Source organism: Cynocephalus volans, chromosome 2, assembly GCF_027409185.1.
Source record: "Cynocephalus volans isolate mCynVol1 chromosome 2, mCynVol1.pri, whole genome shotgun sequence".
Lineage (NCBI taxonomy): Eukaryota > Metazoa > Chordata > Mammalia > Dermoptera > Cynocephalidae > Cynocephalus > Cynocephalus volans.
In genome coordinates, this window is record NC_084461.1 from 116,886,413 (window position 1) to 117,141,912 (window position 255,500).

Here is a 255,500-nt window from a genome sequence, read left to right on the forward strand (position 1 = left end):
ATAAAAGAATAAATAATTCTATTATAACTTATTTTACTACAAAATGAACACAATTTTTATTTTTTGAGGAATGTGGTCTAACTGAATTAATCAATAGAAGAAATTCAAGGAAGAATATTTTCTTTATATAAAATATGAAGTAAAATAAAACAAAGTGTTTTAAAGGCAATGGATTAAAAGATATTTTTCTTGCTGAAGCTGCATTTTTCTGGAAAATGGAGACTCTTCTCATCTGGGAGATACAGAGTAATTTCCACCAAAATTTGGAACTCAGACAAAGGAAAGCATCCATAAGTCATATTTCAAAGTGAATTTTTTAAAATACACATACAGGCAAAGTTAAGTGACCAGTACTTAGCTTCTTCATTTTCTGAAACTGTGGCTCCTTTATATTTAGGTACAATTCAATATTTCAAGAGAACACAAAACCAAAAAAGAAATGTATGTTTGATTTGAACTTAAAATGGCAAAAAAAGGTCAGGAGAGGTCCAGATGAAATACATTTTCAACATTTTTTTTTAAACATATACTTGCAAAGATTGACTGCTGAATTATAAAATTTTCTACAGAAGATCAATAAGATCAGTCACCTCATACTTAAAATGCAATCAGTGTTAGTTTAAAAACAGAACATATTTAAACAGGCTTGGCAGGTTACTGTTAGGATGGAGTCATTTCTTAGATGTGCAGCCCAAACATTCATACATAACAGCACAACATAGGATATTTTGATCTGCACTTTCCATGTGCAAAACATGACATACTTTTTTTTCTCTTTTGAAATTTTGGTTCTCTAAATATACAGTAGTTGGGTAAATAGCTAACAGATTTACATATATATCTAAACCTTAACTCTCTATAGTATAAACTGCTCCTCCAATTTCCCTGCACAGTATAATTGTAGTATGACAATTTGAACAATCACCAGTTGTACAATTTTAATGTTATATTAACTTAATATCTACAGACTAAACGTTATTAGGCAAATTACTATTTCCAATCTTACTTCATCATTTACAGCTTCCATTATTTGCAATTACACAGAAGTCTTCAGTGTTTTAATTAAAAATTTTTTCCAGGCAGGAGAATATCACTAATTTTTATTATGACTGTAAGTCTGTAACATTATTGAAGTAAAGAGTCAATTACAGTTTCAGGCTTTGCAGAACGCTTTCTGTTTGGAGAAGAGAAAAAGAAAGCATGAATGCTTTCCTAAAAGACTAAAATGTAAACACTTTACATTATGTAGTAGAAAATACAAGGTGGCCATGGAGTCTGGAAACATGCCAATATTCAACATTTTTGACCATGTTAAGTAATCAATTAATGCCGACCTTTTCAGGCTAGGAGAAGGTCACCTAGAGTAGGTACACTATCCCACTATGCTAGAGTAGTGAGGGATTGGGTGGTTGATAATTTCCAAAACTGGACCAGACAATGTGGTCAGGCCAAGTGGGCTGCATGCTTGCTGGATCTGAAACCCTTGATGATCTCTTTTGGGGTATGCTAATGGTGCAGGTGAATTCAGTGAAAATCAGAGACACAAATCATTTGAGGCAACATCTCACAGATGCATGTGTAGGGGGACTGATGGAAATACTACATTAATGTACCATGTTTACTGCAATTTTGCCCAGCACATCGAACTATGTGTTTCTAATGAGGAACATCACGTTAAACATAACATGCAACGCAACATATTAATGAACCATTTTTTCTGTGTATTTGCTGATATTTATGACTATCATTTTCTTAGGGTTTTCATTATATGGCAGGCTAACTCTGGTATACAGATATGCTGGGTTTGGCTTTCATAATGTTGGCCCACACATATTATTTTTTGGTTAAACTAAAAAAAAGTACATATTTTAAAATGAGCATTCTGGAAACTGTATCCAAATATCAAATTATTTGTTTGTTTTAAGTCCACAAAGCAAAACAAAAGTAACTAAAAATTCAGAGAGCTCACGTAAATAATCCAGATTTCTGGCTTCTCCTTAGAAAAGAGAATATCCAGAAACAATGAGCCCTCTATTCCCATAACCAAAGAGGAACAGAATAAAAGCTATCTCATGTTAGAGAGAACTGCTCTCTAGTTCGCCCCAGTCCCCACCACTACCTGTTTTTCTCCCACACTGAGGTCAGCTGTCTTATCATTTATTATCATACTTGCATTGTCATTTTTCTTACTAACTGCAGAATTAAGAGAAAAATATCCCTATTAAAAGTGAAAAAGTAAAAGATCTAAAAGGAACTCATGTTTCTTAGAACTGATTTCCTTCATTCATTAATAATATTATATGCATGGCTTCTGTTCACATATGAAAGTTTTTAACCCTTTGCCTAAATGCTAAGAATGTAAAAATTTATACACTTTCAATATGCAACTGATACTTTCCACCCCAAGTTCAACTATTGTAAATTTATAAGTGTTAGGTTATATCTATGAGATTATGTAACACAAAAATATTAAAACCGTACAACTTCACCCTACATGTAACTCAAAAGCCCATTCACTTAAAATAAGGGAAAAAGAAGCCTATGATTTTCTATCATTTCATGAGCCCCAAAGTCTTACTGTCAGCTTAAATGTAGTGTAGGGAGAGAAGAAATAAATTCCAGCCCAGGGCTCCCACATCCCGATTTCCCTGAGCTTATGTGATGATTATATGTAGACTACCCAACAGTCAAAACCAGCACACAAAGGAGAGGGAAAGACGGCCAGAGAATTTTTCCTTAACTGGTGACTGTGAGGAAATGAATATTCTTGGGGTGATGTTTATGACAGAAAAACTAATCAGCTGAATACAGTAGCTTGGGAGTCTGACCAGGCAAATTAATTAGCATCTCACTGGAAAAATTAGTGCAAGAATTAAGGAATTAACAGCTGGCCAGTTAGCTCAGTTAGTTAGAGCATGGTGCTGATAACACCAAGGTTCAGGGTTCAATCCCTGCACCGGCCAGCCACAAAAAAAAAAAAAAAAAAAAAAGAACACAGTGAATTAAAAATATTCTTTTATAAAGAGAGCTACAGAAGTTGGAAGACCTTAATCCTTTTTTTATTCACTCAAATCATTACATAAGAAATTTGATTTTTAATATATCAGCTAAAATATTTATCATGTTAACTAAATAAATTTTAACTTCCTTTAAATGTATCTAATCAGAATATCTCAATGCCTTCATTACATGAGATTCAAGGACAGTCCTTACCTTCTCCCTGTCTTCGGCCTTGCTTTTCCCTTTGAAGTCCGTGGCCTTTCTAATTTCATCAAAGACTGACGCAGACTCTCCTCAGTATAGGCGAGATACACATGGGAAAGGTCTACTTCAAAGGGCTAAGTAAAAGAAACAAACATAAGGCACTCTTTTAGGAAAGAGTTAAACCAGATTTGGAGGAAGACTAAATATACTAAATAAACTAGAAAAAAGCCACAAACCAAATAAATCTCTAAAGACATCTTCTTCTAATCCCAATATCTAAAATGTATTCAACTAAAGGTTGGTGAATAAGGAGCCCTGACATTATAAATTTCCACAGACATAGAAAAAAAAAAAAAAACTGTTGCTGTTTTCCCTAAAGCTGCTTCCTTTTCTTGTTGACCTAGGACTAGAACTAGCTTTGAAAAGGAAGACGGACACATCCTATTCTCTAACCATATCCCCATATAAGAGAGATGGTAAAAACAGGACTCCAAATAGTGACTCCATGCCACTTCTGTGGTAATGATAAGCCTGCCATCACAACTGACAGTGAGCAGAGCTGTCCTAATAATCACCCTATCCTAGAGCCTTTATTCCCAAAAGATTAGCCCATTTTTCAGCAGAGCTGATCAAGAGATACCAGGTTGATAACACAATTTAAGAACCCACATTCCTATAAAAAAAAAAAAAAGAAAGAAAGTACTCTTACATCTTTCTCCTTTTTATCAGGTACTGGGGTTTGCTTCCTCATGTTATTTCCTGTGTAGGCAACACATTTCTCAAAAAAGGAAAAGGGAAAAGAAGAGAAATGTCTTAATTATTAATTAATACTGTAAATTAAGCAAATTCCTGTGAGATATCCTGATACTACACAAGTAAAACATGATTTGAATGCTGGAGCAGAAAGGAACCCAGAGGTCATTCATTCCTATGTAGGCTCTGACCTAGCCCATTTCCACCACATGATCTGTGTTATACAGTTAATTAGAAAAACATCTTATTTGCCCTACTGGATTCTCATCATTCACCATCTGGAACACCTACGTCCCCATGGTAGCCAGCACAATTTCTAGTCCATAGGAAGTACTCCATAAGTATTTTGTAAGAGGATGAAGGTAATACTCACTAGCTGCCATTCTCCTATATCTTCATTCCAATGGACATAGTTTTCAATCATTTCCTTTTAAAAGAATCAAAGATAGTCTATTTTAAATATTTAACAACATTTAAAATATTGAAAAATATTCACAGAACTAAAATCTTTATAATGTTAAGTGAGAAAAGTTGTCTCAAAACATTATATACTACATGATACCCTTTTTATAAATTTGAAAATACACATTTCTTAGGAATACATGTAGATGCAATTAAACTATATAAAAATAAAAAGCAAGAGAATGAGGAACACAGGAATCAGAATAATGGTTACCTTGGGTTGGAAGAGGCAAAGGGATAAAATAGGGGAGGGGAAAACCATTCAGTTAGAAGTAGGTTACTGTCAAAGTCCTAGAGCTTTTGTTTGGGGTGATGAGTTGACTACAAAATTACTAACTAAATAAAAGCAGGTCATCTATGGACAATAAGGAAAATGTACCATAAATACAGGATTAATTCTGCATACCTGAGGTCCAAGGGAAAAAAAATACTAAGGCCTATTTATACAAACTTCTTAAAGCTATATTGAGATTCAAAATAGATTTTTAAGAAAATCAATATGTTTAAGTTTACTAAAATCCAGGGTAAAAAAATAAAGGCTGAGATTTTTAAATTATACTAGTATTAAGAATTGGTATGCATCTGGAGATGGATAGTGGTGATGGTTGCACAACAATGTGAATGTTGCTAAACTGCACACTCAAAAATGGCTAAAATGGTAAATTTCATGTTGTATATATTTCACCACACACACACAAAGAATTAGCATCCATAAGCAGAGAGGAAAAAGTTAGCACAGGTGTTCTGTTTATTCTACTTACATGATAAAGGATGTTGAATAAATGAACAGAACCTATACCTTGATTCTAATTGCATTTACATGAATCTGAGTTCCTCTAAAGGGCTGAGAAATTCTTATTTAGATATTTAGTTACAGAATTATGTATTAAGAAAAGTTAACTGAAGTGAAATGTGATAACATTTGTTCAAGAAAACTTGATAGTAGATAACTGAAATGTAAATAATTAGAAAGTATATTTCCTTGTTCCTTAACTCGTCAAGTGACCTAATATCTAGGTCAGAGAACTTTTCACGTACTTGATAGTCTTGAGGTATGAAGTTATCAATAATAAGCATCTGAAGTCGAAGCTCCCGGCTAAGTTGCCGAATGTTCTCCAGTAGGCCTTCAATTTCCCTCTGATGTTCTTGTTGGAGATCAGCCATCTACCAGAAAATCCATTAAAATATTATGAACAAACAAGATTTTAAACACAAAGCAGCTCCACCATCTGACACAGGGCACTGGTCTAAGAGGCCTTGAAAGAGTGGACCGAGTGACACTACCACTATCTATATTCCATGTTGGAAGTTAAGGTTGGAAAGAAATAATTTAGCTTAATAGTTAAAATTAAAAATTGCAAATAAAGGAGAAAGATTTTATTTCTTTAAAAATGTAAGCAAACATGATTATTTATGGATTTTTAATCAATCTTAATCAATGGAACTTCTTTTTTAAAAATTCAGAACTATATGATTAGGTAATTTCTAAGAGACCAACCTCTGACTTTGCAGCCATCAGCATAGTCCAAACTTTCTTTAATTTCTTGGTCTTTCCCTGTGCTTCCTCTTGCAAACTGGTATATTTTTCTTCAATATCCAAGCGTTCTTGCTATGACAAAAATTGGTAAACTTCAGAATAACTTTCTTCATTAAAGCACAAATTTAATTATTTAATAAATGATATAAATGTTTAGCAACTATTATCTTCAAAGCAATCTATAAATCTGCTTTAAAATTTCATTAAGACTGTAAATAGAAAAGTTAAACATCTTAGGCAAAGTAGTAAACTAAACACAAAAAGTCAACCTACCTCTTTTTCTTCAAGTTCTTTGCGAAGTTGCTCTGCTCTTTTCCTCCTTTCTTCCAGTTCCATATTAGATTCTTCAAGAAGTTTTTCTTGTTCCTCAGCTTTGGCCAACAAATCAACACCACCAACAATTACCTTCTTTTCCAGTGCAGATAATTTTTCCAGCAAAGACTGATGCTCTTGTCTGTTGATTAAAACAAGAATAGTTTATACTCACTAATCATCTACTATTCTACTAATATCATTTCCCAAAATTTAACAAGAATTTGAATGTACAAATTCAAAATAGAAATATAATTATGTAACATCTCTATCAAATTATACCACTATGTAGTATTAATTAATTTATGATTTAATCAATAACTAATTCAAATTCACTGATATTTTTTCCTCCCAGAGATAAATAATCAAAACAGATCTAACATTTAGAAACACACCATATACAATGGGACCTTCTATCCAAAAACAGCTACACTGGAGATAAAAATCAAGCTTTAATTACTATTCAATTTTCCTGCTTACACAGGAATATTTTCCTATGAAAAATATTAGAAATTTAAATCATAAATTCATCTCAATTCAGTAATACTCACTGGGCTTTAAGAAGATCTTTTTCCCGTTTCTCTAATTCAGCTCTAGCCTTGTTTCTTTCTTCTTCTTCCATGTCAAGCTTTGTTTCAAGTGCTTTTCTCTCCTCATCGATTTTTGCTTGCATTTCAACCATCTTATCTGGGGAAACTTTCTTTTTACCTGTTTGAGTCATTTAATTGCAACAGTCACTAAAATGAGTCGTTTCAGGCTTATATAAATTATGTTAAATATAGAACTGTCTATACTCCTCAATAATACAACATCAAATATCAACAGTTTAAGGAATTCAAACCAATAATATCCTTCATTTCTACTTATTGTGTTCCTAGAAGAACTTTTAACTCTTTGCTAAATTCAAACAGTTGTCCAATTGTGCAGTGATAACTAAGAACAAAAGTTAAATGAAAGAGAAGCAAAACAGATGAGCATATAGGGAAGAAAAGATTAAGAGGAAAGCCAAATAAAAAAGCAAAGATTTTGTGTCCCCAAATAACATATGTAGGTTTAAAAAAGCAAAATGATTCTTCAGTTACTTCTTCCTGATAACCAAGTACAAAACCAAGTGGCTTTTCAAAATACTTTCCCCCAAATCACATAAAATAAATGCATAAATAAAAGTCACATATAGGTACAAGATACACAGACAAAAATATTAGGCAGAATTATATCAATTAGTTTTTAATATACTTTCAGAGTTTTTCTAAAATTTTTGTTTAATAAAATTACTTAAAAGTATTTTATTTCATAGTATTACATACTTAAAGGAAGAAATTCTAAACTAATTATATAACTGGCATGTCACAGTTGCTGACTGTCATAATATATCATCATTCCCTAAATGAGCAACTAAAATAGCTCATTATTATGTCAAATTCAGGATCCTAAATCTCTCGAAGTCTGATTAAACATGCCAAATATAAGTAGAAATACTGCCAAATAATAAAGTTTGAATGTAGCTTCTAATTGATCATTTTGATTATAATGGCTAGTAGAGTGTTTTATATATATATATACACACACACACAATAGGTGCCCAATGAAAATTTATTGATGAATTTCAAAATCATGAAAAATCAAAAAGAGAAAATGAAAACTAGCTTATTAAACTGGGTCAAAGACAATTCATTTCTGGTAATACAACTTCTTAGAAACATACATTCCTTCAGAAAACCAATCAAACTTTTCATAGAATTGGTTGGTCTGAGGCTCTCCTGAAAGCTTTCTGTCATTCTTAACTTCCTTCCCAAAGGACCACAGAAGAGGGTAAACCAAAAGAGTTTATAAATTGTTAATGTTTCCACCCAAAAGCTAAACCCTCCTACTAACAAGGAAAAAGAACTGAAAAATAAGTATGATGGAGATACACATCAGAATATATTCTTTCAGGAACCAGGAGATGAAGAATCATTCATAGGCTTTAACTCTTTAAGACGAAATTATATTAAAAACTCAAGAGTTTAAAATATAACACTCTTCATTCTATAGACCAAAGCAAACCTAAGCCACAAAACAAATAAAAGAGTAAATAAAAGCACTGATCCAAATATATGTTTTGGTGTGGTGTGATTCATTGCATTCCAAAAATCAGAATGTAGACCTAATTCTGGTGGCTTGTTTGACACAATCACCGGTTTTGAACCTTCTAAATTACACTGTTAAAAAACGTTTAAAAGTAATTTAACTCCTATTCCCAATGGATTCCTAGAAAAGATTACCCATCAGTAATAACTACTTCTTAGAAATTTGAGGGAGAAAAGTATAAGTTCAAGTATATAGTAAGTATATGCATTAAAAAAAAATCTTACTTCCTTTCTAACTCAATTACAAATATTTAAAGAAAAAAATGGCAAATACATTAAGACAAAAATAATATATGTATGAAGACATGAATACTAATGGTATAGAGGAAATAATCTGATCAACATATGATCATTAGAGTTTTTAGACTTCTAGGATTCTGTTTTATTAACAGTTGAAAACTTAGTTTCAAAACCCATTAAGAGGCAATAAAGTAAAAAGATTTTATATGTAGAAATACAAAAACACATGCCTACTGATGAATTAATACTATGCCTGAATTACATTAGTAATTCAAAACCATTCAGGTAATTTTTTCAAACTGATGCTTTAGCAGCAAAAATCTTATTGTGCTCTTGTAACATTTTCATGAAGATGACCATGCATACATAGCTAGGATTAGTTTCAAAAGTCTAATATTTAAGTAACATATTACTCCAGTCAGAATCACTCTGACAAATCATTATATTTCTTCCCAAATAATATTTTAAGCTAAATGTGAATATGTACCCACTCTCCTAACCAGTCTTTAAAAATGTAACATCACTAAAAAATCACTTTTTTATATATATACACACACACACACACACACACATATATATATATATATTTATTTTATTTTATTTTATTTTATTTTATTTTTTGACCGGTAAGGGGAGTGCAACCCTCGGTACGGTGTAGTCCGCACCACGCTCAGCCAGTGAGTGCACCAGCCATCCCTATATAGGATCTGAACCCACGGCCTCGGCGCTACCAGTGCCGCACTCTCCCGAGTGAGCCACAGGGCTGGCCCTAAAAGCTAAAACAAACAAAAAAACTTATCAACCAAACCATTCAAACAAAAAAAACCTTTCTTTTTCTAATACTGCATGATAAAATTTAGCATAAAATTTAAAGTAAATAAATCTTTAAAAAATGTTAGTGTCATAAAGGGTACTAAATTAAGCCAAATAGAAGTAGTAACATTTTAAATTGCCCTTTGCCATGTTCTCTAACCAAAGCTGTAAAGCTGAACTGGCAAGAGAAACTTGGAAGAGAAGAACTTCCGAGAAGTGCTAATTGAATTAATTTCATTTTTGTTACATGAGCACCCACGGGCATAGGTAACCAGGAATTTGATTGATTCTTGGCTTTAAAAAAAGAAAAAAAAATGTTTGAATGTAAAATCATTTACATTCGTATTTCCAAAATTTGGCTTAATGGGTCTTTAAGAATTTAAGAAAAAAGGAAGGTTTTTTAAAATACAAAAATGGATACTTACCCCATAAAAATGATTAAATTAAAAAAATCAATGTATTTAAATAACAAAGTTCTTTATAGGATAAATAATTGTACCACGTGGAGTGCAAATCAATCACACCAACCTGCTTGATCTTGCAATAAGAAGTAGTAAGCAAATCGTAGACAGGAAGCATATGCACAGAGATGAGGAGGAAAAAAGGAAAACATTATTTCTTTTGTAAAACATAGAAAAATGTATAATAGCATTCATTTATACTATAATTTTAGAAATAAATCAAATCATTATCAAAACTGAAATAGAGCTATGTGAAAAGAAAGCATATTCAACACAATGAGAAATGTAATTTAAATAAGGATATTAAGATTAATTTAGTCTAAGAGTACAGCTCAAACCAATCATGAGAGCGCACACTGATTCCCAAACTTCTGAAAATCTAACAGTTCAGCACCACGTGATTATGGTAATGGTAGACACAGAATTGGGAACCTGCTAAGACCTAGGAATTAATCTAAAACAGCAAAACAGAAAATTAAGCCAACTTAAAAAAATTACTATTCTAAAAGTAAAAAAATTCATATTGTTCATTTCTAAAATTTCCCAATTCAGTGTTTCTTCTAGTATAAGGATCCATTACAGGTGTGCCCCACTTTAAGAAAATCCAACACAAAATCCTGAACTAAATAGACAAATTAGATTACAGTAATTTGCACTGATTATTTGAATTAATGAAGAATTTTTAAAGACAGCAAGTTCTCCTAATACATTTGATTTTCCAACTTGATTATAAGCAATTTTTTTCAGAAAAAAACATTACATAAAGTGAAGTACACTTGTATAGTAATAAACTTACATTCAGTCTATTAGATGGTTGAGGGTAATTATAACAATGACTCTATAGAAGTGAGTGCAAATTAATGATTCAGGCAAGAGACACCTAAAGAAAGACTATTCATATTTTTAAAAGAAAAGGTACATATAAGCTACACACAGCAACACATGCTGGGACAACCATCCCTCCACTTCACCAACACACCCACATTACAGCAAAAAAAGTTATGTGTTAGGTGTAAAAATAGCAATTAAAACTTCTTGAATTGAACAAAGTACAACTAATTCCATAACATACTTTCATATAACTACTCTTTAAGAATTATGGTAAATTTTAAAACAGAAAATTAAATTACAATGCTTCCCACTCAGATATTTTCTCATATTTCACAGTTTATAATACAAAATAATACCTCTATATGATTTCTAAAGCAATTTCATGTATTTTTACAAATTATACTCTGAAATTAATTATTTTGGTAACTTGCTTAAGAACTATCAATAGAAAACTAAATTTCTAATATTCTTGGAGTTCATCCTCTAGAAAGATAAAAGCATAAGAATGAGCAATTATTTTTGTTATTAGTTTTGGAAAGGGTAAGTATATAGATAATGCTTTAAAAGACAGTAAGCTGCAAGCTGGTACAAGAAAGGATCACCTCCCTTTTCTTCTGAAAATAAAACATAAATAGATAAAATTAAACAAACTTTTCAACTTAATTAAACTAAGGTGTAAGAAAAAGCCTTTAAGTTTGAAATAAGTCTAGACAGATCCTATATAAACTACTTCTTGTGATTCTGAACTCTGTAACTCTACCTTAGAAAATTTCTTAAAATCTAACAGGTAATTTAGAAATAGGGATAAATTCCCATTTGAAATAAAATACTATTTAATTTCTCTTTACTTGCTTCAAACCATACATTTGTCTTTGTTTGGGAGCCTTCAATCTTAAGCTACTGCTACAAAAACACAAAGTGTAAATGTTTATAACTGTACAACACATTCTAATAGTCACTAGTGTAATTCTAAATATAATTCATACTTTTAGAAATTCAGGACTTGTTATTACATGTTCCTTATACTGACCAGGATTAGAAATTTATCATGAAACATAAAAAAGAACCATAAGAATTATTATTTTATACAGCTTACTAGCTCTCTTTACATTATCTCAATTGCAAAAGCATGAATCTCTCTTCCATTGTCCCAAACATAAGCTAAAGCATATGTTTTAACAATTATTAACGGGAAGCAATGAAGTGGGTGGGAGAAGTCATCACATGCTTTGTTCCACTAAGTCCAACATGTATTCTTCAAGTAATGACAAGGAGCAGTGCAGCATTTCTCAAATGAAGCCCATGGGTTATGGAAAAGCCAAAGCTCTGTTAAAGAATTTAAGAGCTACCACTCACTAGGCAAGAACTTATCCAGAGGTTTCTCTATGACAGAACATGTGGAGTCTGAACTACTGCTGCTGCTACTGCCTGGAAGACAAAGAAATGAGCCCAACGGGAACCAAAGAAAGAGGAAACAAGAAAATGAACACATACACAGAGAAAAATTTAGTTCTAGACAAAGAACTTTAAAGGACAATCAAGCTTTGTATTAAAGAATCCAAACTTACTTTTCCTTAAAACCAGTCTTGATAGTCTATTCAATATTCTCTACTTTACAAAACCATACAGGGGAATTAGAAATTGTATAATTTTAAGCATCTACTGTGGACAAATCCCATTAATCATTTAAAACAATAATTCAGAGGGTTAAAATGGCAAGAATAAAAAAATAAGTCATTTGGTGACATCTAAGTCTATTTAAACTATTTAGGTTAAGGGAGTGGAGTTCGATTTATTTATTTTTTTAATGTGTGGAAGAAGTTTATTATAATGTAAGCATGTTATTTGTTGGATTCTGAAGTATTCCATAGGTGTTTTGTTACACACTTGTTTGGGGTTAGCAGTGTATTTTCTGGTTAAACATCACATGGGGATTCGTACATTTCTCTTCTCACCAAAACAGTCTCTCCTCTAGTGGTATGTAAATAATGAATGACCTGCCTGCTTTTTATCTTAAGCAAATGTGATACTTCTTGTTTCACTCATTTGCTTTCTAGTAGCCTCCCCAGGTAAGTCTTGCCACATGGTGAGTCTTCTGTTTGTTAGGTTTTATAAATCCTAAAAGTTATAGTCAGAAACAGCTCTAATAAACTAAGCATGGATAATTTCATTCATTTCTTCTGAGGTTGTAGAATTTGCATCCATTTTTCAGCAGCTGTCACAACTGTTGCAAAAAAAAAAATATGGAACACTTCACAAATTTGTGTGTCATCCTTGTACAGGGGCCACGCTAATTTTCTCTGTATCATTCCAATTTTAGTATATGTACTGCAGATCGAGCACAGGGGAATGGAGTTTTAAAACTTAAAGTCATACACAATATTATAGAAATGATAAATTATCCTTCATTATAGACAGATTGGTCTGTCTCTCTCTAATATTGTTCTCTCCCCTCCAAAACATCAAACTATCAAATATAATTATTTATGTTTAAGGTTTCACAGCAAAACTTTGAAAAGGCTCACTTAAATTTTTAAATTTCTAAGCCTGGAAAGAAGGCATATTACTATTAAATACTTTAACATATTAAGCAGTGGCATTTTTTCTATTTAAAATTTTATTTTTAATAAATCTATTATTTGCTTTAGCTTTCAAAAGAATAATTTACTCTGTGAAAAACTAGGTATAAACAAAAAACCATTTCTTTAAACCAGGGGTTGGCAAACATTTTCTGCAAAAGGACAGAAAATAAGTGTTTTAGACTATGTAGGCCATACAGTTTTATTTGAAAACAGCCATAGACAATATGTAAACAAATGAGCACAGCTGTTTTAATAAATTTTATTTACAAAAACAGGTGGTGGGCTGGATTTGGCCAACAGATTATATTTTGCCAACTCTTGATCTAAATCATGCTTTTCCTGTCTTTTATGAAATAGTATCTTTATAATTTTTAAATTTTAGGCTCCCAATCAAGCAGTGATGGGTTTATTTTCAGCAAAATCATTTTAATAAGACAAGCAAAATATGCACCAGCTTGAAAACAATGATCCACATTAATGGAAGAGAGTTCTGAAGTAAATAAATATTTAGTATAAAAAGGTTTGAAAAGTAGGCCATAATAATGTGTCTCTTTTGCATGTTATCTGTATGTTTATCACAACAAACACAGTTTTAATTCACACTTGACAACAAATGCCTCAAAACAGGGTAAGAATAAGAGCTTTCATTTTATAAAGAAAAAGAATTAAATTAAAAATAGAATCCTCATACAAATTTATTTAAAAATTCAATGACTCCTAAAAACCAATCTTGCTTAAGGAAAAACTCCACATTATCCTAATTTTCTAAAAAATTTAGGTCCCTAACACAGATGAAAGTCCCTATATAAAATTAAAACACTACATGAAATTTTAAAATGGTATATACACTATCACAGTTTTATAATTCTAAATAAACAGAACATATGGCATTCTGAGTCAGCTATAAACAGGAAAATTAGTACAGGAGGAAAAAAAAAAAAACATAAAGTTAACCAGGTATATGGCATACACTGTTCTAATTACTACCATAACTAAAAATGGCAAAATAAAAAGCATTCACTCTACTACTGCCTCAGGAACGTGAAACAATTGAACACCAAACAGAACTTACCCCTTCGTTTTTTCCTTTTCTCTCCATCTTCTCCAACCTCACCTTCTTCATCGTCATCCTCCTCTGACCCACTGATATCAGAACCTGATATTTCTTCCCCTTGGACAGAAATTTAATACAATGATTTTTTTTCTGTATCAGTTCACTGGCTATTTAGGAAATACCTACATCGACTTTTCTTCATTAAATTTTTGTTGGCCCGCACAACAAATTTATATGCTATTTAAATAATCCTGGACAGTTTATCAGATGTGCTAATCTCAGAAATACATAGGACGTACACAGAGACTTTATTTGTTTATTTATTTGGCAGCTGGCTGGTATGGGAATCCAAACCCTTGACCTAATAACACCATGTTCTACCCAATTGAGCCAACAAGCCAGCCAGCTCAGAGACTTCATTTTTAAAGTCCCTAAAGAGATATTAAAATCTACTCATTTAAACTTTCAAATCATTAGTTTAAGCACAGTTCTGAATATATATAAAAATTACATGTTAGATTTATTAATTTGGTCTTTTGAAAATGTGACCCCTTTTGCAGAGTATCTTCTCAGTTTCTGTTTAAGATTTCAAATAATCATTCAATCTGTATTTCTTTTAAGAGCCATAAAACTGTCATCTAAGAGAATGATTCCACTTTTAGGACTATACCACAAGAAATATTTCAAAAAAAGAAGGGCTTATTTGTACAAATATAATGTTAACTACGTATTAACTTAAAGGCAAAAAAAAAAATCCAGTAAAAGGGAATGACTAAACTGGTTCTAATACAATCAGCACTATATTACCTGAATTAGTTATTTAAAAATACCACTGTCCATATATGAAATATCTAAGAAAACAAAGGTAATTGGGGGGGAGGTTAAATATGCGCTAATTACAACCAAGTAATAACTGTACCTGTAAATAAAAGATGGAAAGAGAACACACAGTCTTGGGAGAAGAAAGTTATTAAAAACATTTTGTCCTTTAGGCCTAGAATCAGTGGCACCTTAGTAACAACGAACACACCTAGCACCCAAATCTTGATTTTTAAATACCATTCACCAACAAAAGAAACCAGCAAGAAATGGATGATTCTAAGGTTGGGGCTGGGAAGATAAAAGATGAGTCTAAAACATATTGTAGTGCCAGAAAGTAAGAAAGTACTCAAAAAAACTGATGGGAGTGTGCTGAAAGGATATAGAAATTATCCTAAAGGAGCTCCTAATAGCCGAAGCTGGAACAATTTGAACAACAAAATAAATAACAATAATACTGGATTATAATCCAATGGCTAAATAAAATAAATACTTGAATAAATAACTAGGGGAGAAAGAAATGTTCCTCCTTACAACAAAATTCCAAACACTAAACAGACAGAATGAAGAAAATAGAAAATCAGCATCGAGCAAATGCCACAGAATTGTTGTTGCAGGCAAGAACCACTGATGGACGCTAACATTAGTAGAAAAACAATTACATTGTATAATGATGAATACACTACTTATCCTGATTTGAGTATCACATATTGCACACAGGTATTGCTATTCAACTCTGTACCCCACAGATATGCACAATCAACTATGTTTCAATTAAGAAATATATATATTAGTGGGAGAAAGTATGATGAGAAATAGGACCTTTGCAGAGTCTCAAAGTCTCTCTCCATAAAATACATAGTATATTAATTACAAACGAAAAAATAAAATAATAGATTTACAGTGAAGAAACCTTGCAGAGTAATTATGAAAGAACTGTAGACAAACCTCACTTAAGAAACATTTTACAATATATATGATCAGTACTCTTTGGAAGTGTCAAAATCATGAAAGAAAAGGCTGAGGAACTGTATAACAGACTGGAGAAGATTAAGACATGACAAATAAATGTTGTGTGTGATCCTGGATTGGCTCCTGAACCAAAAAAAAAGGGGGGCATTGGAAAGAAAACACGGAATTTAAATAAGGTCTATAGATTAGTTAATAAGATTCTATCAATGTCACTTTCCTGGTTTCAATAATTGTACTATGATCACGTAAGATGTTAACTTTAGGGAAAGCCGGTGAAGGGTAGATATGACCTTTCTGTACTATTTTCTCAAGTTTTCCATAGGTCTAAAATCTTTATTTTTTTTATTTTTTATTTTCAAAGATGAGCAGTAAGGGGATCTTAACCTTGACTTGGTGTTGTCAGCACCACACTCTCCAAAGTGAGCAAACCGGCCATCCCTATATAGGGATCCGAACCCGTGGCCTTGGGTGTTATTAGCACCACACAATCCCAAGTGAGTCACAGGCCGGCCCTAAAATCTTTTTAAAATAAAAAGTTTTAAAAATTATTCTTTTAATGCTTTTGCCTACTTTTTAATGGTTTATATGATTAATTCTGTTAACTGGATTATAAAAACAAATGTCATAAGAGCACAAATAAAATGTTTTTTATTTTTATCTTTTTAAAATTTTCTTCACTTAATGAGATGGCACATAAATTTAATCAGGAGGTAAGAATCAATATACTTAAATTTAAGGAAGTCTTTTATTTTTAAGTCATATATATATTTTAATTTATTTATTGAATCGAAATTGATTATACATATTTTGGGGGTTCAACATTGAGATATGCTGATCAAATCAATATTACTAGCATATATATTGTTACAAATCGTAATTATTCTTTATGCCCCTGTCCAATCTTTCCCCATCCCCCTCTCCCTCCCCCCTCTAATTACCCTAGATTTCTTCTCTTCTTCTGAAAGAATAATGGTTACTCTGCTGATTTGTTGCCTAGATGATCTGTCCAATGCTGAGAGGTGTGATCAGGTCTCTTAATATTATCGTAGAGCAGATGCTTCTTCTGTCACTCTGAAATGGGCTTTGTAGAGAGGCATCCTCTTCTTTTCTTTATCTCTGCTGGTGACTCTCCTTGTGTGAATGCACTCCAATGGTTGGCAGACCATCTGCGTGGTGGTTGTAGCGTCTAGCTGCTTTGGTGGCAGCCATGGTTATTGTGGCAGCTGTGGTGGGCCACCCACACGGAGGTGATGCTTTTGGCATGCTCCGTGGCACTGGCAGTGTGCCTGGTTGTGGGGTGTGTCTAGTCCCCGGATCCATGCCTTGGGTCCCTGGGTGGGCCCCAAGGCACTGGCGCAGTGTGCCTGGTTGTGGGAAGGGGGTCCAGTCCCAGGCTCCATACCTTGGATCACCGGGTGGGCCCCAATGTGCTGGCGTGGTGTGCCTGGGTGTGGGAAGGGGTCCGGTCCCCTTCTCCATGATTTGGGTGCCCGGGCAGGTTCTAAGGCACTGGCACGGAGTGCCTGGTTGTGGGAGGGGGCTCCGGTCTCCTTCTCCATGCCTCGGGTCCTGGGTGGGCTCTGAGGCACTGGCTCAGTGTGCTTGGTTGTGGGAGAAGGGTCTGGTGCCCTTCTCCATGCCTTGGGTCACCGGGAGGGCCCCATGGCACTGGCACAGTGTTCCTGGATGTGGGAGTGGGGTCTGGTCCCTGGCTCCAAGCCTCTGGTTCCCAGGCAGGCCCCAAGGTGGTGGCAGTGTGCCTGGGCCAGAACTAATTTTTTGTCCTTTGCTTACTTCTAAAATGGGGAAACTTCCTGTGGGAACCAGTACTTGAGCTGTGTGGTTGAGCTGCTTTGCTGTTGTTTCCCTAGGGAAGGCTTTTTGTGCAGCTCAGGGTTTAATGGTTTACCTTATAGGTACTTCTGGCTCTCCAGAGACCTGGTGGATCTGGGTTGTGTAGAAACTCTGATCTGGGCCTGAGTTTTTCCATCAAACTGCACCCCATGCAATTCTGCATTCCTGACCAATCTCCTCTGAGTGGTCCTGCACTGACTGGGAGGAGGGTCGGCTGTCCTTGCTGTGTCCTAGTGTTCTCCCAGTGGGCCCATCTCCCCCACTGCCCCTGCTCCAAACACTTCCCATGGGACGGGCCCTGTGCCTGTCTCTTGTGATGACTCACCAAGCCTCTGAATGGCTCCCTTTTTTCAGTTGTTCTGGCTCCTCGGTCCTGTGTGGGTCCATGGGAACCCTATTAGTGGTCTTGCTGTCCTGGAGACTGCCAAGGCCCTCTTCTCCCTTGCCACCTCCAAGCTACTCCATCTGAAGGGCACAGTTGTGGCTTCTGCCAGCTCCTGCTCCATGCACTCATTAGCTTCAGCCTTAAAGCGGTCGCGGCCCAAAATGCTGAGCAGTTTTTTCTTTCTCACATCATGGTTTCTCCCACCTTCATGAACTCCATAGGTCTCTCCTCCTCTTCCCCTGAGCTCCAGTATCCCCAGCTTGGCTGATGTTACATTTTTATAGTTGTAAATTTGTTGATCTGTGGGAGAGAGTGACGCTGGGAACCATCTATTCCACCATCTTGACCGGAACTCCGAAATGTGTTTTTTTAAAAAGTCAGTATTACCATATGATCCAGCATTTCCACTTCTGGGTATATACACAAAAGAATTTAAAGCAAGGACTCAAACAAGTATTAGTACACCCATGTTTATAGCAGCATTATTCTCAATAGCCAAGAGGTGAAAGCAACCCAAATGTCCAGTGATGGATGAATGGACAAACAAAATATAGTATATACATACAATGGACTATTATGCAGCCTTAAAAAGGAAATAAATCCTGACACATGCTACAACATGGATGAACCTTGAAGGAACTAAGTCACAAAAGGATAAATACTGTATGATTCCACTTATATGAGATACTTGGAATAATCAAATTCATAGACACAAAGTAGAGTGGTGGTTGCCAGGGACTGGGGTAGGAATGGAATGGGGAGTTAGTGTTTAATAGGTACAGAGTTTCAGTTTTGCAAGATGAAAAAGTTCTAGAGATGAATAGTTGCAGAAAAATGTGAAAATCCTAATGCCACAGAGCTGCAAACTTAAAAATGATTAAAATGGTAAAATTTATATTATGTATATTTTACCACAATTTTTTTAAAAAAGAATGAAATTCTGATATAAGGTACAACATGGATGAACCTTGAAGACATTATGCTAAGTGAAATAAGCCAGATACAAAAGGACAAATATTGTACGATTTTACTTTTATGAGATACCTAAAATAGTCAAATTCACAGAGACAGAAAGTAGAATAGTGGTTACCAGGGACTAGGGGACAAAGGGAATGAGGAATAAGTATTTAATGGGTACACAGTTTCTGTTCAGAATGATGAAAAAGTTCTAGAGATGGATAATGGTGATAGTTGCACAATGTGAATATACTTAATGCCACTGAACTGTATACTTAAAAATGGTTAAAATGGTAAATTTTATTTTATGTATATTTTACCATATAAAAAATAAAGTCTGCAAAATAAAGGTATGCACTCAACATTAACATAACTAAGAAATCAAAAAATCTTTAAAAACATACTGGCTATAAATACCACCTAGTGGTCACATTTAAAACACCAAATTTCATTGTTGAAGAGACAGCTCACTTATTACTTTTTTTCAATAATCTTACTCGTTTATTGAATCAACACCTTCTCCAAACATTTGATACTGGTATCTCTAGATTTTACTTCTGATCTAACCAGGTTCCCCACAGACTGCAAAGGTACAGTTTCAAAGCCCCCTGTTTACTTGGTATGCAAAGGAGCTCTATGCCAATCAGAAAGGATCTGTTCCTAACATGAAGGTGCAAGAAGTCACAGAAGAATTAATGATGACTAGGAAGTTTCTCACTCTCATGAGAAACTTCAAACTTTCTAACCTTCTAGCATTATCTTATCAGGATAGAATTTCCAAAATAAAATCTTGTTCAAATTTAAGTACGAATGCGTATTTTTAAAGACATGCAATGAATTTTTACTTATAGCAAACTTGGTTTACCCATGACTATATGATATCTTTCTTTACTTCAAACAATAGTGAACTGATATTGATCATAAATCCAGAACTCTGTTCTAAACACAGATATAGTAGAATTTGCTCTTATAAAGAGACAATAAAAATTCATTATTTAACAAGCAGTCATTTGAAATCTACAGTCATGGGGATAAAAACGGCAGCTTAAGTTAATTTTTAAAAAAAACATATACACGAACATTATGTAATTTTCTCTAAGCTTAATATGAAAATGATAAAGTACATAAGTACCAAGTTACTTACCTAATATAACTTTCCAAGTTATACTCCAGAAATATTCTTTTAAATATCAATGCTAGAAGCTCAAAAAACATTTAATACATGATTTTTGTTTAAAAAACTTAGTAGTTAACCAACATATTTTTAGCCAATGTCAAGATTAATATTTTGAGAAAAAGTTACCTTCTTCAAGTTTTTTTTTCAGTTCTTCTATTTCTTTCTGGAATTGACGAAGCAAAGCATCCTTTGGATCTTCATTAATTCTAGCTTTATTTTTAATATTCTTAGCACGGTTAGCATACCGTAATGTACTGATAGTTTCATCATAATTGTAATCTGCTGGCCCAATATTTGCACACTGTTGAATTAGAAAAACAAATCATTTTATACTTTGCAGAGTTGAAATCAATACTAACATTACAAATATATAAAAAAAAATTCTTTGAAGCACATATGCATTCTTGAAAAAGACAGCATCACCTACATGGGTTTCCAAACACTACTACGGGGCTAATACACGTGGTGTATTACAGAAAAGACAATCACAAATTGAAAAAAGTAAAATCATCAATAGCTTTTAAAACATTATACATATCAATTATTGGCATAAATTAGAATCTTAAATTTGGCTGATGTTAACTATACCACCATGTAAGTCTTACCATCATGGTTTTTGAATTTCCTCCTAAGGAATCCTGAAGAAGACGAGTCAATTTAGAGTTACGATAAGGCACGTGAGTGCTTTTTCCATCAACCAAGGCAGAAATTACATTACCAAGGGTGGAAAGTGAAAGATTGATTTTTGTAGCTTCCTTTAGGCGCTGTCCAGTAGCTCCAGTTTTTGCTTGTCTTTCTGAACCCTAGCAATAAACAGAGACAAAATTAAAGCTAAAATTAAAAAATACAGAATATTCTTCCCAAGGTTTTTTTAAAAAGTAATTTAACAGCAAAAAAATCTGATATGATGTCTGGAATTCACTTCAGAATAATACAGGAAGGGAAGAAGTAGGTAAGGGTAGATGAAACAAGATTTTCCATGAGCTGATAATTGTTGAAGATGGGTGATGAGTACATGCAGGATCATTATACAATTCTGTCTACTTTTGCATACATTTGAAATATTCCATAATAAGTTAAACAGACACAATAACAACTTAAAAATCATATGTAAACCACACCTTTTCACTTTAATTTTTATTCATTTATAAAATAAATGAATCACAAATAAATGAATACTTAAGTAATATCTTATTACTTACAGCAAGATCTACAAGATGGAGTTTTCCCATCCTAACATGCATGTTACCATCAACGCCTTTTTCACTGCATTCTATAGTAATTGTAAAGATGGCGTGGGAACGGGAACTATGTTCATTCATATTAGTTGCACCAACAGAACCTTTGGTAAAGGAAGGAAACTCTTTATAAGTGTAATAGAGTGCCTTTAACAATAATTAAATATCTAGAATAGTTTTAAATACTTAATTTCATCACAGTCAAAAAGCCAGAGGGCATGGCTAAATCATAAAAGCAGAGGTGTATGTTTAGGCACTATATGAAATTTCTCTTACAATTTATGTTGATAACAAAAAGAATTTGTAATATTTCTCATATTAAAGACTTAATTTTAGCACAAAATACTTAATTTCGATCCCAAGTATTACTACCTAAAAAAATAACTAATTTACACCAAAAAAAACCTCCCCCCCCCAAAAAAAAACCCACATAAAAAATCAGCAATAATTGGAAAAATTACTGTTGATTCATCTATTTCTAATGAGAATTATGTTCTGGGAATCTAAAGGACAGAAATACACATATGCATTAGATATGCTAGATATTATATACACTCATATTAGATAATATATTAGATATTGCACATACCTAAACAGAAATACTTGTGGATAATACAAGAATATTCAGAGCAGCACTGTTTGCAATAGTGAAAGACCAGAAACAACCAACAGAATAATAATCAATCAATTATAGAATAGTCATAATATGGATTACTAGGCAGTCATTTAAAAAAATAAAGTTGATCTGTATTTAAGAAATGACATGGAAAGATGTGCATATCACATAAATTTTTTTAAAAAAAAGGAAAGAAAGAGGAATACATAGTATGATTCCATTTCTGTAAACTAAAACAAAACATCCAAAATATACTAAGATTTGTTTGTATATAAATATTTTATATGGATATATTGTGTAAACAAAGAAAAACTTGTTTTGCTTTCTACAATAGGCATGTATTAGTTTTTTCCTTAAATTCCAAAGCATTTTAAAAGCATTGTTAATTTTACCCAATGCCAAAATTATCTTCCTACTATATATACATGCAGAACTCTCTATGCAAGCTTTGATTTTAGAAGTTAAACATTAAAAGGGTATTCTTTATTAGCATATGACTATATTAGAAGTCAGATAACTAGACTGAAAATTGCAGAGAAATAAAAGTAAAGCCCAATGAAAGAAGGTAAGTGAAAAATTAATGAAATAAAACACAAGGATTTGTGATTCCATACTATATTTTTCTATTTTCTTTAAAATCAAATTAGGATTTTTTTCCAAAAATATAAAGAACTATTAAATTTAACACCACTTCAAATCAACATGTTTCCACAAAGTATTAGGTCTTATTTTATCTTGTTTTTTTTTCCCACTTAACATTATCTCCTATGTGTATTTCCATGTTAAAACAATTTGAAAGTTTTACTAAAACTGATTTTGCTATTCTCTTACTGTGAGACATTTGGGAGTGTTTCCTATTTTAGGTGCTCATAATTGATACTTATGGAAGCATGTTTTAATAGATTCTTTTTTTCCTCTTTAGGGTTATTTCCATGGAATATATGTTCCAAATTGGAATTACCAGGTCAAAGGGTTAGAAATAGTTTTATAGCTATGTGATTATCAAATCACACTGTAGCTGAGTTTTTCAATTGGGGTGGGAGAGAACCTACAGTTTGAAAAATCATTTTAAACATTTTAATACTTATTGTTGTGGTAATATAAGCAAAGCATGTTATTTTTAATTGTGATTTTTCTGTATTTCTAGTTACAAAAATGAAGCAATGCAAGAGATATGTTGTTAAAAGTGACCTACACTGAACTTTACAGTCCCTAGAAGAGAACAGCTTATAGCAATCAAGTAAACTCAATACACCAACCTACTGACACATCACATAATAGAAATAAAAACAAAACAAAAAACACTTCCACTGCTTTACTTTTTGGCACAATGTTTATTTTGAAATAAGAAAGAGATTAAATTTTTATGTTTTTCAGGAGGGTATGGAAAACTTTATCCTATAAATATGCCTGCATATGTATAAACTCATATATATATACAAGAATATTTATCACAGTACTGCTCAAAATAGCAAGATTGAAAACAACTCAAAAGTCCACCAGTAAAAGATTGGGTAAATAAATTATGGTACATCTATCCAATGAAATACTATACAGTCATTTTTAATGTCTATATATGTAGTAATGTGTCCATGTGAAGTGATCTCCAAAATAATATTAAGTGAACAAAGTATGCTATTATTTGACTAAAAAAGAAAGAAGACAAGCACTCTCTAAAAACACACACACAAACATGCATACACAGATTATATCAAGAGAAACTAATAGAGGCTGCCACTACTGATGGGATTTGGGAGACTGAGAGATAAGGGTAGGAGACAGACTTGTTTTTCAATGTAGTTTTGTGCCTTTTGAATTCTACACTATGTGTATGAATTACATATTCAAAAGATAATTTCTGAAAAAAGGATTATGTAGAAATATTAACCAATTTATAATAATTCCCACAATGTAAATGTACCTGACTAGCTTATTTTTTTTTTTTTTTTTTTTTTTTTTGTGATCGGCATTCAGCCAGTGAGTGCACTGGTCAGTCTTATATAGGATCCGAACCCGCGGCGGGAGCGTCGCCGCGCTGCCAGCGCAGCACTCTACCAAGTGCGCCACGGGCTCGGCCCTGTACCTGACTAGCTTAAATTTGTATTTTAGTTGCTAGGCAGGCTGTATATTTGTCCATGAGATGACTGACTTATTTTCTTATGCATAAAATTAACTATTTCTGTACTACAATCTGTACAAAATGGGTACTAATCTTATATTTGTATCAATTTTTCAAGTTTAGGGTAGCAGCTTTTTTTGTCACATCTTCGCTTCTGCTATTTTCCTCTTGATAGTTATATTTCAATATGATAACACTTATATTTTTATGTTTGAACTCTCCTACCTGGAAATTTGCACTAAATGTTTAATTCTTGAACTTGATATATTTATTAAATCACAGTATTTTTATCTCTGCTATTTTAGATCTTCAAATCCCTTATTTTTTTTTCATTTTATTTCTCTCAAAATTTTTAGTCTTTCTTGAACAAATCTCACATACTAACTTAAATTCTCAGGTAGTTCATGGAAGATTTTGGACACCACTGTGAATGAAATCTTATGTCAAAAAAATTTTTTTAATTAAGTAAGCAATACATCAACATATTTCTGGTATTACAAAATTCAAAAATAAAGACATAAGAAAGCATAAAGTGAAAGCTTACAACATCTCTTTTCTCCAATCTATTTCACCTTCCCTAAAGGTAACCATTATTACCTCTGTCCTTTCATTTTGTATTTTACATACATACAAATAGACATGGAGACACACACATACATACACACACTCTCTCTGCCCAAATATATGGTTTAATAATTTATTTTTTAAATATATGTATATAAATGGGATGATGCAGTACATACTGTTCTGTAATTTGTTTTTCACTTAATGATATATCTTGAAAATTTTCCAGGTCTTTACGTGTAGATTTAACTCATTGTTTTTAACAGCTTTCATTATAGTTCATAGTATTTTTGTATCACAATTTATATAACCAGTGTTCTATTGATGGTTATTTAGATTGATTACATCTAAAAATATTTTTCTAGAATATATTTCTAGAATTAGAAACAATGGGTTAAAAGGAATATATTTTAAAAATGTCAACAGATACTGTTAACATTGCTCTTCAGTGCATTTTTTTTTTTTTTTTGTGACCAGTAAGGTGCCTGCACCGCGGTCAGCCAGCACACTGGCCACCCCTATGTAGGATCCGAACCTGCGGCCTCGGCGCTCCCAGCGCCACACTCTCCCGAGTGAGCCACGGGGTCAGCCCCAACATTGCTCTTCAAAAAGGCTTCATCAATTTACATTCTCATCCTCAGTGCCCATTTCTTCAAAGTCTCACCAGTCTGAATATCCTTCATCCACTTTGATGGATGAAATGTTCCTTGCTGTTGTTTTAATTTGCATTTTCCTCATTACTTATGAAGGTAAACATTCTTTCATATGCTTATCACTGTATATAATTCTTCTGTGAATAACATATTCATACGTATCTTTTGCTCATTTTTCTGTTAAAATTTGGTCTTTTTCTTTCTACTATTTGGTTTATAAGAAAGCAATTGATTTGCTATAATTTTTGTTTAGCACTATCACTAGTACTAGGCCTGGGGCATCTGTATATTAAATATTACTTTAGTTTCTTATTCTTTAGATTAAAAACTTGAAACAATTATTAAGAAGAATGCAATTATTTAAAATTTAATTTTGTTTTGCTTTTCTTGTCAACAAAAGGGAGGCAGTATAGTGCCTGGATAATGCAGACTAATGGCCTAGGTTCAAATACACAGTCTGTCATTTAGTAATTACATTACCTCGGACACATTACTTAAACTAAGTCTCGGTTTCCTCATTTATAAAGTAGAAATGTTAAAACCTTCATAGTCTATTGTGAGGATTAAAATAAGTCATCCTTACAAAGCACTTAGCACAAGCACTTCCCTCTTAGTAAGTGCTCAATAAATGTTACCAATACTATTATAGCTAACAAGAGATGGCTACATGAAAGTCTCAAAGATTAGCACTATTAAAAAGAAAAAAATTTTTGGTTAGCATGGCATGGAAAATGATGTGATATCTTTCATTCATATATACTCTACAATGAGGGAGGGTTTTCAAGAAACCTAAAAATTTAGTCTCTATGAGGCAAAGTGCCATACCAGCTTTGCTTCTAAACCTGTCTAGTCCACCCACAGATGTTTAATCACAATTATGCACTATACTTACGATTTTTGTGGCCTAGTGTCATAATTCTATCCATATCATCAGCATTATTTACCACGTAAGCTGATAAATCTTTGATATAAACTCCCACATCAGGTCTTTCTTTAACCTAAAAAAAATATATATATGACTTTCCATTAATATCAATAATTCTTCCACAATTATTTATTGAGCATCTACTATGTGTCAGACACTCTACTACATAGTGGGAAACAAGACAGACAAGTCACTACACTTGAGATGATACTCTAAAGGGAGAACATGCGAACAGATAATCACACCAAAAATTATTTTATTTCAATCATGATAATGCCATGAGGAAAAAATACAGGAATATATTGCAGAGATACTAAGCTAGTGAAGGGGATAAGTATTCCCAAGATGATGTTTAAGCTAAAACTTGAAAAGAAATAGGAGGTAGACAATCTGAATTAAGATAGGAGGAGAAGCATACGTGCAAGAATCCTGAAATGGGAAAAACTAGGCACTTGCAAAAAATAAAGAACCAAATAAAAAAGACAGTTTCAAGTATTCTAAGGGACAGAAAACAGACTAATACAATAACTGGTTAGATATGAAAGATGAAGAAATAAAACATGATTTCACATTTGTGAAAGTTAAAAAAAATTAAGTAGTAATGCTGCCAAAGAACTTTTGCCATAAAAAAATAGGAATTTAGATCCCCAGCCCTGCTGAGTGCGCACCAATCAGAGAGGTGCCAAGATCTGCGGGGACTACGTGCCCTGTGGTGCCGGCGCATGACCCAGCAGGTAGGCCTCACTGCCGCCACCCGACTCCATCCCCAGACGTGCCGAGTGCGCACTGATTAGAGAGTCGCCCAGCTGGAGAAGCCCAAGATCTGCGGAGACCATGAGCCCTGCGGTGCCAGCGTACGACCCAGCAGGTAGGTCTCACCACCACCACCCAATTCCATCCTTAGCCCTGCCGAGTGTGTGCTGATCAGAAAGGTGCCCAGCCAGAGAGGTGCATGATCCTCAGAGACTACCTGCCTAGTGGTTCCAGCGTGCAACCCAGCAGGTAGGCCTTGCCATCACCACCTGTCTCCATCCCCAGCCCGGCTGAGTGCTTGCTGACCAGAGAGGCACCTCCCCAGAGAGGCCCAAGATCTGAGGAGACCATGCACCTGAGGCACTAGTGGGCAACCGAGCAGATACTGAGGAAGCCATACGAAATTGGCAGCCCCAGCAGCATCCTAGCCAGGCAATAGTGTCAAACCAGTGGACTGTGAAATCCCCTGCCACAATGACTAAACATCAAAGGAAAGATACCAGAAATATGAAAAATTAAGAAAGTACATCACCAAAGGGTAATAACTCTTAAGATCTAGATCCTATAGAACAAGAAGCCCTGGAAATGTCTGACAAGGAATTTCGAGTGACAATTCTAAAGAAACTAAATGAGATACAAGAAAACTTAGCTAGACAACACGATGAAATGAGGAAAAGTATACAGGACCTGAAAGAAGAAATGTACAAGGAAATCAATGCCCTTAAAAAGAATGTAGTAGAGCTTGCTGAGCTGAAGAATTCATTCAACCAAATAAAAAACACAACAGAGAGTTTAACCAGCAGGCTTGCAGAAGCAGAAGAGAGTACTTCTGACCTTGAAGATGGGCCGTTTGAAATAACACAGGCAGACAAAAAAAAGAAAGAAAAGAAAAAAGAATTAAAAACATTGAAGAAAATCTAAGAGAGATATCAGACAACCTTAAGCACTCAAATATCCTAGTCATGGGTATTCCAGAAGGGGAGGAAAAAGGATATTGCATTGAAAACATATTAAACATATTCAAAAAAAACATATTCAACAAAATACCTGGCTAGTTTTCTGGTGGCAGAAAACTACCCAGGTATAGGAAAAGACACACATCTTCAGATTCAGGAAGCTCAAAGATCCTCAAATGTATTCAACCCAAAATGGTCTTCTACAGGACATGTTATAGTCAAATTGGCAAAACTCAAAGACAAAGAGAGAATCTTAAAAGCTGCAAGAGAGAAGCATCAAATCACATATAAGGGAGCCCCAATCAGACTAATATCAGACTTTTCATCACAAATCCTAAAAGCCAGAAAGAAATGGGATGATATATTCAAAATACTAAAAGACAGAGATTGCCAGTCAAGAATACTCTACCCTGCAAGACTATCCCTCCGAAATGAAGGGAAAATAGTATATTTCTCAGACAAACAAAAACTGTGGGAGTTCACTACCACAAGACCACCCTTACAGGAAATTCTCAAGGGAGTACTGGGTTTGGTACCTGAAAAATAACTACCACTGCTATAAAAATTCAAGAAAAATCAAAATTAACTAGTAAAATAAAAATGGCAACAATGAAGAGAAAAAAAAAGTTTATCTACAACCCAAGGAACCAACAAATACAGAAAACAAACAGTAAATCAGAAAGAAAGGAACAAAAGACACTTAAGACATCCAAACAAAAATCAATAAAATGCTAGGAGTAAATCAACACTTTTCAATAACAACTCTTAATGTAAAAGGATTAAATTTCCCAATCAAAAGACACAGACTGGCTGACTGGATTAAAAAGGAGGAACCAACCATATGCTGCCTTCAAGAGACCCACCTCATCTATAAAGCCTCACATAGACTAAGAGTGAAAGGATGGAAAAAGATTTAATATGCAAACAGAAATGAAAAATGAGCTGGAGTAGCTATTCTTATATCTGATAAAATAGACTTTAAACTAAAAACAATAAAAAGATAATGAGGGCTACTACATAATGATAAAAAAATTGATCCTTCAAGAAGACATAACAATCATAAATATATACGCACCCAATGTCAGAGCAGCCAGATTTATAAAACAAACTCTGTTAGACCTAAAGGAGGAAATACACTAATACCATAATAGCAGGGGATCTGAACACCCCACTATCAATATTGGACAGATTATCTAGGCGAAGAGTCAGCAGAGAAACACAAGATCTAAACAATACTCTAAACCAATTGGACTTGGCAGATATCTACAGAACATTCCATCCAACAACCTCAGAATAGTCATTCTTCTCATCAGCACATGGATCATTGTCCAGGATAGATCACATGTTAGGTCACAAATCAAGTCTCAACAATTTCAAAAAAATTGGAATTATGCCATGTATTTTTTCAGACCACAATGATTAAAATTAGAAATCAATAACAAATGAAATTCTGGAAACTATACCAACACATGGAAATTAAACAGCATTCTACTTAATGACATATGGGTCCAAGAAGAAATCTAACAGGAAATCAAAAAAATTATTGAAACTAATGAAAACAATGATACATCATACCAAAACCTATGGGATACTGCAAAAGCAGTACTAAGGGGGAAATTTATCACATTAAATGCTTACATCAGAAGAATGGAAAGATGGCAAGTGAACAACCTAACACTTCACCTTAAAGAACTAGAAAAACAAGAACAATCCAAACCCAGAGTTAGCAGATGAAAAGAAATCATTAAGATCAGAGCAGAACTTGAAACCGAAAAAACAATACAAAAAGATCAATGAATCAAAAAGTTGGATTTTTGAAAAGATAAATAAAATTGACAAACCATTAACATGGCTAACTAAAAAAAGAAGAGAGGAGATCCAAATAACAAAAATTAGAAATGAAAAAGGCAATATTACAACTGATACGTCTGAAATACAAGGAATCATTTGATACTACTATAAACAATTATATGCAAACGAATTTGAAAATATGGAGGAAATGGATAAATTTCTGGACACACACAAGCAACCAAAAATGAGCCAAGAAGATGTAGAAAATCTGAACAGACCAAAAACAATAAAAGAGATTGAAGGTGTTATCAGAAGGCTCCCAATAAAGAAAAGCCCAGGACCAGATGGATTCACAGCAGAATTTTACCAAACATTCAAAGAGGAATTGACACCAATTCTCTACAAACTACTCCAAAAGATTGAAACAGAGGCAAAACTCCCAAACTCATTCTATGAAGCAAACAGCACCCTGATACCAAAACCAGGTAAAGATACAACTAAAAAAGGAAACTACAGGCCAATATCCTTGATGAAGATAGATGCAAAAATCTTCAATAAAATAATAGCTAATAGAATACAGCAACACATATGCAAAATTATACAACATGATCAAGTGGGATTCATCCCAGGGATGCAAGGTTGGTTCAACATATGCAAATCAATAAATGTGATACACCATATCAATAAAATCAAACAACAGGACCATATGATTATCTCTATAGATGCTGAAAAAGCATTTGATAAAATTCAACACTCATTCAAGATAAAGACTCTCTACAAGTTAGGTGTAGATGGAAAGTATCTCAACATAATTAAAGCCATATATGATAAACCCACCGCCAATATCATCTTGAATGGGGAAAACCTGAAAGCTTTTCCTTTAAGAACAGGAACTAGACAAGGATGCCCACTCTCACCACTTCTATTCAACATAGTGTTGGAAGTACTAGCCAGAGCAATCAGAGAAGAGAAGGAAATAAAGGGCATCCAGATTGGAAAAGATGAAATCAAACTGTCCCTCTTTGCAGATGACATGATCCTATACGTCAAACAGCCTAAAGCCTCTACAAAAAAACTCTTGGAATTGATAAATGATTTCAGCAAAGTATCAGCATACAAAATCAACACACAAAAATCAGTAGTATTTCTATTCTCCAATAGTGAACATGCAGAACGAGAAATCAAGAAAGCCTGCCCATTTACAATAGCCACCAAAAAAATAAAATACTTAGGAATTGAGTTAACAAAGGATATGAAAAATCTGTATAATGAGTACTACGAACCACTGCTGAGAGAAATTAGAGAGGATACAAGAAGACGGAAAGATATCCCATGCTCTTGGATTGGAAGAATCAACACTGTGAAAATGTCCATACTACCCAAAGTGATCTACAAATTCAATGCAATCCCCATCAAAATTCCAAAGACATTTTTCTCAGAAATGGAAAGAACTATCCAGACATTTATATGGAATAACAAAAGACCACACATAGCCAAAGCAATTCTGAGCAAAAAAAATAAAGCTGGAGGCAAAACACTACCAGACTTTAAACTATACTACAAAGCTATAATAACCAAAACAGCATGGTACTGGCATAAAAACAGACACACTGATCAATGGAATAGAATAGAGAATCCAGAAATCAACCCACCCACCTACAGCTCTGATCTTTGACAAAGGCACCAAGCCTATACACTGGGGAAGAGACTGCCTCTTCAGCAAATGATGCTGGGACAACTGGATTTCAATATGCAGGAGAAAGAAACTAGACCCATACCTCTCACCATATACTAAAATCAACTCAAAATGGATTAAAGGATTAAATATACACCCTGAAACAATAAAAGTACTCCAAGAAAACATAGGAGAAACACTTCAGGAAGTAGGACTTGGCACAGATTTAATGAATATCTACACAATGGAATACTACTCTGCTATAAAAAAGAATGAAATACTGCCATTTGCAACAACATGGATGGACCTAGAGAGAATTATATTAAGTGAAACTAGTCAGGCACAAAAAGAGAAATATCACATGTTCTCACATATTTGTGGGAACTAAAAATAAATAAATAAATACACAAACAACCTGGGGGTGGGAGGAAAGAAGACACAACAATTACTATTCCTTGAAGTTGATACAACAAGCAAAAAGAAAGGACATTGTTGGGAGGGAGGGGGGAGAGGGAGGAGGGAGGGAGGTTTCAGTAATTGGCCACAATAATCAACCACATTGTATACTGACAAAAAAAAAAAAAAAAAAAAGTTGGAATTTAATTTCTATAACAAATACAGTTTATAACACTGAAACAATGGATTTCAATGAGAGCAGTTACTCCTCCATTCCAGCATGTTTTAGAAATGTGTGGGATAGTTTCTGTTTCACCTGAGGACATTATCAATATTTATAGGCAGAAACCAAGGATGTTAAACATCCTGAAATGGGTGAGATGGTCTCACCCAATGAAGAATTGTCCTACAAAATTCTGAATGTCCTGCCAGATATTCATGTGGGTGAAAAAATTATTATAATACATTTTCCTAGACTCAGATAATTAATTATATCTGGATCTATATATGTAACATTAATTTGCAGATAAAGAAAGTGCTTTTCCATGGTAATTGTAACAACAACAATAATATAGGAATACAGGAAAACTGAGGAAAGGATTGTACTTCATTTTGCTCAGAACGCTACCAAGAGCAAGTCACTATTTTAAAAGACCGTGTCACTGACAATAACACCAATCAGGGTGTTTATAATACCAACACAACACTCTGCATTTGTAGGTATTCCAGTCTTGGTGATTCTATATGCTTCAAACTATGTCATCATGTCATTGAAATGTGGTCATTATCTAAGTACTTACATACTGAAATACTAGTATTTTATTTTTAAATTACTTTTATTCTCCTTTACATTACAATAGGGCAGTACACTGATTTTTTTAATTATGTGTGTAGGTGGATTTTATCATTTATGAATTTTATTTCAGGATAGTCAAATGAGCATTACAAAATATATTATTAAAAAGGGGTACTGGGTCTAATAGTGTTGAGAACCATTAACAAAAATGTTCCTGAGAATAAATGAGGTCTATAATTACTGGTACAAAAATGGAAATGTTCTTTCCAAATTACTTTTTGCCTAAAAATGTGCATGATAAATTGATAAACTTTTAAGAGGTAAAAAGCATAGAATTAACAAAGTATCCATAAAAACTAAAAATGACAACCTGCAACAAAGAATTGTGTTTCTACATCTGCTGTATACATGTTATCATTATAGAATAAGTTTTCATTAAGGTCCAACAAGTACCAACAATACCTAACATTGTATTGTTCTAAAAAGTCAGTTTATATAATAAACTTAAAAAGAAAAACGCTAACATTTGCTGATTATTATGTATCAGGCACTGATTTAAACACTTTGTTCTAATTTGTTAATGTTGACAATAATCCTATGAAGTAGATGCTATTATTATTTCCATTTTCATATGACAAAACTAAAGCTCATAGAGGTTAAGTAACTTGCTCAAGATCACAGAGTCAGAATCCAAGCTAAGATGGTAGGACCCCAGAAACCACCCTAAATCCTAACTTGCTATATGACCTTAATCAAGTCATGAAACCCTCCTAAATTTCAGTTTCTACATCAGTGAAATTAAACCGCTGGGAAGATTAAATAAAGTATGCACTATTACCACCAACTACTATTCACTGCACTGAATGCCTACACCACATTGTAAGGGCTCAGTAATGGTGGCTGTTGCTGTAAAATGTTGCATCATTTTACAATGGTGACTACTCTTATTCTACATACATTGTTTTCCTCTAATTATTTTACTGACAATGCAATTCTAATCAAAATTCCAATATAAGTATTTTAAAGGCTAATCTTTTCTTGTCTCATATTAAAATATTTGGCAATATCTATCAAATATACCAATACTTTACCACTTGACTCAGCAGTCCTGCTTCAGTAATTTACCCTTGGATATGTCTGCACATGTATGAAATCATATATACAAGGTTATTTAAAATATAAAAAGTACCTTTTGAACAAAAAGGACCATAATTTAGTAAATGATTCTATTGCTTTGGAAAGTACCCCAATTTCAATTATCCTTACCTCTAACCTCTGTGTTTGATCCTTGCCCAAAAGGTCACGAACTTCTTCATTATATATTTCCAAATAAGACACTCGAACCAAAAATCTATAAATAAACATAATTTTTTAAAACATAAAAGACAATGTAATATTTATAAGAACAGTTTTTAAACATGTTTATAAAACTTATACCTAAGTGCTTTCCTATGTTCTCAATATTACAAAATAATTCTCTTTTACCTTGTATCACCCTCTGCTTTTGCAATATGACCAAATATGTGAGCAAATGAATTGGGAATGATTCCTCTAAGTTCAGGAACAGCTCGAACGCCTTCCATAGTAAAAGTTTTGCCTGTTCCAGTTTGCCCATATGCAAAAATAGTCCCTGAAAATAATGAATAGAATCAGTCACTTTTTAATCTAATGTTACATACAGAAAAATAGCTCTTAAAATTAATTCCTTTGACATTATGATGAAATTTCTTCCCTGATTCAAGATTTACCCTAGTATAAATTTCACATTTATTATCAACAATTACAATATGTACTCTGTGCCTTATGAACAAAGCACTGCTAAAGCATTAGAGTCAATGAGATATTTCTTTTTTTCCTTTGGCTTTTTGTGACCAGTAAGGGGATCGGAACCCTTGGCTTGGTGTCGCCCGCACCGCACTCAGCTAATGAGTGCACCAACCATCCCTATATAGGATCCGAACCCGTGGCAGGAGCACCGCTGCGCTCCCAGCGCGGCACTCTCCCGAGTGAGCCACGGGGTCAGCCCCGGGATATTTCTAATTATTAATCAAAAATATCCCAAGGCCTAAATGCAAAACTCTTATATATAGCTACTTATAAAAAATTTACTATAATACATATATTAATTATTTATTGTAGACATTAAATTGGAGAAGGTAGCAGAAGTACAGGAAAGGAACACAGGCTCTAGAGTAAAAGACCTTAGTCTGAATTCGCATCTGCCACTTTTTAGCCACATGACCTAGGACAAGTTATCTACCCAGAGATTGTCTCCTCAATGGTAAAATGGGGATATAACTATCCTACATTGACAGTAAGAACCAAATGAAACAATTTATTTCATGGCCAGCACCATGCTTGGTAGAAAGCACCAGTAAATGGTAGCTTTTTTTCTTAATCCTAAAATAATTAAGCTATAAGAAATAGGGGGAATTAACAAAAAAGATGACCCATTATGACAATTAGTACAGGAAATTACAGATACAATTTATACTTTCTAAATACCTAAATTCATTCATTCAACAAATATTTACCTCACACCTGAGTCTGGCATTGTGCTAGGTACCAGGGACAGAGTGACAAGCAAGACAAACACAATCCTTAATCTTATGGTGTGTATAATCTTGGGGAGGAAATATTGGTGGAACAATTATAAGCATAATTAGTATTTAAGATTGAGAAATGCATAGTTCTAGATGGGAGTAAGGGACATAAACTAAGCAGGAGAACTGCTATGGGAAGAAGGGGGAGGAGGTCAGGGAAGGCTTTCCAGAAGAGATGAAGTTTAAGATACGATCTGAAATACAAACAAGAATCAAATAGGAGCAGTGGATAGCAAGAGGCAAGAAAGAGCATGGAGATTTTGAGGAACTGAAATGAAACAAGAGTGGAAGAAACAGAGCTGGAAAAGGAAGGTGGATGCAGACAGAGCTAGAGAAACTGGCAGGGTCCTAATCACACAGGGTCACAAAGACCATATTAAAGTTTTTAAACCTTATTTTAAAAGCAAAGTGAAACCACAGAATGATTTTAGTCAGAGAGTGACATCATGATCACTATGACTATACTGTGAAGAAAGAATTGGAAGAAAGCTAGAGTAGCTGTCGAGGAGACAGTGTAATATGAGAAGATATCCTAGGATGTGACAATATAAAGGAAATATGTTCCTCAACTAATACTATTCGATTCAGTTAACCTCAAATGGCATCATCATTTTCAGACTTTTTTGTGAAGATACATTAATCATATCAGAAGCCAGTTTTTACACATGGGAATAAAAGTCTTAATTTTTTCTTTTCTTTTTCTTTTTTGGGCAGCTGGTCAGGACAGGGATTGAACCCTGGATCTTGGTATTATCAGTACCACACTCTAACCAGGTAAGGTAACTGGCAGCCCTTTTTACTTTTTTTTTTGGCAGCTGGTTGGTACAGGGATCTGAACCCTTGACCTTGGTATTAAATAACACCATGCTCTAACCAACTGAACTAACAAGCCAGCCCCTCAATTTTTTCAAAGTGACAAAATATTTCAAACTCTGCCTTAGGAATAAAACTTAGTGCATTCAAAGGAGCTGAAAATGTCACGAACTCATAGACTGCATTTTATATGACATATTGAATTATTAAGTAAATTACACGTTATAAGGACAACAGCTAACATCACTTATCATTTGCTATGTGCTAGGCCACGTACTTTAATTTACATGCATTTTTATTTTATTTTCACCCCAATCCTAAGAGATAGGCAATATTTGTAATCCCATAGGTTGTTTAGGGAAACAGAAGCTTAGAGAAGTAACTTGTTCAATGTCATGTATATTAGGCTGCTTGAAATTGTCTCACACCTCATTGATGATCTGTTCTGGTTTTTTGTTTGTTTTCTATTTTCTCTGTGGCATGTTTCTATTGGTATGTTTTCAAGTTTACTCTTTTTTCATGAAGATCCATATTTCCATTTAATATCATTTTCCTTCTGCCTGAAAAACTTCCTTTAACTTTTCTTATAGTGCAGGTCTACTGGGGTGAATTCTTTCTGCTACTGTAATCTAAAAAACCATTTATTTTACCTTTGTTTTTGAAAGGTATTTTCACTGGTATAGGATTCTATTTTGATGGTTCCTTCTTTCAATACTTAAAAGATATGAGGGGTCCTCCAAAAGTTCATGGAAAGATTCATATTATCTTTCAATTCTACTTTTCCACAAACTTTTGAAGTACCCTCATATTGTGCTACTTTCTTCTCACTTGCATTGTTTCTGACCAGAAATCTGCTTTCATTTTTGTCTTTGTTCTTCTATATATAACATGTCTTTCTTTCTCTGGTTGCTTTTCTCTTCTTTATCACTGGTTTTGTATAATTTGATTTTGATGTGCCTTGGTGTATTTTTCTTCATGTTTCTTGTGTTTGTGGTTCATCAAGCTTCTTGGATTTATAGTTTGTAGTCTTCATCAAATTTGGAAAAATATCAGCCATTATTTCTTCAAGTATTTTTGTCCCCAAAGTCGGTTTCAGAAGAAAGAATATTACTGGAGTTAAAGAGGGCAATTTCATAACGAAAAAGAGGTCAATTCATCAAGAAGACAAAAATCTTAAGCATTTATGCACCTACTCACAATTCCAAAATAAATGAAGCAAAAACTGATAGAACTAAAAGGAATAGGCAAATCTGAAAATATAGTCAGAGAACTCAATATTCCCTCTCAATAACTGATAGACTAAGTAGACTGACAATAGTAACTACATAGAAGATTTGAACAGTATCAAACAAATTGTCCTAATGAACATTTATAGAACACTCCATCCAACAAGAGCAGAATACATGTCCTTTTCGAGTACACACAAAACATTTCATAAAACTAAACTACATTCTGGGCCATAAAAAAAGTCTCAATAAATATTAATTTAAAAGATTCAAGTCATACAAAGTATGTTCTCTGACCAAAATGGAATTAAATTAGAAATCAATAACAGAAAGATCTCTGGAAAATCTCAAAATATCTAGAAACTAAATAACACATTTCTAAATAACCCAGGGATCAAAGAAGAAATGAATAGGTAAAATAGAAAGTATTTCGAACTGCATAAAAATGAAAACATAGTATGTCAAAATTTGTGGGATGCTGCTAAAACAGTACTTGGGGAATAATTTACAGAATTAAACCCCTATATTAAAAGGAAGAAAGATCTCAAAACCATGACCTCAGCTTCTACCTTTTAAGAAATAGAAAAAGAAGAGCAAATTTAACCCAAAGTAAGAAGAAAAGAAACAATAAAGATAAGAGCAGAAACTGAAACAGAAAACATAAAATATAGGAAAATGACTAAAACCCAAAGCTGGTTGCTATAGTTTGGATATGATTTGCCACCACCAAAACTGATGTTGAAATCTGATCCCCATTGTGGCAGTGTTGGGAGATGAGGCCTGGTGGGAGGTGTTTGGGTTATGGAGGTATACACCTCACGAATAGATTAATGTCCTCCCTGGGTAGTGAGCCAACTCTGAAGAGAATGAATTAGTTCCTGCAAAAACTGGTTGTTATAAAGGCCTGGCACCACCCCCCTCTCTCGAGCTTTCTGCCAGAGTGGAAGCAGCCTGAGGCCCTAGTCAGATGCAGTTGCCCAATCACGGACTTTCCAGCCTACAGAATCATGAACCAAGTAAACCTGTTTTCTTTATAAATTACCCAGTCTCAGGTATTTTTATGGCAACACTAAAAACGACTAAGACGCTGGTTCTGTGAGAAGATCAATAAAAGTGATAAAGCTCTAGCCAGAGGAAAAAAAGACAAGACACAAATTACCAATATCAGGAATGAGAAAGGTTATATCACTACATTCTGATATACTAAAAGAATCATAAGGGAACAGTATAAACAGCATTTTTCCAATAAGTTTGACAATTTAGATGAAACAGACAAATTCCATGGAAGACAAACTACCAGAACTCACTCAAGAAAAAATAGATAACCCAAACAGCCCTACATCTATTAATCAAATCTGTAGTTTAAAACCTTCCCACAAAGAAAACTCTAAGCCCAGATGGCTTCACTGACTAATTCTACAAAACATTTAAAGAAAAATACTAATTCTAGACAAATTCTTCTAGAAAATTGAAAAGGAGGAAATACTTCCCAACTCACTGTATGAAATTTAGCTTCTACTGATGCCCAAACCAGATAAAGACATTACAAGAAAACTATATATTTATATCCTTCATGAACACAGATGCAAAAAAAATTTTAAAAATTTTAACATATCAAATCTAACAATATACAAAAGGATAATACATCATGACCAAGTGGCAAAGCTGGCTTCACATTCAAAATTCAATCAATGTAACTGTCCATGTTAACAAACTTAAAGGGGAGAAAAAAGATGACATCAATAGGTGAAGGAAAAATTGCATTTGCCAAAATCCAATACACATTCCTGAAAAGAAAACTCTCAGAGATCTAAGAACATAAGGGAACTTATTCAATCTGATAAAGGATATCTATGAAAAAATCCATAGATAACATCATACTTACTGGTGAAAGGATAAATGCCTTTTCCCTAAGATCAGGAACAAGACAAAATGTCTACTCTCACCACTTTTATTTAACATTTACTGGAGGTTCTAGCCAGTGCAATCAGGCAACAAAAAGAAATTAAAAGCATAAAATTGGAAAGACAGAAGAAAAACTGTGTTTATTTATAGTCAACGCAATCTTGTATGCAGAAAATCCTAAGTAATTTACACACACACACACACACGCGCGCGCACACACACCCCCAAAAATGAAACAAAAACCAAAAATCTACTAGAATTAATAAGCAAGTTTAGCAAGGTTGCAGGATACAAGGTCAATATACAAAAATCAATTGCAAACCACAATGAGATACCGCTTTACACCCACTAGTATGGCTATAATCAAAAAGACAATAGAAGTTGTGGCAAGGACATGGAGTAACTGGAAACCTCACACACTCCTGAGAGGAATGTAAAATGGTACAGCCACTGTGGAAAACAGTTTGACGCTTCTCAAAAGGTTAAAAATAGTTACCATATGATCCAGTAATTTCACTCCTAGGTATGGGGGTACTTCAAAAAGTTCATGGAAATATTCATTTTATCTTTTAATTCTATTTTTCCACAAACTTTTTGAAGTACCCTTGTGCATACTCAGGAGAATTAAAAACATATGTTCACACACAAAACTTGTACAAAAATGTCCAAAGCAACATTATTCATAATAATTAAAAAGTAGAAACAACCCAAATGTTCACCAACGGATGAATGGACAAACAAAATATGGTATAGCTATACAATGGAATATTATTTGGCCATAAAAAGGAATGTAGTACTGATACATGCTGCAACATGGATAAACATTGAAAACATTATGCTAAGTGAAAGAAGCCACCTACAAAAGGGCACATAGTGTATGATTCTATTTACATGAAATGTCCAGTCTAGAACAGGTAAACTCATAGACAGAGAAAGCAGATTAGTGGCCCATAGATATGTATAATCAATTATGTTTCAATTAAAAAAAAAAAAAGAAAGTAGAGTAATGGTTGCTTGGCAGGGGGTCTGGGGGGGTAGTGGCAGCAGGCAGAGGGTATTGAGAGTGACTGTTAATGGGTACAGGGTTTCTTTTTGGGGTGATGGGAATGTTTTGGAAACAATAGTGGTGACAGATGCACAACATCGTCAATGTTTACTAAAAACTTATGAATGGTACACTGTAAAATGGTTAAAATAGTGAATTTATGTTATTTGAATTTTACCTAAAAAAAACCCACCTAAATAAATAAAGTGCATTTCTATATATTAGTAATGTACAATCCAAAAAATGAAATTATAAAAACAATTCTTTTCACAATATCATCAAAAAATACTTAGAAATAAATTTATCAAAAGAAATGCAAGAAATGTATGCTAAAAACTACAACATATTGATGAAAGAAATTAACCAAGACATGTTGAGGTCTATCCCGATGGGGCTTTTCCTGTAGCCACACATCACTGGAAACACCTCATAGAGTAAGTCTGTGGTTCTGCTTTACTCGTAGGACTACTTGTCAGATCTGTGGAAAGAAACTACAAGACAGTTGAAAAAGAAAAAAAAAAAAAAGAAAGAAAAATTAAACAAGATATGAATAAATGGAGAGATATATCATGTCTATGTATTGGAAGACTCAATACTGTCAGAATAACAATTCAACACAATCATTATCAAAATTCCAGAAGTTATTTTGTGGAAATTGATAAGGTGATTCTAAAATTTATATGAAAATGCAAAGGACCTAGAAAAGGCAAAACAATTTTGAAAAATAACAAAGTTAGAGACCATATACTACCTAATTTTAAAATATATAATAAAGCTACAGTAATCAAGACAGGATAGACATGAATAGACAGTCCAGAAATAAGCCCACACATTTGTCATCAATTGATTTTTGACAAAAGTGCCAAATTAATTCAATAGGGAAAGAACAGTCTTTTCAACAAATGATGCTGGACAACTGGAAATCCATAGGGAAGAAGAAAAAATAAAGGAAGTAAAGAGAGAAAGAAAAAGAATGAAGACCCTTACCTCACACCATATATAAAAATTAACTCAAAAGGATCACAGGGGCCGAGCCTGTGGCGCACTCGGGAGGGTGCTGCGTTGGGAGCGCGGCAACGCTCCCAGCGGCCGCGGGTTCAGATCCTATATAGGAATGGCCGGTGCACTCACTGGCTGAGTGCCGGTCACGAAAAAAGAAAAAAAAAAAAAAAAAATGGATCACAGACCTAAATGTAAGACCTAAAACTATACAACTTCTAGATAAAAACACAAGAGAAAATCTTTGTGGCCTTGGGTTTGGCAAAAATTTCTTAGCTATATCACCAAAAGTATGATCTAGAATAAAAAAATTGATAAACTGGACTTAATCATTATCCTAAAGTTTTTGTCTTCAAAAACACCATTAAGAAATGAAAAGACAAGCCACAGACTGGGAGAAAATATTTGCAAATCATGTATCTGATCAAGTATTTCATCTAGAATATATAAAGAATAAAAAGACAGCCAACCTAATTTTTAAATGGGCAAAATATTTTAAGAGACATTTACCAATGAAGATATACAAGTGGCTAATAAGTACATAAATGGATGCTCTACGTCATTAGGGAAACACAAGTTAAAATATAGGATACCACTATAGATCCTCTAGAATGGCTGTAATTTAAAAGACTAGCAATCCAAGTGTTGGCAAAAACGTGAAGAAACTGGAACCCTCATACCATACTGGTGAGGAAAAAAAAAAGTATAGTCACCACTTTGGAAAATGGTTTGGCAGTTTCTCGAAAAGATAAACTTATATTTACCACATGACCACACAATTCCACTCCTAGGTATCTATTTAAGAGAAATTAAAAAAATATGTCAGCATAAGGCTGGCCAGTTAGGTCAGTTGTTAGAGTGTGGTGTTATAACACCAAGGTCAAGGGTTCAGGTCCCCATACCAGCCAGCTGCAGAGAAAAAAAAAAAAAAGTCTGCATAAAGATATATAAATGAACATTCATAGCAGCATTGTTTATAATAGCCCCCAAACTGGACACAATCCAGATTTCCATCAGCTGATGAATGGATAAACAAAAGGTGGTATATTCATACAATGGAATGCAATTCAGCAATAAGAAGGCATAAACTACTGACATATGCAAAAGATGGATTAACTTCAAAAACATTACGCTAAGTGAAATAAAATAGTTAAGAAAGATGACATATTGTATGATGTGATTTATATGAAATCTCAAGAAAAGGGCAAAACTATAGTGAGAGAGCATATCAATGGTTGCCTGGGGATGTGACTGCAAATGGGCATAAAGGAACTTTTCGGGATGATGGAAGTGTTCCAAAACTGGATTGTGGTTATGGTTTCACAACTGTATATATATCTACTACAATTTATCAAACTGTACAGTTACAATAGGTAAACTTATGGGGCATTAATTATGCCTTGATAAACTTGTTTTTAAAAAATTTAGGGTACTCACCATTGTAGCCTTCAAGGACAGAATCAATAATAGGTCTTGCAGTTAAGTTGTAAACATCAAGTTGTTTACTCTCTGGTCCAAAAACAGTATCAAAAGTAAATGTCTTCGGAGGTTCATTGGAAGAATCAGTCTTATGTACAGTGATAGTTCCCCTCATCTCATCCACACTGACAGCCTGTTTGTAGCACATTGATTTCTCTCTCTCATTGAGGGGCCGGCACCTAACAACGACCTTCACATTATCACAGCTTTCTGGCTTCTCTGATTTATTGATCTGGTGGAGACAATATTCACAAATAATGAAAGAACATTTACTTTTACCCTCAACAGATTAAATTTTGATTTGAAAAAGGCTACTTTGCCATCTCAGTTCCTTACACATATTAAAGATTTCATAAATATTTGTTAAATGCAATTAAAGATCTTATGTATATAGAAAACCTTATTAAAATATATGAAGAGGAAAATAGTTACTTTTACAATACAAAAAAAGGAGGAGAGAAAATCTAATTCACATTTGTAGTAAATGCTGTACAAGCAGAAAATGAACCAGTATATTATAGATTGCCTTTCTGTATAAAAGTCCCTGACATCTTCTCTTAGCTTCCTGTATGTAGGAAAACACAGTGAACAACAGATTAACAACATTAATTCAAGAATATAGTAGGTCCTTTGTACCCCTCAGACTACAGTTTTATTTTCTGTAATGCATTAGTAAAATGTTTTTTTTAGCATATAATATATCCATATATGGTTTATCTTCTCTACAGAAGACAACAATAAATTAAAGCCAGAAAAGAAAGTCCAATGGTAGGCAGAGAAAAATGGTTAGTATGACCTAACTTTATGAACATTTGAATATAATTTCAATTTTTGAAATTTTATATGATTAATAATCTATATTAAAATACAATCCTATTATTGAAGTGAAGAAGTTCAACAGAATCGTTGAAAAGATACTTGTTAAATTCCTACTGTTTCAGATACTGTTCTAAGCATTAAAGAGAAACAAATATAAGCCATAATCATTGACTTTGACATTGTCATTGACAAATAACAGAATATATCAATACAATACACTTCTCTCCATTTCTACCTTCATCACCCTAGTGTAGGTTACCATCATCTTGGCCCTGGATTATAGCCTCCTAACTGTACTCTTGCATCTAATTAGATCACCCTACTGTCTGTTCTGAACACAGCAGTCAGTGTCAACACAAATCTAATCATGTCATTCCACTACTTAAAATTCTTCAATAGTTTCCCACAGCTCTTAGGACAGAAATCAAAATCTTTAAGGTGGTCTGTAAGATCTGGCTCTTGCCCATGTGTACTCCTCTGGGCTTATTTCGTAAGACACTCTGCTTGGTTCTTTCAGCCATAGCCACACTGGGCTTCTTGGCCTTTTCTAGTCACCTAGCTCTTTTGCACCACTGGCCTTTTCATGTTTTGTTCCTTCTGCCTAGAACATTCCTCACTCTGCTCTTCACTTAGTTAACATCGACTTATCCTTCAGATCTCAGCTCAATAGCCACTTCATCTGGAAAGATTTCCCTGACTAGGTCAAATACTTTCATAGGCTCTGAGAACATCCTGCTCTCCCCTTGATGGACACAATTTTACCTCTGTTTGTTCCTTATTTGATTAACGTCTGTCTTTGCCTCCACAAGAGGTTGCAAACAGGTAGTAAAAGGGCTGAATTCAACTCACAAATTTCTTTTGTTTGGCTCATGGTATTTAAAAATCTTTTGAGTTAGTTGTTAAAATTGAGAAATCTCACAAAAATAACAATTCTAAAGACTTTTAGGAAAAAAATCAGAGGATCTGATATCTGTAGGCTAGCTTTCTCACATGGCAACACTTTCCAATTCACCAATTTCTACTTCTATCTATTGTACTTCAATTGCCAATTTCTACTTCTATCGTACGCCATCTAGCTGCTCCATTCATTAACGTTGTCATCTCTGTAAAGGTGTATGGGTTTCACCCATGCCCAAGAAGGCACTCTTCTCTCTTTCCAAGTTCAAGATCCTGGCTGGTTTTGCTCAATATTGTATCTCCAGTGCCTAGCATGTGGGTAGTGCCCAATATTTATTGAATGCATCAATAACTTGAAAGCAATGCACAGAAACAAATACAGAACATCTAACGCTAAATGTCAAGCATTGTCCTTCAAGTCTCCTGTGCATTATCTTATTTCACCCTGATAACAACCCCATGAAGAAAAGTTTAATTATGTGGGAACTACGGGCCCAGACAGATTAAATAATTGTCCGAGGCCTCGCAACCAGTAAATAACCCGCATGGCTCAAGTTTTCCCCATGACCCTTTACTGGACTTACAACTCCCCCTTATTAAATGCACAATAACAATGTGAAATCCTAGAACCTACCACCCCCACCCACACAAAGACAACTACGGGTTACATTCTGCACCGTAAGCTAAAGAGCCGCGAGACGCATGACAGCTAGAGCTTAGGAGAGTCTGAGTCCGAGGCCTGTAATACGGGCTTGGCTCGGCGGCTCAGAGGCCCCACGAGGTGCACGGCATCCAAATAGACCCTCCGTGACCGCCCCCAGCGAGCAGGGCTGGGAGCCAGAACGCATCCTCCCGCACAGCGCCTTTATATCAAGCAGCGCAGGCCCCACGGATGCAGCAGCGACGACGACGCCAAGGCCTGCCCCCGTACCCCTCCCAAGGCCGGCTGGATGCCCACGAGCCCCGGGCCGAGCCGCCAGGGTCCCTCACCGTCGAGGCCTGTCTGGCCCGGCCCTGCCCCGCCTCACCCGGGCCGCCCGCCCGCTCCGCGCCTCCATGGCAACGGCCGCGCCCCCGAGCCAGGCCGCGGGGATGAGGAGGAACCCCAGCGGCTGAGCGACTCTCCTCACCGGCATCGTGTCCCCCTCCCGTGCCCGGCGGACGTCCCCGCCCGGGGTGCAGCCCAACCACACCGGGTCCGCGGGAGAGGCTGGCCAGAGTCTACCGAAACACCGCCTCGGTGCTCTCGAGACTGCGGTTCCTCAGGCGAGAGCGCGCAGTGCGCAGGCGCATTCCGGGCTCGACCCGCCCCAACCGTTGGTCTCAGGCTCCTGCGGCCTCCCGAATTACGCCTGCGCCGAGGCTTTTCGAGTCCATCTCCTAGGACGCCAGACTGAGGCCGCGCCTGCGCAAAGCTGCCATTCCGCGGCACTAGAAATCTGTCCCGCACTGATTTGGAAACACCAGGCAAACCCCGGGCTGGGAGGAGGAATGGTTTCCTAGACTGCAAGGCCGTGTTCTGGTGCTTGCAATACCCCGAATGTTAGAAACAAGGATAGCAGTTGTACGTTGTGTCCCATCTGGAGAGCTAAAGACCTTACATACGTTACCTCTCTTGATTGCTAACTTGTTTATGACCTGTCTTCCCATTAGAAGGTGAGCTCGTGGGGAGCTTTTCGGTATTCTCACACGTATCTCCGAGCCCAGAATGGAACCTAGCACAGAGTAGGATTTCAATAAATATTTGCGAAAGAACCAGTCACACCAATCACCCATCCTTTTTCCAGTACAAACCCTCCCCCGGAGCATCAGTCCACTTGGACGTGTAGCAAGCATTTCAAGCTTATCATGTCCATTTTGCTTTGTTTTCTACATGACATGTCTTTTTTGTTTTTCTCTTTTACTGCTCTCTTTTTCATTAAGTGAATATTTTCTAGTTTAACATTTGAATTTCTTTAATGATTGTTTTTACTTTTTTGTCGTTGTTGTTATTTTCTTAGTGGTTGCCATAAGGCATATAATATACATTTTAACGTATCAGAATCTATTTTGGATTTATACTAATTTAATTCCAGTGAGATATATAAATATAACTCCAATAATGCTCTATTCCCTCCTCCCCTTTTTGTCATGTATTATTGTTATATATGACATCTATATATGCTATAAACCCAACAGTGTATTTTAATAACTTTTACAATATATAATTTTATGTCTTTTAAATCTTCTAAGGAAGCTGAGAGAAGAAAGGAGAGCCAGGTTTATATCTACAGAGTTTCTTATATTAACCTTCTTATTTACCATTTCTGGTTCTCTTCATTTTTTCCTGTGGATTCAAGTTACCATTGCTGTTATTAACATTTTATATGATTCCATTATCTCTCCTTTCTTACTATACGAATTATAACACCTTTTTTAATTCCTGTTTTTGATGGCTGCCCTAGAATTTGTAATATACATTATAACTAACGCAAGTCTACTTTCAAATAACATTATACTGCTTCACAGATAGTGCAAGTACCTTAAAACAAATTATTCCTAATTCTTCTCTCCCGTGCCTTGTCTCATGGCTGTCATTCATTTCACTTATCCATAACCTATAATCACCAAACACGTTGTTATTATTATTTTGAATAAACTGTTATTAGATCAGTTAAGGAAAAGAGAAACAAAAGTTTTATTTTACCTTCACTTATTCCTTCTTAAAGTTCTTCCTTTCTTTATGTAGATCTGAATTTATGACCTATATCATTTCTTTATCTCTGAAAACTTATTTTAACATTTCTTGCAAGGCAGATCTACTGGTGACAAATACCCTCAATTTTTGATTGTCTGAGAAAGTCTTTATTTCTCTTTCACCTTTGAAGAGTAATTTCATTGGATACAGAATTCTAGGTTGGTGGGGTTTTTCTCTCAACACTTTAAATATTTCCCTCATCTCTCTTCTCGCTTGCATGATTTCTGAAGACAAGTCCAAAGTGATTCTTGTCCTTGCTTCTCTGTAGGTAAAGTTTTTTTCCCCATCTGGCTTCTTTCAAGATTTTTTTTTTCTTTTTCTTTGATTTTCTGCGGTTTTAATGTGAATACTAGGTGTAGTTTATTGGCATTTATCCTGCTTAGTGTTCTCTGAGCTTCCTAGATCTGCAGTTTGTTATCTGATATTAATTTGGGAATATTCCCAGTCATTATTGCTTCAAATATTTCTTCCATTCCTCTCTTTCTGGTATTCCCATATATTTTTAACGTAAATTTAATCTAATAAAATTTTTAACAAAATATATCTTACGTAAGGAAAAGTGTACAAGTCGTAAGTGTACACCTTCATCAATTTTCACAAGGTGAACACACCTGTGTAATAAGCATCTAGATAAAGAAACAGAATGTTACAAGTTGCCCTACAAGCTCCTTGTGTTCCTTTCCAGTAATTATCCACCCACTCCCAGGGGTAACCACTATCTTGACTCTAACATTATATATTAGTTTTCCTTTTTAAACACTTTATGTAAATAGAATCATACAGTATAAACTCTTTTGTATCTGTTCTCTTAATCATTATGTTTGGGAGATTTTTCCATGTTGTTAGTTATAGCTGTAGTTCATTCTTTTTCAATGGGCGTAGTATTCCATTGTGTGAGTATGCTACAATTTGCTTTTCACATTCAACTGTTGATGGACATTTGAATTGTATCCAGTTTGGGGTTATTACAAATAGTGTTGCTCTGAACATTATGTGGGTGTCTTTTGGTGCACACATATGCATTTCTGTTGGACATATGCATTTCTGTTGGCACATACCTAGGAGTAGAATTGCTGGGATTTCCATATATTCTACTCATGTTTATTGTCTGTCTCTCCTAACTAGAATGTAAGTTCTATGTCTATTTTGTTCACTGTTATGTCCCAGCACCCAACACATAGTAGGCCTTCAATAAATGACGGCTGAATGAATAAATGCATACATAAATGAACTACCTTGTAGGGGAAGTATTATCCTTTTTTTTTTTTTTTTTTTACAGAAGTGGTAACCAAGACTCTGAGAAGTCAGAACACTGCAGGAGGTCACAGAGCGAGTTTGCAATTTCATCTCAAGCCTGTCAGACTGAGGAACGTGCTCTTGCTGCTCCTCTACCTGGTCTTGTGTCCCCAAATCTATACTGTGAGATGAGATGCGGGGTCTGTGGTCGGGCGTCCTTGCCCGAGGCGGATGTGGTCACCAGCCACCCCAGCCCGGGCTGGGGACTGCGCAAGAGGTGTGGACCTCAGGTGGAGAAGAGGAGTGCAGCAGGCGGCAGTGGGGTTGGCAGGAAGGGGAGGAGGAGCCCGTGCCTCACCTGTGCGTGCTCTGTCCCGCCAAGTCCTAGATGCGCGCCGCTCACCCCCGGGGCGAGGGCGAGGGCCGAGGGTGGGGCCCGCCGAGCATCTCCCCGCCCCCCGACCCATGTCGGCCCCCACCGCAGCCTCTGGCCTCGGGAGCAAGAGCCGTCCGGTGTCCGGACGAAGCGGCTCTTTGCCTTCTGCCGCCACCGCCGCCGCAGAAAGCCCTTCTGTCGGCGCGGACCTGGGGCAGGTGCCCGGGGCCCCCCGCTCGGAGCGGCTTCCCTGCCCGCGCCAGCCGCGAGAGGGCCCCGGTGCAGGACGGGCTCCGTAGCGTCCCTCCCAGCCGGAACGGCGGCCCCTGCGGTGCGACCGCGGTGGCCTCCTGGACAAGCGCCAGCGCTCGCCCACCTGAAACTGGCCCTGGGCCGCCACGCGCGACTGAGCCGGGGCACAAACCCCAGGCACGGCGCCCGCAGCGGGGCCCTCCTCCCCGGGCGCGGGAGGCGGACGGGCCCTTCCCCAGGTGTGTCCCCGCACTAGGCATATGGCGGCATGGGCTTGCTTTTCTCACTGGGGAGTGTCTTGGTAGGTGCTTCGGAAGAGCGCCTGTTTGAGCTGGGGAACTCTGCTTAGGACGAAAAAGGGGCGCGGGACGGGGTAGGAGTCGTGAACCGCTGGGCGACAGAGAGGCACTTAAGCTCACCGGGATTGAAGGTAAGGGCTTCTCACAAACCCTCTGGTCACCTTAAGCAGGCGGCTCCCGCCATTGGTGGACCGGGACTGGTCACCAACGACCTGCTCTGCCCACTCCTACCCCTTTTTCCAGCAGGTTGAGATTCGTGACGCATTCCAGGGAGTCGTGTTGTGGTTCTTGAGGCTGAAGAACGTCTTTGACTTCTCTCGGGCCACTTGTAACCTAGTTCTCACCATCTTCAGCCACCTCCTGGTTTCTGAAGGTAAGGAGGCCTCTGAGGGATGGTGACAGATGGTGGGAGAAGAAACTAACCTCTGCTCCCCATTGCTGCCTGAAAGGTGAGCAATGTCAGATGCTCAAACCAAGGCAAATTAAGTAACTCACTCCAGGTGGTAGAGCTGCGATTAGAACCTCTCCACATCCTTACCTCAGTTTCTGTCTGGTTCAGTGTCCTGTGGTTGTAAGGGTTGGACTTGGGGAGCATGAGAGCACCTGGATGTGCTCATCTGGACCTGTTCCCCACTGCTTGAGGCCAGAATAGGACTGTGTTCCCTGAGAAGGTGCCATATTTCCCACCTCCAGTCAATCTCCTAACAAACACTGACAGTCATCTGTGGTTCTGAAATCAGCATCTTCATTGGTCACATCTAAAAATGGCACTAACTTTCTGTCTTGTGGGGAAATACAGTCATTTAAAAAAAAAAGTTGGGGTTGGAGGGGAAGCTTATTTTCTTAAAGAAAAAACAAAAAGCAAAAAAACCTCAGAGATGCTTTTCACTTTGTTTCTGGAATCCATATTTTGCTCCAGTGTTTGTTTCATACTGCAGATAAAAGGAGGTGATTCCAATTGCATCACAATTACTTCCTTGAGACTGGCTGTAAAAGTTAATGAAGAAGAGGATGTATGCATCCCTGGAAGTCCATGCTGGGTTGCATTTGAGGTATAGGGGTGTAACTCAAGTTTCCTGAAAGGAAACTCAGGTGCTCAAGGACGGGGCACTCAAGTTTCCTGAAAGGTCTGTGCCCTTGGGAATAGTGGGCATTTTGGAAAAGTCACTAAGTTCCCAGGACCTCTGCTGCCCCTTCTTCAGGTTGTCAGGCTCTGAAGCCTCACAAATGGGGAATTAGAGCAGCTGAACTGACTGGCGCAGCAAGCCCAGAGGACTGACCTCCTGGCAGGTACATCTTGCTTCATTGATTGATGCCAGATGCCATTTCCCACTAAGGCATCTGCTGTTGAGCTAGGAAAAAGGCCTCTCAAACCATGTGGCTTAACGTCCACCCCCAGAAACTCTGTCTAAGAAAGCCACCTGAATCTTAGGACTTGGCTGTGTCAGTGAAACTGGTCCTCATGGATTCTGGGCCGCTTCTCTGAGAGAGGCAGGAGGGCCATGTACTGGGGGTAGAATAGAAGCCCCCATAAGGGCTTCAGGCTTGCTTGCTTCTGAGTTTCACTGTGGCTTCTGTCCATGAGGACAGATACTCTTGTCTCCTGAGACTCTTTCCAGACCTTCCCACCTCCCTCTGCCCTCTCCTACTTTAGAGATGGTGAAACCACTGCCATTTCCACAGAGTCTTCCTTGGTTGATCTCTGGGTCTGGCCTAAGGAGGCAGAAAAAAGTTGCTTGTGTGTCCAGTTCCAAACTCTTAGTAAAAATGTTTTGACTCTGTTTACTAGAATATAATTGGTGCCCCCCACAGGTCACTTTCGTCCAAATAAAAATCAAGAAGATAACCCTTAAAAGAAGTATTTCTGGAAGCTATAGTAATACTTTGTTTATGTGAAAAAGTAGGACCAAGTCTTTAATGCCTTGGTACTTGGATGTTCATAGACAACCCTTAATCCCTCTGGGGGAAAGTCATAGTTTTTCCAGAACTGAACCACATTCAATCAAGGTTGAAGGGAATGTGTTTGCAGTTTGTGATGCTGCAAAAACCATAGGAGGTTTTATCAATAGGCCTGTCTGGTACAGACCAGGAGCAAGAACCTTCGGGTTTGAGCTGGCAAGCTGGTGTGTAGTTGGGCATCAAGACTTGTTTGCAGAGGGTGACTAATTGACATTCACTACAGAACTACTAGGGACTTGACAGATAGCCAAGATCTGGTTTAGTTTTTCTTTCAGAAACATTTTCTGTGGCAGGCCCCTGGAAGACAACTCTGCTAAGGTCATGGATGCCCAGTCCCCATGGATAAGAAAACAAAAGCTACTGTGACATGATGTAGGGCTTTGGCCTCTTTATTTTCTTTTTACAGTTAATTCCACGCATAAAAGACTTCATAAAGCACTATGGCTCTGGCTATACCCCAAATGAGCTGCTGAGGATGGAGTTGGCTATTCTGGACAGACTGCACTGGGACCTCTGTATCAGGACACCGCTGGACTTCTTGACTATAGTGAGTATGAGGAGTTTGCAGAGTCTACCCGAGACTCATTTGTGCCTTTGGAACAGTTGTTCACAACATCGGACGGCAAAGCACAGGCGTGCGCACGTCCTTGCACATGCACCACGGTGAGGTGACCCACAAGGCTCACGACATACAGAAGTGTGAAAATGTATCTTAAATCCAACACAGTTCCACCAGACTCCCACTTCTAAACGACATTAAATTAACTTTACAAAGATTTTTAGATGGCACTATTATGGTGAGTTTCTCTTTTAAATACACACTGCAAAAATATTTAACTTTCCATTCTATGAATATTGTACATAAATAGCTGTCTGCTTTTGCTACACTTTACACACATTCACTTAGCTGTCTTTATTTACCTACACACAATCCTTATTGAGGCTTTAGACCGTATTGATCTGGCACTTAAAAAAATATCATACATTAGTTTGTATTTGTTTTAGTAAGGGGAATGATGGTCATCCTTCAGAATATGATTCTGTTAGTAAGGCAAAATTATGCAATGGAAAATGTCATGGGATTTTGGTCTGTTATGAAGCATGAAGATTAAATCACTAAGGGCTTTTTCATTATGAAAACTGGCCACTGTTGCCAAGTTGCAGAGTTTCTTCTCATGTCAAGCAGATACAAGTAACTTTTCTGCTACCTTGATCTCGAATAGTATGTTTCTATTTTTCAGAACTGAAACATTGTCATCTAGATACTTTAGGCTCATAATGATCATATCACACAGCAGACTGTCTTTTCTCTCCAGGGTTGAAACAGCTTGACCACAGAATGGGCATTAAGCCTCAAGCCCCTTGTGGAGCTGTGGATGGGAATGAAAAGGGTTGGGCAACATTTGATACTCCCTGCTTCCTGATGGAAATTTAAATTGTTTGCACTTTTGGTCATTGATATATGAAAAGTATGGGGTTTTCTGTTCTAACATTAAAATCATAGTTTCCAGTTCCACGCCCTGGTGGTCCTGAGCTGGCCCCATGTGGTGGAGCTGCTGCCTCAGAGGAATCCTTCCCTCCACGTCGCATCCCTGACCAGGCAGCTGCAGCACTGTATGGCGGGCCACCAGCTGCTGCAGTTCAAGGGCTCCACACTGGCCTTGGTCATCATCACCTTAGAGTTGGAGAGGCTCATGCCCGACTGGTGTACTCCTATATCTGATCTGCTAAAGAAAGCACAGGTAGACATCAACTTTGCCCCAGACTGAGCTCTGAGTTTTACCTCTTTAGCTTACACACTCTGCCCCCAAATGGTACCCATGACCTTTCTTGGCCCTTGTGGGCTCCGAAAGGTGCTCTGGCCATGACAACTCTGTGATGAGCCTTCGTGAGGGCTAGGCTTTCCACAGTTGGCCATGCTCTTTGAAGTCGAGTATGGGACATGTGTTCTCTTCACTGGACTATTGCTCTGACAGTGAAAGAAACTTTATCTCAATGGCAGCCCTTGTAGCCAAGAGGATGGCAGGTGGGTGGGTGGGGGGGACAGAAGGGGAGATGGACATATTCAACTCAGGAGGAAACGGCCCTGAGCTTAATATTGGGGAGTATAAATTCGAGGCCCCTCACCCTCTGTATGAGTGTATGGTGCCTGGCACTGAGGTACCATGAGTCATGTGTGGGGAGACACAATCTCTCAGGACAGATAGGTTAGGATGAAATGCTTAGTTAGACTAATGATCGTTTTACTGATGTTGGACATGGCTGTCCCTCAGATGGTAGAGTTAATACTGCTAAGTTGGGTGGTTAGACCTTCCTGAAGTTGCTTTGTGTTAACATTATGACACTCAACTGCCTATTTCTTAAAATGTAAGATAGTTCTGCTTCAGGGATGGCCATTCACTTTTAATACAGGTTAGCACTGAGTAGTACAACTGCTGCAAGGAACCTGTAAAGCAGCAGCTGAGAAGTTTTTAGTCATCCTCCCACACTGACAATTTTCAGTTTCATCTGCCAACCAGCCTCTCTACCCCTACCCCAGTGCCTTCAGAGCATGGGAACCCTTCTTGCTTGGACTCCTATGAATTCTTTGGTTTTATGACTCCCGTAACAAGAAGGGAAGAAGGCCCTGGAAGAGCAACTGAGAAAAAGTTCTTGACAGTCCTTAGAAGTGGGGGAGAGGGGAGGCAGGTCGGGGTCTGTAGATGTTAAGAGTGGTTGGACAGACCATGACCCTGCCTTTGCTCCCTCTTCCGTGGGCCTGAAACCAGGAGGAATGAATGAATGCTCAAACTACAGCTCGTTTTTCCTTCCTTCTCCAGCAAGGGTTGGTACTGGCCTCTAAGAGAGCTGGAATATGAGGCCAGAAGGTGAGCATTGCTCAGGGATGAAGGGCCAGAGCTGGCCAGATCCTTTCAACTTCCTAGGCTTATCCCAAACACATGTGCAGTCTTTCAAGTCAGCTACCCTGCCTGCCACTCCAAAAATGGGACAGTCTCTACAGCTACATTTATCCTGACATGGCCATGACATATGCCTTCTCTTCACAAGGACTAAATTATAAAGTATGCTTTGTTTAATGTACAGTAACTTGAGCAAGGTTTAAGCATACTTTTCCTTTATTAATCTTAAATGAAGTAGTTTAAATTATTAGTTTAACTAGAGAAATTTTACGCTAATCCATGGGTATTACAGGTTAACACCTATGACGAGGAGGTGAAGCTCTGAGAAAGTTTTGAGATGAGCAGGTTCTGAGGCCGAGCCTGTTCCAGCCACTGTGCTGCCAGGAAGAGGAGGGGGTTACTAGCATGGCTGTGAGGGAGAAGCCAGCTGTCTCTCTGAAGCTGTGATACTATAGAGCCATTCTCTAAGCAGTGGAGTCCAGCTGACAATGATGCCAGCTGGAGCTGTGTAAGTAGTGTTGGGGATGTGAGTGACTGAGCCACTCATTTAAGGGTGGTTTGTGAAGTCTTTCCTCTGTGAACAGTTTTTTTGTAAATGTGCTAAGCCATGGGGGATGGGGGATATGATCTATTACTAGGTGCAAAGTGGTCAAGGACCAGAGGTACTATAATTGTCTATACTACAGAATCAGTGTACATTTCTATCTTTTCTTGACACACACTTCCTTGTTGGAGCTTTTGCAAAAATAAACTTTAATTGCTTTCAATGCTATCTGAATCTTATTTTGCATTTATGGGATGCTGTGCGTTTAGATTTGCTAGAGTCAAATGTACTTAGAACACTATCTCCTAGGTCTCCTAACAAAACGGTCCTCTAGTCCAGCACCCATTTGACAGATAGAGATGCTGAAGGACAGCATGCTGCTCATGGCCACAGCTTCCAGTGGTGGCCATGACTGCCTCTTCCTTCTCCTTCCAGTGCGAGTGGGCAGTGGGTGGGGCAGGAGCTCATCCTGAGGGCCCACACCAGCTCTGGCTGTCTCAGGCTTTGGGGAACTGCTGGGAGGCATCCAGACCTCTTAACCAGGTGGCTCTGGATATAAGCTGAGTCCCCAGAGCTGATCCAACTTCCAATCTCTTGGAGAAAGTAGAAAGTAGACCTGTGAGCCCCAGTACTGGGATAAGGGACAGCACTGTTGCTGTACCTGTCTGTAAATGTAAACTCTTCTCTGGGGAAGTTAACTTTTGTACTGCCAAAGTGCCACTTGTGAGTCGTTTTTTTTTTAAGTCGAGTGCTGTTCAAACTTGCCTTGGGACCCCAGGTCCCATCCTACTCCCCTCTAACACTTTTTTCTCTGATATGAGGTACTCATATTCCACCACAGCTAAGAGACTGGGAATCACTGTTGGAGGAGAAATATGGACACAATCCATCTTCTTTTTATCCTCACCCACCGAAGGCAGGGATTGGCAAAGAAATGAGACTGCAGAAAGTGGAGATGGGAGAAAACTCAGAGACAGATGCTATGGCAATGGGAAAGGCAGCTGGGCTAAGGGAGGCAGAGTAGGGGAGCATCATGGACCTTTCTTAAAGTTGTCCAAATAGTACTTCCCCCAAACGGGTGAGCTGAGTTACGCAATGTTGTTTCCTCCACCGGGAGGCCCTTCTCCCCCTGGTTCCCTGGAGAGTCTCTGTCCTTCAAAGCTTGGTGAAGACTTTGCCTCCCATAGGTAGAGCTGAGCTACACCTTCATTAGGCATGTCTGCATACCAGTCTCCCTGCCAGGCTCCCCAACCTCAGTCCTCGTTTTCTCATTTTGTCTTCCCAGAATCTACCTAGTGCCCAATGGAGAAAGCTCCTCAACAAATGAACCCAGATGCTTGTTATCATTTCCTTCTACCACCAGTCTGCCTTTCCTCAGCCAGACCTTGGCCTGTGCCTCAGAGCTTCCCATCCCTACAGAACCATATTGGGTCCACCAGCCCACACTGTCAGACGGTCCACTTTAACACCGGCCACATTTCCATTGTTCTCTCATCATCCCATTTGGATGCCAAGGAGCAGGTATAGCTCAGCAATTAAGAGTACAGACTACCAATATTCAAATCCCAGCTCCTCCTGGAAATTGCTTTGTGACCTTGGGTAATTACTTACTGTCTCTGTGTCTCACCTATAAAATGGAGAGAATGAGGGTACCTAATCATGGGATTAGGATGAAGATTAGAGAAGTTAATGCATGTAATGCACTTCAGAGCAATCCTGGCACACAATAAGCACTCAAATGTTAGTTGTCCCATGATAAGCCTCCTTGGTAAGGATGTAAGCTCCTTGAGGACAGTGTGTGCCTTCTCCCATGCCCTTCTCCCATGCCCAATAAAGATCCACAGGCCACAGGCGGCATATTCCCTTTCCTAATTGTGACTTTTTCCTCAATCCCACACCCACCCAAGAGCCTTTCATAGATGCCCATAGCAGGATTCACTATCAAAACATAATTACCATGGAAGTAGATTGACCTTTACAAAGTTCATAGAAAAGACAAGCTGTGTTTTACCACAACTGTAGCAGATTAATAGGCTCAGAAAATATGTTATATCAGAAAAAGCAAATGCCCAAAAAAGACACCACAAAAACTCAAAATAAATGCAAAATTTAATGAAAAAAAAAAAGAATACAAAGTGAATGGAAAGGAACAAAAACAGTCAATGAATGACAGAGTAAATGAATTAACAAGTGAAGCAGTTTTAGAAAAGCATGTTAACATAACACACTAGCAAGCCACACTTCCCTCAGGCCTGATAGCCAGTAATATGAGCCCCACTTAACAGAGGACCCACACATAGACATATACAAACATATGCAGTCAGTCTGCACAATGTCTAGACTCAGCTTACCCATAACTAGGGAGATCATACATCCTGGTTTGCCTGGAACAGTTTTGGTTTATGCCTGTTGACCTGGCATAATTATTAACAGCATCCCCTTTCTCTCTCAAAAGTCCTAGTTTGGATAATAAGTTGTATGGTGATTCTACCCAAAACAACTTGATTCATGAAAAACAAGATAGTAAATGCCAACATGATCCTATATGACAGTCATAATAATGCTAACAAATGACAATGAAAAAGAAGAAGAGGGGTAAATCAGATCCTGCTGACAAGGGTCACATTCCAGGAGGACTAACTTGTTAAATAATGGCAAGTTTTAAACTCACCTTGTGTACCAAGGATTGATTTGGTCTCAGCTAAAGATGACAAAATCCCAAACACAAACAGCAGGGGGAGAGGTGGAGTGAGGCTTGCTAAAGCTGACGGGACCTGTGGAGGCAGCTCAGACCCCAGAAAATGTAAGTCTGTCAGGGCTCCCCAGAGATGCTGGGAAGGTCTTGCAGTATACCTGGGGCACCGCCTGCAGGCTGCAGTGGACGGGAGGCAGAATCTGCCCACTCTAGAGTCTCTGTGTTGGCCCTAGAATCAGGAGTCCTCATTTCTTATGTAACCAGTGAACCTGCTGGGTCACTGAGCCTCGTTTTCAGAAATATATTAGCTGAGAGAGACTATCATAAAGGTCATGCTTTGACCTAACTGAATATATATTCAGACATATAAATTACCCTAAGATGCACTACTCACAGCCCACATTTGCCTTAGATATGCTTATTTACCTTTTTAGATACCCATACTGAAGCATCAGTTTTCAGTCACAACCAGAGGTGGGTTTTTTGTGAAGCTAATGAAGCTCAATCTTCAGGACACTTTCCCAAGGCCCTATATTTAATTTTATATCATATTCTTTTTCTTAAATAAGTCTCCTAAATAGTTCAAGCTTTCAGCCCCACAAATCTGGATCCACCTGTGGTCATGGCATAACACTTGGAGATTTTTCACTTTGAACATCAATAAAACCTGCTCTACTCCTGGCATGTGGAGCCCCTCACATGTAAAGTCTGCCTCTGTCTGCCGTGCCTCATTGGACGCATGCAGTTCACCCTTCTGCCCCACTCTGAATGGAACATCATCCCAGAAGGGCAGGAGGAAGCCAGGACATGGTCCTAGAAATCAATAAAGCAGGCCAGGCAGGAAAGGGGAAACAGAAATGGGAAGGAAGATAAGGGCATGAAAAGCAAACTGTCAATTCAGCAATAAACGAGCACCACTTCCTAAGGCTTCTTCCAGCTAAGGGGTGCGCTAGACTGTGAGCTCCTCGAGGGGAGCACTGAGCGTTCCTCTGGGTAGCCCCAGTGCCCAGCACAGTGCTTCACCAACATTAAAGGACATCCTTCCTTTCATCTAATCATTTTTCATCTCTCATTTAGCCAGGTCATATTCTCAACTCTGATATTCCTGGTAGCTTGAAAACCAAGAGGAGCATAGAAGAATGGATGCTGCTAGTATGTTCTTAAAATGTTCCCCTTTAGAGTACAGCTGAAAGGGAAAAACTCCTTTGCTGCTAGTTTTCTCTTAAATTGTCTACATATGTCAGACACCTTCATGTCTTTGCCCTGTGACTCAGCCAGGAAAGAAGAAACAATGACCTCGAGGTAACAACTTTTTTCCCCACTGAGCACTCTGCATTTGCAATGTGCAGGATTGGTTTGGGAGTCTTAATTGGAGTCAAACACTTAGCACACACACATAGAGTTGGTCCTGGTTTATAGGTAGCACCTCTGGGACACAGAGACAACGGCTTTGGGCTGCTGTTCCATTTACATTCACAGTAAAAACACTGGACATGGTCTTGTTCATGTTCCATTTTCATTGTAAAGAAATTCCAAACACTGTCAGTACAGGATGTTTATTACCCACCTCTCCCTGTATATTATAGGGGTGCTTTATACATAAGAAAGGTTTAGAGATACTTTTAGTTTTAAAAAACCAGGGAATCTGTGTTACTTATGAAAATAATGGGAGAGGATATTATTTGTCTTTACGCTGGTGCCAAAATAAAAATTTAGAAGTGTTTTAAAGTTATTGAAATTAAGCTCTAGGTTAGAAAAATTAATTAAAATGAAGGGGAATCGGGTGAATTTTGCAGCATGTATACCAGACCACGTGGCTGCACCTAGGGCACCGCGTGAGTTGCCATCTTGACGCTGAACAATTAGGCCTAGCATCGCCAGCTGGGGCCTTCACTAGAGCGGCACATATAACTGCTCCGTCAAGGGATAGTGACACTGTAAATGGAAGACCAGCCACTGGCTCTGAAAAAAATAAACCTTGTAAGTTTTGGATTCCAGCATTCATGGCTTTAACATGTTTGCATAGAAAGGAGTGGCCCACCAGGCCCAGGGCAGCCTGGGGCCAGGTTGGGGGCAGGGGTGCAAAGCAGGCTGTAAACACTGGAGTCTGTACCGGCTCCCAGTCCATCCTCGCACCATGTTTTGGGAGAAGGACCACAAGGTGTAACTCAAGCAACTTAACACATGAAAGTCTAAGTCCACTCTTGACATGTAAGTCTGTGCGTGCATTAACTGAAAAATAAAAATAAAACAAACAAAACAAAAACACATACATTAACAGGTACGCAGACCAAATCAAACAGAAGCAAAAGACCACAAGATGGACACTGGGAAAGGGCAGTCAGTTTGGCATTTTTGGATGAACAAAGTAGAGAATTCACTTCAGTTTGTGGCGTCCCAGGCTGAGGGTCAAGATCTGATTGGGAAGTAATTTTTCAAAAATGGATTAAAATTTGAATAGTAAATGCAATCAATCAAAGCCAATCAACTAAATGGTCATAAAAAGTATGCCCCCACCCCCACCCCCCAAAATCCACTCCCAACTCACCCTATTCCTGTGAGCAGCGTGAGAGAAAGGGGTGCGCCCAGCCACCCTACCTACCCCACTCATGGCCTCTGCAAGGCCAGCATGGGAAGAGAGTTCTCTTCCACAGGCCAAACTGACTGAAGCTTTCTGGCATGTCCAGCAAACAGAAAAGACCTGTTTTCCAGGCCCAGGCCTGGAGAACATACCAAGGAGTCCAGGCCACATGGGAAATGCAGGGAGACCAGACGCCAGTGACAAGCCCCCACCCTGAGAGCTGTGTTGGTGGCCCAGAAGCCAGCCTGCACCCCACCCCCACTATCCCCAGACCCTGACCTGGCCACAAGTTCTTGTCTTCAATTTCTGAGTGGTTTCTCCATAGCTTACTTCCTGGGGGCCCTGCCTACCTTTTCTTTAACAAGACAGCCTGGGCCAAGTAAAACCAGATTTCTGAGCTGCCAGCTTGAAACCCACAAAACCCCCATGCTTCACCAAGCCAAGTGCTGGACATGGGACCATGGATGGAAGCAAATGCAAAGCAGAGGGGAAAATCATACGGCTGAGGGGACTGTGGCGCTAGGGGCCTCCCTGGGGACAGGCAGGGGCTCACCTGTCCCAGCACTGCCAGCAATGGGATAGGACCACCAGACATGGGGATGGGGGAGACTACAAAAAGGAGAGTCTGTCTCAAAGCAGAGGATAGGCCTTAGGAATGAGAATTGGCATCTAATTCGTAAATGCCTGGTTCTGTGCCCTTGGCCTTCCCCAGGGAGAAGCCTTTTAGTTTCTTTTCCTTAACACGTGTCCTTGTCTCTTTGAATGTATATACTGTGTGCTTTGGTAGATAAGTGTCTGAGTCTCTGCACAGGATGGGGCAGGAGAGAAAGTGTGATGGTTTGTGTGCATGCCTGTGTGCACATGTGCTGTGTGGGTTAGGGGATATAATACTGTGGGTGGGGCAGGGGGAGTGCTAAAAGCCAGCAACAGCATCCCAGGGCCACAGCTAACTATGCACTTCATGGCCCAAACCACTACACTCCATTGCCACCAAGGAAGGAGGGGCCATGGTACACACATCCCCAAACATTTCAGGAGGAAATGGAGCCAAGATTGAGGGCCAGGTGGATACACCTCCTTAGTTCCAGGGTTGGCAAGAGAAAGGATGGTACCTAATACAGGCCAGTGGCAGGGAGAAGCAGGGATGGCCAGATCCCACAGGGGTGGCGTGGGACTCTGAATGAAGTGGGGTGGAAGAGGGAGATCCCTGGTAGCCAGGACATCCGTACTCCAGCTAAGGGTGTGAAAATAGACTATGGAAACCACCAAGGAGAAGTTACTCAGAGCTGCCCCCACCTGGCCAAGAAGTTGGTTGCAGTCCTGGAGGTTGGGGAAGCCTCCCTGCTGTCCTGTCTTTCTCTGACCTCTCAGAAGGAACAACTCCAGCCTCTACTCCAGGGGTAGCATCCTCCATAGCAGAACCCACAGAGCCCCTAAAGGGAGCTGCTGTCCTTTCTTCAGCTCCACGTGCCCTTCAAAATAGGTGTGATCATAGTGTCCAGGGGGTCAGTGCTGGCTGGGCTTGAGTCCCTGCTATTCTCCGTCACCACCTACCAGACAGTATGGGTCCCACACCCACTGCCTCAAAGACTGATGAGGGACGTGCCATGACTGTCCAAGCAGAAACCACAGGAGCTTTTGGAACCTGGCTGGAAATGCTGATATTCCCAGGCCGTCCATCACTTGTTCCGAAAGACCTTCCCTGAGACCCCTACAGCTACACCCTCTCAGCCGCTCCTGCCTGTGGCCCAGCCTTCACCACATTGCAGCATAGTCCCCAGCTGCTGCAGGAGAACAAAGGAGGGAGAAAGAGAGAGCAAGAGGGAGGGGGAGAAAGGGAGGAGGACTGGGAGAAAGAGAGAGCCTGAGGGGAGGGGCGGGAGAAGAGGGATAAGGGAAGAGGAGAGGCAGCGCTGGAGCACAGACCACTCGTGCAAGAGAGAGAATGCTCACATGTAAGAGACCCAGACCATGAGGTATCAAGATCCCTAGTAAAGAAAAATTAAAAGAAAAGTAAGCAAGAAAGAGGTGGGAGAGCAAGTGGAAATGAGTGAGCAAAACAGAAAAGGGGCAAGGGAGAGCAAGCAGGAGGGAGAGCAAGCAGGAGGGCGAGCCAGCGGGAGGAGCCAGAAACAAGTGGAAGCGAAGCCGGGAGCAGGAGAGAGGAGCCAGCATGGGGAGGGCCTGCCACCTACTTCTTCTTGTCCTTGTCCTTCCTCAGGGGCTGCTGTGAGGTGGCGTGCAAGGCCTGAGACTGCAGGGCCTCAACCGCGGCCTTCCTGCGGTTGAAGGCGCTGGTCTCCTCCTCCAGCTCCCGGCGCTTCTCCTCCACCTTGCGCTTCTCTTCTTGGTGGACCCGCTTCAGATGCTCAAACTTCTCGTGGAGCTGGAGCAGAAGGGGGTGCAGAAGGTAGGGGGAACAGAAGATGGGGGGAACTTCGGCATGGGCAGGGAAGGCACCCAGGCCCTCCCCCCACCACCCTCACTGTGCGCACCACAACCCCCAAGCCCGGCACACACCTCTCTTTCCTTCTCCTTCAGCTCCAGCTCTGTCTCCTTCACTTTGTTGACGAACATCTGCCTCATCTCTTCCTCTTTCCTCTGCAGTTCACTCAGGAACTCCTTCCTCTTGGCCTCGTACGTCTCTTGTAGGCTGTGGAGACCCAGAGAAGAGAGGCCAAGAGTGAAATTATGGTGGAATGGGGTATGGCAGAGCCAGAGATGTAGAATCACGTGGGTGCAAGGGGTAAGAGGCTGCTGGGGTCACAAAGCCCCTGCCTGGCTCAGAAGACCCTGGAGGACAGATGCCAGTGAGGCAAGTCTGGCTGTGGCCATGAAGATAGGCTCACTCCCCATGCAGGCTGTCACCTGAAGGGCTGGCTGTCACCATCACTGTCCTGGAAGCCCATCTCCTCCAACTTGCAGCGCCGGTAGAGCTCGTAGTGCCGACTGTGGGTCTGCTCACGGAGGTCCTCCATGTTCACCCGGATCAACATCTCCCGGAGCTTCACAAAGTCGCAGTGATTCTCATTCTCCACTGGAAGCAGAAGGCATGTGGGGCATCAGGAAGGCACACAGGTGGGCACAGGAGGACACAGGACAGAACAGGTCAGGGTGCTACAGGCAGAGTGCACAGAGTCAGGGCAGGCACACAGGTGGGCACAGGAGGACACAGGATAGGTGCAACAGGCAGCAGGTGGGACAGGGGGCTAAGTTCAGGTCCCCAGCTGGGGATGTCTTTCCCCCACACACTCACCCTGCACCACTCCCCAAGGGTACTGCCGTGCTCGGACCAGCTTGTTCCCCACCTTCACCTCCTCGGTGCTGCCCACCACGGCAAAGGGCAGGTGTGCCTGAAAAGGGGCCCGAGTGTGCGTGAGTATTGAGCTGACTCAGGTTAATGGACAGACTCTCACTCACTGCCTTGGGGTTGCCAGATCTGATCAAAGGCCCTGGGGCCAGAAGCTCGTTTCCTGACTCTCTTCTGGAGAAGGATCCTAGAACCTCCAAACAAGGGAGTGGGCTGAAGCCTAACCACCCTCCCCAGTGTTCCCAACTCTCTGGGGTGTTCATTCAGCCCTGGGGCTTCCCAGGAGCTGTTAGGGCTCCCTGAAACCACCTGTGGGCCTGGCTCCCTTCCAAGTTCTTAAGTCCTGGCCTCGTGCCCGCTTACTCCTACAGGTTTCATGTTCCCACCCTGAGTCCAGATCTAGTGACACTCAAACCTGGGGAGCCCCAGTGCAGGCCCAAAGCAGATCCCACTTGTCCCCTGCCCATGGGACACAGGACTGGCCAGCTCCAGATGCTCACCCATCTGTCCTGGACAAACTAAGGCTGGAGTCCTGGGGAATAAGAGTGTCCTGAGCTGTGTCTGAGATCTGTGCTGGCTCTGAGCCCTCTGGCTTCAGAGCCCTGAGGCCCTTGCCCAGTACTCACATTCATGACTGCATTAATCTCTGCAACAGCCTCGTCATCAGTGGGAAACTGGTAGATCTGGACCCCATTGCTGACCAGCTCACCCATGATCTTGATCTTGAACTTGTGGAGCTCGCTTTTGGAGATGGTGTCAGCTTTGGCAATGATGGGAATTATGTTCACCTGCAGGATCCGGGGAAAAGATAGTAGGTCAGTTGGCTATTTTGAGCAATGGCTCCCTGACTGTGGATCAGAAGCCAGAGAGATGGAGCTGCTGCCATGGGTAGTCCTGGCCCAAACCCAGCCACCTGTGGCCATTCTGATGGGTTGTAACAATCGGCTGCAGTGCTTCTTACAGCCCTGGGTCCCACAAACCACCATCCAGCTCCAAAATTGGCCCCTCAGAGCATACCCAGCTTTGACTCACAGTGTTCTGAATGTCTTAACCAGCCTGAGTCCTGACAGAAGCAGCAGTAGGGGGGCTGAGCTCCCACTAAGCTGGTAAGATGACCCAGTAGCAGTAGCCATAGGAAGATCTCAAAATCTCCCAAGCCAAGATTATCCCATTTTTCACAATGAAAATGAACTCCTGAGATAGGAGGGCAGTCATATGAGAGCTGACAGATGACTATGGGGTCACACACCCTCCAGGACCCCCTACCCTTCCTGTCGTCCCCATGAAGCTTCCTTCTCCTCTCTGCCCTCACAATACCCACTTCTTATTCACATCCCAATTCTGGGGCTTAACTCCCCTTTCCCTAGCAGGCTCAGAAGGAACTCAGGGGAAATCCATGCCAGGGAGGAAAGAGGAAGTGAAGGGAGGAGCTAGATATTAGGAATTAAGAGAGAAATGAGCCCCAAGAAGAAGCTGAGATGGGAAGGGGGATGCTCTGGGGAGGGTCAGAGGGAGGTAGAGGTAACTCTAGGAGCGGGGGAGGAGTCAGCAGGGCTGAGAATGAGACTAGCTGGAAGGAGGGGCTCAGGGCCAGACCCAGGGGACAGGGCTCTGGAGAAAGAGCCCAGAGCAATATGGGCCCTCTGGAGCAGTAGAAATAGATGCAAGATAAAATATGGAGAGGACCAAGCCAGTGGGGCTGCCTGCAAGCCCCAACCAGTTCCCTGTGGACCACAATGGACAGTCAAGCTGCAGCCACCACATCCCATCCCACTGGAAGGCCAGGAACCCAGGGAAACAGTGGGGCACTTACCTTGCTGTCTAGTTTCTTCATGGTCACCAGATCCAGGGACTTCAGGGAGTGCCCTGTGGGTGTGATGAAGTAGAGGCAAACATGGATCCTTGTGTCATGGTAGTCAAAGAGTGAGCGGCGGATCTTCAGCTCCTCCTGCAGATAGTTTTCAAACTGCGCATCGATGTAGTCGACTATGGGCCTGTAACTACAGACAGCTCCATCACCCAGGAGACAGGCAGCTGTGCCATGCAGTGTGAGGGGCTCAGAGCCAAGCCAAGCTATGCACCGGCCTTTTCTTCCTGGGAACAAATAGCTTCTGCCTGGGGATCCCTGTCTGGGTACAGGTGGTTGGCCCCTTCTCCTGATTCCTCCCCTCACCCCCAAGGAGTACCTGGTCAGTTAGTGACCACAGGACCCCAGATATTCCTGAGGGGCTCCCCTGGCCCCCTGGAGTGTGGGGCTGGACAATTCGTATGGGGGCAGCATAGAGTGGAGTGCTTGGGCAGAGTTTAGAACCCTGGCTGCGTGGGTGGGCTGGGATGAGGCCCGCCTCTTGCCTCTCATCCTTATTGATCTGATCCCCAAAGCCGACAGCGTCCACGATGGTCAGCTTGAGCTGCACATTGCTCTCTTGGAGGTCGTAGGTCTGGGGCCGCAGGCGCACACACGCCTCATGGTGGCTGGCTTCCTCAGTCTCGAAGGTTGTGTTGAAGAGCGTGTTCATAAGCATGGACTTGCCGATACCAGTCTCACCTGGGGAGTGGGGACAGAAGGGGGAGAAGTGGATGTCTGAGGCTGGAACCAGGCTGTCCCTGGCTGGTGGCTAGGCCAGGTGGGGCTCAGATACCCTTAGCACCCTTAGCCCCATACAAGAGAGAATGGCAGGCCTCCCACTCCATCCTTCACTGTCCCCACTGCCCAGGAACTATCCCTTCCTCAGTGGCCTCAGAAATAATGTGTTAAAGAAAGAGCCAAAAGGCGGGCTTGGATACAATGTGTAACCTCAGGGAATGGGGAAGAGGCAGAGCCAGGCAGCTGTGGACACACCACTGGACACCAGCCTCCACTGGTCTCAGTGGGACCCAAGGTCCTAATGCACAGCCTGCTCTGCGTGCTACCCCCACCCCCCCCAGGCTCAGGATGGTCATGGGGCCAGCAGGGCTGGGGTCTGAAGCCACCAATGGCTTGACCTGCATGCCCTGGGCAACCCCAGTTTCATGTAGCTTTAACTAGGAAGGGTTCAAAACAATCTACTTCCCAAGGGGGACTTGCAGAGTGTCTGGCAGAGCCCTTTGTGCCCTTCTGGGAGTCCCAGGCTTTGATTCACATGGAGCCTCCCTGTATAGGCTTGTATTTGCTCATATGTGTGCTGGGGCTTTTACTACATAATATTATGATGAAAGGCAGGGTCTTTTTTTACTGTAGTGTCCTTGATATATAGTAGGAATGACTAAATGTTTTTTAACAAATAAAAAAATGAATAAATGAATCTAAACCTCTGTAATAAACACCCACAGTTTAAAAAGCACTTTCATGTACCTAATCCTGTTTACTCTTCATGACAACTCTGTGTCAGGCCAGGGCTCCAACTCCATCCTTGACCCTGGCAGAGACACCAACTAAGCCCTTCTCCTGCCCCCCCCAAAGTTTCTCTCTCTGGGAAGCCCCCTTGCAGCTAACAGGTAGCTAGGGCAGCAGCGCCCCTTCTCCCAGAAGGTTATCATCCATCCTCTGTCTCAGGCTGCCCCCTGACCAGGCCATGACACTCACCCACACAGAGTATGTTGAAGCTGAAGCCCTGAGTGACCGACTTGCTGACCAGTTGGTCGGGGAGGCTGTCAAAGCCCACATGGCCGCCCAGGGCAAGGCTCCGGGGCTCCGGCTCTGTATTCTGCCAAGAGAGAAATAAAGCAAGGCAGTGAGCCCACCATGAAAGAAAGGCCAAGCTGGGGGAGGCTAAGCCTGAGTTAAACCTGCCTGACCCCTCTCGTCTGAATCTCAGCAAATTTCAGGACATACCTTGAGAGCACCAAAACGCCAACTCCAGGCCAAATTTCCACAGAGGGAGCCCAACGACCCTCAGGGCACATGAATCCCACTTCGGAAAAGGCCCTTTTGCCCCATGGTTCTGCTCTACTTGGGATGGCCAGTAGGAGGCTCCAGATGGCCCCTAGATCTTAAAGACTACCAAAGGCCCAGACTGGAGAGTGTGTATGTTCCTGTAGCCAGCTCTGAAGAGAGGGGCAATGTTGCTGCCCTATCCCAGACCTCACAGACCCTCTGTTGAAGCAGGGATCAAGCTGAGGCAGGTGTGGCCAGACCCCTTCACACTCCACCAGAGGGGCCTCCCCAGCTTGTGTCCTCCATGTTCACCCCTGCTCCTCTCTCACCCAAGTGTGGAATACACACGTGGGCCCTGCTGAATGGGTCGGTCCTCACTGGGACGGACCACAGCCCACCACTGGGGCTCAGAGGCAGACTCTAAAGGGATCATGACTCTGAGGCCTCCTCCCCCTGGCCGCAGTGGTATTCTCTAGAGACTCCCAAGCTCTGACTCCTGCTTCCCTCCCAGCTCTGGTTGTTTAGACAGAGGGTTTCAGATGAGCATGTGAGGGCCTGGCCTTATCAGAAAGGCAGGCAGCAGGCCCCAAGTGAGCCAGGGCTACTGGAGCTGGCCCACAGCACTATAAAAAGAAACCATGAGGACCCAAAGCAGAAGGTCATGGTCAGACTCCAATTTGTGTGGAAGATTTCTCTGGCTTCCCAAGGAATGGGGGTAAAATGCTGCCCTCTGAGGGAAGGTTCCCAGGCTCAGTCCCTCTCGAGGGCAGGCCCCAGACAGCTCCATGATGGGCAGAAACATGCCTCCTCCATTCCTGAGCTCCTCTGCCCTGACTGCCAGCTAGAAAGGGCAAAAACAGGAAAGGGCAGCAGGTTCAGTCTCACCTGCCTACCCTGCCCACAGCTCCAGAGTGGAGAAAGCAGGCCCAGCTGAAGACAGCACAGGAGCTACTCATCAGAGCAGTGACAGCCCTTATGTAAATGTGGGTACAGGCACAGTGGGAAGAGGGGCTCAGGACTGGACAGGACGGCACTGGCCGCAGAGGGATCTCTTCAGTACCTGAGCATCTAACCTCTCTGCAGCTGCAGCCTGTTGCCTCGGCCTGAACTCCTCTGCCATTCTTTCCTTCCAACCAGAGCTCTCTGGCACTCAAACTCAACCTCCCCTTCTCCATTACATATGCCCACCTCCCCACTACAGCTGCACATCGATGACTCCCATGTGGCCCCTCTGGGCTTCAAACAAGTCAGGGTCACCCCTAAACCTGCTCTCTCCAATGACTCTCAACAGAACCTCTGTTCTTACAGCTGATACTTTCTCCCTATGGCCTATTCCCAGGGCATCACACCTTACTCTCCTCCCCCAAACCCAGGTCCCCTTAGGGCTACAAACATAACCTGACAAGGAAGTCCCAAAGACAGCTTCCACTCACTGGTTCCCACATCAAAAACAATAAATGGAGGCTGGCCAGTAGCTTATTTGGTTACAGCGCAGCCTTGTAACACCAAGGTTAAGTGTTCAGATCCCCATGCTGGCCAGCCACACACACACACACACACACACACACACACACACACAAAGACAGTAAATGGAGACTGGGATGCCAGGTCAGACCCAAACCCTTTAGCCTGGCATTCCAGGCCTTCCTCACAGGCTCAGTTCCAGCCAGCTGGCTAACTCTGAATTCACTTTTCAAACTCTGCCCCTTTCCTGGGCTCTAGAGTTCATTCTACCTTCTCCCTGGCACCTGCTCTTACCTGGCCCCTAAGTGCTTACATTCCAGACCCCTCACTTGGCAGTGACCCATTTCCTTGCACTTTTGGTTATCCTTTTTTATGCATCTTGGTTCTCCACCTGTTCCTTAAGCTTCTCGAAGTTGGCTGCAGGCTGGGGGTGATCAAGTCTTCCTTTGTTCCTCCCCTCCCCTCCCTATGCCCAGGCTAGACAACACTGCTGTTTATATGTTACTGACCATCGTCCTGAACTGCTACTGCATTGGGCCGGCTGCCCACCTTACACAGGACTTCATTATTTAATCTCTGCTCCACCTGCTCATGGCAGCTTGAGGATCAAATGGAGGGCAGAACAGTCAGTCCAGGGCTTTTTTCTTTTCAGGCGAAACTGAAAATCTTCAAAATTTAAGGCGTGCTGTGCTTGCAGAGAAGGCTATGTGTTTATTCATCCTCTTCTTCCAAGGGTGACACAATCAGGATGCAATCCAACATCCTGGAGTCTGTCGCCAAAACCCACCAAGTCAGCTGTGTCTGGAAACCACACACACACACACACACACACACACACACACACACACACACACACACACACACACACACTCACTCACTCACTCACTGTCTCTCTCTCTGCTGTAGAGTACTTGCAGAGAAACAGAAGCCATTCTATTCCTGAGTTTTCTGCACTTTCTTATAGTCCTAGGTTCCAGAGGCTAAGAGCAGCAATGGGAGGTCTCAACATAAGCCCACCTACCCAGGATCAGCAGCCTCTGCCTGCCCTTCCCTCACAAAATTCAGCTCTCTCTGTGCAAGGGTGTGGAGTACAGGGAGGTCATCATTCCCAAGTTGTCACCCAAGCAGTACTCTGTCATTCCAGGGGCCACAGACCCGGAGCAATGTCTGCTCAAGAGCCTCAGGGAGCAGTGGGCATGTCAGTCTACGGAGCACAAGTGCACACACACATGCACACACACATGCACACACACAGAAGAATGGCCGCTGGCCCTGATGGAGACAGTGCTGCTCCCTGGTCTTAGGAGACCAATCTGACATCCTGGCTTTACTGAGGGGTGACTCTCACTAATGCCAACCTTCTTGGTCACATATTTGGCATCAACATGTGATTCAAGGTGCATCACCCACTCCAGGGTACCTGCCCAGGTGTCTCTGCTAACCTGAGTGGGGAGCTAGCAGCCTCTCAAGCATCTCCTGCATGGCCCTGCTACCATAACTCAGAAATAGTCGGGTCTCCCACTGGCTCCCAGCCCTGCAATTTGGTGGATAAGACCACAGATCCAACTCCAGGGGTGGGAGCCAGTCAGCACGATCTCATGGTTGATTCAGATACAGGCAAGTGACCCAGGCTGAGCCTTTATGACCATCTTGTGACTATTAACAGAGCTAGCCTAAGGCTGAAGTCCACTCAGAGGACGGCAGAGCCAAGAAAGTCACAGAGAAGAGAGACAGCCAGTGTCTCCCCTACCCCTGAGCTTTTTCACTTTATCCTTGGCCATAGATCCCCTTAACTACTTTATTAGTTGAGTGGAGTTATCAATTACTTGCAACTGAAAGCGTCTGGACTGCTACAGTCTCCAAAGTGAAACTCTTTGGATGCAAAGGAACAGGGAGAAAGCAAGGAGAGGGAGGGAAGGTGCGGAAGGTAAAACATCTCAGTGTTCACAACCAAAGGAAGGAATGGGTATCAGAGATGACACCAACATCTTGCTGAGGATCACCATGTGTGAACTAAGCCAAGTGATCTACACAGTCTCTCACTTAGTCCTTTCTCATACTGTGTGGCAGACACCATTATTATCCCCATCTTACAGGCGAGGAAACTGAGGTACACAGAAGCTAGGGGATGAATCAGGGCAGAGCACAGATTTGAAAGCAAGCCAAGCCCTTACCCCAAACCACTCTCTCCCCAACTCATTCATTCAGTCACTCAACACATACTCACTGGACACACCTGCTGTGTGCCAGGCGCTGGGATGGCTGTCAAATGAGAAGATGAGGACAGCAGATCCTTGCCTTCTGGGGCCCAGTCCAAACTCAGATGCCTATAGAGGCCAGGCAGGTGAAATAAATGGATGAAGGGGGGCAGTACAGTAATAATGATGGCAAAGATGACAACAGTAGCAAACATCTATCAAGTGCTTGCTCTGTGCAACTCTAATTCAATCTCATTTAATCCACACATCAGCCCTATGAAGCGGGCTGTAATATCATCTCCATTGTACAGATAAGGCAATTGGGGCACCAAGAGTTTAAGTAATTTGCCCAAGACCACACTGCTCAGGAGGGTGAAGCCAGGATCTGACTGGAGACAGTAAGACTGTGAAACCCACACTTCTAGCCACATTGCTCTGCTGCCTGCTGGATGAACGACAGCCGCTGACTTGGCTGAGTGTGGGGTCCCTCAGGGAGAAGTGGAAATGGGGAGGTATGACAGAGCCGATGCTCACGCTCTGTTCATGGTGGCCACGGTTCCACAACTCTAGTCAACTGTGGGAATGCAGGAATGGTGTTGCCAAGTCTTCCAATTTTTCAAGAGAATCCAGAAATTCACATTTTTTATGTGAAATCCCTTAATTTTTAAAGGTTGGCAACCAATACAAATTGAGAATAACATCAGGACCCAAGACAACATTTCAGGGGCTGGTGCAAAGGCCAGACAGTCTGCAACCTAGGTCGGTAAGAGAGTGAGCTGGAAGGACGATGAACCCCTCTCTCCATTTTTGGGTCATGAAGACCCACAGTAGATTGTTCCAGCAGGAGAAGCCTTAAGGGTGAGGGGACACTTAACTTGAGACCCTGGTGAGAGGCCACCCTGCAACTTCTGGCCCTTTGCATATACCCAGCGCCCTGGAGTGCTTACTCAGGGGGCTCTAAGTGTCTTCAAAGCCCCAGGACAGAGAGAGTTGGCAGCTCTGAGCTCTACACACACAATGACAAACTCCATGGGGCCATTATCCCCTCTCTAATCACTAACAAGCTTTTGGCTCCTGAGCCAGGACCCAGGCTTCTGTGTCATCATTTCTTTGGCACATCAAAGACAACAACCAAAATAATAACTGCTCAGGCCAGCCGCGTCCTCCATGCCTGGCTGTCCAGAACAAAGTGGAGAACAGCATTTTGTTATGTAGCCCAGTGGATAACTAGGACGTCCTTTTCCTGATCAGGAAATGCTCTGTCTGAGCCTTCTGGAACAGCCCTAATCGCTAGCCAAGAGGGGCTGACCCTTTTACCAAGAAGAGAGGTGAGATTTGGAGAGAAACTACATATCACGGCTTGCCCACACACAAAAACAGGCTTTTATCCATAAGGAACTGGAAATCTGCTAAATGTCTAACCAGCAGAGCCAGAGAAGCTGTAGATGAATAAAAACCACTGAGATCAAATTTCCCAAACTAGGTTAGTTGTTGGGGTGGGAGTAAAGACAATACCCCACCATAGGTATATGTGAGTCCTGAATCCTGGACAAAGAAACAGCCCCTGACTCATGGCTTCCACAGAGTTCCATAGCACTTTGGACTTTGGACTCTTTCTTTCCCCCTAGGTTCCCATGCCTAGCACCTACTTGCCTGTGCATCCAGCCATGCAGACAGGAAGCCCACTCCCCAGGAGAGTTCCAGCCCTGGGGGAGGTCCTATTAAGTTGTTGAGCAAAGGACCCAGAAATCATTGCACCACGGGGAGCCTTCTCCACCCATGTTGCTGCCACAAAGCACCCTACCCCTAGCTCCAGCTACTCCCAGCAGTCTGGGCCTTAAATAGCCAGAGCAGAGGCCTCTGGCCAGAACCCATGGTGGTAAGCACAACTGTCCTTGAGCCCAAGAGGAATCTGAGGAATTTTCCCAGGAAAGGCTTAGGCTCTGGTCCCAGGATTCCACAGCAAGCCTCTAAGCCCAGGTCAGAGGTTACGGGAAATAACCAAAGGGATATATGTGGGAGGGTAGAAGTGGGGATGCTGCTACCCTAGGCTAGGAGAGAAGAATAGAGGTAGGATATGCCTGTCCCAAATCAAGAGGACACCTGGGAACCAGAGTATCTCCTATGGTGGCAACAGAAAACTTGATGGAAAACACAAGCAGGGATGAACCTTCACGGTGTCAGCATGGTGGCAGTCAAGGTAAGAATGGCAAGATGGCAGCTGGGCCACCAGCCATTCTCACACGACCAGTCATGCCCTGCCCAACCCTGGGAAAAGAAAGAACTTCAGGAGGGAAACAACCTCCAGGAGCCCAAGGCCGCCCCTCCCTGATCCGGAGAGATTCACCATTCTTTCTGCTTCTCTGTCTCACTAACAGGCACTTTCTTCCCTCTTTCTGCACACAACCAGCCAGGCTGAAGCTTATTATTTGGGGAGGCCAAGAGCACAATTACTCCATGCTCACCACCTCCACCCCCCAGGCCTAGGACACAGACACATTCTTGGGTTGTGTTGTGCTGCCTGAGAGGAAGTGGCCCATCCCACCACGGAGCAGATGGGAAGATGCTCTGAGCTGCAGAAGGTGCTGGAACCCCAGGCATTCATATTTCCTCATGTAGCTCAGGGACTTTGGGGGCAGCCATGACTGCCTTGTAACAGGGAAAGCTGCAAGTGGTCTGGACATCACTGGAAGGAGAAGTCAGATTTTGTCCCACAGCCAATGAAACTGCACCCTTGGAAGGGGGAACATGGGCAGCAAAGGTGCCCCTGCCTTCCTCCAGCCCCAGGATGAATACTGGTGCTGGGAAGGGGCGGAGCAAGGCACAGGCACCAGCACAGGCCAGCAGAGGCTCAGGTGGCCTTGCTATGAGTCTCTGTTGTTTGCCCCATTTGCCCAGCACCAGGCAGAGCATCAGCCTTGCACCCAGTTCCCACAGCCAGGTCTGGAGAGTGGCCTTGGGTCCATACCCTCAGCCCCTCCTGAACTCCCATCCCCAGGTAGCCCAAGCCCAGACGGCCCTTCAGAGAACCATCAGCCACCCATAATCTGAAATGGGGCCCTACTCCATCCTCTTCTGGTTCTGTCTCTCTAAGTCAGCCTCTAGGATAGGGGCCAAGAACCACCTAGAAGACATGTATTACGAGGAGGAAATATATAATTTGCCCAAGAGCACCTAGGGCACCAGTAACTAGAGCCAAGATGCCCCCACCCTGTCCTCTGCTGCCTCTTCCCAGCCACAGTTCTTCACACAAGCCCTGAGGATGTAAACGGCTCCTGAAAAAGCCAGCAAAGAGCACCCCAGTTCCACCACGTGGGCATGCTGAGCTTCCCCAGGCAGATGTGCTTTCCTTCTGCCTACACAACTCCACATCTGGCTGTCTGGCAAAGCTTGTGCCTCGGGCCATGCCTGGGCATCCCGAGACCCAAGCAGGCAGCATAGAGGCAGGAAAGCTGGAAAGGCTGCAAGGGGCACACAGGGGTTGGCTGGCCCTCACACCCTTTGCTCTGTCATCTGCAGCTGCTCACCTCCAGTGGCTGGACTCGAGCCACAGAGACAGTCGTGGTAGTTACACATGCCTCCACCTAGCCTATCCTAGGACTCAAAACACAGAGGGCTTCTACCCTCTCTGTCATCTTAAGGGGTACTTAGGGGCTGGAATTTGGGGTCTTGGGTCTACCCTTTATTGGCCAGTGACCAAAGTCTGCATCCTAGTTCAACAACAAGATGATGGGTAGAAAGCACCCAGTGCCCTCTTCACCACCCAAAGCTTTTGACAAAAGTCAGACTCTGGATTCCCAGCCTCCATCCATTTTCAGTCTCCTTCTTGCCACCCTCTCTGTTCCTATCCTGGTCCGTCCCTTATCATGTGCTGCCTTGGATCACCAATGTCTTCCCACCAGCCTCACAGCTCTGACCATTCCAATCAAGATCCCAGGCAGAACTTCCTAAGGTGAACACCCATAGCATGGCCCGATGCCCATGAGGGAGACAGACCCACCTCCCGGGGGGAGGGGGCAGAGCTGCAGCTTTGCATGTGGTGCTCACGTGTGACACTTCAACACCACCAGGCACTGAGAGCTGGTGCCTGTACAGATGTCTCTTGCTCAGTTCTCAGCTCTCCTTCAGAACAGCTTACCAAGGAGGTTCCTGGCCATTTTTATAGGATGGAGGTCTTGAGGCCCACTTGGTTGAGAGGGCTACATCCCATATCCCTTCCCACCAGCTCTTGCTTCAGGACAGAATAGGCACTCCCTGGATAGCCTGCTTCTTGGGGAACTGTCAAGATTACAGGGGTGACAACAGAAGTGACAGATGGTGCTGGGGATAAAGCGGAGATGGGGGGAGGTTAGTAACTGGCTGGGAAGGATGCCAGGTGTGAGGCTGCCATGCTGCACGTTTCTTCCCTCTCCCCTTCACATCTTCACTTTCCCCAGGTCCTAAAGGGGCCCTCCTCATGGAGTGCAAACACTGCCCCATAAGACTGTGATAGGAGAAACACAGGGGCTGGCTCCAGGGGCAGGTGAGGTGAGCCTCAGAGCCAGGGCCCCAGTTAGAGGAGGGGCAGAGCAAGAGTGGACAGGAGTCTGACTGCCCAAGGAGGACAGGAGGCAAAACTCCCCAGGGACTGTCCCACACACGTACACACAAGAGACGTCGCCCTAACCCCAAGGCTAGTCTAGGGTTGAGCAGGGCCGGCTCAGGATGTCAAGCCTGTTGGGCCTGTGGTGTGTACACCATGCTACAGGAGGAAACAGGAACCCAGCACATCTCAGTCTCACAGTAGAACTCTGTTTGTTTGTCTAAGCTCCAGTTCAGGATAGTTCCCAGGTCCTCCAGGCCTGGGCTAACCATCAAGCGAGCCAGAGGGACAATGTAGACCAGCTGTAGCTCCATCAGACCCTGTGGCTGGCAAGACACCTAAGCATATCCCCAAACATGCCATAGATTGCAATGAACCGTCCAGGAACTCTTTGAAGAGTCAGTATGGTTGTGCCCATTTTATAGCAAGATAAAGAAAGAAATAATTTTCTCGAGATGACAAGCCAGGAGGAGAGAGCGGAGTCTAGACTCCTAAATTCAGGCCAAACTCCACCCAAGGTCTCCACCCAAATTCAGTGCTGTCCAAGTCCTCCCAGGAGGCTGACGGCCCAGAGCATGGAGGGTGTGGAACGGCGTCCTTCCCTCTAGCTTAAGCCAGCACAGAAACCAAGGCCCCTGAGCTCGGGCTCTATATCCTTACCTGAGTCAGTCCCTTCTCTGTGGCTCAGCCTACCATGGGGATAATCCCCAAACTCCTCACAGAAATGGTCCAAGAGCAAACATGGGGAGCTGAGGGGAAGGCCTTTCCAGCCCATAGCCTGGCAGTGCAGGTGGGCCTCTCAGTAACCTTCTGAGGACCCTCTCTGGACATGCAGTGGTGGAGCCCTTATGGACAGTGCCATGCAATGGGGCAAACATCTTCTCTGCTGTGTGCTTACACACAGGGCCAGTCTTCCTGTCCATAAAGAAGCTACCTACCGTGTGTCATCTATTGAGTCCTTACCATGTGCCAGACGCTGCTCTAAGTCCCTCACCTGGATTCTCTCATTGAATCCTCACAATAACCCTATGAGGTAGGTAACATTTTTACCCCATTACACAGGTGAGAACACTGAGGGGTTAGGTAACTTGCCCAAGGTTATGTGGCCGACAAGTAGCATCTAGGATTCCTATAAGGCAGCCTGATTCTGGTTACTTTACATACTATTACTGCCTGCAAGATCAACTGTTAGAGCAATCTCTGGCCACAGACAAGACCCAGACATAACTTTCTGGTCAGCTGAGCACAGAAAATGCACATAGAGACACACAGAGACGCTTAAGCACTCACAGGTCTCTTGGCCTCCAGCCAATCAGCAGGTCTGTTAGGATTCAGGCACAGCCCTCCTCTGATACATAAATTCCAATTTACAGCACAGGGGTGAAGTGAATCTCTGATGCACCCACCCTCTGAATCTGCTCCTCATGTATTTAAACATACTTAATTGACATATAGCTCCCCTCTTCAATGGGAATAAAACACCCATTCTAGGAATTCTGAAACCAAGAGTGCCTGCTTTAGTTATGCATATTTCCAAAGTAGAATGACAAATGTATTTTCAGATTAAAGGGAAAATTTACATATATAAGTTCGGATGATAGTATTTATAGCATTCATTACATAAGTCCTAGCTCCCTTATTTAGCCCCAGAACCAATTCGTTATCGGTCACATATTCAGAATTCTCCCTCCCCCTCCTCCCCCTTCCAGCCGACCAGGGCCTCACATGCTGGCAAGAGGACACAGCTTCCTTCACTGTCACAGCCTAGCCTCCCAGACACACCCAGATCCAGCCTTAGACACCAGGGGACGTGCAGACACAGCCCTCAAAAGGCCTCCCTCCCCCGGGTGAATTATAAAAACCTTTAGGAAGTTGGCTATGGGCGGCTCAGGTCCAGAGAGACCCCTGCAGGGATCACCAGGGCCGGCAGCTCTGCAGAAGGCAGACCTGGACTGGGGCCCAAACAATCGCCCACTAGGCTGAATCTGGAATCGCTCCAGTTCCCGGGGAATGGCTGCCGCAGACCCGGCCACAGAGGCCTGACCTGCCTGGAGTCGCACCCAGGATCCGCGCGCGGGGAAGGGGAGGAGGAGAGGAGGGCAAGAGGAGGAAAGGAAAGCAGGTCCAGAGTCTTCAGGACCCAAGTCTGCAACTGCCCTGGGCTCATCCCTCGGATTCCTAGGGCTTCATCTTCCCCGGTTGTGCCCATCCAACGGCACCTGCGCGGCTAGGTATCTTCCCAGATGTGCAGAAAGAAACATCCCGGATCCTCCCCTCCAGCCCCCAGGGCCCCAGTCCGTCTTCGCACCTGCCCGGAGCTAGGTGGGTCTTTGCTGCTTCCCGCGGAAGGGGCTTTCCTCGCCTGCGCCCGCGCCCAGAAGGGGCGACCCCGGCCAGCCGCCCGGCAAGGCGCCCCCGCCCGACGCTCTGGGACCCCGGGCCAGCACCGCCGAGAGCCCGCTCCGCTGTTCCCGAGACGGCCCGGCGCCGAGGCCCGGCCGCGCGGGGCTGACAGCCCGCCTGGCGTCCCCGGCCAGCTGCAGGGCGGTCCCCTCCCGCGCCCCGCGCCTCCCGCGCGCGCCGTGGCCCAGCAGGGCCCTCACCGAGAAGCGTTCCAGGTCAGTGGCCGCCATGGCGAGCTCCGCGCCGGGCGGGCGGGCCGGGCGAGCGCCGGGGCCGTGACGGGGACAAGCCGGCTGCGGGACGCGATCTGCCCGGGCGGCTGCGGCTGAATGGATCCAATATGGCCACTTCCTGGAAACTCCCCTTGGCGGCGGCGGCGGGAGAAGCCGCGGAGCCGCCCCCGCCCCCGCCCGCGGGACCGGCCTCCCCGCCCGGCCCGGCCACGAGCGCCGCCGGAGCCCAGCCGCTTGGACGGCCGGGGGTCTCCTCTGCAAGGCGGGAGGTGCCAGCTGCGGGGACTGCTGGGACTTGTAGTCCGCGAGTTGGGGGTCCGGGACGACAGTGTCTGGGGGGCCGGGGAACGGTGCTCGGTGGCCTGCCGCGGGTCCTTGAGAGCCTCAGGCCGAGCCGGGATGGGGGATGTCCTGGGCCTGCGCGCTAGGAAGCCCGTTCCGTGGGGAGGGAGTGGGGCGCTGCGTGCTCCCTGGGGTCTCCCCCACCAAGCTGCCTCCACCCGCCGGAGCCTGCAAATGCACTGGGACCACCAGCCAGAGGACGACCTGAGGGCGGCCCGTCGGGTCCCGGAGAGGCCGCCTCAGCCTCGTCTGCCCGTGCCATAGGCCCCACCTGATGCTCTGACCAGAGTTAGGGAGGGAACCCGGGCGGGACCCGCGCGTCCGGCCGAGCGGCCATCCCGGGCTAGGGACCAGCTTCTTGCGCAACCAATGCGAAGGATGAGCAGTTCAGACCCGGATTCGTGCAACAGAAAAGCGGAGCTCGACGGCCAAGGCTTCAGATTGCAAGTGACCACCACCCTGCCCGCCGCAAGGGCTTGGGACGACGTCTTAATGGAATCCAGGCACTGTGCAAAGAGGACCATGGCTCCCAATGCATGCACATTCTCTCTGCTAATCTCACTACTCGAAAGGGGCACAAAACTCAGAAAAGTAACACCTGCGTCCAAGCCGGAGGCCTCAGAGGGATGTGTGTACTTCTCACTGACTATCCATACAAAATCCAGCTTCCCATCCTCTGAAACCCTCCTTTTCTTTCCATTCCCTCTGCCTTCCTCTGCTCTCTCTTTGGGGATATGGCAAGGTTTGCCCCCTACCCTTCCACTGACCTTGTCCCAGGTCGGTCCACCCTCCCCACATACATCCCACCCCCAATATCTTCCTAAGAAACGACCTGGCCTGTCGTGCCTACTCAGAAACTTGTGCTGGTTGGAGGTGCCTGAAGACCACATCTGGACTGGAACACCTGGCTTTAAGAGGCGCCCCTTTCTTGCCCCTACCATGGCTACAGCACCATTGACCTTACCGTGAAGTGGCTTCTCCCTCCTTTCTCTCCCGGGGAAACTAGCTTGACACCACGGTGAACTGACATCCCGCTGGACATTCCTGACAACGTTTTCACTTTGTTCCTCACTTTGTCATGCTGTTTTGGATGCTGTATTATAGTTATCTACAAGAAATAGGGCAGAGCAGTGGTTAGAGGAGCTGGATCTATGACAAATCTTCCTGGTTGGAATTCTGCTAGCTTTTTAACCTTTCTTAGGTAAGTTGCTTAACTGTGCCTCTCTTTCTTCATCCTCAAGATCAGAATAATTGTAGCACCTATGTCACAGGATTAAATGAGATAAAACAAGTAAAGGGCTTTACACTGTACTTGAAATATAGTGTTTAATAAAATCTCCCTCTGTAGACTGCAAGGGCCTTAATGTCCAAAGAGCCCAAAGAGAGAGTGTGAGAGTGTAAGAGCCTTAGAGCCCAAAGAGAGAATGTGTGGTCCATCCATGTTGAAGTAATCATCCTGGACCATATCTGCTTTCCCTTCCCTATAACTGACGAGAAATTACTCCCAACTGCCATTTTCTGCATCACAACTCTCTGGGATCTTCCCTAAATTATCTATAAAATGGTCTTTTATCCCTAGTTGTGCATAATTCAAAAGAACTACTTCTAGCAGTCCCAGCCAGTAGCTATGAGAAGGAAAAGCCTAGATTACAAGCCTAGAGACTTCCTTCTCTTGGGATATGTTCACTCTACTAGGAGAATTTATTTATTCCCCCAACCCCCCAAATTATTATCATTATTATTACTCTTTTCATGCTGATGCTGGTCAGAACTTCTAAAGGACTGAGAATTACCTATGGAGACTCAAATGGTGAATACAGTATCCTTGGGGTATACATTCCAAGACCCACAGTGGATGCCTGAAACCGTGGATAGTATCAAATCTCATGTATAAGACCTCAGAAGGTACTTCAAAAAGTCTGTGGAAAAATAGAATTAAAAGATAATACGAATCTTTCCATGAACCTTTTGAAGTATGCTCAGTTTATAAGTTAGGCACAGTAAGAGATTAACAACAACAACAATAAAACAATTATAACAATATACTGTAATAAAAGTTATGTGGATGTGGTCTCTCTTTTTCTCTCTCAAGGTATCTTATTGTACTGTACCGTAGGTGACTGAAACCACAGAAAGCAAAACCTTGGATAAGGGCAGACTACTTATAACAACCATTTCTCACATGGTAAAGTGTTATTTCTTATTGGCAGCGTTTCCAGGTGTTCTTTATGCACCCAGAGGAAGTTCGTACATGTTACAACAGTAGAAATTTGGTCCCATAGTTGAGTAACTGTGAGGAATGCTGAGTTTTGTACAGGAAAAAGGTTTCTGTAGAAGTCCTCAGAGGCTTTAGTGAGCTGATAGGCATCGTCAGTGTGAGGATGAAAATGGAATGTGCAGCTCTCCCCAAACTCAGTTGACCACTCCCCATCCCCACCCCACATGTACACCCAGCACCACACCAAACTTGAACATGATGGAGCTCACTCCAGGAAATGCTGCCCTCCATGCCTCTTGCTTTTCTTTTACTTTTGTTTATAATTTCTTTTGTCATATGGAAGTTTAAAATTTTGACATTTTCAAGTTTACCTCTTATTTTCTTTATAGTTTTCACTTTTACTTCTAAGAAAAAACAATCTTTCCTTATTTCAAGTTCGTACAGATGTTCTCTGTATTTTCTTATAAAACTTTTTAAGAATTTTATCACATTTAGGTGATTTGTTCATGGGTATGCCAAGCCATTTGTTTTATCTTTCCCCACTATTTGTACAATGCAAATAGTGTCACAGACTAAATTTCTGGATTTGTGTGTGTAGGTCATATAGAAAAGATCAGTTTCTTCGTTTTGGTGTCCAGGTAGTTAGTCTAGGGCTTATGGGACTCTCTATACACACCTTCCATCTTGTTACTTGGCTTTGAATGGCCTTGCCCTCATGGACCAATATGGTGATATCTGCATTCCAGGCAGCAAGAGGGAATGATGGTAATACAGAGAAAATGACCAAACACCTTCAAATGATTCCAGAAGCTGCCACATGGTGCTTAGCTTACATCCCATTGGCCAGAGCTGGGAAATGGGGTCTTTATTCTGGCCATCATGTGTACTGCTAAAAATTCCATAAACGTTAAAGGAGAAGAGCAGATGTTGGGAGACAGCAGCAGTCTCTGCCAAGTCTGTTTCTGGGCTATTCTATTCCACTGAGATGTTTAAAAAAATTTTTTCCCCAATGTTTTAAATGATTGATTTATTTATTGGGAAATTAAAATGTAAAAAATGACAAGCAAGAAAATAATCAGCCATACCCCACCATTCAGAATCAACCACAGATAATTTCTTAGCCTATCCACCCCTTTTTAATTTTATTTTTATTTTTTATTTTTTACTTATTTTTTTATTTTAACTTCTCAATATGCATTGTAGTCGATTTTCATGACCCTTTACCCTTCCTCTTCCCCCCTCCCGCTACATCATACCTGTTCATTTGTCTTAGAAAGTTCAAGGAATTGTGATTGTTGTGTCTTCTTCCCCTCCAACCTTTGTTTGTTTGTGTGTTTATTTATTTATTTTTAGCTCCCACAAATAGGTGAGAACGTGTGGTATTTCTCTTTCTGTGCCTGACTTGTTTCACTTAATATAATTTTCTCTAAGTCCATCCATGTTGTTGCGATCCACCTCTTTTTTTAAAAAATTGCATGGCTTTATAAAAATAATATTTGTATGCTTTAGATAATTCAAACAATAAAGAAAAGTTTAAATGATCCCAATCCCACCACCCAGAAATGATCATCATGAACATTATGTTTACCTCATTCCAGAAAGATTTCTACGCAAATTTATAGATAGGATGAAGGGTAATACAGATAGTTTACAAGAATTTGGGCCATAATACAGATGCTATTTAAATACCAAGTAATATATTTAATTTTACTTGAATTTAAATGAAGAAACAAGTTGAAGCCAAAATAAAGGAAGAATTGAACTTCAAAGAATATTTCCTGACCACAAGGGATATTATTTCCTAAAAGACACATCTGAAGTTAAATAAAAATTAAGAAAAATATTAAAAGGTTAGTTATTTTCTTAAATTAGTCATTTCAATTGGTAAAGGGACATGAAAATCAACTACATTGTACATTGATAAAAAAAAGAAATTTTAAAAATAAACAATGAACTATTGATAAACAGCAATATGAATAAATCTAAAAAAAATGTTGAATGAAAGTAAACAGAAAAAAATAAATTACTCATTTCAATTGTTTGTGAGTGTGTGTGCATTTATGTGTTTATTGCTTTGAAAAATTAACTGACATGATTCTTTCCATCTCCCCTGACCCTGCCTCCTGACTTTTGTTACTTACTGTTCCATTGTCCAGGTGTATAACAAACATATTCTGTCTGTAAACATAATTCCATCCTTACTTAGTATACATTCTAAATTTAAATGCATTCAGTGCTCATCCCTGATTCTTTTACCAAAGCTTCTCCATTTGCAAGTTCATTATTTCAATTTATCTTTTAGTGGACTCAATTTTATTGTTAGACTGTTTTTCTAAGAAGGATTTCAGATATTTAAGAATGACTGTTGCCTCTACACTGGAACTATATTCTGGCTGGGTATAATATTCTTGGGTCTCACCTTTCCCACAGAATGTGGTAGGCTTTGCTCCTTTTTCTTCTAGGAAGAAGTCTAAGTCTGAATTTTCCCTTCATAGGTGAATTTTTTCTGCTTGGATGTCTAAAGAAGTCACTCTTCATCATTTTATTTTTTATTTTAAAAACTGAACCAAGACATCTTAGTATTAAACATCCCAACAAGCTTTTCTGGAACATAGTATGTTCTTGCAATCTGCAGTTTTAGTTTTTTTAGTTTTTTAGTTTTGGGGGTTTTTGTTTGTTTTTTGTTTTTTGGTTTTTTGCATTAGAGTAATTCTCTTTTGGTTCTGTTTCTGGTTTTGGGTTTCTCTTCTTCAGGGATATCAATTAATCCTTAAACTAGATCATCTTTGTCTGTCTTCCATTTCTATTAATCCTAATTGCTTTAATCTCTTTGCCTAGTTTACCTGCCCTAATTCAGTAATTTGAGTTTCAGTGGGATTCATTCTCTTTCTTGTTAGTTCTAATTTATTTGTTTGTTATATAATGATGTTGTTTTGTCTTCAGTTTGTTTCCTTTCCATCTCCTCTTGTTTTATCATTTCATCTTTGAGCCCCCACTTTATTAAATTCATGTTCTTATTGAGTCATATTATAATGTGAAACAGTTATAAGGAATTCCCTCTACTAAGATTTTTTTTGGGGGGGAGCCCTCATCTTTTGCCCTCTGTTTCCCCCTTATTTATCATTAATATTTTGCTGCCATGTGTTTGCATCCATTGCTTTTCATCTTGGTTTGGTGGCTCTCTGTCCACACTTTCTTTATGCTGCTGTAACAAGGCAGTGGGGCAGAAGAGCTTACTGACTGTGTCCTCACTGTTTGAGACCAGTCTGTTTTTCCTTCTAAGTGCAAGGCTTGGCATTTGGGGTCTCTACACGTTTTGGTAGAATGAAGGGAAGGAGGGAGAAGGGAAGCGCTCAGCTGAAGCAGAGTGAAGTCTTTGCTGGAACACCTGGGCGTGCTCCTGAACTGAGGTTCTATTGAATGTCTTGTACAAGGCTCATGCCACTTGATTGGGACTGGGTAGGACGACACTATACACCTCTTCCGACAAAGGGGGATAACCCAGGCCTTGGATCTATTTCCCCATTTGGAGTATTGTTCTGGAGCCCTTATTTCCATTGGCAGAGTCAGCTCAGTCCATAATACTGTCTGCTCTCCCTCATTTCTCCAGCACACTTTTTAATACTGTTCCTTCAGAAGAGGAAGAAGATAAAGGCATGACTTACATCTGCTTCCTTTCAGAATCAGGAAGAGTCAGAAGAATGTTCAGGATTATGTCAATTTCTGGGCATTGAGAACAGGGTAAGGAGCAGGGGTATGCTGTGCCACTCCTTCTCACTCCAGAATCTTCTCTTTCCTTGGATGCCAAATCGGAGGTTTACTGTATTGGTTGAAAATAATGAATTTCCCCCTTGGTTTTATCTACTTTCTTTTCTTTTGTTATAAATTAAGAAAGAGAAATTCTGTGGGGAAGACTGAATCCACTATCTGTATCTAGAAGTGTCCCTACACAGAGATAGCGTTTGCTTTCTCTGGCTTTCAGGCCTGACTTGTATCAACAGCTGCTGAAATGATACAGAGTAAAAGCACACCCAAAGAGCCTACTGGGTCCTAAGCACTGGGTTCACAAGTCCTGAGATGTCCCAACCAGGCAGGCAAACTCTCCCATTTTGCAAAACATGATTCTTAAGAACCAGATTTAGGAATTATAGTCAAATGGCAGTACTGCTTGACTGAGGCCTAGACCAGGAGTCCTGGCTTGATAGAAAAGCCGGCCTGTAGAGAAAGAATCCTATTCTAACTCCTTCTGCCAGGAAGATTGGCCAGAGTTTGCACGAAGGCTAGGCGCAGGAGCCACATGTCACAGAGGGGAATAACAAGCAGGAAGCAGCCCTTCCCTGGCCATGTGGGTTTCTGGCTGACCTGTACCTCAGAAGTCCACAGTGGACACGCATGCTGCTGATGGGGACAGAATGCCTCTCTGCCTTGCACCAGAGCATTTGGCATGGACTCCCTGGAGACTGAATACCAGGGATGCCTTGGAAAGCCCCGGAGATGAGAATCGCTGCCCTTTCTGGGTCCCCTGAAAGATTCCTGAGTTCAAGGTTCCCAGGGATGCATCCATGTTTTGTGGAGCCTGAAGCTTATATAATTTGGAAAGCTTTCTTTAAGAAAAAAATACATAGTTATAAAGACAAAATTAGATATGGAAGTAATTACTTACTTAACATGAGAAAAGAATAGGACTTGGAAGGGACCCATGCACATGAGAGGCCTAGAAATGTAAGCTGCATGGGTTTCTTTAGGTCCAGGGTGCCCACAGTAATTGGGCCACAGAGAGACCCACAGGTCCCCAGTCCTTGAGTCACAGGGCACCCTGAAGGAACCCCATGGTCCAGAGCTGCCTGCTGGGGAGGAAACTGCACTCCAAGCCTGGCCTGCTTGGAGGGCTGGGGAACAGGGAATTGACACCAATTTCACAAAGGGCTCCACATAACTTGTCAAAAGATTCTGCCCATAGGCTTGTCCTCTTGTCCCCTCACCCCCAGCACACTAGAATCTAGGCCCCCCAAGGTGGAAGCATTCTGTTCTTTCAAGGTAGTTGTGACCAAAAAGAGTTCTCTGGAAAAACATATGTCTACTGCCCAGTGACCAAGAGCTACAATGTTTACAAGTAGAGGACTTTAAGATGCTCATGATACAGAGAGGCTACCCCACCCATTTCAGCATGGTCTCCATCCTACAGCCATGAACAGGTGGGATACAGGCAGCTGAGAGGAAGCTCTGCATGGTGACACTGCTAGGCAGAGATGAGGAAGTTAAAACATTTTGCTTTTGGGGGGGGGAAATGTGACCTTCAAACAGCATGAGGGAAGTGGAAAGAAAAAGAACGCTTCTGCTGTGCAAGGCGCTAAAGGAAGCCATCAGGAACAGAGACTAAGGAGAGGCAAATTGGCAGGGCAAGATTTGAAATGGGAGGGAGCTACAGAGTGACAGTTTTCAAACTGGGCCCAGGAGGGCCATGGGGTCTGAAGAAAAGAGGCCCAGCTGGTGGGGGTCTGCCTGCTCTTCAAACAGCTCTGTTCCATCTGCTTTATATATTGGGCTTTCATTTCAACAAAGGGTTCTACTGCAGCTAAAAATAAGTCTGAAAACCACGTCTCTGGAGGGAATTTATTCAGGCAGACAAAAAGAGTCTGGAGAAGGATGCCACAGTGAGAAATCCAGGGAAAACACTGAGTGCAAGTTAAGATAGCTGAGAGGGAGAGTTTTACCTGGAACCAAGAGGTTGGCCAAGAGGACTGGAAGAAAGAATTCAAGGGAGCAGACAGAAATTACTCTAACATGAATTAGGAGTAGAAATAAAAGTAAATTAGCCATAAAGAAAACACACACACAAGGATGGGGCCAGCTGACCGGGGAATGAAAATAGAGAAAGCTAACGACCTGACTAATGTGCAGAACCCAATCTAGATGAACTGGTGAGCAACAGGCCAGCGCCCCCTAACTGACCTGTTCCTTACCTGCTGGGGTGCGTAGAGGGCTTTTGAGGGAAGGGTAGCAAGGCAGAAGACATTGGGAAAGTGGGAGATGGTTTGGGGGAACACTCATCCATTACTTGATGTGTGGCAGAGCTTCTCCTGCAGGATTTGGGGCTTATTGGTCCAGGACCTGGTGTGATATGGGTTATAGAACCTTACAGGCGGGGTGGTGTGTAGTCAGAATAATGGCCCCCCAAAGATGTCCATGTCCTAATCCCCAGAACTTGTGAATATGTTACCTCACAAGGCAAAGGGGATTTTGCAAATGTGATTAAGTTAAGGATCTTGAGATGAGAAGCTAGCCTGGATTATCCAGGTGGGCTCAATGTAATCATAAGGGTCCTTATAAGAGGGAAGCAGGACAGAGAAAGAGACGTGATGACAGAAGCAGAGATCAGAGTGATACGGCCATAAGCCAAGGAATTTGGGAAGCCTCTAAAACTGAAAAAGCAAGGAAATGGATTCTATCCTATAGGCCCAGAAGGAGCACAGCCCTGCCAACACCTTGATTTTAGCCTAGTAAGACTATGTTGGACTGCTGACCTCCAGAACTGTAAGATAACAAATTTATGTTGTTTTAAGCTGCAGAGTTTGTGGTAATTTGTTACAGCTACAGTAGGAAACTAATTCAGATGGCATTGTCTGTGTGTGCTGTCTGAATTCAAGTTATTTGGATTCTAATTCCAGGGCTACCACTTGCCAGCTGACTGACCTCAGGTAAGTTACCCTACATTCTGTGTCTCAGTTTCCTCATGTGCAAAATGAGATAATAATAATTTTCACCTCATGTGGTTATTGTATGGTTATTGACGTGCTTAGAACCATTTCTGACATAGAATAAGCTTGTTTTTCTTTTTTCTTTTCTTTCTTTTTTTTTTTGGTGGCTGGCCAGTATAGAGAGTAGGCTTTTTAAATAAATGTTAGCTGTTGTTAATATCAGTATTATTAGGAAATTATCATCACAAGATTTGTTTTCACCACCCTGCTTTCACCTTCCCAACTCCGGACTCAGAAATGAAGCTGGACTGGAAGAGGAAATCCACTGGAAGCTGGATTTCAGTGTCACAGATGTTAAGACTGGGTGCCAGCACTATTCATTCACTCATTCAACAAGATATTTGCTGAACGTCTATTATGTGCCAGACACTGTTTCAGAAGATGAAGACACAGAAAGGGAAAAAGGGGACATAGGGCTTCTTCCTTGCATTGCTTTTGCCCTTTATCAAGGAAGAAAATCTTTCCCAGATGCCCCCCTAAAAACTCCACCTGGAGTCTCACTGACCACAACTGAGTCACATGACCACACAGCAGTTTCAGGATTGCCAAATGTTGGCTTAGACTATTGTAATGTTAATCAGTCATATGACTGAGAGTATTTAAATCTGCTGTAGAAGGTAAGAGAAACAAAAAACAGTAGGCAAAATTCATAAAATGTGTAAAGTATAGATAGTAAGTTGGTGCCTTTTGAGACATGCTAGACATAGAATAAATGAAACATATACGTATTAAACACAGATTGAAAGGACAGAACACATGAGAGTGTTACTTGTAGATAGAAAGGGATTGAAAACCCAAGTTACAAGATAAGGATCTTGCTAATTCCATATTGACAGCCGTCATCCATATCGGTCCTTTTAGAGACCCCCATTATGATTTCATTCTGTCCCCTTATGTACTCTTCCTGAGCTGCTTGGCAAGTAACTGGCATGCTGCAGTTATAGCCAGGTGTACCTGCCCTACGTTTCTTTGAGAGAGTGAGTGTTAACTCTAGGCCCCTTCTGTTTGCTGCACCCCTTTTGTTCAACATCCACTCTTGTTCTTATAACCATACTGTCAGTGGGGATGGATGATGAGAGAGAAAAAGATAGAGAAAGAGGCGGGATTCGGGGGATAAAGAGAGAGGGGTAGCACATGAACACTGTGGAGCACAGGACTCAGGCAGTGCGCCCCTTCCACATGTTTACACCTTACTCTAACTGGGTCAAAATCTACCCCATCTCTTCCCCTTTGCTTCTCACTACAAGCTTTAAATTGAATCAATGAGCTGGGTGATTTGAGCACCTTACATTGGCCTATGAGTCTTCCTGGTCATGACCTCCAGATGGCTTGCCTGATGAATACTTGGAAGCTACACTGTATCAAGATAGTTTCCCACATGACAGACAATAGTGGTTTGTCAGTTAGGGCTGGGCACGTTGCTATCTGAACAAAAGTGGAGTCCTGTTAAAAAGGAAGAAGAGAGAATGGCTGTTGGGTAGGTGCCTTAAAGCATATAAGTTCACTTAGTCTTATCTCCGACTCCAGGACGGGTGCACTGAGTTTATTCTAGATAAAGGAAACAGTTCATTTTTCTGATAAATTATGGGTCTGTGAAGTCCCTCTTGGAGGAGAGGGGAAGGACTGGCTCACTTCTCAGGATACTTCTGGCCTAGGCTATTATGACTATAGAAGTTCCTTGACTAACACTAAGGTCATTTGGTCATTTACACAACAAAGATTTACTGAGCACTTACTGTGTCCCATGGGCATCAGAATGAATAAGACATGGTTACTGCCTGCCAGAGTTCAGAGTTCAAAAAGAGAACAAACATAGAATTATTAATTATAATAATATACAGCCCAACTTGGCCACCTCTTTAAGAATCTGCCTTCAGCAAAGTTGGGATTCAGATAAAAGGGCACAAACACCAGCATTATTAAGCCCAAATCCTGAGCCACCTTGCGCCAGCAGCCCGCCCCAGTCTCTCCCTGCCAACCTTTACCTTGTTCTCCCTTATGTCTGTCTCACTTACTTTGCCTGCTTGGTGTGACGTTGCTTTTTAGATTTGTGTTGGCCTCCAGAACTCTGTGTCCTAGCTAAGGCCAACATTCCTGCTCTCCTTGGCTTGGCAATCCTACTGAAGGCCTGTTGGTGGACACCTGAAGGCTCAGCGTGGCTCCTGCCCTCCCAGTGTTTTCTTCTCTGGCAAATATTGCACCCCAGTCCAGGCTGTCCTGGTGGGACCCAAACAAACACAAATCGGGAAGTGCACTGGCATGGTGCCCCTGCCAGGGACCCAGCGGAGGATGAGAGGAGGGAGAGGAAGAAGTCTTCCCTGCTGATGGCATTTGGGCTGAGGCTTACACACTAATTTGCTCTGGTCGGCAGCAGCTTCAAACGCAAAAGACGAGTCTACCGAAGGAAAAAGCACTCTCCAGGAATGAAGCCAGGGCCTTGGAGAGCTACATTAACTCTCCCAGGCCACCACTGAGAGAATGACAGTAGGTCACCTCACATTACAAAAAACCCATCTGCTTTCTCAGCATGCTCCTGAGCTGCCCAGAGTTGCATGAGAAAAAAAAGTATCATAAAGCCTGCTGCCTGACAGCACTACAGTCTGATGGTTGCGTGCTCAGCAGACCTCCCAGAGTGGCTTGGAAATCCTGCACATGTCCCTCGTCACCACCCTGTCCCATTCCCCATGACAGCTGCCCCAAATATTAATTGCTCTTCTCCACTCCATCCCACATCACATTCAACTGATGTTTTGACCTCGTTTTTTTTTTTTTTTTACAAAGAAAATCCATTCAGTCAGTCAACAAACATTAACTAAAGGCCTACTGTGTGCTAGAGCCATGGGGATAAATCGGGTGAGGTTCTTGCCCTCCCAGTATAGTGCAGAGTCAGAAAAGTACAGATGAGCATGATATACAGGGGCAAGCAGGCTACACTGCAACCAAAGCTGCAGGCATGGGCCAGCCACTAAAGCCCAAGCCCAACCCCACCCTCCACCACTCAGCAGCCCGGGACTTGGTCTGACAGTGTGGCCTGGACTCCAAGAAAAAGGTGCCCCAACTCTTCCCTGGAGTATTCCCTTTTATGGTCTCAGTTCTTCTCGAGGCCACCCATCCAGTGTCTTCCTTTCAATTCTGATCCAACTCCACTTGCACTGTGTTGGCTGCCATTACTTTCTCTGCAGTACCATGTATACTCATTGAGAAAAAGAGCCAAATACCAAATATGTCAGAAGTACTTAAAAAGGAAAAAGTGGGAAACCCCTGCCCCAGACTCCCACTTAATTCCCTAGGTTGACACATATCTCACCAGACATTTGTCCATGCATAAGCAAAGGTAGAATTCATACACATTTAGAGTTTAGTTTTTTTTTTTTAAACAAACATGAATAAGTGTACATCTCATTCTACAAGCTCCATCCCAGCACCTAATTTCCCACAGTGGGCCTGGCTCTAGTTTCCCATCTTCTGAGGAGCAGTTTTAGCCGTAGGCACCTCACAAGAGCCAAATGCCTGAATATCTCCCCGCATCTGGACTCCAGACCCATCAGGCCTGTGGCCTGAGTCTCTGGGCTTATATTCTGTTTTTGGTACATGGAAAGGTTTATCTTGCTTGAGTGTGCCTCCAACTTCTGAATTTTCTTCTTCTACACTATCTATTATTACTGTGGGGCAAAAAAAAAAAAACACCAAAAACAAAAACACGAGCTTTCAATGCTAGTGCTCTTGTTCAGTAAGTGATTCTGTTCAAGCATAAATCCTATCACTACCAAACTCATGAATCTTCAATGGCTCTCATCTTCCTCACAGTAAAAGCCAAAGTCCTTATTATGGCCTGCAAGGTTGTATATGATATGAGCTCTCCTGTTACTTCTCTGACCTCTGGCTCTGTCTGCTCCAGTCACACTGGACTCTTTGCTGTCCTTTGAACAGTCCTAGCTTATTACTTTTCCTACCTGGTATGCTCCTCCCCCAGATATCCATATGGCTCACCTTCTCATTCTTTGCATCTTTTCTCAAAAGTCACCTCATTGAGGCCTTCCTTGGCCGCCGTATGTGAAATCTCAATCCTCCCTACATTCCATATCCTTCTACCCTGCTATTTTTTTTTTCCTCCTTAGTACTTGACACCTTCTTAGTGGCATATCGTACATGCCAATATTGTGACACACAACTTGACATATTGTGCATTTCCCTTATTTATCTTATTTGTCATCCACCTTCCCTATTATGCTGTGAGCTCTACAAGGACAGGAATTTTTGGCTGTTTTGCTCACTAATGAATCCCCAGGGCTTAGAACAGTGCCTGGCACTTAGTAGGTCCTTCATAAATATTGGTTAAATGGGTAAAGTTTCTGGGTACATTTAGCAGATATCATGCATGGACTTTGCTCCTTGTCCATGCATATAGCCCTTCCTCATTCATGTTCCAAGGGGACGGCCATGCCATAATTTAGCCATTTCCCTATGTCCTTCTTTCTTGAACTCTTCCCTCCCTTGGCTTTCCTGACTCCTCTTGCCTCTATCCGTTCCTTCCTCTTCCCCTCCATGGGTTTTTTTCAACTGCCCTTTCAGGACTGAGGTTCCCCAGGGCTCTACTTTTCCTTCCTGCTCTTGCTGCACCTTCTCCCTAGATGGCCTGACAGATGCCATCACACCATTCACCATCTAGAAGCTCAGGACTCTCACATCCCCAGCCCGATGCTACCCTGATCTCCAGATCTTCATGTGCAGCTTCCTCCTAGGTGACCCACAAATGCCTCTTACCTGAAAAACTTAACTTGTCCAAATTCAACTTGCACCTTCCCCTTCTTTTTATTTTTCCTGTCTCAGCAAACAGCAACACTGTTTTCCTCTTCTCATAAGATAGAAATTATGGAGTCACCTTTGAATACCCATTTTCCCTCATTTCTCCATGAAGTGTCATCAATCCTGATTGCGCCCGCAGAAACCTCCTCAAGCAGACCCTCTCCTCTGTCCACCCTTCCTAGCACTGCCCTACTGCATGGCTTTTTCATCTCCTAAGTGGTCTCCCTGACACGGATTGCTCCAACTCATCACCCACACTGCTACCAGGTAGCTTCCTACAAGCCGAGTTAGCCATGCATTGGCTCCTGGATGACCACAGAGAACTTCTCTGAAGCAGAAGTATAACCCTGAACAAGACAGGCAAGATCCTGACTTCAAGGGGCTCAGAGTCTGAAGATAGGCACTAAACAAGTAATTGTAATAGCTGGAGACACATGGTGATGCAGAAAGTATAGAATGTGATGGGAGCACAGATAAGGGGGCCTGGATCTAGTGGAAAATCAGAGGGGACCATCTTAAGGGTGGGGCACAGACTGGAAGATGAGCAGGAGTTAAGCCCAAAGTCTGTGTGGGGGAGGTGGGGCAGGAGAAATATCCCAGGATGGAGGAACAGACTCTGAGAAGGCCCCAAAGTAAGAGAAAGCTGAGGGTCAGGGGAACTGAGAAGAGCTGAGGGTCAGGGGAAGAGTGCTGAGAGACAAGGCTGGAGCCTCCCAGCTCATATTTATCTCCTCTTTCCGAGATCCCATTACAATAATTATAAGAAAAAAAAAAGTCAAGTACATTCCTTTCCGCTACACTGTAGAGGAGAGGAGAAGATGATATCTGCAGATAAAAGATTTCAAAAAATTTCTAGGAGACAGAAAGTGGAAGGATGGGTATTCAGGAATGCAGCAGAGCAGGTGAAGCCCTCAGTCCTCACAGAGGAGGGCTGCATCCCCCTGCTCAGACACCCACTGAGGCTCTGGACTCAGAAACCATGGAGGACAGCCATCAGAAGAGGAGCTAAAAACCAGAGGCTAATTGACCACTTGCATATCTAATATTTCCTATCATCCATCTCCCCAACTAAGTGTGGATCAGGGCAATTTTAAAAGACCCACACTAGGCATGTCATGGTTAGATTTCAGAACTGCAGGGATAAGTATAAGATCCAAAAAACTCCCTCAAATGAAAGAAAGAAAGAAAGAAAAGCAGCAGGGCACATACAAGAAAAGCAAAATTCAGAATGGCATTAGACTTCTCATTAGCAACAATGGTTGCTTATAAGAAGATGGAGCAATGCCTTCAAAGTTCTCAGGGAAAACTGTTTTCAATCCAGAATTCTATGCCAAGACAAGCTGTCAATTCATCATAAGACGGAATAAAGAAGTGTTCAGACATTTAAAAAGGTATAAAGCTTATTACATGTTGGGTGTGGGAGAAAGGAGAAATAAGATCCACAAGGTTAAGTAAAAATCCTTAGCTTTCAGTTTGATTTAGAAGTTTTAGCATAAATTAATGATGTATCCTGTCTTTAAAGAAATGTACTTCTAGCTCAATCCACTGAAAACACCTAGAAAAATGACCAACCCAGCAAAAATGAGAAATAGTTTATTCCAGGTCTAGGGTTTGAAATATAAAAGATAAAACTGAAACATCCTATCATTTCAGATATCAAGGAAGAGTCAAGGCAAGAAGTTTGGAGCCAACTGAAAGACGTTTCCACTGGCAAAAGAAGGAATAACGCAAGCATCATTAAGGTTATAAACAATGAATTGAAACACCTCAAATATGTTTAAATTCATGAGAAAAATTTTTAAAAACCACGCATATTGCCTTTGGAAGATAATAGGGACTTATTATTTTGAAAAATGATAAATAAGGGAAAGAGTCAAGAATTTATCCTACCTTTTCCATAGGAACCTCAGGGTAACTAAAGAGTAGATGAGGGAAATTTCCCTCTAACACAGAAATCTTCCAGCTGATAAATGAGGGATGATAAAATTAGAATATCACCTAATAAAATAATGGATCTATGCAAGGATCATCAGTGGCTGCTCACATCATAAAAGAGAGAAAAGTAGACATGACGTGCCTTTTGGAAGCACACAATACCACCCATGATGATACCTCCAAAATAATCCAACCTGAATCTGATCAATACTCTAGATTTAATTACTAAGTCACAGGAACTACAGGGCATAAAGAACTATGTCAAATGTGACAACAGGCATTCAATCAGCAAAATTTAGACACTGGGAAACTTTGCAAGACAACCAACTAACCAAAAAATGGTTTTCCAATAAATAAATTCAAGGAAAAAAAGAAGTGGGGAACCATAGATTAAAAGAAACTCAAGAGACATACCAACGACTGGGTCCAATTTGAACAAGCAAACATTTATGTAAGGGAAATTTGAACAATGATCAGTTATTTGAGGACATTAAGAAATTATTGCCAATTTTTTAGATGTGTTAATGGTATAGTGATTATGTTTTTGAAAAGAGCCCTTATCTTTTTGAGATATATGTTTAAATATTTTCTGGTGATATATCTGGAATTTGCTTCAAAATAACCTGGAAGTGGTGAGTAGTGGCTAAGAGTGTAAGTGAAATAAGGTGGACCAAGAGTTGATAATTATTGGAGCTGGTTGGTGGATATATGAGAGTTCATTATATTATTTTCTTTCCTTTTATATATTTTTGAAGTTTTCCATAACAAAAAGGTAAGAAAAAATTACCCCTTAAGCACCTTTTCTTAGGAAGTTACTTGATAACACACTTCAAAAGTTACCAAGGAAAAAGAGAAAGATACAGCATTCAGAAACAGTGCATCTGACCCAGGAGAGCAGTTAAGAGAAGTCCCAGCATGAGAGCTGAGAGCTGAGAGTCATGCAGGAAGCCAGGGCAGCAACCAGGCCAGACTGTCCTGAGGGCTCTTGGAGAGAGGTGGGAGTTGGGGCAGAGTACTCAATAGAATAGATAGTACAGATGTCAGCTTAGGAAACTCATAGAACGCAAAAAAAGGAGAAAGGCAACATGCCCAGAAAAACAAAAAAATAGACAGGAAAAGTTGGACCCAAATGGGAAGCAAACTGAAACAGCACAGAGGTGGCTACAGTGAACACTGTTTTTCATGGTTATTATAAAGTCAACTTTTTCTTTTTTTGCCTTTTAGAATCAACTTAGAAAGAACTTATGGAAGATTCCACTATGGTTAAATGGAATATAAATGTTACCAAACTGCATAATGTATGTCACGGTATAGGCAGGGAATGGTTGGGCGTGGAGGGTGGATAGTGGTGGGAGCTCTAATGTTCCCATCTTCCAAAGCAGTAAGTCAAAAGTACTGTTTGAGATTGATGAAGCAAGACTTTAAGATTTAGGTATGTTTTTTGATGTTTGAGAACAGACCTCAGTAGAAACTAGGAAGTCTGTAGACAGAGAAGGGAGACAAAAATAGAAGGCAATGAAACCTTTATTTATTATACTAGGATATCCAAGGTTGATAAATCAAGAAACTTTGATATAGGCATCATATCTGGGAATATGGAGATAACCACCAGAAGTACTAAAACCCAGAACTGGCCAAAAGAGGCACTGTGGGGACAAAGCCTGGGGATGGGGAACACTGCATCAGGGCACTCTGCTTTCCATTGCAAGATCTTCTGGGCATGTATTGTTTTGATCAGAAGCTATATCACAAGTCTATTCATGGCCTTGTGAGCCATGTAGAACAGTTTTTGGAATTTTACACAGAAGCCCAATGATACAGTTAGATCTGTTTTCTAAACGAAATGCTCTGGCTGCAGGTACAGAACTGAGGGGAGACAAGCCAGACTGGGAGCAAGGAGATTGGGTGCGAGGTGCTGAAGGGAGCGGGGACCATTGCAGGGGTCCAGGCTGGAGGTGATGAGGGCCTGGCAGAGGAATGGAGAGAGCAGGAGGGATTCCAGAGGTACTAAGAAGATGAGGAAGAATCGCACCAGGTTCCAGGTCTCTGCCCCTCTGGTGGGTGATGGTCCCTTTTATGAGCTGGTGAACCCTGGGGGAAGGGCAGGAGGGTTAGAGAAGAAGATAACCAGTTTGGTTTGGACATGTTCTGTTTGAGTCATCGAGGATGAATGAAGCCCTTAATGGTCTGGCATCAACCACCCTCTCCAACCTGTTTCTGTGCTCACTCACCCCCATCCTCACCCCTGTTCTCTATCATCCTGAACTTCTTGCTGTTCCACAAACACACTAGACGCCTTTGCTTACACTGACGCTTCTGCCAGGAATGTTTTCTTCTCCTTTCACAGCCTGCAGAGTTCCTGGCCATTACTCAGCTCAAAGGTCATATCTTCTCTGAATGCTTTGAGACTCTCCCAAGGAAAAGTGCTCCCTCCTCTGGATGCACCAGCCTGCTAACAGATTGCTGTCTAGTCCTGAACAAACCCTCCCATAGATCTGTATTTATATGTCTATTTTCCCCATCAGGCGATTGTTTTACAGAAGATAGGAATTGTCACTTATCATCCTTTGTATTTTTATTTCAAACTAGATGTATGAAGATACTTCATCGTGTTTGTCCACTCTAACAGCTTGGTGACAAGTACCTGGAATGCCACACTGTGGGTGATTCCAGAGAGATGCAGGCGGTGCAGGGTGGCGGTGGGGTGCTGGCAAAGTGAAAGCATGTCATGAGTGGAGGAGACAGGGACCAGGAGTTCAGCAAATGAACTAACAAGAAACACCTATTCCAAGGGCTGTAAAAAGCCACTGTTGGCCTGCCATCTCATCACATAAAATACCTCAGAATGAGGAACCTTCCTTGGGGTCTGGATATCTTTATACTGTAGGGGATTATTTTGTTCCCAAAACTTGATCCGCACATCAGGACTTTCCAACACATGGCCAAAGCCATGGCTTTGAGTTGGGGCATGTCTGGGCTGGATCTCTTCACAGCCTTGGTTTATCTGAGTCCTAGGGGCCTGAGGAATGCCACACATATTTCAGGATGAAATCTCTCATTCCAGCAAGATTTGGATAAACCCACCATTTCCTTCTAACCTTCTGAATTACTTTTCTGTAGCTGCCATAACAAATTACCAAACTGGGCAGTTTAAAACAACAGAAATTTATTCTCGTACAGTTCTGGAGACCAGAAGTCCACAACCAAGCTGTCATCAGGGTCTTGCTCGCTGGAAGGCTCTAGGGGAGAATCCTTCCTTGCCTCTTCCAGCTTGGTTGGCTCCAGGCATTCCCTGGCTTCCTGGGCAGCTACCACTCCAGTCTCTGTCTCCGTCTTCATATGGCCTTCTCCTTTTCTCCCACTGTGTCTTCTTGTCTTCTGTATCTCATAAGGACACTTGTCATTGGATTTAGAGCCCACCTGGATAATCCAGAGTGTTCTCATCTTGAGATCCTTAATTTAATTATATTGGCAAAGAACCTTTTTACAAATAAGGCCATATTCAGAGACTTTGGGACGTAGACATATCTTTTGGGGGCCCGCATTTAACTCACTACACCTTCCGAATGGAAAATGACAAATAGGACTTAGGATTTGTTGACTTTGAGAGATAAACAATTTCTCTTAATGGAAACATAAACAATGTTCACAAAAATTTAAACTGAATAGTGAAAAACTACCACAAAAAAGCAGCAGCAAAAAAGCCCAATCCTATTGAACATTAACGTGATTGTTTTTGTCCCCACTGTCACAGCCACACAGAAGGCTCTGTGCACACTGTGGTCTTATTGTCTCTCCCCTGGAAAGTTTCTAAGGCCTAGTATGCTGAGCTCTTAGGACACTAGAACATTGTGACATTTTGCCAAAATTTTCCAGTTAAGAAAGAAAGGATTATTTTGCTCAGGAAATTCTATCATCATTTGCTAATGAAAAGAAAGATTGGAGAAGGAAGAAGAGAGGAAGAAATACAGTGGCACGCATGAGTAACCAAGCCACAGCCTCCAGCCTCTTTCCACCAAGAGAAAAACACTCAAGAACTTGTATTTTAGAGACTGGATGGGGAAAGCAGAGCTTTTCCTCTTGCTGAGCGAGGGCCCCCAGCACCATATGTATTACTTTATTCCTTGCTCCAGCCATTCTACCTTGAATGGAAGCCCTTCAGGGTTCGTGTGGATGTTTGTGCTGCTAACATGCTGTGCTCTTCTCCATTCAATCAAGATCTGAGAAGATGACCAGAAGTTTACATTCAGAAAAGTTCCAGAAAAGCGTCCCTCTTCGTGGCTCCACCCCAGCTCCTGAAATTAAGGGACTTGAATGACTTTAACCTGTTGTAACATATCCAAGGTGTTTGCTGACTCTCGCCCCAGGATGAGAGTCAGGTATGTAGACAGGCATGTAGACGGCCCATTCTGTAAAGGAAAAATCGAAGTGATGACAGTCACTGTTAAATGACAAACTGTTGGTATTTCATCATTATCAATATTTATTGAATATTTAGAGCTATATACTCCAACTGATAATGTAGAATCTTACTTCTGGGAGCTTAAGCTATCTTGGAAATGTGGCTGAAAAGAGACCTGTATTCACCCTTGTTTCCTTTTTGCACTGCTAGTATTTCATTGGTGCTTAGTTAGACAAGTAAAACCAGTACTATTAATGACTTCTTCCCCAGACCACAAGCCTCAGAGTTAGAGCTGACCTTGCTCATTATTCAGTGTCACAAATGATTACTCTGAGTGCTGTTAATAAAACTGTTCAATACTTGCTTAGCTGATAGTCTGAACGTGGCAAGCAAGGAAGTCTTCCGAGGACCTGGAACGAGAACTTCGGCTGCCTGCCCATCCACCACCCACCTCACGTCCTGCCCCCTCCACCACACAAACCTCAGCTTGACCCTTCCCCAAACACATCCTCTCTAGAAAGGAGAGTCTCAATCAATACCTAACCTTCAGTCCATTATTACAACTTATTTCAAATTATTTTATTTTGAGCTCTTTATTAGTGACCTCTTAAAATCATTGAATAGGAAGCTGGATAAACTGATGTCTAAGGATTCTTTCTACTTTTGTCCAAATTGCTAAATGGAGGGCAAGTTAAGCATGGTTTACTAGTCCAACAAAAGTTTAAGGAAGAATTGAGCTATTTCTACCTGTCCATCTTTAAAGCCAGGACAAGGTTTCTAGGTTGAATGCTGTCAGTGGGTTTTACACTTCCAAACATTGGGTGCCATCTTAAAGGGTAGTCATAATAGAATGGAAGTCTGGCCTCTGAGTTGCTGATTCATCCACTCTAACCATGCAGGGACTCCACAATGAAGGAAGTGGTTAAAATAATACTTTGCAGGCCCCTCAAATTGGGCCCTTCCTAACTCAAACACTGATCCATGTGAAAGAGAAACTGAGCCCAAAATGTCCCTGGGAAAGGGGGTGGGGGGCATGTAGAATATTTTAAACCAAAACACATGTGTAAGAATAAAACAGGCTGAGAAGAATAACTAAAGAAGTATAGCAAAGTGTAGCAATTACTCAAGATTCACCTAGCCAGGACACAGTTTTCCAAGTCTCCGTAGACTAGGTCTCCTGGTTCCCTACCTAGCAACCAAACAATGGTCTGAGAATCAGAGAGGCAGCCTAAAAAATAAACCACAGATACAAAAACTCAGTTTACAACAGAGGCATATAATCAGAAATTTGACACTTAGAAATAAAGTCCCTTTGACCTCAGAGAGGACTGGGCTTAACAAACAGCAGGCACGAGAAAGAAGAGGCCCCGGGCTGGTAAGCAAGAACAAAACATGATTTGTTTGGGAAGTTGTGACTGCAAAAGCTTGATATCTGGGCAAAGTCCCTTTATAGCCACTGCTGGGCAGCCCATCCCCCTGAAGTCCCTGGAGCTCCTGCCTACTGGGGCCTAAGACACTCCTCTTCTTTACTGATGATGCATGGGTGCAACACCAGGGGGCAGAGGTGGCAGACTGTGATGGACCAGGATCAAAGGAAGGGGATGGTTTGCACTGCCATGACAGGCACGACAGTCGCACACATAAAGCATCCACTATGGCTCTCAGTGGAGCCTAGCATGGGGTTCAGAGTGCAGCGTGTGTTGGAACAGGCAATATAATATAACATAATGTAATACGATTATGGAAAATTTTTTATTTTATATTTATTTAATAATGCGGCTTTTAAAACTACAGGTTTTCTACCCTGACCTTCTTCAAATTTAAGATACTGAGATAAGAACAAAGAGCCTTCCTATTGCATTCTCTATGTTCAAGACACATTATGGAATTTTACCCTAGCTATAAATACACATTTTATATTCGATTTTCCTAATGTTTATAGACAAACTGCTGGGTCACTGGAAGAATTGATTCAACAGCCTCACTGGCATCAGGGCACCAAAATTAAAAAGCAGCCTGGGGAACAGGATGTCATTGGCAGCCTTGCCCTCATGTTTGCTCAAGCTATAGACTAATCAATCAAAATATTAAAGCAAAGTGTGTTCAGATACACAAGTATAAAGGTTTAAGCCAACTTTTTTATGAGGAGTTTTTCCCTACTTTATTTATTAAACATTCAGAACATCAATTTTAAATAATTGGTGTTCTAACTTTGCATGGTAAATAAGCACAAGCAGGTACTCTGGAATTTGTGGGGTCTCAACTCATTATTAACTGTGCCTTGGGCAACTTTCTTTGTGTAGCTCAGAGCCTGAAGCCTGTTAAGCACTGTCAATAAACTTTGCTTGTACCAGCAATTCCTGTTCAACCAGTGTTCAACTCCTTGTCTGTTCTCAGTGATCACAGGCAAAATGAGTTCAAATTATATAAATCAATAATGATCTATAACAAGGGAGTCCTCCTCTTCCTCCCCTTGGAGAGAGGGGGCAGTAACAAAAGTCCAAGTTGATTAAGGCTCCACTACCAATGAGATCATAGAAATGATTTTTCAAGGGACCCAGCAATTTGCCCTGAAAAAGCTAAGAAAAAATATACGTAAATAGTTGCTACTGATATGAAAATCACAACAAAGGAATGTGACTTTAAAGATTAAAACAAGACAATATAATGCAAGTTCTGCTTCTGAAATCTCTTTGGTACCCATCCCACTGCCCCAGCTCAATGACCCTCACTATATTCCACAGGGACCCTGCCATCACCTCCCCAGGGCCTCCCCCCACAACCACCACCATTCACCACACCAGCATTGGTTACAGCAGTCAGAGAAGAAGTATGGGTTATAAAACAATGTGTGGTCTAATCCCATCTGTATAGAATGGTGTATATGGTTGCGTATACTTGTATATCTATGGATGTATAGAGAAAAAGTCCTCACAGTATAAACTGAAAAATACTAACAGTGGCTGTCTAACATGTGATCTGTTCTTTTTTATATTTTGGAAACTATTGAGAATTGAGAAAACATCATTATTAATTTTATAATCAGAAAATAAAACTACATTTTAACAAGAAAAAAGAAAGTAAGTTTTTGATGGCATTCTACGCAAAAAGGATAAAATCCAAACTAGCATTTAAAGTCCTCCACCCATGACCGCAGATTACTTTTCCAACATTATCTTCTTCTGTATCCCTAACACACACCCTAAACTGCAAATGGGCTAGACACTGTTTGCCCTGTCTGAATTCAGCTTTCACAGTCCCACTACCAGGCCTTTGTCTATCCTGTTCTCACTGCCTGCCTCTTGAAGACTTCCCAGCTTCCCCCACAACCCCTTAGAATCAACACTCTGGTAAGCACCTGGAGCATTCATTTCATTTGGCTATGTAACATAATTAATTGTACATTCTTCTCTCCTCCACTAGACAGTAAACGCTTCAAAGGCAGGTGTGTCTTCTTCCCAGATGACCTGGTCACTACCTTGCACCTGAAGATATTCGATAGATGTTTGCTGAAATAAATTATAGAAGGGCAGAACATGATACACTAGGGGGCAGTTGCAGAAGGCTTTACAGAGGTGGGACTGGAGGTGGATTTAAAGGGTAATATTTAGACAAAAATGATGGCTGATTACAGTATCATCGTATGTTAAAAATACAAGGGCTTCTTCCAAGGGCACTGTTATCATTCTGGTGTAGATTGCTTAATACTACAGGGTATATTGATCCTAAAAGTTCTCCTTTAAATGTGAGGCATACTTCTTATTTCGCACTTATATTCTTAAGCTAAAAGGATACAATATTTACAATTAAAAACTAGTTGTCTAAAAATGAGAGTGTCATCAGAAAACAAAAGTAAAAGACAGACAAAAACTGGAAAATATTTATAACACATATAACAAAGGGTTAATAACTACATACCAACAAGAAAAATATTAATAAATGGGTAAAAGGGGAAAATGCAATTCACAAAAGAACAAATCCAAATAGAAAATAAATAAGAGGGAAAAGTTTAACTTTAATAAAACAAACACAAATTAAAGTGAGATATGACTTTCTGTGTTTCAAATTGACAAACTAAAAGATACTACTTGGGCCGGCCGGTTAGCTCGGTTGGTTAGAGTGTAGTGCTGTTAACACCAAGGTCCAGGGTTCAATCCCTGTACTGGCCAGCTGCCCCCCCAAAATAAATAAATTAATTAATTAATTAAAAGATACTACTCAATACCAGTGAGGGAAAAACAGGGCACTTTCCTGGGGCTGTAACTCAATTTAGTAATAAAGTTTCAAGAGTCTTAAAATAATTCCCTTTGACCTAGTAGGATTCTATCCTAAGGAGTTAATCAAAGAGGTGCACAAAGTTTTATATAAAGCAGCACCATTTATAAGAATTAAAAACTAGAAACAATACAGACCATCAAGAATAAGAAAACAATGTATAATACTACATTTATTTGGTGCTATCATCAAAAATTATATCTTTTTGAAGAATAATTACTGTCATTGGGGAAATGCTCACAATATACTGTAACATAAAGTGAGGGAGGAAAAAATTTAACTGGTATGTATCCTGGAGACAGGGCTGGAGACAGAAATTGCCTCTGGGGATTGGGATTGGGGAAAGGGGACCCATTACATTTTACTGTTCTCTTTTTCTTTTCAGTGAGTAATAGTAATAGTATCGGCTATACTAATAATAATTTGATTATTGTGTGCCAAGCTTTGTTCTAAGTTTCTTGTTTCTTTTCTCACTTAATCCTCACAACAACCTGATGAGGTAAGTACTATTTCCAAACCCCCTTTACAGATAAGAAAACTGATGCAAAGAGAGGTCAGGCAATTTGCTCAAGACCGAGCCAGGATTCAGGTATGGAATTTTGATACCAGAGCCTTGTTCTTTTAACTACTGTAATACACTGCCTCTTGTTATATATTTGTAGTATTGCATTTGTAAATTAAGAAACTGATCCCACGTTTGTCCTGGTGGTTCCCTCTGCTGGGCAGACTTTTATCCATCTGCATAACTCTCTGATCTCCTTAAAGTCCTGGCTTAATTGTCACCTTCACAATGAATCCTACCTGGACGGCCCGATTCAAAATTGCAACCTGTTCCTACTCAGTTTTACCCTCCTCTATTTTTTCCATAGTATTTCTCTAGCATATTATACAGTTTTCAGATTCATCATATTACTTTTGCTCCCCCCTCACCCCAATACACGAGTTCCACTAGGTCAGGGGTTTTTATTTGTTTTGCTAACTGGTGTATCACAGCCTGAAAAGGTCCTGGCACTAACCAGGTGCTCGATAAATATCTGTAGAGTAAATGAGGTGTAGAAAACATAGAAATTCCACCTTTCATTTTAAAGCATGTATACATATGCTTGGGGATGATAGGAAGAAAATATTTCAAAATGTTAATGGTGAATTCGGGTGTTATTTTTCCTTCTTTATGTTTTCCTGTGGTTTTATTCTCAAAGTTCTACGTGAAAATGTATTATTTTATCACGAGAAAACTGATTTTTAAAACGTCTCTTCTGAACCTCGAGTAACGTACACTGCCAGGAACAGCGGATTGTTTTACTGTAAACTGCACGAAGCCTTTTTCCTGCATGAAACGCAGTCGAAAATTGGAGAGGTATTGCGAGTCTTTTTAAAAAATCATTCCTTTTAAGTCATCACCCGGTATTCTGGGGTGGTTAAACATTTCTTAAAGAAATAAAAATCCACGCCTCTCCAGCCGACCGCGGCATCGCTGGGGAACACACCCACCTAGCAACCGGGAGCGGAGCAGCATCGCGGCGCTGCGCCTTTAATTCCGGGGTCGGCGCGGAGGAGCGGTGGACAATTTCCGTTCCCCTAGTCCCTCCACGGCGCCGGTGGCAGCTGTCACCTGGAAGACGAGCACCGCGCTCGGGGGATGGAGCCCGTCGCCCACTGGCCGGAATATAAAGGCAGAAACCCACCCCCCGCAGGCTCTTGGCCAGGAGACACCCCGGCCCGGCGGCGCGGGCATGACCAAAGTCCAGCTTCGGGTCCACGCCCGTCCTGCCGCGGTGAACACGATCAGGTGAGAGCGGCCGGCCGAGGCGGACGTGACTCCGGCACCCCCGCTCCCGCGAGTCCCAGCGGCTGACGCGGCGTCCACCTGCCCCAGCAGCCGGGAAGCGAGCGGCGGAGGGGGCGGGGAAGGGGTTCCGGCCCCCCTCCGCGGCGGGGCCCCACCATGGCGCTGGCTGCCGCCGCGGCCGCCGCGGCCGCCGGGGTGAGCCAGGCGGCAGTGCTGGGCTTCCTGCAGGAGCGCGGCGGGAAGGTGCCCAGCTCGGAGCTGCTGAGCCGCTTCAAGCCGCTGCTGGATGCCGGCGACCCGCGCGGCCGCGCCGCCCGCAGGGACCGCTTCAAGCAGTTCGTTAACGACGTGGCGGTGGTGAAGGAGCTCGACGGCGTCAAGTTTGTGGTGCTGAGGAAGAAGTCACGGCCCCGGGAAGGTCCCGAGCCCCTGCCCGCCTGCACCCCCGGGACGCCCGCCCCGCCGTCGAAGCCCACTTCCCTCTCCCCAGAGGAAGATACTGTCCCGGGAGCTCCATCCCGGGCCTGGGCGCAGCAGTCGGTGGGACCACCAGAGGACCCGGCTCCGCCATCAGAGCCACAGGACACCGCCGTGGCTCTGGCCCCTGAGTCTACTCAGCCGACTGGGGAGCTGTCGTTAGGCTCGGCCCAGCAGCCAGGGAGGCCCGCCGACCCCCAGGTTCCAGGTTTTGAGCTTGCCCTGCCCTGCGAAGGACTCTCCGCAGACGTGGCCCCAGCGCCTGGGGCGTCGTCGGAGGCGGCCTCGTCCCGCGCAGAGCCGCAAGACCCAGAACGCGGGCCTGGGTCACCGAAAGGGCCGCCACCACCCCCTCCGCGCGCGCCGTCGCAGAAGCCCTGCATGCTGCCGGTGCGCTGCGTCCCGGGCCCCACCGCGCTCCGAATCCGGGCAGAGGAACAAGGCCTGCGCCGGCAGCTGTCGGAGGAGCCGAGCCCGCGGAGCTCCCCGCTGCTGCTGAGGCGGCTCTCCGTGGAGGAGTCCGGCCTGGGCCTCGGCCTGGGCCCGGGCCGCTCTCCGCACCTGAGGCGCTTGACGCGCGCCGGCCCGCGACTGCTGAGCCCCGACACCGAGGAGGTGGCCGCCGCGCCGCCACCGTCCGCCGTGCCCCTGGAGCCGGCCGAGCACGAGTGGCTAGTGCGGGCGGCCGGTGGACGCTGGACCCACCAGCTGCACGGGCTGCTGCTGCGCGATAGCGGCCTGGCGGCCAAGCGCGACTTCATGTCTGGCTTCACGGCCCTGCATTGGGCCGCCAAGAGCGGCGACCGCGAGATGGCGCTGCAGCTGGTAGAGGTCGCGCGGCGTGGGGGAGTGCCCGTCGATGTGAACGCGCGCTCACACGGCGGCTACACGCCACTGCACCTGGCCGCTCTGCACGGCCACGAGGACGCCGCCGTGCTGCTCGTGGTGCGCCTGGGTGCGCATGTGCACGTGCGTGACCACAGCGGGCGTCGCGCTTACCAATACCTGAGGCCTGGCTCCTCCTATGCTCTGCGCCGCCTACTAGGAGACCCAGGCTTGGGAGGTGCAACGGAGCCAGATGCGACTGGTGGCGGAAGTGGCAGTCTTGCAGCCCGGCGCCCCGTGCAAGTGGCTGCCACCATCCTCAGCTCCACCACCAGTGCGTTTCTGGGTGTCCTGGCAGACGACTTGATGCTCCAGGACCTGGCCCGTGGGCTAAAGAAATCGAGCTCATTCAGCAAGTTCTTGGGTGCCTCGCCCATGGTTCCACGTAAAAAGACAAAGATCCGTGGTGGCCTGCCAGCCTTCTCTGAAATCTCTCATCGACCTACTCCGGGGCCTTTAGCTGGTCTAGTGCCTAGTCTGCCCCCAGCAACCTGACAGTCCTTGGGCCTACAGCCTGGTTGATCTTCAGCTGCCTGCCTCCTACAGTATAAGCCTGCCCAAGGCTGGGGCCCTGCACCTGCAGCCCCATTCTGTTTCCAACTTTGTCCACTCCAGCCTGTTTGACCCAGACAGGCCAGCGCCTCCAGCTTCAGTCTGAAGCTTGACCTGTCTCCAGAGATGGGATTCGAAATCTCAGCGAGAGCCTCCTATGAAGAATTTCAGCAGTCAGGCCTGAACTCTGGAGGAGACTTGAAATTTAGGGTCAAAGGTTAAGGGGTAGCAGCTGGTCTGGCCCCTGAATGTGTTAATCTGGTGCCTCTGCATCTACCCAGTCCCGCACCAGAACTAGAGCAAGGGTCTCTTTAGATGTTGGAAGATGTTGGGTTGTTTGTCGGCTTTAAGATATGTAGTGGTTTTGTAATTTGATGCTTTTATTGTTTTTAAATTGAAATGAGGTAAAGCAACTTTCATAATGACCTTTTGAAATTATATTTTTCCATTTATAGGCAAAGAGCTCAGACATTTTCAATCTTTTGCTAAATATTTTGGAATTCTATTAAGCAAATAGGAGATCAAGATCTAAAAGAAATTAGTCCCAACCAACAAACTTTTAAAAGTTTATCTACCTCATTATAGGAAATCAAGATTCTGAAGGGTCTTGGACACAGAATAACCATTGTAACCCTTATGAATGTAATTAATTTCAGTTGTACTGTTAATGCTAAGTGTTTGGAAACAAGTACATCTTGGGAATAAAGGTGATATAACAAGGAGAGAAAAGAGACATTTTGGCAAATATTTTAAATTTGTGGTTGTCTTTATAATAAAATATAAACGTGTTTGGCACTGGTTGGTGGCTATTTTGATTTGGCATGAATACTTAATTTTTAAAAAATTTGTTATTTGTGAATTGCACCTTTGTGCCCTGTTTCTGAATCTGTGGTTTTCAAATCTGCTGAGCAACGCAATAGGTGAATATTCAAAGAAAAAAAGTCATAGCATTACACCACAAAAATAACTGATGGAATAGTAATGGAAACAATCAAGGAACAAATATTTTATATGAAAGTTTTGTACAGACAAAAAGTATGTGATATCCATTTTTAAAAAACACTTGAAAGCAGACAATTTATTCCAGAATAGCAGATGCAGACTCTCTTTGCTCAGTGAATGTGGACAAGTGGCTTAATTTCTTTGGACATTTGTTCCTATCTGTAAATTGTGAAGGTTTGTAAATATTGCCAAGATTTCCCAGGTTCAACACAGTGTATGATTATAAGGGCACTTTTTCTGTTTTAAAGATATGGAATCTATTTGTTTAACCAGTCTTTTTTATATCATATTGTGATAATGTTCTGCTTTTGCAAATTGTGTTTGCATGTCATTAGTTATATCAAATAGTTTTGTGGCACTGAGTAGTGGGGCTCCATATGTATGGGGCTCCCCATATATATCAGTGAGGCCTTTGAAGGTATTTAAGGCAGCCCTTCATGGAATGTTTTGATTTAAGCAATGAAATAAACAGTCCTCCATTTTGTTCCTGCTTGAGTGGTGATGTACTTCCCTTAAACAGTCTACAGCTTTTACTACTGTATTTTTCTTTTTGTTTTATCTACTTAATTTCTTCCTTTTTCCTTCATTCTTCACATGCTTCTTTCAAGCATCGTATTATTGAAAGAGTTTGGATTGCTCTGCAAAGTAAAAGACTCAACCACCCACAGATATGGTAGCCAAGAACTGTTGATAAATGTAGCCCCGATCTGACCTTTCCCCGTTTCCCTGATCGGAACTCTAGTTAATCTGCATAAATTTATTTTAAAATGCAAATTAAATCTTCTTTCTCTGCAGAAGAATTGTAGGAGGCAATAATTATAGCAATCTGAGTAGATGAAGTCTAGAAGACAGAATAAAATATTAGAGATTTTCTGTGGTAAGAGAAGCCTGACTGAGACAGAGTAGCAAAGGTCACAGACACGGGTATGACCTGCCTTGAGAAAGACAAAATCTAAACCAGCAAGGGGTAGTAACAATAATGTTTATTGCAAACTTAAATCAGAGGAAGGTTATTTGAACTGCCAGAAGAATCTTTGTGTTTCTGAAAGTTACGCTGCAAGCTTTTCAAGTAATTTCAAATGTTTTCAAGTCAAACATTTGGCAAGAATTTAGGATCAATACACTTAAAGGTCAAGTATTAGAAACCACTGCTTTTTCCTTGCAAGCCAAAACTTTCTGAAACTTTAAGTTAAGTCAGTAGGAAATTATTGTTTGATATGCATATGGAAAGTCTGTAAGAACCATATATTGCTTAGCAGGAGGCACATCTGTAGAAGGATGATTTCCAACAACTGACAAAAAATAACTATTAAACCAATTTAGCTGGTAAGAATTGTCACAGGGAGGGGAATCACTCCTTTTATTGGGGAAGAAGTTAATTGTTGATGTAGATGTGTATGAGTCATATCCACAGCAAGCTTTTAAATAAAGTTTTACATTTCCTTTAATGGAGATTGGAGACTATCATCATCATTATTATTATTATTATTTTGGTAGCTGGCCAGTTTGGGGATCTGAACCTGTGACCTTGGTATTACAATGCTCTGCTCTAACCAACTTAGCTAACCAGCCAGCCCGAGGAGACTATTCTTGAGCATGTCTCATTTACCTCATGGAGATCCAGAGTAGTGCATATATAACCTGTATTAAGTGCCAGACACAGTTCTAAACATTTGCAGGTATTAAGCACAACTTTATAAGGTGTACTCCTGGTGTCTTGATTTTAAAGTGAGGAAACTGAAGAGCCTAGAGAAGTTGTAAGTAACTTGTTCAGGCTTCACAGCTAGTAAGTGGCAGAGTTGGAACAGAATGCTGGTGCTCTTTTCCATTACGCTGTACTGCTACAGGAAGCAGGATGATCTCGTCTCAGCCCTTCACTTACTGAGTGACCTTGGGCAAGTCACTCAATTCCCCAAGCTTCATTTCCCTCCTCTATGGGACATAAGACTGGCGGTACCTATCCTACAGGCGGTGCGGAGGGAGGAACATATGCAATAAGCAGGTCGAACTCTTTGTGAACTGCAATACCAACCTGAGGTATTACCCGGGGTTCTGAGTTGGTTCCATGGGGATATCTACTTTGCAAAACCAAATAGCTCTGATTTGTGTACTTGCTTTACATGATCACCATTCTTTTACCATGTTAGTATTTGTATACATAGGTAACAATCAATTCTCCTAGGAAAAATGTATTCCCACAAGAGGGAAATTATCCCATGTTCTGTATGTGATATTACTTTAAGTTAAAACAGAAATAACCATGTCTTTCTTAATTCACACTCCTCTAGCATCCCTACCCCCACCTTTGGGATCTAAACTGCTGCCATCCAGCCAGCCGGGCTGAAAGCACCTCTCAACCCACAGTTATAAAACTAGGCCCACCCAGGACCCGTAGTCTCCACCCCTCTCCCCTTTTTCGGCCTTTTCCTGGAAGAAATTATTTGACCATCTAAAATGGATTATCTACTGCTCTCCAGATAGGCTTTTGTCTTGAACTGGCCTCACCAGTCTGGAACTGCCACACCTCTGGACTTCAACCTGTGAAGCTGGGGTGGCTTCGGGTGTGCCTGCAGGGACGAAGGAGGAAGGGAGAGACAGAGAGATCCAGAACTCTCCCCCATGGGGGAAAAATCCTCCTAGTGGGAAGTGGGTGCGGAGGTCCTTGAGAGGATTGCTTTATAGCAATTGCCGCCCCCTAATTCTCCTGTCACCTCTTTCTCTCTGTGATCCTCAACCACATTTGAGCACAATTTCCTCTTAAACTTCTGATTTACATGTGAATGAACAGCAGGGCAATTTGTTCCAGCGAGAATCCCTGAGGCTTACGCCAGCCGCTCGCCAAGGTACGTTTTGTGCCGAGCAGGATGTTCGAGACAGATTGAGCGCCGGTTTGGGGCACCGCGGAACACTGCTTCCCTATTCCATTTCCAATTTACGATCTGAAGGTATAAAGTACACTAATTAAATCCATATTAGGAGAAGGAGCGGGGGCGGGATGAGGCGAACTGGGGAGGCGGCCGCGGAGCTGCCTGTTGCCCAGCAACCCCAGCTGAAGTCTGCCCTCCCCGAAAGCCCGAGGGCACCGCCGCAGGCAGCCAGGGGGTGAGGGGCAGAAACTCTCTTAGGGACCCATGTAATGCATGCAACCACCCTGGGAAATCACGCCAGGCCCTTGGTCATACTGATGCTCGAGATCAACAGCCCCGGTTTCCCTTCCCCAACTTCTCGCCAACAACTTTCCAACCCTAATGGCAAAGGAAAACAAGCCAGCCCTTCCCTGTCTGGCTGGTCAGAATTTCTTTCCTACAGAAGCAAAAGACTCAGCTCCAGCTTTCAGACCCAGCAGGCACAGCAATGTCCTGTGGCTAGCCCAGCGGGCCTGGAAGCTGGGGAGGCTGCTGGTGGCAGTGTAGGAAGATTTCACGCAAGGAGGACAGTGCCCTCTGCTGGCAGTGTCATGGACAGTCAATTCACCGGGCTTCTGGTCTCCCCAAGGTCTTGAAGTCGATGGTGCCAATACAGGGCATCTGTGGGGAGCTCATTCTTTCTCTCTGAAGGAATAACGGTATGGAAGAGAGAAAAACTGGGGCAGGAAGTAGAGAGAGGCAAGGCGGAAGGAAGGACCAGCGAAAGAGGTGTGCCCCTACTCTTGGAGCTCTCCGGATCTGTCAGGGACAAGCACAGTATTCTCATATTTCCCCTTGGAAAAACCAAGCACAGAACCAAAAGTCCAGTTTAACTGGGAGATGGCAGAGGCTCCCCCACGCCCCTGCCCAACCTGGACTCCGAGTGTTTTGTCTAATACACAATTCCCACTGGCTTAATGGACATTAGATGTGTTTCTAAGAATATCATAATGGGAGAATGCAATGGAGACTGCACAAGGAAAAAGGCAGAAATTAAGTAGCTTTCAACCAGAATGCTTCTCTGAGAGAGCTTGTTCGGCTGAGGTCCTTGGAGCGGAGGCTCCGCCCACAGTGTTCAAAGGAGAGAAGCAAAGCATAATGTTAGAACTCGCAATGGCCTCAGCAGGAGCCCCATATGTTTTTTATAAAAAGGCATAATGTGAGCATTGTTCTGTGCTCAATAGCACGACTGTTACAACTAATGCTTTTGGTATGAATACGACCATTTAAAATCCCCAACCAGTTGCACTTAGTGACAATATGCATCAGAAAACAAGCCCAGAAGCAGAGATTTCTCACTTTGAGGCCAGTTGGCTTTAAATACACATACAATTGGGAGGGGACAAAGGGTACAAAGGTAATTTCTGGTATGGGTATGCCCCCAGTATGAATCTGGCCCTCACATCATGGGCAGGAGGGGGGGACAATTATCTTTGTATCTCATGAATGTTCTTAATAAATAAATAATTTAAAATAAATAAATAAACAAACAAATAAATTTTTCTTAGTACAAGTAAAAAAATAAATAATTAATTAAATAAATAAATACACACACATGACTTTTAATGTGCCCAACTTCCAAAAATACACTGAACTTTTGCAGAACAATGTTCTTGTTCCTGGCATTTGCAGCTACAAATATTGAGACAGATTTTCTCACGTATATCTAAGAAACTGGCTTTGATTTTATGTATACAGGGCTGACGCACAAAGCAGGGGAGCTTGTCCTATTTCATACCACCTCAGCCCACCCCCAGGTCAGCCTCTCTGGCACACAACCGCAGCTGCCTCTCCAGGTCCTCAGCCCCCACAAGGAAGGTCTTCAGGCCCCACCACTCACCTTCGGCTCCCACCCTCAACTGCCCTCCTCAGATCTGGCTGACCCAGTGGGGTCTCTGAAAAAAAAAGTGGATAAACTCAGTTTTGATAACTGAAAGAAAGTGAGCCGAAATGCCGGGTACTGATCAAGCTTTATTAAAGGAAAAGAATCTGCCAGGCTGCACTCAAAATGGAGGGCAGCACCAGGCGTCAGGCTGGGAGGGCTTGTATAGGCTGTAGGGAAGGCTGATGTAACAGGGAGGGGTTTGGTGCTGGTGTGGAAGACAAGGCTGGCTGATGAATCAGGTGGAAGTTTGCACCCACGCGGAAGTGGAGGAGTTTCTATATCCCAGAAACTGAGGTTTCTCCTAAGGGAAAGGCTGATGGCCATTTTGTGCCCAGTGTCCGTAAAAATGGCACTGGTCACGTCCAAGATGGCACCAGTCATGTCCAAGATTCATCAATAACATAATTTGAAGAGGAAGAAAGTTCTTTCTGAGTCTTGGAATGAATGTCCTGGAATGTCCTGACATTTGTCGGGGTTTTTAGGCAGCAAAGCATCTGAACCCATTTTCAATTTGGGGGAATTCCTTATCCCTTGAGTCTTGAAGGGAGGCAGTACTTCTCAGTAGTGGAAGTAGGATTTTCGCTAAAAAACAGCTAGAGACCTGGACTCAGCCAGTCAGACCTAGGTTTTTGTAGTAGTGATGGAGTCACCAGGACAATTAGAGATTATGGGTAGCAAACTGGTGGAGTTGAGGGCCAGTGTCCACCTGGTCCCTCTTGTTTTCAAGCCTGGTTCTCCAGTCTTCCCAGACATTGCCTGATCTGACTGATGTTCTGCCTCTAGTCAGCCAGGGCTGATGCCTGTAGTTTGTAAACAAGACGCCTCTCCCTCCCTCCCCCAGCTGTGCTGCAGGGGACACACACGCTTTTCATACCAATTTTTATTGAGAAAAAAAGCTGTTTTGCATCTTAAGTTGAAGTGCTTCTCTGAGTTGTCTCCTCTCCCTCCAATATACCCTAACACAGTCCCTTTCTCATCACAAAAAAGGGGAAATACTGCAGTGTTTAAGATCCATAAGTTAAATTACCAAATAACCCATAAGACTTGGGTAAGGCCATATTAAAACACTTGGAAGGAGTATTCTGGGAAGGCCTGGTCTGGGTCCTCCCCACCCCCTCAAGGGAAACGCACTGAGCAAACCAGCATCACCCCACTTATGCAGGTGAGAGGCAAGGGTGGTGCTCTCCACTCCTGTAACTAGATAAGGGGAGGAAGGAAGGGCGCTTCATCCCGACAGGTCCCCGGGGGCCAGACTGGCCTGGGAGACAAGGGACGATGGCCAAGGTTGCTCCTGACGGCGTCCAGTTGGTCCTGAAGGAGCCGGACACGGTCATCCAGGCTGCGCTGCTGGGCCAGGACGGCGGCCTTGCCGGCTAGCAGGGCACAATAAGAGCGCAGCTCCTCTGCCGGCAGTGCCCGTGACAGCACCTCGCGCAGAGCCCGCTCGCGACGCGCCACATGCTCCTTCAGCTCCTTGGCATCCTCCTGCTGACGCTGCAAGAGCCCGAGCCGCTGCAGCAGAGAGGCCTGGAGCCACAGGGAGAGGGCATCTTCAGCAGGACGAAGGCGCCGCCTCTCCCGGTATGGTTCCAGCCGGAGACGGCAGGCCCCTCATCGCCCTGCTCTCCCCCAGCCTGAACCCCTTTTACCCGCTCGTCTGGGTCGCCATCCGAGCCTGCCCGGGCCAGGGCGCAGCGCACGCGGGCCAGGCGGCTGCCAAGCAGCAGAAGCAGGCCAAGCACGCGCTCTAGGTCGGCCATGAACCGGCTGAACTGCTCCAGCTCCCGGGGTGTACAGGCCTGGCCCACTGCAGCTTCCAGGGCTGCCCTGCGCCTAGCCCACGCTTGGGCCGCCCCCCGCAGCCGCTCCTGCTCGCCCTGAAGGTCCTGCAGCATCTTTTGGAGGAGGCCGGCTAGCTCCACCTGCAGGGAGGGCGTGGGTATTCAAGACTGGGTCCAAGCCCTTGACTTCTCAGCCCAGACTCTGAGCCCTTGCCTCACCCAGCCTCCACCAGCCCCTCCACACTCACTTTCTTGGACTGGATGCTGTTGTTTGGTGCAGGGAGCCCCTGGCCACATGACGGGTCAGGCACAGGGTGGGTGGCAGGGTTTTCAAGTCTTGTTTCCTCCTGAGAAGTTGGCAGGAGCTGGATGGAGCTGGATTGGTAGGACCTGGGGACAAAACCAGATTCCCTGGGTTGTTTTGCCCCAGACTGCAGGGGCTTAGCATCCTAAGTTTCTGGTGCCCTTCACTCACCCCGGCTCAGAAATACCAGCAGCCTCTTCTCCAGCCTCCCCACAGGCTGGCCTCATTGCAGCCCAGACCTCAGCTAAAGGAATCAGCCCATCCAGCAGGCCCACAGGTGGCTCTGGGCTGAGGTGGGAGGCAAGAGTGTCACTCAGACAGGGATCCAGTCTGGCCAGCTCCTGAACCAGCTCCTCAAGGTGCTGAGTGGGCCATGTTGGCCTGGAACCAGGCTGGCCAGTGCCCCAGGCCAGGACAGTGTGGTGAGGGGCCCTTCGGGTATTGTTGCCTGAAGGTCCCAGGGCATCAGCTGGGAGAGGTTTGAGGGGGTCACTCTCTGCAGCTGTGGGAGGGTCTGTTGTCAGCAGTCCAGTGGGGTCAATAGTAGAGATGTCACCATTTGCAGTCCTAGGGGGGCTACAGTGTGTGGGCTTGGAGACACCCACAGAACCGTTCACCTCCTGCCAGCAATCATCTGCCCCTGCGGTCCCTGGGCACTCATAGAGGGTGTGTTCTTGGGGAACTGTAGACTGGCTAGCCCCTTGGTCCAAGCCAGTTTCATATTGCTGGTCAGAGGCATGGACACTGGAAGCAGAAGAGACACTGAATCAGGAAAAGCGCTGGCCACAGACAAGTGGTGTCCTCCAAGGGTCACCTGCCCCCATCCCCACCACCTGGGCTCCCAGGCTCCAGCTAGGAGAGGGTTCTCTGCTCCTCTAGCATTTTGTAGATGTGTGTGTAAAGGTGGTGTCTCACTCTGCTTGGAAACAAGGGAATTCACCTGGTTGGGAGTCGCCGTGGGGCACAGGAGTCTGGAGATGATCCCATTCTGACCATCAGGGATTCTTCCAGGAACACTTCATCATCAGGAAGGGAGGGGAGCCGGGCAGACACAATGTGGGTCTCTGAGACACTCTGCTCACAGTCGGCAGGGCTGCTGTGGGGGACCTCTGCAGTACACATTGCTGCAGTCTCCTTCTGAGTCAAGAACCGGGAGGCAGGGACCCCACACTGACCACAGTGACCAGGAAGGATGTTCTTGGTGCTGCACCAGGAAGACAGCAGGGTGTGCAGTTTGCAAAAGACAGGGTCAGAAGACACCTACTGAGGGTAGGTAGGGGACTCTTTCCTTTTTTGGGAAAGAGCTTTTGTAGAAAGCTGCCTCCTCCCAACTTGGTCCACTGAGTGGCCTATCTCTCTCACCTGGAAAGTCTGGTCTGAAACAACTGTCTGGGGTTTTCTGCTCCTTGGGGAACAGCCTGGAAAGGTGAACAGTCTATCAGTCTCAGATGGTTCCCTCCACCCCCACCAATCAGCATCCCCTATCTTCCATACCTGGATAATGGACACAGCTCCTCCTGGACCTCTCCAGGGACCCAAGACTTCACCTGAAGCGCTCGGACTCCCACTGGCAGGCCTGTAGTCATCGCCGAGCTTCAAGGACCCGAAGTTCAGGTCTGCTGTGGTTTGGGGATCAGGCAGCCATCCTATCTGGTGACCTTGGGAGTCAGCCAGCACCCGATGCTGCAACTCCTGGGGCTCGCGCCTGGCGAGGCTAGAGCTGGAGGAGTTCTCATCCGAGCCTTCCCCCGCCGGCCCACCGCCCCGACCCACGCGATCCAACTCTCCTGGCTCCGAGAAGCACCACTTCCGCTGCTGGTTGGCGAGGCGTCCCCGGCCGGCGGTTCCAGGCGCGGGAGCCTGAGAGCGCTCCGGCCGCACCTCCCCGCCCGGGTGGCTAAGCGAGGCGGAGCGCGGGTGCGCCGTGGGGGGCCGCAGGCGGGCGGGCAGGCTCATGCGGAGCTCCTTGCGCTGGAAGGACGTCTCCCGGAGCACTCGCCGCTGCGCGCCCTGCAGCCGCCGGCGGTAGGCAGCCCGCGAGGCTGGCGGGCTGGGCGGCTCGGCGGCCCGCGCCGTGGCCTCAGCCTCGGCCGCCAGCGCGTACAGCAGCGGGGTGGTCTGTCTGCTGAGTGACCCCGGCGTCCCCTGGCTCTCTCGGGGCTGCAGCCCAGTACGTGCAGCGACCGCGGGCCGGGGCCGCGGGGATGTTCGAGGCACAGAGTCTGGCCGGGCGGGGGCCGGGCCACCCCAAACCACGCGCACGTAGGCCCAGTCAAGGTAAGGAAGGAGGTCGGTCCCAGGCGACCGCGTGCGCGGCTCAGGGCCACTGGAGGCCGCGGAGAAAGAACTGTAGGCCGAGTCGGTGCGCGTGGACAGCCGCCTCTGGTCCAGGTTGCGAGTGGAAGAGGCCGGGGAGACGCGGTCGCCTCCAGGACCCAAGGCCTCCATGGCTGCACAAATGGGGGCTAAGGCTGGCTGGCTCCGTAGGTCCTGCAAAAACATAGATGGCCTGGTGGGTAAGGAGCTCCTGGTAAGGCTTAGGACAACCTGCTGGCCTTCCCACCACGCAGAACCAGGAGCTTACAGGCCCCCTCCCTGCCCTGCTCACACCGTCCTTAGCGCTGGCATTCTCTGCCCCGCCCATTTTGGCAGAGTCAACTTGGGGTCAGGGATGGCATGGGCAGCAGGACCAGTCCCAGGAAGTAACTCTGGAAGTTGAGGACCTCAGCTCAGGGGAAGGAATTGGCATCTAGCCCAGCAGGCGGCCTCTACCTTGGTACCTCCTGGAGCGCTGAGAATGTACCCACGTTCCTTCCCTCCCCAACCCTGTCACACCCAGGCTGTTTCCTGGCTGCTCTGTGAGCTTCTCCCTGTGATCTTTCCCTGATAAACAATGGTCAAGAATGCTCTGCGAGCACAGGGGAACCAGGAAAGAAGGTGGGGAGACCCAGGTCAGGGGGCAGGGGCAGCTTCACAGTCTTCCTCCCTCCCTCCATGCCTGTTATGTTCCAGATGCTTATAAATATTTATCTTGATCCTCACAACTGCTGTCTGCATTTTACAGATGAGGACACTGAAGTTCTGAGGAGGAAATAATTTGCCCAGGGGTGAACAGCTGGTAAGTGGCAGAGCTCTGCCTGGAATCTGGGCCTGCTTCCAAGCTCACTGCAGCCAGAATCAATTTCCTAGAAGCAAACCCTGCAAAAAGCCAGTTTACCATGACCCCACCCCCCAACTGCCTGGCTCCTCCAACAAGGCCCAAATTCCACTGTGGGAAACAGTCACTCCTCCTCTCCACAAAATATTGGCAGATTCCACAATAACCTGGTCCCTGCTTCTGGATGCTGCCTTTTGTCTAGGAATGACCAACTCAGCCCCCTTCTTTGCCGTGATATTCTTGCTTTTCCTATAGGACTCAGCTTAGGGGTCTCCTGACCTTTGGGGATTCTTACAGTGCCCTGAGCTTCCCCCATCACAGCACTCATCACACTGCACTGTAATTGTCTGCTTGCATGTGATTTCCTCCTCTTCCTACCCCTGAGCTTCCTGAGGATAAGCCCTGCTCTTATTCACCACTGTACCTTCAGTGCCCAGCACAGTTTCTGGCATGTTATCAGTGTTAAGTGAATACCTGTTGAACGGCAAGGGAAGAAACAGACTTGCAGGAGGTAGATGTAGGGGTGGCCTTGGTAGAGAAGGAAGAGGGCTCCTTAGCTTCTGCCCACCTTTTTCCCTTCCTTATTAGCCTTTTCTGGGGAAGGGGACAGAAAAGTTGAAGCACTTGTCGCCATGGATACTGACCAAGTTACTCATGCATTATCAGGAACAAACAGAGCAAGTACAGCTTGGAGCAGAACTGGTGGAAAATATACACTTCCCAGGTGCCGGGAGGGAGAGCAAGGGGGAAAGTTAGGTGGTGTACCTGGGTCAGAGTGACAGCAGCTTTGAGGTTTGGGAACCTGGGGCTTCCTGTGAACTGTAGAAACTTGGAGGCAAGGGGCTTGCCTTCTCTGAGCTGCTTGGTGGGGAATGCCAAGTAGGGTGGCATGCAGCTGGGGTGGGGACTAAAAAGCAGCTCACATGAGCCTTCAAGACACTATTTGGAGCTCAGAGTCTCCCTCTACCCACTTCCCTAAGCCCAGAATGCTACAGATGGCTGGTCAGAGCAGGTAGAGGGGTTAGTGTTGGAAGGATATGGCATTTCCTAAACGGGAGAGGCAGTATGTGCAACACTTTGAGGAGGGGCTGTCAGCAGACCTGAGACCAGAACATCTTAACATCACCCATCTCGGGGCATCTTCATGACACTAAGCCCAGCCCTGCAGTTTGGTCCTCACATTCAGGCTTGGGGACCTCTTTTCCAAAGTGTTTCTATTCTCTAGACTTCAGGAGGACTCTCAGTAGCAGCTCCTGGGAGGATAGTCACCTCCTCTAGGAAGTCCACCTTGGCTGCTCAGACACAAGCCCTCTCTCTTCCTAGTCCTTCTGAGCCCAGTTTGGGAGCACTGTTTACCCTGGGTAAGGCATTACCCATGCCTGCCCATGTTGGCTTGCTGCATCTACAGTCAGGTGTGACAAAGATGTTTCCTCAAATCTATCTTAAAATAGATTTTCAATCTATCTTGAAAATCTTCTTTGTGAATTATTGTGTTAACCAAGGATTTTGAATACCCCAAATAAAAACTGCTTGAATGGACAATACAAATGTGTATAAAGTACTGTTTTCTTATTGACCCTAACTTGTCTCAAGGATGCTTTTCCATTGGTGGCTCCAGCATCTTATGTCCACGCAGCATGCTCACATTGTACCCTTTGCAGAACCTGCTATGCCAGGAAGGCCCAGCTGCTTCAGTAAGTGTTTTGGGGCCACAGCAAAGAGAACGGGTTTTCACACTTGTCTGGTGGCACGGAGCCTCTTGCAGTCCAGCCAGCCCTTGTGGCTGGGGGTAGCCATGTCCTAGGGTCCCCAGCCTCAGCACCAGTGTCAGCTGTGGGCTGTGCTGCAGAACTTGTGCCTCCTGCTGCTGAACGGAAGAAGTCCAGAGACTGGAGCTCAAAGAGCTCTGCAGGCATTTTGTCAAGCCTCACCAGAGTAGAGTCCCCCCTCCCCCACACCAGACTAGGGTCTTGGGGGAGGGGGGAACATTCAATATACTTATCACCTGAATGAAGGAACAAGAGAGGAAGAGGAGACAAAGATGAATTCAGCGTTCAGAGTTAGGGGTCTGGGAGGTGGAGCCACCAGTCCAGAGGATGGGACTGGGGACTGGACAGAGTCCATTGCTCATTCAGTCTGGGGCCTGTGGGCTTGTGGTGTCTGTGGGTCTGGAGCTTGGCAGAGAAGGTGGACCAGGCAAACAGGCTGATCTAGGTTTTTAGTTAAGGGCTGTTGGGGAAATAGACGAACAGTTGCCAGTGGATAAAATCACACTGAGACAACGGGAGCAGATCCAGGTAAGGTGACTGGAGAGGCACAGGAGAATGGGTAGCCTCAAATGCAGCAAATGATCAGGAATTAAATCGTACCTCTCTTAAAGGCCGCCTCACATCTGCCCTCTCTGTGGAGGGAGTGTCCGTGCCACCCCTCCCAGCTGGTTTTCCCTCAGTACTGGGCTCACTCGTGGGAGCATTGTCTGCACAGAGGATTTCCTGCCAGACTGAGTTCCTGGGTCCCAGCACCCCAAGCTAGTTCTGGCGGGGCGGGCGTTCTGGAAAGTTCCACGGCTCTCCCTGTCCGCAGCATCCCCTCACTCTCCTGGCTTGTACTAGCCAACAGCGCATTCCACACAGCATCCACGCTGCAAGTGAGCGCTGGTTTACGGGGCTCGCCGGCCACTGCAGCCCAGATGCAGAGTCTCCAGAGACTACAGCTTGGTGCGGTGCGCAGGAAACGCAGGATGCTGAGGGCACCTGCGGGCAGGCGACTGCGGGCGTGGACGGATCACCTACCTGGGGCTTCAAGCTCTGGGAGCCAAGGTGCTCAAGGGAGGAGAAAAGCTCAGGCCCTAGTGACCAAAGGGGGCGGCAGAGTCATACGGTGCTGCGGGAAAGCGGGGCCCCGGGAATGCCCGGGAGAGCGGATGGCCTCTGGCCGGCGCATTTCTCGCCTTTCCTGTTGGGTTCACTGTCGGGGATGGAGGGCTCAGATCGCGTGCAGGGGGACAGCGCGATCCCGGGCGGGAGGACCCCGATTCTACAGCTGCTCGGCAACCAAAGGGCAGGAAGTGGGGGGCGGAGGGGTGTCGTGAAGGAAGACCCCACTATATGAGCTTTGAACAGACGAAGAGCCCCCCAGCAGTTCTGCTAGCTGTGTGGGTCTCTCTCCTCCCCACACCACTGCAAAGAGAAAAGGCGCACAGAGACCCAACTCGACCTGCGCAACCAGACAGAATGACGCACAGACCACCCCACCCCCACCCCGCCTCCTGGCCACCGCACTCGCTCTGCTTTGCTAGCCACCGCATCACCCCCACCCCGGCCTCCTCTGGGGGAGCGTGTCTGCGGATCCTGCCGCCCGCCCCACGCTCCCGGTCCCTGAGGCTCCAGCCGGCGACGCGCATACCTGAGACTCCAGCCAGAAACGCGCTCCTGGGCGCCCGCAGCCGCACGGTGACATCAGAGTCCCGGACTCCGGCTCCAACCCCACCTCCAGGCTCCGGCCGCTGCAGGGGAGGCGCCACGTCCGGCCATGGGGGTGGGGGCAGTGCTGTCCCAGGAGCCGCCACCCCTTCCTAGTGTCTGGTCTAGAGCCTAGTTCCAGGCCCGGGGGGGGGGGGGAGGGTGGTGGTGGACAATTTTTTCCCCTGCAGGTCACAGGCCTCTTGCCCCAGGCCGGAGAAACGACAGCATAGGGGAAGGGAAGGCAACCAAGGCGACAGCCCTCCTGTCTCCAGCGGGACCTGTCCAGGCGCATCCTCAGCGCCTGTTCTGGGCGGCCCGGGTTCCTGGGGGTCCCCCTCTCCGTGGGGAGGTCCAGGACGGGCCCTCAGAACGCCAGATGGCCACTCCCTTTCCTCTCAAGCTCTGCCAAGAAAACAGGCCCACCTGGGGCTTGTGCCTCAATCCTGTCCCTTTGAGTTACATGCCCCTTGACCAGCTTTCCCTCCAGAACCCCCATTTCCAACATTCTTCCAGTTCTTGTCTCCTTTCATCTAGTCTAGGCCCTCCTGGCCTGCTACCTGGGGTGGGGGTGCTGTGGACTTGTATGTTCACCCCAGCTGTCTTAAGTGGGTCCTTTGAGTGCTAGACATATACATACCCCCTAGGGCTGGAGTCTGGCTCTCAAGGGCTTTATCTTTGCAGACCTCCATGCTCCAAAGAATGCTCTGCTTGCATCTGTCCTCGTGCTTTCCTCCTTGCTGTGCCCTCAGGCTCCCCTGCCCCCACTTTCTAAAACTCTATCCTGTGAATACCAACTCTGCCCAGAAATGCTCCATTCCTGGAAGGAGGCCTTTTACTGAGCCCATCCAGCTCTGAGGTCTCTCTGCTATTGTCCTCAGCTGCCTTCACTCTCCCACAGGATCAGCATGCCTCTGGGCAGGGACTGTGTCCTCCCATCATGGCATCCCTAGTTGTTATTGGTAATAACTGGGACGCAGAACTCTGGTGGAGGGTCAAGGCTGCCACTTCCTGGGGGCATTGGGAGCCTGAGGAACTCTGTCTTCTTGGGTTCTCTTCGAGGGTGGAGGCAGCAGGCACCTGAGCCTGGCTTCTAAGAGGGGTGTCCTCCTGGCCCTCCTCCTCCTTCAAACACCGTCCAGACTCAGTTATCAGCTCCACCTGGAGCTGGAGCTCTGGGCCCTAAGACAGCGGCTCAGAACCTCTTGGCTTTTAAAGCCAGCCTTTTCAAGACCCTGATCCACATGGCCTCAGAGCAGTATCACAATAGAAGGAACACAGCTCAGCAATCAAAAAGCCACTTAAAAACTGCTCAAGTTTTTTTTAATGTATATTTCTTGAAAACCATGAAGGGGACACAGTGTCCATAGCAATTCTTATTAACCTACACTACCCTCCTGCCCCCTTACTTCTCTTAGGCAGAGACTACAGCACTCTCTGCTTAAGTACCCAGAAGACTGAAATCCTGCCAGCCCTGCTTCTCTCTTAGCTGCTGTTTCTCTTCCTGACATGTGGAAGTTGATCTGGTACTACCAGCTAGATCTTGGTGCTGCTAGGAGCTGACCTGACATTCACAGCAAGGTCTTCATGTTGTCTTGTTGAACATAAACCATTTCAAAAGATATCAGCACGAGACAAGGCCATTCTGTAACCATGCTAAATCAAGACAAAAATAAGAGCACTCTGCAATCACTTCTGACACAGACAAAAACAACATTTTCCAAGTCACAAAAATGATCAAACATCTTCCTGTCCTGACTAATGTGAGTGAATGCTGCTTCTTAACCAATTGCGGTTTTAGCCTAACTCTAGGTGTTCCTGTTTCTAGATAAGATTAATATACCCAATCATATAATTACTCTTGCTTTCTGACGGCATCCAACACAGAGAAGTCCTGCTTCTTCAAACCTCAAAAACCACTAACCCGAGCCCAAATTCTATAAGGCCCTTCTAACACCCTCTTCCTGAGATGCCCCATGATTCCCCATGCTGTGTGTTCTCCCTTACTACAACAAGCAATGAACGCAACTTTTTCAACTACAGGTATGTTCCTCGTGGTGTTTGCCTGGAGGGCATTGACACTTCCTATCTATTACAAAAGCCCAAAGAATCTTGGATGGGGAGAGGGGGAAGAGACTGCTGCAAAGCTGGAGTCTCCCTTAGTTATGGTGGTTGTGTGTGTGGAGGTGGGGGTGGAAAGAATGGATGGAGAGGATGGAAACTTTCATATATTTTTCTACTACATAAAAAGATGTCTGTGCCCTTTAGTATGCAGTACTTTCTCAAGCCTGGGAGAGCCCCCTAGGTCTTTGGGCTTAGCCAGGGTTAGAGCCACAGACTGTGCTATTCCTGGCCAGGCCCTGTATCAAGGAGCTGATGGGTGGGAGGTGGTGGCCTCCATTCCATGTGGTTTTGCACTTGTAACTGAACTGATGACACCATACCAAAGCAACTCCTCACCTCACAAGTCTCTGTAGTTTCTTGCTGTTGGATTTGGTTGATGTGAGGTGACAATGGGTAGGATACCGAACACCACTTCTTTGGTAACAGTCAATGTGCTAAGTGCTCTACTTATTTTTAACCCTGTTATTCCTGAGAAGTATGTATCATCGTTACAATCCCATTTTGTAAGTGAGAAAGCTAAGACTTAAATATCTTGTCAAGGTCAGGTAGCTTGTAAGCAGCAGGGGCAAAATTTAACCCCATAATATCTGGTTCCAAAGGCCACACTCTGATGTGAATATGACCAGTGAAAAGAACTGCAAGACATGGATGTCCATGCAGCCCTCCTAGGATAGCAGGATTTGGACTTCAGATTGAGAACTAGGAAGTGAGGGGGAAAATGAGAAGTGAGCAGCAGCAAGACCCCAGCCGGGACTTCCTCCTCCTGTGTGTTCTCAACAGGACAACATGTGGGCTAAGTTTCATATATGGTTTGAGAAGTTTCTTGTAAGGGGCTTGTAGAAACCTTTCTTTCCATATGTATCTTATGAAGGTGCTCTGTGACTTTATTTTTTATTCGAAGGTATATCTTGGAGCTCATTCAATATCAGTGCATAGAGCTGTTTTTTTGGTTTTGTTTTCTGTTTTGTTTTTTAGCAGGCATGGGCACGAATAAATTGGGCTATTTAACACAATCTCCTGTTGATAGACATTTAGGTTAATCTAGTCTTTTGCAATTACATATTTAGTAATGAATATCCTTTGTTATGTATTTTTACTCACATTTGTAAGTCTACTTATAGGATAAATTCCTAAATGATGAATTGATGGCTCAAATTGTAGGTAGTAGGTTGTACTCTCTAAAGATAATCACAAAAACATCTACTGAATATGCTTCTCTGCAGTGTGTCTTTGCCACTACTCCACTAACAAGAGGTGGGGTCTGTATCTCCATCCCTCTGGATATGAGGTTATGGGCAACAGTAACTGCTTTGACCATTAAAATATAGCAGAAGTTATGTTGAACCATTTCTGGGCATAAACTTTAACTGGCCTGGTAGCTTCTACTTCCTGCCTCTTGGCAGTAAAACTATTGAGAACACTATACAATGAGAAATACAAGCCATATGGAGAGGCCCAAGAGTATGACATAGCATGTGGAGAGGAGGAAGAGAGGCCAAGAAGCACCGAGGTATCAGAGGTATAAGCAAGCAAGCCACCTTGGAAATGGATCTTCTAGTTTGTGCCACCCCCACTGACACCATATGGACCAGAGAAGAACTGCCGAACCTAGACTTTCCTGAACTCTTGACCCTCAAAAACATGAACAAAATCATTATAAAAGTGTAAGCCACTAAGTTTTGGGGTAGTTTGTTACATGACAATAGATAACTGTAACAGGGTATGTAAACTTTCAATTTTGATTGATATTATCAAATCACTTACAAAGAGGTTATACCAATTTACATTCCCATCAAAAACGTATATCAGTAGCCATGTTCCTACATCCTCACTGAGACTGCATAATCAAACCTTCTGATCTCTGGAATTTTAAATGTGAAAGTAATATCTGTTTTAATTTACATTTATTCTATTATAAATGAGATTACACATCACTTTATACATTTAAAAGCTATTTATATTAACTTTTGTGATCTGCTCATTTCCTTTGCTCATTTTTCTATTAGGTTATTGGTCTTATTGATTTGTAAGACCTCTACATATTAAGGGAATTAACACTTTTTCCTGTGTGTGGCACATATTTTCACAAGTTTGTACCTTTTGACTTTGTGGTAGCAATGAATCTACAGTCCATAGTAGAAGCAAAAGATGTGTCTTTCTTTTAGGCAGCACCTACACAGCTGGCTCAATTTAGAGGTGGTAACGTACTGATTAAAGTACGTTAGAGGCCAGAAATCTTTCGACAAAGTGATATTGTCTATTTTTGGAAATCCAACAAAACATGAGTCATTGCTTGTACACAAATGTCTACTTAAATTCTTAAATTGTAAATACTCTTTTGGGGCAAGTTTGTTTGCTTTTTAATTATGCACTGAATCACTACACTTGTCCAAAGATAGAGCTTTATAGGAAGGTAGTCACAAGAAGAAAGTGCAGAGGCTGGTCGGTTAGCCCAGTTGATAGAACACAGTGCTGCTGACAATACCAGGTCAAGGGTCTGGATTGCCAAACTGGCCAGCCACCAAAAAAAAGAGAGAGAGAGAGAGAGAGAGAGACAGAGAAACTACTTGGAGAATGGAGCTTATCTTCTCCTGTGGGGGCTTCTGACAGGCAAGGCTTCTGGGTGAGGCTGGGTGGGAGGCTGGGTGAAGGCTGGCTGTGCCAGGGATTGAACTAGCATTCCCTTTCAGATCAGCAGTTCCTGGGAAGGAATGCTGGGCTTTTGCGTTCCCTATCGAGTATACGTATACCACTTTTCCCCCTAAAGACATGGGTGACACCCCAGTCTGTTTGCTTTGGTCATAATAATTCAACTTTTCTCCTCCAGGCCAGCCCCAAGTCTCCAAGCCCTGAGACCATTCCATTCTCTTGGTCTGCCTTCATTCAGATATTACCCACACATCCTTGGACAAAAGAGGATAGATGGTTATGGGCTTCTCTCCTTTTCTGCCAACTACAGTGGACCCAGGACAGGTAAATAGTGGCCGAATGACCTTTTCTACTTTGCTCTTCAGATCTCCTGCGACCAAAATGAAAAGTGTCCCCTAATGTTCATTTTGGTTCTCAAGAATAGAAACGAACTCAGGCTCTGAACTAGACACCATCAGCATTGCCCATAGAGAGCCACAGTCTCCCTGGCCTAGGGATGGCCAGACTGTACCTTTTGTGTTTAGACCCTAAACAGGGATGAAGTAGTCTCCAAAAAGCCCCTCTCCTAAAAGTGCTCTCTTGTTTGAGCTGAACCTTTCAGATCTCTGCTTGCTGAGGAGTCACCTGGCCAGCATTTTCAATGGAAGAATAATCCAATTCTAGAGCTCTAGGCCCAGGGCTGCACACACAAGCTGCATGCAAGACTTGCTGCAGAATTGGGTCACAGCATGCTATGTCAATATGGAAAGAATTTTGGCTGTTGGCTCTGGACAGATACACGGAGGAGACTAAGTTCTAAAACCTGGGGGTGTGTATGTCTGGCATTCATTGTGGCTCATGCATTATATTTTTAGGACCTTGCCAGGGGTGAATGTGACCACACACACCCACAGAGTCTAGTTAGCAGTTCCTCAAGGGAAGCATCAAGGGATGTAAAAAACAAAACAAAACAAACAAAAAAAGTAGCAAGTTTCTTTGGACTTGCATAGCAAATAATGTAGCAAGATGAAGGGGGAATGTATCTGTTAACTGGGTGGCACCAAAGGAATTCTCAGGCAAACAGCAACTCACAGCAACTTCCTGGAAGTGGCAGAGATGAATTCACAGAGAGGCTCATTGCACAAACTGATTTCTCACGATGGAACAGGGACAGAGTTGCTCTCCAATTTGGTAAGAGAGAAAGAGAGTAAGAAAGCAAAAGTTCCAAAGTCTGGCAGACCTAAATTTGAATGCCAGTAACTTTATGACCCTGGAGATATCCCAACTTTCCTGAACCTCTATTTCCTCATCTGTAAGACAGGGACACTACTACATACCTACCAGGTAAAGATTAAATGAGATTTGATCATGTATAATCAGCACCAGGCTCATGGTAGCCTATCAGTAAATGGCGGCAGTTATTCCTCACTTGAGTTTCTACTGAGGGATACAATCTCAGCTAAATCCCAGCCTCAATTTTATCTCTGAGGATTGTTTTATACACCAGGGGTCCTCCATGGGTGTTGCTCATGCTATTGATAGCTCCTCTCCTAAACTTTGCTCACCACTCCCCCAACACGGCTGCAGGGGACATCTGAACACTTTTGGGGGGAATCCCATATTATGTAGGTCTTGGGGTCGCAGAGCCCCTCCTCTCACTTTAAAGCCAGGCCAGCCACAGTGCAGGCCTAAGACGTGGACTTCAGCAATCTGATGCTCCTGCCAGAGACTGGGACTCTTACGTGAGTGACATAGAGATGCAGGGACAGGTGAGAAACTATTCAGAGTCTGGGGGTGCAATAACAGCAGTAATACTAGCCTGTCTCCTGCTTTTGCTGCACAGCTTCCTTTGGTTCTTGTCTATTTTCATAGCCTGTTCTCTGGCCTTCTAGTCAATTCTGTAAACCACCAGATTTCCTTACAATATGAGAGTATTTCAAAAAGTTCATAGAAAAATAGAACTGAAAGGTAATACAGTTCTTTCCACGAACTTTTTAAAGTGCCCTTGTACATTCCTTTTATGAATGAGTCAAGCAAAGCTAATAGCTATTGTTTAATTGAAGTTTCAAATACAGAGCCAAGACACTTTTTAATAGGGATGCCACTGTTAGGCAGGAGGAAAGTCTAGCCAGATTTGGGTGTTCAGAGCTGCTCTATCTCTTGGAAAAGCAACCACCAGGCAAGAGGGCAAGAGAGATCTCTCACAGATGCCCTGAGTTCAGGGGAGGCACTCTTTGCCCTTCGTTGTGGCTTTAAACGCTCTACCAAGTCTTAACACAATCTCAAAACTAGCAACTTAGGAAACAGGATAAAGCAGCACAGGAGAAACACAAGGCAGGCAAGTTCCTGGTTCAAAGTCATAAACACTTGCTATAAAAATGAAAATAAGACTTCCCTTGATAAACATAAAATCAAAGGCAAGAAAATTTGGAGACTGGTCGCTTTTTCCTATTTTTGTACTAAAGGGGATTGACCTAGACTCCACCCACGTTTTCTTTTCACACTAGCATGGGCCAAAAGACAAAGCTGACATCAGGCCAGGGTAGGCCTGTCTGGAGACACAGAGTCATAGGCTTCCATCTTATCGTTGCTCCCCACAGGGAGCATGTTCTGAAGTTTCCATTCTTCTTACCTCCCCCACTAGCAAATGTCCCTGGTAAGGATCCATTATGATGCTGACTTATACAACCTCCGAGCCAAGCATACCTCCTTAGTGAGGCCTTCCTTGATATATCCGGTTAGAGTTCCTTGTTACCTGTTCTACCTAATACTGTGGTGTAGAATATGCAGCCATTTAGTTATCTGTCTGCCCCATTAGATAGTGAGCACTTTGAAGGAGAGGACCGTGCCTGCCAGTACCAGGCTCAGAGGTAATATCAGTGCTTGTTGAATGAATGCATGTGGGAGACCGGACCCCAGGTGAACAGCTGTGTCATTCCTCCATTCTGTGAGTTCTATTGATAGCAATGTCCCAAGGATAACCTTGGTCTCCAGGACCTAGTGCACAGGCATGCAGGTATGGGTGTGCATGTGTGGGTGTGTTATGGAGAGGTGTCAGAGAGAGTGCATATAAACAGCATTTTAGGCACCAAGTGGCCCTCCTATGGAAATGATTGAATTGAATAAAAGGTCTTGTTTAATCAACAACTATTGAGTGCCTGTGTACCAACCAGCCCATACTTAAGGTGAGAGGCAGAGGACACATGTACTAGGAGACAGAAAGGAAGTCAGCATATTCATTCTTCAACCAAGAGCCATTGCTGGTAACCCCTCTTTACCCTGGCACTGGCCACCCTTGGAGGGCCTGATGGCTCTGCCCATGGGCAGACTCATTGTCAACCCTTCCTGGGGGAACAAACTTTAAAAAGCAACATTAGATCCTGGACTGGTCATTTCCTTCAGGTCTCCACAATTTCTGTTTCACTTTCTCCTTTTGGTGGTTTTAACGAAAAGCTGTGACTTACCATACCTGAAGAGGCTTTCATTTCAGAGCAGATTGCTTCAGTCACTCACTTAGGCACAGCAATGAGAGGTCTAGGAAGCCACCACCATGAATGGAAGCAAGGGTTTTCAAAAGAGTTCATTTGGATTTCCAAATCCTCTTCACTGGTTTTTGAGATTGGATTAATAAGCTTTATTAACGATGGCAGTAGGTCCTACTTTACAGCTATTCTATGAACAAGGGTTCTTTTCAAAAACTTTATAAGTGCCTGAAAAGGATTAAAAACAAACCCAAACTGTAATCCTCTGGTCTTCCTGGAGCAGTGAATGCTTTACCTAAACTAGATTTACCTTAATATGCTTAACAGCTTACAATTCAACAATAAAAAGACAAATAATCAATTTTAAAAGTTAGACTAAGGATTTGAATAGGGAGAAATGGAATTTCTCCCAAGAAGATACACAAATGGCCAATAAGTACAAGAAAAGATGCTTGATGTCAAATGTAAATCAAAACCACAATGAGATAACCACTTCATACCCACTAGAATGGCCATAATCAAAAAGTCAGATAAGTGTTGAAGAGATATGAAGATACTGGAACCCTCATGCACTGCTGATGGGAATGTAATATGGTGCAACTGATTTGGAGAACAGTTTGTCAGTTCAAATGATTAAATATAGTTACCACATGACCTAGCAATTCCACTCCTAGGTACATACCCAAGAAAATTGAAAACATGTCACATCAAAACTTGTACACACAATATCCAAGAAGTGGAAACAACCTAAGTGGCCATCAAAAGATGAATGGATAATCAAAATTTGGTGTATCCATACAATGGAATATTATTCAGTCATAAAAAGAAATGAAGTGCTGACACTTGCTACAACATGTATGAATCTTGAAAACATTATGCTAAGAAAACAGACAAAAAGACCACATATTGTATTATTCTATTTATATGAAATGTCCAGGATAGGCAAATCCATAGAGACAGAAAGTAGATTAACAGTTGCCAGGGGTTGGGAAGAGGAAGGGATGAAGAGCGACTCCTAATTGGTGTGAGGTTTCTTTTCAGGATAGAAATGTTCTGGAATTAGGTAGTGGTGATAATTGACTGTATAAGCTTATGACTATACTAAAAAAATAACTGAATTATACACTTTAAAATGGTGAATTTTATGGTATGTGAATTTCTGAGTATGTATATATACACTCATATACACATATACTTAATGTCAGTTACACTGACAACGGCCCATTCTTGCTCAAGGTGTGCATACATAAAGTGAGATGGCTGCCAAGGCCTCTAACCACTCTGACATTTTTAAATGTATCTATAAATGCAGAAAGAAAGTTCACATATTCTTCCACTAAGGTACCCACTATGAGCACCATCTGCCCATAGACCTAAAAACATCTTCCAAGGCAGATGATCTCAGGTTGATTCGTGGACCATATGTTCAGATATTCATATACACGCAGATCACAAGACTTTTAAAAACTTACCATTGAGGGCAAATTAAAGTCTACTGATTATTAAAAAAATCAAGAGTCTTTAGCAGTAATACAAAAAGAGTCTGTTCAAGAGTATCTAGCTTAGTGCTACCTGTTAACCAATTTTGATCTGACTTAATCAAATCATAAAGAGAATACCTAAATTATTCTCAGGACCTATCAAGATAAGGTATATCTCAATCCTGACACCATAAATATATCTACATGGTAGTTCTCAGCTTCATGTTAGCAGTTTCAAGAAAGTAAAAGAACTTTGGCAGAACTAGATCCAGGGTCTTCTTGATGGGCAGAATATCTCCTTGTGTCCTATCAATTCCTTTGACTTGGATAGGGCAGATATTCAGACAGCCCTACAGACTACAGTCTGAAGGTAGCTGCAGGAAATTTAAAATGTTTCACATATGTCTCAGTGTGTGCCTCTCTCCTAGAACTGAATGTTTTTACCAGTGAGAGGTATAATTCATCTTATACCATCAGTAATTCCACTGAATGCTTGGGCGGTTCAGTAATGGGAAAGAAGTACATTTGGGTATTGTTACTCAAAAGTGAGAGCTATGCATAGGAGGATAGCAATGTATTAGATACAGTAATATATAATGTGTGTACTTCAGAAGTGTCACGAGCTCTACCTTGGGGCAGAATCAGTAGAGTTTATAGTAAAATTATGAGGAAGGGACTGTTGTGTTGTCTGATAGAAACATGTGATCCAAAAAAAAAATGTGATCCATATATTTTCAAATTATCTAATGGCCACATTAAAAATGTGAAAAGAGATGAAATTAATTTTTATGTTTTCAATATATATTTAATATATCCAACATATTAAAATATTATCACTTTGACATTTAATCAATATGAGATAATTTACATTCTTTTCTTCATAAGTCTTCAAAAGTCTTTGTCTTTGAAAAAGACTTCATAAGTCTTTGAAATCTGGTATGTGTTTTGTAGCTCACCTCAATTTTGACTATCCACATTTTAAATGTTCAATAGCTACATGTGGCTAGTGACTACTAATTGGACAGCATAGCTTCAGAGCATCTTATAGTAATAATAAAAGCAGCACTTAGAATCTATTTGGTAAGGCATTATTCTAAGCTCTTTACATGTATTAATTCACTTAATTCTCATAATAAACCTATGAAATAGGTATATATTATCCCATTATACAGAGGAGGAAACTGAGTTCCAGAGAGGTTAACTCATTTGCCCAAACTTATAGCCAGCATGGTTCCAGAGCATATGCTGTTAACTACTCTACTGTACTCCCTGCGGCTGCCTACCATCTCTCTCACTGGTATGATCTTGATAAGTGGTAACAAACTAAGTGCTACTCTGTTGGAAATACTTTTTACTTCGTTTGCATATAGTTTTGTTGAGAAGTATCTGATAAGATGGAGTCATGAACTCTTCAGGTCCAGGAAGTGCTCAATGTGGGACATGAACTGAGTAAATCTCAAATTTCTTAATCTCTATGACACTCCTTCAGCCCTTTACAAATATTTCACCAAGTGGCAGTGGTCAAGGGTGTGCACACAATGAAAACTTGTGATGTTGATCATTTTCTTCTTCAACCATGCGATGGTTTGCGAAGTTCACAACACAAATTTTCCTGGAGAATAATGCAATGGAATCTGGGCATAATAAACTTTTCTTTTGATTTTAATAAATGGTTAAACCTGATTGTCCCTTTTCTAAAGGCACAAATGAACTCAGTCTTTCTACATTTAGACAAAACTCCAGATTACTTATTAGCAAGTGGTTTAGTCTAGATAGTTGATATTACCTAAGGAGGTACTTTTTAATGTTAAATATGGTATACAGTTCAAATATTGGATGTTCTCCTACTTTAGAAATATTCCTACTTTCCTTATCCAAAACTGACTGGACAAGGGATAAGATGGAGAAGTTTAAGGACGCTATCAGATAAAGAACATGAAGCAAATTATTTGCAGGTCACAAAGGAACTGCAATTTACTATAGACTTTCCTTATCCATTTTCTCTAAGCAGAGGTTTAGCCAAGGAATTTACATAATGTGTAAAGAAGTACCTCTTTTTGACTGGGAGAATTGAGCACATGCATTTATCTCTATTCCCTCCCACTAATATTATAGCAAATTAATACTATATATACCCGTGAGGGCAAAGAATAGGTGAGGAGAGAACAGCGGATGAGTGTGAACAAAGTTTTGGAACTAGATATGGGCTGCAAGAGTGAGAAGAGTTAGGAAAAATGAACAGAGAAAGAAGCCATGAAAATAAAGTCCAAGTTTTTTCACTTCTCCGCATCTGCCATAGGCCAAACCAGCATCATCTCACCTGAACCCTGACAACAGTCCCCCAGAAGGTCTCCCTGCTTCAGGCTAGTCCCTACCAAACAATACTACATAAAACATCTAGAATGACCTTTAAAAAAAATGAATCCAGGGCCGAGCCCGTGGCGCACTTGGTAGAGTGCTGCGCTGGGAGCGCGGCGACGCTCCCACCGCGGGTTCGGATCCTATATAGGACTGACCGGTGCACTCACTGGCTGAGTGCCGGTCACGAAAAAACGACAAAAAAAAAAAAAAAAATGAATCCAGTGATTTCAGGCCCGTGATTAAACATTCTCAATGGTTAATTATCGAACTCGGCATACAAATCCAATCCCCTTGTGGTGGCCAACAAGGTGTTGTATCATTGGGTCTGTTTGCTTCTTCAACCTTCTCTCCCAATCCATTTGACATTCCACCCATTCCTTTCCTCGCCCACATGCCAGTCACATCCACCTTTTTCTGCTCCTAGAACACAAGTTCATTCTCACCTCAGGCCTCTGCCTAGAGGTTCCTGTATAGGACTGCTCATTTTGTTTATCGTCCATCTCCCTACGCTGTAACATAAGCTCCGTGAGAGCAAGTACCATGTCTATCTTATTTGCCACCACTATACCATCTATAAGAGTACCTGACACATAGTATGTGCCCAATAAATATTTATTGAATAAATAAAACTGTAGTACAAAAGTTTTAAAATTTCAAAAGTAGAGGTGAAACCGTATAAGACAAAAAAATATTGAACCGTTAAGTAAATGCCATCAAGGGGTATAAAAACTATTGATGTTAGGATCAACGTTTCCCTTGGCCCAAGTAGGTTTCACTGTCAATTCTATTTTATCAGTGTCAATATCCTGATTATATGATGCTATAGTTTTGCAAGATGCTATCACTGAGGAAACTAGATAAAAGATACACAAGACCTCACTATTATTTCTTCCAGTTGCATGCAAATCAACAATTGTCTCAAAATAAAAAGTTTAACTTAAATTCTAAAGGTAAAAAAATTAGTTATGTAGTATCACACCAAAGTGTATTCCTCCACAGAAAATTCTGGGGTGGCAAACATTCACTGATGAAACTTAACGTAATAAAGGAAGTCTCCATTTCTGGTAGGTGATATATATATTTTTTTGGAGAGATAAACAGACTCTGTTCTTAACCACACAGTGCCTGGCCAGTGGTCAGTGTTCAATAAATATTTACTCAGTGAGCTATTTCTGAGAAAGCCAAAATGACATCCGGGCACAGGCTGTAAACTCTTCTAACACTGCCTGTCACAGCATTCCAACATGGAAAGACACCAGCACCAAAGATAGGTCTATAAATGACTCTAAACTGATCACAAATCACTTATTCTTAAAGCAATAAGATGCTCAAAATGTATACATAGTTGACCCTTACCCACATGTCTAATTATTTAATTATTTGATACAAATTTCACTACATACTAAGGTAGGACAAAGAAATACTGACAGGCCATCTATCAAGTCCTGTTTTTTAAACAGATGCTGAAGTAGTCCTGGTCTTATTAAGTAAAGGCCCTTTCTAAAAATTGACCAGTAAATATGTGGTTTGGGAAGGATAGTTGTATCAGGAAGCAACCAGTCACATGAAGAGACCCCATCTGACCTGTTGACTCCGATAAAGGATGAAGTGTCTGCATCCCCTGGTTGTGTTTATTTTCTCCTTCTATTCAGAGAACAGTTAGTGAGGAAAGCAGCATATTTTTCTGTCGTATCAATCCATTCAGCCAATCTATATACCTAAGAAATGTTTTAGGGACTGACATCCTTCTAAAAGAATATTTTAATTTCACTTCATTTATAATTTTGTAAGTTATAAAATAAACTAAGTTCTGCTGAGTATTTTTATTTTTTCTCTTTATATAAACATGAATATTTACCCTATGAAAAAGCAATTTTGTTTTTCCCCACAGACTGTCTAAACTGAGCTCTAAACCAAGTTGAGTGGCTGCTGCCCTTGAAGCTGATCAGTAAAATACAAAGTATTCAACGTAACACAGAAGTTGATTTAAACCGATAAAGAGCGGAAATTCAGAGCAGAAGGTAAAACCAGCTCCTGACATGCCCCATTGTTTCTTGCCATGCTAAGGCAGTCATCACATTAAGTGACCTCATATCTCATCTGGACTAAATACCAAAGCTGAATGCTTCTATTTAAGGCAGATGTAGCTTCATCCTTGAATTTCCAGATCTAAATCACTGTTGTCCTTTCTCATTTATTTTCTAAAGTGGCTGCTTTTATAAGAGTAACTGAAGGAAATTAGGTTTCATATGGGGGAGGGAGTTGGGAAACTAGTATACCCTCCTTGATTGCATATAAGAGAATCTTTGAAGTTTAAATTATTAGCAGCTATATCAACTCTGAATATTAACTGTCCTATAAGTGAAACTAGATTTACAAATAAAGTAAAAAAAAATTTTTTAATGCCAAGCTTATAGTTCTTAGAGCTGTCATTACTCAGCTGTAGCATCAAAACACTGTGCCAAAAAGTTTAAATTTTAAAACTTACCTATACGAACGACAATTATTTTCTGCTCCTAAGTTTTGGCATTGACACTAATACTTAACTTCCATCAAAACTATGCCTTCATTCTCTTCTTTCTGAAACCTTCAAATTTCATACCACAGTCCATAATCAGCCACAGACCTAGACCATGCAAAAAATAAAAGCATACAAACAACAAAACAAATCCACCTGTTCTGGATGGGGAGGAGAATATATATCTATTTTTAAAATCACACATATATATCAGTTATATATCACATATATCAGTTTAGAGTAGTTGGGAAACTATGAGGAATATTTTAAGTCAGTATATACTTCATATGGTTCATTTGAAAGCAGCCATATTTAAAGGCTATGATATTACCATCAAATAATTCAATTGTACATTACCACCATCACTTATTCCCTTATATTTTTTTACTCTTAAGAATGGCATTAGCTGGCTGGTTAGTTCACTTGGTTAGAGTGTGGTACTGATAACACCAAGGTCAAGGATTCAAATCCCTGTAAAGGCCAGCTGCCAAAAAAAAAAAAAAAGACAGTATTTAAAAAATGACATGAGATGATACAAAACCTTTGAAACACCATTTCTCTCAGACTTTCAACTTCATTTAGAAAAGAGTTATGTAAGATTATACAATGGCGAAGTTATTTGGAATGTGGGCCACCTAAAACTTTTCCCTGTGTCTTGGCTCCATTTCTGAAAAAAATTTCAGTAGAAAAAATCATGAGCAGATAACAGCATTTATATTAGTATGTGCAGGTTTGTAATGTGTACACAAGATAACCCCAGAAAACAATCCAAAAATGAAATTAAGAAAACAATCTCATACACAGTAGCATCAACAAGAATAAAATACTTAAGAACTTTAACCAAAAAAGTGTAAAAACTACTCTGAAAACTAAAAAATATTGCTGAAATAAATCAAAGATGATCTATCAGTACCAGGCTCTAGCCAATTAAAGAAAATTTTTTCTTTTTTTTTTTTTGGCAGCTGGCAGGTACAGAGATTGAACCCTGGACCTTGGTGTTATCAGCATCATGCTCTAACCAACCAAGCTAACCAGCCAGCCTTAAAGATGATCTAAATAAATGGAAAACATCCCATGTTCATGGATTAGAAGACTTAACATTGTTAAATGGCAATACTAGAATAGCAAAAACAATCCTAGAAAACAAAAACAAAAAACTTTGATTTTACAACTTACTACAGAACAGTAATCAAGACAGTGTGGTATGGATCCACATACAGACCAGCCATCAAAAACAGAAAACAAAAAAAAGTAAGAAAAAAGACAATGTGGTACTGGAATGAGGACAGATGTAGAGATCAATGAAATAGAATTGAGAATCCAGAAATAAACTCATATACCTATGCTGAATTGATTTTCAACAAGAGTGCCAAATGGGAAAAAAATAGTCATCTTAAATGGTACTGGGACAACTACATATCCATATTCAAGAGAGTGAAGTTGGACATCTACCTCATACCATATACAAAAATTAACTCAAAATGGATTAGAGACCCGGATGTAAAATGTAAAACTGTACAACTCTTAGAATATAGGGGAGAATCTTGACATTAGATTTAGCAATGATTTCTTGGATATGACACCAAAAGCACAGGGAACAAAAGAAAAAATAGAAAAATTGGACTTCAAACTTGAAAACTTTTGCCAGATCAGAAGAAGACAGGAAGCACACCTGGGGACCTCAACTGCCACGGGCAGCCCCTCTGACTGCTGCAGACACTGCTGCCACGTGGGTGTTACACCACAACCAACATCACAGCCACTTCTGCCACAAAGGTGGCTTGCTGCTACAGCAGCAGCCACCACCACGCAGTTGGCCCACAGCAGAACGCTCAACTGCACTGACAAAGGAGAGTCAACGGTGGAGCCCAGGGAAAGAGATGAGTGCAGAACCATGACCCAGTGGCCCAACCCATAGGGGGAATTATGCTGCTACCCACAGTAGCACACCTGGGTGTAGGAGGTATGTGCACAGCCTACATGACTGCCTTAACCCGGGAAGAGATACACGCAGAAACCCCTTAGAGTACAGAAACCAGAATACCTAAATAGAGTAAGAAAATTCCAAATCATCACCAACTATAAAACTTATAAAACTATAGTGGTAACGGTTGGACAACAACGTGAATGTATTTAATGTCTCTGAACCGTACACTTAAAAAAGGTTAAAATGGTAAATTTTTATGTATATTTTACTTCAATAAAAAAAGTAAAAAGACAGCCCACAGAACGCGAGAAAACATTTGGAAATCATATCTGATAAGCGACTTGTATCAGAATAAAGAATTCTTACAATAATAAAAACACAAATAACCCAAGTAGAAAATGGACAAGGGATCTTAGTGGGCATTTTTTCAAAGATACATAAATGGCTAATAAACACATGAAAAGATGCTCAATATTAGTTATCAGGGAAAAGCAAATAAAAACCACAAAGAGATACCATTTCACACCTATCTGGATGACTAGAATCAACAAGTCAGATAAGTTTTGAAGAGGATGTGGAGAAATCCAAACCCTCATGCACTGCTAGTGGGAATGTAAAATGGTGCAGATGATTTGGAAAACAATCTAGTAGTTCCTCAAATGACTACATATAGAGTTAACATATAACCCAGCAAGTCCACTCCTAGGTATATATCCAAGAGAAATGAAACACAAATTTGTACCTGACTTTTAAATCAGCATTATTCGTACGAGCCAGAAAATGGAAACAACCCAAATGTTCAATGGGCAAACAGATAAAATTTGTTACAGCCATACAATGGAATATTATTCAGCCATTGGAAAGAACTAAGTACTGATATATGTTACAAGACATATGAACCTTGAAAACATGCTATATAAAAGGAACCAGTCACAAAAGACCACATATTGTAAGTTTCCATCCATATAAAACACTAAAGAAATCTATAGAGGCAGGTTAATGGTTGCTTAGAGTTGGGAGTTGGGGGCAGGACAGGGGACAGGAGTGATAGCTAAAGGGTACAGGTTTTCTTTTTGAGGTTATGAAAATGTTCTAAAACTGACAATGGTGATGGTATCCCATGTTTATGCATATATTGTACCACAAACCATTAAAATGTCTACTCAAAATGGGTAAGTGAATGGTATAAGAATTATATCTAATAAAGCTAAAAATAGTACCAAGAAAAGACCACTGACAATGAAAAGTATTTATTGAATCTAGAAGATGCTTCTGGTTTGTAGATTAGGGTTTTAGAAACTCTGAACCACAGATCACTGCATCTGCCCTAACTCTGTGCCCCCAGGGCTCTCTCAAGGTAGAAGATATATTGAAACCCACATAAAAGCCCTCATTCACATAAGGCACGTTCAGTAATATAATCCAGTCACTGCCAGTTTTAGTGGAAGCAGTCCTAAATCCACCTGGAAAAAAATCTTTGAGGGTGGACTGAAGGGAGCTAGCTATACAGGAAGTCAGCAAAATCAAAAACTCCTTGACTCCCTTCCGTAAGGTCTGAGGCTTTAAATATATAAAGGAGAAAATACATTTTAAAAATCTTGAATACAGATTTTCTTAGAAAAACCTTCAAGGCAATTTCCTTTAAATGAATAAGACAAGTGTTATATTGTTTATGTGAATCAATTGACTTATACAAACCAGTTAATGAGTAGAACTAGTATAGTGTATACCAATCACACTAAGAACAGAAACGGGATGTACTGCATACTTCCTAGTCCTAGTGAATCTCACTTCATCAGGATTTAGGTAGAGAAGTTAGCCTTCCTTTTACTGTGAAGAAAAAAATCAAAAGTTGAGCCAAGGCCAGCTTTGACACTTTACCTCCCAAATGATCATTTAAAAGCAATCTTTATCTGATAACACAAATACAACACACAACTTATGCCATCAACAGAAATTTATTCTTCTCTTAAATGAAACTATGGCACTCTGAATGATCTATTTATAGCTGCAATTCTTTCCAAGTTCTTTTTTCCCCCCATCAAAAATAAGACTCCTAAGAAAAAAAAATTCCTCAAGGAAAAATTAAAGCTTTCCAAAATAATAATTTCACTTAAATTTGGAAATTAAAAAAGGCTCAGTAGCCAACTGATATTATCTCTCTACACTGAAAGATGCCACAGAATGTGCTAATCTACACAGGCTCCTCCTTATGTAACATTCACTGTATTATATTTAGAGATTTAACACATGAAGCTTTCTCCTGAAGGCAGAGATAGGCACAGCATTTACCTTGCCAAACAGGCTCAAGGTTTTAGTTTAGAGGACCATATGTTAGCGACAGGTGCACTTAGTAGCTATCATATCTTCATATTCTTTATAAGCAATTGAGCCATCGGGCTCAATGGTCAGAACACTCAAGGGGCTGTATTTGGCAGGTACACATGATGGTCTTGGCACTGAGGAGTCAAGCTTCTCATAGATGATGTTCTGCACCATCGTGTGAACTGGAGAGCCATACCGATGCCCAACCGCCCTTGGACAGTCCCCTTTACAGTATCGAGGGTTGTATCTGTATGGAGCCACAATCCAGTTGTCCCACTTTAGTTGACTAAAGCTAAGTCTAAAGTCATGGAGCTCACACTCATTTTGGGGAAAAAGAAACTGTTTGAAGTATTCGGTCAGATTGAAGGAAGCTGGAACTAGGGGCTTCTTCAATTCAGAGCTGACAGTTTCCTGACCTCTCCGGTGACGGGAAGATCTTCCACCCTCAGCAGGCCTTTCTCCCATGGGATAGACAGACAGACTTCTCTTCTGGTCAGCACGCTGTGAAGACTTCCTTTTATAGTGAAGGGAATACCGCCTGTGATAAGCCTGAGCACTTGTGTCGTTCAGATATAAGATCAGTGAGGGGGGCACCAGAAGACTCATGTTAAACGGACCATCCTGTGCTGAAGGATGCTGCAGCTGGTCTTTCATGCATGTAAAATTTACAGACATGTGAATACTTCTCTTGTTGGAGGCCACTAGTGGCTGTAGGAGGGTGGTTACATCAATCTCAATCCATTTGTGCTTCTTTCTATATTCGAACTGTGAGTTAAAGGTAAATGGGTATGGAGCTCTAGAGAGAGTCTTGCTAGAAGACTTTGGCTCCTTTATCACCAGGTTGCACACACATTTAACAGCAGAGGAAAAAGAAACTGTGTCGTTGAGAGTGTATAGCAAGACTGACTTCAGTAAATGTTCAACGGCAGTAACACGATCCAGGTTAAACAGCAGGTCCACTGATGGAAGGATTCCTGAGAAGGAAAACAATCAACCAGTACTGCTTGAATACAAATCAAACATAATAGGAAGACAAGTCAAGGAATTCGTACTTTGTAACATGCTTTCTCCCTTTTCTTTCCCTTTACTTCCTCAAGCCTCAAAAAAAAAAAAAAAGAAAAGAAAAGAAAAAGGTGGGATGGGGGAGGATTAATATAGAAAATGAAGGTAATTGGTACCATAACTAATTCCCAGCAACCACAACTGGACATTTTATCTTCAGAAAGTCAGAACAGCTTTGGTGGTGAATTAAAGCAACAGGAAGTCATTACATTCTGAAGTTTTAGTCTTAATTTGCTCTAAACATATAGGAAGCTAATAAGGAAAGTAGTAGTATCTCTTGGAGATTCTCTAGAGGGAAAACCATAATAAAAAGAAAACACTTGGCAGGCTTGTTAAGAAGTCATTCTAAACCCTAGTGAACAAAGTCAATTTAAAAAAACTTAATTCTCCAAGGTAATTTAGAACACTTGAGACTGAAAACAAATGGAAGTTCTAAAACCCATAACAAAGCATGTTATCACAGAAGGAGGGTTTTAAACAGCCACAACTGCGCTTTTGGTTTACAATGGACATAAGTCATGAGCTACTGAATATAGTTTTTAAAGCACTGCTCCATTCACACACATAAGACACCAAGCTACTGACTCAAATTGACTGACACTTTTGCTTCTCACAGAAAGCAACAAACAGGAGAATAATATCCTGTTTAACAGGGCACACCAATAGCTCTAAGAAATGTTTTAGGATCATTTCCTGACCAACAGCTTAGAAGAACGGAAAGAGATGCTAACCTTCTCCAGCAGCACTTTCCTCAGCTTTTTTTTTTTTTTTTTTGCACTGGCTGGTAAAGGGATCTGAACCCTTGACCTTAGTGTTATAACACTGTGTTCTAACCAGCTAAGCTAATCAGGCAGGCCTTTGCCTCAGCTTTTAAAGCCAGTGAGTCTCTTTTAGTTCTAAAATTCTGTATTAGCTCACCTTAACCATTGAGGGAATTAGGAAGAAATAAGATCAAGTACCAGTTTTGTTTCAATCAGATATTGAGTATCATGCAAAATAAAATGCAGTTCAAGGAGCAAGGCCTAGCTCCTTTCTGTAATTGAAATGCAGCAGCTTTTATCATCTTCCCTTCACCCAGTTAACCAATCTGCACTTACACACCTGTCACCTGGTCTCCAGGAGCCTGCTTGTGCTGGGCACTAGACGTGAAGAACCGAACAGTGTTGTAGAGGTGACTTCTGTTGGATTTAGGAATCCCCTCCTTGGTAGCATATGCCCTATAGAGCTTCTTCATGTAGTGCAAAGCTCTGGAGTCTGGCTGCAGCCTAGGGGTCCCACCTTGACCATCAGACAGAACCTTGAAGAGAGGGGGAAGGAAGCCAGATCTGTCTCTCCCATCTACAGACTGCAGCAAGGACCAAGGATCAACCTCAGATTCCAACTCAGCACTAGCTGCAATCTGAGCTTGTCCCCTAAAAGCCAGAGAACCAAGGCTAATAGGAGAACACAGCCAGGTAAAGTAGAAAAACCAAAGGAAGAATTTGGTGGGAAGTGCCATGGCTTGCAAGAACTTGAAAGAAACACATTTCCCCATACCAGCCTTCTTCCTAAAAGCCAGGAAAATCCTGGCTTGGTCTCTTAAATAAATTTTAGGTGTGTGGGTGGAGTATAGCATCACTTCTATAATCAGGCCTCAAGGATGCCTAGCTGAAGATAATTTTTATCGTGTCTATATCAAACAGCTGGTAACACTCTATTTGGCCGATTTGTCATCATTAGATACAGATTTCTTTGATTATTTAGCTTTCCTCTCCCTGATTCCCTGGCATTTACTTAAAACCAGCCAGGCCAGGTCCTAGTTTAACAGACTAGCTGTGCAGCTGAAAGTCTAAGAGAAATTGAGGACTGATCTTAAAATAAAACCTCTCATTTTTTTAGAAAAATTAGGATTCTCAAAATGTTCCTTAGGTGCTTGCTGACACTTCCACGGCATGTAGAAAAGCTAACTATTCATGATGATACCCAGATCTGTTGGCATGCAATTTATGTTATTGGGTTTACTCTTCCTCTCTATTCATCTACACCAACGCTCCCACTTCCAGGTGCCTAGAACAAGTAGTTATTTATTACATTTTGATTTGGAGGGTGTAAGTCACAATTGGAATAGAAATTCCAGAGAGCAGAGAACTATTAAGTTGCCCAGTCCTCTGGGGGTGGCTTGGTATAGAATATGTACTTGAAATATTACAATTGTACTTACAATGTGCTTAAAAGAGTGGGATATTGCCTTTAACCTTGACTAATTTTTAAATGTAATATCTTGATGTCCTTCGGTCTGCACATATGTCTACATATTTTGGATGAAAGGTTTTGAGATGTTTGCAGGTGCTATAAAATAAGTGAGTGTTTTGTTATTAATCACCCAAATAGTGGTCCTTAACTGTTGCAAGTACATGTTCTTGCCTTGGAGCTGAGACCAGGCTAGATATTATGTTTCACAAAAATGAGGCAAAGGTGTTCCATGAAAAGCTGAAATGAAGGGATATACAGTGCAACCTGGAAGACTATTTGCTGGAAGAAAATCAACCCACACTCATAGAACAAGATACAAAACCAGTCTGTGCAGTATCTAGATGGATAAAACTGAGGCATGTTTACAAAATTTAAGTTCACTGCCTGCCAGGCCTCCCTGGTCTGTGGCTAGTAAGCGATGTTACAAAATACTCTCCAACTGCTGAATGAGAGCTTAGTTCCACATTACTTGTGGCCAGCAATCTCATTAACAAAACATTTACAAACACTCTGCAACGAGTAGAAAAGTCAGTCAGCTGTACAGGACAGCAGCATCATTAAGCAGAATGCACTTTCGGGAAAACCGTAACGCCTCACACGGAAGTTCCCTTGCTTCTCACCCTGGGGAGTGGAAAAGTGAATTTGGTCATCGTGGTTCTCCCCCTTCCTCCCCAGACTAAACCAACTGGGGAGGAATCTGGCTGCGGTTGCGGTGGCCTCTTTTTTCCCTCCTACCACCACTAACAGCGTTAATCAATGGCGTGACAACTATTTGATGACTTGTGTGGCTGAATTCGAGGAAACGTTTGCATTATACCTTGGGAAGTCTACAGGCTGCCAGTGGACTGACTCTAAGGCAGATTACCAAGAGAAGCCCTAGATGTGCCCCTGGTTTGGTAGCTGATGATCTGAAAATAACCGAGTCCACTTTCAGCTCCCGGACAGGACCACACGAAACCTGGCATTCCGCAGTCGTGGGGCGGCCCCGCCTGAGGGGCGCTCTCCACAGCTGGGCCGACTCGCAGGCCCTAAGCTTGCGGCCAGCGCGGCACCGGGTCAGCGGGCCCCTTCGTCTTCACCTCCTCTCCCCTTCGGGCATCTGGCCGCTTCCCGCCTGGGGCGCTACAGAAACGCGGGAGGCTAACGAGAGCTGCGAGCGCCTCTGCATCGCCACCCGAAGCCCACTCAACCCACCCCGCGGCCCAGGCAGGCCCCCAGCCCGGGCAGGCCCCCAGCCGGCCCTCGGGTCAACAGGCCAGGCCACTTCTCTCTAGGACGGGGAGCAACAGTAGCTTCCCCTGGAGAGAACAGAAGAATGGTATTTCCCGGAAGTGGCTTCACGGCCTCCGCGAACTGCTTCCGATCCTGCCGGAGGTGACGACCGGAGGCGTGTGGATCGGCGACCGTAGAGGGCGAGGTGACCCTGGTGCGGGAGTGGGGTCGGTTCGTGCAGTCTTGGTGGTCCCGGGGCGGGGAGGTGGGGCGTGCTCTCGGGCTGGGAAAGGATGGGTACCGGGCGGGCATTTGGGGTCGGGGGACCCCGCGCGGGCCGCAGCGCATCCCGAGACTGACCCCGCGCCTGCCCGCCTTGGTCCTGCAGGACCGCCGCGACCATGGGCCTAGAGTTTGGGAATCTGACGCGGATGCGGCATGTGATCACCTACAGCTTGTCGCCCTTCGAGCAGCGCGCCTTCCCGCACTACTTCAGCAAGGGCATCCCCAACATGCTGCGCCGCATTAGGGCGTCCTTCTTTCGCTCGGTGCCGCGTGAGTGCCGCGGGCAGGGCGAGGGCCGGGCGCCCGGGCTCCCCATCGACTGTAGTAGTAACTGCGGCTCCCTCAGTGGGCGCTCGCTGTCGGCGGGCACTGTGTCACTAGCCGTACACACCTTGAGCTGGTCATATCATTCTCCCCATCCTACAAGGGGTCACAAAGAACTGAAATGACTGGCTTAAGGTCACTTGGGTGACTCCAGCGTCTACCGTTGAGGTCATCTTTACTCACTTATTTCCTATCAGGGATTAAATGTTTTGTGTTAAATGCGCAGCAGCTAGTGATGATAGTTGCACGACATTGTGAATATGCTAAGAATCACTGACTTGTACACTGTAAAGTGAAATTTATGTAAATTTTTATTTCAATTCATTTATAAACAGCAGGGGAGAGATGGGAAAAATTTGCTGACAGATTTTCCTGGGTGGACCTCTTCCTTTTGGTCACCTGTAAAATTGGGTGTGTAATGTAACGTTTCTTGATCCTCTTGTTTAAAAGTGGTTTTTGGAAACGAGGGAGCGATAGGAGGGCAGAATCTGCTTAAGTCAGAAAAGAAGACTGTTGTTAAAATTGCGACTGTTGTGTCTTATATGTGCTCACTGCTTCCTCTCACTTTTGTTTTTTAAAGCATTTGTAGGGTTTTATCTTGTCTACACATGGGGGAACCAGGAGTTTGAGAAATCCAAAAGGAAGAATCCAGATGTCTATGAAAATGACAAGTGAGCAACTCATTTGGATGACGGTTTCCTGTCTCTGAAACACTTCTCTGAGTCTGCATTATAGTGTCTTGAAGACACAATAAACTTCTTATGGACTGCACTGTTGTGATTTTACATTTTTGTGAACAGAATCCTGCATGTGACTGCTAATATATAAGCATGAAACTCCCCTTCTCAGCATGAGTCTAAGCAGTTTTGCTAGTCTGGGGTTTTGGGAAGGAGCAGAGCTCACCCTTTATTCTATACTCTACAAGAAAGTAGCTGCACCTGACCAGTTGTGGGTGGCATGGGCTGTGGGGAGTTGTGTACAGGAGCTGTTGGTTCTTGGCCCTCTGCTCTCATAATAACAACATTTAGGGCCTATCCCGTGGCGCACTCGGGAGAGTGCGGCGCTGGGAGCGCAGCAGTGCTCTTGCCGTGGGTTCGGATCCTATATAAGGATGGCCGGTGCACTCACTGGCTGAGCGCGGTACGGCTGGTCACAAAAAGACAACAACAACAAAAAGTAACAACATTTAGTTACTATATCGTTAACTACTGTGTGTTAGGTACTCTTCTTAGCCACACAAGTGAACTCTGTTAAACCTCACAAGAACCTTGAAAATATTACTACCTTCATTTTGCAGGTGAGGAAACAGGCACAGAGAGGTTAAGTAATTTTCCCAAGATTATACAGCAGTAAATGGTAAGAGTCATGCATTAAGTGTATGCTCTTAAAGCTATGCTCTACTTCCTTTCCTTCTACGGCAGGCCTGCCCTTAGCATGAGTCAGCTATAAAAGGAGGGGATGGGGTGGTCTCTTTGCCTCTATTGCAGGCATAAGTGAACTATGGATGTTTTTGTACTGGGGAGCCAACAATGGTTTTTAACCACATGTGGTTCATAAAGTTTAAAATATTTATTCTGGCCTTTTATGGAAAAAGTTTACTCCTGTTGTAAAGCCTTTGACTTATCTTTTTAGTAGAAAAGTTACCATTTTCCCTTCTCCAGGACAGGGGTATAGGCGTGGCTGGCAGTTTTATGCTTCTGGTTCCCTGCTCGGTTTTCAGAAACTTTCTCTTTTTTAAGGACACTTCTGGTCAGAAGCAACTTTCAGTCTGGCTGGAGCGATATCTTTCCTTCTTATTCTAAGGAATGCTGTTTTCCTTTTAAGGACCAAAGTTAATTCAGATCCCGGTACAGGCCAGCCAGCAAAAAAAACCAAAAAAAAAAAAAATTTATAGGATAAATTGCATTGGATGTGAGGCAGGATGTGGGGGAGAAGGCCGAGTATAATAATCATGGACCCATACTCTTATTTATATATTTTTGAATTTTTAAGTTTTATCATTATACAATGTAAACATTTTTTGTGGTCCTTTACCAATTTTTCCCCAACTCTTCTTCCTGCTCCCGCTCTCCCACCCCTGGAGGCCTCAGTTCTGTTCTCTCCTTTTGAAAGTTTAAGGGATTATTGTGATTTTTATATCTTTCTTTTTTTGTTTTGTTTTGTTTCTTTGTTTTTTAGCTCCCACTTAAGATTGAAGACATGCAATACTTCTCTTTCTGTACCTGGCTTATTTCACTTTACATAATTTTTTCTGAGTTCATCCATGTTGCTATGAATGGCAGAATTTCATTCCTTTTTATGGCAGAGTAGTATTCCATTGTGTTTACCACATTTTCCTTATCCAGTTGATGGATATTTAGGTTGGTTCCAACTCTAAGCTCTCTAAATAGAGCTGTGATAAACATTGGAGTGCAGGTATCCCTTTGAAGTGATTTCCATTCGTTTGGGTATATACTCAGTAGTGGGATTGCTGGATCATATGGCAGTTCTATCTGTAAGTGTTTGAGGAAATTCCATTGTGGAGGATATTGACTAAGAAGTTATCAATGAGAGAGAAATAAAACACATGTATTTCTCAGGACCAAAGTTGTTAGTGTAGAAGGCCAAAGCCTGTAGTTTAGGAGGCCAAAGCCCAACCCTTTAGGAAATCATGTAGAAATGTTAAGACTAAGAAAGGCCAGAAAACTTTCACAGGACTAAAGCCTTTGGTGTAGGTAAGAGAACTGAAGTACAGCAAAAAGTGATTGCTCTGGGGGCAGATGCCCTTGGTGCAACTAAACCTAAATGATGGGAAAGTGTAAGCTAAAATCTTAAAGGATATTCTGCTAGTTAGTGCTTGGGGGATGGTCCGCATTCTGCCCTAAGTTGTTTCTTTGAGTTTCTTGGGGAGTTAAGCACTTCGGTGACTATCTCATTTCTTTTTGTACATCATATAGCTTACTCCTTTTGATGGTAAATTGCTTGAACTATTTTAAGTTATACATGCTTTAATGAAGGTTGTTATGTAGCAGCCAGGTTATGTTTTCACTATGATTGATTAACCATCTGTTTTTCTTCTGTAACTTTCTTGTCTTTACAATAAAAACTGAAGCAAAAACTGACTTGGGGCAGTGCCCGGGCTCTCCTCTATGGAAGACGTTTTCCTCGGTGCAGTCTCTGGGCTTCTTATTGCTTTGAATACATGGGTTCTGAATAATCTTTTGCGTTTCCTTCACTCTGTGAGAGGTGACACTCCATACTGTTTTCTATAACAGATGCACTAATTTATGGTCCCACCAACAGTGTAGAAGTGTTCCCCTTTCCCAGCATCCTTGCCAGCATTTGTTACTCTCTTTGATAATGGCCAGTCTAACTGTGGTGAGATGATATCTCAATGTGGTTTTGATTTGCATTTCCCTGATGCTTAGTGGTTTTGAGCATTTTTTCATGTGTCTGTTGGCCATTTGTATACCTTCCTTTGAGAAATGCCTGTTTGGCTCCTTTGCCCATTTTTAATTGTTACTTGTTTTCTTACAATTAAATTATTTGATTTCCTTGTATATTCTGGATATTAATCCCTTGTCAGAGGTATACTTTGCAAATATTTTCTCCCATTCTGTAGGTTGTCTTCGCTGTTAACTTTCTTTTGCTGTGCAGAATCTCTTCAGTTTGATATAATTCCATTTGTTTATTTTTTTTGTTGCCTGTGCTTTTGGTGTCTTGTTCATAAAGTCTTTGCCCAGACCTAATTCCTGAAGTGTTTACCCTATGTTTTCTTTTAGTAGTTTTATATATTTCAGGTCTTATATGTAAGTCTTTAATACATTTTGAGTTATTTTGGTATATGGCGAGTTTCATCCTTCTACATATGGATATCCAGTTTTCCCAGCACTAGTTATTGAAGAGGCTGTCCTTTCCCGATTATATGCTCCTATTGCCCTTGTCAAATATCAGTTGGCTGTAAGTATATGGGTTGATTTCTGGGTTCTCTATTCATTCCATTGGTCTGAGTATCTGTTTTTATGCCAATTCCATGCTGTTTGGGTTACTATAGCTTTGTAGTATAATTTGAAGTCAGGTAGTGCAATGCCTCTGGCCTTATTTTTTTGTTGTTCAGGATTGCTTTGGCTATTCAGAGTCTTTTGTTGTTCCATATGAACGTTGGGATTGTATTTTCTATTTCTTTGAAGAGTGTCATTGGTATTTTGATGGGGATTGTGTTGAATCTGTAGATTGCTTTGGGTAGTATGGTCATTTTCACAATGTTAATTCTTCCAATCCAAGAGCATGGAATGTCTTTCCGTCTTTGTGTGTACTCTTTTCTCTCAGCAGTGATTTGTATTTCTCATTGTAGAGATCTTTCACCTCTTTGGTTAACTTATTCTGAGGTGTTTTATTTTTATGGTGACTGTTGTAAATGCACTTGCTTTCTTGATTTCTTTTTCTGCTAGTTCATTATTGGAGTATAAAAATGCTACTGATTTTTGTGTGTTGATTTTGTATCCTACAACTTTACTGAAATTGCTTATCAGTTCTAAGAGGTTTTTTTGGTAGAGTCTTTAGGTTTTTCTATATACAGGATCATGTCATCTGCAAACAGGGAGAGTTTGACTTTGTCTTTTCTAATGTGGATGCCCTTTATTTTTTTCTCTTCCCTGATTGCTCTGGCTAGTACTTCTAATATGTTAAATAGTAGTGGTAAGAGTGGGCATCCTTGTTTCTTAAGATCATTCAGAATGATATTGGCAGTGGTTTTGTCGTATATGGCTTTTATTGTGTTGAGATACTTTTCTTCTATACCTAATTTGCTGAGAGCCTTTATCATGAAGGGATGTTGAATTTTGTCAAATGCTTTTTCTGTGCTGTTGAGATAATCATATGATTTTTGTCCTTGATTTTGTTGATGTGGTGTATCCTGTTTATTGACTTGCATATGTTGAACCATCCTTGCCTCCCTGGGATGAATCACACTTGATCATGGTGTATAATTTTTTTGATGTGTTGGTGTATTCTGATTGCTAATATTTTATTGAGGATTATTGTGTCTATGCTCATGAGAGATACTAGCTTTAGTTTTCTTTTTTGTTGTATTTTTGTCTGGCTTTGGTATCAGGGTGATGCTGGTGTCATAAAATTAATTTGGGAGAATGGCCTCTGTTTCAATTTTTTGGAATAGTTTGAGGAGAATTGGTATTAATTCTTCTTTAAAATTTCGTAAAATTCAGCAGTAAAGACATCTGATCCTAAGCTTTTCTTTATTGGGAGACTGCTGATTACTGCTTAAATCTCATTGCTTGCTCAGGTTTTTTATTTCTTCTTGGTTCAGTCTTGGTAGTTTGTATGTGTTCAGCAATTTCTTTCCATCTACTATTTTTTTCTTTCTTTCTTTCCATCTACTACTTTTGGGATTGGATTGTTCTTATTTTTCTAGTTCTTTGAGATGTAATGTTAGGTTGTTTATTTGAAGTTTTTCTACTGATGTAAGCATTTATTGCAATAAAGATCCCTCTTAGTACTGCTTTTGTAGTATCCCACAAGGTTTGGCATGATGTATCTTTAGTTTTGTTAGTTTCAAGACATTTTTTGATTTCCTGTTTAATTTCTTGGACCCATAGGTCATTCAGGAGCCTGTTGTTTAATTTCCATGTGTTTGTATAGTTTTCAGAGTTCCATTTGTTTATTAATTTCCAGTTTTAAACTATCATGGTCTGAAAAGATACTTGAAATAATTTTGATTTTTTTACATCTGCTAAGACTTGACTTTTGACCTAATGTGGTCTATCCTGGTGAACGTTCCATGTGCTGATGAGAAGAATATATATTCTGTGGTTGTTGGATGAAATGTTCTGTAGATATCTGCCAGGTCCAATTGGTCTAAAGTGTGGTTTAAATCCTGAGTTTATCTGTTGATTTGTTGCTTGGATGATCTGTCCAGTGTCAGGAGAGGGGTTTTCAGTTCCCCTATTATTATCATATTGGTGTCTATCTCTTTCATTAGGCCTAATAGTGTTTGCTTTATATATCTGGGTGCTCTGTTGTTGGGTGCATATATATTTATGACTGTTATGTCTTCTAGCTGGCTAGATCCCTTTATCATTATATAGTGGCCTTCTCAGTTTCTTTTTACTGTTTTTGGTTTAAAATCTACTTTATCCTATGTAAGAATGTCTATTCCTGCTCATTTTTGGTTTTCATTTGTGTGGTATATCTTTTTCCATGCCTTCACTATTAGTCTGTGTGTGTCTTTACAGGTGAGATGAGTCTCCTGAGGACATCATATAGTTGGGTCTAACTTTTTAATTCAGTCAGTCTGTGTCTTTTGAGAGGGGAGTTTAAACAATTTACATTAGGGCTTTTATTGGAAAGTACTGTTTCACTCCTGGCATTTTATCAATTTTCATTTGGATGTTTTAAATATCTTTTATTCTTTTCTTGTGGAATATACTAAAAAGCATATGTACTTCACAGGGACTGGTTTTCCAAAGTCTTGCAGTTTCAAATATTGACCTTGCAAGGACAGGAAATTTTCCTCAGGCTATAAGTCTCTGGTGTGAGATAAAGATTTGTGGCACAGCAAGGTTGCTGGCTCAAGGACAGACTAGTTACTGATTGTTATGTAAAGATACTGAGAAATTGCTGTAAGAAGGAATGTTTGCTAAGATCAAGCTTTTGTTGATAGCCTTACTGGAATGTTGTCTGGCTTGTTTCACGGAAAGTTACCAGCCTATATTGTGAAACTATAACCCCACCTATGTCTCTTCCTCTAACTTCCTGGTCTGAAAAATAAATGCAGGAAGAGAACCCCAATTCAGGGTTAATTTCCCGAGGAAGGGTTGCCTCTCGCTGGAGGGTCCCAGGGAAGTTAACCACTTTGGGCCTCTCACTACTCAGAAGAGATGGGCTTTGAGTAATCCTTTGCATCTCCATCACCCAGGGGAAGAGGGGTGACAAATCTGTGGGGGGCAAAGCAACATTTTCATACCCTTGTATTGTTTGTCTTTGATGTTTATTGGTTTTTTGCGGTGGTAAGATTTACTTTTGTTCTCTTTCTCACTTGCATTTTTGTTCTACCAGTGGGTTATGTTCTTATTTGTGTATTCATGGTAGTGATTATCATTTTTTGGATTCCAGATGCAGGACTCCTTTGAGGATTTCTTGCAAGGTCAGTTTGTGGTGATGAACCCCATAGTTTTTGTTTGTTTGGAAAATACACTATTTCTCCCTCATTTCTGATGGGTAGCCTTGGTGGGTATAGTATTCTTGGCTGGCAATTTTTTTCTTTTAGTATTTTGAATATATCATCCCATTCTCTTCTGGCCTGTGTAGTTTCTGTTGAGAAGTCTGCTGTTAGTGTGATAGGGGCTCTCTTATAGGTGACTTGATGCTTTTCTCTTGCTGTTTTTAGGATTCTCTCTTTGTCTTTGAGCTTTGCCAGTTTGAAGAAGATGTGTGTTGAAGAGGATCTTTTTGGAATGAATCTGTTTGGGGATCTTTGAGCTTCCTAGATCTGAAGGTCCATGTCTCTCCTTATACCTGGGACGTTTTCTGTTATTATTTCATTGAATAGGTTTACAATGCCTTTTCCTTTTTCTTCTCCTTCTGTAACACCCATGATTTGAATGTGCATTTAAGGCTGTCTGCTAGCTCTCTTAGATTTTCTTCTTTTTTTTTTTTTTGTCCACCTGGGTTATTTTGAAAAGACTATCTTTGAGATTAGATATTCTTTCTTCTGCTTACTCTAGCTTGGCGCTTAAGTTCTCAGTTGTTTTTTATTTTGTTGAATGAATCTTTCAGTTCCATGAGTTCCACATTCTTTATTAAGGTATTAATCTCTTTCTAAATTTCCTCCTGCATATCCTGGATTTTTTTCTTGTTTCATTATGTTGTTTAACTGAGTCTTCTTGTAGCTCATTGAGTTTCCTTAGGATTGTTGCTTGGAATTCCTTTTCAGTCATTTTAAGGGTTCCCTGCTCTATAGGATCTAGTATTTGAGAATTACTGTATTCTTTTGGTGTTGCCATATTTTCTTATTTTCATATTTCTAGTATCTCTATGTTGATGTCTGATCATCTGGTAGAGCAGTTGCTTCTATGTGGGCTTTGAGGAGAGAGACTTCCTCTTCTTTTTCTGATCTCTGCTGGTGCCTCCTTGTGTCAATGCAGTTGAGTGGGTGGCAGGCTACCTGCACAGTGGCTATGGCTGCTACTGTGGCAGTGAGCTGTCCTTGTGGCAGCAGTAACAGTGGTTGTGGTGTACCACCCATGGGAAGTGCTGTTTTCTGCATGTTCCTGCCTTCTGCCAGGCAGGGGGTGCTGCCTACAGCTGCCTAGGACCTGTATGTGCTCCTGCCTTCTTCTGGACAGTGGGGCTTGCCTGTGGCTCTTACCAAGGACCCCATGCATGCCCCTGCCTTCTGGCTGGGTGGTGGGGGCTGCCTGCGTCTCCTCCATATTCTTAAACTGTCATTATGTTATTGTGTGATATGGGCAAGAAACCCGCATTAAGCTCCTCACCCATAAAATAGAAATGTTAATATGAAGTCTTTGGGTTGTGATGATGAGACGAATGATATGTGTCTGCCAAGGTGGAACAGGATTAACAGAGGGCAGCTATCTGAGGAAAACTCTCCCTGCCTCCATCTGCCAACATTGTCCAATTTTCCTTTTTGGCTGTCTGTCCAGATTTATTCCCAGGTCTTGCAACATATTTGTGTCATGGACTCATTTGAGAATCTGATGAAAACCATGGACCTGAAAAAGGTGCATGCACCACTCTTACTTTTAATGCATAGTTTTGAAAGGCTCACAAGCCAGGGGAGGACCACTGCCTTGACAGGCTGTGATGTCTTTCTTATACTCTCTTTTTTAGCACAAGTAAATCCTTACTCGTGATCTTTTTCCCTCTGATTATTTCCCGAAGCTCACTAGGGTAGATAGCTACTCTCTTTCATCTTCCTGGCTTTGTTTTACCCTTAAAGTATTTCTCCCTGGTTCTTGACTTTTTGGAGATAGCAGTTCAAAAGAACACCCTTTCTCACCCCAGACCAGGCATTGAGCCTGTTGGTCTGAACCTTTTTTATCCCAGGAGTGTTATACTGAGATGACTGTTGTAAGCCCTTAAAGAGCTTCTGCTTTAGCTAAAGTTGTTAAAGGCTACTTTATAAGTCTGTCTCTCATTAAGGGGCATCCCTCTCTAAGTTTGCCTGTGTGGCAGGGGTGCTTTATTTTTCTTTTTTTTCTGTGGCTGGCCGGTATGAGAATCTGAACCCTGGACCTTGGTGTTATCAGCACCACGCTCTAACCATGTGAACTAACCTGTCAACCCTGCAGTGGGTGTATGCAATGTGGGGAGTTGTCATAGCTCAGTACTCAGGTATATGATCTGGGATCATTTTAGGGGCCATTCGATTTGTACAAATCCACAAAGGAGAACTTGAGTAAAGCCTTTTTTTTTTCTTTATTGTTTTGTTGAAATGTTTAATTCAAGTCTTAGTGTGCTGGTTTTCTAAAGGAAGAAAGACAGCTGCTGTGGTCCTCAAAGCCTACACCTGGGTGTGGCTCCTTTACCTGCTGCTATGTCACAAACATTTGCTCCATTTAACCGTTCTTTTCCCAAATGCTCCTCCTCCCACAAGGGCTTTTATATATGGGCTGCAGAGTCTGGTGAAGGGAGCTCACTTCAGTATGCTAACATACATTCAGTTTGTCCCCAAGATGCAGGCCTCCCTAGTGTACAACCAGAAATCTGTGCCAGTTCCAGCCAGCAAAAAAGCAAATACATTTTTGATCCTTTGTTGAAATTTTATGTGGAAAGGTTTTTGCATTTCAGAATCTTTCATCTTTTATTATAGGCAACTCCTGCTCAGATAGCAAAAAAGTTTCCAATTACTGCCAATTCCTAATGATCTCCTTTCCATCTGGAATGTGTTTTCAAACAGCTGCTCATTTAACTACACCCTCTCCCATTACATCCCAGGCACCTACCTTAGGAGTAGAAAATCCCTGGAGTTATATCCAGAGTTACCATCCTCTTAGCTATCAAACCTGCTTTAGTCTGTCTTCTTGTAAATTAATCTTTTGAACCCCCAAATGTCAGTGCCTGAGAGTCCTGGGATCTACTCCCATCTCACTGACATAACAGGAGACTAAAGCCCGAAGAGGGGAAGGGGTGGCCTGTGGTCAGTTGCACTACATAGACCCCAGGTTCCTGCATCCCAGCCAAGAATTCCTTCTCCTTATGGCTGAAATTGTTAAAGGCTACTGGAGGAAGGAGCATGTAGTTATATGTTTATTAATTCAGCAAAATACTTAATTGTAGAGAGCCCATGAGTTTGTTTTTGTTCTTTTTTAAAAAATTTCAGGACCAGGCCTTAACAGTTTAAGGGGTATGGGATGGCTGTGGACAACTGCTGTCAGTTCATCTAAGTGTGGTCTGGGTACTGCTTTGCTTCTAAAAGTTTGATTTTTACTCCATATTTAATTTAAAAAAAAAACAAACTAGAATTCATGTAGACATACGTTTAAATGCTTTCCCTAACAGTGGTTCGTTCCGCAGACAATAACTAATGGATCTTTTTGAGAGATTGTAGGAGGGGTGCCATACAAGATGGAGGGTTGAATCACAAAGGCTTCTGCAGTGTTATCACACCCATGAGGATGAATGGTCCTTTTTTCCCTACACACAAGGGACCCAGGGCTTCATGCTCTTTCTTGGACTATGGTTTGGTTTTACAAATTAACACAAAAGTCTACTTTGATTTTGCTTGGAGTACAGAAAGGCAGAAATGGAGGATTAGAACAAGTACCCATCTTTTGGATGAGCAGTTTCCAAATCCCAGTTGGTGTGTCACTGCAGGCTGGTTACAGGGAGGCTGGCAATGAGTCCACAGACATGACTGGCTCTAGGACAGCACGTTGTTCAGTCTTTTGCTTACCTAATCAGATTTGTGTTCTTACCCAATGTTCACTAGGTTACCACACAGCCTCTCCCCCACCCCACCCAAGTTCCAGTATCCAAGCTCAGAGGTAAAGGGAGGGAGCAGCTAACTAGGATCTACCTTACAGGATTGGTTAGTCGGGTTTGGTATGTAGGTCTGCTTCTCAATGTCTCTAAAGTATAGGCACTGGTATCCCCATCCAGCCTACTCCATGGTCCTAAGGGTAATGGAACTGTGGAGTCACATTCCACCCAATCCCAGTGCTGAGGTCTATCATACCACTCTCTTCTCCCTTGGAAAGAAGCTCACTCTATTTGCCTAGCAGCAGGATTGGTGACCATCCTGTTCTACCTTCAGCTGTGCTGCATCTCCTTATTTCCTTGGGGGTAAGGGAAGCAGCAGGCTGTTACCTAAACATCCAGACTGTGAAAATGAGAAGATTCTTGGGAAGAGGTATCACCCAAGTTTTTGGTGAGAAACCCGGCAGATTAAGAAAATTTTGTTGCATTTGTCCTCGCTTATCCTTCCAGGTCATAGGAATATCTGAAGTCCTATTAATCTCCTTACTCAGAGTTCACAACTTTCCCGCCAAATTTATTAAAATGCCCATTTCATTTAATTAGTACCCATAACTACTCATGGTTTAGACACGTGTTCTCTCTTGGCCTAGGAAGCTGCAGTAATTCCTACTTGAGCTAATGAATGTTTCTGGCTTTGGGGAGATCTGAGGCCTATGCCTGCTGCCCTGTGGCCATAGTCTACTATTGGGAAAAAAGTACATAATTCAAGGCTTGCAATGTTGTCACTACACAAAATCTCCCACTAATTTAGGAGATCCTGCTACCCCCTCATTCACATGTTTTTAAAAACAAGACAAAAACCAAAACCAACCTATAATCATTCATTCAATTCCCTCATGATTCAAGTAAGTCCCACATCAGTCCTGACTGCCCTTCTCCTGAAAGAGAAAAGGCCAGGCAGTTTTCCACAGATGGGTCTTCATTCTACTATGACAATAAATCAGTACGGATAATTAGGGTGGTAGTCCATCTATGCACATGGAGGATTTGAGGCACTGTAAACCATGTTTGTTGAAGCAACCTCCCATAGAAGGGAGATAAGGGCCTTATCCAATGCCTGTTCATGTAGATCAGTGCTTCTTTCCTAGACAAGGCTGAAAGGGTCAACATTATTTCTGAAGATTTCATTATTAGAATTCTATTTTGATTATAGTGATCTCACTGAGCTATTTTGGAATAGAAATATGTCCAGGTCCCTGTCCTGTCTCAATGGTTTCACATGGCTTTCAAAGGGAAGGAGGGACAGGGCTGACTTGGTAAAATGGGTGAAAGGATCCAGGCCAGTCACACCATCATTCAAAGTCCAGATGAGGGATCAGTAAATACAACATGCCTGAAAGGCAGCCTTTGAGCACATTCCTCTGGTAGACATTAACTTATTAAATCAATCCGGATTACAAATATAAACTTTGCCCCCATCTTACCTGGCAACTATGAAAGAGGCAGATGTCAGTCTATAAAAGTGAGAACTACCCTTGGCGTTTAGGCTTCAACATCCTCCATCAGGATGTGGCACCTCAAACTCTTTGCAGTGCTCATGATCTGCCTGCTGCTGTTGGCCGAGGTAAGGAAGGCAGGCTATGCGCGTTCATGTGTGGAGATGGTCATGGTGGTGGAACTGTGAGTGGAACTTGAGAGCCACTCAGTCCTGAGAAATGGTTCCTCTATTTTGAGTCCATAGCATTCAGGGAATGATCATTCTTCCAAGGTGTGCAGTAGGATGTTAACTCTTTCATATCTGAGGTGAATTTGTCTTCGCCCTACAGCTAGATGGCTCCCCAACACCAGAACTCAGTTCAGCAAAGAGAAGGCCACGGAGAATGACCCCATTTTGGAGAGGGGTTTCCCTCAGGCCCATCGGAGCCTCCTGCCGGGACGAGTCTGAGTGTATCACACGGCTATGCAGGTACTCCACAAATTTGGGACCAGGGCTGGGCCAGACAGCCCTAGGAAGTTGGGCAGAAATCAGGAAACACACAGACCTAACAATAAAGCTGGGAGGGATGAGTTCCTGGGCTGAGGCTGGGAGCTCCATGGAGGAGAAACCCTCAAGAGTTAAGAACCAAGAACAGGTCTACAAGGGTACATGAGAGTGAATCCTTCCCTTTCTTCAGTTTCCCGAGACTGAATAGATCAAGCAAAGAGGAAGATGCAGCAGAGGTGGCCCTTGTCACTCTTAGACCCAGAGTCTTAAAAACCACCTTCTCTTTCCCTCTAGAAAAAGACGCTGTTCCCTAAGTGTGGCCCAGGAATGATGTACATACCAGGGGAAGAAAGAACAGCGGTCACCTCCAACAATGCTCCGTTCTATGGAATATTGACTAACTGCATTTTGGCTGGAGACACATAAGTGAAGCAATCTTGAGTTTTTAATATTTAAAGACAGATGTATGCTTTAAACTGGTCTCCATTTCTTCTTAGAATGTTATTTGGATAAGCATAACTAAACGTCAATTTAGAGTTTATTTTTCTATGGATACTATTAAATGTCTTGAATTGAAATTTTGACAGTCTGGAATTCAAGCTCTTGAGGACTTACTTTGTATACTATAGGAAAAAACAGCATTGCCTAATAGTTGTGTTAACTTCTCAATCTGGAAAGTGTGGTAAGAGTCAACACTTTTTCAAGAATCTTTAAAGAACAGTATGGCAGATTAAAGGCAAAAGTTTAGCAATAGCTATGTAATCAATCTCGGCAGGTTCATAAGTTGTGGCCCTGGATCCTCACCCCTCACTCCATGTTAAGAACTTTGCAGTGACGTGTCAGAGATGGGTAAGGTTGGCACTAGCCACCTGAAAACGCACCCAAATTTGTCTTTGACTGTCTGAACATAGGGCAGAACTGGAAGAAAAATCTAGTTTAATAAAACAACAAAAACGTAAGCCACCAAGAATACCAAAAAGGATTTGAGATTTCTGTTGAGACAGGGCAAATTATGATCTATGCTCAAGGACCCAGGGCCAGCAAATTCAGAATTTTCAGAATCAGAAAATGAGATGTGGGCTGGTGGGACTAGACTTTTAAGGAAAAGTAGTACTGGTCCCTAAAATACAAAACAGGAATTGCACGAAAAGGGCAAAGTAAGAGTTGAAGAAGTGTAAAGAGCACAGTGTTTATAAACTTTAATACAGAAAATCTATTTGATATTTATTAAACTTAGTTTCTCCAGCTATGGTTTGGCATTATACAAAGCATCTTAATGACACAGTAGAGTTAAAAAGATCTTTACAAATTGAAATGTGATACCCTTGTCTCCAAATATTTTAATTGCCATAAATTTGTTTAAAAATACACATTAAACGCATGTTTGACACTCTAAACTTTCTATAATCTCAATACCACAAAATACATATAATATACTATACAGATGTGGAAAAATCTAGTTAGTATATAATACTTTGCTCACCATTAACAGCTTTATTATGTGAAATGCACATACTGACTTAGAAATCCTAGCTTTTGAGCCCCAAAGTACCTCTGAAATTTTAATGTATTGCAACAAATCAAAATCACAGTATATAATCAAAATTTTGGTTGAAAATGTCAGATGCCTAAATATTCTGGATAAAAGAAATGTAAAACAAAGATTTGGATCATGTACAAAACGAAGGCATCCTATCAGTCACTGACAGTACCTTTCTGCAGAATCAACAGGCATGTTAAGTTTATCAGTGGCGTTACCTCCCCTCCAAAACCCTCCCCAAATATCAAACCATTATTTACCAAATAACTTTAATTTCAAATAAGATAAAAGGATTTTCAATAAATATATAAGCATTTCCATCCTCCATATACAAAATTTCTTAAAACCATTCAAAACGGAGGCTAGATAGAAATTTTCACAACTGTGCTTACCAACCCCACATCCGGCCCTGAAGAAGGTGCCTTTTCAGGCACTGCCAATTGGGCCAGCTCTGTTGGTGAGCTCCCATTCCCCCAATCCCAGTACTGCTGATGCTCATGTCAATGATATGACAGGTGTGCGCACAAAGTTGTAAAATGGGGACACTTTTTGTACAGCAACAACAAACTCAACAGTCTGGATAATCATGGCATTGTTTTGAAAGGCAGCATTTCCAAATAGATATTTTCTAGGTATAAAATCCCAATGGTTAAAAGCCGAAAAGAAACCTCACATGGAAGCAGTAAGAGGTCAAGACTGAATGTTACTGGAGTTTCAGGGTGGGAGCTTTTCTGTGCTCATTTTAGAGAGCTTCATTTGTTTTTGTTTTAAGAACGGCAGTTTATATTTAGCTGAGCAGTGGTAGCAAGGAGAGGTCAATGCTGACATTCCTGAAGGTCAACTTCTTTACCTGAAGACCACCTAGGCTGCCATTTTAAGATGCTTAAATATATATATGACTTAGTTGACTTAACCCAAATACCATATTCTGTGACCAAATTCCATTAAAAGAAGAGACTTAGCTATTATTTCCATTCTCTTTTCTGGACACAGCAAGTTCTTTTTAATTAACCATAGTGTTCATGTGACTAGAACCTCAGTAAGACTAGCATCCACTTTATCAACTATTAATAATTTACTTCCTATCACTTGCTAGCTTGGTTTTAGGGTCTAGTGGTCTAGATGGAATTTCTCCATTAGTGAGTATGTGAAAGATATGCTCACAAACATCACTAATTTGGCCTCTTTTCACTACCTATTCCAAGCCATTCAAAAATGATCTATTGATTTTACTGAATAGCAACCTTAGAGGTGCAATATTATTATTGGAAAAATCTGCCTCTCCAACACATTGATGCATGAAGTTGAAATGAAATCCATGTTCCATGTAATTAGGGAATATGAGTTATAGAAGTCTATATGGGTTAGAAATACTCCGGCTCCCCCAGTTACTTAGGTTTTTTTTTTTCTCTAAACATCATCACAATCTGCCTACAACAGGTGTCCCCAGTAGATGTTTCTGGGACCCAGACACAAACTCCTATAAACCAAAACACATAATGAGGCCATTTTGTTCAATTAGCAACTGGAAAATTAAAATCCTTCCCACCCTGCAAGAGCCCTATTACACTACAGAAAGGCTCAAATATATTTTAAAAGTTAATTTACTACAAATCATAGTAATTAAGCTTTAACAATCTAAAGGAATACACATTGCACTCTTGAACATTAATATTCAAGGTGTCAACAAGAAAGTGTCTTAGATCAATTTAATAAATAATGTGGAAATAGTTACACTAAGCTAAAATACTAAACACACACATTTTTTGACAAACTAATTTCATGTTTTCATACATACATACATATATATATAAGGTGTGTATGTGTACATAATTTTAAGATCCAAAGTTGCATACCCTCACACCTGGAAGAGTGCACAGTGTGCTCCTCCTCCTCTATACAACTAGGCATTGCTGATTGGAACGATCACTGGCTGCTCTGAAACTCCACAGAATACTGGCCTCCAGAGCCAGAACTTTCATTTACAACAAATGCCTTTTGTAGGTTCTTCACAATGCAAGCTCATTCATTAGAATTTAATGTACCAAAGTTTCTGTCATTAAATACAAGATGATGCTGTCTGATCTAGCTGATTAAACCTTTAAGGAAAAGAAATGAATTTAAAAAATGAAACAAAAAACAAAAAACAGTGAATCTAATAAAGCCACAAGTGTGCCACTCAAAGTGCAGCCCAGATGCCTATGGATCCACCAGTGCAGGAGCTCCCCAGAAACACAGGTATTTATGGGCACGTGCATATATTACTCTAATTGCTTTTACATTGGAGAATTAAATCAGTGGTGATCAACCTTCTCCACACTATAGCAGCTATAGCTATAAATTTATCTGAAGTACTCACTGCTTATAAAGTCATTTCCTGGCTACTTGCCCAGAAAACGGTGGCACCAAGGCAAGGAAGCAGATGCTCTCCAGCCAGACTGGAGCCTAGGCTGGGCTGTGGAAGGCTGAATCATCTGGAGGGGAGTGCTCTCCCCAGCCCAGTGCAGCCAAGCCCAAACAACACTACTGTGATAACTTCATCCACTACAATTGGTTTGTTGGTTGCCGTAAGGAGTTCAGTGGTGTAGGCTGCTGCCTCCTGGCATACGAGTTTGGTTGTAAAGAGCAGTCAACAGAATAACTGTTAAAATAGTTTCTATTTCTATAATTAATTATATATTAAATACAAGTTTCAAACTAAGTAAGTTTTTAGCCATTTGTCAAATTCAGTTTTAAATGGTTAGAAACACTGAGGACACCTACTGAGGAGGGAGGAATGGTCACCAAGTGAAGGAGTCCTAAATATGTGCTGGAGCAGATGATGACACAGACAGAACATCTGAGAAGGCAGACACAAGAGAGGGAGTGGTATTTCCACACTCTATGACATTGAAAATTCAGTTATTTAGGATAGGATTTTGATCCATTGCCCATTACCACCTTGTGGAAAAAACCCTCCACAATGAAAAGCTTGAAAAATTCATTTTCCAAGAATTAACAGTTTTAAAGAGAAAATATCTCAGAGCAGCACCATAAAGCATGCAGGAAACTCTGCTTTAACAAAATATCTGTGTGACCCCAGAAACACTCCTGCTGCCTTTCTGGACACACAAGAGACTACAACACTCTCAAACTTAGAGGTGCCCCACTGGCTGTTGTTGCTGAAAGTTTAAAAACCCAGAGGATACTTTTCCATTTCTAAGACATCACTGCAAATTAAGGAATCGGAGTCAGAGAAATCAGAGAAGGACAGGACACACATGTACTTGATTAACAATTTCTTACTAAATAAGTATAATGATCACTGAGAAGCTGTCCTTTTAAGGAAAACTGTTCCTAGAACACACTAAGATTAAGTTAGAAAGATATCAGAAGCAATTTCTCCAAGGGAAAAAATTAAATTCAACACAATTTGTAGATCTTAAATTTCAGTGACACGTGAAAACAAGGTACAAAACAGTTAAGAAGCTTTATAAATATGAAGCCATAGGACAATGAAAGTTCACTAGCTTCAGAAATAATTGTAAAAGAGACTCAAACACAGAGGATTCACTGCACCATTGGACTTGGAGATTTTCTATCTCTTCTTTCCCCTTTCCCATTTCAAGTTTAGCAATCATTTACAAAAAGTAGGGCAATCTTTTTTTCTGATTGAATGGATTCACTTCTGGAATGGGGAAAAGGATAAACTATTTTTCGAAGCAGCATTACCCAATTGGTTAAATTAAGTTATGTACCAAAGCATTAGCTTTTCTGAAAGAATTAATCTTTATGTTACCCTAAAGGACGATTTAAAAGAAAAGAGAATTTGACATTATTACTGTAGAAGACCCACCATGAATGGACGATCGGTCCTAGTGTAAAACTTCATCTGTAAACAATCCAGAGTCTTCATTTAAAGGTAAGATTTAAGGCACACCAGACATGATAGGGGCACTAAAAACAAAGTATAGAGGGTACATTTCTCACCTTTGACTCCTATATGCACCTTGTAGGGAAAGGTACTTTGATATACAACTCTTACAGAGCTGGCTTCTTAAGCTCTACCCTGGCTCTCCTCCCCTTCCCAAGAGAGCTCACATTGAACCAAGTTAGGTACTTTTCTAGTGTCAATTTCCTGATCCCATCAGAAACATACATCATTGATGAGGGCCTTCATAATACAAAGGGAGTAAATACAAGATAAGTTTAAAAAGGAGAAATTCACCATCTCTACATCAGGCATTAGAACTGTCAGTTGTATAGCAAAAGCACACACTCCAAAGCTCCAGCCCATTTCTACATCAGTCACTGCATGCTCGTATTAGAGCATCATAATCTAGTATGAGTAAAAAAAATCTGAGAAGAGATTTTAACCTTCGGACACTGTTAACTAAAGAAACATAGGCAGCAACTCTCAGGAATTGTATCATCCTTTTTACAACAGTAACTTATTTTGTTTCAATCAAGTGTCAGATGATTACCAACAAAAAGGAACACATGGTTTTAATAAAATCCATAAAGTTCAAGATTGTCTATGAAACCCTTCAACAAGATATGCCTCTCCTATAAAGTTTGCCTGCCTTCTTTCATAATGCATTAAATGCAAGTTATAGTCACCTTGTGATTGCTATAGTGTTATTAACACATTCACAGTTTTTGAAATAATGCATACCAAATTAGACATATTTCGAAATATTTTACATCCACGTAGAATGCCATCTTCTCATACTTTAAGTAGTTTTTCATGTGTAGAAGAATATCCTTAATACTAATCATAAATTCTACAATAATAAAATTGTAGTTAAGATGTGAAATATCAGGTAGTAGGTGTAGAAAGAATATGTCCATATTTTAGATGAACCAATTCTTACTCTTAGAAGAGCTACCACAAAAAAGACATCATAGGTAACAAAGCTCCCAAAGTATATAAATACATATACCTACATCAAATTTATGTTAAATATTCAACAGAGTAAATTTGTAGGCAGAAATAACTAAATTTTAAACTAGCCCAATCTGGGAACTTAAAAAAATTAAAATAAGTAGAAATACAATTGATTAGTTAAAAATTGCAGCTGGAATTTCAATCTTACGACACATCACTGACACCATCTTATCAATGTGCTGCAGATCTAAAAGCATTTAAATAATTTTTCACGTTGGGAATATTGAAGGGGTCAATTGACATGAAGGCTTTGGGTTATAAAAAACAACAACACGTGAACAAAGGAGAAAAACCGTTCCTCATTCTTAGTGTCTTCTAGGTGATGTGTTATGGCAGTTTTCCTTTGTGATGTGACACAGTGTTGTGGAAAAAATCAGAGGCAACGAGAATGTGTTCAGTTCAAGATATCAACTTGGCATCCTGGCGAAGCCAGTGCAGTCCCTGCCGGGTATAACGAACTAGATCTGTCATGATGCTTGCATTAAAGATGAGAGGGCCCATTACTTTATCCAGTTCAGCGAAGAATTCTAGAAAACCAAAAACATTCATTAAATGATGCACACTCTTTTGAATCAATCCTTTAAAATTTTGAGTCTAGACTGTAAAATAGCATTTACGTGGAGTCAAAAAACACTCCCTCACACACTAAAATAATTGCTGCCCATGCTTTAGAACAAATCATCCCATAGTCTCTCAAGTTATATTTGTTCCCTAAATTGTGCAGCATTTAAAACAGAATGTATGGTCAGGAATTAAGTGTTATACATACAAGCAAAATTCCACTGATGGAAATTATAAATTATTATGCAGTAAGCGTCATTAAAACAGACTGCTAGTGCTACATATTCTATTTGATTACTCAAAAAATTCTCTGGGTACTGTTTTTGTATAAGAAGCAAGTGGTACAAAAAGGAAGATGTTCTTTGCATGTTTCCCACAATAGCTCCTGTGTGGTTAGATACTTATGACATCTTTTCTGCTATAATCATATGCCATGCACCATTGATAGATTAAATCCTATGTTTTTAGACAGTAGTTTAAAAATTTAAGGGATGGAAATAAAAGGATTCTTTCTGTGTAAACAAATACAGGCTGGTGTGCATGTGTAGGGTTGGGGGTGGGGGCGCGAGGATAGACAGGAGGAGAGGATGATAGTATTCTAAAATTTGATTCCCAGTGTAATTTTGGGAGCAGATAGAGGAACACAGGCTCAGATATGAAGAAGAGGGATTTTAGATGTTCAGAGAAAAAGGGCCAATTCTCATGATAAAGATCTCATATTATTCAAACGAGACAAGAAGTAACCAAACACTTGAAAGTTCTCCTTTACAGAATTCCAGCTAATAGATGCCAAAATGTCAGAATAGAAAATTCCTGATAAGTTCTCTATTTCCTAATAGAATAAAAGATCCAGACAATAATCATCAATGAATGCTAAAAGCATAAGTTGAAGTTTAATAGGGAATCTTACATCAAACTGATCAGCTTGACACCACCTAAATGAATCTACTGACCAAACTTAATGTCACTAAGAAGGGATAACCATTACATGTCTCCCAACATGATGCAGTAGGAAATTGAGAGAACCACCCCTGAAACATTATTATCTAAAATACTGAACTAGAATCTAATACAGTCTCAAGATATAACTACCAGTATACAGGAAATAAGGAGGACAAAAGAACAAGTTAAGTGACATCATTAAGTAATCAGTCAAATCCAGAATATGACAATTCTATGGTGTGGGTTCTCATCAACATGAATGGCTTGGCCAAAAGAAAAAGAAGCGAAGGAGGAGGAGATACTTAAGAGACTTAGTGAAACACAATGTGCAGCCTTGCTTGGATCCTGTTTGAAATAAACCCAACTGTTTAAAAAAAAAAAAAAAAAAAAGGCACATGTGAGACAATATGGGAAATTTGACGGTAGACTGAGTATTAGATGACATAAAAGAGTTTTTGTTAACATTGGTAGCTGCAATAAAGGCATGGTGATCATGTTTTGAAAGTCTTTATCATTTACATTTGCATACCAAAGTATTTTCAAGTGAAATGTCAAGATATCTGGTACTTCCTTTAAAATACTCTGGAAGGTAAGAAAAGTATGAGGGAGACAGAGAGAGAAAGAGATGGAACAAGACTGGAAAAATGTTGTGCTGTTGAAGCTAAAGTTGAATGAAAGGTATGTGAGGGGGGGTTCATTATACCATTATCTTTCCTTTAGTCAGTATTTGAAATTTTCCATTCAAAAAGTAAGAAAAGAAAGAAAATGAAGGGGAAAAAAGAAGCTGAAAACTACCATCAGAGAGAAGAATGGAAAGTAGGGGTGAATTATAGGAATTTCGGCTCTGTAACCTTTCATCTGCAGTACTGACAATATTTAAAATTTTAGGAACAAATTGTGTTTTTATGAACACAATTTTATGTTAAATGTTGGGGCTCCTCATCTACCTTTCGCTCATCATTACCCCTCTGTAGTACAGAAATCTTTCATTTTCATTTGATTACCTGTTCATACTACAAAGTATTTAAATGTACTCTGTGACAAAAGGACACGGTTGACTGACTTTAGTATTTCGCTGCAAAAGAGATAACCTGAGTAGATGCCACTCACACGTATTTGCTAACAACATCTACTAAGATAAAGTGGTGTTTATACAGTACTTTTTCCTAAGATCTTTAAATACTTCAATTTTCAACGTCCTTAGTTTGGGAGATAATAAACTTTCAAGACGCAAAGCCTCAAACAACCTAATTTTAAAGATTGCTAAGAAATCTATTCATTCGGGCCGACCCCGTGGTGCACTCGGGAGAGTGCGGCGCAGGGAGCGCAGCGGTGCTCCCGCCGCGGGTTCGGATCCTATATGGGGATGGCCGGTGCGCTCACTGGCTCGATTCGCTCACTGGCTCGATGCGCTCACTGGCTCAGTGCAGTATGGCCGGTCACAAAAAGACAAAAAAAAAAAAAAAAAAAAAAAAATCTATTCATTCATAGTCTCTTTTATTAGGTAAGTTTCCTCTAGTTTACCCATAAATCCAGGGTGAATGTGCTTTCTTATATATTAAACATCTCAGATGTACAAGATGTCTAGATGTAATACTATACCGATAGCCAGATTTACTGTTAACCATCCTAGAGTAGTACATATATTTTATTACTTCTATAATGAGTTGTATTTAATGTGCTAGGAAAAGTATGTTTGTCTTCAAAGAACTATTTTTAGCATAGTTTGTGTCACCAATATCATGACAGAGAATTTTTGACAAAATTCAGTTGTTTAGTACGACTGTTAAGCAATGGAGATTATTAGCAAACTGATTATTAACTCTAAATTAGGTAATAAACTAAACACAGATCAGACACTTACTTAAATCATAAAAGTTCCTTTTAAAAATTCCATCCCTCAAAGTTTATCCAGAGACCTACCTACCTACCTTTTTGCTCTTTGGAAAGCTGTTCAGCGTGGTCCCAAATTTCAGTGGCATAGAGGAAGTTGGATGTAACCTGAACATAGCTGGCTGCCATCTGGTGGATCTTCTGTGGAATTGTCACTGAAGAACCACTTGCTGAAGCACTACTTGCCCCAGAAGAATAATTTCCCGAATTGCCTGGCGACAGCTTTGGAGAAACAGGGGAAGGCATCCCAACAGCTTTGCTACACACAGAGAAACAAGAAGCTTGTTCATATGGACATGGTGGACGTTATGAAATCAAGGTACTATTGGCTCTTCCTACAGGAATGCTTTTAAAAATGTAAAGATTCTTTTAAATTAGAAGGAAAAAGAGAAGTACACTTTCATCTAAATAAGTACTAAAGGCCATTGTAAATTATAATCTTATCTAGATCTTTTGTTTTAATGACTGGCGAAAGAACAAGGGATGGGAGATAACTGAAGAAGCCATACACCTTGTTGGGAGTAGTTCAGAGAATTAAAAACCAAATCCCTGTAACTCTCAGCTCAACACACTTTCCATCTATTCAGACATATAATTAACTATTTTTCAAATTGTTTTGTATAATGTTGGGTGGAATTCATATTTAACCCAAAAAACTATGGTAGTAGATGGGAACATCTTTTGTGGAGGTCCATAATTTCTGACACTTTCCTGATTTAATCAAATTATTCAAAGCTGACAAGGTGGTACAGTCCTCCATCAACTGCAACTACCCCAAACTTCCTGCCAATTAAATATTTCTTAAAGAACACATGTTGAAATCTCTTCATTTCAGGAGTACTAAAATTTGTGGAAATGCACAAGACTATGATCACACATTGAAAAAAAGGAAAAAATCAAACAAAAGTTGGGGGGAAAAGCTATTTGTTTTTATTTTTATCTGCACTTTTAGGATCATAAATTTGTTTAAGAAAATACATACAGAAAAAAAAAAAGAAAAACAAAGTAAGTATATACAGGGCAAAGAAAGATGTCAATTCACATAAAAATGATAACTGAACAAATAAACTTACAAAATAAAAAAGGATTCATGGTGTTTTTCCTCCTTTTGTGAGTGGGTGGGATGGGAGAGAGGTGGGGATGGAGATCATGTCACTGTTATTAAATTCTGGCTGTGCCAAGACTCGAGTAAAGATAAGCCCACTGTGATAAACCCAAGTAACTATGGAAATCAAACTGTGAGAAGGGTTGAGTTGCTGTTAAAAACTCAGATTTCTGTAGGATTAGACATATCCCATCTCTATTCTTTCTATGATTATATTCATTTATATTTTCCACTCATAAAAAAGAGAAAAAATTATAACTTCTAAAAATGCTTTAATAGAGATTATCTTGATTTTTTTAAAAAGTAGTTATTTTCCATTTTTGGAAATTGGACTCTACCCATTCCACTTTTAAAATTTTTTTTAATTAAAAAATTTTTTTCCTTTAATGGCCAACGTGATAGTATCCACTTTTACATTATAAATAAACTTGTCACAAATAATATTTTATAGAATAAAATTTTACCTACCTTCCCAAACCAGGTGATGGTGCTTGAGAATTATTATAAGAGTTCTGTGGAAAAAATACAATGTACTTACTAATATACTACATATATTCAAAAGCATTGGGCCAGAGCTGATCTCAAGCAGCTTTATAAATTTAAGACACCAAAATACACACGTGTGTGTGTGTGTGTGTAAATGTACAACAGAAAGAAGTTATTAGGTGAGTGCTGGAAGACTTCACAAAAGTGGCAAGGAAAGAAGGAGTCATACTCAGATGAGTAAAGGGAAGCAGAAAGGGCACAGAGAGGTGAGTCATACTATGCACAAAGACTGAGCAAAAAGAATGTACTGACCCCATCCAATCCATTTTGCCTAAAGCAGAGGTTTAGACAAGGAACGAGAGAGAGACCTTGAGGCCAAGGTAAATAGTTTAGACTTGATCCTGCAGGTTACTGAAGGGTTCCAACTCATAATCAGAGTAGGATTTTATGTAGTGCTAGCCTGAAAAAATATAGGAGGCCATTTTAGGAAACTAAGATAACAGTCTAAAGAAGGATGGTAGTGAAACAAAAGATCATTTAAAGTATAAATATGGTTGCTGCATATGGCTACATAAATTCTGCAATCAGATATATGTGCATTTAAAAACTTTCCAAGAAACTTCAAACTTATTTGAAAGTTCTCCAACAGTAGCTCCCCTGCTGTGTTTTATCTAAACATGAGGGCACTTCTGGGATGGGGATGGGAGACTCCAAATTTTGTGTCCTAGGAAATGAACCCTCCTCTTTTGTACACTTACCTTCAGGTGCTCTGTCAGCGTCTTTGAGTACTTCAGAGCATTCTCCTTCTTCAGTTTGAATAGCCTCAGGTACAGCAAAGACTGGCATCGCAGGCTAGCCAACGGAAAAGAGCAGCTTATTTAGTAGGACAGCAGACTCTGGCCACATCTGAACAGACAACCTTTGCACTGTGTAAGAGTACAGGACTGGCTCATGTGAGCAGACCGTGGCATTACATCAACAACACTAACCCTTAGGCAAAACCAAAAGTTGTGTTCTCATTGTAGTACCCTAAGGAGGGGAAGATGGCTAAGAAACCTAGGATAGCCTCTCAATTATTTGCTGACATTCAAAAATCAAAACCTCACTCACAGGACACCAACATGTCATAGTAACATATGCATTAAAAAAAATCACAAAAGGGCAGAATCTTCAGACTAAATTACAAATAATCCAGTCATGTTGACTTCTCATCGGTCTTTTAGTTCCTTGAAAGTCTCCCGTTCCTTTCCACCATCCAACCCTCGTATACATTGTTCCCTTTAACTAGAGTGTCCTACCCTCTACTCTTAGAGTTACATATACTTTTCTTTCAAAGTATTTAATTCATATCCTTGTGTGATTATTTAATTAATTTCTGCATCACACTAGGCTGTAAACTCCATGACAAACAGGACTTGTGTGATTATTTAATTTCTGCATCACACTAGGCTGTAAATTCCACGACATGACAAAAAACTCCATGTCAGTTTTATTCACAGCTGCATTCTCAGTGTTAAACAGTGTCAGATAAAGTAAATACCTATAACAAATGAACTGATAATATCTCCCTGGGACAAAGCAAACAAGTCACATTCTTTATTCTGAGCAAGGGAGATGATTGCTCCCTAAGGAAAGGTATTTGTATGAAAGGAGAGAGAAAGTACCAAAAGAGCCTGTAAAAGTGACCACTTAAGACAGTGGAGGGCCCTAGTATCAGTCCCCCTTACCAAGGCTATGAGGTCAATGGATCAGAGACTGACAACAACTAACACCTTTCACCAGGAATTCTAAGTTATTTCCTGTTTGACCCATTAAGAACAGATTTATGACAGGGTTATGAAAGGTTGGTTAAAGGATAACATTCAAGGATAACATTCAGAAGAGCACACACAGCACAATTTATTATGGAACTGCCTGTGGTCTAGCAGAGACCAGAACACAGACTTCTTACCAGAGCACTGTGAGTCTTTTATCTGCAGCTGTGGCATCTGGTGCCAAGTAATTCTTTAGCTTCATAGTATATCTGTGAGTTAAAATAATAAGCAAATGACAAATAGAATATAATACTTTATCTTCATCTCATGATTCCTTTGTCCTGAAAACATTAGACTCAAACTTAAAGGCAAAAATACCCACTGAAGTATCTAATTCTCCTTATCCCAGGACAATAAAGGATCAAACATCTTCTTCAGTTTACTGTGTGTGTGTATATATATATATTGTTATATCAGCCCCTTCCTAGAGGGACCAGAGAAATAATGTTATTACCAATGATGTGGTAAGTTTTTCTACTTACTTGATGAGCTCCACCGTCTCTGAATACATAGGGAATGGGGATTTGGATTCCTGAGCATTTTTCTCTAATGCATTCCCACATTCAATGAAAGATACCACAGCATCAAGATAATATACTGCTTTCTCAAACCTATCAGACTGAAGAAAGGAAAATAAAAGTAGTGAATAGTGATTATGGGTAAAAACAACAAATGAGGATTTAACTTAACTTGATCAAATACATAAATGTAAGAATATTTACATACCAACGCATCTGCATTGTGCTTTAGTTTTTTTGCTTCCTGTAAATAATGGTCTGCTGAATAATTTCTGCAATGTAAATTTTCATTGTAAATAAAATGTTATTTTTATAAGATAATACTAGCTCATTTCAGTCTCTAGAATCCCCTCAGTATTCATGTCCTCAAGTAAAGAAAATGAGCTACTACTAAACATTCATTTCAGTTTTTTCTGACAAATGTGTATATGAGGTTAAGAGCATAAATCATCTTGGCTAGCTCAAGGCAAATCATCTACTTAGGAAAATAGAAATCAAGCTCCCTAGAATTAAATACTAATTTACCCAAGTTGTTCGAAAGATTAAGAGTAAATGAAATGTGGGTAGAAGAAATAACCTTATCTCAAGATGGAGGAAAAGAACAACACTGCTCTTCCTCACCTAAGAAAACCACACCTATTTGAAACAGTGACAGCAGCAGCAGTATGATTCTACTGAAAGGTACATCACTCACATCCCCTATGAGAGTCATGGAGTTAAGTTAAAGAAGTTGTATTTGGACTAGTGGGTGCCTTTCAAATTAGAACCTAAATATTCCATGAATCACATAAAGTATAAATCCTTCTCACCACTGATAGAACGTAAAATGAGTTTATTATATGCTGACTGGAATGATTTTTTTAAATGCATAAAAAAATCACATTCATCTCACCTGTCATCAAAGGCAAGCTTTGTTCTCCGAGGCTTAGAAGCATCAGGAGTTGGTGTAGATGGAGGACAGCTAGAGGAGCTATTTGGAGCCTTTTCCTGACCAAAAAAATATATATAACTATGTTGAAAACTATGATGAGCTTAAAAATTAAACTAATAGTATTTCTTTAGCCGCTGGTAAAAAGGAAACAAAATACCACTGCCTTCGGTAGTTAACTTCCTTGTTACAGAACTTTTATAAATTCAAATCACAGGTATTGATATTCAGCACTGCACCCCACAGATGTGTACAATAATTATGTTTCAATAAAAAATAAAAATAAAAAAAGAAAACACACAAAAAAATCTTATAAACTTTATAATGTAAACTTTCTTTTTAGAGAACAGGTCCATTTTATATAACCAAAATATTCATTCTAATATTCATTAAGGGTCTACTATGTGCCAGTCACTGGCCTAGGCACTTGTTAAAACATAAGGAAGTCCACAAACCTATTATCAAAATGGCATTACTACATAGGGCAAAATTTACTAGTAATTATTGGCCAATGAAAACAGCAATAAGAATACCTAATGTTTACTACTTACCAGGCACTAAGTTAACTTAGTACTTAGGACAGTCATTAATCCTTCAACAACCTTATAAAATATGTACGGCTATGAGACCGAATAAAAAAGCAATCTCAAGGAGGTTGAGTAACTTGCCTAAGTTCAAACAGCTTTAAAATGGCATTCCTGGTATTTGAGTTTTAAATTTAGATCTGTCTGATTTCAAAAGCATAGCCTTTTTTTTGAACTTTATTCTGCTTCCCATCAACATGTCTATTCTGCCTCCTGTCAACATAGCCCTTTATGCGAGGGTTATAACTCTCTCTCTTTCCAACTGCCTCCCGTCTAATCCCATCTTTAATAAAAAGAATATACATTTTTCCATAGTAAAACACCATAAACAAGTAGAATTTATCCAATGACTGCATAAATGTTTCAACATTAGAAAACCCAATAATACATAATTTCACTACTTGTGCTTAAAATCTATTTAAAAGGAACCATGTAATAATTTTTTTCCCTTGTCTGATAAGCTTTTCAGTTCCATCCATTACAGCTTACTTCAAAGAATGAAAGTAAAAGTCCTGAGATTTGAGAAAACGTGTTTTTTTTTTTTTTTTACTATATTTATCATTATACAATGAAAAATGCTAAGTTCTTTATGGTAAAGTTTGCAGGTTTATGAAATGGTTTCCTAAATATTATGTTGCAGTGTAATATTACTAGGATTGCCTTCCCTCTGTGTTTTATAGATAAACCCATGATGGCCTAAGTTCAGATTTATTTGAGGAAAACTGAAGTTTTCTTAAAAAAATTTTTTCCAGATATTTCAACATACTTTTCTTACATAAAAAGAATATGTAATTTTGGTTTTCCAGATTACCTAATTTTTCTTTAGTTGATATAGTAAAAAATAGCGTATTTTCAAACTAAATTATAGATTTTTCTTTAATAAGCTCATATGTAATTGCTTAAATTGGAAATTGTCAAGACTGATTAACATTAATAACTTTAATAATTGTTAAGTGCCATAAGAACTTAAAATCAAAGTGGTAAGGGCCTGTATTTTATCAAAAACAATAGAATACCAAATAATTACATTTCATCCAACAAATATTTCCTAATTACCCAGTTAAGTTATGCATTGGATAAAACAAAAAGTAAGACACAAATTTCTTGAAGGAACTTCCTTCATAAGAAAGAGGCATAGACAATCATTTTTATTTATGAGATAGCAGAAGCCAAATGAACAGGAGAGCTCACTTAACGAATGCATCCAAAAAAAAAAAAAAAAAGCAATAGGAGATTTCAAGAAACAAGCACGGAGGCCTCAAATCCTACAGTTAAATCATGGGAAATGTAGAAGGAGCCAGTGAGCAAGCAGAGAGAGAACCAGGACAGTGAAGGATGCCAACAGAACAGTCAGCCTTCTAAGCATGCCAGGGTTAACTCCCTAAACTACCTAAACTACCACAGAAGAAGGGTATTCAGGTGGAGAAAAAAACCTGTATATCTCAATTTAAGAAGTTGTTCATAACTAAAATAACCTTAACTTTTAAAATTTAATTACATTTAACAAGCACGACTAATAACCTTTAGCATTCTAATTTTTCAATGCTCAAACCTTTGCTTATTTAAGTCACAAATAATAATCCAGTGGATTATATTCTTGAAAATTTAGGTATTTTCTTAATTTTGTCTTAAGTACTCTGATTTCAGGGAGTTTGCTCCTAATCAGAACAATGTGGAAAGCAATGCAAACAACCTGGTAAACCAACTGAAGGTGAGAGTCTACTTAAAGAATAACCTAGAAAAACCTTCTTTAATCCACATCCCCCCACAAACATGAAGAATATTCCCCTGCATTATAAGCAATACTAAGAATAACAATAATTAGGAATAATTTCATTGCTAGCTCCCCTACAGATTTTTTCTTCTATTTCACAAAAATCAAAGCCAAATGGTTGCTTTGTCACTTTATGTAATATTTTGTTTGTCATGTCTAATTCTAAGAAACCCAAAGCCCATTTCAAACAATAAAAAACTCAATCTTAGCCACCAGAGCCATTTAGTTCTTATTTTAAAAACTTTTATAACCAACTTTTCCAATTAATGGGTTTTTACCTTAATTAGTATGCATGTGGCCAGCTGACTCACTGCTTTCATGGTCTCAGATGACTGCATAAATTTATCATCAAGATTATGACATATAGAGTAAAATGCACAGGCCCATAAACTTAATGAAATGTTTACAAAAACTGCAAAACAGTGTCACTTGGAGAGGTCACATGGCAATGAGAGGATTTTCAAAAGCCTCAGACCCCCAACACCTTACCTTAACCTCCTTGGAGCAACTGGAAGTCTTCCCTTCCGTCTTCTTCTGCTTGGCTGTGGAGGAACTGTTTTTGCTGCTGCCAGTATTCTCCTTGCTGCTGCTACTATTCTCCTTGTTGCTGTTATTGCTTGACTTTAATGAAGAAGACTGACTAATAGTCCTCTTCCGAGAGCCATGTTCTGTTTTTGGATCTTTTGAAGGAACAGGCCCAGCAGGAGAAGGCAACAAATCCTTTTCTTTTGCAGCACTCTGCTTAGATGACCTGCCAAACCAAACAAATGCCCTCATTTCTCCACACAGTAATACAGGGGTGATGGATTTTTCCATTTCTCTTTGCCTGCTTTCAAGGCAAATTTTTCCCCCTTGGGTTACTAGGACACATGATTCTGCAAAGCAAAATAAAACTATAAATTCCATGATGGTAGGCATGTTATCGATTTTTTGTTTGTTTGTTTTTATGGTTGCATACCCAGTGCCTAAACCATGGCCTGCCACACAGTAATACTGTACTCAATAAATACTGGTTGAATGAATGAACAAATAGATGAATGGTTAATGAAGTGATTAATGCTTATAAATTAGCAACTAGTATCTTGCAAGTTACAGACAAGCTTGCCATCTAACCAGAAAGTGATAAAACTTTAATTGTTACCCCATACTCAACCCTATTTCATCAAGAAAAGGAGAGAGAAAGAAGTAACTAAATCTTAAATGCTTTCCATCCCTATTAGCTAAAAGCAAAACTTCTCACTATTTGGTACATGTATGTGTGTGTACGTATATGACATATGCTTACTAAAATGAACACTCTGAAAGTTGTCAATATCAAATGATATACATAAATTAACAACACTGGCACGCAATGTGTTTTGGGAACATACTCTCTGTTGCTGGATAGCTTGTGGCCTGATGAATTCTTGTCCTCTGTTTTGGGTTTCTTGCTCTCGGCTCGATTATCATCTTCATTCTGGATGAAAAACAGCAAACAGAAGCTACTAGGTCTGATTTTTATTCATCTAACTTCAGCTTCCACCACCAGTCTCCCCCAAACAGTTTATCCCTGATAAAACTTCAGAAGATAAGTGAAAGAATTCATTTAAACAATGTTCAATAAATTAGGTCTTAAGGCTGAGAAGAGATTTCCTATTCTAGATATATAGAACCCAAATACTGAAACAAATTTCCTATAGTCTTTTAGATGGCATCTTTTTCAATGTAATGATGTTTGGGGCTGGTATCTATGAAATTATAATTAACATATAACTCACATAACATAAAATTCACTCTTTAAAAGTGCACAATTCCATGGCATTTAGTATACTCACAGAGTTGTACAACCATCACCACAATCAATTTTAAAATATTTTCATCGTCTCAAAAAAGACACTCTTATACCCATGAGCAGTCACTACCCACTCCTCCCCCGCCCCCACGCCCTAGCAATCATTAATCTATACATTTTATATTTATGGATTTTATATTTATGGATTTTTTTATATAAATGGTATACAATATGTGTGGCCTTTTGTGTCTAACTCTTTTCACTTAGTGTAATTTTTTTTAAGGTTCATCCATGTTGTAGCATGAATCAGTACTTCATTCCTATTTATGACTGAATAGTATTCCACTGTACAGACTATCACATTTTATTTATACACTCATCAGCCATTTGGGTTTTCTCCACCTTTTGGCTAACATGTATAATGCTGCTATGAATATTCAAATACAAGTTTTTGTGTGGACATATGTTTCATTTCTCTTGGATATACCTAGGAGTACAATTGCTAAGTCATAAGGTAACTTCTATGTTTAACTTCTGATGAACTGCCAAACTGTGTTCCAAAGCAGTTGCATCATTTTACAATCCTACCAGTACTGTACGAAAGTTCCAACTCTTTCACATCTTCACCAACACTTGCTACGGTTCATCTTTTTGATTACAGCCAAGCCTAATGACTTTGAAAACTTTTTGGCTGAAAACACACATGGTGGACCCATCTGTTGTCAATGACACTTTCCCAGGTGAATCTAAGTTTTCTGATTGCTTTAAGTATCAGGACACAAGAATGTGAATATTCTCCCATAACGAAAAAGTCTGTTCCCCAACACAAATGATTAAAGATGGACAAACGAAAACATGAGAAAAAGGAATCTACGCCCTTCAGTACCCTTGACTGGGTCTCCTCACAGTACCACCTGTTTATCTGCAGGAATTACCCCTGACACTGTTTTACCAAAGCCATAAATCTCAAAAATCATAATCAAGTCTACTGTTGTTAAACATTTTATAAAATAAAAATCTGGCTTATAGATTTTTATTTTATGTTTTATAGATATGAAAAATTTTAGTAATCTTAAAAGTGTAACTTGGTCTGTGTATAAGACAGAAGAGGATGGTAGGTACTGTGACAACCTGGAGAGTACACATCCCAATTAAAAACACCTATAACCAAAATTTTAATGTTGTAAAGGCCAGTCTGCAGTCTCTGCTCCACTTTCACCTCTACAATGGCCAGCATATACTTTGAATAGAAGTGCTGGCTCAACTTCTTTCTTTTGACAGCTGGCCAGTGAGGGTATCCAAACCCTTGACCTTGGTATTAAGAGGAAGTGCTCTAGCCAACTGAGCTAACTGGCCAGCCTTTCACTGCTTGTTTGATTAAAAACTGTCTTGCTTTACTAAAGGAGATAGGCACATAAGTCCTCAAAAGACTGCTCTGTATGTAGCCTTAATTGGGCCTTGAGCTCACCCACTATTTTCCCTCACAACTCATGACCCTCCTTGTTATTTTGTGGCTTACTGAGATTTCCATAGCATTCCAAATTCTGATGTTTAAAAACAAACAACAACAAAAACCTTTTACAAACCTTATGTTTCCTCTTGCCTTTGTTGGAAACTTTTTCTGAGGCTTGTTTCTGAGCTTCTCTCGTGTGCTTTTCTGGCACATTTTTCTTTTCCCCCTTGGGTGGTTCTGCTTCTTTGTAAGGCTTTCCTGGTATTCTAGTCAAGAGATTCAGGTCAATCTTCACAATAAGTGGATACCTGTCATCAGGCTCACTGAGGGGTGAAAGAAGTTCCTTCTCTTCCATAGGAGAGAACATGCGTTGCCGAAAGAAGCTATCTTCTTCCTCCACCGAGGAGGGTTTAACGGGAGTCCTATTGTTCTCAGGGTACTTAGGAGTTTGTGACGAAGGAGGAAGGCTCTCACTTTCATCCGAATCTGAGGATGAAGTATCTGTTTCTATGATCTCCCGTGATTTCTGGGAAGATTTACTCGCTGACTTGTATTTCTTTTTCTCTGCTGTAGGTCGAGGGGAAGATTTAGACTCTTTCTTTATATTGGGTTTCCTTGAGCCTTTGGTGGCTGCTTTGTGTCTGCTGGAGGGCATGCTGGTAGCCATGTCTACAGGGGTTTCACTTTCTATCTTCAGGCCTCCACGAGGCTCTTCAGCAGCTGCCTTCTCAGACTTTTTGGGTTGTTTTTTGCCTACAGTTCTCCTCTGTGTTGTGCTGTCACTCTGTGCGGGAGACTTCTGCCGCCCGCGCCCACTTTCTGATCCCTTTTGGATGGTTTTGGAGTCTCGTCCAGGAGTAGTGGAATTTGTTTCTTTAGGTCCGCCGGGATCAGTGTAGCTATTCCCAGTGCCCTGCTCTCGGCCTTCTTTTTTGTAGCCTTGAGATGATGGGATGTTACTGTCCACAGAAGAAGCTGGTGACACTTTATGTGGGTTCACTTTATTCAACCAATTATCAAGCTGCCATTTGTTTGTTGGTGGTGGTTCAGGCTGAAAAACAGAAATACATATGCTTTTTTCAATTTTGAGGCTTTCTCCCTCCTTACAATCTCAAGGAAGAGGAAAAAATACCATGCCCAATACAACAAAAGCACTTGCTTTTCATGGTTCTGTCTGAACCAAAACAAAGGGCTGAATATTGACTATTGGTTCTAATTACTTGAATAAGAATATAAGCTTAATGTTATATATGACCTTTAAAAGAGCAAATATTCCTATTAGGAATCCAACTTCAAAGGCATTATTATAAAGGACCATATAGTATATATAATTCCTGAAAGTAAACAAATGATGTAGGTACCAAGAGAGATTTTTAACTGCATTTGATCAAGCTACAGTAAGATTACACTGTGTGAGACTCATTTTATCCACATTAACTGCATAACATCAGTTACCATGTTGAGACACAAAAATAAAGACCAAACTAAAGAAATCCGATATTTTACTGACCTGCAATATGACCCTAAGCAGTTCCTAATCTAGACCAAATGTTTGTTCAAATAACAAAGAAACTGAAATATCTAGATTTCCCCAAGATACACTGTTTCAGTTCTTTTTGTCAGAATAAGTAACCTTCTTTCCTTCACTTCTTATATTTGAATCAGGTCTTAACTGGGCATCACACCAGGGCCTTGAGCAGGCCTGTGGGTAGCCTCTCCCTCCCTCTCACCTCGGGAGATGCACTCTGGGATGGCTCATTGGCCTCACTGTCACTGGAACTACTTTCACTCTCCGAGTCAGATCCAGAGCTGCTTTCAGATCCACTGTGGCTGCTAGAATCATCCCTGGAGTTATCTGCTCCTTCACTATTATGGTGTGAAGGTTCAGAGTTACTAAAAGAGATAAAGCATATAAATGACCAAAAGTTTTTTTTTATCGTGATAACAGGAAAACATCCAAATTTGACAACCAACTTTATTTAAAATGTTTACTATTTGTTAAGCAGTTACAATTCTATGAACCCAGAACTTCATTATAAATGAAATAAATACTTCCTTAAAAAAAGTTTCTGATGTGCTACTCAGCCATTAATACTCACTTATATATATATATATATATATATATATATATTTATTTATTTTTATTTTTATTTTATTTTATTTTTAAAAAGATGACCAGTAAGGGTAGTAACCTTTGACTTGGTGTTGTCAGCAGCATGCTCTCCTGAGTAAGCCAACTGGCCATCTCTACACCGGAATCTGAACCCGTGGCCTTAGTGTTATCAGCACCGCACTCTCCCAAGTGAGCCATGGGCCGGCCCTAATACTCACTTTTTAAAAATTGCTTGAGATATAATTTAAATACCATAAAATTCACCCATTTTAAGTGAATAGTAATTCCATGTTTTTATTTAATTTATAGAGTTGTACAATCACAATCCCAATTGATCATACTTACTTTATAAGACCACTTATTATATCACTACAATGTTATCAGGCTGGCCCCACCCTCCAAATAAACAAAAAATAAAAGGATATCTACCTTCCTGGTGTACTCCTTGGCATTGTCTTATCACAATCCTAAAATTAAAGCATAAGAAGAAAATCTGTAAATAAGCAAATAGTACTCTATTTTCTTAATGTGAACAATATCTGAACTCTTAGAAAAATTGACTTCTCTACTGTATACATTAATGTTTACTTAATACTTCTATCGTTTTTACCTAAAGAATAACTGAATTGTCAGTATAAGATCAAAAGCTTTGTTAATAGGTCTTCTCGTCACTAATCTCCTGTTTCATGAGTATGTTCTAATCCATAATAAATTTTAAGAAAAAGCCAATTTTTTTAGAGTAAGAAAAAAAATGGAGGTTCAAAGACAAAGCAGGAAACTATAACATTCCAGTGTCAGAAAGCGTATAGGAAGAACTTATTTAAAATAGCTAGATAATAAATATATTATTCAATTATAATCTTTACAAAATACGATGAAAACAAATACTGTATAAGACTGGCAAAATCATGCAGTAGTAGACACACCTGTTCCCCATCACTGTCTTCACTGCTGCTTAGTTTTAAGTCATCTTTTAATGTACTAGAGGGAAAAGGCAGAAGGGATTATTATTTTTGTAATAGTTTATCATGGCATGCCAGAGTATTAAATATTTACCAATAATTCTAGAAATAATCATTGTGGTAGCCAAAGATTTAAAGAAAAAACGAAAAACAAACAAATAAACAAAAAAAACCCAGTTAAAAGAAAACTAAGAAAAAACCAGCCAAAGATTTAAAAAAAAAAACAATTAAGTCTTACTCTGTCTGGTTTGGTTCATATTCAGTAAAAACTGAGAAAGGAGGAATTTAAACATTTCATAAGCTCTAACCTCTCCATGAGTAAAATACTCATCTTTTCTAATTAAACAAAAGCCACTTTCTATAAACTCCCATACTCACTTCTGTTATCACTAACTTTTCTCTAATTACACACATACACATATTATTAAAACAAATTATCATCATCATACCCAACAGTCCACTAGAGAGATATTAACTCCTAAAAAGAAGGAAGATAAAATGAAAGCATCAAGAATTCTTTCTTTGTCCCCAATGCTCCATGAAGAGAGATGTGTACAACTGTTGGCAATTGCGTAATTGTGAAAACTAGAAGAACACAATTTCCAAAGACAAAGTTCTAGTTCATAAATGCCTTGTGAACTAGACAAGTGCCCTATGTAGAAGTAACAATTTTGAGTAAGAGCTTTGACTATATAGCAGAAATGACCATATATGAATCTTTAAAACTCCAGGTTCCAAATCTTCCTTGATCAGAATTCAACTCAATTAAAACACACACACAAATGCTACAAACTGATAGTCTCTGGAATTTGTTTTTGAAAGTAAGATTAGAGATTTAAATTTTCCTTAAGGCCATAAAATCAAAACCATTAAACTTAAAATCTGAGTAACAACTCACCATACACTCCTTGTCTTTTTACAGGGGAAGAAAATTTAATTAAAAGCCTAGGGAAAACTGCAACTAGAAAAATGTTTAATTTCTCATTATCGGTAGTTTAAATACCTTTCTTCTTAAAATTTCATGAAAGTCTCCAATCAGTGGGAAGAAAATCTTCTTTCACTACAATAACCTACATTTCTAAATCTGACCCCCAAGTTCAAAGTATTACATAAAGAATCACCTTGAAATCAAAGTAACCAGATGATCATAGATTTACGTAAGTGTTTAAAGACTGGCTCAATTAAGTGGGATGGCGTAAAAGTTTTCTTTTGGACAAGGGCTTAGTGCATCTCTGTGACTGATTTCCTGTAAGGAAATGTACTTACTCTGAATTCTCGGAGTCCTTATGATTTAATAATGGCAGTCAATGAACCTGTTTACATATGTAAATATGTCAAAGTTTTTACCAGATTGTGCAAGGTCCTGCATGTTTCTGTTCCCTCCACAACCAAAGTGATATGCACGTATGTGGTGGGCACGCATCGGTTCTTTACATATAAATAAATATGATAAATAGGATCATAATTTGAATTCTTCAACATGGTGGGGAGACTTCTTGTATTCACATATTTTCATTTTCACTCAGTCTCTCTGTGTTCAGCTGAAGCGGCTACCAGATTATTACACTGAGGCTGAGGTTATCACAGTATAGTTGTGGCTATGGCATAGAGAGCTGGCAATGTGGCCACAGTTTCTTTAGAATTTGTTTTAATCACAGAGTTAACTTGTGGTTTCAGAAATTCAGAAGTTCATTCTTTAAGCTGGAGTTTATTATCACGCATCATACCACCCTATTACATTTTGATATATATTCCTGGTTCTGCCTACAAAATAAAAACAGGAAAACTTAAAGACAGTACAAACTTTGTTGTTTTAATACACTACATTTGTTGGTTAAATGGAGGGCTTACTAAGAAGAATTCTGTCTTTTTTATGATTTCTTTATTAAATACAAACTATGAACACATACACAAACACAAAAACTCTCACGCTTCTGAGAGATGAGAAAAAATTGTGATCTCAGAGCAAGGGTAGGCAAACTACGGCCCACAAGCCAAATCCAGCACACCACCTGTTTTTGTAAAGAAAGTTTTATTGGAACACAGCCACACCCATGGTCTATGGCTACTTTCATACTACAATGGCAGACTTGAGTAGACAGGACAGAGACCATGTGGCTTTGAAAGCATAAAATATTTCACTATCTAGCCTTTAATGTAAAAGTTTGCTTAATCCTTCCTTAAAAGATTAATATGTCTAAGTTTGTTCAAAATAGCCAGATATTACTATTACAGATAACTTTTAGCAAAAACTCCCCCCCAAAACAACACCCCCCCCAAATTAAACTTATTAAGCAATAAACTTACGATTTAGACTGGTGCCCATTTGAAGTCTTAGAAGAAGGATTGTATCTTTCTAAAACAAAAGGAATGCAGAAATGAGCAACTGAAGTATAGTTATTTAGATCGTAAAATATCCAGGTAAAATATCTACTCTCAAATAAATATAAACTAAAACAATGAGATATAATTCTCATCCATCAAATTGGCAACACTTTAAAGTCCAATAATATTAGATACTGGTGAGTACAGGGTAAATAGGCACATTGATATGCTGTTGGTGAGACTGTAAACTCATACAATCTTTTTGGAGGGTAATCTGGTAAAATTATCTTATCAATACTGCAACTGTACTGCTACTGACCTAGCAATTCCAAACAAAAGAAATTTACAGGTATATCTGGATGAACACACACACACACACACACACACACACACACACACACACACACACACACACACACACACACACACACACACAATAGCATGGTTTGCAACAGCAAAAACTAGAAATTAAATGTCCATCGCAACAGGGGACTAGTTAAACAAAGTGTGGTACTTCCATATAATATAACCCAATTTTAATGTTAAAAAGAATGAGCTAGAGCTTTATACTGATATAGAAATAGCTCTAAAAATAAAGTGGAAAACACAAGGTAATAAAGAGTAGATGTAGTTTATGATCCCACTTACTTTGGGGAGAGAAAATGTAAATAAACTTTCTGGCCTACAGCTAGCCATTTTCTGCATATCAACAATGTCAGGTCCTTTTTCCCAGTAACTAAAGTTTCAAGACAGAGCTAAGAAATGGATATACAGATAAAGTCTAACATTAAAAGAGATATTCTTCTAGTTTCATCTGTTTGCATTAAGAGTACTAAAGCCAACAAACTAAGGATCAAAAAATTACAGATTTTCATCTCCTCAAATACCTTGCCACCAGTACAAGTCTACTTCACTTAAAAAGTTATTATTCTTGGCAGAAAGATTATCTGTTTTGTTACAGAGCTATACGGTGAAGCCTAGACATTTGCAATGGTTCTTGACCTCACCACCATCAATCTACACAGCTACCACCTTTTGGAACGGTGTCTGAATTCCTAAAGGCTATCTTCACCTCAAGCTCTTCTGAGAGGTCAAGAGAGTGGAAGTGAAGGAGGGTGTAGAATTTCTACCCAGATCAGAAGACCCAGGAAGAATAAATAGGGAATGAAGAGGTATAGGAAAAGAAGAGCCATGATCAGCTAAAATGATCCCTTCTTGCCCAGAATTTTACCATCACAGAACCAACTATCTTCATCAAAGAGGTGGAAAGACATGAGAATGGTTCTTGGGTTTATGAGATGCCTATCAAAGTGAATTCATGAACTTGCAAATATTAGTTCAAATACTTAACACAAAGTTTATTTTGATCTTCAATGACCTACAGTTCTTGATTTTTTTAAGCATATCAAGATTCAGTTCAACCCATTACTACTCATCAGATCATAAAAATTAGCATAAGACGTGCAAAATAATTATTAAAGCAATATATGGTATGACTATGAGAACTGAACGCTCAATAAAAAACTTAATTTGAAAACCAAGAGGAAAAGAAATACTTACTTTGTTCTCCAGGACCAAAATTGGACTGCTGAGATTCCTAAGAAAAAAGAATATAAAGATATATAAAGTGAAATTAAGAGAAAGATTCATTAGTGAAAAATGCTTCAAATTATATAAAAATGCTGCAAGTACATAATTGAAAAAGCACCAAAAGAATGTAATGGTCCCATCTGTCAGCCTGGGCAATCTTGTGGTCAATAATGGATTTTCCTAGAGCTGAACACAAAATGCATTAAACTGCCTAAAAGTCTTTCTTTATCATTCCTTTCTTTCTGCAGCATCCATGGCACTCATAACTTAATTCAGAGCCCTGGAGAGAAAATAATTTCAATTTAAGATTCTTGGTCTTAAGAAACTGCTTAACTTTTTTAAAAAAAAAGTTAATACTATAAACAGTAAGCTAGGTGAAAATAGCTGTATATACTATATACATTCAAAATATACCACTTTTATGGACTGAAAAAACCCCACATAGATTCCCATGTCATTTTACTCCCCCCTTCTCCCTGCTCTTGAGGAAGTGACTATCATATGCTTCTCTGTAAACCTTATAACAGCATAGCACCTGGCACTCAGGAAGCCAAAATGTCTCCATAGTAAAAGAAACATGGATTTCCAGACTCAACTCTTAAGACCAGAACAGCTGTTTCATATGTGCAAATTGTGCATTTTTCTAGGTTAAGTTTGTGGTACAAAATGTAGTACTAAAATTACACAAACATCCATAAAAGCCTACTGAAAAATAAGCCTAACCTTCCTTTAATGACAAAATTATCTGTGAAAGAGCAATCCAAACAGTAAGAAAGCTAAAATATAGTTTTGCTGTTAAAAATAAAAATACATCTATGAGAGGTCTTCAAAAAGTTCATGAAAATATTCCTATTATCTTTTAATTCCATTTTTCCACAAACTTATGAAGTACCCTCGTATAGTTAACTGATTTTCAAGAAGGATGCCAAGACCATTCAATAGGGAAAAGAACAGACTTTTTGACAAATGGCTCTGGGACAACTAAATAGCCATAGGCAAAAGAATGAAGCTGAACATTTACACTGTACATATATAAAAGAATTAACTCAAAATGGATCAAAGATCTAACTGTAAATTCTGATGCTATAAAACTCTTAGAAAAAAAATAGTGCCAAATCTTAATGACCTTGGACTTGGCAAAGAATTCTTATATATGACCCCAAAAGAATGAGACACACACACAAAATAGATAAACTGGACTTTATCAAAATTAAGAACTGTTGTGTTCAAAGGGCACCATCCAGAAAGAGAAAAGACAACTCACAGAATGGGAGAAAAGATCTGTAAATCACGTATCAGATAAGGGACTGAAATCTACAATATATAAAGAGCTCTTCCAATTAAATGATAATAAAACAACCCAATTAAAAACTGAGAAAAGAATCTGAATAGACATTTCTCTAAAGAAGATATATAAATGGCAAATAAACACAAAAAGATGTCTGACATCACTTGTCATCAGGGAAATACAAATCAAACCCATAATGAGATACCACTTCACACCCACTAGGATGACTAGAATCAAAAAGACAGATCAAACAAGTGTTGCTAAAGTGTGGAGAAATATGAACTCTGGTGGTAATATAAAATGGTGCAGCTGCTTTGGAAACTTTTTGTTAGTTCCTCAAATGGTTAAACACAGAGTTATCACATGATCCAACAATTCTACTCTTAGTATATAACCAAACAAAATGAAAACATACATATCCACACAAACACTTCTACACAAATATTTACAGCAGCATTATTTATAATACCCCAAAAGTGGAAAGAACTCAAATGTCCTTTAGCTTATGAATGTATAAACAAAATGTGATAATATATCCAAACAATGGAATATTATTTGGCCATAAAAAGGAATGAAGTGCTGATACATGCCACAACTTGAAAGAACCTTGAAAACATTAAGCTATGTGAAAGAATCCAGTCACAAAAGATCATGTATTAAATGATTCCATTTATATGAAATGTCTAGAATAGGGAAATCTATAGAGATAGGTAGGTTAGTGGGGTTGCTTAGGGCTGGGAGGGAGGACAGAAGGAAAAGGGGATGATAGTGATAGAGTATGGAGTTTCTTTTTCAAGTGATAAAAATATTCTAAAATTGATTGTACTGATGGCTGCACGAATCTATAAATATACTCAAAACCATTCAATTGTATTCTGTAAATGGGGGAAATACATGGTATAAGTGAATTATATTGAAATAACAGTTTAAAAAATTGTAAACAGAGCAGTGGCCAAGAGGTCACTTTGCAAATTGTGTTAAAAATGAAGGCTCCTCCACCCTCTTGAACTACTTATTGTTTTATACTCATTTACTTGGTTAAATGGACTAAAAGCTAATAGCCCAAGCTTCCAAGAAATCTTTGACTCCTTTCTCTAGCCTCTGAGAAGTCAGTTGGTCACCAAATACTACTGGATTCTGTCTCTAAAACACCCACTAAATGCAACACCATCTCTTCTCTATCTACATTGTAAAGACTTCAGGTTTTCATCTTTTTTCACCTACAATGACCATCTAATGGAATCTTCTTGGCTCTAGTCTCTCTCACTCAACTACAACCTCTAGTTTACCTTTCTAAAGCCTAAGTTTAGTATGTGTTATCAACACTCTTATCTTTTTATAGTACCTCCGATGGCTCTTTGTTTTTTCCTAGGGATGAAACCCAAACTCTTTGGCATCACATTCACTCATATATCTAAGTACTGGGAAAACAGAATGATAAGCAAAAATAGACAAGGGCCTTGCCTTCATGGAGCTTAACATCTATTTGAATAATGTCAATAATGACTATCTTTGCAACTACTCATGCAAATAAAGGTAAATGGTAATTCTGATCAGTACAATGAAGGGTAAATACATAATTATGTAGAGCTTATAATTGTGTGTGTGTGTGTGTGTGTGTGTGTGAGAGAGAGAGAGAGAGATAGAGAGAGAGAATGTGAAGACCATCTTGGCTATTAAATGGAGAAAAGCTTCGAGAAAACTAGAATGGAAGTAAAGATATCTTACTAGGAGGTTACTGCAATGGTACAAGTAGGAGACGACTATAATTTAAACAAGTTGGTCTCCAAGCTTTTTGATCATGCACTCTATTCTCAAGAAATTTTTCCACTTATATCTCCAAAATGTGTATACTGTATGTATTACTACTTGACTAATCTACATGTTATATAAGATTAAAATACTGAGATTTTAAATGGCTAAAATAAAAGTGAAATAATATTTTTAGAATAATTTAAAAATTCTATTTATTAAAAACAGCAAAACCTTTCTTATACACACAAATATAGTGCTTCAAAGGCCTGCCACTAATTTTGGCTTATTTTGATATTTGGTTTCACTGGATGTCACAAAGACATACTTATACACATGGAAGAAGTCCTATGTTTACTAAACCATGATACCAAATTTTCAATCCTACACCTTAACTATAAAAAGGTTTCCACTGAAGTTGAGCTAGACTTCATGTTCCCTGATGTAAATCAGTTCTGCAGAAAAATGAATGAAAAGGCCATGTTCTAATATTTTTAGCAAATAGGTCCAAAAACCCACTGAATTTAGAAAATTCTGTTTCCAAGTCTTTGAAGTTTGCACAAATGACAGTCATTGTGGTTTTTGTCAACAAAAGTAAAAAATAATGATGACAACATGATTTTTTAAATGTTGTTTTCCTAGCATGAGTATTTTTAAGAAAGTAGTTACTTTTTCATTCATTGTTAAAAAATCATCTTTACTCTGAGATGACAAGAGGGTTTAAAAAAAAATGCTATGAAAGGATCTGGCATACACATATGTGCGCATGTGTGAGAAAGAGAGAGAGGTAACTCATTTTTAAGTGAGATAACTCTGCTGTCATGAAACAAGTAACAAGTGAACTTCTATGTTAGTGTAAAAGATATTCAGGATTATTCCCCATTTCATTACAAAACATTGTAATGAACATAATTTTATAAGCAAGTTAAAGATATTCCACAGAATTTGACACTTCTGGCTTCAACATCATTGCTGCAACACTGCAACTAGGCATAAACTGCACTTGTAATGCCATTGATCTTGCCTTACCCTGGGCTCTTTTTTGTAATTCCTGTTAAAGCAGCCACTATAGTCATCCCTTGATAACCACAGGAGGTTGGTTCCAGAACCTCCTGTGGATACCAAAATCCACAGATGCTCAAGCCCCTGAAATCACATGGCACAGTATTAGCATATAACCTATACAATCTTCCTGTATACTTTAAGATTACTTATAATACCTAATACAATGTAAATAGCTGTTATACTGCGTTGTTTAGGAAATGATGACAAGGGAAAAAAGGTCTGTATATGTATACATATTTTTCCATATATTTTCGATCTGTGATTGGTTGAATTAAACAGATGCGGAACCCATGGATACAGAGGACCGACTGTACATCAGTACTACTATATGGAGGGGGAGGGAACAGGGAGAGGAAATGGTGGGGTGGGGAGAAGATGTGGAGGGAGATGAAGCACCCAAGAGGTGCCAGGTAAAGAAGAACAGGGTACAAAGAGAAGTCAACTCAGGTCTAAGCCTGATACATACAACTATGCACACAATTAAATACTAATGTATAATTCCTTTTTCTTTCTTTTGGATTATTTTATTTCCACAACCAAATGTTTGGCATACTGAGACAAAATGCATTTCTTCTTTTGTATTTCCTTATAGTACCAGCGAAATGCCTGAAAAACTTTTAACAATAGAGGTAAAGATAGAGGAGAAAAATGAGCAGTCAGAGAAACAAAGCAAATCTGAATGAGCAATATACAAAGGGAAACAAAAAAGAAATAGGTTAAAATAATATTCGATGCTTACGAGAAGCCCAGTGAAGATGGGAAATGAAAAACATTAATTGGATTTGCCAAAATGGGCCACTGGTGATCTTAATAAAAATGGTTTCTGGTGGGGTATTAAGAATGGAAGCAAGATCAGATTGGACTGAGCTGAGGAATAAGTGGAGGAAAGAAAACAGCAAATATGAGCCAATCTTTAATAAGTTTAACTCTAAAGAGAAGGAGTAGACATGGAATAGAGGAATTGAATTGTTGCTGTTTTTACATGGAACAAATTCAAGGATGTTTAAGTGAATAATATAGATACACTAAACTAGCTCCCCAAATACATTCCTAAATTTAACTTCCTACCACTTGTTACCCGCAAAATGCTCTTTCGGACCTGTCAATGGATGAAGTCCTCTCTGATGTGCTCTTATCTTTCCATATCGTGCTGGCACTTCTATACTTCTTGTTCAAACTTCAGTTGGGGTCACCACCTCTAGGATGCTATCCCCAAATTCTAGCCTAACAACTTTCTCCCTTTTCTGTTCTCTCATTGGACCTGGTCCATATGGCTACTGAACAAGGAGAATAAGTGCTGGTTAAAGCTTCATATAAAGCTTTAAGCTTTACAAATAAAGTTGTATCCACTGAAAATTCAGAGAATAAGATGAGCTATCTATCTGTAAGAGCAACCCAACCTAAGCAGTAATCGGTAAGTAGCTGAGTTGTCTAAGAAAACATTAAAAATCTAAACACAGTTGTCTGAGTATGTATCTCCAAATTCAATCAATAAACACTTACTGAACAGCTACTAGGTGCCAGAAACTATTCCAGTTATTGGCACATACTATACTCCTTTCTCCTTTAAATACACTTCTTAGTTAGAGCAGGGACAACACCTGAATTGTACAATGTTACACCTGCAGCACCCAGAACTCTACTAGAGGTTGTTCCAAACATATGTTGAATAAGTGTAGTCAAAAGCTTTAATATTCTCTAAACTATCACTGGAAAATCTACCAAGCTATCCCCAATTATATTCATATACTCTGCTTTCCTCCTATGGCAAAGAATGACCTAGTTGTGCTCTACTCTACAGCTACTCTTCTCTACTTGGTCACTGAATCTCAACCCCTCTTGTAAAGATTTCCTAAGGTTAGCTTCTCCCTTTTCCATGTATCATTTGTTTTTCTCTTTTTACTAAATCATTATGATCAGCATATAAATATGATAAAATATCTTTAAAAAAATGCTCCCCTGACATCGCCATACCATTCTTGGCACTACCACATTTCTCTGCTCCCTTTGACAGAAAAATGCTTCAAGAGATTATCTTCTTTTATATACAATCAGCTTCCTACTAAAAATGTTTGTCATCAATAAAGAATAAACTGTCAAACCTAATGCCTTAATAACATACTAGAAACTTAATAAGTATCTATTTAATAAATAAATGCATAAACATATCAGATTTTTAGAGATGAAAGCTGTAATGTCTGAGATCAAAAATATATTAAATGCATTAACAGCAGATTAGACATTGCAGAAAAAAAGATTAGTAATCCTGAAGATACAGCAATAGAAACTGTCCACAACACAGCAACAAAAGATAAGACTGAAAAAAGTGAACAGAGCATATGTGGGTTGTGGGATAATTTCAAGGGTGTCTAATATAGATGTAATCAGAGTCACTAAAGAAGAGGAGAAAAGTGTGTGTATGCTGGAGGCAGGAGCGGCGATACAGAAAAAAATCTTGAGTAAGTCATAGCAAAAGTTTCCCAAATTTGGAAACTATAAACCCAAAATTCAAAGAAGCTCACCAAACCCCAAGCAGAAAGATGAGGAGAACTACACCAGGACACACCATAACTGAACGGATTAAAATCAGGGATAAAGACAAAAAGAATCTTAAAAGTAGCCAGAAAAAAAAGACACATTACATACATACAAAGAAAGAAAGAAATGAATGACAACAAAGTACATTATGGGAAACAATGCAAGCCAGAGGACAGGTAACATCTTCAACCTAGAATTCTATACTCAGCTAAAATATCTTAAAAACAAAAAATGGAAAGGTACAATAAAGATAATTTATTTCAGATGTGCAGCTGACAAGTACTAAAAGAAATATTTAAGGAAGTCCTCTAGGTAGAAGGAAAATGATAACATAGGAATCTGAATGAATATAAAGGAATGGAGAGCAACAGAAATTGAAACTACGTGGGGAAATATTTTTAAAGGACTTTTTTTCTTATATTTAAATCTCCTTAAAATATAATAGACTGTTTAAATAAAAAATAGTAATGATATTGGAGCATTTTAAATTTATGTGAGAGTAAAATATTTGCAACAATAATACAAAGGCTGGGAGGGGAGAAATGGAAGCATAATGACAAAGAGTTTTTATACAATAGAAAAGAACACAATAATATTACTTGAAGATAGACTCTGATAAGTTAAATATATACTCTACAAATCCTGAAGCAAACATTAAATCACACAACTGTTATAGCTAAAAGAAAAAAGAATAAAGATCTGATGAGATAAGTAGAAATCAAAAAGATTCAAACCCAACTGTATCAATAATCACTTTAAATATAAATGGTCTAAACACCGCGGTTAAAGCAGAGAGTATCAGATTGGATTTAAAAGCTAAATAAAATTATATGCTACCTACAAGGAATGCATTTTAAATATAAGGGTACAAACAGGTTAAAAGTATAAGGTTAGAAAAAGGTATACCATGCTAATATTAATTAAAAGAAAGTTGAAGTGGTCATATTAATATCAGATAAAATAAATTTTATAGCAAAGAATATTATCAGAATTAAAAGGGGTCATTTCATAATAAAAATAGCTCAATTCATTAAGAGTTAAGAACAATCCTAAATGTTTATGCAACTAAAAACAGAGCTTGAAAAAGCATGAAACAAGAACAAACAGAGAAATCCAAAATTATAGTTGGAGATTAACTATAACTCTTAATAACTGATAGAACAAACAGAATTAAAGTGAGTAAGAACATAGAAAATTTGTATAACACTATAAATCAACTTGTCCTAACTGACATTCACAGGACATACCACTCAACAACAGCAGAATATAAATGCTTTTGAAGTGTACACAAAACATTTACCAAAAGAGACAATATTTTGGACAATGAAATGTCTCAATTAATCTAAAAGCATTGAAGTCACATCAAGTACACTTTCTGACCACAATGGAATTAAACCACAAATCAGTAACAGAAAATATGTGGAACATTAATAGCACTAAAAACCTATCATAGAAAATAAGAAAATCTCTCAATTCAATGACCTTAGCCTCCACCTCAAGAAATTTTTTAAAAAGAACAAATCAAAATAAAAGAAAGTGGATCAGAAAAAGTAAAAGATCAGGATGGAAACTAATTCATTAAAAAGAAAAACAACAGAGAAAAATAGCAGATCTCGTTCTTGGAGAAGATCAATAAAACTGACAATCTCTAGCCAGAGCAATCAGGCAAAAGAGAAGAAACAAATTACCAGCATCAGGAATAAAAGAATTGTTATCACAACAGATATTAAATGTACAAATGAAAATGTATGAAAAACTTATACCAAGAAATTTGATTCCTCTGGCATTCACAGATAAAATGGACAAATTCTTTGAAAGATACAAACTACCAAAGCTCATTCAAGGAGAAACAGATAACATGAGTAGCCCTATATTTTTTAAAGAAATCTAACTTTACTTAAAAACCATCTCACAAAGAAAACTCACATCCAGAATTCATCACTGGAGAATTCTAACAAACATTTATGGAAGAAATAATACCAATACTACACAAACTATTTCAGAAAACAGAAGAGGAGTGAATTATGTCCCATCTCATTTTATAAGGCCAGCATTACTCTGATACCAAAAGAAGGCAATGATACAAGAAAAGAAAATTAGAGACCAAGATCCCTCAGGAACATACACATAAAAATTCAAAAATACTTCTTTTTGAAAATCAAATTCAACACTGTATAAAGCAGATAATACATAATGACCAAGTGGAGTTTATACCAGGAGAATAATATTGATTTAAAATTCAAAAATTAACCAATGTTATTCACCATATAACAGAACAAAAAAGAAAAATCTTACAATCATATCAACAGACTCAAAAAAAGTATTCAACAAAATCCAAAATTCAGTCCTAATAAGCTCTTAAGCAAGTAGGAATACAAGGGAATTTCTTCAACTTAATAAATGACATCGATGAAAAACCCACAGCTAACATCACACTTAATGGTAAAAGACTGAATACTTTCCCCTCTATGATCAAAAATAAGGCAGGAATGTCTACTTGTACCACTTCCATTCAACACTATACTAGATGTTCTAGCCAGTGCAATAAAGCAAGAATATGAAATGAAGCATCCAGCTTGAAACAAAAGTTTTATTCATAAATGACGTGATCTAAGTAGAAAACTCTATATGGTATCTATAAAAATGCAACTAAAATTAAGCAAACTTAGCAAGGTTGCAAGATAAAAGATAAAATTACATATCAAATGTATTTCTATCAACTAGCAAGGAAAAATCAGATACTGAAAGTTTTTTATAGAATTCCATTATAATAGCATTAAAAAATGAAATACTTAGAGATAATGCTGACAAAAGATGTGCAAAACAATACTGAAAGAAATTAAATCAGACCTGAATGAAGAGAAATAAGTGCTCATGGGTGAGAACTATATTCATAAGATGTCAGTTCTCCCCAAATTCCTCCATAGATCCTATGCAAACCCTATCAAAATTCCAGAAGGCTTTCATGTTGAAATTGACAACTTGGTTCTAAAATTTATATTAAAATGCTTATGAAAATGGAAAGGGCCTAGAAAAATCAAAACAACTTTGAAAAATAATTAAAAATATAATTAAATATAATTCAAATATAATAAAATATAAATAAAGGATTTATATTACCATAGCTTTATAATAAGTCTTAAAGTCAGATAATCAAGACAGGGTGTATGACCATACAGACAAAGAGATAAATGAAACAGAACAAAGTCAGAAATCCACCACGCATATATGGTCAACTGCAACTGCAAAGGCAATTCTATGCAGAGAAAAAAGTCATTTAAATAAATATGCTGGATTAAATGGATATATACATACAAAAAAATGAACTTCATTTCCTATCTTGTCACAATATACAAAAATTAGCTTAAATGGACCACAGACCTAAAAGTGAAACCTAAACCTAAAAAGTCAAGTAAAAAATCTAGAAGAATTTGGATGAGACAAAGATTTCTTAGATATCAAAAACATGATCTGTAAAAGAAAAAATTGATGAAGTGAACTTCATCAAAATTAATAACTTCTGCTCTTGGAAGGACACTTAAGAGAATAAAAAGGCAAACAACAGACCAGGAAGAAAATTTGGAAGTCACATGTCTCATAATGAACTTATATGCAGAAAACATAACTCCTGAAACGCAATAATAAGATGACAACAATCCAATAAAAAATGGGCAAAAGATGCAAACAGACACTGCACCAAAGATGATAAACAGATGGCAAATAAGTACACAAAAAGATGCTCAACATCATTTGTCCCTAGAGTAATGTAAATTGAAATCACAATTGCTCTCTAAAGTTTAAAGAGAATGACCATATCAAGCATTAGTAAGGATGTGGAACAACTGGAACTCTCATATTCTACTGTAGGAATATTAAGTGGTTCAACTACTTTGGAAAACAGTATGACAGTTTTTTAAAAAGTTTAATACACACCTACCATATCCAATCACTCCACTCACAAATATTTTTTTTAGCAGCTGGCCAGTACAGAGATCTTACCCAGAACCCTGGTGTTATCAGCACCAACTGAGCTGTGGCTAACCAGTCAGCCCACTCATAAATATCTACAAATAAAATTAAAGTCTATGTTCAAACAAAGACTTGTACATGAATGTTCACATCATCTTCATTTTTAATAACGATAAACTGGAAGCAACCCAAATGTCCATCAATATGTGAATGGATAAACAAATTGTAGTATAATTATAAAATTGAATACTACACTAACAATAAAAAGTCTATACATGCAATGATATGGATGAATCTCATAATAATTATGCTGAAAGAAGCCAGAACAAAAAAGACAGTACATATAGAATCATTCCATTTATATAAAATTCTTGAAAATACAAAATTAATCTACAGTGACAGAAATCAGATTAGTGGTTGCCTGGGGATGGGAGGAACAGGGAATGGAAGGAAAACAGCATTATAAAGGATCATAAAGAAACTTTTGGGAGTGATTGATATGTTTATTATCGACAGAGTTTAGGCATGTTGTCCTCCCCAAACTCATGTGGAAATCTAATCCCCAATGTGGCAGTGTTGGGAGCTGTTTGAGTCACGGGGGCAGATCTCTCATGAATGGATTGATGTTTTCCCTGGAGGGTGGGGTTAGTGAGTGAGTTTTTGCTCTATTAGTTTCCATGAGAGCTGGTTGTTTAACAGACCCTGGCACCTCCCACCTCTCTCTCTTGCTTCCTCTCACCATGTGATCTACTTGTACCTGCCTGCTGCTTTCCACCATGAGTAGAAGCAGCCTGAGGCCTGTGTCAGATGCAGCTGTCCCAGAATCATGAGCCAAATAAACCCCTGTTCTTTATAAATTACCCAGTCTCAGGCCAGCCCATGGCTCACTTGGGAGAGTGTGGTGTTGATAACACCAAGGCCACGGGTTCAGATCCCTATATAGGGATGGCCGGTTAGCTCACTTAGGAGAACATGATGCTGACAAAACCAAGTCAAGGGTTAAGATCCCCTTACCGGTCATCTTTTTAAAATAAATAAATAAATACATAAATTACCCAGTCTCAGGTATTCTGTTATAACAACACAAAAATGGACTAAAACAGTTATCTTGCTTGTAGTGGTGTTTTATAGGTGTACACATGTCAAAACTTATCAAAATGTATACTTTAAATATATATCATTTACTGAATGTCAATTAATCATCAATAAAACTATATAAAAAAGATATGTGACTAAAAATTTTTAAATAATATGTTGTGAGGTTTATAACATAGATAAGTAACATGTATAATAACAACACAGGGAATAAGAAGAGAGAAATGAAGTTATACTGCTGTAAAGCAATTAAGCTATATGTGAAATAATATATTATTTTAATATATATGTGGTGTGTTGCAATGTAAATTGTAAACCCTAGGGCAAGTCCCCACCCCCAGACGTCTGGAAGACTCACATCTCCCATTTCATTCATTTATTTATTTTTTCTTTTCCACAGTTGGTCAGCATGGAGATCCAAAGTCTTGACCTTGATGTTATACAGCATGCTCTAAAGCTAACCAGCGAGCCCCCAATTTCAAAACTTACTATGAAGCTGCAGTACTCAAGACAGTGTGGTACTGACATAAGGAAATATGTACATATCAATGAAAGAGAATTGAAAGTCCAGAAATACACTCTCACATTTATGGTCAACTGATTTTCGACAAGGGTCGAAATACAAATCGATGAGAAAAGAATAATCTTTTCAACAAATGGTGTAGAGACAACAGGATATGCACATGCAAAAGAATGAATTTGGACCTTCTACCTCACTCCACAGACAAAAATTAACTCAAAGTGGATCAAAGACCTAACTGTAAGAGTTAAATGATAAAACTCTTAGAAGAAAACAGGTGTAAATCTTTGTTATCTTGGATTATGTAATCGTTCCTTAGGTATGACACCAAAAGCACAAGCAACAACAACAAAATAAACTGAATTTCATCAAAATTAAAAACCTTTGTGTTTGAAAGAACATCAAGAAAGCAAAAAACCCCCACAGAATCGGAGATTTTTGCAAATCATGTATCTGATAATGAACTGGTTTCTAGCATATAAAGAACTCCTATAACTCAATAATAAAAAGACAATTCAATTTAAAAATGAGCAAAAGATCTGAACAGATGTTTCTCCAAATAAGATATATAAAGGCCAATAAGCACATAAAAAGATTCTCAGCATGGTCCACCATCAGAGAATTGCAAATCAAAACCATAACAACATACCACTTCACACCCACTAAAATGGCTCTAATCAAAAAGAAAGACAAGTTAGCCATGATGTGGAGAAAAGTGGAACTCTTGTAATACTGCTGGTGGGAATGTAAAATGGAGCAGCCACTCTGGAAATCATCTGGTAGTTCCTCAAGTGATTAAACAGTTACCATATGATACAGCAGTTTCACTCCTAGGTATATAGTCAAGAGAACTAACTAGTTATATACCAATTCTATGCAGTGTAGAAGCATTATTCTTAATAGCCAAAAAAGGGGAAAAACCAAAATTCATTAACTGATGGATAAACAAAATGTGATATATACATACAATGAAATATATTCAGCCATTAAAAGGAATGAAGTACTGACACATGCTAAACATGGATGAACTTTGAAACACCACTGATGGAGTTTGGATGTGCTGTTCCCTCCAAAACTCATGTGGAAATTTGATCTCCAAGTGGCAGTGTTGGAAACTGATTGAGTTATGGGGGCGGATCCCTTATGAAAGGATTAATTATCTCCCTGGGGGAGGAGAGAGTAATGAGTGAGTTCTTGCTCTATTAGTTCCTGCGAGAGCTTGTTGTTTATAGGACCCTGGCACATCCCCTCTCTCTTGCTTCCTCTCGTCATGTGATCTGCTTGTACTTGCTGGCTGCCTGCCACTTTCTGCCATGAGTAGAAATAGCTTGAGGCCCATGCCAGATGCAGCTGTCCCAGAATCGTAAGCCAAATAAACCTCTTTCCTTTATAAATTACCCAGTCTCAGGTAATTCTGTTATAGCAACACAAAATGGACTAAAACAACCATGCTAAGTGAAAGAATCCAGTCACAAAAGACCACACAGTGTATAATTCCATTTATAATAAAATGTCCAGAACAGACAAATCTATACAGAAAGGACATAAACTCGTGGTTGCCAGGAACTAGGAAAGGAAGGTTTGGAAGATATGAAAGGGTAACTGCTAAAGGATACAGGGTTTATTTTGAATTGATGAAAATGTTCTAAAATAATTGTGGTGATGGTTGCACAATTCTGTAAATGTACTAAGAACCAATGAGTGAACTGTACATTTTAAATGGGTGAATTATATGGTACGTATATTATATCTCAATAAAACTATTACCAAAAAAAGTAGGTACTAGCCGGAATAATGAAGTTATGTTCAAAGTCTTCTGATAAACTGAAGCTTTAATTTTACAACTAACTCCCCCCCAAACAAAAACAAAACAGAGGTATAGGTATTAAGTAATATTGTACAGGAGATAAAATGGGATATTAGAAAATAATTATTTAATCCAAAAGAATCCCAAGAAATGGAACAAAGAAACAAAGAACTGATGGGACAAACAGAAAACAAATAGCAAAACAGTATATTTAAACCTAATAACAGTGATAATTACATCAAAATGAAATGATTTAAACACTCGAAGATTAAATACCAGAAATGGGCAGGCTGGATAAAAAAGCAAGACCCAAATACATACTGCCTATAAGAAGCCTACTTTAAATACAGAGGCTCAATAAATAAATTAATTAAATAATAAATAAATAAATAAATAAAAAGCAAGACCCAAATACATACTGCCTATAAGAAACCTACTTTAAATACAGAGGCACAATAAATAAATTTAAAAATAACAAACAAACAAACAAACAAGTAAATAAATAAGGCACCAATATATTAAAAGAATGGAAAATGGTAAACCAGGCTAACAATAAGTTAAAAAAAAGCTGAAGTAAGTATACGAATATCAGACGAAGTAGACCTCAGAAAAGCAGAGAAAAGGACATCTCACAATGAAAAAAATAATCAATTTGAAAGACAAAGCAATCTTAAATTGTGTATGTACTTAAAGGCAAAGTTTCAAAATATACGAACCAAAAACTGACAAATCTTTCTGAGGTGAAATGAGACAAATCTACAAATACAGATGCAGATGTCAAAACTTTTCTCAGTAACTGATGGAACAAGTAGACAGAAAGTCAGTAAAAATGCAGATATAGATGATTAATCACTCTCAACCAAGTTGATCTGAGATACATAGAACACATTGTGTCTAGTGCACATGAAATAGCCACCGATAGAGATCATATAGGGGGCCATAAAACAAATTTCAATAAATTTTAAAAGACTGAAATTATATAGCATATATTTTCTAGCAAGAACATAAATTTAGAAACTGAATGCGAAATGATAAATGAAAATCCTCGAATACTTGAAAATAAAAACACATACTTCTAAATAAGTCATAGATTAAAGAGGTCACATAGGAAATCAGAAAATCCTTTAAACTGAATATAACAAAACATCAAAATTTGTGGGATACACCTAAAGCAGGGCTTAGAGTAAAACTGACAGTTTTACATACTTATATTAGAAAACAAGAAATGTTTACAATCAATGATCTAAGTTTCTACCTTAACAAGTTAGAAGAAAAGCAAATGAAAATTGAAATAAAGAAAGAAGAAAAGAATCACAATAAAAGCAGAAATCAAAGAAATATAAAACAGAAAAAAAGCCCAGAAGATGGTTCTTGGAAACCATCTATACAATTCTAGATAGACTAAACTATCTATACAATTCTAGCTAACCCTCTAGCTAGACTGATCAAGGAAAAATAGAAAGAGAAAACACAAATCACCAATATCCAGAAAAAAATTGACTTCACTACAGATCCTATAGACATTAAAAGAATATTATAAATAATTTTATGCCCATAAATTTGACTCTTTACATGAAATGAACAAATTACTAAAGCTCACACAAGAAGGAATAGAAAATCTGAATAGCCTTCTATTAAAGAAATTGAATTTGAATTTGTACTTAAAAACCTTCCAATAAGAACACTATATGACCAGATAGCTTCTAAGCTGAATTCTAATAAACACTCAAGGAAGAATTAATACTAATATGCCACAAACTATTTCAGAAAATAGAGATAAAGGGAATATTTCCCTGCTCCTTTAAGAGGCCAGTACTAGCTGATACCAAAACCAAAGATATCATATGAAAATCTCAAACAGGCTTCCCCAACCGCACCAAAAAAAAAAAAAAGAAAGAAAAAGCCAAAAGATTTAAACAGACATTTCAAAAAGAAGATATATGAATGGCCAATAAGCACATTCAGTTTCACCAGTCATCAGGGAAATAAAAATTAAAACCAAAATGGTATTTCTCTGTCTACATGCCCAGTAAAATGGCTAAAACTAAACAGACTGACAATACCAAATGGAGGCAAGGATGTAGAACTGGAACTACGTACATTGCTGGGGGGTGGGGTTGGGGTAAGTTAAAAGTGTGGTACAACCACTTTGGAAAATAATTTTCAAACAGTTATTATAAACTTAACATGCACTTAACCATATGGCTCAGCAATTCTACTTTTTATCACATGACCCAGTATTTACCTGAGAGAAAAGAAAACTTAAGTCCACACAAAGAAACAAATGAATGTTAATTGATGTTTATTCTTAACAGCCTAAATGTGGGAACAATACAAATGTTCATCAACAGATGACTGGAGAAACAAATTCTGGTATTTTAATACAACAGAAAACTAACTAGGAATAAAAGGAAAAACTACTGATACACCTAAGAACATGGAAGAATTCCGAAAGCACATGCTGAACAATAGAAGGCAGACATATGAAAGAAGTATACAATGTATGGATTCTGTTTATATAAAATTCTAGAAAAAGCAAAACTTTTCTATACAGACATAAAACAGATCATTAATTGTGTAGGACCAGTGGCGGGAGTGAGGTGGACTACAAAGTAACATGAAGGAATTTTGGGGGGATGGAAATGTTCTAATTCTTGATTAGGGTGGTGGTTACACAGGTACATACATCTATCAAAACTCAAACTGTATGTTAAATATAGCTACATTTTGTAAATGTAAATAATGTTTATTTAAAAAGCCAAATGAGTGGTATGATACACATATAGACAGAAAGTTATAGCTCTACCTCACATTATTCACAAAAATAAAATGGACTATAGATACACATAAAAAACAAAATTAAAACCACATTAAAAGAAAAACAAGAAGGTATATTTATGATCCTCAGGAAAGAAAAGCCTTCTTTAACAAGACACATGAAAAAATGCTCAATTTCACTCAGCATCCAGGAAATGCAAATCAAGACCACTTTGAGATATCATCTCACTCCAATTAGGATGGCTAATATCCAAAAGACTGAGAATGATAAGTGCTGGAGAGGTTGCAGAGAAACAGGAACTCTCATACACCGTTGGTGGGGCTGCAAAATGGTGCAGCTTTTATGGAAAATGGTATGGAGGCTCCTCAAACAATTACATATAGATCTACCATATGACCCAGCTATTCCACTGTTGGGAATATACCCAGAGGAATGGAAATCATCATGTCGAAGGGATACCTGTACTCCAATGTTTATTGCAGCTCTATTAACAATAACCAAGAGTTGGAACCAGCCCAAATGTCCATCATCAGATGAGTAGATAAGGAAAATGTGGTATATCTATACAATAGAGTACTTACTCTGCTATAAAAAAGAAGGAAATACTACCATTCGCAACAACATGGATGGACTTAGAGAAAATTATATTAAGTGAAACAAGTCAGGCACAGAAAGAGAAATACCACATGTTCTCACTTATTTGTAGGAGCTATAAACAAACAAACAAACAAACAAACACAAATAAAGGGTGAGGGGGAAGAAAACACAACAATCACAAAAATTCCTTGAACTTTTTAAGTCAAGTGAACTTATATGATGTGGGGGGGAGGAGAGGAACAGGTAAAAGGGCATGAAAATCAACTACAATGTATATTGAAAAGTAAAATAAAATTTAAAAATAAAAATAATAATAAAAAAAAAGCAAAAGCTATAAAGAAAGAGAAGGATATATGTGGGGCCTTCGAAAAGTTCATGGAAAGATTTGTATTATCTTTCAATTTCATTTTTCCATCAACTTTTTGAAGTAGTTTCAGATTTTATTCATGAAAATTAAAACCTTTGAGACCATAAAACTTTTTTGACAAGAATCTAACTGGTATTTACAGGATATATAAGAAATTATTAGAATCCAGAATTCAAACAAAACAACATGAAACAAAAAAAGAAGCCTTCCTAAAACTCATTAGATAAAAGATGAAACCCAAAGGGCAGTAGGAATAGGCAAATTCATCCATACAGAAATCAAATAGGTGGTAAATATGTAAAGATGAACCTCAGCAGCAATCTAAAAACAGAATTCCATTTTTCACTCAAAAGATTAGTGTTTAATAATATCAAATGGTGGTGTGCATGTGAGGAATAATAGGTAATGCAAATGGGAGTATGGACTGGTACAAATCTTGTAACTATAGAAGGAATTTGAGAGTATATATTAAATAAATACGCTCAATACTCAGCGATTCTACTTCTTGCTTTTTACCCTAAAGAAACTCACACACACACAAGAAGGCAGGAACAAAGATATCCACTAAAGAAATGTATAAAGAAATGTTTGTAGAACAAAGATATCTACTAAAGAAATGTTTGTAGAAAATTTGGTACCAACTTAAATACCAAAGAAAAATGGCTAAATAAACTAGGACACATTTATACTATGGATGCAGTTAAAAGAAATGAAATATGTAATAACATGGAAAAGTCTCCAAGACCTACTGCTGACTGATTAAAGATACAGAACAATGGGGGCTGGCTGGTTAGCTCACTTGGGAGAGTGTGGTGCTGATAACACCATGGTCAAGGGTTCGGATCCCCATAGCAGCCAGCTGCCAAAACAAAAATAGATAAATAAAGATACAGAACAATATATCTGTGCAGAAATAAAATAAATGAGAAAATGCTTATTTGTAATGATTACACATATATGTATATAAATGCATGTAAAAAGACTTGCAAAGGTACATATGAAAAGAGCTGTGGTGAGATAAAGAGGGCAGAATTGGGGAAAGGCTATTATTAGGGGTCCTGATCAAACTTACAAAAGGACAATGTATTTTTATGTTATTTATATAAGTATAAATTAATGTTTAAAAAAACTGCTGATTTTAGATGAGCTTAGAACTGTTGTCTGAGGATCCTCTTTCCATAGGACATAGGTATGATTGCTATGTCCTATGGAAAGGAGTTCCTTAGACAATGGCTTGAGAAGCCCTTACCACCTCTGGCCTAAAATACCATAATCATTTTCAATAAACATCAATGCCTTTTAAGACTCTCACCCATATTGCCTTCAAAGCTTTCTCAAGCACTTTTCAATCCGAGATGCTCTTGATTCCATTACCCTGTTTAGTTTTCTTCACAGCAATTGTCACTATGTGAACTTATCTATTTATTCACTTATTTATTGTCTGTCTCCCACTAAAATGGGAACGGCAAGACAATGAATTCATATGATCTTAGTCGAGCCATTTAGAGTTTTCTTACAGTATCAAAGACACATTTGATTTACTTACCTTCGTTGGAAAAGGAAATTTGGAAGGTTCTGTTTTGCATGGAGTATGAATAGCCGTTAGAGGGGGAGGCCATGAATGCGTCATCTCCTGAAACGTAATTATTACAGTTTGTTTTCAACCAGATCAAGGATAAAAATTATACAGCTAAAAACCAGATTTGTATTTATAAATACTGGTTTCATGATTGCTCCTCCAAAATTATACATATTTAGTCAATAAATATTAATTAAGCACAACTGTGTGCAAAAGCACTACGGGGTAGGTAATAGGAAGATAAATAATAAATACTCCCTGGCTTCAAGGAATTTACAGTTAGGATGATGAGACCTGTGAATAGTTACAGAATCAGCCTGTAATCAAATACAAGGCACATAATAAAATACTACTAAGGAAGAGCTTGCTGTTGGAGTGGGAGGAAGAGGATAATGATAAAGGAAAACAGCTAACATTTACTGTGTACCTTTAATGGGCCAGACACTATGCTAAGTGATTAACATGTCTGTTACTCATTTAGCACTCACAATGACAATTATGAGGTAGATACCATTATTATGCTAACTCTGTTTAGGATAAAACTGATGCAAAGGTTAAGTTATTTATTCAAGGTCAAACATTAAGTAACAAACACAGAATTTGATTCTAAGAAGTCTGGCTACAAAGTCCATGCACTAATAGGTCATATGAGGAAATCAGAAAAGAGACTTCAATGAGAAGGAAAAGAGACAAGCAAGGCCCTACGTCTGATTTCATTCGATGTCTTCTGTCTAAACATATGCCAAGTATGTCCAAGTGGAGTTTGGATAAGATCATAATGTGTATGTTATAGGAGCAGGGGAGTGACAGGTTATTAGAACAAGGAGGGAGTGTTTTATTTCTGGCATTTAGTTGAAAGTAAGCCATCAGATAGACAGGAAATGCAATAAATTAAAGGTGGTATAATACCTAGGAATTTACCCATAGCTATACTCACATAGTTATGTAAAGATAAACATTGTTCAAGGGGCTGACACTAAAAAAATGGAAACAACCTAGATATCTAACAACACAATACTGATTAAATACGTTACCAGACATCTATACAATGGAACACCAAGCAGCCATTAAAATGAGAAATTTACTACCAATATGAAATTATGTCCACACTATATTGTTAAGTGACAAACACAAAGCATAGTATGTCCTATTTTAAAAATGTTTATTAAAAAAATCTCCAGAAGTACAGTTAACAGTGGCTACCTTTGGACAATACAATGACAGAACGGGGAAGAGACGGGCACTTCATACTGCCTGTAGTACTTGAACTTCTTAAAACAGCCACCTACATGTAATTGCTCTTTATCCTCTTATAATGTTTTAATAGCATTTCACTTCCTAAAATAATACTATATAGTTGATTATTTCCTATATCCTGCTCTAGAATGTCAGCTCAAAGGGTGCAACAACTGTATCACTACTGTATTCCCAGTGCCTGACACATAGTAGGTGCTCAGTTAGCATGCCCTGAATTAATAAATCAATTTTCCTCAATAAACATATATTCCTTTTAGATTAAAATGTTTTTTTCTTTAAGTTCATGATGGGATTCCTACAAACATTATGACTAGGAATATGAAGAAAGCATGAAGGGAAGGCAGACCTGAAGTTCTTTGCACACTGCAGACAGGGAAGGAAAAGGAAACAAATTCATACACCTCAGGTTTTCAGCGTTGGTATTTTATAACTCAAATACCAAAATACTCTTAATTAAAAATCTATTTAACTCTCCAACTTGTGCCAAGCTATGTACAAAATGTAGAATAAATGGTTAGTAACATCAAGGAGATAATTAAATATAAGAAAATCTTCCAGGCACTAAAATTCTATGTGTCGCTGAAGATTCAGAAAAATATATATGGTCCCTTAGACTTTTTATATACATGGCAACTAAAAAATAAATGCTATATGAGATTCAGAGGAAAGAGTTATCACTATGGTCTGATGGTCTGATACATGGGGAAGAATTATTTCATTGGGATTCTAAGAAAAAAACAATATAACTGAAGGGGAAGGAGAAATACATTCCAACGAAGTTTACTTTAAGAAGGTTAAAGAGCAATAAAGTGTATGGCTTAGGGAAACCAGTTTGCAAAAGCAGTCAATCAGCAACGGCAGAGGTTAGGACCAGTCTATGGAAGGTCTGGAATGTTAAATTTGGACACTATTCTTCTATGGGACTTAGAGAACCACCGAAAATTTGTAAGAAAAAAATTAATTTATGAAGACCAGGGATGAAGTAAAGAATCTGGTACCAATGCAGAAGACAGATGAACAGAGAGACTGTAGAGGCAGAAGGCAGAGTGAGGACTCTCTGTTACAGCTACTGAAGATCAAGGTGGCAGAAACAAAAAGAATAGATATTTTCAAGAAAAGTTCAAAGTCTACATCTAGTTTTGTGTTTAAATAGAGGAGAGGAAGAAATTAGAAATAATTAGGATTCTACACTTACAAGCATGGGAGAATGGTAGTACCACGAATAGAAGGAAGTCTGATAGATATGGCTTTAGACATGTTGAGTCTGAAGAAGCAAAGAGAAATCCAAATGGAAACTCAGCTGAGAAGCAATTAAGAGACATAAACCAAAACCCAAAGGAGGCCAAGGCAGGAGAGAAAGACTAAACAGCTGTCTAACAGATAGAGCCAAGAATGGTAGAAAAAGGAAAGTCAAAGAGAAGAAAAAAAAAAAGAGAGGCTAGAAGAATGCACCCATACTTAAAAGATAAGACACAAACAAGAGTTCCAAAAAGGCAGAGAAAGAGAAGCAAAAAAGGTGGATGGGAAATAAAAACAACAAAGCCTAATAACAGTAAAAAAAACTCTACGATAAGCAGAGAGAGTAAAGAAAATAAGAACTCAAACGAAGCCGCTGGATGAAGGGGAAGATAATGACCTTAGAGAAATAGATACAGCAAAATGGAAGAGGTAAAAGGGAGATTATTATAGTAGGCTACAGAAAGGAATGGGAGAGAACAGAGTAGAAGCAGGCAATGCAGGTAGTCTTTCAAAAGTAGCCACAGTGAAATGCAAATATAGACACAAATATTGAGGAGCTTACCCCACCCCAAAAAAACCCTCCCAAACCAAGAAAGTACGAGTAATATGTGACTGACAGTTTTCTCTACTGAGCAAAAAGCAGTCATCATCACTCACTAATTCACTGGACTTTCTCTTTTTCCAGCAGACATGATTTCTTTTTCCAACAGAAGAATTTACTTTTTGGTCATATATCAATTTTAAATATGGATATTAAATACCCAAAATGTGCAGTACTCAGAAGGGTCTGGGGATATGTGTATGTGACTGGCCAGTAACAGGGATTGAACCCTGGACCTTGGTGTTATCAGTACCCTGCTCTAACCAACTGAGCTAACCAGCCAGCCCTGAAGAGGTCTTTTACTGTAGGACTTGACCAGTATGTACAGATAAATTACAAAGGAAGCTATTTTCAACTAAAGGTTTGACAGTAAAAAACACTGAGGTTTTTAGCACTTCAAACTATTAACTGATAAGCTTGAGAAAGTGCAGTTATATTTGGTTTCTTCCTCTTTTCAAGGCAAACTGTTAAGACTGTAATTTGTTTTACTTAAAAACAAAAAACAAAACCAGCTCTGTGAAGGCAAATAGTAAAGTAAACAAACCATGTAACTCAGAATCTAAGTATAAGCAGAACAGAGTCAATTATTTATGATGGGCATAATCAAGTTACACATATAAAGCAATCTGTTCTTTCAGATCCTCTGTCAAATACAGGTAGAAGGAGGGTAAGATGGTGACAGAGCATCATAATTAAATAAGAGATTGAAATGATTTTTTAAAAAAACTTACTTTAAGAATTTCATCCACACAGCTCACATCACCAGAAGCTGATGCCTTAAGAGAAAAAGAAAGACACGTTAGATTTGGAATATTTTATTATTAGATTTTTAGTATTTGCTGCAGAGATTTAAAAACATTATTAGAAATAAAATAAAATTTAAAGGAGTATTTATAATCCCACTACTCTAAATCAGAAAGCTTGTTACAATTTCTCCACTAATTACCTTAAATACAAATTTTTCAAGCACTAGAAACTTTTAAACACCAAACCATACATAACTTGAGGAACTTAATTTTTTTCAAAGGATTTTAAAATTTTATCTTTCTTATACATTAGATTAGAAATAATTTTTAAAATGTAATTTTTCAGGGGAGTGGCTAGTCCAAAAATTTGAAATTTTATTTATATACGAAATATACCACGATACTGAGATACATCATTTCACATAAACTAACAAACGGTAAAACGAGTATTATTGAAAGATTACTGGTCTGGAACATGATGGAAATCTTACACAGTCTTTTTTAAATCACAGAAGGTAAGTTGCTTATTCTAAGGCACAAAAAGGAATTAGAGAACTGCCCAACTCTAAGGATCATGCTGTTTGAAGAAAAGAACAAATTACCATTTTACTGTTCTCTTGAGAGGAGTAATTAGATGGCAAATGCCACTAACGATGAGTTTCCCAACACCACAGGAAAAATTTTGAAACGTTCTCAAAACAGCATTTTACATATCCCTGATTCTTCTCCCCACCACTCTGAGCAATGAGCTATAATTTTTGGCTACTGACATTACTTAAAAATTTTTTTTATTGTACAAACTACATCAAAAGATAAAATTTTAAGGGCTGGCCATGTAGCACAGCTGGTTAGAGTATAGCCTTATAACCCCAAGGTCATGGATTTGGATCCCCATACTGGCCAGCTGCCAAAAAAAAAAAGATAAAATTTTGCAATGAATGCTCACTTCTTTGGTTATTTTGAAAATCATGGTTTGTTATGCAGTTATTAACACTGTAAATTTCAAACAACTGCTATGAATGTGGAGCAGCTGTCTCAATCCTTGAAGTATATAACTAGAGAAAAGAATTATAGCATCCAAACTATACAACATTACAATCTCCATGGACCCCAAAGTCCCAACATTTACCACCATGAAACAAGGCCCACATCTCATACTCATGAATGAGAATAGAGAAATTAATTTTCTTTTTAAACAAAAGAAAACAAGGTATATTACTCCATAAAATCAAAAGCAGGAAATCTAAGGTATTGATGGATCACGCTTTTATTCTGTAACTGACTTGTCATTTTAATATTTGAAAACCGTGAAAGACATTTTCTCTATTTCCCAAGAGGGGAAGCTAACAGCTCTATGGATCCACTTGGGAGTCACGCACAAGTCTTTCTTTAAGCTTTTTTCCCCCATCTTTAAACTTTTAAACATTCCTTACTATTAAGACAAAGAGGCAATTCACATTCAATCATAACTTCATGGTCAATTGCTTTACATAGCCACAATGTTAAAAGCTCTAAATGTGTGACTTACATCCAGCGGTTGGGAAGGTATTTTCAGCTTGGTGAGATGTGCTTTGCTGCTGGGCTTCAACTCAGTCATGCTGTTGCCATGGGATTGGCTGCTGTAGTGCTCAGAGGACAGCTTTGGTTCCATGGACTCCTGTCCATCCATGGGCCGTACATAGGCAGTGGGTTTCTGTAACATTGAACTGGATTTTGACATCAACGATGGTGGGAAAGACTGATTTGAGTGCTGCCCACTTGAAAAAGGTACACGGGAAGGAGAATCCCAGTTTGCATCAGGGTCCCGAGGTGATTTGGAACGCTGATGTTCCTTGCCATGGTGATCATTCCCATGAGACCTGGAATGACTGGAGCTCAATGAAGAAACAGCCTGGGGTTTTCCAGGGCTGGAAGAACGTGATTTGGAGTGTTCTGATCCATGTTGGCTTTTTTTACGGCTACCACCCCCACTACTGCTGTATGAATCACGGTCGTGCCTCTGGCCACCACTGTTAGCGCCACTACTGCCACCTGCACTGGTCCGCTGGCTACTATGTCCACTTTGTAAGCCTGAGGACCGTTTCTGAGACTGAGAAGTGCTGGGTGCAGGTCCTACTGGAGTCCATTTGCTACTCTGATGAGAACCTCCATGTCTCTGTTCAAAGAAATTTGGGTTAGATTTTTCATCTGCTGTTGGCGGTACTGTAGGCTTGGGAATTGCAACAAGCTTTGGTATAGATCTGTCTCCTATGAAATCCTTCATTTCATCGTAGTTTCCAAGCATACTTTGAATACGACTTGATAACTTATCTTCTTTGCTAGTCTACAAAAAAATGTAAAATAGAATTATACAATTAGCATAATCAGAAATAAAATATGCTTCTAAACTAATTTTCCAAACTTCAAAGGGAAAAGGGCTTTTCAAAGGGAGGCTTCAACTCATATCTTAAAGTTAAAATCTAGAATAAAACTCCATATATGTAATTTTTATAGTGAAAAAATTCATTGAAAGTATCTAAAAATAACCATGCTAAAATATAAATATTCTATAAGACACTGAGAAATACATATAATGGATTCTAGGAGGGGAAAATAAAACCCAAATTTTACCAGAAACATACTGGAATAGCAAAAGTCTTTGGAAGAACAGAAAGTAATCTGACCTATGTAATTAAGTTCAAGGCCAGCAGATTAGCCAACACTTATAACCTGGCAGTCTGTGAAAACATTATATTCCTTGTAATTAAATGTTATAGTTAGACGCGGAAACAAAAATTTAATGAAATAAGTTATACATAACTGATTGCTTTTTATTTTAATTCCCTCTGCTACTGTGACTCATCAAGTTAATAAAAGTTCCCAACAACAAATTAAGCATGGAAAACCCATTGGTAAAGTTTTAAATCCTCACTTTTCATTCTGATCAATAAAGACTCCAACTTCTGAAGTCAACAGTATATACTTTAAGTTCCAAAGAATTATTTTTGGGTAATAAGAAGGCCCAAGATGTCTTCCAACTTTAGGATTCTTTCATATTTATATGTATGAAAAAAAGTTTACTGGATTACATTAAAAAGAAATCAAGACTGAACCACCTCTATTTATTTTGAGATTAACAAGAGTCAATAACTTCAGATTACTTGAAAATCAATCTGACCCTATTAAACAAGAAAGGTAAATATATAGCTATTTACAGACAACACCAAGATCTGAAATTAAATCCAATGCATTACAGTGAAAGTACAAAATAAATGGTGTGTGATATAAAGATTCTGGACAAAATTCTTATTTTTTTCCATCATGTCTTTAATCTTTAATTTAATCCCTAATCCTGGGTTTTTTGTTACACTCACATAAATGATGTCAGTATGACTGCATTTAAATTGAGAAATCCCTAAAAACTCAGGATAAATGGCTTATATAGAGCACATAATGGTTTCCATACACACCAAATATTATGGGGGTAAATCTGGGATATATTGTTACTTTTAATATTTTATCAGAAAAAAGTTTAACTTTTTTTTTTTTTTTTTTTTTGGTGGCTGACCAGTATGGGGAAAAGTCTAACATTCTTAATCTCATACTATACATTAATAATAGTCATTAATGCTCTAATACATAGTATTATTTCTATTATACACAGTGTAAGCCTTTAAAATGTAAGGGCAGTTGAAATGAAAACCAAAGCCAAATAAAATGGTAGAGAGACATCTGAGGCTACTAAAGCTATACTAAGAATCATCAGAAGTGGTACTATTCAGTGTTTTTTGTAATCCCAAATCAAGTACAATAATAGTAATAAAAATTGCAATTGATTCAAGTTATTGAACATCTCTGGTAGCATGCTTTAAAATAAATCTAAGCATTAAATGTATTAGAAAGAATATCAGAGAATTTAATTTATGAAAACAGAAAAAGAACCAGACTGATACTGAAGATATATTTATTCAAATATACTATCAGTCACTGAAACTTAGTAAACTAGGTAAGCAAATGACAAGAAATAAAGAGAAACAAAAGCATCTACAAAACATTCATCTTTGACTGATGCTATACCCAAAGAACACCTAGGAAACAGCAGACAATGCACACTGACTCACAAAATTTTAATTGAATCAAAAGCTCAGAAAAGTAAAATGCCTGCCCATGGTTAGTACAGCCCAGGGTATAGATATGAATGTTTGAGCCAATTCAGACCATATTTTTAAGAGTACAGGATAGCAATGGGAAGGGAGCAGGAGGTTGTTCATATTGTAAAAATTCTTCAATTCATAACACTTATTTTGCATGTTTTCTCTATGCATACTATACTCCAAAGAAAAGTTTAACCCCCCAAAAAGTTATGCTGTAGTTAGAGGACAAGGAAAAATATTAAGCTGTATTCATAATAATAATTCTTCTCTAATATAAAAAGTCAAGGATAAAACCTTTTAAAAGCAAAGATGTCATGTTAATGGGAAAAAAAATTCAAAGAAAGACAACTTACAACTTTGTATGGCTCAGCAAAGAGAGGAGAGCTAGGTGGGAAGGCGTCTTCACCCTGCTGAATTTCCTGATTCCGCCTTTCCCGTTCTTTCATACGCAGCACATTCCGGTCTTCACGGTTCATGTTGCTATGAAGAGAAACACAATCTTTACACCACAAAAATGAAAGGAAGAATTAAATTTTCTGTACTGATTTTGTCAGTTTAATGTTTCAATTGTAGATTCCCTTTTGACTTCCAAGCAATAACAGGCATTAGTGCTGAAGCTGGGTCTTGGCAATGGTTTTAGCAACTAATACCAATAGTGTCCTTTCCACAACTATCCAGAGAGGAAACACTAGCCCAGACTATTAGAACTCAACCCATCAAAACATTTAATCCTATCAACTTTTAAAGGACTCTGCTAGCTAAAAGTCAGCTAAAACTTGTACATTTATAGGGAAGGTAGTACTTAAACCCAAATCCTCAATATTTCCTATAAGCCTTTCGTGGCTTCCTCTCCAGAAATCTAACTGTCCTTTGCCTTTAAAAGCACATAACCTACTCTTACCTACCACCCCTTCCACCCAGGGTCCAGTTCTTTTCTCTAGTTTGCATCTACCTTATCTTGATTTTTGTCCCAAACATAGCTTCCTTAATGTCCATCCTTATGGCCGTCTGACCTCAGCTTTGCTGTGACTCTAGATTCCCTAAAAAATTACATTTCTGCTCTAAATATATTAATATTTCAATTAACACCTCAATAATGGCAAGACTGAGGCTTTCAGTAATAGAATGTAAAATTAACTTGGGTTAGCAACAACAATTGAAATCATATTGAAGAAGAAAGTCTTTGGGATGGGAGAAAAAATTTCTATAATCATGACAGTATATTTTTACTATAACAAAGGGTAATAGCTTTATTTACAGCAGCAGGGATTTTGGTTATATAGACAATGATAAAAAAGATTGTTAAACTCTGCGACAAAAGGGACTCTGCAACATCCTTCCCTACGGATAGATTAAATCATCTGTCCTGGTTTTGTTTTAAAAAACAAAAAAACAAAAACTGTTCTGTTAGAGGCCAAAGGGAAAAATAAGTTTATACCTGTGGAGCATTTCTAGCCTATAATTCATAAATCAAGTCAGGAAATTAAAGTGAATCAAGATTGCCATAAACTATAATTATAAAATTAGAATGGGCAGCAAAACCAATATACTCTTAAAGACTTTTATCAATGTGTTGGAACAGTGAAAGAAAACATTCAAAACTAAAATGTCCTGATTTGTACAACTTAGTATCTTGCAAATAAAGCAATTTAGTGTTTAAAAACTAAAAAAGAATATTCTAAGTTTCAAATATGTATTCAAGTTATTTTGTATTTGTACAATTTTCTAATAAGCTTAGACAAGAGTATAAGATACTATTGCAAGATGTGATTTCTTTGGTTTCCCTTGTACTTAGCACCCTATATAATCACAAAACATATTTGAACCCTTTTTTATTAAATACCATAAAACATCTACACTTAAGCATTCAGAGAATAAAACCAAACCTCCAGCACATCTGAACCAACTAATAATTTTATATCACTAACAATCAAATTTTAAGTAGACCTTTTGAGCTATGGTGCTGCTGACACACAAAATTATTTATATCTATAGATTCTAAAGGGCACGTTAACTACCAATTTCCATAAATTTCCTAAATTCAAATCCAGAAAGATCGAAAACAACAGAAAACTTCTTTAAAATGTGATTTAATTTCATGTATTCAACAGCACTAAAATAATCATACAAGGAATACCTGTATATTTATTATAAAAATAGATATGATTCCCACAATAAAATTCCTTCTGTGAATCAATGCCAAAGAAACTTGGTTTCCTTAAGCAATGAAAGCCATCCAACTGAATATTTCCTCTTTTAATAAGGCTGCTAGGAAGCTCAGAACTACATTAATTGATTGCTTAAAAGAACTAATATCCCAGTTGTAGCTCTTATTCTCTAATTTTTTTTCTGATCTGACTTATTTTTGTATCTAATGTATCCTCCTGTGTCTCTGAACATCAATATCTGTGCCGAGGATAAAATAGTTTGCCCCAAAAGCAATAATTCCAGTAATCTGAAATCCACTAAAATTAACATGAAATTTAAATATGAATCAATTTGAAATACATCTTTGCTGCACAGGCAAAACTATTTTATAGCTCTGAGAATATAGAAATAAACAAACTCAATTTCTCCCACTATACTCTCACAATATACTTCTGACATTTGATGTGTGTGAGAGTTTCTCCCACACACCAAGCAAGCGATCAACTTTGCAGAGGATACCAGCTGGCTGTCTCCTAATTCAATTTAATTCTGACACTACCTATCTGGAGATAGTGTTAAATCCCACAGGTTGAGGGCTCAGCCCCACAATACTGCCCCCAACTTCAGATGCCAGTTGCAAGCCCCAGGTTGTCTTATCTGTGCTTCTGAACAACCAGCTACAAATCAGGGTTCCCATGACTCCCTCCTTGGGTTCAATTAATTTGCCAGAGAAGCTGACAGAACTCAAGAAACATATTTACCAGGTTATCATAAAGGATATTTTAAAGGATACATACGAACAGCCAAATGAAGATACACATAGGGCTAGGTCTGGAAGGATCCAAAGCATGGGAGCTTCCATCCCAGTGGAGTTGGGGTGTACCACACATGGATATGTTCTTGTTCACCTTCCTGGAAGTCCTCTGAACTCAGTCCTTTTGGGTTTTTATGGTGACTTCATTACACAGGCATGATTGATTAAATCATTGGCCATTGGTAATCAATGCAACCTTCAGCTCCTCTCTCTTCACCAGAGGTGGGGGTGGAGCTGTGAGTTCCAACCCTCTGAACACGTGATTGATTCCCTTGAACACCCCCCAAATCTTGTTTTAACAGTAAGAAGATGCTCAAAAACAGATGGAGACATATCAAAAGGGTACAGGAACCAGCCTGAAGGGGCTCTCACTGGTTGGATTTTAAAACATTTGAGGATCAAAATGAACAACGACAAGAACGTAATAGAACTAATTGGAAAAAAAAAAAAAAAAGGATCCCTGAGTCCATAATGATAATAAAATAAAATAGAGAAATAAAGCAGGGAGGAAATGCCCTTCTTTGTAGAAGAATACCAACTAACAAATGTAGAAGAAATAAAAGAATAGAAAATCATCTTCCTGCAGTCACTAAAGCAATCATTGAGGCAAGACGCTAAAATTATTGCGTGAAAAATGTGGGGAGAATGGGAAATACAATAAATACTACCTTTAATCAAGTGACCAAACTTAACATCATCCATAATGGGACAAACTGATATTACAGGTTTCCTGGTGTGGTGCACTGAAGACCCATCAGCACACAGGTAGTCTTCCTACTATAAATATTTAACTTGAATCTAATCATGAGTAAACAGACAAACCTAAATTAGGGAACACTCTGCAAAATGCCTGGACTGTTCAAAAATGTCAGTATCATGAAACCAAAAAAAATGGGGGTGGGGGGCTGGTGATTACTTCTACATTCAAGGACACATAACATCTAAATGCAACACATGATCCTTCATTCCCCAAATCCTGGATCTGGTGGGTGGGGTTGCTTGAGAAGGACATTATTAGGAAACCTGGGGAAATCTGAATATAGATAGAATTTCAGACAATCATCAATGTTAAGTTTCTCAACTGTGATAACTGTATTTGTTTATGTAGGAGAACGTCCTTGACTCTTAGGACATAAATACTGAAGTATACAGGGGTGAAAAGTCATCATATCTGCAACTCTCAAATGGCTCAACACCCATCCAAATATATATCTAGTATGTATAAATATGTGTGTGTGGAGAGAGAGAAAAAGAGAGAGGAGGAAGAGGAGAACAACAACAATTACAGTAAAAATGTTAACAATTGGCACATTTGTGTGAAGGGTATATGAATGTTCTTTATACTTTTCTTGTATGTTTGAAATTTTTCAAAATAAAAGATGGGAGGAAAAGGGTAATAAAGTTTATTTATTAGAGTACAGCACTGGAGTTGCTTTCCAGCATTTTTTGGCCTTGGGATTTACTATCAAACCCTCCTTTCCCTAAGGCCTAAAGTATTTCTCTCATGCCTAAAGTGCACTGCACTTGCCCCTCCAAATTCACGATGATCATCCCATTCTCCTCAACTCCTCCTGTGTCATTATTTATTACACTTGAGAAAGTGACACTGCAATACCATGCTTGGCTTGGAGTGGACACCATCAAGATGCCAAACTTCAATTTCTCCAAGGTAAATGGGCATCTTAAATTTATCTAAAGCAAGATTCAATATTTATTGCTGATTAAGTTGTACTTAATATTCAACAAGCATATATTATATACTAATCTCTGAGGAAAGAACAAGAAGAATTTGCCACACTAGCTAATAAAATTTACTATAAAGCCATTGCTATTATCAAAATACTTGTCGCATGGTAGTACACAGAAATGAGCAAACTGGTCAGTAAAACAAAACAAAGACCAGAAATAAACCCAAAGATACATGGGATTTTAATAGTTAAGAAATCCAAATCAATGGGAAAAGAATGTTTTATTTAATAACAACAATAATTAAGAGCCTACTACTTTTTAAAGTTGACAAAGATATTAAAATAATAAAGCCAGGTTCCAAACTGAACCAGAAAAAATAGACAAATTCTTCAGCCCAGCAGCCTCACTAGTGAGACTATATCCCATAGAATTAAAAGCATGGCCATAATTATAAGGATGTTTACTGCAGCATAGTTTCACTGGTAGAACAACTGAAAAAAACTGAATGCCCAAGAACAGGGAAATGGTTAAATAAATTGTGGTTCATCCCTATATATTCAGCTTTTAAAAGAAATGAAGTAGATCTTTGCCAATTAACTTGGAGGAATTTCCATAAGTACTGTCATGTGAAAAAAGTAGATGCAACACAATGTATGTAATGTGATCAATCCATCTTTGAGAAAAAGTAACCAAAAAACACCACCCACCCATGCATATGCAGTTGTATGTGATTGTATGACATGGGATAAAAGATATGGAGGAAGGTATCAGCTTTATTTAACCAATTCCTTATTTTTGTTCAATTGTTTTACTTTTTTTTTTTCTTTTGGCTAATGCTAGAATTAAAATCATTATTAACAAAACCTTGACTAGATTTATGGGCTCTAAGAAAGTAATACAAACAGAAAGGCAATAGAGAAAAGCTCAATACTTTTTCAAAATTATTACCAAAATCCCATGTCACCCTAAATTATTTCTTCAGAGTAAATTCAGAAGTAGAATTGTTAGGTGTTGCGTATATAGACAAGAATTGGATTCAATTAACTAACACGAGAATGTGTTACATTCAGAATTCTCACAAGCTGAAATCTGAATATCCAGTTCTCCTACACAGGTGTAAGATGTCTCCCCATTTAGCTAATCTTCTTTCTTGGCCCTCGGTAAATGTGAATAAAGAGTACTCTCCTTCCACCTATATGTTTTTCAAAAGACATAATCCCTTGAGTTTTGTTTTTCCCATTATAAAAGTAATACTTGGCTCTGTGCTCAGAATGTCTAGTAGGATTCATATAAAATAGAAAGTAAAAGTCACCAATAATTTCACTCTCCTGAAATAAACAATTAACATTCAGAGGAGAAACATATAATAATACACATGTGTGTTAAACACTGTAGAAATCAGTACACATCATTTTTATTGCAAACAATGAACACAGGTCCACATAATACATATGAATTCTACCTCATTCTTCGACTGTATAGTATTTATTTAACCAGAACCCCTGATAGATAATTGGGTTGTACGCAGAATCCAATATTACAAACACCAGAAGAGAGAGAGAGAGCGAGAGAGAGAGAGAGCGAGAGAGAGCGAGAGCGAGAGCGAGAGAGAGAGAGAGAGAGAGAGAGAGAGAGAGAGTGTGTGTGTGTGTGTGTGTGTGTGTGTGCGCGCGCGCACTCTATTTTACCTTTGGATAAATTTCTAGATGTGGAATTGCTGAGTCAAACTCTTAATATATATCACTGAACTGCTTTCCAAATAGATTGTGTCAATTGGCGCCACCAACAGAGTATGAGACTACCCTTTTAACCATGCCATTTTCAATACTATGCATTATATCAGTCTTTTAAAATTGTGTCTCCAACCTAAAAGGTAAAAAAAATTACCCCAGTGTCTTTTTTTTGTTTCATTTATTCAACAAATACGAGTATGCACTGTGTTAAGAGCTAGAAATAAAAGACAATGACTCACAGATAGTTCTCAACATTACAGAGCTCACATTATACTGCATTATACTTCTCTGATAATTGGTTATTGCACATCTTTCACATGAGTTACTTAGCTAATCACATTTTTCTTTTATAAATTGCCTACTCATGCCTTTTGTCTGTATTTCTATTAAAGTGATAGTCTTTTGATTATGTAATAAGTATGCTTTTCCAATGTGTCATCTACCTTAACTAAGAAATATAATCAGGTTAAGATCAAATCTTATATTAAACTGTGCATTTTAACTCTACTGACTTCAAGTCCTCTGATCTCTCCTCTAGGCCCATTCCCATACCCTACCCCCAGGCCATGCCTAAACTCTCTTCAATCCCTGCATAGTAAAATATAAACCTCATTGCAGTTGTCAAAACTGTCGATACACTCTCCAAGTCTCTTGATTTGTTTCCAGCTGCTTGCTTTCCTTTCACCTTGATCTGCACTTGCTCAGCCTCTCTTGAGTTTTCCATTATTTCTGGAACTATAATCACTCTAAATAAATAAATTTCACATGTTCATACTACCGACATTATGCGATCTATATCTTTATTTCTCAATTATGTAGTATCCAAAGAAACCAAAAGTGAATACTACTATGGACAACATGGGATTGGGATACTAAAGGAAGGAAAGGGCTGACTTTGGTATGCAGCCTCCACCTCCCCTGCAGTTACTAGAAATCTCATCCACTCACTACTAGTAGTTCCATCCAAGTGCAAATGCATTTATAGAGCAATTGGATGAATTAGGAAGAGGCCACATCTCAGCCATTTATATTTCTCTCAAGATTCTTGACTTCTTGTGGAAAAAAGGAAGGAAAAATAGCAATCTCAAAAGAGTATCAGGAATAACCAGAGCACGTAGTCACGCACAATTACTACCCATTGGATGAATACTTTGAGGAAGAGAAGTCTTCCCTTATTTCCTACATAATCAATACCAAAGAAGCTAAGGTACTAATTCTCAAGATGACCCTTTATTTCCCAATGCATAGTTCCTCAAAATGTAGGTGATTCAGATGATTTAGTTATAAGCAAGGATTATTTGTTGATACAGATTATTTAGATATAGAATGGGATCCTTCCTAATAAAAATTCTGAAACATAAAATGTTTAGTAAACAAAAAAACCAGCATAGTCAATTACCTCTTAATTAACTTCTTAAATACCCTAAAAAAGTAATGTAAGGTCTAAACTTCAAATGCTCTCTAAACAGTTGAGGCACTGTAATTTAGTAGATGGGACAATTAAGGATACCTGATTTTCGGTTCTGGATATATAACATACCAGATATGACTTTGTCAAGTAACTTCTCTAAACCTCAGTTTTATGTTTTATAAAGTGTCCACACCACTTAATCTGTTAAGGACTAGATGACAGAAGTACTTGAATGTACTTGAGTGTATTACATTATACAAGAATAAAGAGTAAAACATAGAATAAAGGGTGACTTCAAATAGGCATGATAGACCATTTGGGGGTAATGAAAATGTTCTACAATTTAACTGTGGTGATATTGCACACTCTGTAAACCAACTAAAAATCACTGAGTTGTACACTTAAAAACAGAAGAATTTTATCCAATGTAAAGTATGCTGCAATAAAAATGTTTTCAAAAAATAAAAGTATTATTGGCTTGAAAAGGATCTTGGATTACTACCGTTTGTCATCTTTTCCTCTGTTCTCATGAACTTATTGATGTGTTTCAGACCAGTGCAACCCTTTAAACAATTCAGGTTCCCAACCTCCTGCCTACATTTAAACAGCCTGTTGCCCTGTCCGAAACAACAGTAGTTTCATAGCATTACAATAATCTGATGTCAATCAAGAGATAAAGATTATAAGCAGAACAAATATTATAGTCTCCCAAGATTTGATACGTTGAATTTGAACAATATGATAAACCAACTAGACCTGTGCAACAACAGCAGAATACACATTCTTCTCAAGTGCATATGGAAAATTCTCCAGGACAGATTACATCAGGCCATAAAACAAATCTAAATACATTTAAATGGAATGAAATCATATATGCAAAGTATATTCTCTGATCACAATGTAATGAAATTTGAAAGAATAGGAGGAAAACTGGGAAATTCATAAATGCGTGGACATTAAACAACACACCCCGAAACAACCAATGGGTCAGTGAAGAAACCACAAGGGAAATCAGGAAATCCTTCGAGATAATGAAATTAAAAACACTAAATATCAAAACTTACAAGATGCAGCTAAAGCAGTACTTAGGGAGAAATTTATAACTGTTAACATTGATTTTTAAACAAGCAGAAAGATCTCAAATCAATAACCTAAACATAAACTAAAAAAAGAAGAGCCAACTAAACCCAAAGCAAGCAGAGGGAAGGAAACAATAAAGATTAGTGTGGATAAATAAAATAGAGAATAGGAAAATAATAAAGAAAATCAACAAAACCAAAGTTGGTTCTTTAAAAAGATCAAGAAAATTGACAAACTTTTCTTCAAAAAAGAAAAGAAAACTTAAATTACTAAAATCAAGATTTAAAGAGGACAATGTTATCAACCTTACAGAAATAAAAAGGATTATGAAAAATTGTATACTAAGAAAAATTGTATGCCGATGAATTAAATAACATAGACAAAAGGGACCAAATTCCTAATAAATAAAATACCAAAATTAATTCAAAAGATAGTAGAAAGCCTCAAAAGATGTAGAACAGGTAAAGAAACTTAATTAGTAATCAAAAAACTTCCTACAAAGAAAAGACCAGGACCAGAAAGCTTCATTGGTGAATTCTAACAAATGTTTAAAGAATTAATATTAATCCTTCACAAACTCTTCCAAAAAAAAAAGAAGGAAAAACATGTTTCAGTTCATTCTGTGAAGTCAATACCCAAACCAAAAATTACAAGAAAACTACAGATCAATAAAACTTACAACCTAAATACAAAAATCCTCAGCAAAATACTAGCAAACTGAATCCAGTAACAGATACAAAGGATTATGCACCATGACCAAATGAGATTTATCCCAGGAACACAGGTTGGTTTAACATCCAAATATTAATTAATGTACTACACCACATCAGTAGGATAAAGGACAAAACCCACATGATCATCTCAAAAGATGCAGAAAAAACATTTGACAAATATTTAAACATGATTTCTTGATACACTCAACAAACTGGGAATAAGGGAATTTCTCCAGTCTAATAAAGGGCATCAACAAATAACCCACATCTAACATTTTTCTTACTTAAAGGCAAGAGACTGAATGCTTTCCCCTTAAGATCAGGATGAGGATGTGTGCTTTCACCACTTCTATTCTGCACTGTACTGGAGGTTCTAGCCAGGGCAATTGGGCAAGGAAAAGAAGTTAAAACGCATCAATACTGGAAAGGAAGAAGTAAAATGATGACCTTGTATACAGAAAGTCCTAAAGAATCCACTAAAAATCTATTAGAGCTAATAAACAAGTACAGCAAGGTTGCAGGATGCAATATCAATACACAGAAAATTTACTGTATTTCTATATAGTAGCAATAAACAAACTAAAAATAAAATTAAGAAAACAATTGCACCTACAATACCATCAAAAGGAATAAAATACTTAGAAATAAATTTAACAGAAGGAGTGCAAAACTTAAATCTGAAAACTACAAAACATTATTGTAAGAAATTAAAGAAGACCTAAATAAACGGGAAGACATCTCATGTTCATGGATTGGAAGATTTGATATTCTTAAAATGAAAATACTCCCCAAACTGATGTACAGATTTAACATAATCCCTATCTAAATGTCAGCTGACTTATTTGCAGAAATTGATAAGGTGATCCTAAAATTCATATGGAAATTCAAAAGACCCAAAATAGTTAAAACAATCTTCCAAAAGAACAAAGTTGGAAGCCACAAACTTCCAATTTCAAATCTTACTACAAATATATAGGTCAATAAAACAAAATTGAGAGTTCAGAAATATACCTCATATTTGCAATCCAGAAGAGTGCCAAGACAAACAACTCATTTAAAAAATGAGCAAATGTCTTCTTTTCTCCAAAGACATACATACAAATAGTCAATAAGCACATGAAAAGATGTTCAACATAATTAGTCATTAGAGAAATGCAAATCAAAACTATAAAAAGATTCCACTGCATACCCATTAGGATAGCTATTTTTATATTTATATATCTTTAAATAAAATTATATATATTTACTTTTATATTAAATTGTAATATGTATATAATTATTAAAAATATGATCACATATATAAAAAAACAAAAGCCAAAAAACCCAGAAAATAACAAGTGTTGGTGAGGATGTGGAAAACTGTAACTTTCATACACTTCTCGTAGTACAATGGTGCAGCCATTGTGGAAAAGTTTGGTGGTTCCTCAAAAACTTTGACATAGCTTTACCATATGATCCAGCAATTTTACTCCTAGGTATATACCTAAAAGAATTGTAAGCAGGGACTCAACTAGATCCTTGTACACCAATGCTTATAACAGTATTATTCGTAATAGCCGAAAGATGGGAACAAGTCAAGAGTCCGCCAAGAGATGAATTGTGGATAAGCAAAATGTGGTATATACATACAATGGAATAACTATTCAGCCATAAAAAAGAATGAAATTCTGATTCATGCTACAACATGGATGAACCTTGAAAATATTATGCTATGTGAAATAAGCCAGAAACAAAGGTACACATATTGTATGATTCCACTTAACATGAGGCACCTGGAATAGGCAAATTCATAGAAACAGAAAGTAGAACAGAGGTAGGAGAAATGGAGAAATATTGTTTAAAAGAGTTTATTTTTCCTTTTTTTTCCTTTTTATGAAAACATAATGGTGCATGTCAGTGGGGTACAGAGTTGAATATCAGTATCTGTGTGCAATATGTGATGCTCAAATCAGGATAATTAGTATATTCAGCATTATACAATGTAATCGTTTTTTGTGGCTCTTTACCAATTCCTCCCTTACCCCCCTCCCCTTCCTCCTTTTCCACCTCTGGCAACCTCAGTTCTCTTCTCTCCTTTTGAAAGTTCAACTTAACAGAGTTTCTATTTAAGATGATGAAAAAGTTCTGTACATGGGTAGTGGTAATGGTTGTACAATATTGTGAAAGTACTTAACATCACTGAATTATTGTAAAATAATTAAAATGGTAAATTTTATGTTATGTATATTTTACAACAATAAAAAAATTTCAGCGAGCACATAGTAAAAAAATTAAAATTTAAACATGCAGTCCCAATGAACTGAAAATTCACCTTCTATAATTTTTAAATAAACAGAGGTATTAGTTTTATAACTTTTAAATTTTTTAATTAAAAAAAGTTTTTTTAAGTTTAAAGAGTAAAATGTGTACCTTAACTTGCCCCTCTCAAGTGGAGCTCCGAATCTGTTACAATGTTTTTTTAAAACTAGTGTCTTGGAACAACTATCCTGCTGAAAAATGAAGCCATTCAACTACCAGATTATTGGGTGACAAACTCCAAAAGTCAAAACGAGACTTGAGCTAAGGTTTCAATTATTTTCAAACCGACTATATATTACAACTGCTGTTAAACTATAACTTTACCACAATGCACTATGCTAAATCACAAAGCTTTATGAGTACAGATACTTCTCTCAACCTCATTTGGCAGGATTTCTCTACCTATGAATATGAAGAGATCACTTCCTACAAGGCAGGGAAACAAAGGTTGCAAACCTGGAGATCAAGCCGATACTAACAAAACATCACATCCCAAGACAGTATTTTGCACAGAAGGATCCTTGTCCCAAAGTTGGTCATGAGACCTCTATGGCCTTCAGGTTTAAAATAATGTAGTGAAAAACATGGAAGCAAAGATAACAACAATTCCATACTATTTTTGCTTTCTTCTTCACATCTTAATGAATTATCAAAATTTCTCATCATTGTGTTTTATCACTCTCAACTAAGCCCTCAAAGCTTCAATGCTCTTTCCTATTCCTCACAAGTATTTCATGAAGTACTATGGCTTCCCCCAATCCTAACTTTCATTCCACAAATGACCTTGTCTTATTGGACAAAGATTAAAAAATAGAATATTAAGAATCAGAGAGAAACTGAGAGGGGGGAAAAAACCCGGTTTTTCCTATACTCTTAGCAACGAGCAACACGGAAGACTGTCTTCTGTGACCAAATGTGTGGGGATCTCTCCCCATCAGCAAGCAAGCGACCAATTCTGCAGTGGACACCAGTTGGGTGCTGTTCAACTCAATTCCCACACCTTCGACCTGGAGATAGCTACAGATCCCATAGGTTGAGGGCTCAGTCTTCAAGACTGCCTCCACTTCAGATGCCAGACACAAATCCCAGGTTATTTCACCTGTACTTTGGACTGACTGGCTATAAATTAGGGTTCCTCAAATGGCCCCCACTTTGGGTTTGATTGATTTGCTAAGTGGTTCACACAACACTCACTTATATTTACCTATTTATTATAAATGATATTACAAAGGATACATATGAAGAGATACATAGGGTGAAGTATGGAAGAAAGGGCGTGGAGCTTCCACACCCTCCCCTGGCACACCACCCTTGAGGAATCTCCACATGTTAAGCTTGTTAAGCTATCTAAAAGCTCTCCAAACCCTGTGCTCTTGGGTTTTTATGGAAGCTTCATTACCTAGGCATGAGTGAAGCATGGGGAACCGTGTAGAAATGTGATTGGACAAAAAGACTATGATCTAACACTAAAAGACTAGGTGGGGAAACCCAGCAAGGCCTGTTTGTTCAGGTTCTTCTTGGCCTCTCTATGAAGCTTTTCTTCCTTCTGTGTATGGGGCAGGACTCCTTCTCAAATGAGGTTCTTATGACCTACAATCAGATATGGTAGGTCAGGGAATTTCTTTATGGCCAGCTCTAAGACAAAAAGGCATGGGAATGTTAGAAGAAGCCAGGAACTGTGGACAGAAACCAAAATATACATATCATAATATCACAATAGCTTTCTCCTGAATCAACCATTAATTTTCAAACTATCAGAATCTGCATCTATTCTCTTCTTTCCTCTAGATTACAAAGAAAAAAGTATCTCTTCCTATCATTTGCTATCTTCTAGAGAGCAGTTTTCTTTATCAGTTACTACCTTCTCTCCAGCAACTTCAACTTCTACTTCTCTAATGAATCATTTGAATTTTTCCATCAGAATTCAAACATATTCTTCTTTAAAAAAAAAAAAAAGAAGAGTCTTCATTGACCCCATATCTGTTTCCAACCACCACTCTATCTCTTCTCTATTCTCCTTCATGGCCAAGCTTCTCAAAAGGACTCTTGGTGATTCTCCATCTCCTCAGCAACAATCCATTTTATAAAGTTATCCAAACAGGGATAAGGAGGAATATAGTGAACACTCGTGTTACCCACCAACCACCTTAGGAAATAAAACATCACTAACGTAGTTGAAGGCTACTATGTCTTCCTGGATCACATCTCTAGTGCTCCCTCCCCCACAAAAAGTAGCCACTGCTCTGATTTTGGTGTAAATCGTTCTCATGAATTTCTTTGTACTTTTACTATCCGTGTATGTGTTCTTACATAAAACACCGTATTGTTTTGCATATTTTTCAACTACATAGAAAGGGTATACTCTAAATACTGAGTCTTTTTAATCCTCAGCATTATAAGGTTAATATATGTTGATGCCTATTGCTGTAGTTCATTTATTTTCACTACTCTCTATCCACAGTTTACTTATCCACTCTTCAGCTGATACATATTTAGGTAGTTTCCTGTTTTTACAGCATTACGAACAATGTTGTGATGATCGTTTTTATGCATTTCTCTTTGTGCCAACACATGAGAGGTTTTTTTAAGACCAGACACCCTAGAAGTGGAATTGCTGGGTTGCAGAGTATGAGCACCTTCAACTTTACTACATATAACCAAATTGTTTTCCAAAATATTTTATTCGATCACTAGTCATCATTCTGTTTCCAACTTCCCAACATTCCTTTTTTTTTTTTTTTTTTTGTCTTTTTGTGACCCCTCCCTACCGCGCTCAGCCAGTGAGTGCACCGGCCATCCTTATATAGGATCCGAACCCATGGCGGGAGCACTGCTGCGCTCCCAGCGCCGCACTCTCCCGAGTGTGCCACGGGGTCGGCCCCAACTTCCCAACATTCTGTTTCCAACTGCCCACATTCCACTCCTTTACCAAGATCACTAGTGATTTCCATGTTGCTAAATCCAACAGACACATTTATCGTTTTACTTGACCTACCATTCAATACATTCAGCAACTCATGGCTCCCTGATATACTCTTTGGCTTCTAACACCCAGCTCTTCCATGTTGCTAAATCCAACAGACACATTTATCATTTTACTTGACCTACCATTCAATACATTCAGCAACTCATGGTTCCTTGATATACTCTTTGGCTTCTAACACCCAGCCCTGCCAGTTTTCCCAGCTCTTTGGACTCCTCCCATTCTGCCTATCAGACTTCTTAAAAGTTGGGGCTCCTCTGTGCTCAGCCAGGGTCTTATTCTGATTCATTTTGTATCCTCTCCCTACATTCCCATGGCTTAAAATATCATCTCTATGCCTACAATCCAAATGCCCAAATACCCTCCACATCACACTTTCTCTTTTGAGGTACAGAACCATTGTCCACAGACCTGTTTGATAATATCCATTGTATGAGGAATCTCAATCTTAATACATCCAAAATTGATTTCTTGATCTGTTTTCCTCTCCAGTAATTCTCATCTTAATAGTGGTGCATCCACCCAACCAGCTGCTCTTGCTGAATCCTCCCTTCAACCTCTCTCCACACCTAATACATCATCAGAACCTCCAAAATATGTTTTGAAACTATCTGCCCACTTCTTTTTCCACTGTCACTGTTCTAAACAAACCACATTTAATCTCCAACTTGGACAAATGCTCCAGCCTTGTAATTGGACTTCTGTTTCTCTTGGTCTTTCTCTAATCCATAGTCCATACAGCAGCCAAAGTAATCTTTTTAAAACACAAACCAGATCACGTTGCCCAACCCCTGCTTAAAATTTTTTAATAAGCTTTCCACTTACCTTAAGCTAAGCTTCAAAGTCCTTATCATGGCCTACAAAGCTCTACCTGATCTGACTCCTGTCTCTTTCACCAGATTCTTCTCAATTCATTCTACCATCCCCTCCCAGTTCCCACCAAAGGCCTTTTGGGGGGGGGGGGCTTCTTGAACTTCTAGTGCCTTTCCAGCTTCAGAAAATTCATGTAGACAATTCCCTTTTCCTTCAGAGTACCTGATCACATTTAAGTGTATATTTATATTAATGTTTCATTAGCATCTCCTCTCATACTCAACAATGCATTTGTTTTGTTCAGCATTGCATACCTAGAACATAACATAGCAAAGAATCATTTAAATAAGTAAATGAATGAACTTCACAGCCTAGTTAGAAAAGAGTGATTCTCTTACTCATTAGGAGACAATACCTATAGTTATGATATTCTCTACCTAATAACACAAAATACTAATATGTATTTCCAACTTGAAATAATTAATTATAACTTCATATTATACCAAAATCATACACCATTCTGCAACAAATTCTAATTCAACAGAGGCTCAACAATCGCGATTAATTATTTCAGACAGACCAGAATTGAAACATATTTCTATATTAACCTGTCAAGCCATACAACTTTTATCTTCTAAATAAAACTCAATTTGCTTCATCCATGAAACCTTTTCTGATAAAGTAAAACTTTTTTTCCTCATATTAATGGCCAAAAAGTGTCACAGTCAATGCTTATTATGCCATTAAGCAGATACTCAATTATTTAATAAGTAATTTAAAACAATATTTGCCAAACTGATTACTGGTAAATAAGTTAATTTAAAATGCTGGACAATTTAAAACCTCAATTCAAGGGAAGAAATGTTTATTACATATAAGAAGGCTCACACTTAAGGGTGAGCATAGAATAGTGTTCATGTTACTTGTAACCAACTGCCTCTATTAAATAACGTCTCTCAGAAATAATACTAAATGTTTAGGAATCTTAGCTCTTTCTCCCTATAGTCCTGCACAGTTACATGCTATGTAGCTGTTTCAGAACCAAAACCCAATCAAATTTCACTTCCTGGGCTTTTATTAATATTTGAGAAATACGTAAAGCGAATTTAACTGGTTTAAACTTATCTCAAAAATTGTTGCTACCAAGCATTAAAAGCATATGGACAAACAAGTCAAACTGAGAAGTCTGTTTTTATCTTTAAAAATGAAAAAATGGGAGGAGGGTATAGTTAAAAGTCAATTTTTTTAAAAAAAAGTCAAATTTTACAGTTCCTTTTATAAAGAAGAAAACAATCGTTTGACTTAGTTTCTTAAAGCAATCAAATATCTAAAATCCAAACGAATATCTTATTTGAAACTTCCGTAATGTATGTGTTGATAGTTACCTTTGAATCTTTAAAAAACAGACCTAATTAAGACATTCTGCTTAATAGCATAAGTAACTTGAAGCTCTATAAAAATCAAGTCCAAAATTTTCATCCCAGGATTTAAAGCTGTCCACAGTTCAATTCTCACCTACTTTTTATAAAGCCTTCAGGCTTTAACTAACTCTGAAAGTACCCTACATACATTCATATCCAGGTTTTTATTGAACTAGTCTCACTACTTGGAATGTCCTTCCTTCAACCCACTTCTAAATATACCCATTTCAAAGTTCACCACACATCCCACTTCCTCCAAGATGCCCTCCAAGATTCCTCTGCCATTAAAATCTCACTTCCCAAAGTATGTCTTTGTATCACATTTGGCACCTAACACTTACCTTACATTAGGGTTATTTATTGTTAGTCTTCTATCTCTACTCCCTACTCATGCCCATATTTATAAAAGCTTTTGGAAAACAGAAAATATAGATGTCATTTAACTTACCCTCTCTACCCTCCAGTACTTAACACAACGACTGGCATATAACAGATACTCAAAACACTTGATGAATTTTATAAAGGTTTCAACTGTACTGTTACTTATTGTCTCAAAGGCCAAATTCAGTACAACTACACACTTAAAGCTGGGTTTCAGAATATGATGCTACCCATCTTTTTCTATCCACAGATAGCCTCCCATTTCCTCCTTAAGACTTTTGGTTTTATTTGATAGCAGTAAGTGAGTAGAACTTTTTCTGTATTTAATATATTATTATTAACCCAATAAAAGTATTAATAATGATACTGAGTTGTTTTAAAAGCAATTTTTTTAAAAAAGTATATAAAAAACAATACATGTACAAGAAAAAAAATACATGTACAGAAATGGTCAATTTCTATTTTTACTTAAATGCTGTACTCTCAAATGTCCCCCAAACATAAATAAAATGTGCCTCTTCAGGATGGACCTATACTATATGAGTATATAAGGCACAGCATTAATACTGTAGTTGATTCAGGAACTACTTAAGAAGTGTATATCCTGTGCCAGATCCTGCGCTAGGGATAGGATATAAGAAATTAAAGTACCCCTCACCCCTTAGATTTGGCTGCAGCTAGCCAGACTAGAGAAAGGTGGAAGGAGGGAAAGGGTATGCATGTTCTAGGCAGAGAGAACAACGTGCAACAGCCCAGAAGAGGAGAGCGCACAGCATATCCAGGGAATGGAGGTGTATCAAGTGTAGCTGGGAAGTAGGATTGGGGGAGAGGGGGTGAAAACTAAAAGGTATGACTAGAGAGATATGTGGGATTGGACTAGACCTGTGAGTCTGTTTCTCAAACCCAAAAGATAAGGTTACCATTTCAAAGAAAAGGAAATCTCCCAGAACCTGAGTGTTGACTTCAATTATTTTTATTACATTGTTCATAAAATAGTATAAATACAATAAACTCATGTTTATGGCTCTTATGTAACTTGAAACTAAGCAACTTTAAAAATTAAATACAAAACAAAATTTAAAATAACATTAATGTAACAGATAACGTTCTGCAGAAACTAGACCAATGATGTATTTAATTATACAAATATTTAGTCTCAGGTTTGGTTCCGTATTTTCAAACCATTTCTGTAATTTTACTTCAATAATACCAATGCAGAAGATGCTTACAAATATGTTATACTAAATAGATTTAATAACTGCAAGTGTTTATTTGCTGGTTCAGGAAAATACAACCTTATACTACCATACCAGCTAGAAATTCTTAAATTCTGATTTTAAAGAAGACTCACTTGTTAAGTCTGGAAATCTACCTTGTTCATCTGTGGTTAAGTACCTTATTGAAATCTATATTATATGTGTATCTGCCGAAGTTTGGAACAAAACATTCATACTGCAAACCAACTGCTTCATGTTGATTCATTACAAAGATAGGATCCACCAGATACATCCCACAATGAAAATACAATACTACCATGCCAGGGTTCTTTTGTGTTTGGTCTGCCAGTACCATGTCACAACCCAGTTTTACGCACCATCTTTCCCTGTCTGAACCACTGAAAAAATCATTAGTGAAAGTATTACAATGGCACAAACACAATTAATAATCAAAACCTAAACACATTAACAAAGTCCCAAGGGAGTATCTGGCTGTAAAGTAGTCCTTCAAAAGTTTCATAAAACTCATTAATCTCCAATAATTCCCAATTAGAAGAATATTACAGAAAATAGAACACTACTAAGGAGTTTTAAGAAAATAAGTGACAAAATGAGATTTGCAGTTTAGGGGGAAAAAAATCACTCTGGTATAGGGCAGAGTAGATAAGACTGGCAATAAGGTAATAAATGAGAAGACTATTGGAATAATCCAGGTGATAAATGAAGCCCTGAATTAAGGCAATAAGAGTAGAAATGTAGAAAATGTCAAGAAAGGGTTTGGATTCAAAGATGTTAAGGAAGTAGAATCTTGGGGGCCAGCTGGATGTGAGAATCAAGGACAACTTGCAGGTTCCTGGAAAAAGTGATGATAGTGGTGACATTCCCTAGGGCAAAAAAAAAAAAAGAAGAAAAAAAGGGTATATATATCTATATCTATAGATATATATCTCTCTCTATATAAATAATATATATAATATATACTATAATATAGTACATATAACAATAGCATCATTAGTATACTATATAGTATGATATAGTATACATAACATATAACTATGTATGTATATAATTACATATTATACCTTATATATGTATATTATATATTATATGTATATTATATATTACATATACTATACATTATAAATATAGAATTATATATTATACATACTATACACTATATATTATTATAGTGTATTGTCATCTATACTATAATAACATATAAGAGTACTCCAAAAAGTTTATGGTAAAAAGGAATTAAATAATACAAATCTTTCCATAAACTTTTTGAAGACCCCTGGTATACTATATTATACATATACTACAGTCATGAGTCACTTAACAACGGGGATATGTCCTGAGAAATGTGTCATTAGGTGATTTTGTCATTATGCAAACATCACAGAGTGCACTCAAACAAGCCTAGATGGTATTGCCCACTACACATCTATAATAGTCATTATAATCTTATGGGATCACAGTCATACTCATACACGTGGTCCGTCATTGACCAAAATGTCGTTACATGGCACCCTACTGTGTAGTGCACGTTATATATGAGTATGATATATGTAATGTAATATATAAACATATATACATACATATATTCTACAAACAAAAGTCCCTAACAGCCGCCACAGTAAATAGGGACCTTGTAACAAACTGCTCAACCCTAAAGTCATCCTCAGACCCAAGTACCCACTAAGGCCCATTTGATCTGTAAAGGAAGGCGTCAACAAACTTTTTGGGCACCAGACAGCAAATATTTCAGGCTTGGCAAGCCAAATCACAATTACTCAATTCTGCCATTGTGGCAGCAAAAGCAGCCACAGACAATACATAAACAAACAGGTGTGCTGTCTGTGTTCTGATAAAACTTTATTTATGGACACTGAAACTTGAGTTTCCTATAATATTCACTTGTCAAAAAAACATTTTTGATTTTTTTCTTACCATTTAAAAACGTAAAAACCATTCTTAGCTCACAGGCCATACAAAAACAGGCAGCAGGTTGCACTGGGCCTCCTCACCATAGTTTGTCCACCCTCATGCACCATAGGACTGCCCTCCCCTAAAAATCCTCCCAAAATGTCCTCTCAGAGTTAAACTTATCCTAAGACAATAAAGGAAAATCCTCCCAGAGGATAGAACTGAAAACCTTCACTTGGCTGACCAAAGAACTCACTCCATTTGCAAGAAAGTGAGTCAACAAATGAAACCCCATGCAATTTCCCAGTTCTGTCATTTAACTTGTCACTTCTGTGTCTGTTCAGCAAGATATGGAATAAGTTTTGGAACAATGATATCTTCTTCTCCCCTCCATAAGCATTTTAGCTATTTTTTTCCCCACCACTGTTTATCAGTTATGTTAGGGATGATTAGATTTAGTATTTGTCTACAGTTTTCAGATTTGTGACAAAGCCTATCTAGGCCTGCTGAAGAGAGGATATTAACTTTAGAATCTGGACTTAGAGAAGAATGACCTCTGCATGTGGTAGATAGATTTGAATTTGGGTATCTCCCATAGAAGAAGAACTGAAGAGGTTTACTGATGTATATAGATAATTCAATTATGCTAAGCAAAAAATGTTTAATATATGTGGGAAAAAGTAGAACTTTGCATGTGTACTAAATAGCCATGAGATAAATGGGTGTACAACTACGAGAGTACCCTTTACTCCACTTCTCTCTGGGATGTTGCAGCTAAAGTATGCTATTACAATGTAACCTCCTAACCAAAGCTGATGGTCCAGAGGTGGACAATAATATATTGAGTACCTTCCTGTGACTTTGGACTGAGAGTCTGGTAAGTCTCTCTCTGATGGCAGAAGATATGATTTAAAACTTAAGATATTAGCAAGTGTTAAAGTTGGACTACAGAAGGAGAGAACTAACTGAACACTCTGTATCTCAGATGAGAAAAAGAGATACTCCTGACCACATTTTGAGCCCCTGGATCTAGCTGTTCCTGAGTTCTAGCTGCCATATGGCTTGATCATCTGTATTAAAATTCATGGGATAACCAGTGTGTTCTCAATAAATTCCTCTTTTTGCTTAAGTTAGGTGGGCGTCACTCTCCTAACTAAAACAAAGTTCCTATTAGACAATCTAAAGAGGGTATCCAGTGAGATGAAGGAGTTCTAGTATTCACAATACACCTAGAGATGGTACTAAAGCAACAGAGATGGATGAGAACACCCAGAAGAGTGAAAAGAGAAGACCAAGGCTAAAATCCAGAATTACCAATATCAAGAGATTAGCAGAGAATTTAAGAGTCTTCAAAGGAACAACAGCCAATAGGAAGAAAGGCAGGAAAAGATCAGAATCTTAAAAGTCAATGAAGAAAACAATATCAAGAAGAAAATGGTTAATGGTATCAAATATAGTAAGGATAAAGCAATGACCATAGAGTTTAGCAATATGGGGGTTACAGGCGGTGTTGGTAGGAACAATATTACTAGCATGGTGAAATGAGAAGGCAGGATGAAGTTTTAAGAGTAAATAGGAAATGCATGACACTATGTAAGAAGTATCTTGCTATTAAAAAAAAAAATATCTATCCTGAATTGGATCAAGCTTCTAGATGTAACTACTAACTTACAGGAAATACAGGGAAGAGGAAAATATTACATTAAAACAACAGGGATGCAATCGGCACAATTCAGACTCTGAGAAATCTCATAGGGCAAAGACCTGGTTTCTTAAACAAAACAATTGTATGGGAAAAACAACAATAAGATGGAGGGGAACCTATAGATAAAAAAAGAGAGAGAGAGAGAGAAAGAGAGAGTTGAGACACATATAAACTCAATGTAATGGACCTTATTTGGATCCTAATTCAAACAGTCAAAAACTGTAATCAGGAAAATGTGAACACGGGGTATTGATGATACTAAGAAACTAGTGTTAATTTTTTTAGCATATAATATTGCAATTATTGTTCTAAACCTTATCTTTTGCAGATACACAATGAAATATTATAACACTGACAGTCTTTCTTTTACTAGTATGTCTTCCCCAACACATTTTGCTTGAAGTCACCCAGCAGGCTACAGTGCCATAGTTAGTACATAACAAATAATTAAGAGAGATACAAAGTGATGCAGGGATTCAAAGGAAGCAGATCACAAATTGGAGTAGGGTGAGCAATCAAGTAAAACTTTAGGAAGGCAATGGTACTTGCATTAGGCCTTAAATGATGGTGAACTTTTAACAGGTAGGAAACAAGAGAGAAAAAATATTCCAGATGGAAGAAATGGAAGCTACTTAAATAGGTGAGAAGGCCTGTCTGGGCAAAGTATTGGCATGTACTCGCCTCTCCATAAAACTGTCCCTTTCCTAATGATGACATGAAAAGGAAAAGTCATAACCCACTAGGCAACTCCAAATTGACAAAATCGTAGCAGAGCCAGTCAGGCCCAGAGCAGCCCCAGGGAGCCCAGTACCAGGACAGGTATTACAATCTCTGGGTAACCAAACCACACTGTCTTCCCAGGGCAATCTATTCCAGGCAGTCCCTGATTCCCCCCCCCCCCACTCAACCTTGGGAAAAGAATGCATGAGATTCTTTTACCTGTCCTAGGAAATGATTGTCAAAATAATTATTTTAAAACAGTACCCACTAATAATCTGTCTCTCCCTGCCAAAAAGCCACCATGATGGTTCATTAGGCACTCCAAGAGAGATAAAGTTACTTGAAATGCCTTCCCTCAGAACAGTCCTCAGGTTACAGATTTTTTTAGTAAAGTAAAGCTGATTAAGCAGGCAGATCTTAAATACATTTTTTTCTTCAAAAATAGAATAGGTAGTCCAATATTAAAATGTTTTGGAATATGTTGAAATTAAATTTAGTGGTTCTAATATTTTCTATGTACCAGTATCATTATGATTCTCAGGGTATGATGCCAGTGGAAATGAACATTAAGATAAACAGGAATGCAGATGATCAGCCAAAACTCAATAACTGGAATGTTTATTACTGACCTCTTCCATGTACTAGAGTATCACTTTGAATAACCAAGATGGGCGGGTTTAGGGAGTTACAACAAGTGGGGATGCTTCTCTGAAACCAAAGAAAAAAGCTGCAAGGTAACAGGTCAGGTTAGCTTTAAGCAGTCTTTAGTCACTAACTACACCTTATTTCACAATAACTGAGATGGCAAACACCCTCCCAGAAATCAAATACAATTGTTTCGACTTACCAGAAGAAATGAAAAAGGGAATAGGTAAAACATAAAGAGGACTGGGGAAAAGCTGGGGAACCGTTATATCATATAGAAAAATTTTTACAGTAAGATATCTGTAGACTAAAGTAAAAAATAAAATCTAAATCATCAATTTTTATAATACACATTGCACTTCCAGGTCATTGTCCAGGTATGCTCTCAATACTTAAGGACATGTCTTTGATTTTATGAAAAATGCTACAAAGAAAAGGCCTCACACATTTTGGACTCCATTCTAAACCAGTAGATGGCCACAAAAGAAGAAATACCTGTTTTCTTTGTTCCTCTCAGGTATACATAAAACCATGACATTTACCTTACCTCCTCAAAAAAGGTAAGATACCTAACTTTTAGAAGGCTTCCTCTTCTGTCTCATCTTTCTAAAGCTGATACTCTTTCCCCTTCAAATACTGATCACTTGCTTTCTTCAGATTACCTTTCTGTGAAATCTTAGATTGAGTAACTTGATAGAACAATTTCAAATGTAAAATATTATCATATTCAAATTCAAAATAAGTGTATAAAATACTGGAGAGGATCAAGAGAGGAATAAATATGGTACTTGATCTAAAGACATTACAACAAACCTATAAGAAAATTACAATACAAAGTAGAATACTGTTATCAACTGCTAAAAGGGGATGCAGTATCTCGAGTACAGAGAAAAGTATGTATGAATCTGAATGTGAGAATCTGACAAGCAGAAAGTGATTTGGAATGAAAATATTCTTTCTTTAAGAACTCTTAATTACACAGCTTTACCAAAGCACTATAGAGTCACCTTTACACCCCCAAACTACAAATCACATTCAAATTTACACAGCTAAGCTCTTTTTTCCAACAAAACGGTAAAGGCTTGGTCATTCACAGACAATCTATCTTGTCTCCACCTGAAGCAAAATTTTACTTAAAGTAAAATTTGCCTCCTGTTCCTACAGAGCTAAAATCAAAGTCACCAACCTGCAAACCACCACAAATTGAACGAAACTGCTGGTATTAAAAAAGAAAAGAAAAAGAGCCATTTGACTGCTTCCATGTTTTTAGTAAGTTAACTCTGAAAAATAATTAAAAATAACTTCTAAAGACTTTATGTTTAGAGACTGAAAGATGAAGTTATGAATAAGGAAAATAAACCTGGCAAATTTAAAGAAGCCAGCTTTGTTGAAAACCAAGTGGCCATTTGCCAACACTTCTTTATGCACATACGACCAAAGATGATTCTAAACAGACTCACAAGCCACAAAGGCTCTTTATCAAATCCCAAATTAAGAAAGTTCTCATAAATATTTCAATTTTGATAAGTTCAAGAACAGTTCAATAAAAGAAGCACTTTATAAAGCTTTGCAGAATCAATACAAAAACAAAGCTTCCAGCTTTTCACATCTGAGCCCTAAAAACAGCACACATTTTAAATGTCACATTTACAAACAGCCTATTCACTGGCACCTATAGCTTAGATTCCAAAACACCGGTCACTGGAAAAGGGACTAGCCTTAGTTTAAAATCTCCATATGGCCAGCAGAGAATAAATCGCACAATTCTGAATTGCAACTGACAAAACTATGGGGAACCCAAATCGAACTCTACGCCTCAGTTTGAACACCATACACAAGCATTTCAGATTTGTGGCTTCAACTTTCTATAAATGATGTCGTTTGTGAATGAAAAGGCAATAAGGATACTCCTCAAACTCCTATACCCCATGATCCATCCTCCAGGAGTGGAAGGAACAGCAAAGTGGAAGGAACAAAGCACTGACGTCAATTACGAGATTAACCCCGAGCACAGGCAACTGGAGGAAAGGCCTAACCATCACTGTCCAAATACGACCTACCGGGATAACTAGGTACCAGGCCGATCCAGAAGTTGTGGGGGTTATTCGAGTATTACACCCCCACGTTCCCATTTTTAGTCAACCCCCTCCGCTAGTCGAAGACGTAATTTTTTTCCTTTTTTTTTCCTGCGGGGGGGGGCCGGGGGGGCGGTGCGCAGGATCGCGAGAAAGCAAGCGAGAACTAGTTGGGTAATGATAGCCAGAATCTGGGCCTATTTTTCTCTTTAACTAGAAATAACTTGAAATTGAGGAGGGGATTAAAATGTAACAAATCAGCCGATGGACTGTTGAGGGAAGGAATGGATTAAGGAACGAAAGAGGAAAGGAGAAACGGTGAAAAGATGGATTTCTGGGAATTTTTGTTAGGACTGGAATAGCGTTTAAATGTTTTTTATTTTTACGGGAGGGTGCGAGTGGAACGCCAGGATGAGGGGCGAAGCCCGATTGAGCAGCCCTGGTCCGGGGGGTCTCCCGAGCCTCCCGGCGGACCGGGGCCCCTCCCCGCGGCCGGCCCTGCCCTGTCAGCGCGTCAGCCCTTCTCACCTCCAGTCTCGGCTCCGCTAGGCCCGAACCATCTCCCGGCTGCGGCAGCGGCGGCGCCGGGCCTGCACCTTCACCGGACGCGCATTCGAGCCCGCCCAAGGGGCGGTGACAGGCTGCCAAGGACGAGGGGCTTGGGGCGGCGGCGGAGGTTCCGGAGGCCTCGAAAAGCGAAGGCGGCGGCAGCGCACTTCACAAGGAACAAGCGGAGGTCCCGCCCCGCTCCATGACGGTGGGGCCCAGCCCGGGACGGCTGACTGAGGCGGCGGGGGCGGGCTGACGAGGACCTGGTACCGGGATCCCCGCCCCGTCCGCTGGCGGCGGCGGAGACGGCGGCTCGACTCCCGCAGCCAGGACTGGGGCTGACGCAGTGGCCGTGCCACCCATGTGACTAAGGCCGGGCGGGCTCGGGCCGTCACGTGACGCCGCCGCGTCCCTCCCCGCCAGGAGAGTCAGGGGCCGCGGGCCTGCAGGGACTGGAGGCGATGCCCGGGGGTGGTGACGTGCCCGGCCGTCGGGTCTGATGGCCCGGGCAGGCCGAGGACCCGCCCAGAGGCCTAGGCCCGAGCTCCTGGGCACGGCGGGCGCGTCGGGCAGGGCCGGCCGGGCAGGACCGGGCCTGCAGCAGCCAAAGCGCACACCCAACCGCGCGTAACCCGCTAGTGAGGATCGGCAGGGCGGGGCTGGGCCGGATGTGCCAGTTCTGGGGTTCAGGGGAAGGGGCCCAGGCCGTCCGCCCCTCGTGGGATTCTGGCCCAACCCCAAGCCCCCTGCACCTGGTTCCCGGTGCTGCCTCGGGCTGCACCCGACGCTTCCCGGTGTCAGCCGCCCTCAACGGTTCCGGCAGAAAGGGAGAGGAAGCAGGGAATTTGTTCAGGAGACTGCTTAGAACTGCGCTTGACTATATTGTGAAGTTGCCAATTGCAGCATAATCTATAGTAGGGGAAAATTAGAAATTTCCTAAACATTTAACAAGAGAATGACTGAGTAATATCTAAGAGCTTAATACATCCAATGAAGTTTTTGGTAGGTATTTGAAACGGTGTTTATGAAGACCACGTAACAACTTGAAAAAGATATTTTTTTATAATTTTTAATTTAAGAAAATCCAGTAACATCTTTAAAAAAAAAAAATTGGTTATGCGTATTCATTGGGTACAAAGCTGACCGTCACCACTTGTGCCCATGATGTGATGGCCAGGTCAATACTATCAACATACACATTACCACAAATTGCGGTTATTCCGTGTCCCCCACCCAGTTAATCTTCTACCTCCCTTCCCCTCCCCTCCAGAAACATCTTGAACACCATAACTATAACTTTGTTCAAAAACATAGGAAAAATGGATGAAAAGTAAGATGTTAAAATTACATAAAAAAAAAAAAACAGTATCTATGCCAAAAACAACAACAACAACAACAACAAAAAAAAAACCCAAAAAGGAACTGAGCTTGAATTTATCCTAAGCCAAGCTTTCGTCATCTACACTTTTCCTGCCACTAATATTTTTCTTCAGGATATGATTCTGAACACTTTCCTTTACCTCTCAACATCCTGCCAGTCCGTGCAAGCCATAATTTAACTGGGAGTAAGATAATAGAGACTAGACAGGATTTTCAGAGGGTTTCATAGAACCCAGTATGGTAACTGTCCAGAGAAACTGCCTCTTGTCCATTATTTGAAAAACACATGTCTGTTTTCTTTCTGTGAAGGAGTTTGTGAAGTTGCTATTTTGTTTTTTGTTTTGTTTTTTACTTTTTAAGTAATTTTGAAGCAAGCATTTTAAAGATTGTTTTTAATAAAATTCCAAGGTTGTGAGGAGCTTTGTAATAATTAGAAGACATGTGCATATGAAAATGTTTTTATTAGCCCCCAAAGCTGGTAATTCACCAGCATCAATAGAAGTATAATGTTTTTCACTTTTAAATTTCTAACTGACCACTTGCTATTTATTTTAAACTTCACTCTTTATAGCTATATAAATTTTATCTATATAAATTAGGAAGTGTATTACTGCAAAACTTAAAACGTATTATAACAGAATAGAGTGAAAAACAATTGCTTCTCCCATCCCTGCCCTTCAGCTACTCCAGTTCTGGAGGCAATCACTTAGCATTTTCTAAGGTATCCTTCCCTACATATGTTAAAAATATACATTATAATACAGGGGTAGTTTTTACACAAAAGATAACATACTACATACACTGTTTAGTCCTTCCTTTTCTCACTTTAAATATCTTACACATGATTCCATATCAGTATGTAAAAAAATACACTTTTCTTCCTTAGGAAAGTATAGTATTTCATCGTATGCAAATGTTATAATTTATTTAACCAATCCCCAACAGGTGGATACTTAGGTTATTGCCAAGCCACTATTATTACACACTAAGCAACAATGAATAACCCCATACAATGGGCAATTATACCTGTATGATAAATACTTAGACTGTAATATTAGATTGAAACGTATCTTTAATTTTGATAGATACTGCCAAATTATCCTACGTAGAAGTTGTGCCAATTTTATTTTCTTTCTTTATAATTCTGCCTAGGAAGATTTACAAGCCTGTATGGCAGTGGGAGAGAGGTGAGATGGGATGGAGAGTGGGAAAAAAAGAGTATTTGTCATTTTACACAATAATAATTTTAATTATTAAAGAAGTATTAAAATGCAAATTGAAAATATTTAACAAACTTTATAAGACAGTTCCTTTGCTTATTTTGGAATAAATCCGAATAATAATATGCTTTTTGTTCCATAAAGGATCATGATAATTTTTTCATACAAAACGAGACCTTATTTAAAAACGGAAAAGGGGGGTAGGATGGCAAATTTAGACTTTTCTTTGGCATTATTCTGCAAATAAGAATTTGCTTCCCTTTCAGCAAATGAGAGAAAAATCCTAAAATCATTGCTTAATTTTTAACATTTTAATACTCTGTCATTTTATTTAATCAGATGCCATTTTTAACAAAGTGAATCTTCTGTCTCTAACTTTATGTTCCAGAAAAATGTAAGACTTCTGCACAGAATGGAGAAATAGCAGAAAATATCTACCATAAAAGTATAAGAGAAAAAAATTTAAAGAAAAATGATTGTTTTATTAACATGCAAAATTTTAACAAAGGATTTAATGTATTGTATTAAAGTAGCAATTCTTAGTAGAGTACCGTTTTTAAGTTAGGTTTTTGGAGGTATAATTTACATACAGTAAAATTCATCCTTTTCAATGTACAGTTCTGTGAATTCTGACAAGTGCATACATTTGTGTAACCACCATCACAAATAAGATATAGAATATTTCTATCTCCCCAAAACATTCCCTCATTCCCCTCTGCAGTGAATTCTTCATTTCAACCCCAGTTCCTGACAAACATAGATCTGCTTTCTGTTTTTATACTTTTACCTTTTCTGGAATATCATGTAAATGGAATCATACAGTATATAGCCTTTAAATCTGGCTTCTTTCACTTGGCATAAAGCGTGTGAGACTGGATCCATTGTTGTTTCATATATCAGTGACTTTTTTCTGTTTTGTTACTAAGTAGTATTCCATTATGTGGATATAACATAGCTTGTTTAGCCATTAATCAACTGACAGATATTTGGGTTATCTCCAGTTTTAAAAAACATCCATGTACAAAGTTTCATTTAGTCTATAAATGCTCTCCACCAGTATTTTCTGAAAGTCACATCTAGGTACAGGAAATTCCAAGTTACAACTAGAGCTACATAAACATTATTCCATATTATTTTAGAAACTCAGATTATTTATTAATTATTTATCAAATATTTATTAAACATCTACTATTAGGAGGTAGTTCTAAGCAAATGGATAAGACAATTGTCAGATGCTAACTCCCCAAAACAACCCGTTAATACAGCAAAGCTGAGTTTATTGTTTACTGCAATAAGAGAGATTACTACATTGACAGAGTCTCAGTACCATCTTCAAGGGAGAGGGCAAAGTTGAAATATCTATAAGATTTGGGGATCTGATTTAAGGGAGCTTTTCAGTCCAGGGGGCTTGACTAGGATTGAGTAAGAATCATGACATCATACATTAGAATTAGTGGACATAGCAAGGCAAGAGTTTTAGAGACTAGGAGAGCGTATCAGTTTTCCATTGCTGTTGTAATAAATTGCCACAAATTTAGGAGCTTAAAACAACACAGATTTATTATCTTACAAACCCACAAATCAGAAGTCTGACATAGGACTCACTGGGTTAAGAATAAAGTAATGGCAAGGCTGCTCTTTTCTAGAGGCTGTAGGGGAGAATCTGATTTCTTGCCTTCTCCAGCTTCTAGAGGTTTCCCGCACTCATGGCCCCCTTCTTCCATCTTCAAAGCCAGCAAGAGCTGGTTGAGTCTTTTTTAAATCACCTCTTACCTTCAATTTTGCATCCCTTGTTTACTTCATATGTAATTAAATATATATTTATACTATATGTATTAAATAAAAGTATATATTTTAAGGACACTTCTGATTACTTTGGACCAACTTAGATCATCCAGAATATAATCTCCCTATTTTAAGGTCAATGGAAAACAACCTTAATTCCATCTGTCATTTTAATTCCCCTTTCCCATGTATAATAGCATATTCACAGGTTCTGGGAACTAGTATGTGAACATCTTTGAGGGAGCATTATTCTGCCTACCACAGAGTGTAAACAGTCATTTGAAGGCATCTATTTAAAAGTCGAGCAGTTCACTTAAATGGGATTTTGAGAAGTTCCTGAAATGAACAATAAAGCTACTTGCAATTTTTCTCTTCCTTGTCAAAATGTTCCTAGAACAGTAATGTTATGTTGAAGATGACAGTGGAATAATAAAACTACAATAGTGACGACAGTAAGCTGTGCAGATGTAGATGTTTTCAGTTCTCAGTGTCCCATTTGTAGTCATTCTTCAGCCTGAGCTGGGGACCATTAACATCTGGAATCATAATCAATTTAAATCATCAATGTTATTTGAGGTGTCGTAATTACAAAACAAATTTCTCTGCAGATGGTTGTTTCAAATTGCATAGATGCCAGGTTTTCCTGTCTGTAATCCTGCTGGAGAACTCTGGGAAAAAGTGGAGAACACGTATCTCAGAGTTATACCATCTGAGGGGCAAGGGAGCTGGAGTATTTATACAACTCCTGTTGGTCACTGTGGAGGGCTGCTCCTGGGAGGATTAATTCCACAGCAGTTCCATGTGAGCAGAGCGGGCTCCAGCAGCCAGAGAAGTTCTCAGGCAAGCAAAGCAGGAAAACTTGCACAGTTGAAAGTCAGACTGATATTCCTGAAATGGTAGGGGTAAGAGGATATGGGTGGGGCACCAATAATTTCTGCTTCAATGATAATTACTATATATACTATGTATCAGGCACAGTGCTAGACACTTTAGATGCTTTATTTAATCTTCTTGACCCTTTCCATTCTGTCTTTTCCATTACCACCATGCCACTGAAATCACTCACCAATACCGCTAACAATCTCCACATTGCCAAATCTAAAAGCTGAATCTTTGTCTCCATCTTAGTAGCATTCAACACAGTTGGCTATTCTCTCATTTAAAACAGGTTTCTTCTCTTGGTTTTTGAAATGCCACATTCTCCTAGTTTCCTTTCTACCACCCTGATTGCTGCTTTTCAATCTGATTTGCTGGAAATTCCTCACCTTTTCCTGACTTCTGAATAGAGGTGTTCTAAGACTTGGTCTTCAGCCGTTTTCTCTCTCTTTCTCTCCATGTTATCCTCATCTCGACCAGGGGCATCAAACTTTTCCTGTAAAGGCAAGATTGTAAAATATTTTAAGCTTTGCAAGCCAAGTGGCAAAATCAAGGATTTCATATAGGTACTTATGTAAAAATATAAAAGTTTTCATAAATTTTTTATTGATAAAATTCAGAATATAGTAGTTGAGTAAGTTTTGTAATTCAGGTCTACTAATGAAAAGAAAACATTTTTTTTGGCAGGTTAATATTTCACTTAATTGGGAGTCAAAGTTAATGTTTCCTATCATCAAAAGCAATTTCAAATAGCACTGTTAGTGCTGATCTGTAATGAGATTTTATGTATTTCATTTTTGAAAACATGTTTTTACACAAGTACTGCCAAATACTGATATCAATTCACTAGCATGTGATATTAATGAAAATGTTTATTACTTGAGAGAAATTTATAAAATTATATCAGATTCTTCTCTTGACATATACCTTTAATCATATCATTACATTGAAGAGTAATCACCTCCAACTGAAGTTTGGGTGAGAGATCCTCAATAGTACAGTTAAATAGATTTTGAAATATGAAAATTTCCTTTACACATGAAATGAAGTCCAAAACATGTTGCAGGCTCTGTAGTTTGAATCCAGAAAAAATATCTGGTGTAAATTTGTGTAGTAATGGACATCTCATTTCTTGTTTTAACTTTGACAGCATAGGAAGTGTATGAAGCAACTTGACATTCCTTGTAATTCAAAGTTATTTATTACTGAAATGACTTTACTAAAGTGTAAGTCTCACATATGAACACTGTTTTGACTTTTAATTTTAGCTTGAACTCATTAAGAAACATTATCACATCTTCAGCAAAAGCTAATTTCCAAAACCAGTTAGTGTTCAATAACAGTGTTTGAGGGTTGTTCTCATTCATAAGAACTTCTATCTCAACACATTATTCATAATAGCCCCAAAGTAAAAGCAACCCAAAGGTCCATCAATGAATGAATGGATAAGCAAAATTATTCAACCTTAAAAAGGAGGGACAGTGACAACATGGATGAACCTTGAGGACATTATGCTAAGTGAAATAAGCCAATTGCAAAAAGACAAATACTGTATGATTACGCTTATCTGAGGTACCAAGAATAGTGAAGTTCATAGAGACAGAAGGTAGAATGATGGTTGCTAGGGGTTATCGGTAGGGAGGGACAGGAAATTATTGTTTAATAAGTATAGAGTTTTAGTTTTAATAGATGAAAAAAGTTTCACAACAATGTAAATGAACTTAACGCCAATGAACTGCACTCTTAAAAATGGTTAAGATAGTAAATTTTAAGTTATGTGTATTTTACTACAATCTTTAAAAATTGCCATCTCAGCCCTGAGCTCAATCAATCACAATAAAAGTGTACTACTGCTAAGCCATCAAATTGATGTATGGTAGATCAAATCAGGATATTAAGCTTTATTTCTGAAAAAATTCCTGGAACTCATGATGGTTAAGTCCCACAGAGCATATTAAGTTCACTGTCAACACTATAGGTTAATAACACAAAATAAATTCAAATATTTCCCATAAGGCTTTAAACACCTTACATTGTCACAAGCTTTGTAAATTTGTCCAGCAAAGCTTTTTCTGCTCCACACATATTGATACCACTATCAACTGTGACACATCTTAGCAGATTCCACTTCAGTTTGTACTGTACTAGTGTTTTCTCAACTTCTTTGAGAATATTCTCACATGTAGTTGTCCCACACAGACTATTCTTAGAGGCTAATTCTTCAGTCACTTCAAACTCAACATTTCTCCTTGAACAAACAACAATATTGGTAACATCCATCAACACATGAAGAGTCAAGAATGAAAGAATCAATATTATTCTACTGAATCAATAGAATCAATAGAATCAGTCAAGGATCAGTAGAATAAAATTGGAAGTTCAGAAAGAAACTCTCATACAGTATTTATGGTCAATTGATTTTCCAAGACAACTCAATAGGCAAAGAATAATCCTTTCAACAAATGGTGCTGGGGCAACTGAATATCCATATGCAAAAGAACAAAGTTATACCCCTTGCTCACAAAATACACAAAATTTAACGCAAAAGGGATCACAGACCTAACTGTAAGAGCTAAAACTATAAAACTCTTAAAAGAAATCATAGGCATAAATTTTCAAGACCTGAAGACTTACTGGGCAATGGTTTATTAGACATGACACCAGAAGTACAAGCAATAAAAGAAAAAAGTAGATGAACTGGACTTCATCAAAATTAAAACCTTTTGTGCTTCAAAAGATAACATCAAGAAAGTGAAAAGATAAAAGACAACCCAGTTCTTAGAAAATAGGCAGAGGATCTCTAGATATTTCTCCAAAGAAGATATGCAATTGACAAATAAGCACATATTAAGATAATCAACATCATTAGCTATCAAAGAAATCCAAATCAAAACAATGAGATACTACTTCACACCCCATAGGATGGCTATAATCAAAATGATAGATTATTACAAGTGTTGGTGAGATGTGGAGAAATTGGAACACTTATAGATTGCTGGTGGTAGTGTGGAAAAATTGGTACACTTGTAGATTGCTGGTGGTAAAATGATGCTTTGGAAAACAGTCAATTCTTCAAAAGCTTAAAAATAGTTACTATATAACCTAAAAGTTTTACTCCTAGGTATACATGGGGTCTTCAAAAAGTTCATGGAAATACTTGTATTATCTTTTAATTCCATTTTTCCATGAACTTTTTGAAGTACCCTTTTGTACCCAAGAAAATGCAAAACATATTCCACAAAAAACTTGTACATGAATGCTCATAACAGCATTATTTATAATTGCCAAAAGGTAGAAATCAACCCAAATGTCTGATGAATGGATAAACAAAATTGGTATGTACATATACTGCAATATTATTTCTCAATACAAGGAAATGAATTACTGATACATGCTGCAACATGAAAAAACCTTGAAAACATTATGCTGAATGAAAGAAGGCGGTCTCCCAGTGCCAAGAAGCATGCCAAAAACAGCAACCCCACGTGGGTGGCCCACCACAGTCACCACAATAACCATGGCTGCTGCAAAAGCGGCTAAATGGCACAGCCACCACACAGATGGTCCACCAACCACTGTAGTGCATTCACATAAGAAGAGTCACCAGAAGAGACAAAGAAAAGAAGAAGATGTCCCTTTCCACAAAATCCATTTCTTTTTTTTTTTTTTTTGTCTTTTTCATGACCGGCACTCAGCCAGTGAGTGCACTGGCCAGTCCTATATGGGATCCGAACCCGCGGCGGGAGCGTCGCTGCGATCCCAAGCGCTGCACTCTCCTGAGTGCGCCACGGGCCGGCCCACTATTATTCTTTCAGAAGGAGAGAAGAAATCTAGGCAATTAGAGGGTGGAGGGGGAGGGAAAGGGGGAAGGGGAGAGGTTGGACAAGGGGCATAAAGAATAATTATGATTTGTAACAATATATATGCTAGTAATACTGATTTAATCAACATATCTCAATGTTCAACCCCCAAAATATGTATAATTGATTTCGATTCAATAAATCAAATAAATTATTTTTTAAAAAAAGAAAAGAAAGAAGGTGGTCTCAAAAGACAATGTATTTTATAATTCCATTTGTATAAAATGTCCACAATAGGCAAATCTACAGAGACAGAAAGTGGATTAATGGTTGCCTAGGGATGGGTGGTTGGGGGGCAGGGAATGGGTAGTAACTGCTACTGGGTACAGGGTTTCTTTTTTCAATGATGAGAAAGTTCTAAAATATTATGATGATGGTTGCACAACACTGAGTTGTACACTTTAAATGGTGAATTCTATGTTAGTCATATTTCAAGAACCTATTATAAAAAAAATGAGTGAAAGAAAACCACTCGAAATCACTTGCCTTGTTTCTTAATAGACTATCAACGTTGCTCCTGTTGTTTTCAACGCTGAGCAACTGTTCTCACCAAAAGGCGAATAATCTTAAACAAGTTGATTTTCTCTGGATATATTACTTTGGCAGCTGCAATCAAACAGGATTTAATCAACTCCACATTGGGAAATGGCTTTCCCTGCTTAGCAAACATATGAGGCACTCAGAAACTTACTGTGGTTGAAGCCTCCTTTTCATTTTTTATTTTTGTGAAGAAATTCAGTTGTGATGAGATATTCCATTTTTAATTTTCAGTGTTTTTTATGACCTAGACTCAGAAGTCACATGCTCCATTTCTGCAACATCCTATTAGTTGTACAAGTCAGCCCCATTCATTGTAGGAGGGGGCTGTACAAGACATGAATACCAGGAGGAAATGATAATTGGGGGCCATTTCAGAGGATGCCTACCACAATGTCTGCTGAAGAAAAGTAAATCAACAAGAAATGCAGATGTGAACATTATTTTTCATTTCTTAAAAAAATTTTTGTTGTAACGATTCTAACACAAACATTAAGCAGTTAGTACAAACTCACATATGGCTCCATACTTCCTGCCCGTCAACTAAAAATCCAAATAGGTAAATGTGAATATTAATGATTTGTTATAATTTATTTATTCATTCTTTCAACAATTATCTATTGAATTCCTCCTATGTATCAAGCAGCATTCTAAGGATTCTAGGTCTTAGAAGCAGTGGTGAACAAAACTAAGTCCTTGTCCTCATAAAATGGAGCTTCTATTTTAGTGGAGAAGAAACACACACACACACATAATAAACTGTCAGGTATAAATGCAAAGAGGAAAAAGCAGGACAGAGGGATAGAATGCGTGCAGGTGTTGTTTTAGATAGGTTGGTCAGGAAAAACCTCTCAGAGAAGATGAATTTTGAGCAGCCTGAATATAGTCTTTTAATTAATGTTAACTTTAAAACATACGAGCATTAGCTTTTTATTATATAACAAACTACTCAAAACTTAGCGGCTTAAAATGACCATTTACCATCCCACAATTTCTGTGAGTCAGGAATTCAGGTCTGGCTTTGCTAGACAGTTCTGACTTGGGGTCTCGTAAGAGACTGTAGTCATTTGAAGGCTAAACTGACTGGGAATGAAGGAGATGCTTCCTAGGTGGCTCCCTGACATGACTGACAGGTTTATGCTGGTTGTTGGCTGGAAGACTCAGTCTCTCTACAAGGCTGCTTGCATATCCTTATGGCATGCGGGGCTGGTTTACCCGAGCGAGTATTTCAAGAGACAAGGCAGAAGATGTAATTAATGCCTTTTATGACCTAGCCTCTGAAGTCACGTTCTATCACTTTTGTACTAGTCTATTGGTCACATAGGTTAGCTCTGATTCAGTGTAAGAAGGGACTACACAAGGGCATAAATAACTGACTATTGGTCACATAGGTTAGCTCTGATTCAGTGTAAGAAGGGACTACACAAGGGCATAAATAACTGAAAGTGAGGATTCTTGGGAACCGTCTTGGAGGCTGTTTATCACAATCCAAACCACAATTTTCTCTCATATATTTGTATTGAGTTTAAGCAATTTGCATAGGGAAAAAATCCATTAATAAACACTAAAGTCTAATTTGTTTTTATATTGGTTCAATTTCATTTCCAATCTTTATCCATAGGCATATCCTAATATATATTACTCCCTATTTGAAGTTTACTCCCTTTTGTTGTATAAATTTAAGTGTGTAACTATAAAAAATATAAAATACATTTTTTGAAAATGGAGTTCTCTTTGTGGGAAGGTTTTAAACTACAAATTCAGTTTCTTTAATAAAAATAGGCATATTCAGCTCAACTGAATGATGACTTATTCTTGAGTGAGCCTTAGTGGTTTGTCTTTCAAGGAATTTGTCCATTTGTCTAATTTATTAAATGACAAAAGTTGTTCATGTTATTCCCTTAGTGTCTTTTAATATATTTGGAAACTAACGATGTCACCTCTCTCATTTCTTTTTATTTATGTATTTATTATTATTATTTTACATTCTGAGATGTTAAAATCTTAGAATTTTAAGGGAGGGGAAGGGAAGGGGTATAGGATGGGAGGAAGAGGAAGGAGGCATGGTCGAGGCCCATGGCATCCCCCTCAATCCAGCAGGGGAGCCCAGGGGCTTCTGCAGGTGGCTTGGTCATGGCTTGGCTGGATCTGGACTTCAGAGGGGCATGGCTGAGACCCTCAGACCAGCCCCCAACCTGGGAGCCTGGGGTGCTTCTGGCAGCAGCCTGGTGGTCAACACTGGTCTGGATGTGGATGTCAGGGGCAGAGCTGTGGCCCTAGGCCTTCTACCACTCCTGCTCAGCTCAGGAGCTGGGGCATTTTTTTCCGGTACTTCTAGGTTTCATAGGTGTTCTTTGATGGTGTTAGACCTTTACTAGTTAGTATCAGAACTTTGTTTCTCATCTGTGAGCTTTTTGCTTTTTCTTTCAGTTCTGTATTGGATTATTAGTTACCCCCACCACTTAAACTCTACACTGGAACTGATTTGTTGTCCTTTACTTCTAAAATGGGGGAACTTCCTTTGGAAACCAGCACTTGAGTCCTGTGGTTGAGCTAAATTGCTGCTTTTTTTTTTAGTCCTGGTTCTCTGGGGAAGGCTTTTTGTGCAGCTCAGGTTTTAATTGTTGACCTTGTAAGCACCTCTGGGTCTTGTGAGGTCTGTACCCTTGGGTTGTGTGGAAACTCTGGCCTGGGCCTGAGTCTTTCAGCAAACTGCACCCCCTTCAGATCTGTATTCCTGGCCAGTCTCCACTAAATGGGCCTGTGATGATTGGGGGGCACATCAGCTGTCCATGCTGTGCCCCAGTGTTCCCCTGGTGGGTCCAGCTCCCCATCGCCCACACTCTAAACACTTCCCATGGGACAGGTTGTTTGCAGATCCCTTGCAATGACTAGCCAGCCTCTGAGTGGCTTCTTTTTTCAGTTGTCTGTGGCCCCTCACTCCTACGTGGGTCCATGGGAACCCTGTTAGTGGTCTTGCTGTCCTGGGGGCCACCACGGCCCTCTTCTCCCCTGCAGCTTCCAAGCAACTTCGTATGAAGGGCACAGCTGTGGCTTTTGCCAATTCTTGCTCTGTGTGCTCACCAGGGCCAGCCTTGAAGTGGTCCGGGTTTGAAATGGTTGGAGTGATCCTTTCTTTCTCTCATCACAGTTTCTGCCTTCATGAACTCCACAGGTCTCTGTTCCTCTTCCCCTGAGCTCTAGTGGCTCCAGTTTGGCAGTTGTTGCTTTTTAATAGTTGTAAATTAGTTGATTGTGGGAAAGGGTGACACTGGGGACTGTCTATTCTGCCATCTTGACCAGAAGTCCACCTCTCTCATTTGTGATGTTGGTAATTTGTATATTCTCATTTTTTTTGGCAGCTGGCCAGTGTAGGGATCTGAAACTTGTCTTTTTTATCCTGAGAGGTCTGTCTAGATAGAGGCTTATCAATTTTATTAGTTTTCTCATAGAACAATCTTTTGGAATCATTGACTTTGTTGTTTTTCCTTTTTCTTTTTCACTGATTTCTGCTCTGATCTTTATTATTTCCTTTCTTTTTCTTATTTTGGGATTTATTTATTCTTATTTTTCTAGTTTCTTAATGTGCAAGCTGAAGTCATCGATTTAAGACTTTTCTTTTTCTCTAAAATTTAGTGCTATAAATTTCCCCTAAGTACTGCTTTAGCAGCATTCTGCAAATATGGATATGCTTTATTTTCAGCTTCAGTGAGTTAAAAAATACTTTCTAATTTTCCTTTTGATTTCTTTTCTGACTATGGGTTATATAGAAGTGTATTATTCAGTTTCCATATATTGGAGGATTTTCCAGGGAAGTTTCTGTTACTGATTTTTAATTCAATTCCACTGTGATCAGAGAATCTATCTTGTATGACTTGAAACCTTTTACATTTATCAAGACTTGTTTTATGACCCAGAATAAGGGCTATCTAGGTAAATATATCTTACTAAATGTTCTGGGTGTCCTTTGAAAAGAATGTGTGTTCTAGCTCAATTGGTTGGAGTGTGGTGCTGATAACACCACGGTCCAAGGTTTAATCCCTGTAACAGCCAGCCATCAGAAAAAAAAAAAATGTGTATTCTGTTATTGTTGGGTGGAGAGTTCTGTAAATGGTAATTATGTCACATTGGTTGATTGTGTTGTTCAAATTTTCTATATGTTTACTGATTTTTTGTCTACTTGTTCTTTCAATTATTGCATATGGGTATTGAAATCTCTTACTATAGCTATGGATTTGTCTATTTCTCATTTTATTTCTATTATTTTTGCTCTGTATTTTCAAGCTCCGTTATTAGATGTATAAATATTTAGGATTATTATGTCCTGATGAATTGACCACATTATCATACAATATGACCTCTATCCTTGGTAATAGTCTTTCTTCTCTTTTATTTTTGTTTATTTATTTATTTATTTTTGGTGGCTGGCTAGTACAGTCTTTCTTCTGAAATCTACTTTGTCTGATATTAATATAGCATCTCTAGTTTTCTTTTGATTAGTGTTAGCATATCTATTGTGTCTTTACATTTAAAAATGCATTTTCAGTGGACAGCATGTAGTTGGGTCTTGCTTTTTTATCCAACCTGATTATCTCTTTCTTTTAATTGGAGTGTTTAGACTATTTTAGACTTAATGTGATTATTGATATGATTAGGTTTAAAACTATCATCTTGATATTTGTTATTTGTCCCATTTAATTTTTGTTGTTTTTTTCCTCTTTCTTCTTTTGGATTGAGTATTTTTTGATTCCATTTATTAGTTATAACTCTTTGTTTTGTTATTTTATTGTTTGCTATAGGGTTCATGATATATTTGATCATTTCCCCTCTAGGACTTCCCCCAAGAGAAATGAAGGCATGTGTCCTTACAAAGACAATCTAAATACATACACATTGAGATACATACAGTATATACCTTTTTTGGTCTACCTTTTTTTCTCTCATTTCAATATTTTTAGAGTCATTTTTGTTCTTATGTGTATCAACAATTCTTTCCTTTTTATTCATGAGTAGTATTCCATTGTATGGTTATACCAATTTGTTTATCTATTCATGTATTGATGGATGTTTAGATTATTTCCAGTGTTCGGCTATTACAACTAAAGCTGCTATGAACATCCATGTACAAGTCTTTGTAAGGACACTTGCCTTCATTTCTCTGGGGAGAAGTCCTAGTGTAAAAATGATTAAATATATCACAAAGACTACAATAACCAATAAAATAACAAAACTAAGAGTTATAGCTAATAATCTAACAAAGAAGATGATTACATTTATATAAAATTCAAAAATGTAAACTATTCTGTAGTTAAAGAAACTATATCTGTAGTTGGAGATTGGTTTGGGGAGGATAGGGTAGACGGGAGGAATGGGTAGTAAGTACTACAAAGAGCACAAGGAAGATTTTGGGGGCAGTGGTTATGTTTAATTATCTTGCTTGTGGCGATGAAGTCCATGAACTTTTTAAATTACCCTCATATTTACAAATATTATACATAATATACTTAAAATGTTTCTATATTATTTATATATATATTTACAAACACCATTAATATTATGGGTTTTATTAATTCCTTCATTATTTCTGTACTAATTTTTGTGTTTTTGAGTCCTACCACTATTCTTTTTTTTATATTGGAGGGTGCTTCAAACAGTTTGTGGAAAAATAGAATTGAAAGACAATATGAATCTTTTCATGAACTTTTTGAAGTACCCTTGTGTATGTTTTCTGAGGGATCTAGTAATATTATTTTGATACTGTCCCAGGATTACATGAATATTTCAGACCCAAAAGAAAAGTTGTACCATCTCTGACAAATTGAAATTATAAAATCTGGGTCACAATTTGATTCTTGGTTGAGGCATAGGGATTGGCTGCTTCTTACAATTAGAGCCACTTAATTGGTTTCTCTATTTCCAGTCTTGACACTCTTGAAAAGTTTTTAAATGCTTCTTGAATGTAAGGCTCTCCTATCATCTCCCTGATAAAATACAAATTCCTTAGTCTGACCTATAATAATTCTCTTGATAATATAGCAATTATTACTGGCAGCCTCAACCCCTGCCTGTCTCCCATACAAATAGGCTTTCTGCCATGTTCAACAACTCTTTTACAGCCAAATATACCTCCCCTGGAAGACTTTACCAACTCCTCAGCAATTGTTTAAGATTTTAAGCTCTCTAGCAACATGTTTGTAGCACTTAAGACATATCTATCATTGCTAAATAATAGCCTGTAAACTGTCAGGGGACAGGGAAGGTACATAGGGACTGGAAAAAAAAAAGTGCATACTTTTCTTCTCTCACAGCATAACAACACAGAAGACAGACTTCTGTGGCCCAGTGTGTGAGGTCCCCCCCCCACACTAAGCAGGCAATCAATTCTCCAGTGGACACTAGCTGATGTCCTCTAATTCAATTGCATTCTGACACTATCTACCTGGAGAAAGCATCAGATCCCACAGGGTGAGGACTCAGTCCCCAAAACTGCCACCCACTTCAGAGCCCAGGCCTCTGGAACTTCTGACCAACCAGCTATAAATTGGGGTTCCCACAACCTTCTTCTTGGGTTGGATTAGTTTGCTAAAGTGGCTCACAGAACTCAGGGAAACACTTATGTATATTTATAGGTTTATTATGAAGGATATTTTAAA

At 39.8% G+C, this 255,500-nt stretch overlaps 8 protein-coding genes and 2 non-coding genes across 19 annotated transcripts; 4 read left to right on the forward strand and 6 right to left on the reverse strand.

Moving 5' to 3' along the window:
* Positions 1–200: 200 nt before the first annotated feature.
* KIF3A (kinesin family member 3A) lies at positions 201–46,060 on the reverse strand. Its single transcript, XM_063085935.1, has 19 exons — positions 45,941–46,060; positions 43,053–43,326; positions 34,510–34,654; positions 34,291–34,375; positions 26,625–26,730; positions 21,745–21,884; positions 21,148–21,345; positions 20,669–20,843; positions 14,397–14,495; positions 12,099–12,170; positions 9,979–9,987; positions 6,820–6,976; positions 6,230–6,410; positions 5,918–6,028; positions 5,458–5,583; positions 4,331–4,384; positions 3,914–3,982; positions 3,214–3,338; positions 201–1,174 (listed from the first exon to the last, which is right to left on the reverse strand). Exons 1-19 carry the CDS (start codon positions 45,944–45,946, stop codon positions 1,126–1,128), a joined length of 2,181 nt encoding a protein of 726 aa, XP_062942005.1. The 5' UTR covers positions 45,947–46,060; the 3' UTR covers positions 201–1,125.
* Positions 12,980–13,085, reverse strand: LOC134371294 (U6 spliceosomal RNA). Its single transcript, XR_010022735.1, has one exon. It is a non-coding gene; the product is annotated as a U6 spliceosomal RNA (small nuclear RNA).
* On the forward strand, positions 40,989–41,120 carry LOC134371392 (small nucleolar RNA SNORA18). Its single transcript, XR_010022816.1, has one exon. It is a non-coding gene; the product is annotated as a small nucleolar RNA SNORA18 (small nucleolar RNA).
* Positions 46,061–52,086: 6,026 nt separating the features above from the next.
* SEPTIN8 (septin 8) lies at positions 52,087–78,547 on the reverse strand. Of its 5 annotated transcripts, none has more exons than XM_063088147.1 (11): positions 78,403–78,547; positions 67,265–67,385; positions 66,052–66,247; positions 65,513–65,699; positions 64,326–64,487; positions 63,646–63,742; positions 63,258–63,426; positions 62,910–63,042; positions 62,585–62,775; positions 62,343–62,377; positions 59,308–60,040 (listed from the first exon to the last, which is right to left on the reverse strand). In XM_063088147.1, exons 1-11 carry the CDS (start codon positions 78,430–78,432, stop codon positions 59,568–59,570), a joined length of 1,794 nt encoding a protein of 597 aa, XP_062944217.1. In that variant the 5' UTR covers positions 78,433–78,547; the 3' UTR covers positions 59,308–59,567. The 5 variants fall into 5 exon arrangements, with proteins under 5 accessions (XP_062944218.1, XP_062944217.1, XP_062944219.1 ...); XM_063088150.1 differs by having other exon boundaries at positions 59,739–59,770; XM_063088148.1 differs by lacking the exons at positions 59,308–60,040; positions 62,343–62,377 and adding an exon at positions 52,087–53,396.
* A 26,569-nt stretch (positions 78,548–105,116) lies between these two features.
* SOWAHA (sosondowah ankyrin repeat domain family member A) lies at positions 105,117–106,817 on the forward strand. Its single transcript, XM_063084702.1, has one exon. The coding sequence runs from the start codon at positions 105,117–105,119 to the stop codon at positions 106,815–106,817; it is 1,701 nt and encodes a 566-aa protein (XP_062940772.1).
* A 7,047-nt stretch (positions 106,818–113,864) lies between these two features.
* On the reverse strand, positions 113,865–117,200 carry SHROOM1 (shroom family member 1). Its single transcript, XM_063087632.1, has 7 exons — positions 116,247–117,200; positions 116,121–116,170; positions 115,693–115,908; positions 114,924–115,496; positions 114,697–114,838; positions 114,317–114,589; positions 113,865–114,194 (listed from the first exon to the last, which is right to left on the reverse strand). Exons 1-7 carry the CDS (start codon positions 117,198–117,200, stop codon positions 113,865–113,867), a joined length of 2,538 nt encoding a protein of 845 aa, XP_062943702.1.
* A 22,752-nt stretch (positions 117,201–139,952) lies between these two features.
* Positions 139,953–144,398, reverse strand: GDF9 (growth differentiation factor 9). 2 transcript variants are annotated; one of them, XM_063087502.1, is made up of 3 exons: positions 144,328–144,398; positions 142,380–142,575; positions 139,953–141,190 (listed from the first exon to the last, which is right to left on the reverse strand). In XM_063087502.1, exons 2-3 carry the CDS (start codon positions 142,510–142,512, stop codon positions 140,226–140,228), a joined length of 1,098 nt encoding a protein of 365 aa, XP_062943572.1. In that variant the 5' UTR covers positions 142,513–142,575; positions 144,328–144,398; the 3' UTR covers positions 139,953–140,225. The 2 variants fall into 2 exon arrangements, with proteins under 2 accessions (XP_062943572.1, XP_062943571.1); XM_063087501.1 differs by lacking the exon at positions 144,328–144,398 and having other exon boundaries at positions 142,380–142,776.
* Positions 144,399–144,844: 446 nt separating this feature from the next.
* Positions 144,845–146,102, forward strand: LOC134370372 (cytochrome b-c1 complex subunit 8). Of its 4 annotated transcripts, none has more exons than XM_063087504.1 (3): positions 144,845–144,927; positions 145,111–145,277; positions 145,912–146,102. In XM_063087504.1, exons 2-3 carry the CDS (start codon positions 145,124–145,126, stop codon positions 146,004–146,006), a joined length of 249 nt encoding a protein of 82 aa, XP_062943574.1. In that variant the 5' UTR covers positions 144,845–144,927; positions 145,111–145,123; the 3' UTR covers positions 146,007–146,102. The 4 variants fall into 4 exon arrangements, with proteins under 4 accessions (XP_062943574.1, XP_062943577.1, XP_062943575.1 ...); XM_063087507.1 differs by having other exon boundaries at positions 144,863–144,949; XM_063087505.1 differs by having other exon boundaries at positions 144,875–144,936.
* An 11,731-nt stretch (positions 146,103–157,833) lies between these two features.
* LEAP2 (liver enriched antimicrobial peptide 2) lies at positions 157,834–158,683 on the forward strand. The gene is made up of 3 exons (XM_063088230.1): positions 157,834–157,890; positions 158,093–158,232; positions 158,545–158,683. The coding sequence occupies exons 1-3, from the start codon at positions 157,834–157,836 to the stop codon at positions 158,579–158,581; spliced, it is 234 nt and encodes a 77-aa protein (XP_062944300.1). The 3' UTR covers positions 158,582–158,683.
* Positions 158,684–159,462: 779 nt separating this feature from the next.
* Positions 159,463–239,536, reverse strand: AFF4 (ALF transcription elongation factor 4). Of its 2 annotated transcripts, XM_063088127.1 has the most exons (21): positions 239,169–239,536; positions 213,222–213,348; positions 210,264–211,058; positions 208,721–208,765; positions 204,860–204,946; positions 185,507–185,543; positions 183,929–183,977; positions 181,586–181,640; positions 181,089–181,126; positions 180,277–180,439; positions 178,680–179,597; positions 176,693–176,778; positions 175,812–176,073; positions 172,929–173,023; positions 172,245–172,308; positions 172,001–172,137; positions 171,656–171,727; positions 170,463–170,556; positions 169,687–169,730; positions 168,152–168,372; positions 159,463–165,244 (listed from the first exon to the last, which is right to left on the reverse strand). In XM_063088127.1, exons 2-21 carry the CDS (start codon positions 213,342–213,344, stop codon positions 165,117–165,119), a joined length of 3,513 nt encoding a protein of 1,170 aa, XP_062944197.1. In that variant the 5' UTR covers positions 213,345–213,348; positions 239,169–239,536; the 3' UTR covers positions 159,463–165,116. The 2 variants fall into 2 exon arrangements, with proteins under 2 accessions (XP_062944197.1, XP_062944198.1); XM_063088128.1 differs by lacking the exon at positions 204,860–204,946.
* Positions 239,537–255,500: the final 15,964 nt, after the last annotated feature.

Coding starts and splice junctions, on each gene's coding strand:
- KIF3A (XM_063085935.1), bottom strand. Junction 6,411..6,819: donor AAAGATCTTCTTAAAGCCCA/GTGAGTATTACT, acceptor TTTAATCAACAG/ACAAGAGCATCAGTCTTTGC. Junction 5,584..5,917: donor TGATGGCTGCAAAGTCAGAG/GTTGGTCTCTTA, acceptor ATTTTCTGGTAG/ATGGCTGATCTCCAACAAGA.
- SEPTIN8 (XM_063088147.1), bottom strand. CDS start 78,432: ATGGCGGCCACTGACCTGGAACGCTTCTCG. Junction 63,043..63,257: donor GGTGACAGCCAGCCCTTCAG/GTGACAGCCTGC, acceptor GGGTCTCCACAG/CCTACAAGAGACGTACGAGG. Junction 62,378..62,584: donor AAGGACAAGGACAAGAAGAA/GTAGGTGGCAGG, acceptor TTTCTTTACTAG/GGATCTTGATACCTCATGGT.
- SOWAHA (XM_063084702.1), top strand. CDS start 105,117: ATGGCGCTGGCTGCCGCCGCGGCCGCCGCGGCCGCCGGGGTGAGCCAG.
- SHROOM1 (XM_063087632.1), bottom strand. CDS start 117,200: ATGGAGGCCTTGGGTCCTGGAGGCGACCGCGTCTCCCCGGCCTCTTCC. Junction 116,171..116,246: donor GAGCTGTGTCCATTATCCAG/GTATGGAAGATA, acceptor TCACCTTTCCAG/GCTGTTCCCCAAGGAGCAGA. Junction 114,590..114,696: donor ACAGCATCCAGTCCAAGAAA/GTGAGTGTGGAG, acceptor CCCTCCCTGCAG/GTGGAGCTAGCCGGCCTCCT.
- GDF9 (XM_063087501.1), bottom strand. CDS start 142,776: ATGGCACTTCCCACCAAATTCTTCCTTTGGTTTTTCTACTTTACCTGG. Junction 141,191..142,379: donor TCCTGGAGACCAGGTGACAG/GTGTGTAAGTGC, acceptor TTTCCTTCTCAG/GAATCCTTCCATCAGTGGAC.
- LOC134370372 (XM_063087504.1), top strand. CDS start 145,124: ATGGGCCTAGAGTTTGGGAATCTGACGCGGATGCGGCATGTGATCACC. Junction 145,278..145,911: donor CTTCTTTCGCTCGGTGCCGC/GTGAGTGCCGCG, acceptor TGTTTTTTAAAG/CATTTGTAGGGTTTTATCTT.
- LEAP2 (XM_063088230.1), top strand. CDS start 157,834: ATGTGGCACCTCAAACTCTTTGCAGTGCTCATGATCTGCCTGCTGCTG. Junction 157,891..158,092: donor GCCTGCTGCTGTTGGCCGAG/GTAAGGAAGGCA, acceptor TTCGCCCTACAG/CTAGATGGCTCCCCAACACC. Junction 158,233..158,544: donor TGTATCACACGGCTATGCAG/GTACTCCACAAA, acceptor CTTTCCCTCTAG/AAAAAGACGCTGTTCCCTAA.
- AFF4 (XM_063088127.1), bottom strand. CDS start 213,344: ATGAACCGTGAAGACCGGAATGTGCTGCGTATGAAAGAACGGGAAAGG. Junction 180,440..181,088: donor CCAAGGAGTACACCAGGAAG/GTAGATATCCTT, acceptor TATCTCTTTTAG/TAACTCTGAACCTTCACACC. Junction 169,731..170,462: donor CGCTGACAGAGCACCTGAAG/GTAAGTGTACAA, acceptor TTTTTTCCACAG/AACTCTTATAATAATTCTCA.